The 250,644-nt window shown below is 38.3% G+C and overlaps 1 protein-coding gene and 1 pseudogene across 1 annotated transcript; both read left to right on the forward strand.

Annotated features, from left to right (window-relative positions):
- Positions 1-18,293: 18,293 nt before the first annotated feature.
- FREM2 (FRAS1 related extracellular matrix 2) lies at positions 18,294-198,464 on the forward strand. The gene is given in 25 exon segments (XM_050766107.1): positions 18,294-23,869; positions 29,053-29,142; positions 95,943-96,089; positions 101,118-101,348; positions 114,754-114,879; positions 116,269-116,520; positions 159,069-159,218; positions 160,950-161,159; positions 162,580-162,777; positions 163,486-163,650; positions 164,223-164,405; positions 168,579-168,709; positions 170,315-170,473; positions 171,750-172,053; positions 173,891-173,952; positions 173,954-174,023; positions 176,739-177,070; positions 185,259-185,451; positions 186,995-187,099; positions 188,536-188,663; positions 188,762-188,896; positions 189,624-189,750; positions 190,640-190,827; positions 191,339-191,485; positions 192,805-198,464. Coding segments are annotated over 25 exon segments (9,513 nt in total). The 5' UTR covers positions 18,294-18,693; the 3' UTR covers positions 193,309-198,464.
- On the forward strand, positions 111,029-111,194 carry LOC126940951 (uncharacterized; annotated as a pseudogene).
- Positions 198,465-250,644: the final 52,180 nt, after the last annotated feature.

Here is a 250,644-nt window from a genome sequence, read left to right on the forward strand (position 1 = left end):
GGCCAACATGGTGAAACCCTGCCTCTACTAAAAGTACAAAATTTAGCCAAGCATGCTGTCACATGCTTGTAATCCCAGCTACTTGAGAGGCACTCCAGACTGGGCGACAGAGTGAGACTTCATCTCAATAAAAAATAAAAACCTCCAAACAAAGAAAAGTCTAGGACCCCATGGCTTCATTGGTGAATTCTACTAAATATTTAAAGAAGAATTAGTGTCAATCCTTCTTAAACTCTTTCCAAAAAATTAAAGAGGAGGGAACACTTTCAAACTCATTTTACAAACCCAGCATTACCCTGATATCAAAGCCAGAGAAGATATTGACGCTACAAAAAAAGAAAATTACAGACCAATATTACTGATGAACATAGATGCAAAAATTTTCAACAAAATACTAGCAAACTAAATTCAACAGCACATTAAAAAAATCACACACCATGATCAAGTGATATTTATAACTGTGATACAAGGATGGTTCAACATAATGCAAATCTATAAATGTGATATACCACATTAATCAAATGAAGAATAAAAACGCATGATCCTCTCAAGAGATGCAGAAAAAGCATTTAACACAATTTAACATTCTTTCATGATAAACACTCCCAACAATCTACTTATACATGGAATCTACCTCCACATAATAAAGTCCATATGTGACAAGTCCACAGCAAACTTCAAATTCAGTGGCAAAAAGTTGGAAACCATTTCTCTAACATCAAGAAGAAGATGAGGATGTCCACTCTTGCCACTTCTATTCACTATAGTCCTGGAAGTTCTAGCCAGAACATTTAGGCAAGAAAAAAAAAAAGAAAGAAAAAGGTATCCAAATAGAAAAAAGTAAAATTATACCTATTTGCTGATGACATGGTGTTGTATATAAAAACCTACAAACTGTGTCAGAAAAACTGTAAAGCTAATACATAAATTTAGTAAAGTTGCAGGATACAAAATCAACATACAAAAATCAGTAGCATTTCTACACACTAGCAAAGAATGGTCCAAAAAAGAAATGAAGAAATTGTCCCATCTACAATAGCATCAAGAAAAAAAATACTTGGGAATAAATTTAACCAATGAAGTAAAAGATCCATATACTTAAAACTATAAAACATTGATGAAAAAAATAGAAGAAGTTACAAATAATGGAAAGATATCTCATGTTAATGGATTAGAATAATTATATTGTTAAAATGTTCATTCTACCCAAAGTGATTTGTAGATTTAATGCAATCCCTATAAAAATTCCAATGGTATTTTTCACAGAAATAGAGAAATCAATCCTAAAGTTTATATGAAATCACAAAAGAGGCCAAATAGCCAAAGCAATCTTAAGCAAAAATAGCAAAGCTGGAGGTATCACACTGCCTTATTTGAAAATATAGTACAACGCTATAGTAGCCAAAACTTCATGGTATTGGCATAATAACAAGCCTGTAGACCAATGGAACAGAATAAAAAGTTCAAAGATAAACTCACACATTCAAGGTCAATTAATCTTTGATAAAGCTGCCAAAAACACACAATGGGGAAAAGAGCAGTCTCTTCAATAAATGGTGTTGAAAAAACTGAATATTTACATGCAGAAGAATTAAATTGAAACCTTATCTCACACCATATACAGAACTCAACTCAAAATGGATTAAAGACTTACATGTAAAGCCTAAAATTGTAAAACTACCAGTGGAAAATATAAGGAGAAAGTTCTAGGCAATAATATTTTCAGATATGACCCCAAAAGTACAGGCAACAGAAGCGAAAATAGAAAAGTGGGATTACATCAAACTTAAATCTCCTGCACAGAAAAATAACTAACTAACAACAACAACAAAAAACTCAACAGAGTGAAGAGTCAACTTACACAATGGGAGAAAATATTTGGAAGCCATACATTCAGATGATAAGGAGTTAATAACCAAAACATATAAGGAACTCAAACAACTAAATAGCCCCCCCAAAAAAACCCCATTTAAAAATGGACAAAGCACCTGAACAGACATTTCTCATAAGAAGACATACAAATGGCCAACATATATATGAAAAAATGCTCAACAATGCTATTCATCAGGGAAATGCAAATTAAAACCACAATGAAATACCATCTCACACCTGTTGAGAATGGTTATTACTTTAAAAAAATAAAACAAAAACAACAAGTGTTGGTAATGATGTGCATAAAAGAGAATTCTTGTACACTGCTGATGGGAATGGAAATTGGTCTAGCCATTAGGGAATACGGTATAAAGATTTCTCAAAGAATTGAAAATACAACTACTATATGATTCAGCAGTCCCGTTTCTGGGCATACATCCAAATAATATAAAACCAGTATGTCAAAGAGGTATCTTCATTCCCATTTTTATTGCAGCATTATTCACAATAGCCAAGATGCGGAATCAGCCTAAGTGTCTATCAGTGAATGAATGGATTAAGAAAATGTGGCAGATAGATAGATAGGTAGATAGATAGATGACATATAGATAGATGGAGACAAAGAGAGAGAGAGAGTACTATTCAGCCACACAAAACAATACAATCATGTCATTTGCAACAACATGAATATACCTGGGGGATACTATGCTGAGTGAAAAAAATCAGGCATAGAAAGACAAATCCTGCAGGATCTCATTTATATGTATAACCTAAAAAAGTCAAATTTGTAGAAACAGAGAGCAGAATGGTGGTTACCAGAGTACCAGAGACTGATATGGGGGTTAGGAGACACTGGGAGAGTTGCAGAGATGTTGGTCAAAGGGCCAAAGTTTCAGCTAAACAAAAGGAAGAAGTTCTGGAGATCGCTTGTACAGCATGGTGACTATAGTTAATAATGTGAAGGTTGCTAGGAGAGTAGTTTTTTTTTTTTGGTGGGGGGAGGGTGGGAGTCTTGCACTGTTGCCCAGGCTGGAGTGCAGTGGTGCCATCTCAGCTCACTGCGACCTCCACCTCCCGGGTTCAAGCAATTCTCCTGCCTCAGCCTCTTGAGTACCTGGGATTACAGGCACACACCACCAAGCCTGGCCAAGAGTAGATTTTAAATGTTCTCACTACATCTGCAGCACTAGATATGAAAGGAAAAAAATGAAATAAAATGAATGTTCTCACTACCAAAAAGTATGAGGTGATGGATATGTTAATTTACTTGATTTAATCATTTTACAATGTATACATGTATCAAAACATCATGTGGTAAACCTTAAATGTCTATAATTTGTATTAGTGAATGATATCTTAATAAAGCTGCCTGGGGGAAAAATGCCCAATTTTAGAAAAGGTATTCATATACAATCCATCTAAAATCCAGCACATTTAGATTACAATAATCTTCTACTAAAAACTGATTAATCTAGTCTAAAAACTAATTTCTTAAGCTGATTGTACAGAGAGATTTTAGAGGAAATCAAAAGTAGATTCTTCTCAAATGTTTGTGTTAATTCTGTATTAGTAACCAAGACACAGGAAGCACAAAAGCCAGGGCGGAAAAAATAGCCCATCATGGGTAAATCTTATTTGACAACTATTTAAACAATCTATATTCCTAGGAAGAGATTGGTTGTTCTGTAGCCATGGAAAGAGTAGCCACCAGAACTCCTTTAAATTCAGTTTAATCAATGACAACTCGCCCCAGGGAACACACTTTATTTTGCAAGTCAGCAGTCAGTAAGAGCTCCTTACCTACCAGGAATCAGCCAGGCAGGAACAGACTCAGACTCAGTCTCTTAAACTTGCCTCTGCGTGTCAACCCATCCAAGGTAGCCTCATCTGGATAACTATGTCTCAACAGATGATGTCAACCCACTTCTGAAAATCTGTCAAACTCTTAACTCCCTCCCTTCTTCCCTGAAATGGTACAAACATCTGTTCCTCAGAGAGAGACTGAACCTGACCAAGGTAGTTCTCCTTTATCACAGTAAACAATAAACTTTTCTTTCTGGGTTTTGTTTCATTTACTAAGTGGTCACCTCAAAATCCTTTGACAGTCTATGTTACAGTGACGTCTTTTTTTAAATCAGTGTCTACCACAGAGCAATAGGCTTCAGGAAGGCAGAGGCCGACTTTGTCTTTGCTACTGTTGCATTCCTGCTGCCTTACACAGAAAATACACTCATCACATTTGCTGAATAAATACGTGAGTGCATGCAGGGATGGATGGATGGATATATGGATACACAGATGGGTGAGTGGGAGGCTGAATGGGTGAATGGGTGGATAGGTGAGTGGCTCGGTAAAAGACAGAATCATATTGGCGTCTAAAGGTTCTAGGCGATGGTACTCTGATAGCAAATGTCACGAAAAGATCCATTACACAGAGATTGGGATTATACATGAGACACCGGCAAAGATTCTCAAAATAGTGATAAATTTTAATGGGATCCTTTTCTGGCTTTCTAGAGGATGTGGACAGGTTTATGAGAGAGAAACTGATTCAGAGACAATAGTGTCTCAATGCAAAGTAATCTAATTTTTACCCTTCATCAGGTGGGACCTGAAGAAAATCAGGTTACTGTCAAGGTCTGGAATCCATCACCCCGCAATGTGGAGTGGAGAGTGAGGAAGCCATGTTTTAGCATTTAATTTATTCAAGTCAGGTTGTCTCAGATTGGGTTTCATGGAAGCAGAGCCCAAGATAGGGATCCTTGCTCAGGCAATTTATTGAGGAAGAGCTCAGAAAATTGGAAGCGACAGAAGCAGCAACGTTCAGGAGGAGTATTAAGCAAGAATATAGTCTCAAATAGAGACTAGCTTCGATGTGATCCCACAGGAAAGCTCTGAAGTATGAATTACCCCACAGAGTTGATCTCATTGGCTTTGGTCTGATGGTGGCTTTGGTCTGTTGAGAGTCTTAACCACTCTATCGAGGGGGATCCTGACTGGATAGGGGTAATTCTCTGAGAAAGGAGAAGGTGTGAATGTTTACCAGCCAATGCTCACAACCGCTGGGAGATGGGTGTGCCTTGGAGATCTGTACAAAGCAAAAGCAGCATTCTCTATACAAAGTTAGGACAGAGTTTCTCAACTGTGCCAGTACTGCCATTTAGGATTAGAAAATGCCTTGTTATTCAGGAGATACCCTGTGCATTGGAGGAGGTTAGTCACATCCCTGGCCTCTACCCACTAGAGAGCAGTAGCATTCCCCCACCAATTGTGAGAACCAGAAATATCTCCAAACCTTGCCAAATATCTGTTGGAGGCCAAAATTGCCCCGGTTGAGAACAACTGAGTCAGTGCAAGAAGCAAAGGAGGGAGTCAATTAAGTAACTTTATACTTTTGCAGCAAGAACAGTGTCTGACACAGAAGAGTCACTCATTAGAGCTTTTGAACAATATTCCAAACTGTGGGGGATGAAAAAGGTATTTTCAAAGAAAGAATTCACAGTTGACTCTGTAGTAAAGACTGTTTCAACAATTGCACTCTGTTAGAGTACAGAAGTCTGTACCTATTAATTTTATTGAATGCATAAATACTTCTACCTCAATGTAACACATTTCTCCCTAAATATTATAGTGTTTTTTCAAGTCACAATGTACCTGTCACCATGGGTTTTTCTGACAGTGACAATTATCACAAACTCTTATTCTTGAGACTGGAAAAGTGAAAAGAAATCCATTGTCAAAAATAGCTCATAGGCGGGGGATCAGGCTAGACAGAACATGAGCAACACTAAGCGAAAAAACTTGGGTAGAGTGAACAAAGCTTAAAGCAGAATGTCAATAAAGGAGAAAGGAGAGAGAAGGCACCAGCTGCATTGATTTAAGGGGAGACTGAGAACATACTCTAAGGTATTTCTGTGAGCAGAGGCTCAGCGGGGCAGGTATCCAGCTAAGCTCCAGCACCAAGTATGTGAATTGGTCAGGGAGACCTCAGGTTCAGCAATGAGATGCCCTTCCTATCCATCTCCTTGATGACTGTGTATGATTCCCTTCCTTAAGGCTCAGTTGAGTTTTTGTCTTTGCTGTGAAAACTTGTCTGGCTCTCCCTACAGGTAGAGAGGATGTTTCCCTCTATTGTTCATCCACTGCACCCAGGACATAGCCCTTTTATAATATTTACCACATTGTTTTTTCGCTATTGGTTTGTTTGCCATTCTCCCCAGTGAAGTGGCGACAGTCTTAGGACAGAGCTTTTTGCTTGTTTATCTTTATGACTTCAGCCTCTAGAACGCGTATACAATATTCATTTGGCAAACCTTCAGTGAGTACTTGGTATACATACATAATTAAAAGAAGAAAGTTGCTTTTATAATTTAAGTGGCAAGGTACACATTTAAAAACTTTATTTTATTTCAAAATCTAAACTAACAGTGTAAAAGTTGGAAAAAATGTTCATTGGTGTTTAAGACATTACAGCTATGATCTATAACTAGAATTCCGTATGAATGTCTTTCAGGGTAATAGCTTTTTACCAGGAATAGATCAAAGAAATTTAACAGCCTTTTTATAAAATTATAAAATTATAGCCTTCCTTCCTTTAATGACAGTTCAGTAGATGTGGGTGTGTATACATTTATATGAATGTGTGCTCTTTGGGAAAAACTTGGGGTCAAAGTCTCTTGCTTATGGTCATGTTGAGTTTCATGTATTTGGACTTATGGTTCCTGTATACTAAAGCCCTACTAGTTCCACTCCTATCCCTTGTGAAATCTATTTTCTGCCCTAAAGGTGAAGTACAAAGTGTGACCCATGAGGAGATGCGCTGCACTCCAAAATAACTACGTGGATTTTCCATTTTATACAGACAGAAATCCAGGGAACATGTGTGGGAATGCATAAAAATGGTGTCAGATAACGGTGGAAGGAATATGAAGTTGGATCAAGCCAAATGTGTTGATAATGGCTCACTAAGTAGAGATTCTGCATTTAATGTTGCATACTAGGAAGTTAGAAAGGGCTCTAACAGTTCGTTTGGTTGAGTGGCTGAAACATGAACCAAAAGGCAGCCCACAGTGAGTGAACTAAAAATGCTTGATGTACCTTGGTTTAACACAGAGGAAGTGATTCAAAAACATCAGGAGATCACACTATTAGAGTAGATTGGTCATTTAAGAGCTACTCACCCACACTGACAAAGTCATACCTTTAACCAATAATGTGAGAAATAAGTCTGTGAGTGGTGCTCCAGCATCCTTGAAGAGCTCTGTGATAGTCAAGATTCAAGAATTCAAGTCCAGGAATCAAAGGATAGAAATAAAAGTGGTATCACTCACTATTGAAACTAGTGACCCACTAGTCAAATTTTTGCTTTCTGTTCCCAGGATCTTAGGCTCTGCTGGCCTAGAGGTCTTAGTTCTGATTGGAAGAAGCTTCCACTGGGAGAGATAATGATCCCATTAAAGAGGAAATTAAGACTGCCACCTGGCCACTTTGAACTTCTCATGCCTCTGAATCAACAGGCAAAGTAGAAATTACTGTGTTGATGGGATGACTGATCTTGACTACCAAAGGGAAATTGGACTACCACTTCACAACGGAGTTAAGGAAGAGTATGTCTGGAATACAGAAGATCCCTTAGGGCATCTCTTATTATTACTACACCCTATGATTGAGGTCAATGGAAAACTACAACCACCAATCCACACAGGATTACTAATGACCCAGACGCTTTAGAATGAAAGTTTGAGTTACTCCATCAGGCAAAGAATCATGACTGGCTGAGGAATACAAAATAGATAGTTAAAAAAAAAAAAAAAAGACAGGTGTCAATACCATCTACGACCATGTGACCAATTACAGAAGTCAGGATTGTCACTGGTATTTCTTCCTTATTTTGTTATAAATATGTCTGTATGTGTTTATACGTAGCAAGTCTCTTTTTCTTTCCTCTCTTATTTCCTCACCATGTAATATAAAATAGATCAATTTTATATCATAATATTTAAGTATTGTTAATTTTACATCATTCATGGACTTTACCACCTCTTCTAAGGAAAGGGTTAATGAGTTTTTGGTTGTACACAGGATACATGTATCATGTTAAGTAGAATTATAGTCTTGTTATTTTCTTCATTTGGAGATTATATATGGTTTAAGGAGATGTGAATGGATACTAAGATGACAAAGGGTGGACTTGTAATAGTTAATTTTATGTGTCAACTTGGCTAAGCCATGAGGTACCCAGATATTTGGTTGAAAATTATTATAGATGTGCTTGTGAGAGTGTTTCTAGAAGAGATTAATAACCAAATCAGTAGACTGAGTGGAGGAAATTGCCCTCTCCAGTATGAGTGGGCTTTATCCAATTCACTGAAGGTCTGAATAGAACAAAAAGTGGAATAAGGGAGAATTCACTCTCTTCCTGTTTTTGAGCTAAGATAATATTTTTTTTCTGCACTTCAAAGGAAATGCATACCATTGGCTCTTTTGGTTCTCAGGCATTCAGACACAGAAGATATAAACACCTATATTTAGATAGATAGATGATAGGTAGATAGATAGATAGATAGATAGATAGATAGATAGATAGATAGATAGATAGATCTGTTGGTTCTGTCACTCTAGAGAACCGAGACCAATATATCCACATATTTTGACAAAGCTGAATTAAACCAGAGTTTAAAATTTTCAATAACAAATCTTCATGGAACAATTTTAATTACTTATTAAAAACTTAATAGTGCATTGTAATCTACACATTTAAATATTGCAAGTTGGTTGTTAATTTATTAAATAATTCAAATTCAGTATGAATTTTTTGGAAAAAAGACTGAGATATTTATTCAAAATCTTGGGATATTTATATTATGTTTTATATCTCACATGTGAAAACAAAATATAAACATGAACATATTAATTCTTTTTTTTTTTTTTTTTTTTTGAGACGGAGTCTCGCTCTGTCGCCCAGGCCGGATCTCAGCTCACTGCAAGCTCTGCCTCCCGGGTTTATGCCATTCTCCTGCCTCAGCCTCCCGAGTAGCTGGGACTACAGGCGCCCGCCACCTCGCCCGGCTAGTTTTTTATATTTTTTTAGTAGAGACGGGGTTTCACCGTGTTAGCCAGGATGGTCTCGATCTCCTGACCTCGTGATCCGCCCATCTCGGCCTCCCAAAGTGCTGGGATTACAGGCTTGAGCCACCGCACCCGGCCTGAACATATTAATTCTTAACATAGGGTTATGATGACATATCTTGTTCTATTAAAAATCATTTTAAAAAATCCAGGAATATGAAGGTCAGAAATTAAGTAACTTTCCTAAGGTCACACATCCAATAAATGCATATAAAGCAAGGAAGAGAAAGGAGATGTAGTAAACCCTTCTTGTACTTATTTTTAGATATCACCAAATAATTATATTAGCAATCTGAAAATTATTTCCAATATCTCTTTTTATTTATTTATTTATTTATTTATTTATTTATTTTTTTGAGACAGAGTTTCACTCTTGTTGCCCAGGCTGGAGTGTAATGGCACGATCTTGGCTCACTGCAACCTCCACCTCCCGGGTTCAAGCAATTCTCTTGCCTCAGGCTCCCTAGTAGCTGGAATTACAGGTACCTGCCACCATGCCCAGCTAAGATAGTGTGCCACATACATATTATTCTCTGGAGTTTTTTAAATCCCAATAAATAACATTATTTTGAATGTACTTTTGATTGAAAAATCTTATTCATATGTAAATATATCCATTGAATAAAGATGCACAAACATTGATATTTGCTATGAAGCAATACTAATGATGTTTTATTTTGTGCCCTCAATGACAAGTTATTTACTCTCCTAACAATAAAGGTTTATAAATGTGATAGAAGTAGCCCACCTAATGCTTTATAATAGGTGAGAAAATGTGTACTTTTCTGGCAACAAAGTATCAAAACCTAGCTCATTGATAAAGCACATTGCATATGAGGTTTTATCATAACTATTGCTCTTAAAGTGGGACCCAATGTCTTAAAAGAAGGGAAAGAAATAGTTTGTAGCATGATCAATATCTGTCTTAAGCAATCGTGTTTAAATCTGTTGAACTATATGAATTCAGTTCTAGGGTGGGTCTTCCACTCACCTTTCAAGAGCATTTAGTGCAGCTTTTTAAGACAAATCTAAATATAGTCATGCATTCCTTAATGACGAGAATACGTTCCAATAAATGCATTGATAGGCGATTTCATCATTGTGCAAATATTATACTGTATTCACATAAACCCAGGTGTTATAGCCTACTCCACACCTGTGCTATATGGTATAGCCCATTGTTCCTAAGCTACAAACCTGTATAGCATGTTGCCGTACTGAATACTATAGGTAATTATAACACAATGAAAGTATTTGTGTATGTAAACACATCTAACCACAGAAAAGGTGCAATAAAAATAAGGTATTATAATCTTATGGGACTACCATCATATATGCAGTCCACTGTGGACTTATCAGCATAATGCCCTTATCAGCATATGACTTTTAATTCTTTAATTTTAAAACATGTTTTGTTATAAATCTAACAAATGTGGTAACTAAAAAGAAAAAAAAGTTATGCACAAAACCATCAGTACAGGCCAATGATTTTTTTCTTTTTGCCTATTCTTCCCTTTCTTGTTTATATCTCATAATTCATATATTGTAATCATAGGAATATATACTTAATATAAATTTTCTGTTTTTTCTCACATAATTATCCTCTTAAATATATACATACCAATATAATGAATATATATACATATATTATATATAGATTTTGAGACAGAAAACCTATATATACTATATATGTACACTATATATATACAGTATATACTATATAGAGTATAACACAATGAAACTGTCTCAAAAAACTATATATAGTGTATATAAAATATATACTATAAAATATATATAAACTATATGTACTATGTGTAGTATAAAATATATACTATATATAAAAATATATACTATATATAAAATATGTACTATATATAGTTATATATATAGAGGCATCTTTCTGGGAGAGGGCTGGAAAATTACTGATAATCTAGAGGTTAATTCATAAACAAAAAAATGGAAAAAATAATATTTTGGGGACTTTTTCAGTAATTTGCCAATGAAGTTATCTTCAATAACTGATTCGTCTTAAACCATAATTTGACAATAAATCTGCAATTGTTTCTTTGTGTTAGAGCTTTATAATTATCTTCTGAAACTGTAAAATAAGAGTTTTTTCTCTCTAAAAGTATGTGCACTATTAGCCTCATATTAAAATTCAATTTCCTTTCTAAATGTAAGTCATATCCCTTAGATTACTCTGCTTTACAAAACTTCATTGAAGTTAGAAGTAGAAAGGAGAGAACATTCTACCTCAGAGGGTCTTTTGTCAAATTCCACATTGCATTTCCCAAGGACATTATGGGTATTACAGTGGAGGCCTGTTAATAAGACTCAAAAATAGGATTGCTGCAAGGAACCCACAGAAATTATCTCATCATTTAAAAAATTTGTAATGTAAATTTCGGTAAGATGACTTTTTTTCCTTATTTGTTCTTTGTTTAGTTTTTCTGGGCTCAGCTGAGCGGTGGTCTCTTGTTTAAACTGTGTTTAAATTTTCCTTTGTACTAAGTTTTGTTTGAAAACTTACAGGTGAAAAATCCAGGAATATTAATGCCCCAGGATCATTGGCTTCAAAAAGATCTTAACAAATGGCATCGTCAGACGTTTGGGGAAACTTAACTATTTTAAAGGGAAGCAAGTCAAGTCTTTCATGCTGAAACTCGGGCCAACTGAGTGTTTATTGCTGGCTCGGCTCAGATCTCTGCAGCCATGATGACCCGGCCTTCCTCTCTTCCCTCTTCCCTTTATGACTTTCCTCAATATGAAGGGTTTTCACAACTGTGTAGATAGAGTAGGTTCCCAATTGTGCACATCCTGTAATTCTCACCTCCAGAGCCTGTCAGAAGATAAGGCTACAAGGAACCTTTCTCCTTGTCCAAGTCCTCAGTCACCCCTTCTCTGCATAAGAAAAGAGTAGGAAGGATTCGCCAAATTTTCTTGAAAGTAAAAACTGGTATATTTCAGGATGTAAAAGAAAGAACAGGCCAGGTGCGGTGGCTCACATCTGTAATCCCAGCAATTTGGGAGACCAAGGTGGGTGGATCACAAGGTCAAGAAATCGAGACCATCATGGTCAACATGGTGAAACACTGTCTCTACTAAAAATACCAAAATTAGCTGGGCATGGTGGCGTGTGCCTGTAGTCCCAGCTACTCGGGAGGCTGAGGCAGGAGAATTGCTTGAACCCAAGAAGCGGAGGTTGCAGTGAGCTGAGATTGCACCACTGCACTCCAGCCTGGCGACAGAGCGGGACTTCATCTCAAAAAAAGAAAAAGTTATTTTTGTCATATAATTTTGGAAAAGAAAGAACAGACCAGCAGCAAAGTAGTAGTAGTTAGATTACTTAAATTCCAATTCCTTTAATTTTATCTAACTAATTTATTTAATTCTAACTTCATCCACACTTATGCAAACTTGTAAAAATTACTGAACACTGTGATGTCTCAGTTTCCTCAAATATAAAATGCTAATGCTTATACCTGTCCTGTTACAATGAGCCTTGGTTTTGTTGAGCTCCCCTGAATGTAAACCTCTCCTCCACCATGAGGTGAGAAACTGCCATAGCAGGATTCTTAGTGGTAGGGGAGCCACTCAACACTAGGAGTCTAAAAGGCCAACACTCACTCCTCATTCCCCTGTGTCTTGGGCAACCAGGGCATAGGCCTATGACTTAAGCTTGAATAATACCATCCTACTTAGACTTTTGAATACCCAGTGACAGAGAAAGGTTTATTTGGTCAGTGGCTGCAGTGACATACAGAGTCCAAGAGCAACAGAGACAGACAGAGGCTTCAGGGCTGCTGACTCATATCAGGTGCTGGCCAGAGTAGGGGTGTCACTGTAGGGCCCAGTGTCCAGCAGAGACCACAGTGCAGTACCCACCAGGCCATTACTTGGAGTGGCCTCAGCTTTTGGTTCCTGTTCATTTGTTTTGATCTTTATGCTCAATCTTCCCAGATCCTGAGTCTTTCCAAGAATTATGGGAACTATTCAATATATTTTCATTTCTCTATTGCTTAATTCAGCCAAAGTCAGTTTCTGTTGATTGTTACTAAGAAAACTGAATAATATGCTTGGTTCCCTCACAAAGCTGTTGTGAGATCTGACTGAGTTTTATTTAAACTGAAAGTACTTGAGAAAGAATAAACTGTAATCGAATTTAATGTGACCTGTATTTATTAAGGATTTTATGGAGTTAAAGGATGAGCAAGATGCAGTCTGTAAGCTCAAGATGCTTTCAAAGTAGTAAAGGGCACAAGAACACAGGCAAGTGTAACACAGCTTATGGTAGCAGAGAGTGGCCTCACATGAGAAATATACAATGGAGTTGGTGCAAAAGGAAGAAGGTGGTGAGAAACAATTAAAAGTTGCATACTTTGTGTTAAAGTGCATAGATGACAAAGATTCCATGGAAAAGGAAGGATCCGACATCATCCTTGCAGGTCAAACTGTCCATAATGAAGGATATAGACACCAGTCCTTGGAATCAGGAATCTCTCATTCTTTCCAGCTCGATTCCCAGGTCTTAACCTCCTTGTCTCTGTTTCCTCTAATATGAAATAAGGAAGTAATAAATGGTCTGTAAGGCTGACTGATTCCCAAGGACAGACAGGGATCATGTTACAGAAAAAAAAAAATAGAAGAGCAGAGTGAACCAAAAATTAAAGGTAAAAACATGTGAGATGAGGAAAGGTCTAGAAGCAAGACAGTCAGTGTGTTCACAAAAAAAATCTGTAGTTTAGTATGGAATGCAAAGATGAAGAGAATGAGTTATGGAATGTAAAGATGAAGAGAATGAGTTTCATTCAATAAGCAATGAGAGGCTATAATTCGAAGAAACTTGGATGAAAAATAATGGTGAACTGAGCTAGGATAATGACAGACAGTAGTGGAAAGACAAGACAGTTGTAAGATACACTGTGGAAACAGATTTTCCCAAACTTGATGGACTGGAGAGAGAGATAGGAGTTGTGGTCAAGGTAACTTGTGACGTGAGCATCACCTTATAGAAGGTTCATGAGTCAGTTTGATGAAAAAGTTGAAGAAGCAGATATAGATTATTCACAGGATTCTGACAAACAGAGATGTGTGCAAAGATTGAGGGGCTATCTTTGTTAAGGGAGATTGCTATTCTACAGATGAGAAAAATTAAGCATAATTGTAATCAAAGATGAAGCAACTAGAAAGAATGGAAATACAGATAAGAAATGAAAACTAATAACAACTAATAGATATAATTGATAGGTATATTATCATTTATTATAATGAAACATTCTAATCTTTAATTTAAATAATAAGAAATAAATCTAGAAAATACACACACAGAGAAAGAGAGAGAGAAAAGAGAGAAACATGTTTGAAAACAATGATCCTTTCTCCTCATTTCCACTTTGCATATATACCTCTACATAAATACATATACATTTTATATTTGCATATAAATGACCTTCTCCTCAATTACACATTTTCAGAGATGATTATAGTAATTGGTCCTGAGCTTCAAGCAAGCAAACGGAATGGCCAGTTTCAAAACAGATTTTCTGGTTTCTAGTCCAGTGCTCTTTCTTCTTACCCAGATAGACTCCCATCTGAACATAGCTTTGTCTGGAAAGTCTGGGCACTTGTAAAGCCATGTGTCACTCAATAATAAATCCACTTTGAAAATTCACCTATCCTTATGATGAGTTTAATTAAGTTTTGCATTTCTAGACTTTTATTTCAATTTTATTTTTCATTTAAAAATAATTACTTAGAGATGTTGTATTTAAGCTGTTAATGTAAATTAATACAAATGTTGTTCTGTATATTTTAGGCAGAAACAATTGAGCCATTGGCAAGGGGCATGAAATTGAGTTCTACATTTTCTGACCTAGTAGCAGTGACATATTTTTATTAATAGTCTTTCTGACAAGAATGAGACCTATAGTCAATGGCCAAGGGACATGAGGAAGCAAAAAAGCAGGTCGTCCATAAATTTGGTCTTATGCCACAAGCGTATTAAAACCAAAAGGGAATTTGTCCACAAAGACTGATTCTCTTGTTCTACAGTTGAGAAGACTATAGTTGGAAAACATAAAGAGGGTTGCTACAAGTCACAGTTTAGTGGATGTCGGAACCACTACTGGAACCCAGCTCTTGGTTAAGGAGTCCATATCTGTTTGTCCTCATCCCTCAGTGCTGCTCTGAAATCGGTGAAGTTTTGTGCTTATAGTCAAACTATGGTTTTGATGCCATTGAAGAATAAACATTTGTTGAGAATGAATAAGGATGTTTCACAAGAAGCTTCAATAATTCATCTGTAAGTATTTTTGAAGTGTCTATGAGGCAATCTTCTCTATTAGAAAATTATGATCCAGTGGAGAAGCATAAGGAAAATGAAATAAACTATATAATGAAAACTATAATTCTCAAAATTTAACTAGATGTGTTTTTAGTTCCAGTCTGATCTCCAGTCCCAGACCTACCATCGTATTTCCACCTAAATATCTTGCCTGAATCACAAATTAATTACATTGCTTCCTTTATTTTAGAAAACAAGTTCTCTAGTGCTTAATGTTAGTCTGTGAGTTTTAGCAATCAATAATTTTAACTTTAAGTTGATATGAGAAAACATTTTGGTGTGACTTTAAAGTAGTAAACAAATTTAAGAATGCATTTTCAGGAATGTTTTGCCCATGGTATGTATTGGAAGCATTATAAGGTTTAAGAAAGTAAGAAGTGAAAAGCTCGAATTTTGTTAAAAAAAAAAATCACATTTGCTAACTTATTCGTCATGATATTGAGTGATATTGAGAATGCTGACTGTAAAATAATAATTCTTGCTATTTTAAGCGTTCATATGTTTTAACACTGAGCTATGACCCTAAACAGAGATGATCTTCATCAATAATGTTTGCTCACAAATGAAAATTTGACATCTCACTGTTTTATCAATGATCATCAATGCAAAATATATTTAGGCAAATGATAGTCTGTGTTACCTTCTATTTGATTTACAAAACAAATAACTAAGACATTTACCAAAAAATAATAATGATCTCTAAAGAATCATTCTATCACTTCAATCAAGGCAGACTAAATTAAAAAGTCAGAAAGATTATAGTTTATTGATTTCCTTAGGCTATGTAAAAATAAATGTGGTCCTGTATTTTTCTTACCATGAAACAAAATATTGAACTCTGCCCTTGAGGCACACTACCATACTTCAAATGCTGATCTTATCATTGCTTGCAAGTCAAACAGAGCTGGACTTTAAAAGGAAGAAAGGAAAACCCTGGAGCCACTAAGAAGCATCAAGGGTCAAGCTGTTAGTCTGGTTCTGCTCAGAATTTACCCAGGGTCACAATGGCTAGGTAAGGGCCACTTTGCTTCCAGACGACATTTTTCCATACAAACACACCACCAGAATTTGAAATATACTATAAAAACAGCCGTGTTCTGAAATTGGTTTTCTAGTTTAATTGGCATCTTATTTGTTCTAATTTGGAACAGGGAATAGCAGAATTTCCCCCCATGTTTCCGTAATTTGAATTCTGTATGCAATAATAAATAATCATAATAAATTATAAAATAATAAGGACAAAGCAAACAGGAAATTGGTAAAGAGTTATATGGCGGATTTTCTGATGTATTTAAAGTAAAGGCCACATCCCTTCTATGTTCCTGGATGCTCATTTTGTAATAAATTGTGAAACGTATCCATCAATTTCTAAGTAGTAGTTAAAAGCCCCTCCAACAATGCAGAGCACACAGAATAATCTTAATTAATATTTAATTAACTAAATGTTACCTGTTTGCTTGCTTGCACATTTGCTTGGATGAGTGACTACTTTAAATTGATCTCTTGCTTCTTTTTGAAAGATTTCAGAACTTCCTGTCTTTGACTCCTGGAGACAGACACCACTCAGTAGGTTTCATGGAGAGGAATCTGGCATCTCCCAGCCATACTTACATACAGAGTTTGTGCTGCAGCCTGGAAAATAGCTGCAACTATGTCAAGCAAGGATCAAAATCCTGATCTGAAGGAGCTCAAGCTGAAAACACAAAGGGTTAAAAGGATAGGCATTTCTTACAGAAATTACTCCCATAGGCACCTTCTAGCTTCAATTTAGACTGAAAAGTAAAAAGGCATTGAGAGTTTCTTATATTTCTCTCTTTTCCAAGTTCAAAATCCCTTGGAGCAGGAAAAGGGCAATTATGACTATTACTCCAATTCTATGCTCCTGTTAGCAATCAGATTTGCATTAGTGGAGAAAAAAATAATACTATCCTAAATAAAACATTCTGACTATGATTGCTGAGGAGCCAATCCGAAAATGGTTAAGTTTAAATTATAAGGAGTCTTTTTTGAGGGGGGAGGGGAGTTGATAGAAAACCTGTTAGAAAGGGAATCTACACACTACTGAAACCAAACAAACACAAGGGGGCAGGAAGAGCTCAAGCTCTGACTTCAAAACCTGCTGGCTGAAATGGGAGCTAAACTAGTTTAGTGTGCCCTCCGGATATTTATCAATTTTCGTGGCATGCAAAGAAATGTGATGCTGACAAGTAGGTTTAGTTTGTGCTTGGTCTAATTACTGCGAAGAGAACAGGAACGTCTTTAATGACAGCTACCCTAACAGAGTCGGATTTGGGAAAGCCTGGGGCCACATTCCCTAGAATTTATTCTTTGGTGCAAGACTAGCGATTCTGATCAGACTGCATTTCTCACGCATTCCAAATCCTCTTTTTTCCTTTTACTCTGTGAACCTTGGTTGCAAAGGAGGGGCTTGTTAAAAACTCACCAATCGGAGGACTGTGCCCATTGTAATTTACGAGGAGAAGGCAGCGTGGGGGCGCCCCGAAGGGGGCTGGGCTGGAGTGCAACCTGGTCTAGCTATGGCTTTTAATTCCAGCTGTTCTTTTGCAAATATGCCCCAGAATTTCTTCTCAGACGTTCTGGGTTTCGCTTCAAACTCAAAAAGCATTGCGTCTAACTTTCCCCTGGTTGTGCAAGTTTCCTTGAGAAATGGCCATGCCCTGCGCGGTATTTCACTGAATAGGGCTGAGGAGTGGGGGGTGGCTAAAATGGGTAACCCTTGGTCGCCGGCAGATGAAGTGAATGCAGGAGAGCAGTGTGTTCCGGCTTCTCTGCTGGAGTACCAGATCTATTAATAGCAGCCCAGAGCGAAACGCAAGCAGGGGTGGGCAACTCCGGACCACTTCTCCCCTCACTTCCAAGACAACCTGTTGCGCCTCTATCTCCTCCCCTCCAGGCAGTTTCCCCGCCTTGGCCTCTAAGACCTGATTGGCAGAAATTACTACCCAACCCTCAGCTCCGCGCCTCCTCCCCCGACCAACGATTGGCCTCCTGGAAGGACTGGAGCAAGGGGGTGCGAGGGGAGGGATTTCCCTCAAAGCCCAGGGTCCCGGGACCTGGAAAGTAGAAGTGGAGGGATTCAGTACTCCGCGCGACAGAGTCGCGAGCGGCGGAACTGGACGGGCTAGGAAGACTTAGGCTCCTCGGCTGCGGCTCCAGCCCGGACGGCGCCGCGCAACTTTGCCATCCTTCTGGCCCAGCCAGGCTACAGGAGGACCCCGTAGGCAGCGCGCGGAGTTCCTGGCACTTCCCGGCGGTGTCTCTTGTTGTCTGCCCGGGGACTGACTTCGCATGCTCTCAGGCTGACCTGTCCAAGCCCCAACACCCGGACCATGCACGCAGCCGGGACTCCCGGGTTATCCTCACGCCGGACAGGCAACTCCACCAGCTTACAGCCAGGACCGCCACCGCCGCCCCGGCTGCTGCTGCTGCTGCTGCTGCTTCTCCTGTCACTGGTAAGCCGCGTCCCGGCACAGCCCGCTGCCTTTGGCAGGGCGCTGCTGTCCCCTGGTCTCGCGGGGGCTGCAGGGGTCCCTGCTGAGGAGGCCATAGTGCTGGCGAACCGCGGACTCCGGGTGCCTTTCGGCCGTGAAGTCTGGCTGGATCCCCTGCATGACCTGGTGTTGCAGGTGCAGCCCGGGGACCGCTGCGCGGTTTCGGTACTAGACAACGACGCACTGGCCCAGCGACCGGGCCGCCTGAGTCCCAAGCGCTTCCCGTGCGACTTCGGCCCTGGCGAGGTGCGCTACTCTCACCTGGGCGCGCGCAGCCCGTCTCGGGACCGCGTCCGGCTGCAGCTGCGCTACGACGCGCCCGGAGGGGCGGTAGTGCTACCACTGGTACTGGAGGTGGAGGTGGTCTTCACCCAGCTGGAGGTTGTGACTCGGAATTTGCCTCTGGTAGTGGAAGAACTGCTGGGGACCAGCAATGCCTTGGACGCGCGGAGCCTGGAGTTCGCCTACCAGCCTGAGACAGAGGAGTGCCGCGTAGGCATCCTGTCCGGCTTGGGCGCGCTGCCTCGCTATGGAGAGCTCCTCCACTACCCGCAGGTCCCCGGAGGAGCCAGAGAGGGAGGCGCTCCGGAGCCTCTCCTGATGGACTGCAAAGCTTTCCAGGAACTAGGCGTGCGCTATCGCCACACAGCCGCCAGTCGCTCACCAAACAGGGACTGGATGCCCATGGTGGTGGAGCTTCGTTCACGAGGGGCTCCTGTGGGCAGCCCTGCTTTGAAACGCGAGCACTTCCAGGTTCTGGTGAGGATCCGAGGAGGGGCCGAGAACACGGCACCCAAGCCCAGTTTCGTGGCCATGATGATGATGGAGGTGGATCAGTTTGTACTGACGGCCCTGACCCCAGACATGCTGGCAGCCGAGGATGCTGAGTCTCCCCCTGACCTGTTGATCTTCAACCTTACTTCTCCATTCCAGCCTGGCCAGGGCTACTTGGTGAGCACCGATGATCGCAGCCTGCCCCTTTCCTCCTTCACTCAGAGGGATCTGCGGCTCCTGAAGATTGCCTACCAGCCCCCCTCTGAAGACTCTGACCAGGAGCGTCTCTTTGAACTGGAATTGGAGGTAGTGGATCTAGAAGGAGCAGCTTCAGACCCTTTTGCCTTCATGGTAGTGGTGAAGCCCATGAACACAATGGCTCCGGTGGTCACCCGGAATACTGGTCTTATTCTCTATGAGGGTCAGTCTCGGCCCCTCACAGGCCCTGCAGGCAGTGGTCCCCAAAACTTGGTCATCAGCGATGAGGATGACCTAGAAGCAGTGCGGCTAGAGGTGGTGGCTGGGCTCCGGCATGGTCACCTTGTCCTTCTGGGTGCTCCCAGTGGCAGCTCTGCTCCCAAGAGCTTTACAGTGGCTGAGCTGGCAGCTGGCCAGGTGGTCTACCAGCATGATGACAAAGACGGCTCACTTAGCGACAACCTGGTGCTTCGCATGGTGGATGGAGGAGGCAGGCACCAGGTACAGTTTCTGTTCCCCATCACCTTAGTGCCTGTGGATGACCAGCCACCTGTTCTCAATGCCAACACAGGGCTGACACTGGCAGAGGGTGAAACAGTGCCCATCCTGCCCCTTTCCCTGAGTGCAACTGACATGGATTCAGATGATTCTCTGCTGCTTTTTGTGCTGGAGTCACCCTTCTTAACTACGGGACATCTGCTTCTCCGCCAAGCTCACCCTCCCCATGAGAAGCAGGAGCTTCTCAGGGGCCTTTGGAGGAAGGAGGGAGCATTTTATGAGCGAACAGTGACAGAGTGGCAGCAGCAGGACATAACAGAGGGCAGGCTGTTCTATAGACACTCCGGGCCCCATAGTACTGGGCCAGTCACAGACCAGTTCACATTTAGAGTCCAGGATAACCATGACCCTCCTAATCAGTCCGGGCTACAGCGGTTTGTGATACGTATCCATCCTGTAGATCGCCTGCCTCCAGAGCCGGGCAGTGGCTGTCCCCTTCGTATGGTGGTACCGGAATCCCAGCTCACACCACTGAGGAAGAAGTGGCTGCGCTACACTGACCTAGACACAGATGACCGAGAACTGCGTTACACAGTGACTCAGCCCCCCACAGACACAGATGAAAACCACTCACCAGCCCCACTGGGTACCTTGGTCCTGACTGACAACCCCTCAGTCGTGGTGACCCATTTTACCCAAGCCCAGATCAATCATCATAAAATTGCTTACAGACCCCCAGGTCAAGAATTAGGTGTGGCTACTCGAGTGGCCCAGTTCCAGTTCCAGGTGGAAGACCGAGCTGGGAATGTGGCTCCAGGCACCTTTACTCTTTACTTGCAGCCCGTGGACAACCAGCCACCTGAGATCCTCAACACCGGCTTCACTATTCAGGAGAAGGGTCACCACATCCTGAGTGAGACAGAGTTGCACGTGAATGATGTAGACACTGACGTTGCCCATATCTCTTTCACCCTCACACAGGCACCCAAACACGGCCACATGAGAGTGTCTGGACAGATCCTGCATGTAGGAGGTCTCTTCCACTTGGAGGACATAAAACAGGGCCGAGTTTCCTATGCCCATAATGGGGACAAGTCCCTGACTGATAGCTGCTCCTTGGAAGTCAGCGACAGACATCATGTGGTGCCCATCACTCTCAGAGTGAATGTCCGGCCAGTGGACGATGAAGTGCCCGTACTGAGTCATCCTACTGGCACTCTGGAGTCCTATCTAGATGTCTTAGAAAATGGGGCTACTGAAGTCACCGCCAATGTTATTAAGGGGACCAATGAGGAAAGTGATGACTTGATGTTGACTTTCCTCTTGGAAGATCCACCTTTGTATGGGGAAATCTTGGTCAATGGCATTCCAGCAGAGCAGTTTACTCAAAGGGACATCTTGGAGGGCTCTGTTGTATATACCCACACCAGTGGAGAGATAGGCCTATTGCCTAAAGCGGATTCTTTTAACCTGAGTCTGTCAGATATGTCTCAAGAATGGAGAATTGGTGGCAATACTATCCAAGGAGTTACTATGTGGGTGACCATCCTGCCTGTTGATAGCCAGGCCCCGGAAATCTCTGTAGGTGAACAGTTGATAGTGATGGAAGGTGATAAAAGTGTTATAACGTCAATGCATATAAGTGCTGAAGATATAGATTCCCTGAATGATGACATCTTGTGTACTATAGTTATTCAACCTACTTCAGGTTATGTTGAAAACATTTCTCCAGCACCAGGCTCTGAGAAATCAAGAGCAGGGATTGCCATAAGTGCTTTCAATTTGAAAGATCTCAGGCAGGGCCACATAAACTATGTCCAGAGTGTCCATAAGGGGGTGGAACCTGTGGAGGACCGATTTATCTTTCGTTGTTCTGATGGCATTAACTTTTCAGAGAGACAGTTCTTCCCCATTGTAATCATTCCCACCAATGACGAACAGCCAGAGATGTTTATGAGAGAATTTATGGTGATGGAAGGCATGAGTCTGGTAATTGATACACCCATTCTCAATGCTGCTGATGCTGATGTTCCCCTGGATGATTTAACTTTCACTATTACCCAATTCCCCACTCATGGTCACATCATGAATCAGCTAATTAATGGCACGGTTTTGGTTGAAAGCTTCACCTTGGACCAGATCATAGAGAGTTCCAGCATTATTTACGAGCATGATGACTCTGAGACCCAGGAAGACAGTTTTATGATTAAACTAACAGATGGGAAGCACTCTGTGGAAAAGATGGTCCTCATTATAGTTATCCCTGTTGATGATGAGACGCCCAGAATGACTATCAATAATGGACTAGAAATAGAAATTGGGGATACCAAGATTATCAACAACAAAATATTAATGGCAACAGATTTAGATTCAGAAGACAAATCTTTGGTTTATATTATTCGTTATGGGCCACGACATGGCTTATTACAGAGACGAAAACCTACTGGTGCCTTTGAAAATATCACACTGGGCATGAATTTTACCCAGGATGAAGTAGACAGAAATTTAATTCAGTATGTCCATTTGGGGCGAGAGGGCATTCGGGACCTAATTAAATTTGACGTGACTGATGGAATAAATCCCCTCATAGATCGTTACTTTTATGTGTCCATAGGGAGCATTGACATTGTCTTCCCTGATGTGATAAGTAAGGGAGTGTCCTTGAAAGAAGGTGGCAAGGTCACTCTCACAACAGACCTACTAAGCACTAGTGACTTGAACAGTCCTGATGAAAACTTGGTTTTTACCATCACCAGGGCCCCCATGCGAGGTCACCTGGAGTGCACAGATCAGCCTGGAGTGTCCATCACATCTTTCACTCAGCTGCAACTGGCTGGAAACAAAATCTACTACATCCACACAGCTGATGATGAAGTGAAAATGGACAGTTTCGAGTTTCAAGTCACCGATGGACGTAACCCTGTCTTTCGGACATTCCGTATCTCCATTAGCGATGTGGATAATAAAAAGCCAGTGGTCACCATCCACAACCTGGTCGTCAGTGAAAGTGAAAACAAGCTGATTACTCCTTTTGAGCTCACTGTCGAAGACAGAGATACTCCTGACAAACTCCTGAAATTCACTATCACCCAGGTGCCTATTCATGGCCATCTCCTATTCAACAATACCAGACCTGTCATGGTTTTTACCAAGCAAGACTTGAATGAAAACTTAATCAGCTACAAACATGATGGCACCGAGTCAAGTGAAGATAGCTTCTCCTTCACAGTGACTGATGGCACACATACAGACTTCTTTGTTTTTCCCGATACAGTATTTGAAACAAGGAGACCCCAAGTGATGAAGATCCAGGTCTTGGCTGTTGACAACAGTGTCCCCCAAATCGCAGTGAATAAGGGGGCCTCTACACTTCGCACTCTAGCCACTGGCCACTTGGGGTTCATGATCACAAGCAAAATATTGAAAGTGGAGGACAGAGACAGCCTACACATTTCTCTTAGGTTTATTGTGACAGAGGCCCCTCAACATGGATATCTCCTCAACCTGGACAAAGGCAACCACAGCATTGCACAGTTCACACAAGGTATGTTTCATGTTTCTTTTCTTGGTTATCAAAGGACATTCCAGGTCTTGCTTCCTGAGAATATGGCTTCCCTGAAAGCCTCACAAACAGAGCATCAAATTAGAGTCCAAGAGAAGGGAAGGAAACAAAGGGGATGGGGAGAATACAGGGACTCACTTCCCTGGGAGGACGGCTCCCTTCTTGTCCTACCTCCCATTGCAGTGACCTTCATTAGAGGGAGTACTGATGTATTTTGAAAGTGGCAAGAATATGCTGCTGAAGCAGGGGGCGAACTTTGGTGAATTAAAATTGAAGCAGGCTTTCCAATTCTGTTCCATTTGCCATATCTATCCTCTGAGCATCCTCTGTGTTGTATCCTGCAGGTGGTTCATGAAGCATTTTGGTACCTTAATGAAGGATGTGCATTCTAAATACTGTTTATTCACAGTGCTGTCATTATCAATTACTATTCCAAAGAAGCCTTCAAACTTAGGTTACTTTGATTAAATTTTAAGGGCATTGCTCTGACACAGTTTTGGTTGTTAGGAACTTTGTAACTAAAAGATTTGTTTACATTTATTTACTTTTTCGATTTTTAAAATTTTTAATAATATTTCATGACTCAGGCAAATACTCATCCAGAGACATAAGTGATAAACACCTATCTAGAGTTATAACAGTGACATATATGTACAGGGCATGCTACTAGGCTATACATGGAAAAGGAAAGTATACTTAAAGATGTATAAAATAACAATATATTCATCACCAAAATATACATCTAATTCATTATTGGGAACATGAAGATATGTAAACAAGATTAACAGTAGAAGGGGGAAATTATTTCATCATCGTGAACCTCCTCTCCCACCCGTTACAAACACAGTAACAAAAAACAGTTGCCTCCGGCACCTGTGGTCTTTAGGCAACAGGGTGTTGCTAATCTGAATTTCCTTTGTGGGTGGACACAATCTGGGGCAGAAAGGACAAGTGTCCTATGCATTTAATGGGGGAAGGGAGAAGCCCATTCACTATACTGGCTTGGGAGTCAGGACTCTGTTCTGTAGAACATGCAACTTTCATTACAGCGGGATTTGGGTTGCTTTCATGAAAATCTCACAATGTCAGAATGGACACTAGATCTTTCCTATGTGGGATCCATGGGTAGAGATGGAGCTTAACCCCAGGGCATCCCAATGGGGGTGTTCTTTTCCTGCAACTGTGTTGTACTCATAGACAACAAATGCTTTAATAAACATGGATGTAGCAAAATGCAGTGTTAAAGTGAACTGCTTCTCTCTTTTAGGTGCTGGCAAATAGCTCCACACTCCAACCTCCTGATTCTTGGCTAAAAGCCTGAATGTATCCCAGGGCCTGCAGGGACAGGAAAACCTCAAAGTGCCAAGTGTCATGCCAGACCAGTAGGAAACTTTTATGTGAAGGCTTTCTGAGGCTAGCGATGCCATGCCGTCTTACACTGGTTTATTTTCATGGAAAGGGAAGAGAATGAAAGGAATATATTAGATAATAGAAAATGGTTCTTCAAATTACTCCTCTGACCTGAAAAAGAAATCTGATTTAGAGATTTTTTAAAAGAACTATTTTGATGGAGACAGGCAAATGAATTAATTTAAATTCTGTGGACTCAGTCCAACAACTCACAATATTAGAATATTATTTCTGAAATTTTGAACTCTAAAAATTATGCTATTTCATTATAGGCAGTTGTTCTGTCTCTTACTGACTTTGAGTCACCATGATTAATTTTTATCATCTTTGTAAATGTAGAGAAGTTATGCTTATTATGTGATGTGACTTTTTAAGAATTTTTAAGGAAAATTAGCACATTCCAATACAAACCAAAATATTGACTAGGGAAGCTGTTGGTATTTAATCACACAGCACTCATTCGAACAAGTCAAGGCTAGAGTTTGATTCATAGCTGTTATTTATGGAGATTAGATAAGTGATTTAAAAAATGGAGAAAGCGCCATCAGAAAGCTACCATGGCTCTTCTTCCAGTAGGAAAAATGAAAGCAGTGCTTAGAGTGAAGACTATGCAGTCCTTTTATTTGTTTTTGTTTTTACTTTATCATGAAGGGATAAGGTAAACCTATATTTTGATGGATTTTCAATGCATCGAATTAGGTCAATTTAGCACAGGTGGCCAGAGAAGGTTATCCCTAAATTGAATGACTAAATGGTTCCCAGAAGAAAAAAATTAATTCCTTTCTAAAAGTTATCAAATTGATGAAAAGTTAACAACGTATGATGAGGTAAATTATGGATATCATTTATTTATTTCAAACTTCACCTCTTTCCCAAGTTGCCCCTGTTTCCCCCAATCCAGATCTAAATTGCATGTCTCAAGTACCTCGATTTTTCTTCCCTACAATGAGTATATAGTGATATATTCTGTGGGATAATTTATAAATCAGTTTCAGGAAAGCGGAAATGTCTTCAAAGAGTTTGAACCAGATGTGGTTGCCTGACATGTTAATGAACTTAGAATTAAAAACAAACAAACAAAAAACTCACGGAATAGTTTTGTAGATAAACTGAAATAAATTTAATGTATATTTAGCAACTAGAAGAAAACCTAGATAATTCGTAGATATTTGCTTCAAAAAGATTACATTTTGGCTATCAGATTATCTGTCTACTACTTTTGTGTCTTAAGAAAGCTAGGCATTATATACATTTATGGTATGTTTATGTTATTTGTAGAGGTGCTTTTGGAATACCAATATGCTAATGAAAGTCTTTACTTACTTTTTTTAGAGGCTCCTTTTTGAACCATGAATTATTAATTAGTTATATGAAAAATATAAAAGGTTTTAGTATGTTCCAACTAATCAATAACACATGCCCTGCTTGGAGGGAAATTTGGGTACCAGAGTGCCATATAGTTGCATTTATGTTCTCTTTATCTGAAAAAATTTTTAAAAAGTTCTTAAAATTCTGTTTCAAAGTGAGGATTTATTTCTTTGAAACTATTCCTTAACGATTCAAATTTTGCTTAAGAAAACATTGATACAGATGCTGGGCATGCTAAACAGAGCCTTTTCTCCTGGTAGAGCCTTTAGATTTTCTTATGCAATTTGAAGGGGTGGGAACATTGGAAGAGGGTCTTCCCCACATGGCCAGAGGTCGTGGTTCTTGTGGTAAAAATGTGTTGTCGGCAGAGTTTACTGCTTTTTTTTTTTTTTACTGATAAAGTGAAGGTTATAAAATTAAGAATTATAGGAGTAAATAGGCAAAGAGTTGTGCAGAGGCTTCAGTCCTTACCCTGGCAGAAACATCATACATACAAAGGTAGAGATACAAGTGTGATCTACCACTGAGCCCTTTCATTTTAAATTGAGAAACATTTGCGCCTTTGCTACTGTAATATCCTAAGCAAAGAACTGTGGGAAGTTAAGATAGGAAAAAAAAATCCCAGAGGTTTTTAGTCTACTGGAAAAGATAACCATACAGAAAGATAAAAGTGAAGCTAGGCAGAAAGTGTGGAAAGTTACAGTAGAGTTAGAAAGGTGGGACCCGGCTCGGTGGCTCACACCTATAGTCCTAGCACTTTGGGAGGCCGATGTGAGAGGATTGCTTGAGGCCAGCCTGGACAACATAGTGAGCCCCCATCTCTATATTAACTATTTTGTTTTAAAAGAGAAATGAAGTGCTAAGGGAAATCAAACGTCTTAGGCATGTTTTACCTCCAAATACCTCTATTAGCAGGAAGGTACCACTAACTATAAAATCAGATTTTCCCTTCTGCAAGTATTCCTAATAATGACTTACCTTTCAAAACTTTATGAGCCAGGGTAGAGCACACATTTTACATCTGTAAAGTGGAGTTATAGAAATTTGTGGCATTAATCTCAAGTAATGCCTTGCCTTACCTGAGATTAACATTTCGTAAAGCCATTGTCTTCTATATAAGCCTTTGAATTCCATAGCATGAACTTACTAGAGCTTTTAGGAGATGGAAAACCATAGAACGCACACTAGATAGATAAATATTACCTATCATTGTCATAGCTATTTTTAGCCATGATCTTGACTTTATGTAGTCTTAGAAAAGTCCAGATCAATTAATGATCTATTACAAGTATCACAGAACAAAATGATATTTTTTTATTATGTTGTATGTGTGGCATCATTAAGGAAAGGAACTGGTGAGATGGATGAATAAGTTTAAAAATTGTGTCTTCGTAATGAAAACAAACGTATGCACGTGAATTTGATAGAGTAGGAAGTAACATAAGGAACATTTCTGAGGCGATATAACTTTCTGCTATGAATAAAGGTTTCCACTTTTTTTTTTTTTTTTTTTTTTGAGACAGGGTCTCACTCTCTTGCCCAGACTACAGTGCAGTGGTGCAATCTCAGCTCACTGCAACCTCCGCCTCCCAGGCTCAAGCGATTCTCCTGCCTCAGCCTCATGAGTAGCTGGGATTACAGACATGCACCACTACTGCCCGGCTAATTTTTAATAGAGACAGGGTTTCACCATGTTGGCCAGGCTGGTCTCGAACCCTGACCTCATATGATCCACCCGCCTCAGCATCCCAAAGTGCTGGGATTACAGGCGTAAGCCACCGTGTCCGGCCTGTTTCCACTTTTATTAGATGTTTTTTGTTCTCAACGGGGAGTCATCAGTTATTTCAATGTGTGTGATGTTTTGAAAATATCATCCTATTTTTTTCTCTCAAACTTTGGAGAGCTAAAAAATAGCCTGCTACAGCACAAAAAGTGAGAAAAGTTAGCCAGAGTCAGGGAGCAAAGCTCTGTCCTCTGCGGGCCAGTTCCCTACAGGGAGGCAAAGGATGTGATTTCAAGAGTGCCAGGAAATCTGCCATGCCTCAAAATATCTTGCTTTCCACCTGTCATGGTGCCTGACATTCCATATTTAGATAGTCATTCCTTTGGTGCATGAACATGCAAATACCACTGGGAGGGGCAACACCTTGCTATTATTGTAAACTAACTCTTCCACTCTCTTTATCTGTGTAAGGGATCAGGTTTCCATGGGACAGCTGAAATCTAGGGGCTTAGAGATCTGAGAAATGAAACAGCACTGTTTCTCTTAGGAGGAAAAAGGAATTTAAACATGTTTATAGGAAAACTAATAGTCAATACAATTTGCCATAATGAATCATCAATTTTACTCTGGTAATTAATCATCTTGTTTTTTGGTTATCTTCTAGCTGACATTGATGACATGAAAATATGCTATGTCTTAAGAGAAGGGGCTAATGCCACAAGTGATATGTTCTATTTTGCAGTTGAAGATGGTGGTAAGTATTCCCCTCTCCTGGGAGTGACAGCAAGGAGAGAGACTTTTCTTGGTTGCTCTTTGATGACATTATTACAAGAAGTCTTTATCAAGGAGCATTTCATGATCACCTAAATTTAACCTGGTATTTGCTGTAGACAATTTTACAGTCTCACTATGACACAACCCTACTATGTGATGGCTATAGATAGAAGTTCTAGTTATATTACTTTTGTCTTACTATTTGTAAAGCACTGAAGAAAGAAATCTGTATAAATAGGATCTCCATGTCTAGTTGTTTAGGTTACACCCTGCATGAGTTTGCCTACTTGAGTCAGTAAGAGGATGTTGGAATTCAGCTGTGCTTCCACTCATAGCCATATGCTCACCCAGGTATAGCTGCCCAAAGGAGCTGTTTTTTCCTAATTTGCTCATGGGTTCTGTGTGGGCTAATACTGATGAATAACGTGTTGCATTCACCAAGAAATCAGTAGTAAATTAATGTCTGTTTTATCTCACCAATCTCAGGACTTATAATGATTTTCTTAGTTTGAGGGATTTTGTGACCTAGTCCAGCCAAAAATTTTTCTTGGTTAAGTGCAAAAAATACTTCAGAGTATAAGATATGACTTTTGAGCTAAGTCTCTTGGGCGATATTATTCTCATTACTCCCCCAGAACTGCCTGCCACTTATACTTCATTCAGCTTTGGATCTCATGTCTTCCTAACCCTGTGGATGAGTAGAAAAACTGGTCACTTTCAAATTGCTAATAAAGATGTTTTTGTTCTTGCATGTTTTCTTGGGAAGCAAAATAACTTCCCCAAGTACACGTGTTGTGTGAACAGGACACCAGAACTGAGGGGATATGTGAGAGAGAAGAAAGAGGGAGGAGAAAAATAATTCATACTCTGTTATGTTTCCCTATGATGCTTTTTAAAAATGGCACACTATTATGTCGTCTATCTCAAAAAGACTGCATCCTTACTCTCCATGTTTTTTGAAGCATTACATATGATTTGTTTCAAATATCACTGGACACAACATGATCACAGTTCTGAAAAATGTCAACTGTTGAGTGTGTGCCAGAGAGGCAAAAAAAAATGTGTTAAGTTGGGTTCAAATGTTTGATTCCTACTATAAATCAGAGAGTCAATCATGTGAGTGCCTTCATTTTTTTGAGTAACCAAATCATAGTTTAGTATTCTATATGTTGATGAAAGGGATCCTAGCATAAAACAAAGTTCTGAAAAAAAAAACTTCTTGAACCTTGCTGCTCAAATGGGAAATTCTATTGTAACTAACTGTTGAGACCTTGAAATAATCCAAATCTGTGTAACTTATATCAAAATTTAAGGATGAAATTATTGGTTTAAAACACCAATTTTAAATTATTGGTTTAAAACACCAAGTTTATCTCTTAAGATGACAATAAACCTCAGTAGCGAAAGTGTGACTTTCTGTAAAATTACCAAAAAAAGTTTCAAATTCAATGGCTGTGATTACACTAAAATATCCTGTACTTTTTAGTAAAATATTTTGCTTTTTTTTGCTCATACACAAACACACACACACATTATTTTACCTTAGCTGGGTGGAATGGTAGCCTTTACTTTAAAATTTTGGTCTCTATTCCAATTTTGGAAAACATTCTATAGTATCATATTTCAAAATATTAAGTGCAAAATATTAAGTGAGGAATGCCTAGCTGAAGAGGCTGGGTTTATGTTTGAATTTGCTGAAAATGTGGCAAGGCCTCTAAAGATTGTCTTTATGGAAGTAGGAACGTATCATTTTAGGAGTCTTTTTAGAGAGATAGTTTCACGTGAGAGATAAAAATTTCAGATTTTCTTTTTTACACTCTTCCTCTTTACTGGCATAACATTACCTATGGAGCTCAGGCAGATTTTGGCAAGCTATTGAATAGAATTTACTTTAATTCCCCTGATATAAGAAAACTGTCCTTTGACAGAATAAACACAGAGACCTGCAAGATTAAAAAGTCACATTCATATCTCTAAATTGTTTTAATCTGATTCTTAAATGTTTTTTAGGATTTTTGCATTGCCTTATAAATGTTCTAATGCTTGAATAGAAGTGCAATACTGTTTAAACCTAATTAGCTGTAGTGATTTATTGTCGTCTACTCTATACAGTGATAGTAGGCACATGTATAAGTCATCCTGATAAAGTATGAAATGTGTGAGTATTTCACCCCTGGGAAGCAAGTCAGGGCACAATGGCATAAAATTGAGAACTCTGTATGTCCAGCTTGCTTTCCAATCTGATAAATGCATCTTCTTCAAATCAACGTGATTGGTTTTATAACAGTAACCATCTAAGGAAATTAGTGGGGCAACCATAATCCTTGAATAACCTTAAAAATAAAACATAATTCAATGTAAGGGATTTAGAGTAGGAGAAGAGATTGAGAAGAACAGAAGGCTGAGAACTCCTGTTTCAGATTTAATTGTGTTACCATGGGAATCTGGCTTGCCACAGGATTCTTCCGTTACGATGTAGTAATGGATTAGTTACTACCCATTACTAAAAGGACTATGCTTGGGAAAGAGTTACTACCTTTGAAGTTTTGGAGTGCTTTGGGACTTTTACCAAATGAAAGAAGAGAGCACTATCTGAGCAATAGATAACATCAGGGTCTTTACCTCAGGGGAAGTCTACTGTATTTGGAGTTAATACATGTTGGTTGATATAGCACATGTCCACACACATACACAAATCCTTGTATCTTAGGGTTCTTTCAATTAGATTTTAAACCTTCTATGTTATTTATTGTTACTTATGTGATTTTGCCTTCGTAACATCTCTGTGAGCAACAAAAACACAGCAAAAAAACACTTAGTATGATTTCTATTTGGCAGATGAGGAAACTGAGTCAGCAAAATAAGTAACTGTCCTCCTTCAAGCTACACAGCTGGGCAACTAGAGGCTGCTTTCAATCTCAAATTCTTTCCTCCAACAATAATAAGCGATAACTTCCACACTTATTCAGGATAGGGATAAGAGGGGGGGACTCTTGAACTTTGTCTAGAAACTTGACCAACTTTCTAGGAATGTTTAATAGATGTGAGTGAAGTCTGAGTGGGATCTGCTTTTGGGATAGACAAAGAGCTTTGTGTTTTCTAAAGTGTGCATTTTTATTTTAAAATGCTTTAAAAGTTGTAGAGCCCTAAACTTTGTAGTACTCTTTCTTGGTATCATAGTATAATTCTCTTTTTAAAAACCTTTGTTTTAGGTTCAAAGGTACATGTGGAGGTTTGTTATATACATAAAGTCATGTCAAATGGGGGTTGTTGTGCAGGTTATTTTGTGACCCAGGTACTAAGTCTAGTACCCAATAGTTATTTTCATAGTGTAATTCTTAAAATGATTATTTTATGATGCAGTATGTTTATTGGAATACTAGTAAAGAGCATGAAAATGTGATATCAGAATAAGGCACTCACCCAGGTGTTCTGGGCCAGTCACCATAAGTGAATGCATCGTTACAAAGTATAAGGTCAAACTCTGAAGTTCAGGAATATATTCCCGCTATCTGTGGCTTCATCTAATGCGCTGGTGTATATATGTGTAGCACCTGCCTATGGATTTAGCTAACTGTCTTCCATTTCTTTCGGTTTTCACGCTTTATATCCTCATGAAGGTAACTTATAATAATACAGACCTGGGAAATCCATTTTCCTTTGTTGATTACCTCTTTGAATTCTAATTCCAGATCTAGTACTCTGGAATTTTGTTGGGGGGAAATAAAACATTTATTCTTTTATCCTTTTTGTAGTCAAACATTTTTATCTGATTCTTTCTCAGTGTTCAACTCTCTGTTATTTTTCTATAAAGTATTCTAGCATGAAAGTGCTTTGTCAGGCCCTTCTAGCACCTTATTGTGATGTGAAAGCTAGTCTCCCATAACTATTCCAGGCACGCCCCACCCTCAACCCTAATGATTGTTAATCACTCTTCAACACCAGGCTCAAATATCATTTCCTCTCCAAAGTTGCTCCCAACATCACAGTGACAAAATTAGCCTCACTCTTTTTTATGCTTTTATCCCCAACTTTATTTACAGTAAAAATTCGTATTATGATTATTTGCTAATGTGAAAACCTCCACTAGTAAGGAAGAAATTCCTTCATATCAAAAAAGGTATCATTAATCTTTGTACCTCAGTGCCAAGGTTGAGCACAAGGTGTAAATACTTACCAAATATTAAAATAAATGAATGGATAAACAGGAGAAAAACAATTGCTCTCTTTTGATATAAAGATCAATTAAATAGTATTATAAGAAAAACTCCTATAAACAATTCCCGGTAGACCCTTTGCATTCCTTTAGAACGTTGTCCTATCCTAGCATTAATTTAAATCCCTACGGCACCAGGAAAGTTTTTTAGTGAAGCTTTCACATTTTTAAATGCATGAAATTAACTAAATCAACTGCTGTGAAAATTCCTTTGAAATCTTCAGTGAAATGTACTTAAGATTGAAGCATTAACCACCAGTTCAGAGCTCGTATTATTCTTAAAGAAGCCTTTCAGAAAAAAAAAAAAAAAAAAACTTGTCAGTTTATGATTAAATAATTATACAATTTAAAATCTAAAAGGAAATAGGATTTCCTGTAAGTCACTAAAATTTTCAAGTCAGCAGCACCACTACTGTATTTTCAGTTACCCCAGTATTTTCTTGTGTGGTATGAGATAACATTAGGACAGATGGAGAAGCAGAAGACAATATTAGCAAAAAGTACCTCTAGTTTTCATTAAAAAGTCCTCATGTAAACTTTTTATTTCTTTGTTTTAAGTCTCAAAGCCTCAGCATCAGATCCAGCTTGTTTCTTGATGGGCTTAAGAAAAAATTAGAATACATGATCATCTGGCTGGACATATTGGGTAGGAGGAGTCTTACATTTGTATTCATTATGAAAACCAGCTTGCTGCTTCCTTATTTGAAACCTCTCATATGACATAGGCACGCAGTCTCAGTGAGTTCTGCCTGCTGAGTTTGGCATTGAAACTGGGGCGGCAGACATAATATCTGTGTTGGCCATTATAGTGTTATCTGGGCCACAGCCAGACATATTTTTGCTGCTGTCTTTGATTATGCCTTTGGTGCCCAATTTTCCATCCCCCAAGATCCTTGATTCACATGCTATTGAAGGATATTATAAATAGTATCTTGACATAGTAGAAGCTGCAAAGTCATTTCTATATATGAAATGTCATTTAAGGTCAAGGCTTTTGAATTGTGCCATATTTGATGATTGACTCCTCAAACACAAAGAGACTACCAGAAGCCTTTCATTTTTAATAGAAGGAGTACAAGTTTTTGCTTGAAAATGACCAACAACTTTGGGGTTGAAGGCAAAATAATTACTGATAATTAGCTGGAAGGTAAATCAAGGGCTGGAAAAATAGAAATAGAGTAAGTAGAAAAGAGAGGTCTGAGTACAAGCATTAAAAGATTATACAGACATATTCAGCTCAGAGAAAAGAGCAAGCATTCTTGGCAATAAAATTAATTGCTAGTGACATGAGAACCAGAGGAAAGATGCTAGTGCCTCAGGGAGTTATAATAAGATGGTGAAGTAATGTCAGGCACTGATACAAATATTTTTAATTTGTAAGAGAGCACAAGGTCTACTAGAATACAGATCTTGGGAAGGAGTGTTGGCTACTGTGGCTGAACGTCTGTAAGCCTTTCACTCTTCATTGAGCAGTTCACAACAGATCAAGTCATCAGGGTGTTTCTAGGCCAGATCCCTGCCTTTAAAAGCATGATTCTATTAAGGTACCTGTACTGTGTGCAAGAACGAAGTTAAACCTTGTAGACAGAAAAGTATAAAGTGAAGTTTTTATACCTTTTAGATAGAAAAGTAAAACTCAATTTTATTTATTATTATTCTTTAGATTCATTCCAAAATTATACATAATATGAATATACTGTTTTCATTGGTTTTAGTTCAGAGGACATTTTTTTAAATTGTTAAACCTTTGGGTGACAATGAGTTCTTGTCAGGAACATTTCTAGACATTTCACATGATTTCATATTACTCAGAACAAATGATAGTCACCCTTTAAACACTAAGCAAATCTTTCATAGGTGATTAAAGTACCATAATCTCAAATCAAATATTTATTTGTGGTATACGTTAATAATTTGATAGTATCTCAGTCTATCTCTTTACATTTGCTCTGATGGCTGGGAGAAATGGAAAGTTGCTTTCAAAGGAGAAGCACACAGTGGTAATTGTAATTATTCTGTATTTACTAGAACCTAAGATAATGCAACAGATAACCAGAATGCAATGTAAAAGAAGGGTCAAAGTTTCTATGATGACTCCTATTTGCTAAAACAAGATTCCCTGTACATTTATTTATTGAATTACGCAACAAATATTTTTGGAGCACCCACTCACCATGTTTCAGGTGTCCATTGGGATCTGGGAAAACAATGATGAATATTACAGTCATGATCTTTGACCTGAGATTCATCCTTAGGATAAAACAGTAGACAAATGAGTTAAACTTTGTTTAAAGCATTCTGACAGTTATAATTAAGCCACAGATAGAGGTACAGCTGTCAGGAAAGGCACCTGGAAGGTGGTATTTAAGTATAGACTTAGGACAGGATGAAGCTGCCACTAGAAGAAGGGAAGAAGAAACTTTCCAGGTGGCAGCAGAAGCATGTGTAAAGGGACTGAACTTTGTGTGTTCAAGTCACCAGAAGAGCACCAGCATGCTGCAGCTCCATGAACAAACCAGAGAGGGTAACAAGATGAGGCTGGAGAGCTAGATCAAAGCCCAATGATGCAGAGCCTTGTATTCCCAGGGAAGTATTTTGTGCTAAAGAAAAGAGAACCCACCTGTATTAATCAGTTTTCACACTGGTCTAAAGAACTACCTGAGATTGACTAATTTATGAAAAAAAAGGTTTAATGGACCCACAGTTATGCATGACTGGGGAGGCCTCAGGAAACTTACAATCATGGCAGAAGATGAAAGAGAAGCAAGTACGTTCTTCAAAGGGTAGCAGGCGAGAGAGTGAGTGAAGGGAGGTGCCACACTTTTAAACCATTAGATCTCATGAGAACTCATTAACTATTATGAGAACCGCATGGGGGAAACTGCCCCCATGATCCAATCACCTCTCACCAGGCTTCTCCCTCGACACGTGGGAATTCCAATTCGAAATGAGATTTGGGTGGGGACACAGAGCCAAACCATATCACCATATCACCAACTAAATCATTTTAAAGCAAGGGAGCATTGTGTTCCAATTTGTGTTTTAGGAAAATGATTCTTGCAGCTGTAGAGGATCTATAGGAGGGCAGCAAGGGGAAACAGGAAGATTGACATGAGACTGATGCAGAAAGACAGATGTCATATGGGAAGAATAAGGAATATAATGTTGGATCCAAATCTGTAAGACTTCCTGGTGGGTTGGAGTATAGGGTAAGAAAAAAGGAGACCGTAAGCATGATTCTGGGTTTTATAGCCAGCAGAGAATGGTGCTGCCATTTATGGAGATGAAATAGACTAGAGGGGCATGGGCTAGGTTCAAGGGAGGAAATTAAGAGGACATTAGAAACATATTAATTATGAGACCTCTTACTTCTTTGAAATGTGTATACAGGAAGGCCAGCCTTTTGATCTTGCTTATCTTTTCTTCCATCACAGTTAGAAGCACAGCTTTAGGAGTGAGAGCTGGAACAAATACTGGTTGTGCCTCTTACCATAATTGGTGATGTGACTCTGAGCCAAGGGACTGAGACTTTCTGAGCCTCCGTTTCATTTATAAAGTTGGGATAATAATAGTACCTAGCTAATAGGGTGCTTTTAAAGATTAAGTAGATAATTCACGAAAATAAGGTCATTCATGCAGCACAGTTCCTGTCACATAGTAACAACTGTGCAGGTAGCTGCTGCTACTGTAGCTACTACTCTGAGGGCTTCCAGAGTTATTCTGTTCTTTGTCTTTGTTTATTTCCCCTCCCTCCCATTCTTCTTTTCTTCCTTTCTTCTTCCTTTCCCCTGTCTTTCTCACAGTGGCTGTCTATACAGTTAGACTGTTCATTTGGTGTTGGTAGAGAGATGGGGAAATACACAGGGATGGAAAGTCAAAACCTGGTGCGCCCTTCTGTAGTGCAGCGTTTCAATGCTAAGGAGGCTTCCAAAGTCATTTCACAGGTTGTAAGGAGTTTAACAAATACTTTCATTACGAAAATACTAACAAAGGAGTTTTCACTATGGCCAAATAACAGAAAATTTTTAAAACCCACTGTATTTCTGAAGCTCAGCCTGCATGTTATATTTCTCCTTTTTAAGGGTTGAAGTGTAAACTTCATAGGCTTGAAGGTTAATACAGTATGTTGATTTGATCAAAATATAACCCTTCGAAACATCTGGGTTTAGCAAACATGAGGTTCAAAGGATAGTTTTGATTGCAAATCTCTAATACACTGAGCCATAAATGGTTGGAGAGATTGACTAAGTGCCATGTTTATTCAGGTATTGGAATTGCCTAAATGTGCTTTGCTATATAGAGAATGACATAGTCACCCCAGTGGCCAGATGCCCCATTTAGTCAATATCATAGAGAAAAAAGCAACTAAATAAATGTACCTTTGAGAAAACTAGTAAATTTAGGCACTGAGAAGAGCTTGTAAAACTAGTAAATTTAGGCATTAAGGAACTTGAAATTCCTTATTGGGGTCATTGGAAAATGAGTGTTGTATGTATGTAGATACTCCTAACAAGTTCCTTCAGAAGCTCAATGTTGCTTATGGAAACAATTTGTAGTAAAAGAGTACTTCTTGATTTTATTTTATGAAAATGTAAACTCCTACTTTTCCTGAGATTAGAGGAAAACTATGTGCTTTTCAGAATCTTGTAATTTTAATATTTTTGTAAGTAATGATTGGGTAATGAATACATGTTATTTCACAGCTACAATCACAAACTTTCTACCTGATAAGTATTAAAGCCTTGTACCTTTCTGCAATATCCCAATGAGTTCAAAGGGACAAATGTCATACTTAATCCTCATTGCAAATAAGGAAAAGTAAGATTCATTGAAGTTTAACTTTGTGACACAGTGATGAATGCATGAATCACACACATGAATAAAGTATAGGTACTTTTGTTCTTGCTTCACAAATGTGGATTGATTTCATAATGTACATTTTCTAAGAGAAAAAATGTTTGTATAAATGAGAAGAAAACGTTTTCCTTAAAATTCTGTTTCAGAACAGTTAGTGCAAGTTTACTAAGATTATTAATTTGTTAGTCTGGTTCTGCCCCTTTATAATAAAAAAAAAAATTGCCAAGTAGCTGCATATAAGCAATGTTTCATCGAGGAAATATAATGTTAAAGAAACAGTGTACCTTCATAAGTTTTACACTTAGAATTCTTACATTTTTAGGAGAGAAGTTTCCAGAATGAATTATTCAGTTATAGCTAATTACCATTAGATATGATTCATTTTTTGCAGAGTATTAGTATTCTTGGAACAAATAAATTAAAAGAAAAAGATTAGGGAATAAAATTATATAGCTATATTTGGCTTTCACCTTAGAACATCTTTTTCTTCATGTTAATTTCATGCTAAGCTTAGAAAATAGCAGCCTTCACAGTAGCTTTTGATGAAGGAAGTGAGGACACAATTGTCCTCTTTCTGTTCCCAGAGAGCTCTGACTACATTATTGCAGGCTGAGAGAGAAGAAGCGCCTGCTCTCCATTCCTCTGCTGGATTCTTTAGCACAGGAAGGTTTAATCATTTCATCTTGGTAATGTGCCACCTACTACCTTTAACTCTACTTATCCAGCTGTTAGAGGCACGAGTTGAGAACACTAAAAACAGTGTTTTTAAGCATAGTTCAAGAGTGCCACTTCAGAAATTGAAAATAAACTTGTGAAACTGGTTGGTAGACTTTAGAAATCCCCAAGAAAGAAAAGAACCATTTCGTGTCCCCGTAATTCTTCTCTTGCTTTACTTGATTTTATGCAGAAATAGCCAAAAATTAAGTGCATTGCATCACTGCTATAAAATTAAGAAAGGTAGGCTACATTTAATCCTTTTGGAAATTGTTTTCTTAATTTCTTCTTGCCACCTAAACCTCAGGGTCATTTTGTTTCACCATCCATGTCCTCCCAGGTGCTAAATCCAGCCAGCTTTCCCTGGTTCCTGAATTTCTGTTGAGTAAGATTCCTACCCATTCTCCATGGCCATTGGTTCCTTCAGAACCATATTGAAGTTTATCTTAAATGACGTAACAGATGTAAACTGCTTAAAATAATCATAGACACAAAGTAAGTGCTATATTCATGTTAGCCATTTACCCCCACTATAATATCATATGCTGTCCATGAGAGCCAGGATTTTTATCTGTTTCTCGTTGATGTACCCTCAGTGCCTGAGCACAATAAATATTTATTGAGTGAGGGAAAAAAATTCTTCCAATGCTATTATAATGGATCTCTTTGTCTCTTGTTGCCTTCCCCTCTGACCTGGATACAGCCTGTTTCCAAAATTACCTAAAAATACAAATGTGATTTTAGACCGGGCGCAGTGGCTCATGCCTACGATCCCAGTGCCTTGGAAGGCCAAGGAGGGCAGATCATGTGAGGTCAGGGGTTCGAGACCAGCCTGGACAACATGGTAAAACCCTATCTCTACTAAAAATACAAAAATTAGCGGGCCTGGTAGCGTATGCCTGTAATCCCAGCTACTCGGGAGGCTGAGGCAGGGGAATCGCCTGAACCCAGGAGGTGGAGGTTGCAGTGAGCTGAGATTGTGCCACTGCACCCCAGCCTGGGTGACAGAGTGAGACTCTGTCTCAATAAATAAATAAATAAATAACCTTTAAAAAAATTCTTTCCTCCCTTCTTCTGCCATAATTTTCTAAAGTGCAAATTTGATGTTGTCTCTACTTTATAACTCTCAATGTTTTGTTTTGTTTTGTTTTGTTTTTGAGACAGAATTTCTCTTTTGTTGCCCAGGCTGGAATGCAATGGTGCTATCTCAGCTCACTGCAAACTCCGCCTCCCAGGTCCAAGCAATTCTCCTGCCTCAACCTCCTGAGTAGCTGGGATTACAGGTGCTCGCCACCACACCCAGATAATTTTTGTAGTTTTAGTACAGTCAGGATTTCATCATATTGGCCAGGCTCGTCTTGAACTCCTGACCTCAGGTGATCCACCTGCCTCTGCCTCCCAAAGTGCTGGGATTATAGGCGTGAGCCACCGCACCCAGTCTCAATGTTCTCCTGTGTGTTAGACACAGGATAAAATTCAGACTCTTCTCATATTGTACAAACTGTGCAGGTCTGACCCAGTGCAATCACGCTGCCTACTCAGGATTCCTGCACATGCCATGCTACTTCATGCACACTTCCTGTCTTCCTCAATCCCCTGCCTCTGCATGAGATTCAGGAGATATAGCACATTTTCTTCCTGATGCCTTCTACCCCTATCCTCAGGGTCAGACACCTCCTCTGTGTTTCCCATAACTACTCATATTTTGATCTCAAAGCTAGATTCAGAACGTTGATGTATATTGATTTATATAATAATGTAAATCATTATGCCAATTGTAAAATATTATATATGTACATAAAACTATGTAAATATATAGATACATACATGTACACAAAGACATGATTGCTTACCAAGTGATGTACAGGGCAGAACAAATATTTAATCATATATAATATAATGTAAAAGGTTGTTAGAATATTATGCAGTAGAATATACTACATAGGTACATATCCCTATGTTATATGAAAATGCTTATAAGTGCTATATCATGGTACAAATTGCTCCTCAAATCACACTGATAATTTAAAAATCTTTTATTCTGATGTCATCTTTTGTTTAATGTGGCTTTCACAAGCTGAAGGATAGTTTCATAGGGCTATGATTTGGCACAAGATACTGTACCAAACCCTTCTAATGACTTTACCTTTAAACTGGTTATTATTAAGTGACTTATAGTCCCAATTGGTAGAAAATTGCTGTTAACATCAGTGATGGCCGGGCGCGGTGGCTCATGCTTATAATACCAGTACTTTGGGAGGTTGAGGTGGGTGGATCACTTGTGGTCAGGAGTTCGAGACCAGCCTGGCCAAATGGTGAAAACATTGCTCTACTAAAAATACATACACACGGCCGGGCGCGGTGGCTCAAGCCTGTAATCCCAGCACTTTGGGAGGCCGAGGCGGGCGGATCACAAGGTCAGGAGATCGAGACCACAGTGAAACCCCGTCTCTACTAAAAATACAAAAAATTAGCCGGGCGCGGTGGCCGGCGCCTGTAGTACCAGCTACTCAGGAGGCTGAGGCAGGAGAATGGCGGGAACCCGGGAGGCGGAGCTTGCAGTGAGCCGAGATCGCGCCACTGCACTCCAGCCTGGGCAACAGCGTGAGACTCCGTCTCAAAAAAAAAAAAAAAAAAAAAAAAAAAAAAAAAAATACATACACATACACACACACACAGATTAGCCAGGCATGATGGCACACACCTGTAATCCCAGCTACTCAGGAGGCTGAGGCAGGAGAATCACTTGAACCCAGGAGGCAGAGGTTGCAGTGAGCTGAGGTCGTGCCACTGCACTCCAGCCTGGGTGACAAGAGTGAGTGAGACTCTGTCGCAAAACAAAACAAAACAAAAACACAAAAAGCATCAGTGATACCGGTCATGGTGCTAAATCTACTCAGCTTTTCCTGAATGAAAACAATTACATTCAAACTATTTCTAAGACTTAAAAAATATATGAGACTTATATATTCAGTATCTCTATTTATAGATGAAGTCACAAAAATTATTCACTGGAATGCAAATTTTAAGCAGGTGAATCTATGTACTTCAGGACCAATGAGAAGTGAGCTGTAGGCAGTTTGGCCTTGAACCCTGGCTCTGCCAAGTTTTGATTAAACTTTCTGCTTATCTATTAACCAGTCGAGATGCATTTCACTTTAACAGTTGGTGTACTGAAACTCTGTACTGGAACTCCTTATATACATTCGTGTTTACAAAGCTTTCCAACTGCAAGAGCTGTTTCATTCATATTTGTGTTTCTTCTTCAGTGCTGAGTCGCCTTAGTCACCACATGGCACTTAGTGGGAGGTCAATAAATATGTGTGGAGTGAGTCATAAATAAATGTAAAGCACAGGTGAATTGTTGATTTCTATTTTTCTCTTAAAGTTGCACGTGGAGTAACTTCAGAAGTCAAGAGAAGGATCTAAAGAAAAACGGAATAGGCTTACCAGTTAAAAATAGTGTAAAAATAAATGGAAGCTTGTGCTTACTTTCTATATCTTTCAAGGACACATAGGTGTATATGGACATATACTTTCCTGCAGTTGTTTGCATATACTTTTATGATGACATCAAACTCTTCCTCTTTGTAAATGAAGTTGCTGTCCTTATTTGTACATCCCTAGGTATGTTTCTAGCATAGAGATTTCACTTCCAGATATTCTAGCATTTGTAGATGCTGCCATTTCTTTGACTTGGTTCATGTAGTAAGCATATTGTACCTTCTTGATTTATGTTCTGGATGCTGTTGAGAATGGAGTGAGTTTATACCCTCGTCGTAATGGACTCACTTTACTCTCCCATGTCTCCGCATCACTTTGATAAAACTGAGACAACCACCAGTTCCCTTTCCCTTCCCTTCCCCATCTTCACCTCCAGCCAGTATGTATGTAGTAAAAGTAAACATTAGAGAGTCAGTTAAATGGCAATTCATGTCTGTTTCATTTAATGTAAGACAAAGGTAGCACTAAGAGATAAAGTGGACTAGCAAAGCATTTTATACTAGATTAAAAAAATAAGTGATGTTACTAAATGATGTCGTAAAGTAAACCTATCTGGAAATATTACTGAATCGCTTGTTTTAAGATGCTGTCTTAGGGGTCTATATTTTTTACCATGTTGTTTAAATATTCACTGTATGAACACACATAGTGAATATAGTGAAAACCATGTGTTATAGAGTCTTTAGAATTCTAGATACCATACAGCATTTGATTTTTGATATTTCAGGGAATGGCATTTTTTTTACAAATAGAAAATTCCTCAAGTTTTAATGTCTTTGATCATAAGTGTATTATATTCATGCATAGATAGTTTTTAAAATAGTCTTACTAATTCCCAAAAAATTTCAAAGCATTGTAGGATTTTTAAAGAAATTTTTTCTATGGAAAAACTGAAGTGAACTGAGTTTATGTAAATTTAAAAACCTGGATTAAAAATGTGTTCAACACTTTGTTATTAATATCCTCAAGCATTGAGAGTGACCACAAACCGTTTTAAATGCAGTGGCTTATCTTGTGGGTTTCTGAGACTGATAATTTTTTTTTTTTTTTGAGAGGGAGTCTCGCTCTGTTGCCCAGGCTGGAGTGCAGTGGAGCGATCCCGGCTCACTGCAACCTCCGCTCCCGGGTTCAAGTGATTCTCCTGCCTCAGCATCTCTAGTAGCTGGGATTACAGGCGCCTTCTGCCGTGCCTAGCTAATTTTTGTAATTTTAGTAGAGACGGGGTTTCACCGTGTTCCTCGTGATCCGCCCGCCTCGGCCTACCAAAGTGTTGGGATTACAGGCGTAAACCTCCGCGCCCGGCACCTGAGAGTTGAAGAACTAGATGCAACAGAACAGAGCGGAAGCATGTGGTGTATACACTGAATGTGGCTAAGGGCTCTTCTGCAATATTCTAGAAAAATATGATTCCGCCTTGTTAGGTAGTTGCTTATTTCATAGTGATTGTATCACCAAGCCCAAGTTTCCTTAATATAAGCAGTAGATCAAACTGATTAGGCTGCCTTAGAATCTACCAAAATAGCTAAATACAAGTTTTGCTATATTCTTCTTTCTTCCTCAAGGACAATATATTACATAGACCCTTCAAGTATTTTAATGATCATTTAATATATTTATTAGTTAGAATATAGAAAGCATTTTGTATACATTTCAATTTTTTTCCTGTCAGTTGCTCTAAGGCGGGCAGATATATGTACACATTTTCTTTCTTTCTCTTTTTTCTTTCCTTCTTTCTTTCTTTTTCTTTCTTTCTTTGTTTGTTTCTTTCTTTCTTCTTTCCTTCCTTCCTTCCTTCTTTCCTTCCTTCCTTTCTTTCTTTCTCTTTCTTCCTTCCTTCCTCTCTTTTTTTCTTTTTCTTTTCTTCTTTCTTTGTCTTTCTTGTTCTTTTTCTTTCTTTCTCTCTCACACACACAAATACACACACAGACTTTTCCCGTGGGATTCCAGTGTATTACTATTTGGGAACCAGTTTCATACTTTAATAAGTCAATAAAATTTTCCTGGTACTAGTGCCAAAATTAGCCTCTTAGGAAATAATATTAAAAAAGGCTGAAAATATTTTATTACATTCTGACTTACTCCTAGACAGTAACATGATTCAGCATTTAATTCTCATAGCAATTAAGTGCCTGTATCAGATGTGATTCTTCTGTCATCCCCATTTCTTTCAGTGGTATGTCTGTTCGTTCAACCGTCTAAACATCTTGTAATCCTCCTCCCCCATCCTCTGTCCAAATAGTCCTCACAACCTGCTATTTTTCATTTATATCTAATTTGATCTTCTTTTACCTAACTTTTCTGGGCATCACCCTAGTAGCTTGAGTTACTGAATTATTAATCCAGTACTTTTCTAAGTATTGTTCTCTCTCCTGTCTCCCCAGCCTCAGATTCCTCCACAGTGCTTCACAGAGGAAGTCTTTGCAGTTGAGAGAATGAGAACCCTGGATTTAAACTGAGAAAATAAGTCTAATGCTCAGTTTTTGCCACTTATCAACAGAGTGACATCAGGCAGGTCACTTAGCCTCCCAGAGCTTTTGTTTCCTCATCTGTAAACCTGAAAACATAATGTAGCAGTGTCTCAGGAATGTGACAAGGACTATATGGCACAAGAATGTGAACATATACACATAACCTAATGAATCTATAATGCATACTCTTATTATGGATATATTATTCTATGGCATCATTTTTCATCACCTACTGAAAAAGCTTTGATTTTCTTGCTTTACCTACTGACTAGATTGTGTTATGTATTTATTACTCTAGCTCATGCATTTAAGATCAGCCATTCTATGGCCTTAACAGTTTGCTCCATTTTTATCTCCTGTGAATTATCCATATTCTCTCTCAAATGGATTTCACCTATGGTGCTTATTTCACAAGTCAACATACATATTCATGCTATCCCTTCTCCAAAGTACAATTTCATGTTCCTCTACTTACTTTTAAAACACCACTCATACACATTAAATTCCATGAAATCTTGTTGTATTTTTTTATCCCAAAGCAAGCTTTATTTTCTTCTGTATCTAAACCAATGGTTCTCAACTGTCCCTCCCAAGATATTTGACAATGACTGGAGGCATTTTTGACTTACCCACTTGGGGGAAAAGGATAGAATGCTACTGATATCCAGTAGGTAGAGAAGCCAGAGATGCCTCTGAGCATCTCACAATGCAGGAGACAGCCTCCAACATCAAAGAACTGTGGAGGCTATAGCATCAATAATACTACTGCTTGGAAGCCAGGATCCATGGTACTCTAATTGAATTGATTATAACCCGACCAGCTTTGAGTTGTTGGCATTGTGGTTCTAGCGATAAACTGTTTAGGGACAGAAGCCTTGTCACAGTCGTATTTGTGTGCTGAGCAGTGTAAAGCACCGTGCCATGCACGTGGTGGCTGATCAGTCACATATTCAAACGAGTGAACTTGCTCACTAAAGATATCTGTGTGAATGCTGTATTAAGCCTGTTATTAATCAGTGGTTGAAATGAAATTAGAATCTTGAGTTAAGGGATGTGACCACAGGGCATGGGGCTACAAGAACCCATTTAAAATGACATCAAATGTATAGACATCAAATACTTCTGAAAGTGAAGTTATAATTTGTTGATCAAAAACATTCAATTGTATCCTGTCAAATTTAACGTATTCCTTTCAAATGTACAAAAGTCATGAGACTGAGCAAAGGTTGGGGGAGGGGGATGTTGGCGAAAGGATACAAAATTTTAGATAGAAGAGTAAGTTTAAAACTATATGACATGGTGACTATAGTTAGTGACATATATTGTATTCTTAAAGATTACTAAGAGAGTGTATGTAAGCTGTTCTGACCACAGAAATGATAATTATGTGAGGCAATGCAAATGTTAATCAGCTAGATTTTATTATTCCATAATGTATATATGCTTCAACATACACAAATTTGGTCATTTCACAATGTATATATATGTACATATCATGTTGTACATGATATATTTATATAGCTTTTGGTTTAAAAAAACTTAATTTTTAAAAAATTACTTAAAAATTGGCCCAGCGCGGTAGCTGAAACCTGTAATCTCAGCACTTTTGGGAGGCCAAGGCAGGCAGATCACCTGAGGTCAGGAGTTAGAGACCAGCCTTGCCAACATGGTGAAATCCCCTCTCTACTAAAAATAAAAAAAATTAAAAAATTAGCTGGGCGTGGTAGTGGGCACCTGTAATCCCAGCTACTCAGGAGGCTAAGGCCAGAGAATCTCTTTAACCTGGGAGGTGGAGGTTACAGTGAGCCGAGATCGTGCCATTGCACTCCAGCCTGGGTGACAAGAGTGAGACTCTGTCTCAAAAAAAAAAAAAAAAAAAAAAAAAAAAAAAAAACTTAAAAATTATTTTTGTAGATTTTATGGCCTCATTTGTAAAATTTTGACATCATATTTATTTAAATGTGTTTTGTCAAGTGGCTTCTATAAGAGACATAGATAACCAATGCAATAGAGGGAAAAAAAACCCTGTACACCGGAAATCCCATCACATTTCGATCATTTAAATAGTCACTACGTACCAAAGGAAATAATTCAAAAAATAGGGAAGGGTGGATGAGATGCAGAAAGGATTCCTTTGCCCTTCCCAAATAAATGAAAAGTGGACTGTCTCCCCAGATAATGTTGGAAGGCTTGACCGATAGTGCCGAGGAGCAGAAGGAGACGCACATGGCCTTTGCTGGCTGATACAGAGCTCTACATACAAGGCCTATCAGACCTGATCTGTTTGTAGATCCTAATCAGATTTTTAATCTATCCAACAATCACTTCTAATGCACCCAGTTGGTTTTTTTTTTTTAAATGTAGAAGGCAATGCTTTTTACAAAATAGTGCTATATAGATGTATATAATGGCCCTATTAATTGTCTTAGAGAGATTTGTATTTAAAGATTGATGGAGAGAATTCAGGATCTAGAATGATCGTTTTATCAGGGAATGATAGAAATCCTGCCTCGGCCATTTATTTGCTGTCACTTTGGTCAAATCTGTTAATTTTTCTGGTCTCCAGTATTCCATGTATGAATAAGAATGCCTTTTTGTGAAAGAAAATTAATTTAACCTCAGTCTAAGCTTAAATGAAATAACATAAATGAAAATTTGCCATAAATTATAAAGTGCTATATGAATATAAATTATTTCTTGAAATAATTTGTACTTAGAATTTTTTGAGTTCCAAAGTTGCCTAGTAAATGAAGAGTTGATTTAAGACAGAGTATAAGCAAGAAGGCAAATGATTTATTTTACTTTAAAACAGTTAAAGGGAACACTAGGGAGATGTGACTCTTCCCCTTCCATGTCCTGCCTCACTGGGATGAATCAGTCCCTAAAAAAACCTAGAAGAGAGCTCTTTCTACATAGATCAGCTATTTAGAAGCTTTCTTTTCTCACCCAAGACAAAGATCTTTACAGAGGTCTACTACCTTTTCTTCACTGCTGATTTTCACTGTTTTCCTGTGGTCTGTCCTGCTACCAGTTCCTGCAGTGTGCTTTGCTATTTTCATTTCAAAATAGGTACTTATGCAAAATTCTAATCAGCCTGCATCCAGCTTTCCCACACCCCAGAACCTTTACTGCATATATTGGTGGTTCCTTAGCATCAGCACAGCATATTCTCAGCTTAAACCTTCTTCTATATCTTTCTTTCCCATTCCCTTTCCTCATACCTACCACCACCTTGTTGGCTCAGTAATTACCTCTGCTCTTTTTTTTCTTTCTTTCTTTATATTTCTGAGACAGAGTCTTGCTCTGTTGGCCAGGCTGGAGTGCAGTGGCACGATCTCAGCTCACTGCAACCTCTGTCTCCGTGGCTCAAGCAAGTCTCCTCCCTCAACCTCCCAAGTAGCTGGGATTACAGGTGTGTGCCACCACACCCAGCTAAGTTTTGTAGTTTTAGGAGAGACTGGGTTTTACCATGTTGGCCAGGTTGGTCTCGAACTCCTGACCTCAGGTAATCTGCCCGCTTTGGCCTCCCAAAGTGCTGGGATTAAAGACATGAGCCACCGCGCTTGGCCTGCTCTTTCTTGTCTTCCCAAAATACACATGTGCACAGGCACACACACTTTACATAGGTGTGTATGTGTACACACATAGACAAAAATTTGAGTGAGATGTCCTTTTTATTTTTTCCCAATGCTGTGCATCCAGGTATAGAAAGCTTATGCTATAAATGCTTATAAATACCTTCATTTGGAACCAAGATCACTGACTGGAAGAAAGAGAAAGAGATGATTTGACTAACCATGAAGCAGAAACTCTAACAAGTGCTGTCTGACACTGAGTGAGCTGCCATGTGATAAGAATCTTCCTGTCACTAGAAGTATTCAAGTCAAGACTGAATAACCATGGTTAAGGGCTTCAAAACCGATTTATTTTGTTTTAAAATAGTTTAGGGGAACAATAGGGAGATGTTACTCTTTCCTCTTCCCATGTCCTGCCCCACTGGGATGAATGAGTCCCTAGAAAAACAGAAAAAGGTTCTTTCCACATGGAAAGGTACAGAAGGTTAAAGTTGAGAATATGCAGTGCTAATGCTGTGGAACCGTCAAGATATGCAGTAAATGTTTTGGCCTGTGGGAAAGCTGGATGCAGGCTGATTAGAATTTTGCGTAAGTACTTTTTTTTTTTTTTTTTTTTTTTTTTGAGACTATGTTTTGCTCTGTTGCCCAGGCTGGAGTGCAGTGGCACAAACTCAGCTCACTAAAACCTCTACCTCCCAGGTTCAAGTGATTCTCTTGGCTCAGCCTCCCAAGTAGCTGGGATTACAGGCACACATCACCATGCCCAAGCTAATTTTTGTGTTTTTAGTAGAGTCAGGGTTTCACCATGTTGGCCAGGCTGGTCTTGAACTCTTGATCTCAAGTGATCCGCCCACCTTGGCCTCCCAAAGTGCTGGGATTACAGGCATGAGCCACCATTCGCGGTTTTAATTGAAAATAACAAAGCAAATGCACAAGAGGTAAGAGACTTGGCTACATATTTGTTCTAAGTTTCCATGATTCAAGGTTCACTTGACAAAATGACTTTCAGATACAGATGGTGAAGTCCTCATCTTGATAAACATGAATGTTTTCCTAGAAAACATTGCCATTTGATACCCGAAAGACTATTACGGTGAGTTTTCACCAACGAGGTTTATTTCAGGTTTTCTTTTTACACAAGTATACATGCTCATTATAAGAGAAATAGCAAGTACAAAACTAAAAATAACCAACTAGAGAGAATCACAATTAGCAATTAGCTATGTCTTTTTTCATATGATGTGTTTTACCCAAAAACACATCATTTAACATATACTCATCTGAAGCCTGGCTTTCACATTTCATAGCATGTTCTGAACACCTTTCTAGATCAAAGAATATAGATCTACAGTTGTTTTTAATGATTGCTTTGTATTCCACTGTATGACTACATTCTATAACTTATTTTTAAAACTGCAGTATTTTAAAAAAAAGTCTGTACGTTTAAGAGATGAGCTATTAAATGAATCTTATCTGGTTAGCATTATTAATTATGACAACCCTACTCCAGGGGTGAAAAGGTGTTTCTGGACCCATCCATTTGCCTTCTTCTACTGTGAACAGGTGAAATCAAGCTGCATTCTTGCTGCTTTTAAGAATTGATGGGACTAAGACCCCCTTTACAATTCCTTCTCCCTTTTATTATTAATGAAAATAAAGCGTGGTTTGGCCTGATCTTTTGAACTTGGAATTCCTGGAATCCTTATTCAGAGCATTTACTAGCTCAGAAGTCAATTTACATCCTCCAGCAATAAGCTGTATGTAAACAGTGTTTCTGTAGTATTTACTAATGGCTCTCATTCTACCAGTTTCTCCCTCTCTCTTTGTCTTTCACTATAAAAAATTACTCTAATATTTTAAGAGATAATTCTGTAATATTTATTAAACAATTATCTCTTAATTACATACCTCCAGTTTTGAATGTGGACATCATAGCAAGATTTATGGTGGCAGGTTAGTAGGGGGGCCAGAAAACAGAGGGCAGAGATAGGAAACAACGTGTATTAAATACTTCATATGTGACACAAACTTTACCCAGGTCAGTCATTTGATTATTATAGGAACAGTCAGTGGTTTCTGGTATTCTCATTTTACTTAGGAAGAAATTGAGTCTTAAAGAATTAAATTTCTCAGAGTTACTATATTAATTTCCTATTGCTGCTATAACAAATTATCACAAATTTACTGACTTAAAACAACACAAACTTATTATCTTACAGTTTGGAGGTCAGAAGTTCCAGCTGAGTCTAAGCTCAAGTCAGGTTGTAGTCAGGGCTGTGTTTGTCTGGAAGCCCAAGAGGAGAATCTGTTTTCTTGGCTTTCCCAGCTCTTAGAGGCTGGCTGCTTTCCTTGGCTCATAGCCCCTTCCTCCAGCTTCAAAGCCAGCAGCATCTCATATTTATTTTATTTTATTTTATATTTTATTTTTTGAGATGGAATTCCGCTTTTGTTGCCTATGATGGAGTACAATGGCACAGTCTCTGCTCACTGAAACCTCTGCCTGCTAGATTCAAGCAATTCTTCTGCCTCAGCCTCTCGAGTAGCTGGGATGACAGGCATGAACCACCATACCTGGCTAATTTTTGTACTTTTAATAGAGACAGGATTTTGCCATGTTGTCCAGGCTGGTCCCGAACCCCTTACCTCAGGTGATCCACCCGCCTTGGCCTCCCAAAGTGCTGGGATTACAGGCGTGAGCCACCGCACCTGGCCAGCAGCATATCATCTTTAAGTCTTTCTCTATGCTGACTTTCTCCTTCTTCCCCTTAAAAGGATCCTTGTGATTCTGTTGGGCTTACCCAGAGAGCCTAGGATAATCGTTTCATCTTGAGGTCAGTTGATTAGCAAACTTAATTCCATTTTCAAGCTTAATTACTTTTTGCTGTGTAAACTAACATATTCACATATTCCATGGGTCAGAACATGTACATTTTGGGGAAGCCGTTATTCTACCAACCAGAGTCACCCTACTTGTTGGATATGATTCAAATTTTGAGTCAATTCTAGGTTTGTCTACCTGTTGGTGAAATTTACAGACAGGTTCTTCTGTGAAAAGACAGGTTCTCCTTTGCAAAAATATCTAACCTGCTGCCTATCACAATATATTCCATCATTGGTTAGTTTCTTTGAGGTTCATATGCAAAAGTCTTCAAGAATCCCTAAGTAAAATTCTGACATTACAGGTCCTCTGGAGAAGGTTTACCCGCAGCATATTAAGCACACAAAGAACATTTCAGGGAAAGGAAATGAGGGAAGAGGATAGCAAAGAAGGTCATTGAAAGGGAAGTGTAACAGTGCCAATTTTCCTTCTAGCCTACTATGTCATTTGGCCCAGAGCTAGTCTAAGCTGTGGGATTTCCCTCTAATTTAGGCGTACAACAAACGGCACTGTAACTTTCCTTTTATCTGTTTTCTGAATTACTAATCCTTATTTACTACTATCTTGTTGTTACTTGAGAGTTTAAAGAAAATCAGTTAGTACTGTATCAACTAGAATGGGATAGAAACTAGAATGGGATAGAGGTTTATCTACAGAGACTGACACTAAATGTAGCCAGTTCAATTTTACACATTTTTATTGACTTCATAGAATATGCCAGCCACATTACTTAAAGCTATAGAACTCACACATGGGCAGACAGATTCTAATTGCATCTCTGACTCTGGATACATTCTGACATACAAAAGCCTGGGTTTACAAACTCAGACCAGAGTGATCTAAATGAACTAAAGGTAACGTAGCAGGAATCACACACCCTTATAAAATCAGGTATCAGGCAGGATTCCTGAGAGCCTAGAGCTGGACCAGGGCAAGGGCATGTTTCTGGTCCACAGAGAAGGGGCAGAAAGCTAAACTCCTTGGTCCAACTGAGTGGTCAATTGAAGATGCTGAGAAGCGTTTTACAAGTACATTATGAGGCAAAATGGCAGAGTCTAAAGAAACCAGAACACAGCAACCAGGCTCAAAAGGGAGGGGGAAAGACTGAATCTAGACAGGATGCGTCCTCTCAACCTCACTGGTGAGGAGGGTGATGTCAGGATGTCCAGAGGGTTGGAGTTCAAAACAACAAGTTCTATTTCTAAGATGTATTTTTACTCTCCTCAACATGGATTTTATATTGTTCAGGATATTATCAGAAGTGGAAATAGATGGCTATTTCTGAGCATGAGTTTGATGAAAAGAGACACTATGAAGATTAAAGAAATTGTGTATTTGGTTGGGGGAGGGAGAGCGCATCAGGAAAAATAGCTAATGCTTGCTGGGCTTAATACCTAGGTGATGGGTTGATAGGTGCAGCAAACCACCGTGGCACACGTTTACGTATGTAACAAACCTACACATCCTGCACACGTACCCTCAAACTCAAAATAAAATATAAAAAATAAATAATTGAAATTTTTAAAAAAGAAATTGTGTATTTGGTAGGGCCAGAAAAAAAAATTATTGTCAGCTGGCAGTGACATTGAAACTAAGTCCAGATGTCCCTGGAACTTGAGGAGAGTGATGTAAACCGACAAGACATCAGAGACAGGACAGTCATAGAGAACATAGGTAGGGTCAGGAACAGAGAGAGAGTCAAAGAGGCAGCCATGAGTGAGGACAGCAGAGCAGAGGTAGCACAGCAGTGGCAGAGGCAGCCACCCAGGGAGGGGGACACAGCGCCAGACATGTAGCTGCAGTCAGTGGGTGCATTTGTTTTACAACAGTAGCAAGCTGACCCTCAATGCCGAATAGTTCCAGAACCTGTACAGACCAGAGCTGGCTATATCCATGATCCCCTGTTGATACTGACCCAAAAGGCAGTTTAATAATGAGTTTTATGAGAAAGAGCAGTTGGCCGGGCTAGGCATACGCTAGCTATTTCATAGGTCTTGTTTCTGAGGCTATGTTTAAGCACGGATGAATCCAATTCAATGAAATTTGCCAAATTTCTTTTTGATGAGCCAATTAAGTAATATTTACCCTTGCATTGTAATGGGAGAAAATAGGTTCATTAACTCTTGATAGTACTAAAATCTACTAATCCCAGAAATTAAACTCCTGATAATATAGTATTTGGAGATGATGGCTGCTTCTGTCCTTCCTGTATACTACTTACTGCTTAAAGAGAATAAGTTCTCAGCCCTGGTCAGATATCAGAGTCCCTGCAGAGTTTTTAAAAATCTCAAAGCCCAAGACAGCCCCAGTAATCTGAATCTCTGGTGCTGGGACACAAACATTGATTTTTGTTGTTGTTTCTTTTTAGAGCTAGTGTCTCACTCTGTTGCCCAGGCTGGAGTGCAGTGGCACAATCATAGCTCCCTGTAACCTTGAACTCCTGGGCTCAAGAGATCTTCCTGCCTCCGCCTCCCTAGTAGCTGAACGCCAGTAGCCAGGCGTGCGACACCATACCTGATTAACCTTTTCAATTATTTATAGAGATGAGGTCTCCGTTAGCCCTTCCTTTTTAAAAAACAAAAACATTAATATAGAGATGGGGTCTCCCTCTGTTGCCCAGGCTAGTCTGGAACTCCTGGACTCAAGCAATTCTCCTGCCTCGGTTTCCCAAAGTGCTGGGATTATAGGCATGAGCTATCTCGTCCAGCCCAATACATATATATATACACACACACATATATACACATACACATATATATATACACACACATATATATACATATATATATTTTTTAAACAAACTCAAGTAATTTTAATTTGCAGGCAAGACTGAAAAACACTGGATTTAAGAGAGTAAATCCTTAATCCTGCCTGGACGTCTGACCTCTTTTTTTTTTTTTTTTTTTTTGTACAGATTTCACTGACTAAGCTAAATCTACCTTTCTCGAACAGTGGTTATCACATTTTAGCATGCATCAGAATAACCTGGATGGCGTCTTATAACACAGATTGAGGGGCCCCACCCCAGAGTATCTAATTCAGTAGGTCTGGATGGGATTCAGGCCATGTCAATGCTATTTACGTTGGAGGCATATTTTGAGAACCACTGTTCTAACAAGATGGTATAAAGATAAAAATAATCCAGCACAGTGTGTAGCTGGTAACTTTTTTTTTTTCATCCTACTGCCTGTCCACCTGACCTCAGAGATTCAATCTATGGCCGAGAGTTAATATCAAATATAAGATTTTAAGTACTTTATATTACTCATGTCTGATAACCTGTTGAAGAGTTTTGCAGAAAAATTTTTGGTCAAAGTGTTGAATATTTAAACTTTGAGGTATTCAAAACCCAGCTGGCAGCCAGGTGCAGTGGCTCCTGCCTATAATCCCAGCACTTTGGATGGCTGAGGCAGGAGGATCACTTGAAGTAAGGAGTTCGAGGACAGCCTGGTCAACATGGTGAAACCCCATCTCTACTAAAAACAAATACAAAAATTAGCTGCGTGTGGTGGTGCATGCCTGTAATCCCAGCTACTTGGGAGGCTGAGGCTGGAGAATCACTTGAACCTGGGAGGTGGAGGTTGCAGTGAGCTGAGATTGGGCCACTGCACTCCAGCCTGTGCAACAGAGCATGCGCCATCTTAAAAAATAAATAAATAAATAAACCAGCGGAGATGTCTGTGGGAATATGTCTATGTTAATTTGTTTATTCATCTTAAACATGTTAGTATGTACATCGGTTTTTCATTTTGTCAAATATGATAAGATTAATTTTTAAAATACACAATTAACAGTATTTTAAGAGTATGTGTACACTTTCCCTTGCCCCTGCTTATATGCAGAAGGTTCCCTTTGTTAGCTAAGCTAGCAACTGGGCTTTTAAACTAGGTCTGCATGGGGAACAAGAACTTTTGGCTGAGAAATGTGTGGAAAAGATTTTTAGGCTCCTTGCTGTTGCGGGGGCATGATGTAATTGTCTCTTCATTATCTCCATGAGAGAACTCCAATAATTGCTAATATTTATTGAGTTATCTCTATATCTATTCCTTCTGAACCTCCATGAGAGAACTAATTCCTAATGTCCTAAAGCATGCACTGTATGAAACAAATTTACTTCATGACTATACGTCAAGAATGGTACTAGCTATGTACCATTTATAAAATAATCACTGAAATCGCTTCCTTTAAACGTGGAATCCAGGCACTGCTCCAAGAGCTTTAGGGTTTATAGCTTATTTAGTTGTCATTACTCTCCTAAGAGGAGATTCTGTCATTTATCCTCATTCTTACGGGTTAGGAAACAGGCACAACTAAATAACTTGCCCAGGGTCATACAGTAAGTAGCAGAGGAAGGATGCAAGCTACGAGTACCCTGACTCTGCAGCCCGTGTTCTTCGGGGCTCTGCTACAGTGGGTTCACTACAATGCAAGCGTTCTGGAGTTAGACTTGTATTGCCTTTAGATTCAGTCCTTTGCGAGTCAGGTGACCCAGCATATCCAGGCTCTCGGATGGTCCCTCAGATTGTTACTCCTTCTATCCTATGTGTTTCCTTGCATCTAAAACTAGCTGGGGATGGCAACGTACCTTGGTACAGCAAGGAGGAACGGGCAGCGGACAGAAAGTCAGATCTGAGAATAGTGGGAAACTAACCCCGGTTTAATGTCTGCCAGGAGCCTAATGCGTTTTCTCACTTCATTCTGATATAAAATTAGTACATTTTAAGGTGAAATATTTTGTAGTTTAAAGACACAGAAATATGGAAAGATAAGGTAACTTAAACAATATTTCACAGCAAGTATATGACAGAATTAGAATTCACACCAGGGATGTGGTATTGGATTTCAAAGCCCAAAATGTAGATATGCTTATCACTATCATTTGTACGATATTATTTAAGGAACTAAAGATTTTAAAGCAATTCTTATGTAAAATACAAACTATCTTGGTAATAGTAGCATTAGTAACATTAGCACTCATTGATGTCAACTAGGGTTCTTTCTGTGAAAGTTATATAAAAAAATTGAAATTTGTTTAAGCGAAAAAGTAAATTTACTGGAAGCCAAGGATGCTGATTTCAGGGGTGGTTAGAACTACCATTATGAGAACCTGGGGCCTTTCTGTTTCTTTGGTTCCACTTTGTTCATTAGTGTCATTCTCTAGAGCAGTATGGTAGCAAGAAGTATGGTTAGCTATAACTGTAACATGCTAGCCGCACATCCGTTACAGTCAAGTCTAGTGGGAAGAGCCAGACTTTTGCTGCAGTAGCTCTCAGAAAATTCTGAGATTTACCTTAATTATAGTAGCTAAGATCATGTGTCCATCCAGGAACCAGGAAGTTGTATGATAAACATACTTGGGTAACAGACTATATACCCATAGCCAGGGATGTTGCTAGGGAAAAAGAAAATATGTCCTGGAATGGAATATTTTAAATGTAAATTATATTTGTTTTGAAACTTGCCTTTTAGGGAAGGAAAGAAAGAGGTAAAGCTAGAGGTAGGACTTTGAAGAATTGTACATAATTCCCGGCCTACGCTGTATAGGCCATAGCCAGTAATCTGTATGTGCAAATAGGAGTGCATACAGAAATTTATTCATCATTCATTTATTCATTCATTGCTCATTATCTGCCAATTTTGTGTCAAGTGCAGTGCTAGGTGCAGGATTTAGAACAATGAAGAAAAAGTGGCCTCTCTGCCTTCGTAATACTTTACATACATGGGAAAACAAGTAGTAGACAAGTAAACAGGTAAGTTTTTAGGAGGTTATCAGCCATAATGAGTGGTTTAAAACACAAAAGGAAACAAACAAGTTGGTTGCTAATAATGGAAAAATGAGTACATGTAGAGGAGGCTTAACCTACCCAAAGCATGGCCAAAGAAAGCGCCAGTTGCACCGTGTTCAAGCTGAGCCCTGATGAATGAAAAACAGTTTACCCTGGAAAGACCAGGGAGAAAGTGGGCACCTGAAAGGAACAATGTAGGTTCTTTGTGCCAAGGTCTGAGGTAGGAAAGAGCTTTACTGATTCAGAGCTGAGAAAAATCCAGTGCGGCTGAAGTAAAGTAACCTGGAGAGAAAGTGGAGGAACTGAGTGGAAGCCCATCATTCAGACTCATTTGTTCCTCCTCAGGACTGTGGCTCCACTTAAAGTTTTCAAGCAAGGGAAGAGATAATGTTATGTACTTTTGCAGATCTGGATTGGAAAGTTTTCAAGTTCAAGTGATTGGATGAATGCAAGCATTTTTACTGACATGGGGGATGTGATTTTGGGGAAATGAAAAGTTTTGCTTTAGGCATGTCAAGGTGGTGATGTCTGTAAGTGAGGTGGCAATGATGCAATTTCAGATGGAGATGTAGGACTCAAAAAATCTGAGCCTGTTTTAAAGTGGAGGTTTTATTATTCAGGTATCTCGAAGCCAACAGATCAGGACAAATTGCCATTGAAAAGATGTTTGTTACTCAGAGTTCCCAAGGTGAGGGGGTACACTGTGCCGTGCAGGGCTCCACGGAGAGGGACTGGAGTTGGTTCGGAAGAAGGGGGCGAGAGAAAAGCCTGGACAGTAACTTTTATTGTGGTTTCTGTGTGAAGTGAGGCAGGGTAAGCAGACCGATGACTGGCTCGTTTTTAGTAATTTCAGCAGGCTCCTGGGTAGAGGCCCTATCTGTAATTATCTGGTACCGGGCCCTGAGATGATTAGGGCAGAGGAATGTATTGCCTCCTGGAATGTCAGAGCCAGATAGAGGAGGCGGTTTGGAATATGTGCTCTAGATCAGATAGTTTGCCTGTGGAAGGCATGCTCCTAGAGAAGCAGCTTGCTAATCTCTAGGAATTAGCTAGCGTTAAGAAGAGCAGTTCCTCTTGAGTCAGCAAGGCTGCAGATGCCAGAGCATCAGAAATACAGAAAATATGAAAATATAATTAATACGAGGCCAGAAGCACAAATTTGTAAATGGAGTCTATCCTGCGTGTGGCTTAGGGGAAGAGTGTAGGAGTGAGGGCAGGTTGAGAACTACTCTGTCACTCTTCCAGATACCCTTGGAAAAATGTTGAAAAGTGCATTCAAAGGGGAGGCCAGAAAATATTATTTCTTTTTATTGTGTTTGTTTCCTTCACTACTAATGATTATGGCACAGGGAGGAGCATAGACAAAGAAGTTGCAGCTGCTGTCTCCCCAACCCGGTCCTGGTGCCCAAACTGCTCTTATATGCTATTTTCACATAGACATATGATTGTGGGTGGAGGAAATAAAAATGTTTACCCATTATGAATATAATGTACTTACAGCTGTTGCTGCACCTTAATTTGGAATCTGATAGTTGTTTCTAAAAGAGTTAAGTGGTAGTTCAGTTAATCGGTAAAACTGCCAAGTTGCTAGGTACTTTAATTAAATTGGTTGAAATGAAAGGTGATGATTGTCAAGTCTGACAAACTAAAATTCTTTATTGAATTTAATTAGGGTGCAAAGAAAGTATTGTTTTAATTCTTCAGAGCTTGTTGGATGTAGTTTTTGATAACGTTGGTAGAGTTTCAGCTGCACTCAAGCAAAGATTCTCATCTATTTCAACAAAACGCCTCTAACTCATAGGTATTTAACTTTTACATTTGAATCTAGGATGTAGAAATTTTACTATTTCATCATAAAAGTAATTCTGAAAGAATAATTCTGGGTACAATACTGTTTTATTTATTTATTTTAAATGCTATTAAAATACAGATCTACATGGTGAAACCCCGTCTCTACTAAAAATACAAAAATACAGTGTGGTAGCACAGGCCTGTAATCCCAGATACTTGGGAGGCTGAGGCAGGAGAATCACTTGAACATGGGAGGTGGAGTTTGCAGTGAGCTGAGATCGTGCCACTGCACTCCAACCTGGATGACAGAGAGTGAGACTCCATCTCAAAAAACAAAACAAAACAAAAACTAGATTAACATTCTGCTCTTCAAATGTATTTCAAAATTTTTATTTCATAGATAAAACATTACAAGCTGCATGAAGGCAGAGACTATGATTGTTCATTTTATTGAGTGCCTGGCATAGCACTTGACACAAAGTAAACTCTCAATACACACCTAGTGAATAAATGTGCACCAAGTACATTATAATGGTAGCAAGTATCTGCCCAATAAGTGTTGCCATCTCTTCATGCTTTGTGTGCTGTGTAGCCTCTCAGTAACTTGCTTTCTTCAGCTTTTTTTTCTGTTTTGCTTCTGGCAATAATATTTCATCATTTTCTTATATGATACTAGTAATGGCAAAAATTGAACAAATCGGAACCATAAAATGAATTACATTCCTCTTTGATTATAATTACAAGTTAATCCAAGCTTATAATCTGAGCATGGCTTAGATGGCAGGCAGTTACACTACACTAATATTGCCAGAACTTTCAGGTAAGCTATATTTAACCTCACAAGTACACACTGGACATGGGTTCGCCCATTTCTTGGACGAAGAACATAAGGCAAGTAGAGGTTTAGGATATATTTAGATCAATGCAGTTAGTTAATGGTACATTAAAGACAAGAGTCTTTGGTTTTAAGCTTTGCCCTGTTCAACACACAACACCAATATCAAAAACAATGTAGAGTATTTTACATTCTTTTATTTTTTCCTATCTAGTAATTTTCTGAATCTCTGATAAGGACTAGGTCACGCGTTGTCATTGACAGGACTACTAGTGTTACCATTTTTTACTGAGCAGGATTAAAACTCTAGGGCTGAGTATACAATGAGTGTGAGTTTTGTTGGTCTCCATTTGAGTTATTCAGAAGGTCTCATAACAGGGAACAAATGAAACATCCAATAGGGAACCCCACACTATTATTATTCTTTTTTAAATGGGGTATTTCTTGTCACCCAGGCTGGAGTGCAGTGGTGTGATCAGGGCTCACTGCAGCTTCCACTTCTCATGGATCATGGATCATTTGATCCTCTAACCTCAGCCACCAGAGTAGCTGGGACTATAGGTGTGCACCACCATGTCCAGCTATTTTTTTATTTTTGGTATTTTTTTTATAGAGACAGTGTTGCACCATGTTGCCTAGCCTGGTCTAGAACTATGGGCTTAAGCAAGCTGCCCACCTCGACCTCCCAAAGTGCTAGGATTATATGTGTAGGCCACCCGCACCTGGCTGCCACACTATTATTTTTATGAATATATCCTACAAAAGACCAGGCTCATGAAATATTGCATGAAGTAAGAATTTCGTAGTCAAATATGTTGGGAAATGCTGCCTACCTTACCCTTCTCTCTCTCTCTCTCTCTCTTTTTTCTGAGATGGAGTTTTGCTCTTGTTGCCCAGGCTGGAGTGCAATAACACAATCTTGGCTCACCACAACCTCTGCCTCCTGGGTGCAAGCCATTCTCCTGCCTCAGCCTCCCAAGTAGCTGGGATTACAGGCATGCGCCCCCACACCCAGCTAATTTTGTATTTTTAGTAGAAACGGGGTTTCTCCGTGTTAGTCAGGCTGGTCTCGAACTCCTGACCTCAGGTGATCTGCCCACCTCGGCCTCCTATCCTTCTCCTAGAGAGTCACAGTAGTCAGAGAGTCTCAAAGAAAAGAAATCCTGAACTCAGCATTTCTCATACTCATTTGATCACAAGCATTTTTTTTTTTCAAATAATGTCAATTAATGTCCCATAGAACTTGTCTTTCAAAGAACATAGCTCGTGGTTCACTGTATGGGACAGAATGATGATTTTTTGTGTGTGTCTATGGCATATGATGCTTTTCTTTTGCTGAATGGTTTTATTTATGCGATAACATCAATAAGAACTTTTAGTTATTCTTGAGATGTAATGCCCCACTGCTGTCTAAAAAGAATGTAAATTTGGAATAGTCTCAAGGGTATACTAGCATATGATCTTCGTTATTGCAATATCATTAGGATTGTGATTTCTTTATTTTCATAATTATCACTAAATTCTTGATCTAACTAGGAATTTGTGCTAATTTTATTTCTGTCATCTTTAGTCTTACAAAAGGACTTGAATTTAACTCTCATTCGGCTTTTTTTAAACCCAAGAATACTTCTTTAAAGACATGATATTTGTTTGTGAGTGATGCAGTACAACAAATACTGCATGTGTGGTACGGCTCACACGCAAGCTCCGCCTCCCGGGTTCACGCCATTCTCCTGCCTCAGCCTCCCCAGTAGCTGGGACTACAGGCTCCCGCCACAACGCCCGGCTAATTTTTTGCATTTTTAGTAGAGACGGGGTTTCACCGTGTCAACCAGGATGGTCTCGTTCTCCTGACCTCGTGATCCGCCCGCCTCGGCCTCCCAAAGTGCTGGGATTACAGGCGTGAGCCACCGCGCCCAGCAAATATATCCTTTTCTAAGGTGCATAATTAGAGTATTTAAATGTGGGTTCCATAGAGTAAGTTAGTAACATCAGGAGAAATGATAGTCTTATCTGTGGTCTGGCAGTAAATATAAAGTAATGTTATGTTGGCTAACTTGGTTTCATCCATATTTTTTAAAAAGAAGACAGAAACAATAGTCAGAATAAAGCTACACTCTATGAAGTAGAGAAAACAATTCTTCATTTGAGGAGTATTTTCTCTTTTTTGTATAATTATTTGGATAATTGTATAGGAGTGCCTAATGGGAGTGAACCCATGATGGCCAATAATTTAGAAACAGAATTAGAGCACAGCCTTCGGCTAGTGTTAAACAAACAAAAATTCGATTGTCACACACATCTCATGGTAGCACCGTGTCTAGTTGCAATGTGAAGCGGCCTTTGCTGTAACTGAAATGTTCTTATTTTCCACTGTACTGTCAGTACGTTTATGATACATTTGTTTAAAAAAGGAGAAGCAGAGTATGGGGATTTGTCATACATTTAGCTTCTTTATAAATTATATTTCTTTTTGTTTATAAAGTGATTCTGTCTGTTCACCATCATTCAGTGATAAAAATGCAAATGGAATTTGAGAACGTACCATATGGAAGATGTACAGGGAAGGCAAACATGGCACCATGGCAGTTACTAAAGTACTTACACGCTTGATAGAGGGAGCTGAGAGCTTTCGCTGTTCTATCAGTGTGAATCAGTGTCCCATTCTGTTAGGAAGGAATGCTGGATTGCTGGAGATTCTCATTAAGACTTGGCACTTTCTTGGAAAGACTTGCAAGAAGAAAATAAAAATTATACCTGACCTCCTCCTCAGGCAGCTCACCCTCACTCCCACCTTCCTCCAAACCTATTATTTGCACCTATGTGTTTTGAGATATGTGTTCACAGCTTTATTTTTACAAGACTAACATGCTTTTATTGAACTGTGATTTGTCATTTAGACAAGGCTCATTGCCTTCATTTTATAAGTGAAAAATAAAATGAAACAGCAGAAATATTATTGTTTGTATATTAAAGAAAAGGTTCAAAGACAGTATTATTCTTTAAGTTTTTGAAGTGTAAAGCCTTACTCACCTACATCAAAAAGGCTATAAAAATTTCTTATGGAACCTTGTTTTCTGTAAGTTTTTTTTTTTTCCACCACAGTTCTTACCGTCCTCTTTGCTGAGAAATATTAATGCTCTTATGGATATTATCTAAACTGAAGAACTCATAATTATTTTGGATTTAAACACTTTGGCAAAGCCTAATGCTCATTGTTCAATTTCTGTCTGCCCTTTTAAAATAACAGTGCTCCATTCCCAATTTTATACCTGAAAATTCTCCGGTAACCATGGCAAGAAAACACTTCAGACATTGAGAAGTCTATGTGAACTTCTAGAAAATGTAGCCTGCGAGGAAATAGATATAAAATATCCAATTAACTGACTTTGTCTTATTTAGAAACTACTTTATTTTTCAATCAAGAAAACGAAAATGACAAAAACATACAAAGTAAATGAATAAAAGTTATTCTTAGATAAATTGGCTTTTAAAAAAGCATAGAGATGTTATTTGGGGATTCCTTAATTTAGAAGATACCAGTGAAGTTTGGCCAGGAGGCAAGTTTTCTGTTGAATGCATTAGCTTGATAAATGGGCTTTTTGTTTTATTATCTGAAGACATTAGGTGACAATATAATTTATTATCTAACTAGGATAGTTTTGAGGGAGAAAGCAGGACACCAACCACACTGGACATGAAAACAACCAGCATCAACTGGGACAGCTCTAGAAAAGTAAGAAAGACTGGTCAATCTATGGATTATGGATTTTCACAAAAGTAAAACTCTTCAATAATCACAGATCATTATTAGTATTGCTTTCAAGATGCTGCACTTGGCATCTTGAAACAACTGAGAAATAACTTGGAAATGAAGAGAAAGGCAGGCCTGTGCTCCTAGAACTTGTTTTGTAGGCACCAGCTACAAAACAAATATTTGCCCCAAGTAGAATGATTTATGTTAAATGGCCTCAGTCAAACTGCCACTGTTGGTGTCTGTAAAATAATTATCATCAGTGTACAGCAGAAACCAAGCAAATAACCACAGTAGAAGAAAATCCACTAGTGAAAAGAAATCCCATGAATGAACAGCATTTGATACCTGGTATAAAAAAGATGATTCTGAATTTTCACCTTGAGTTGTGTCACGTAGAGCTTGGAAATGAATATCCATACCACCAGTTACTTTCTGTTCAGTTAAATTGGTAACTTGCAAGAGAAATATGAAATATAGGAGTATACATTCTCTTTACATTTGGAAGAATGTTAATAGTAAAGATGCATAATGTCTAAGCTTCATTAAAAGATTCTTAAAATAATACAACTATGTCTGACAAAATGTCATGTCTTAGTAGACTTTTAAAGTTGAAATCTTAAATATTATTCACTCCTAGATTTTTAATGCTAAGGCTGCATCTAAATCAGAACTTGTCAATTCAGTTTTCATGTCAGAGTTTGCCAAATTTCTGGTTGGACTTCGCTAGTCTATGGGTGTTGCTAATTGAACAGAAATTGCTGCTAATAGTAAAATATCATGGCTGTGTATTCATTACATTTTGTGATTTATTTTTACTTAATAAACTACTTTAGCTATGACAGCCATTATTTTCAAAGCATACTAAATGCCAGTTCAAGTGTCTGTTGAACTCTTGTTCTGTGTGGGTTTTACTAGCTCCATATGTGATTCAGAATCAGCAAGGTGTAGCCCCTACCCAGAAGTGGTGTGTAAGGGGGGAAAACTGACAAGTCAGAGAGAACTGGGTTGAAATTTCACTGCTTACGTGTGGTGTACTGAGCTGTGCAGTCCTTCTGAACATCACTGAAGCACACAGGAGAAACTGATGAAGACTAAGTTCTCAAAGAAATCATTCGAACAAGAGTAGTAAGGGGAATTAAGAAGAAATTAGTAAAAGAATTGCCAAATCCCAGTGAAGATTCCATGTTGACTACATAGAGAATCTGCAGAGAACACTATTTTATATGGTTCTGGGAACCTCTTGCAGAGCTTAGGAGCCTGGAGGAGCCCATGGTCTCACTGGCTTGGTAAATAGTGAAAAATTTTACTGTATTCTTGGGGTATTGTTTCAGTAACTGACAATGGTGAAAGAACTGATGGGGTGGAAATGATACCGGAAGATAATCTTTGATATGGATAATGCGAAGGAGACTTTATTGTGGAGGTTTGTTGTTTTTTAGTTACTTAGGGGACGGTAGCAGATGATGGTGAGAGGAAAACTGCAAACCATCGGCTAGAGTCGTCAAGTAAAAAGGAAGGATATTTTGCAGATCTGTACTAAACTGTGGCATCTAAAGAGGTGAAGGTTTTTGAAGAGATGGCAATGAAACCACCAGTTTCTAAGAGGCACTGAGGAGTAAGAAATAAAGAAATAGACCAGCCCCTACCACTCATCTTGTGGGAAGTAGATAGTAGGAACAGAGCAGCCTCTGTTGACTTCGGAGTCAGTGTTTTGTTTTGTTTTGTTTTGTTTTGTTTCTAATGATGGGAAGATTCAGTGAAGGCAGAGAAGTGAGGGGTCACAGAAAAGCTCAAGTGCATAGAAGTAGAATTGAACAGCAATGAAAAGAACGCAGTGTTTCCTGAGATGATACCTCCCCTGACTATCGACCATAAACTGACATTTTCTATTTTATTCCTTTGGCTAAAATGTTGGTTACAACTTACCCACAAGATCTCAGTAACCACTAATGGAATATTTTAGGAAAAAACATGCACTAGAGGATTTTGGTTTTTGCAATTAAAAACGTTGTCAAGAAACTTTATATATATTTACAGCAAGCAGTTCAAATTCCTTTCCTTTGTCTTACTGTTTTATTTTATATTTTATTTTATTTTGAGAACAGGGTCTTGCTATATTGCCCAGGCTGGTCTTGAACTCCTGGCCTCAAGCAATCCTCTTGCTTTGGCCTCCCAAAGTGCTGGGATTACATTCATAAGCCACCACATCCAGCCTGTCTTACTGTTTTAAACAATTATTCAAAAACTATTGAGCAAAATACTGCCGATATTTATTTTACAGAAACATAAGCTGCCTGCATTTGACAAAATGTGTTAGATAGAACTGTCTTTAATGCCCTATTAATGATAAAATAAATCTTCTAGCATAAGCCAGAAAAAAATACTTCACTTAAACAAATATTTAGGAAGCCCAATTAATAGGTGGTATAAGTTAATGAAAGGAAAGCAATTGTTTACATTATAAACTAGATCAGCTTATGATTAACTGTATTCTTATTTAAAAAAAAAAGTTAAGTGGACAAAACTGGTAAAATGAACCAGTCTTAAAGAGGCTTTGATTTGCACACACACAGAAAGAATAAAAGGAAAAGAAAAAGGAAAATTTTAAAAAAAGCAAAGAAACATAACAAAATAACATGTTACCCTATCTCATTCCTCCCCCCAAAAAAATCACATGTTTGCTAAGATTTACATGTTCCACATACATTTTGAGCCTTTCTGGAATCATAGGACAATATAAGAAAGAAAAGGCCCAGAGGAGTCTTTCAGAAGAAATGTATTTCTTTCTTTTTCAGCTATGAAATACTTTCTATATAACTAGTTAAAAGACTTCTTCCTTAACCCTGCGCCCTTTTGTGATAAATTATTACTTGTACATATTGTACAGCAGCAGTTCTCAGACTTTTGGACCTAGAACCTCTTTCTATTCTTAAAAAAATTTGTTGAGGGCCTCAAAGATATTCCATTTGGAAAGTATCTGCTGATATATACCATAATCTAAACTGAAGAAATTTAAAGCATTCATTCATTGATTCATTTAAATATAATAACAGCAAGCTCACGACATATTAAATAACATTTTAATTAGCAGTAACTATATGTTCCTAAATGAAAATATTAGTGAGAAGAATTGCAGTGCTATACTTTTTTTTTTTTTTTTTTTTTTGAGACAGAGTCTCACTCTGTTGCCCAGGCTGGAGTGCAGTGGCAAGATCTCAGCTCACTGCAACCTCTACCTCCTGGGTTCAACTGATTCTCCAGCCTCAACCTCCCGAGTAGCTGGGACTAGAGGCCTGCACCACCATGCCACACCCGGCTAACTTTTTATATTTTTAGTTTTTCGAGATGGGGTTTCACCATATTGGCCAGGCTGGTCTCAAACTCGTGACCTCTTGATCCGCCCACCTCGGCCTCCCAAAGTGCTGGCACTACAGGCGTGAGCCACCGCGCCCAACCAGTGCTCTACATTTTTAGAAATCTCTTTAATGTTTGGCGTAATAGAGGACAGCTGAATTCTGATATCTGATTCTGCATTCAATCTGGGGTGATACATCATTTTGGTTGATTTATATAAAGAAACCTCAGCCTCAAGACACTGTCCCTTTTATGAAGAATTTTATCATCCTGCTGTATTTAATGATTAGAAATTGAATTTCACCCTTACATAGAAAATATTAAAATCATCCCATTTATAACAATCCTCATACTCCAAATTATAAATGTACCCTTTTAGGTTAGAAATTATGTGATTGAGTTTAGATACATAGAAGCCTATGACAGAAGCATGCACAGCCAGTAATGTCTGTATTTGAAAGTGAAGTTCATTAAAGAAAGGAATTATTTGCTCTCTTTTATGGTTCTCTCTGATTATATCTGTGAAAAAGATAATCACTCCTTTGTCATTTCAGTTTCAATTTTTATTCTTAGTAAAAAAAAAATCATTTATTGAAATAGTAATTACTTGTTATCATCACAGCAGGAAATTATAGCAAGAACTTGAAAAAAAAAAACATGCATACTCAGGAACTACTTAGAAAAACTTAGTTTTTGCTGAAAGCTTAAGATACAATAATGCGGAGTCCAAAAATGTTTTTGTAACTCCTAAAACAGAGTGGCTTTTCAAGTAGGCCTAGCACCTGAGGTTCTGTTGTCTGAAATCTGCTCCAGGCGGTAAGCTTGGGAGGAGTTAGGAGTACCTGCAAGATTAGATAATAATAATGACTGTTTCCCCTGCCCCCCTATCTGTGGAGCCATCGCCATCAGTATTTCCAGGCAATTAGTGTGGGAATGAGCAGGAGTTAGTACAAACGACTCCTCACAGCCCCAGAGGTGCTGTTAGCGTAAAAGCTGACATCCCCGTTTCTCTAGGAAACAGAAGAGCCTTCAGTGACAGAAGAAGGAGCATAATCTTCCAGGAGGGAGGCCAGTTTAGGCTGTGTGAAAGGGCTTCAGTGTATCTTAACCACCCTCAGACCTAGTAGCACAGTACTAGACTAGATTGCGCTGTTTATTCAGACCAGCTTTTCTGGGTTTTTTTCTTTTTTTTTGAGACGGAATCTCGCTCTGTTGCCCAGTCTGGAGTGCAGTGGCAGGATCTCAGCTTACTGCAAGCACCGCCTCCCGGGTTCACGCCATTCTCCTGCCTCAGCCCCCTGAGTAGCTGGGACTACAGGCGCCCGCCACCTCACCCGGCTAATTTTTGTATTTTTAATAGAGACGGTTTCACCGTGTTAGCCAGGATGGTCTCGATCTCCTGACCTCGTAATCTGCCCGCCTTGGCCTCCCAAAGTGCTGGGATTACAGGCATGAGCCACCGCGCCCGGCCCAGACCAGCTTTTCTTTGCCTCAGAGGTTCACTTAATGATACAAGGTATCTCAAACCTTGAAAGACAATTTTTAACTAGAAAGTAACCTATTCGTAAGAATGATTTTTAGCAAGTGGTTCTAACTGGCATGTGTTTTCTGGCCTTAGGGAGCTACAAAATTGTTTCAAGAGGAAACAAATGGACCTAAAAACAAATGACTGGTCATCGTGGTTGAGAGGCTTACGTGTGAAGGGAACTTGTTTAAAAGTGCCATGATTTTATTAACCCACACATCATCGAAACCTCTCTGTAACCATGGAATAGGTGTCATTTTTAAAAAGCTAGAAAAAAAGTACTTATATTTCATTACAAGATTTTATGTCATTTTAACATGTGAAACCTTTTTGATGGTTTACAACCAAATGTTTCTATTTTTACACACAAATGTTTATTTAATATGGCATTTTCTCTGTATCCACTGTCAGGTATGCAGCATGATCTTATATAGTACGACTGTTTTGAACGTGAGGATTGTGGAAGAAGCAGACCCACAGTTCATGGTTAAACCTCATCTATTAGAAAAATAAAGAAAAAATTAACGGGTAGTCCTAGTTGAAATAAATAGTGAAAATCACCATGTAAAGAAATGTATATTGATGCTAAAAAGTAAACATTTCCCTTTGATGGAAATTTAAATTAACCAACAGACAGGGTTAACTTTTGGTGAAAGATGCACAGATACATAACTCCAGGGCAAACTGTTTGTTTTTGTTTCTGCTTTCTTCTTTTTTCTTTCTGTTTTCTTCTTTAAAGCTCACTTTGAGTGGGCTTGCATTTGGTAGTCTCCCTGGCTCAAATGTTCCTACCCCCTTTCCCTACTTAAACGAATTTCTCCCTGTTTGGAGACTCGAATTCAGCACATTGTCATCATGGGAGCCATTACTGACTAATGGGAAGTGACTTCATGCGCCCCTACCCACAAGAATCCTGTGAGGGTATCATGTGTGGGGATTTCAGCAGTGTGTTCTGGCCTGTCTTCCCTTTAGGGACTATGTCACCTTCATTTTTGTGTCTGCCACCCCTAATACAGACCCTTGAATGTGGCAAATTTTCAAGGTTTGTTGAATTGAATAAATCAATCAACGGATTTAGCTTTTGGACAATCAGGAACCCAAGAAGGTCTCTAAGCTTTTGTTATTTTAATGCTAGATAGATGGAGTGCACATGTTTTTATTATTTAGATTCTTTTAATTACAAATAGCATCTGAGACATCCAAAGGAAAGAACAAAACAATGTTAGTATATTTCTCTAAAATCGATGGCAAAGTGAATGTTGCTAGACATTATCCACCATCCATAAAACTACCGGAAAACTTTGTTTTGAGCTGTGACGTACATACCAGTTCTAAAGTATTACTTGTAAGCTGAAACTAATAGTAAATTAAAACTAAGTGACTGTCAAGAATGTTACAAGATAATAGGATACAGCAGTGAAGGAAACAGCCTCGATCAGTGCTCGGTATGTGATAGATGAGGTCTTCATTGAATACTTATTAGAGTTGAATGGAAGCCTGAGAGACTGCCTCATGTATCTGGACTAATACACAGACTGGTGTGATTCAAGTGAAGGGCTGGTGTGGAGACACCCAAGGGGAATGAGACTGGTAATGTAAAGAAATAAGTGAGGCTGAGGCAGGAGAATGGCGTAAATCCGGGAGGCGGAGCTTGCAGTGATCTGAGATCCGGCCACTGCACTCCAGCCCGGACGACAGAGCCAGACTCCGTCTCAAAAAAAAAAAAAAGAAATAAGTGATGAGGTTTTCATGTGGTGTTCTAAGGTTTTAGACTTTATCCTCAAGTCAATATGGAGTTAGTTAAGGGTTTTCAAATGGAAATGGTATCATGTAAGCTTAGGAAGTTTTAGGAAGATTGCTGGGGAGTTAACCGGAGGTTGGATGGGGGTGAAGAGAAGAATATGAAATGGGAGGCAGATACACCAGGTAGAAAGCCATTGAAGAAAGATAAGGATGCTGTTGTGGCGAAGAAAAGAGGGTGTGAATTCCAGAGATGCTCAGGACTTGGTGGCTGATTAGATATGGGAGTGACTGAATGACAGAAGCAGGTTTGACTCCTGACGTTCTGCTCTGGTAGCTGAAAGGAAGAAAACAGTTTTCTGCAGTGTGGAACACAAAAGGAGAAACAGCTTTGCAGGAAAAACTAATGAGGAGATCAGCTTTGGACATATGTAATTTTCAGGTGCTGGAGAGACATCTAGACAGACATGTGCAATGGAAAAGGGGATGATGGGGCTGGGAGCAGTGGCTCACACCTGTAATCTCAGCACTTTGCGAGGCCGAGGTGGGTGGATCACTTGAGGTCAGGAGTTCAAGAGCAGGCTGGGCAACATGGTGAAACCCCACCTCACTAAAACATACAAAATTAGCCAGGCATATGGCACACGCCTGTGGTCCCAGCTACTTGGGAGGTTGAGGCAGGAGAATCGCTTGAACCTGGGAGGTAGAGGTTGCAGTGAGCTGAGATCGTGCCACTGCATTCCAGCCTGGGCGACAGAGTGAGACTCCATCTCAAAAAAAAAAAAAAAAAAAAAAAAAAAAAAAAAAAAGGAAAGGGGTTGATCTTGGTTTAGAGATGAGAAAAATGGTCTGGATGAGTCTACAGATTTTAGAGTGATCTATGTACAAGAGGGTGCGGGAGCGTGAGAATAGATAAATTCAGTCAGATGCAGAGTATGAGACCAGCCTATCTCTGAGCGCAGAGCTCTGGAGGCCAACAATAACAAAGGGATTCCTTGAGAAAGAGAAGCCCATGAAGGAAACAGAAATGAAACATCCAGAAAGCCCAAAAGTGTAAAGTCACACTGTTAAGATAATAGATTCTGGGGTGAGACAGATGAAGTTTTTAACTTCAGGTCCAGAAATACTAGCTGTATTGCACTCGAGAAGGTAACTAACTTTCCTAATGCCTCGTTTCCTGATTTCAAAATAGGCATGATAACAGTATCTATCTCAGAATATTCATGTGGGAAGTAAGTAATATCATATATACAGAATGCTTGGCAATGTCCAGTCCACCGTAAGTACACAATAATTGCTGTTGGTGGAGGCAGTATCAGTAGAAACAGAAATGGTAGAGTAGTAGCAGCAATCGTCATCATCATCATCATCATCACTATTTTGTTAAGAAAGTTTGAAAATGATTGAATATAATTTTAAAAACAGGAAAATACTGGAAAAAGATCAAGGAAGACAAGTGCCTGAAACTGCTCCATGGATTTAATAACTTACATTTGTTTGGTGGCCTCGATAAACCCAATTTTAATGGGACAGGAGACCTACTGGCATACCAATAAAGTGTTAAGGAACCAAGAGTCCCCTTTTGACTTGCATGGGAAGGAGAAAACTATAGCAACAGTTCAGTGTATCATGCTCAGCATGTTCCTGCCTCATTCCAACATGGCTCTTCATGAAGCCCAATCATTCCACCTATAGTTGACTTCCTTTGTCCATACTGTTCTTCCTAGAAAGTATGAGCTCACCGTGATCATCCTTCTCTCTAAGACTCAACCAAACTGCCAGCTTCTCCAGGAAGTCTCCTCTCAACTCCCCCTTTTTCACTGGCTCTTCCGTGGTCACTCCTTTAGCACGTGCCCCTGAGCCACCCTCACATCACCCAGTACGGAGAGCCTTAAAAGTAATCATCTGCTTCCCAGAGAGATTTTACACGATGGTTCTAAGAGTGAGGATTCCTTTCCGGTATTATTTGGTTTTATAGTGAATGATTGGAATTTGTTTTACTGATAATGATAAAGTAGTTAGAACACATGGCATAATTTATTTTATTTATTTGTTTGTTTGTTTATTTATTTATTTATTTTTTGAAACAGAGTCTTGCTCTGTCGCCCAGGCTGGAGTGCAGTGGCATGATCTCGGCTCACTGCAGCCTCTGCCTCCCAGGTTCACACCATTCTCCTGCCTCAGCCTCCCGAGTAGCTGGGACTACAGGCAGGCAACCGCCACCATGCCCAGCTAATTTTTTGTATCTTTAGTAGAGACGGGGTTTCACTGTGTTAGCCAGGATGGTCTTGAACTCCTGACCTTGAACTCCAAGGTGATCCACCTGCCTTGGCCTCCCAAAGTGCTGGGATCATAGGCGTGAGCCACTATGCCCGGCCTCACATGGCATAATTTAAAGTTGCTTTTTTCATTAACTTAGAACATGTGATATTGATATCAGAACCTCACATTTACATACATAGCTAAGGCATGAGAGCCTTCAGAGAACAGCACTGCCTACTGATGCTAGCAAAATAATTTCTTTTAATTTAGAGTGGCTTGCATTTAAGTTTCTTTAAAATAAATACAACCATTTGAAATTGTATAACCATTCAAAACCAAAAATTTCATAGTTTTAGAAGAACTTTTCATTGTGTTTTATAAGTTCTAAAGAAACATTGAGTTATCAATCATAATAATCTATTTTAGGATATTCTCAATATGTTTTGTATTAAATAAATAAGTAATGTAAGTGGTAGAATAAGTTTGCTCAAATAGGCTGCAGAGAAAAAGTTATTTAATAAAACATTTCATTTTATACTGTATTTTCATGTTTGAGGTATATGTTACTTCAATTTATAAACATTAAAGACTTGTAGTGAGGGAAAAAATGAGAAAGTGATAGTAAACTGAGATTTTGAACAGGCACATTTTCAGCAGTACTTTAGCAATATGTACACTATTAGGAGCTCTAGCTTCTGAAATGAAGTTTAACATACATTAATTGTTGAGGTGATTAATTGCAGCTAGTAGATGAATTTAATGATCATGTTGCTCTCTCTGTTATATTCTTCATTGGAAGAACAAAAGAGACAAAGGAAATTATTTGCAATCATTATTTCTCATCAGAAAAGAAATAAATCATTCTGTATTCTGTTCTCTGATTTCATTATAGCACCTTGTCATGATGAAAAATTTACTACAGTGCTGTTGGCCCTGTGGGCATCACTTAATGTTGATCATAATTAAAATTTTAATTGCAAATAGAAATATAGTGTATGTTATCACTTTAAAAAAATAATTGTGTGCTTGTTTATTAAAGTTGCAGGAAACTTTTATTCATAACAATAATTTGGAAGCTTGCCCTTTTATTAGTGGTTACTGTTAGAAGAAGATAAGAATCAGGACTTGCTCACTACTCTTGACTCCTTTTCTTCACAGATAATGATGAGGAAGATAGTTTTTTCTGGAAAGTGAAGAATAAGTTTGACTATTCAACAATGCAGCCCTCTGTGTAGGTGCAGATCACAGACCCACACACAAACGTCCATAGTAATATTAGAGTATGTATACTTTTGCCATATACTCATTGATTTTAAATCCTTACCTTGTAAGGTATTTATCACCATGTTACAATGTGGGAAACTAAGGCACAAAGAATAAATATCTCACATCAGACAGAGTAATTGGCAGAGCTGGAATTCAAACCCTGCAAAACACATGTTTCTTCCACTGAAACACACTGCCTCTTAAGACAATATGACTACAAGAAGCAAGTGAGGTTCATGCGTGCCCGATTCAGCACGAGAAGGGGTCAGTGAGGGAACCAGTGTTAGACATTCAGAAATATGAAGTTAAGTAGATACCGGGAGTACCCTGTGCTCTCTTAACATATTTTCAAATATGGAAGAAATCAGTATATCCAGTAAGTCACAAACCACCAGAATTTCTCCCTAATGAAGACCTTCGTATGTAGCTAATGTGAGTCACTGAATGACCACAAAATGGGTGCTCGATAAATTTTTCTCAAAAAGCCATGAACAGGGACAATTGAGAACAGCCCTCAACTCAAGGTGTGGACTGCTGTTGACTCCAGCAAGTCATCGTAAGGAGCGAATTAAGGTGCTAGAGACACTTAGTTTTAGCTTTTTCCGGACACATCACAAATCGCAGATAGTTATAACTTTAATAGCACTTTAGTTAATGGGCTCCCGGACTCTTACCTGTTTGAAAGTGTTGTTTTCATTCCCTTACTTGAGTTGAAGCAGCTGTTCTCATCAGTCATAGAAAGTAATCCTTATGAATCTGTGGCTCTAGGTGTGCATTTTTATGAGGGTGTGAAAGTGGGAATCATTTAATCAGTACACCTGTGGAAAACTTTCCAAAGCCTAAGTGTGTAAATCTGTGGCTTAAGTGTAATATGCTTGTCTGGAGAAAAAGGAGGCACTGAGGCTTTTCCATGTACTTTTTTGTCGTTCATCTGATAAATATTGACAATGAAAAAAATACATGTCGAGCAGAGGCTGGAAAAGCACTATGAGTAAACAACGGAACATGTGTTTTGAATGACTGAAGGCAAAGTAGCATCTAAATTATTGAAGGCAAAGTAGCATCTAAATTACAATAATAATTAGACAGTCATTTTCCCATCTGTCAACATTTCTTCCTTACACTGTTCTTCAACTATTCAAGTTTTACGTATCTCTACCAGGTATTGAGACTATCTTTACAGGTCCTATTTATCAAAAATAGTTTAAAGAACAATTTAGAAAAGATGAATAAAGATGTATGCAACTACAAGGGTTCTGTAAAAATATGCACTTGCAATATCTAATAATGAGTATTACTGCTGTATATTGTGAGGCAGAATTCCCTAATTTATATGGTCCAGGGATTATGAAAGTGAGAATGAGATCAGATTCCCCATATAGAGAAATTATATGGACTAGAAAGCATAAGGGAATGTGAATTTGGCACAGGGGGCAAATAACAGCTAGCTGTGAGGAGCTCCCTGGCACTATCGATTTTGGGGTCTTCTATGGTCCTTAGGTACAAATCAGGTTGTAGCTGGGTTTTTCCCAATGATAATTTCAAATGTGACGGTCTCTGATATTCTTAACCTTTTACACGTGTCTATTTGCTTTCCAGATTTCAAATGTCACATCGCATTTGTCCTCTTTCCTGTTTTCTTTATTCTTGAAGAATTATGCTATTGTATTGTTTACTGGACTGTAATTTTTGGTGGGGCTTCCAAATGGGGTAGAACTATCAATGGTAACCTTTGTGTACTTTTCTAATCGTGAGCCTCAAACCTTGTCTTTACTGCACTACAATAGTCCTCTCAATAAATTTTGAGACTTAAATTAGGAGTTAACTTGGTTCCCTATATTCTACAGAACGAACAACATGTTTGAATTATTGCAGTCATTAAATAATCATCAAATTGAGCAACCCCATTGTTGCTTGGGATGGCTCAATAGCAAGGTCTGAACCAGAATTTCTGCAATAATTTAGGCATTGAACTAGGACAATAATACTGTTAGCACTTTATGGGTCTAAAACTCAACATACCTGGCAAACTGTTCTATATGGATCACTGGTAAGAAGGCGCATGTAAGCAAAACAAACTCCTGATGGACAAAATTGATGTAACTAAATCTATGCTCCAGCTCATCCACCTTTCTGACATGCATACCCCTATGTGAGGGTCTCCTGGCATCCAAATATACACTTGAGATATACAACTCAGGGATGCTCAAGTCAACTTTATGCTTGGCATATTTGAGTAAGTTTTCTACCCAGGTTTTTCTCATTCTGTATAGTACATTCCTTACCATTATGCTATTTTAAAATATATATAGCTAGATATATACATACACACACATATACATATATATGTATATATATGTATAGTATGTGGCAAGATTTCTTGTATTTGCCTTACTCTGAGCCTATAGAATTTAGTTTGTCTCATTATTTCAGGCCCCCAGCAAATTTCAAGATTAATATTAGGATGGGAATAGAGAGTTTCCCAAAAGAGGGATCACTAACAACAGACATGACAGCTAACAGTTCACAGCAATGGATGAAACAAAAAAATCTACTTTAAAACAAGCCTAGAATCTTAAATGGTATGAGGGAGACTACTTAGTGCAAGTACAGAAAGTCTTGTACTTCTCAATAAGCCAAGAGGCATCACTTGATCACAGAGCAGTATAATAACAGCTGTTGATAATTGTGTTCTGGAGTCATCAAGCCTGTGTGCCCCACCCCTAAACCACTATAGCAGCCTTTGCTCTCCACTAGCTTAATCCTTACTGAATAGAACAATAAAGCTCTCTTTCTTTGTCATTTCTCCCACTCTATCATGTGCTTGCCTTCTATGTCTGCATCCCCAGCATCAGCATAGCTCCAAGCCTATAATATCTACTCTCAGTGATTTGTAGGGTGAATGGATTAATGAGATGACTATGTGTACATTATATATGTAAGTACATTCATAAGTATATATGTTTTATAGAAATAATTACAGATAAATATTGATGAGAATCAGTAAACTATTTTTGAAACAAAATAAATAAAAACAAAGCCCCCTAATTCTCATGGGAATGAATGGAGAGAGGTGGAAAAAAGATAAAATGAATAAACACAAAGATATTTTTGAATTTAAAAAGTGTCAGCTAAGATTATGAACAACTAACATTTGTTAAGTCAGAAGAAAAGCATCTAAAATATTCTGTTGTTATTACTCTAGTTTACAGATTTTTGGTAAATCTTTGTTTTGTTTTGTTTTGTTTTTTGAGACAGGGTCTTGTTCTTCCCCCCAGGCTGGTATGCATTGGTGGGATCATAGCTCACAGCAGCCTCCAACTCCTGAGCTCAAGTGATCCTCCTGGCTCAGCCTCCCTAGTAGTTGGGACTACTGGTGTACATTACCACACCCAATTAATTTTTTTGTAGAGACGGTGTCTCACTATGTTGACCAGGCTGGTTGCAAATCTTACCTTTCCTTTAATGATTCCAACTTGTTACTTAACTTTAAAAGCACCAATTATTATTATTATTATTATTATTATTATTATTATTATTTTGAGATGGAGTTTTGTTCTTGTCAATCCAGGCTGGAATGCAGTGGCACAATGTGAGCTCACTGCAACCTCTACCTCCCGTGTTCAAGCAATTTTCCTGCCTCAGTCTCCCGAGTAGCTGGGATTACAGGTGCCTGCCACCACTCTTGGCCAAGTTTTATATTTGTAGTAGAGACAAGGTTTCACTATGTTGGCCAGGCTGGTCTTGAACTCCTGACCTCAGGTGATCCACCCGCTGTGGCCTCCCAAAGTGCTGGTATTACAGGTGTGAGCCACCGCGCCCAGCCAGCTCCAGTTATTTTATGGAAAACAGTGAACACTTTAGTGAGAATAGTACCACTTTCCTACCCAGGCAATTAGGCAGATTTTTCAACAGTAATTTCACTCACAGAGGCCATGATGCAATAACAAGTAATTGAAGCCATTATTTATGTGGTTTATAAACTAACATGACATTGAAGCTCACTGAATCACCTGTTTTGCACTAGAAGTCAAACAATGTACATTCTTGTTCTTGTTTTCTCTAAAGCAAATGAATTCTTTCACATTAAAGTATTAATTAGGAAGAATGATCCAATAATCCTCAAATATTAAGGTAATGTCTAACTGGAAAATAGAACTGTAAGGAACACACAAGTAGTATATAGAATAGAATCTGAAATAAATTGAGGATATTTACAAATTAACCAGATTCTAATCTGATTCAATTATTGTAAAATTATTTTGAAGTATGTTTTTTAATAGTATAAATATACTAAAAAAGAAAAACTTTGCTGAGCATGCTGTTTATATTTTGTGAAATGTCTTCATAAAGAAGTTCCAAGCTAGGCTGCAAAACCCATCCTGAGACACATTTTCTTTAAATAAATTTTACTTGAACTTCTATCCCATACTTAATAAAAGCTATGGGTATATTCAGTAACATCTCATCATATGCCTCTTTATTTTTCATTGTGGTATAATTGCTAATAAAGATAAAGAGGTTCTGTTTAATTAGTTCCCTAAAAACATCAGGTTTATTACAGTTTTTCCTATATGGTTTTGTCTTTTCTATTAAAATGCCCTCCTTTTCCCCCTCTGTTGACCTAAGAAGTCTAGGTTGGCACCCTAATCCACTATTTTCAGGGATCACCATAGATTTTCCATAGAAAACAGTTGGCTTCTATCATTCATTTGTTGTTGTTGTTTTTTCCAGCATCTCAAGCTCACTGATTCTGTGAGCTTTCTGGTTTTAATCTGGCTTCTGCTTTCTGGTTTTCAATCTGATTGAAACCAGAAATCTCAGAGTCAGTGCTGGGTAATTATCAATATCCTGCCTGTTAGGGACAAGGTTAGGAATTTTCTCCCTGTGTGTATTTGACTTCCTCATCTCTCCTTGCTTCTTCCCCAGCTCCTCACAGCCAAGCCTCTGTTTTATTCCCTGTGCTAAATTCACATTCCAATATCATACCCTTTCTAGTGCATGTAATTTCTCTATTTGAGGGATTTGATCCCATTTCTTACTTTTATGATTTCTGTATTATATAAATTAGGGAATCCTGCCTCAGGGAACTCAGTGAAAAATACTCATTATTGGATTTGCAAGTGCACATTTTTATAGAAATCTTATAGTTGTATTCGTCTCTATTCATCTGTCCTAAATTGGTCTTTAGACCACTTATGCTAAGTAGGAACTCTAAAGATAGGCTCAATAACCGGGAACTCTTTTTCTGCATAATAACATCTCAATCCTACTTTACCTTTTGATAAGGCTTGCAAAAAAGTTCATAAGTAGGGAAAACCTGTACACAATGAGGCTACTATTAATATGTCTCTGGCCTTTCCCAATGAAAGATTTGTAATGATGTATAGGTGTGTTGAGTGTAAAGTGCAGTAAGGTTCTGCTCAAGATTTTGCCATAAGACATAAAAATGGCCACATTCCTACTCACAATATCCAAAGCACTTTTCGAAGCTGAAACTCTCTCCCTAGAAGTGACAGGGCCAGTGGGTGGGAGGCAGAGAGTGAAAGAGAACCAACCATATGATTTTATGAATTGACTGTGGGGTAAATTACCTAAGAGGAAAGGTCTAAAGTAGGCAAAGATTATTGAAGTACTCATGATTAAAATTTTCTCTTCTACTAGAAGAATATTTTATGTCTCAAAGAGCCTTATTTATAGGAAACCTTGAAAAGATAAGCTTATGCATTTTTTAGGCTGAATAACTAATTAAGACAAGCTGCTCTGTACCTGGCCAATGGCATTCAGGTGAGGGGATATGTCGTTTAAGTCAGGAGGGAAGAAGTAAAATCGCTGAGTTGAATGGCTGCCATGTAGGGAGTAAGGGCTTTAAATGACCAAAAGAAGATTTAACTCTTCCAGGGAACAAATGAAGGTGTGGAAGAAGATTTTACCAAGACACAAGGTGCACAGAAACCACCTTTGGCAATTTGGCAGCATTTCCTGGGTCCTTGGTAGAAACTGGTGCAGAGTTCCAAACACTGGCCGGGTTGGAGCTTCCGAAGCCATCCAGATATTCTAGTGCAGTCTTTGCTTACAAGCCTGGGCAGGTCAGCCCAGTTTCCCTTGTTTCAATACATTTAGTCCAGCGTCTGTACATTCTATCAGGTATTTCCTTGTTTGAGTCCCAATCCCTACCTACCTTGCCCCCTATATTGGCAAAATGTCCCAATCGCTGCCTACCTTGCCCCCTATATTGGCAAAAGGGAGGCAAGAGAGTAAGAAACAGAAGAAATATAGATGTTCCCCACAGTCTGACTCACTTTGTTATCATTAAGGTATTAAAAGATATTTATGAGATTTTCCTGTCTTAAGAATTCATTCTGAGAATTTTATATATTCCCAAAAGATAGTTATTCTATTATTCTTTGAAGGGTACTCATGGTCTGGTTTTCTCTGTGTGTGCATTTCCTCTTCTTTTACAAATTTTCGGTTTCAGTTTCTTGAGGGCATAAAGCTGATATATATATTTTATATATATATATGTGTGTGTGTGTGTGTGTGTCTGTGTGTGTGTGTGTATTTATCTGTTGCCCTAAATCTCCAGAGTGCCTGGTGAGTGTGTATATGTATAATATATACATACAAATACACACACACATATATACACACACACACATTTATGTGTTTTTTTCTTGTCTATACAGATAACATAGAAGTAAGTTTAGTTAGTTTTCATTTTCTAACTCGTTTGGTTCTCCAGTCAATAAAGGTATTTTCCAATACAACTTATTAATATTATTACCATAATCAGTTGAGATGCAAATCAATGACTCAGAATTGTCTATCAGCTTTCTTCTAAAATTGATGAGTACAGAGCTGTTGTATTTATTGATATTCTCATGGGAAGTAGTTACTGATCAGGGTGAGGAAGAAGTTCAGACTAGGGAACAATGTGCTTTCAGAATTTTTATCTGTTTATCAGCCTTAAAGTTTATGTTGCAGCATTATCCTCTTTCCAAAACCCAGCTTAGTCCATGCTTCCCATACTGGTTGTTTTAATAGCTTCAGAAGCATTCTTCTTAGTAAGCCTTTAAATCCCTTATCAGAGCTGGCCAGATCGTAGGGTTCAAATATCCACAGGGAGTAAGATCCAACTGAAAACAGGAGGCCGACATAGCTCGTTGTACATTGTTGGTGATTTTAGCTGTGTTTTTTGGAACTGGTCAAAATCCTAACCTTTGTCTCTTCTGAGATCTGATCCCGCATTTGACTAATTAAAAAAAAGGGCTGGGGCACTATACTGTTAAGCTGCAAGAAAAGCAAAGCGTGTGTTCCAACAATAAATGTGGTCTGTCTGTGGAACGAATATACCAGCAGTCAGTTGTGTTTACCTGAACTTGTATTTTTCTTGGCATTCTACAAACTAACATGTTTATTTTGCCATTTGGATTAGGAAATGGAAATGACATGAACCAGAATTTGTATTGCTGGTAGGGAATAAATTTTTAAATTTTATTTAGATTTGTTCCTCAAGATCATGACATGCATTTCTAACTATTACTGTCAAATATGACAAATGAAAATTATGTGACCTGCATGTGATTGATACTACACAGGCTCTCTGCTCATATCTGTGTTTTGAATGGTTTGTACTCAAAGCTAACTTGTCCCAAAATATGTGCTGTAGATCAGAGTCTTAACATGATGCCTTGAGACACAGGTTCCCTGCTGAAAGGAGATTGAGAAATGCTGTGTGCTCCAATCCCTTCCTTAGACTTGCTCAGTGCATATTCACATATTAAAGTCCCTAGGAATTACTGCAGGTAAGAATTTTGTTTACATAGCTTAATCCAGTTTATTTCTCCCTTAGTTAACATAGAGTGATTTTTTATAAATGTAATACCTATTAACTACCAGGAGAAATACGATTCAAAAAAAATTATTTGGGGAAGTGCTTTCCCAAATTGTTCAATGGAGAAACATGTAAAAGATGCTGTGTGTTCTATGTTTTTGGAGAGGAAGGCATTTTTGTTCTTTGTAAGAACAAGGTAAGGCTGTGCATGCATGTGTGTGCAGGTGCATGTGTGTGTACTCACAAGCACGTGTGCATTGGGAACATGTAGTATTTCTCTTCTGAGCTACAATAAAGACACGGAAGTCTGGATAATTTGTGTTCAGTGCCCAGCCTTGTCTATCTGCAGTTACCTTAGGAAGCCTTTCTGTTTTGTGCTCTCAGCTCTAACATGGTTTGGTGAAGCCTAATCTGCTTAAAACATCTAACATGGAAATCATTGCCCACATATTTGATTTCATACTGAAATCCAAATCATGCATACAATATCAAACTTTGACACAGTTTGGTGCATTGCTCAAGATCCCTCCTCACCTCTAACTTCCCAAAGGATTAGCCATAAATTTTGACAGTAGGAAAATTACTGGCTCAACTACTTTCTGCAACAAGAGAATAAACACTTCCTACAGGCAACTTTTCCACATCAATGATGGACTTGAAAATTTCTGCATATTTATGTAAGAAGAGGAGGCAGTTTTATCATTTGATCATATATATTCTCAATTCAATTTATAGGAAAATATGAATTACCAAGAAAAGTCAGATCATATGTTCATGTTAGGTTATAAATGTTGATATACCACCATATAACAAGTACAGACCACGGTTTCTCAACACCAGTGCTATTGACATTTGGGGCCAGATAATTCTAATGCTTTGTGTGTGTGTTGAGCGGGAGGGTCTGACTCTCCTGTGCGTTGTGGGATCTGTAGCTCCCTGACCCCTACCCATTAGATGTCAGTAACACCCCCTGCCTTGCCCCTCCCCCCCCAACTTGTGACAACCAAAACTGTCTCCAGACATTGCCAGACATTCCTCAAAGGGCAAAATTATTGCCCTTTTTCCAATAACTACTGGTTTAGACCTTATTAATAATTGTGAAGTCAATGTATTCGCTTTCCAAGTCTGCTCTTTAAAAAGTTTCTGCGTGCAATTAATACGAATTCTCTGTAGTAACCATTGTCTCAAATCCTCAGCATATTCAAAAATACCACCTGCATCGTATATTAACCAAGTGCAGCAAAAGGTAGTTTATCTTGGCCTAGGAGAAAAATTTTGTCACACTGATCCTCATTTTCTTCCTAAGTTGAAAGAGAGGGAAGGAAATGGGTAGGGCCTAACTTTAACCTGTACATAGTATGCGTTTGGATTTTGGCTAAATAGTGGCTTAGGACCAAAACTCCTCCAAAAAATTTATTCATCATTTATTTTTACTAATCAAAATAATGGACTCTTTGAGTACCTCTGATATGGTTTGGCTTTGTGTCCCCACCCAAACCTCATCTTGTAGCTCCCATAATTCCCACGTGTTGTTGGGGGGACCAGGTGGGAGGTACCTGAATCTTGAGGACGGGTCTTTCCCATGCTGTTCCTGTGACAGCGAATGGATCTCACGAGGATGGTTTTAAAAACGGGAGTGAGACTTACCTATGAGTGAGATTCATGTGTTATGTGTTTTTCTGTGCCTAGCTTATTTTACTTAACATAATGACTTCCAGTACCAACCATATTGCTGCAAATGGCAAGAGTTCATTCTTTTTTATGGCTGAATGATACTCTACTATGTATATAGAACACGTTTTCTTTATCCTTTCATCCATAGATGAACACTTAAATTGATTCCCTATCTTGGCTATTGTGAATATTGCTGCAATAGACTTGGGAGTGCAAATATCTCTTCAATACACTGATTTCCTTTCTTTTGGGTATATACCTACCAGTGGGATAATTGGGGTCATATGGTAGTTCTGTTTTTAGCCACGCTGTTTTCTTTTTCTTTTTTTTTTTTTTTTTTTTTTTGAGATGAAGTCTCCCGTCACCTAGGCTGGAGTGCAGTGGCGCAATCTCAGCTCACTGCAACCTCCACCTCGGAGATTCAAGCTGTTCTCCTGCCTCAGCCTCCCAAGTAGCTGGTATTACAGGCACCCACAACCACACCTGACTGATTTTTGTACTCTTCAGTAGAGATGGGATTTTGCCATATTGGCCAGACCGATCTTGAACTCCTGACTCTTAGGCGATCTGCCCGCCTTGAGCCTCCCAAAGCCATCCTGTTTTCTGTACTTTACATTTCCACTAACAATTCTACCACAGTTTTGTTTTGTTTTGTTTTGTTTTTCATCCATGGATAGGCACTGAGGTTGATTCCATGTCTTGGCCATTGTGAATAACGCTGCTGTGAACATGGGAATGTAGATACTCCTTCAATATCCTGATTTCATATTCTTTGAATATATACTCAGAAGTGGGATTGCTGGATCATATGACAGTTCTATCTTTTTTTTTTTTTTCAGGAACTTCTGTATTGTTTTTCATAATGGCTGTACCGATTTACATTCCCATCAACAGTGTACAGGAATTCTCTTTACTCCACATCTTTGCCAACACTTGCTGTCTCCAAATCAGTATTTCTGAAAGCATGGTGCGAATTATGTCTCTCTATGCCCCGAGTTTCCTTTGTGAGCAGCCTGATTTTCCAGCTTATCTCCTCCTCCCCTTTTCCTTTCACAAACCCTGCAGAGCTCAACTCTTATTCCTGCCCACACACATGCTGCCCTGTCCTTCCCTGAATCAATTTTCTTGCAGTTCCTTCCTGTGGGAGGGGCCCATCCTCCATCCACCAACCCTTGCGCCAACCCTTTAATTGGGTCTTTCCAACCCAGTGTGCTCCCCTCCCTCCTCTGAGCTGCAGGAGATTTCTGTTTAGCTTTTCACCTTACATGTTGTATTTAATGTATGTATAGCATTTGGTTTACCCTCCTTACTAGAGTCTACATTTCACAGAAAGGACTATATGTGAACCAACTTTATACTTCCTAACATATGTGCTTTTCATGGAAATCGTTCCAAAATATCAATTAAATAAAACTGTACATTGTCTAACTTTTATTTTCTAACAAGGACTGGAGCTCTAAGACCACAACAACTTGTTTTTCTACTTGCTTTGTGTGTATGTGTGTATGTGTGTGTGTTTTCTTTTATGCAGCCAAATATACAAAATGAACAGCTTTTGTATTAATCTGAGATAGTGAAATTAATGAGAAGGGCTGCTTTTGTAGCTCTGGCACAGTTCTAAAGGGATCAGAGCAATCACCAAGGGGTTCAACTAATTAAATAATACTACACCAAAGCTAAGCACCAAAGTTAGCTTTGCAAAACTAATCTGAAATAAATGAAAAGAAAATGTGAAAAACAAATGTATGACATTGATGCTATTTTACTCCATCCTCTCTTTGTCTCTGTCTCTGTCTGTCTCCCCCACACTGTCACTTCCCACCCTGCTTTCTCTTTCCCTCCTTCTCTCCTTCCTTTTTGACAGAGATCAGTGACACATCTCGTTTAGCTTCTCACAGGAGCAGTATCTAAGTAACCAGGTATAATGCAATATACCTCTTTTTAAGTCTAGTAGTTTAAAACTTCCAAATCTTGATTTTGCTGCTGAAAACAAATAGAACTAAGAACATGTTCCTAACTTAGATTTTAAAAGCAATAATAACAAATTAAACTAAAATTATCTTCAGGAAGTTCCTATTTCTAATTTTCAATCTAATTTTCTGGGATTCTGAGTTACGATTCACTCACAGTATTTTAATTCATAGAATGGCTTTTCTTCTCCCACCCCATTCCAATCTCTTCATACTAACCATCAGATTTAAATTTTGGTCATAATGGAAAGAAGTCAGATTAAAAAAAAGTTTTCTTATTAACTGTCAGACGAAGGTACTTGTATTTTCCCTTTATATATTTTTGTCTCCTAATGTGGATATACCACATTTTCAAAAGATAATCCAAGATACAGTTCAGACTGTAATGCATGTTAATTGTAATGACAGTGTCTGTGTATGGTACTGTTATACAAATAGGAATTAGAAAACAGCCTCACTTCACAGAGAATTAACTAAATGGTGCTAAACCAGTTACTCAAAAAGGTGGAGAAGTGTAGAGAACCACTGCTTTCCTTTAGCTCAGTCTCCTTTGGGGTGGGGGGAGAAGTCTGGCGCCACAAAAGGAATTATGCTCTGGTTTGAACAGAGACCTGAAGGCTATTAAGTTTATTTTAAGAATGTGTTGCCAGAGATCTAATAAATTTATTTGTAGCTGCAGGCAGTGCATGCATGAAATCTTGCTGCACCAGGTGTTTTGTTTTGTATTTTTTTCTCTTCCCCAGAGGAAGAAGAGGGTGTGGATCTTCTTGACGAACTTAACTCTTAGTAAAGCGGTAATTTTTTCTGTAACAGTATAGTATTTAAAACATTTTTTTAACTTCTATACAAGTGAAAAATAATTTAAAAAATTGTCTCTGGGCTGCTTTAAAGAAAATAAAGTAAGTCCTCCCAAATTATATATACACATATAATTTTATTTAATTTTAAACACATTTTAAAATAATCTTATGCTTAAGAACCGTATTTGAGATTACAGCCTGTTAAATGGAAAGATCACTAAACCAGGAGTGAAATCTCTGGGGATTCAAAATGCTTTGTAATCTTATTCACATCCCAACCTTTCTGAATCTTGGTAAAATGGAGCAGTGAGAAAAGATGGAATCCAGCATTCATTCTGCTCTAAAATGCTTGGCATCTGTTTGTATTATTCACCCACATAATAATTTCTTGAGTTAGTTTGTGTTCTTATTTAAAATACAGTGTTATACTTGCATGTTCAGGAAAAAATAATTCTCAGCCACTCACATCACAGTGTTAAAATGACAAAATTAGCTTGTAATTTAGACCCCAAATGATAATCTAATAACCTGAATGTTGTAAATGAGAATTCATCTTGCAATTATGCATGTGCTTTGTCCTTTGTCCTCTGTAGATATACACCTGAATTCCTTATCCTAAGCATGCCTATCAGTACAGACATTCATTCCACTAAGTGTAAGCTTCTAATTAAGAAAGCAGTGTTACTTAATTAAATCAGGTTTGATGAAGGAAATACGCTTAAACCCTAGGTAAGGGGATGTAAATTCATGTTTCGTCCTTCCTTTTCCTCCCTTTCCATTGCAGGGGATGAAAATAAACACATCGTTTTTATTTTATTTTATTTTATTATTTTATTTTTGAATGGAGCTGGGGGAGGGGGGCTGTGCTTAGAGAAATGCAGAGGATCCCTGCAGGCTCAGGCTTGCAGATTCCCATTCCAACCTGGCTGTGGCCTGATGAGGCACATTATTCAGCCTAGAAGGAGGATTTTCCTTCTGACTTCCCTGGATTTTGACTTTGGCTCCAAATTCATTCATCAAACCAGAGGGTCTTAAATCCTAGCTTGTGTTAATTTTTTATAAATCCGTCTCAAATATTTGTTAACCAACTTTCATACCCTTTGCTTCATCATGTAATACGCATCATTTGAGGGCCTCACTATTCACTAGAATCAGAGCTGATAGTAGAGGGAAACTTACTCGGATGACAGTTTTGCTTCTTTCCAGTAGCACTAATTTATAAATTAAGTTAAGCAAATTAGAATTAAGCTAGAGTAGCCTGCAAATAGGATAGTCACCTAAAGGTCGTCATCTGAAGACTCAGAGGAAGTATAGGAAGAATATTAGCAGGCTGCACTTGAATGCTACATCTACCACATACTACACCCCTGGGAACGTAAAGTGGCTAGTTTAATCTGACACTGATTTACCTCATGCATAGAATGTGGAAATACCTAAGTTGCAGGGTTGCTGTGAGATGCATTGAGATAATGTGCATATTATCAAAATCACCCTGACCATGGTCCTCAATCTGTCCAGCTCTCCTCTGCAGGCATTTTCAGAGTCCCCAAGGCTGAGCTGAATTCAGCCAGCTTATACCTACACTTGAGTTCCACTTGTTTTTGGTGAGTGTTATGGTTTCTCTTTTGTGTGTTTTGATTGTTCAATGCCTATATTATGCCAGTTCTGATTGGCCAAAGCCCATGCCACTGGTTGGCCAAGATGATGATGATGATGATGATGATGATGATGATTTGAGATGGAGCCTCACTCTGTCACCCAGGCTGGAATGCAGTGGTACGATCTCAGCTCACTGCAACCTCCGCCTCCCGGGTTCAAGTGATTCTGCCTCAGCCTCCTGAGTAGCTGGGGTTACAGGCACGCGCCATCACACCCGCTAACTTTTGTATTTTTAGTAGAGATGGGGTTTCACCATGTTGGTCAGGCTGCTCTTGAACTCCTGACATTGTGATCCCCCCACCTTGGCCCCCCAAAGTGCTGGGATTACAGGCATAAGCTGCCACCACGTCCGTCCAGTCAAGATTATTTTTAATATCACTTCTGCCCCAAGGATAGGTGTTCTCCATAGTAAGCTCATTTGCTCAACATCTGCACAGCAACATCTGCACAGCTCTACTAGTAATCCTATCACAGCTATGCCCAGCTCCTCCATAGGAGGAACCCTCCCTGTGGCCCCAGGAACCCCCAGGGGTGGACCACATAGCTGTGTGGTGATCTTTTCTGTTATTCTCTATTGAAGGAAAAGGGTATCCAAAAGTGTGCTGCTTGGCCCCTAGTGTGAAAAAAGAGACTAATTAAGCATCTCTTTAGATTTCCACAGCTGCTTTCTTTCCCTGGAATCCAAAAATACATCCAGGAGCCTGGGCAAGAATTAGAGATGAGAAAACTTACACTACATTTTGAATCCCTACACTCAGATGATTAAACTTTTGTATAGAGTCCATTGTTTTGCCTGACATCCATTTTCATTACCAGGAGTTCTCTCTCCACAGGCTCCTTTATAGCCCGAGAAAATCAGCTGATACCCACCTGGGGTGGGTATATATGTAACCATATCATGTCCTCAGGAAATAAAATTACACATAGTAATGTGGATTGTGATACTATTGGCTTGTAAGGTGAACATTGATATATTTGTCAGCATCCATCTCCACCTCCATATAGTCTGGCCATTTCTTATCTGTCTACAGAAGAATATTGAGTAGAGTATGAAATAATCCATACTTGATCTCAATTCAGTGTAGTTTGTGTGACAGTTTCTAAGATATCATAGCTCCATTTGTTCTTTTGTGTTTGTACATACCTATCCTAAAAATGGCCCCAAAGATCACTACAAGCCGTGTGTGTCCAATGGAAACCAACGTGTGTCGTGGTGCTGTGCCTGTTTCCCTCCACCTCCTGGGTCTTTGTCATGCCACTCCTCTTTTTTTTTTTCTTTTCTTTTTTTTTTTTTTTTTTTTTTTTTTGAGATGGTGTCTCGCTCTGTTGCCCAATCTGGATTGCAGTGGCGTGATCTTGGCTCACTGCAACCTCCACCTCCCAAGTTCAAGCAATTCTCTTGTCTCAACCTCCTGATTAGCTGGGATTACACCTGCCACCAAACCCAGCTAACTTTTGTATTTTTAGTAGAGACAGGGTTTCACCATGCTGTTCAGGCTCTCAAACTCCCGACCTCAGGTGATCTGCCTTCCTAGGCCTCCCAAAGTGCTGGGGTTAAAAGTGCCAGCCACCACACCTGGCCCCATTCCTCTTTCTCTACATTTCTCTACCAAATCTCCGTATTTCTTTGTGGATCTGACCCCTGTGCTGTGCTGCCTCATTTTCAGAATGTGTTAGGCAATGGAAATGGTGAGGAGGGAGTGTTCAGAATGAAGGGAGAAAACGATATAACAATTATCATAAGCAGCAATTCTTGAATACCTTACTATTGGACTAATCAATACTGAAATTATCAAGTAGTCTAAAGCTTGTCATCCCTCAGTGCCTGAGTCAGCTCTGGATGATCCAGGGCGGGCTGCAGATGTATCTTGACCTCGCCTTCTTTGTCTCTAATATCCAATCTCTTAAATAGGAGGAGAAGGAAATAAATATTGAGTAAATGCCCTGAGTGCCTACCACATTGAATTCTTTGAAGTTCCTTTTTTTTTCCACCGGATTTCTTATCTCTCTTCTTATACCTAATCTTCCAGGAACGCCTTCCCCTCCATCTCTCTAAATGTCTAAATACCACCCTGTACTTAAGCCCCCATTTAAACACTATCTCTTCCATGAATTTGTCTTTGATCCCCACGGGCTACAGTAATCCCTCACTCTTGTGAACTCCCACAGCTCATTATCAGTGCCTCTCACAGCATTTGCCAGGCTCTAGTTTGTGCACATTATCTAGGTGCCCGTGCCATCTCCTGCAGTTGAATGCCAGCCCCTGGGGGCAGGGTAAGAGCCAAGTCGGCTTCAGCTGTGCACCAGGTGCTTTTCAGCAGAGTGAAGTCAGTCTGACTTTAGGGGCCAGAGAACAGGATTCCACAAGCTCAAGGATATTCCCCTATGGAAGATTCTAAGGCAATGCAAAGTTCAAGAGAAGATCATCCTATCACAGAAATGGCAATGAAATTAATCCCTTATTTTAACTTTGATTTTAGATTTGCACCATCATTACTAGCATTGATTCGGATGGTAGCTGCGTGGTTGCTAATCACTGTCCTTACTGTCTAAGAGAACAAGACTTCTTAAAAATCTGCTTAAAAATCAAATTATCTGCCCAGTGCACCTATAGTCCCAACTACTCAGGGGCCTGAGGTAGGAGGATCACTTGAGCCCAGGAGTTTGAGGGTGCAGAGAGCTGTGACAGTGTCACTGCCCCCGAGCCTGGTCAGCAGAATGAGACCATGTCTCTAAAACAATAACGAAAATCAAATGATCTGATTTCCCCAGTAAAGTAGGTAATAGTATTATTATCTTAACCTTTTCTCATATAAATATCTATATCTATTGCTGATTTAAAGGACTACATCCAGCTTTTAAAAATTTCTATATAGTTGATTTTCAGTTCAGCTTTGAAGCTGAGCTTTATTCTGGGCAAATGAGATTTTACCAAGCTAGAAATTACCAACAATATTTTCTATTTGTAACGATTCTCCAAGAAGAAATTTGTTGTCAAAGCTAAATGGACATGTCCCCTTTATCAAATACAAGTCAAAATTGTGGCACTAGTTTCATATTATTGAAGATGAAATGCTTTGTCTTTAGAGAGATCAGGCAGCCCTGAGCTTTTAGGGAGGGCTAATTGGAGTTTGATATTCTTTGTTATTCTAAAAAAAGAAAAACTACTGAGTTAGAATTGAAGAAAATGAAGAAGTCTGAAGACCAGCTGGATAAGTTCAAAAGAGGTCTTTTCATCAACACCTTAATGGCTTTGGTGTCAGGATTTGAAGACAGGGCATTTGGGAGTGTGGTTATCAGCTGTCAGGCACCTGTTGTGTGGATTTATGACATGAGTCATGGACTTTAATTTTTTTCAAATGAGGTGCTGAGACTAGCTCCTTGTGCATCATAAATGACAGAATCTATTTTAGAAAGGCAACGAATTTTAAGTAAAAATGTGTCAGTTTTCAACATTATTTAACTTCATCTATAATTTCACATTCAGTAAGCTGTAGCTTTTAAGTATCAACGTTTATTATTTCCATTAATTGAGGTTTTAGAGGAGTTTACGTGATAGGTAACAAATTAGTCAATAAAGTATCTTTCTATTCTTTCAATAAAATACAGAGTTCAATTATACAAGGTCACAGTTTTAGTAAAGGGAGTTACAATAAGTTACAGCCTGGTTCCTCGAATCTCTATATCCCTCCTGCATAAGAAGTGAGTACCTAAGCTTTTATGAATTCTGAAACCAAATCTGATTCACATGTGTAAGGTTCAGAAGAGTTACGTAGTATTTCATTCCATTCAGGGTTAAGCTTTATAGACTTCATATTTTCTAGTTAAATATCTATTTATATGCTCTGGTTTAAAATTCCAGTTTTAGTGGGAATTCCAAATTTTCTATAATAGTTACTTTGGACCATCTCCCTTTCTTACAAATCAAAGCTTCTTTATATTTTTTCTGCATTGTATTTTGAAATAAAATCTCAAGGTGGTGGTTGTACATATGAAATACTAGCAAACTGTTCAGCTATGTGTCATTCAAAACCTCTGATTAACCAGCAACCTGGCACCTTCGTCCTTTCAGAACATAGGTACAACCCTGGAAATAATTTTTACAGATGTTTAAGTAGAGACGAAATTAGGTATCTCTAAAACCATCCACAAAGGGCATGGAAGGGTTAAATATCCCATTAGTCATCAGTAATCCCTGAAAGTGTCATTTAGAGAAACACAAATTCCAATAATTCACATTTATGTATCACTTAAAGTCTTTCAAGAAGTATGCAACATTTTAGAAAGGGTATCATTAAACCGATTACTGTTTTTTGAATAAAAAGATTCAATAATGAAAGAGATATGTTACATTTACATAGAAAATTTATATTGCTCAATAAATGAAGGACCACAGAACTTTCAACCCAGACATTAGAGTTTCTAATTGATGCAATAGGCATTTTTCTAACAATAAGTAAAATGAGCTCCCTGACCTCCTGGATCACGTGTTGCAGTGGGAGAACACAGAAAATGACCAAAAAAAAAAAAAAAAAGAGTAAATATATATAGGATATAAGATTTTGGAAAGTACTGTAGAGAAAAATTCATCAGAATAAAGGGGTAGAGAGTGCTGGAGTTTGCATTAGGCTTGCTGTTTTATAAAAACTGAAGAGAGAAGCCCTCAGTGACTCGATACTCTTAAAATGTGCCATATTTAGAAGAGAATGACATTTTCTGGAATATCTCAGGAAAGGGTAGAATCAAATCTTAAAATTAGCTAAGAATTGTTAAAATGTAGAGGAAGAAGGATTCCCAGGAAGAGTAGGAAAACGGAGGATGTCCTGAGCAGAAGACATAGCACATACAAAAACAGCCACCTTTGTCCAGAAAAGAGTGAGAGGTTGGATGTGAGATGCTGGATATTTCTCTTTAGGGGGAAGTGATGGGATGTGAAGACACGGGTGTTAGAATGGACAAGAAAAGGCTTGGGAGAGCATGACAAGAAGTTTGGAATGAAACCTAGGCTTGCTGGGACCGCAATTGAAAGTGGACAGGAGTGTGGCATAAAGGTGTTTTCATCTAATAATTTGTTTTGAAATCAGAGCTGGTTTATGTACTAATTTAGTCAATTGCATACTATTCTATCTTTTCTATTACTTTCTAGATGATGTTCCAAGTAATGGAACATAAGCACAATAATTCTTAAAAATATTTTTAAAAACAATGAGAACAAGTATTGGCAACAACGAAAGAATGGGTACTCTCAATTCCTGACGTAAATTAGTGCAATTTAGTACAATTAGTAAACTCATACAATTAAATATGAGAGGATACCCACTAAAGTGCACAACTATACAGAGTAATCAATAAGAGAACAGCTGCAGAATCACAAAGAGATGAGAGGGCTGGAGCACAGGAGGGGGATAGAGCAGCGATAAGGAGTGGGAAGTGTCAGCCAAGGAAGAATACCAGTCCTCATGTTAGGCAAGAGGACAGGGATGAGGGAAAGAGTGAGGGTGGCACATCCCAGGAGCTGCAAGAATCTTGGCTTGACCTCCAAATGGGCAGATTAGAGCGCAAGGGGAACAATCAGGGTAGGTCAGGATGAACCTGGAAATCTGCAAAGTCCACTTGGGCCGGTCGCGGTGGCTCAAGCCTGTAATCCCAGCACTTTGGGAGGCTTAGGTGGGCAGATCACGAGGTCAGGAGATCGAGACCATCCTGGCGAACACGGTGAAACTCCGTCTCTACTAAAAAATACAAAAACTAGCCGGGCGAGGTGGCGGCGCCTGTAGTCCCAGCTACTCGGGAGGCTGAGGCAGGAGAATGGCGTGAACCCGGGAGGCGGAGCTTGCAGTGAGCTGAGATCCGGCCACTGCACTCCAGCCTGAGCGACAGAGCGAGACTCTGTCTCAAAAAAAAAAAAAAAAAAAAAAAAAAAAAAAAAGAAAAGTCCACTTGATACGGGCAAAACTGTAGGCAAGACGCGGGGCAAAGGAGAAATGAGCACAGGTGGGTGTCAGGCAGACGAATAGTAGTCCAGCAGTGGGCCTGCAGGGTGGGCTTGGGCATGCGTGGTGTGGCAGGGCAGAGTGAGCTTGCATTTGTTGAATGATACTATTGACCTCAGAGTACTGTGTGTGTATATGGGTTATCTGAGCCAATCGTCGAAGAAATCACAGGTGCTAATTAGCATCACCCTCACTTGACTCTCCAGAAAAGGAAACAGAGAGATCTAGAGAAGTAACTTGGTCAGAGTCAGACTGCAGCTAGAAGTGATGTGGGTGGGCCTTGGACTCCAGTTCTGAGGAGCCTCCTAGCCCATGGCCTCTCCTCTCCGGAACAGCACTCAGGGTGCGGCAGACGTTAGGCGTAGTAATTTTCATCAGGGCAAAATGTGGAATGAGTTTCCTTGTTCAACTGACAAACTTACACAAAATTCCGGCTCTCCAATCTTTTTTTTTTTTTTTTTTTTTTTGAGACAGAGTTTCACTCTTGTTGCCCAGACTAGAGTGCAATAGTGAGATCTCGGTTCACCCAACCTCCGCCTCCCGGGTACAAGGGATTCTCCTGCCTCAGCATCTCAAGCAGCTGGGATTACAGGCATGCACCACCATGCCTGGCTAGTTTCGCATTTTTAGTAGAGACGGGGTTTCTCCATGTTGGTCAGGCTGGTCTCGATCTCCCAACCTCAGGTGATCTACCCACCTCAGCCTCCCAAAGTGCTGGGATTACAGGCGTGAGCCACCATGCCCGGCCCCAATCTCTTTATATTTTATAGTTGATAAATTAACTAAAAATAGGAAAGTCCATAATCCCATCATTTAAAACACCAAGCAGCTACACCTGTGTCATGCCTCATTTTACAAAGCTACGATCACAGCATCACTACGATTTGTTGTGGTGTTTTTAAGTGTTTTTGGTGTTCCAATAATATTTATTGTTTAAGAGTTGAATAACATTTTATTGATTTGATATACTATAAGATGGTTTTTAAGGTTTGGGGTTATTATAGAAAATATTGCAATGAATAGTTCCTTGCAAATACATTTCTGCTTCTTTTAAAGCAAAAATCCCACAGAAGGACCTACAAGATTGAATGATATAACCATCTTTTGCCCCTTGCACACATTGGCACATAGCTGTCCAAAAGGCTTGTGCTAATTTGAAAGTCAAACAACAGTAAACAAGAAAACAATTTCCCTACATAATCTCAGTTGTACAGGGTATTCTCTTTAATCTTTAGTACACGTTACGTTGATAGCTGAAAGTAGCTGCAGTTTTTATTTTTTAAAAGTTCGAGCAAAGATGTACATATTTCCATGTCTTCACTCATTCAACGTTTTCCCTTGTGTAGATTTTTTTTGGCATCTATTAAAGTTTTGAGATTTTCCTCTTTCATTTCCTTTTCTGTAGTGAAGCTCTTTGTGAACTGCAAAGAGAAGAAACTAGAATGAAAATTGTGCCTCTAGCTGTGTTTGTTACTTGGGCTTTTTTTTTTTTTTTTTTCCACAGCCACTTTCAGAAAGACTTAAAAGGCATTACTGATGCCTTTGTTTGTAAACCTCACCTTACTCTGAAATAATTGGTGTAGATCAAAAGAAGTAGAGGGATGCGTGCAGAGTGATCGATCAGCTGATAACTATTTTTCCTTTCATTTAGCCAACATAGTCGCTTTCACATTAGAAAGATCACACACAAGGTTTATTTTCTCCTGATAGGCAGCCAGCTCCATTTTGGTGGGAAGATGGGAGGGGAAAACCTTATCTTCAGAGTGGAATGGCAATCAATGAAAAGCACTGTCTGTTTGCTCTAAGGAATGGAGTGGAATATAGCGGGGAAGGGAGGCGGAGAAGGGATATTTGTTTTTCCTTAGGTGGTTATAATTAAAACCTTCCACCCAATTGCTCCGTGAACCAGAAAAAGGTATTTGTGAAGTGTGTGTTTTTTTAGAACATCACAAAGGAGCCTTGCAGCCCTCTGATTAGAAAACTTGCTCTCCAGCGGCACCTTGTGGGAAGTGAGTTATCCTGCAAGTTGGATGTTTAGTTTTAGGATTAAACTGAATAGCCTCTGGTAGTTGTGCACTTCCTACCCGTTACCTACTTCCCCTCCTAAAACAGCAAGGAATTTGTGAAGAATTATGTCAGCGATAGAATTTATGTGTAACAGTCCCTAGACTGTAAGCTGTATTTCCATGTACATATTCCAGGGTTGTGCATCAAACTAAGTAGCTGTATTGATTGTTAATGTTGCTTCATTAATCTGTGGAATTTTTAAGATCACTCATTCAAGAAAGCACTAATTTATGGCTTTAATTTTTTATTTTCAAGGTGGAAACAAGGTAACCAACCAGCATTTTCGTCTGAATTGGGCATGGATCTCCTTTGAAAAGGAATATTACCTGATCAACGAGGACTCCAAATTTCTAGATGTTGTTCTTAAACGTAGAGGCTACTTGGGAGAAACTTCTTTTATAAGTAAGTTTAATTTTTTGTTTCTGTCTCAAAATGTTATTTTTCTAGCAAACGTTTATAATTCTTCTACAGTGATTAAAATATCAGTTTAGTTCACTGATCTAGTTTTCAAGCTTAAAGATTTAAAAGTTATCTAACTGCTAAAGAAACAAGCAACAGGTTTGTGTCAAGGTACTTATCTCTTCAACCCTTCTATGTACATGTGATCTTTTTCTGATGTAAAAATCAGCAGGAACAATAAGTTATGAAATAAAAATAAACGTCACTGGATCTTAGAATGAGCTTCGGCAAATCTGTAATTTATCCATAAGATAAAAGTCTTCTGAAACATGAGTGTCGTGTCCTCTCTTTGTAACCAGCAGTAAATTGTTAAATACTAATCATTTTCCTCTGCTTTACTTCGTTTAAATAAAACTGAGAGTCAAAAGCAAACGAATGAAACCTTTTTTCAACTCCAAGTTCATATTTGATTTTCATAGAAGCATAAAATAAAGTTGGCAGTATATTGGTACTTTTAAGCAGCAATATGGTTGGCATAAAATATTTAATATGTTGATAAAAATGGCAGCACCTGAAGCAATTATATTGGTTTTGGTACCATATATTTTATAGACATCTAGGCCAATGGAATTTGCATGGGATAAAAAAAGATTTCTCCTGGCTAACACGGTGAAACCCCGTCTCTACTAAAAAAAAAAAATACAAAAAACTAGCCGGGCGTGGTGACGGGCGCCTGTAGTCCCAGATTCTCGGGAGGCTGAGGCAGGAGAATGGCCTAAACCCGGGAGGCGGAGCTGGCAGTGCTCCAGCCTGGGCGACAGAGCCAGACTCCGTCTCAAAAAAAAAAAAGAAGATTTCAATGAGTGAGATTATCAACTAAGGTAGGAATCTAGGAAAATGTTGGCAAAGTAAAAAGTTAGTAAACCTATACTTGTCTCCAAATGACTATTTTGAAATTTTACCGGGTCCATGAACTTAAAGAGCCTTAAACAGTAGACCTCTATGCACAGAAATACACATCCTGCCACCCCCAACATCCCTCCCCAACACCCACAACCCTGCTGTACTTTTGCTGCAGCCAACACCCCACCACTCTTTTTGATTTCCCCTGACATGTTTTGAATCTGAATATTAATTATCCCTCACTTTAAAAATTCTTTTTTTTTCCTCTTAACTTTAGAAGACCCGGTTTTCACAAGACACTCTCCCTGTCTTTGAGGTTGCTCTGGCTGCAGGGGGGACTGGTCTCCCCACAGCCTCACCCTCAGCCTCTGCTTCCATCTTCATTTTGCATGAGCCTCCACCTGGCTGGCTTCTCATGCTTTGTATTTAGCCTAGGATATTCTGAGTGCTCTCAGTGCGCTCTTGTTTAGGAACACATTGTCTGCGCACATGTACACATCCCGTCTTATCATCAGGAACCAGCTGGTCTTAACTCTGCTTTGTACCTGAACATATAGCAAATAAATCATAGGGAAAATCATAACTAAAAAGCAGAGCACCTTACCAATTATTAAGAATAGGTTTATCTATTTTTTACCTGAGTTCTCACTCCTGGTGAGTTTATTTAATTTTTCACTCACAACAGGCCCCTGGATAGCACTGGGAAAGTTAACAATAGAAAAAGATTTCAAAAAAAATTTTTTTTTGCATTTTTTTTTCTCCACCGCCTCTTTTTTCTTAAGCTGGATGCTAAAATGTCAAACAAGAGCTCTTTTTGTTGTATTTTTTTCAATGAACTATTATTTTCTATGAATATGGGAATACCAGCAGTTCTACAAAGACTCATAGGCTTTACTTGGTTTACTTCACATGGTTACTTAGTGACCTGGATGACAGAAAGTTGGGAAGCTTTCTGTGTGTGGCCCATATCCTCATTCATTGAAGATGGTAACAGAATTCATGCTAGGACCTGGAGTGGAAATCAGATTAAAATGAAGGGTAGCCTCATACAAGTTCTACAGTGAATACATTGCTTGTAACTGTTCCCATACAACCTCTACTTTTATTTATGGACGTTTAGAATGACATAGATTGCATTATAGCAAAAGACAGAGTATCACTTGAGTACAGCTAAGAAATCATGAATTACATGAAATTTGTAGATGTATATTCTCAAAGATTATTATTCATTTTATAACCACTAAAATCACTAATAAACTAAATGTGTATTTATATTCCACATTAGTATTTGCATTTCAAAGCTCTTATTGCTACCAGTTATTGAGTATTTATTAAAGGCAAGGTACTTCATACGTACCTTAAGCACTTTATCTATCTCTTTTACACCCTGTATCAATTCTTTATTCCCTGACTCAACAAATGTTTTACTGAGTACTCATTATATACCAGGGACTTTGTTAGGTAGTGAACTATGAAGAAACAATGATAGCTAATGTTTACTGGGTTATTTGCTGGGCCTACTTCCCAATACCCTACCCAGGTCAACTCCATGAGAAGAGTACCATGAGATGAGAAAATAGAGAGGCTGTGATATGTCCAAAGTTAGCCAACTAGTAAGGGGCAGAGCTGAGATTTGGCAAAAGGCCCATGTTCTTAACCACTGCACCATAGTGCTTCATAAATCCTTCACTAAGATAAGTTAATAACTTGCCTGCAATCCCACAACTGTTTTGTGGCCGAGATGGGATATAAAATCTATTCTCTCATTCCACAAATACCCTGTTTAACCACTTTGTTATTTTTCTATGTCAGAGGAAAAGATCCAATTGCAGTTTCATTTAATAACAAAAGTAAAAAAAAATAGGTGTTTTTAGCAGCAACAATTGGGATATGGTATTGCAACTCATTTAATATCAGATGGTATTGCAACTCATTTAATATTAGATGGCTTGACTATCATGTAGGAAGGAGGACTAGTTGGAACTAGCAGACATTCCTTGTATCATACTTACTCAATTTTTGTTTTTAACTCCCTTTTGAAACTCAAAAAAAATAATAATAATGCATTGCTGATGAAAGAAAACAAAACAGAAAAGTGAGCAGTAGCTATCAGAGGCAGACTAACAGATTTTTGCTAGTCATGCCACTGGGGATAGATGGGTCAGTGAGCAGAATGTGTTCTGGAACCTCAGAGAGAATGATTCCTTTCATCAGCATCTTGGCAGTGAATTGTAGTGGATCCAAGAGGTGTTGACAACCAACTCTGCGTGCACGAGGAACCAGAGAGCTATCAGGAAGTCTACAGCATTCAGCAAGATACGCAGCCCTGCAATTCCTGGTTCTGTGCCCTTTTTTTCTCTTACCATTACATAAATTGTATTTTACCTGCTACTGTAAAAGAAAAATATGATGCAATATTTATGTCAGTTATTTTTCTGAGATCTGTAAGACAGAAACATTTTTAATAAAATCTTTGTTTTCATCTTCATTTTAAGATTAAAATAGCAGTTATTGATATATTCCTATATATAGATACATATTCAAATGACTCTTATATAAGCATTATGAAGGCAAGGGTTTCTGTCTGTTTTGTTCTCTGATACAGCCCCAGCACACAGAACAGAGGCTGGCATGGAATAAGAACTCAATGAATACTTGTGGTTGAATGGATCTTATTTAGTCCAGTTTCATTTCTAGTTTGAAAAACAAAAGGAATTGTTTTTAAAAATATAATTTTTGATTAAATGCAAAATCTTCCAAATAACTTATTTTCAAGATTTAACAAATCTAAGTCACAAGACTTTATTTTTCCCTCTTTTATTTATTTATTTATGTATTCATGTATTTTTAATTTTTGAAGCAGGGTCTCACTCACCCAGGCTGGAGCACAGTGGCATAATCACAACTCACTACGGTCTTGACCTCCTAGGGCTCAGGTGATCCTTCCACCTCAGCCTCCCCAGTAGCGAGGACTACAGGCGTGCGCCACCACACCCAGCTAATTTTTGTCTTTTTTGTAGAGATGGGGTTTCACCATGTTTCCCAGGATGGTCTGGAACTCCTGGGCTCAAGTGATCCATCCACCTCGCCCTTCCAAACTGTTGGGATGACAATCCTGAGCCACCATGCCCAGCCTTATTTTTCCCTCTTTTATATCTGTCTGTCTTACCAACTTCTCTGAAAATGCCCAGGTTTAGAGAAATATATTTGAAAATTATTGTATTCACTTGACTCATTAAGAGGCTCTGGTTCTGTATTTAAGGATACAGAAGTCCAAGTACCATTGCCATTTTATAATTTTTCTATGACATTAAATGTTTTCACTGCTTTTGGATAATGTACCCTATAGTTCGAGTACCTGGCATGGGAATAATGAAGATCATCTTGCAATGTAGTTAGAGACCCAGAGATCCTTCAACCTTCCCAGCTAACTGAAATGAACTACCAGAGTAAGCCAAGCATACTGCTCATAATAACCATATATATTTAGCTCTCCAATTCTGTTTATTTAATTTCATGGAATTCTGGGGTGTTCCAGAAAGAAAAAATTGTCAGTGACCATGTTGAAAAACAGTGAATTACATTTTTTAAAGGACCCTAGTTCTATTAAGTGCTTAGAGAATACTATCACTTTTTATTATTCCACTTGACCATTTATGACAGATTGTGAGTCAGAGAATTCTTTCATGGAGGAGTTTCTTATTGGCTTATATTTTACAGTTAAAGAATGTTTCTTTTTTTTTTTTAATATATAATATCCAGCAACACATGCAAAAGTAAATGTGAAGAGTTTTACGATTGCATAAACTTGTAGGAGTAAGGATATTGTACAATGTGAATATACATTTACTTGGTCTTGTTTGACAGGAAGTTCTAATCCAAATGTAGCCCAAAGCATATATAGCAAAACCATAATTGAGGCAAAAGCAGAACAGAATCACAAACTACCCAACACCTGCAGTGAAACACTTTCATCATCAGACCCATTCCCAGTTTTCCATTTCATGAGGTCAAAGCAGGATCAACTTTGCTTTTCAGGATAAAACGACATGCAAAAAACTAACAAGGAAAATGTTAATAACCCAAGGGGAAATGAAGCTAAGAAAATGATACTGTGTTTCTGTAAAGGTATTGGCACGAGAGATGGGACTGCAGAAAAAGACAGAGACTTCAAGGGCAAAGCACAGAAACAAGTGCAGTTCAACCCGGGCCAGACCAGGGCCACATGGCGAGTGCGGATCCTGAGTGATGGGGAGCATGAGCGGTCTGAAACCTTTCAGGTGGTCCTCTCAGAGCCTGTGCTGGCTGCCCTGGAATTCCCCACAGTCGCCACTGTCGAGATCATGGATCCGGGAGATGGTAAGAGCCATTGTCAACTAGTTTATGTTGTCGCTGTTGGGCTGCTATGACAAAATACCTTATAGGGGTACAGCTTATAGTTTTAAATTCAATGTTTGAAATTTCCATAGAGAGAATCTTCTAGATTAATGATTCATTATTCTCAGATATGCTGACAGGAAGACGGAAACTAAAAAGTAATGAAAGAATGCTATATATATATAAAATATGTATAATATATAAGTATATATTTATATATAAATTGTATTACTAGATTTTATGTATATATAAATGTAATTATATATATTTTCCAGCTAGTATAATTTTCATATTACCAGAAAATATTTTATTATATATATAAATTATTACATATTTATATTTAATTTTATTTATATATTTTATATATATATGTATATATATATATAATCGTTTGTAAAGACAGGGTCTTACTATGTTGCCCAGGCTAGTGTCAAACTTCTGGCCTCAAGCTATCCTCCCAATTCAGCCTCCCAAAGCACTGGGATTACAGGTATGAGCCCCTGTGCCCAGCCAGGGATGCTATATTTTTCCAAGTAAATGAACTACCCATAGAATTACCAACATGTTCTTCCTGTTATTATAATTCTATCATTTAATACTGCTCATGTCATTTTTCTTAAATTAATTCATCACATTTTGGAGTCCTTTAAATGTCTTAATGTATCTTTGAAACAAACGGCTTGAGTATGAGATCATTCTTGAATTAATGTGTTCCCCATATTACTTTTAATTATTCAAGATTTCTTTATATATTTACCAGCCAAAAATTTTTATTTGGCCATATGTTTCCACATTTGTTGCATAATACCCACCCCACCCACCCCCATTTTGTAGTGAACACAGTGTTTTGAATCATTGCTGTTAATTTCTGTCAGATTACATTTTCTTGTCAATGCACACCTTGGCTGATGCTGGCAAAAGTGAACCTTAACGCTTTTGTGTGTAATTTGACCTTTTTCTTCCCCCTGTCATACTTCTACAGTCCTGGCTTGTCTTGATCTAGTCAGAAAATTTTAAAAAGAAAAAAAAAAAGAAAAAGAAAAAAAAAAAGATTGAATAGCTTTTTGAGGGCTGGCATTTATACAAACCCTGCAAAACATCTAAAGCTAATATCCTGTCAGAAGCCAGACATGACTTTCTTTTAAACTTCCAGCCTACTTTATTTTGTCAATCAGAAAACTCTTAAATGGTTTGCAAAGATACAATCTACAGAGTACATGAAATAGAGACCTGTGTGGAAATCCCTGTGTTAAAAGACTAAGCGTAATTAAAGAAAGTGAATAAGAAAACTGGAGCTCTGACATCATTTGTTTAACTAACAACTCTGCCTTTAGTTAAATATGAAGTTCAATTATGTTTGTAATTTTCATTAAAGAACAGTTAGAATTTACTTAATTTTATCTACATTATCCAGAGATAAATAATGAAACTTTCTTTTGGTCTTGAACTTTGCATATATGCTTGAAAAATAAAGCTTTTCTCTTTTAAACAAGCCCAGGTCAGCTTTAATACAAACGGATTCATTAGTTAAAACTGGAAGCCATTTTTTGATATTTTATTTCCTAACTAGTACAATTGCCATATTACTTGAAGAAATAAGACACTTGAATTCGTTTCTGCCTTCCTATTTATAAGCTCAGAGTGACGCTCAGCACCCATGATAGATCTAAGCAGTAGAATATTAAAAACGAAACAAAACACATACACAGCCCCCCACTTATATAATCTTTTCTTAGTGTAGGCTATGCCAAATGAAACTTTGCCATAATTTCATTTCATTTATTGATCATCTAAGTTGTTTCAGAATTTTGGAGATAAAATTCAGCCCTGTTTATTTCAAGTCATGATAATCCTTGGATAACTGACAAGTCTTCCATAATGCTTGGTATGCTCCGTGCCCTGTTGAAGACCATGGGTCTTGAAACTGTAAGACCTGAAATTGCTTCCCAACTCTATTTCTAGTTGTATGACCTAAAATAAAATAGCTTTTAATAAAGTTTCCTAATGCACAAAATCTGAAAAAGTAATAATTATCATGTTACAGCATTCCTATGAAAGAGTTCTATAAAACATAAAGCAGAATGCAAATATTCTTATTTCTAATATCATAAATCTAATGTTAGATTTCATTTTAAGAAATTGAGTAATATTTTTTCCTAACAAAGGATCACTTTCCCCACCATTTAAAAACTTTGTTTCCTTTTGTACTGTCTCTCCAGCTCTTTGCATATAAATTCACCTGCCCCAGGAGCCATTATGCCTACAAGCTCTCCCTCTGCATATTCATTCTAGGACATGTTATGATGTTTTGTTTTCATGCATTAAAAATTTGTCCAGCTCATATTTGTGCTGGGTTCAGCACTATATATTGGGAATGCAAAGATAATAGCATAGAATCTCTGCTGTCAAAGACCACAGGGGATGGGACAGAGAGCCCTTTAACTTGTCACAGCAGAATGTGATGTGATAAAACAAGGTATGAACAGTATTGTGAAATTTAGAAGAGGGAATAACCAACTCTGCTTTATTTTAGGCTGGGAACTGGTTTTACTTATTAGCAAGTTTATGTAAACACATGTAAGTCTATGCTTTCCTCAGTACTTTATAATGGTAACGACTGAAATCCATTGAGCAGTTACTATGCAATAGAGACTGTGTTTAGCACATTATATATGTTCTCTCATTCAGTCCCTTGTAGACATATGAACCATTTTAGGCATTTTACTTGTTTTCATATACAAGATAAGTAAAACAATGTCACGGTGATAAGTTCACTGATTAATTATGATTTGGGAAATTACTTCTTTTCTAACCATGTAAAATGACAGAAGACCAAAACTCAGGGGAAAGAAGAGCTCTAGAGGGGGAAACAATATACATATTTGAATATATATTGTTTAGTTTTATTATACATTTTCATATATATATATTTTTTAAATACTGCCTCTGGCACTTATTAGCTGGAGGCTTTCAATTTTATATTTGGCAAGTTTTAGAGCATTAGTTCCAAAATTATATGACAAAAATAACTTTTTTTTTTTTTTTTGATGGAGTTTCACTCTCGTGGCCCAGGCTGGAGTGCAATGGCGCGATCTGGGCTCACTGCAACCTCCACCTCCGGGGTTCAAGCGATTCTCCTGTCTCATCCTCCCAAGTAGCCTGGATTACAGGCACTTGCCACCATGCCTGGCTAATTTTTGTATTTTTAGTAGAAACGGGGTTTCACCATGTTGGCCAGTCTGGTCTGGAACTCCTGATCTCAGGTGATCCACCCGCCTTGGCCTCTCAAAGTGCTGGGATTACAGATATGAGCCACCGCGCCGAGTCCAGAACTTTTTAACACACACACAAACACATATACATGTATTGGCTTCTCACATTTTATAATTATGCTCTTCCAATGCCGTCTATCCATATATTTTTAAAATTATATAGTTGTTATATATGTGAAGATTTTAAATGACTGTATTTTATTTAATACGCCAGCATCTACATCACTGAAAAAATATCACTACAGTTATATGCTTGCTTATTTATCTAACCTGGTCTGATACTCAGTGCCCTCATAGATGTACTGTAATACCCCACCCCCCGCCCCCATGCCTCCAAGTGTCTGTGGCTCTCTGGTTGGGAACCATGGCTCTGCGATCAATAGAGCTGACCCTCATGTAAAGAGTGAGTTCAGTCACTCATTGAGATTGATTCTACAGTCACCCCACACCCCCTTTTTTTCGACACAGTATCTCACTCTGTCGCCTAGGCTTGAGTGCAGTGGAACTATCATAGCTCGCTGCATCCCCAAACTCCTGGGCTCAAGCAATGCTCCCACCTCAGCCTTCCAAGCACCTAGTAATAGAGGTACACACCACCATGCCCAGATAAGTGTTTCTTTGTTTTGTTTTGTTTCTTTGTTTTTTTAGTTGGTTGTTTTTTTTGCAGAGACAGGAGTCTCACTATGTTGCCCAGGCTGGTCTTGAATTCCTGGCCTCAAGTGGTCCTCCTTGGCCTCCCAAAATGTTGAGATTACAGGCATCAGTCACCACACACAGCTTCTTCTTTCTTTCAATATGCACATAGAAAGTTCCAACTGGGAAGGGTTTAAAGTTCATGAAACACAACTCATTTTCTGGATGAGGAAGCTGAGAAATAGAGCTTTGAAAACTTATCTCATTTAAACCTTATGTTTATAACTGTGATTTATATATCAATTTACAAAGATCTCTGAGGGTCAAGGAATTTACTTTCCCCAAGTCACCCAGCTAATAAGTGCCAGAGGCAGTATTTAAAATATATATATATATATAAAATAAAACTAAACAATGTATATTCAAATATATATATTGTTTCACCTTCTAGAGCTCTTCTTTCCCCTGAGTTATGGTCTTCTATCATTTTACATGGTTAGAAAAGAAGTAATATCCCAAATCATAATTAATCAGTGAACTTATCACCGTGACATTGTTTTACTTATCTTGTGTATGAAAACAACAAAGTAACTTCTTCCCTTCTTATGCTCTTCTCTTTTCTCTTTCTATTATATATTAAGCCTCGAATTTATTCTATAGGTGAATAAAACTAAGCATTCTAAGAAAATAATTAAGACCAAGTCAGCCCCTGCATTATGTATCTGTATATTTGACAAATGCTTATTAAACATCTACTCTATGCCAGGAATGCTGCTAGGATCTAGGTAGTAGAGAAGAAGGCATACTAACCCTTGAAGTTAATCATGTAATTAGGTGATTGCATTCCCCTAGATTGTTACAATTAACAATATAGAATGCTATGTCCTCTCATAAAAGAGCAACTAGAGCCCATAGAAGGAGTATCTATGGAGTATCCAGTCTTGAGAGAGAAGGAAAGGCTTCTAAGATAGAGTTTCTTAAACTCTGTGTATCAAGTTCCCTAGCTGTCAGAAATTACACTATCTTTCCTTGCTCTTTAAAGCATATAGATATTAGTTAATGTGAAACATTTCCATTTTTGTTAAGGGAAAATATGCAAGACCCAAAACGTCTTATTTTATATAAAGATCCCATTCTTTTTTGACTTTGTAATTTCTAGTCAGAGTAAATGGAGTTTTATGTACATTTATTGGGAGAAAACAACCTCAAATATAGAGGTATTTGAATACAAATACTTAGCAAAGGTATCTAGAGCCTGTAACAGTGTGTGTAATTATTTAGTTTGTACACTTGAAATGTCTGCCAACTTCTGATAGAAACTGAGTCATTCTGATATTTCCATGGTACCAAAATATGGCCAGGAACTAGTAGATTAAATATTTGATCTCTGTAATCATTTCTGGTGGGCCCATGGCAGGTTAATGCTATATAATATTTAATAGAGAATAAACACATTTTTAAAGGAATGTAGAACTTAACATTAAAGGTTAAAAACCTAATATTTATGGGTACAAAGAAAAGGCAAAAATGTGTATTCTGAATGAGCCAAATCCATTTCATACGATAGAATTCAGGTGACATAGGCTGACTACAATATGAAACCCAAACATTCATTCTTATTTTTGAAATTCTACACACTGTCAATGTTGACATAAGGAGGTCACTGGCTAGCTGATATTTTTAGATGAATGTGCCAAAATTCAAGATCCAGAATTAGTGAAATGATAGTACACTGCAGGTGATGACAGAGAAATGATAAAGCAGGCATGTGAGAGCTTCAACTTTAGTGAGTCAACCATTTTTTAAAAAGAAACTATCAGTGTGAAGCATGGGTCATCATCTTAAGGCAAACAAAAAATTTCAAACACTTGGTAAAAGTATAGCGCTTAGTTTCTGACACTGAGTAGTGGATAAGAAAAAAAAAGGTGCAAAATAAAACTTGAGTCATGAAAAACTTTCTGAAAGTTTTTCCATTTACAAAATAAAAACATTTAATAATTCAAACGAAGATTATCAAAAGATTCACTTCATTTACTTATTTATTTAGAGATAGAGTCTCACTCTGTCACCCAGGCTGGAATGCAGTGGCACAATCTTGGCTCACTGCAGCCTCCACCTCCCCAGTTCAAGTGATTCTCCTGCCTCAGCCTCCCAAATAGCTGGGATTACAGGTGTGCACCACCATACCCAGCTAATTTTTGTATTTTTAGTAGAAACGGGGTTTCACCATGTTGGCCAGGCTGGTCTCGAACTCCTGACCTCAAGTGATCTGCCTGCCTCGGCCTCCCAAAGTGCTGGGACTATAGGCATGAGCCACCACTCCCGACCCCGAAGATTCACTTTAACCAACACATTTGTATAGTACCAAAGGATAACTTTTGGACCTCATGATATCTTGATGTGAACTCATAGCACTTATTATCATGTGGTTTGGGTATGTTTACATTACTTTGATGTATTTCTTTTTCAAGCTCCTGTGAAAATTAGTCTGTATTACTATGTCTGTTTTCGAGTAAAACAAACAGACTAGAAATATAAGAAAGCTGTCCAAGTTCAAATATATCAATGACAGACTCTGCTGTATTCAGTGCCACTTGTTGGCCAGTCTGAGGGCGCCATAGTGGCCTGAAAATGCACTGGAATCTGGAATATCTGCTGAGTTGTTTTTGAATGTGACAAATTTCTTAAAGGCAAGGAACAATCAATGCCTTCATCCATGTACTCTATTTTCTTTTCCTTTCTTGTTCTATTATAGCAGATTTTTAGAAGATATTTTGTTCTATCATTATTTAGCAGAGTCTGTTTATTTTTTTATCCTCTGTAAAATATAATTGAGAGAAGGGACAAAATGTACATTCTCTTTCAAATGAAGCTACAACTACTTTATGTCTGAGAACAGAAATCAATTTTGCCTATGCTGTAGCACAGTCAAAACCTAAAAATAAAAACTGCAGTTACAAATGGCAGTACTCATTACAGTATAGTCACGTGGACTAATAAAGAATGCATCCACTTTACTCTTTCTTTCAAAATAAAGGGTAATTAAATCGATCTGAAAGTATAAAAGTAACACATGTTCATTGTCAAAAACAAATACAAGATGTTAATAATGGTGGAAAATGAGAGAGAGTGAAGGGATATATGGGAACCATATGCACTGTCCATTCGTTGGTCTCTGAATCTAAAACTGCTAAAAAGAAAAAAAAAACAGAGGTCTATTCCCTTAATTTCAAAAAGTCATTTGCAACCTTACCCCTTGGGAGTAACCATTGTTAACATTTGAGAGGACAACCCTGCAGTCATCTTTCTTCTTTGAGAGTTGACTATTTCTATAATGTAGCCCTTACTTTGTCTCTCAATGAACATCTTCGCAAAGACAGCTGCAGTTCCAATCCAGTGTGTTAATGGGATTTGACATGTGTACTTTTATATTATGATATACATACATTATACTCTGTATACATACTAACATACTATATACATTATATACTTTTTCGTACTTGTGAAGATTTATTAATATGCATATTGGACATATGTTATAAAATTATATATACTTTCATAATTGTGTATGTATATAATCGTGTATATATATAATTTCTATGAAAATACTGGATCTTAAAAAAGAATTCTCAAAATATTTGTTTCTAACTTCATTTTTTTCTGATTCTACTGCAATGGCCATCTCTCTGCCTTAGTAGTACTTTGTATTGCTCTTTTTCATCTCAATTTAACCTTTTGATTTTCTCTGGTGTAAGTGATGTTCCCACACCCAGCTACCCTGAGCAGTCTTCTCTTAGGCAGTAGCGTGTAGTGGTTATGAGCCTGGGTGGGCTCTGACACGGAGTTTCTGGGTTGAAATCCCAGCATCGCCACCTACCAACCTAACTTTCAGCTATTCACTTAACACCGTGTCCTCAGAGGTAAAGTGAATCATAATAATTCTCACCTCAAAGGTTGTTGCAAGGATAAAACTAGCCAGTCATGTGAAGTGTTTAGAATAGAGCTTAGCAAATAATAAGAACTCCATGCCTACTAACTAATAATTTTTAAGGGTAGTCTACAAATGCCACTTTTAGGGATTTTGCACTTAAAGTGCTGTGCTTACTTAAAGCAGTCTGCATAGACGCTTCCATTGTATTTATAATGCGAAGTTGGAAAGGAATGTTAACTGAAAAGTCTATCAGGGAAGCCTTTCTTTGTCTCTGTGATGACCCTTTTCCAGTTTTTCCCACAGCCTACATATTTCTGTTAGAAGTTAGGTCAACAGAAGACCTAAACTTGATACTGGGCCTATTTACTCTCTGTCAGATTGACTGTAGGAGTGAATTCCAGAGCGAAGGGCACAGCCCAGACACTCGCTTTTCTTTTTTATTCCTAATTCAAACTTACTGGCACTGGCAAGAAGTCCTGGATTGTTTAATCAAACCTGCGTGGGTCATAAGGTATAGGAAGAATCAAAACTCAGGTGCTTGAGCTTTAAACATTTAAAAAGCTTATTAAATTAAAATCCCATACATGGACCACTTCTGAATAACTTATTTGAAAAGAAAACCCTGGCCAGTATAGATTAGAAGTATAGAATGAATCTTATGAATAATCAGCGCTGTGTTAGTCAGCTCAGGCTGCTATAACAAAATGCCACAGACTGAGGTGGCTTAAACAACAGACATTTCTTTCTCACAGTTCTGGAGGCTGGAGAATCCAAGACCGAGGTACCGGTAGATTTGCTTCCTGGTAAGGGGCCTCTTTCTGGCTTGGAAATGGCTACCTTCTCTCTGAGTCTTCATAAGACATTTCCTTGGCGCATGCTCTTGGAGAGAAAAATACCTCTGTCTTCCTCTTCTTATAAGGACACTAATCCCATCCTGAAGGCCCCACCCTCATGACCTCACCAAAGTACCTCCCAAAGGCTGCATCTCCTAATACCTCTGCCTTGGGGATTAGGGCTTCAACATATAATACAGGACGAACACAAACATTCAGCCCATAACAAACCCTAAAGGATGAGAATAGATGGACACATATCAGGAAACAACATACGCTGGGCCTTTCAGAGGGTGGAGGGTGGGCAGAGGGAGAAGATCAGGAAAGATAACCAATGGGTACTAGGCTTAACATCTGTCCAGCAAGGCATCATGGCACACATTTATCTGTGTAGCAAACCTGCACTTGTACCCCTGAACTTAAAAAAAATAAAAGTTAACAAAAACCCTAATAAATCAAACTTTATGTAGTATTTCATACTAATGCCATGGAGTCCATGACCTGAAGACTACCAAAATCTAGGTGATACTAGAGCACATTTCCATAAGTTAATGAAAACAAACTCACTGAAACTAATTGAATATTTGACTTGAATTTTCAGTGATACTTGGTGTATTATTTGTACTCAAGTCTTATGATAATTTCTACACCGAAATTTTGTATTTGGTAAAAACCTTAGTTCATAATAATAGGTGTAATTCTTGCTCTTACTAAAACTCATCTTAAAAATAAATCAGCATTCTCAGCAAACTAACACAGGAACAGAAAACCAAAGACTGCACGTTCTCACTCATAAGTGGGAGTTGGACAATGAGAACACATGGACACAGGGAGGGGAACATCACACACTGGGGCCTGTTGGGGGGTGGGGGGCAAGGGGAGGGAGAGCATTAGGACAAATACCTAATGCATGCGGAGCTTAAAACCTAATGATGCGTTGATGGGTGCAGCAAACCACCATGGCATATGTATACCTATGTAACAAACCTACACGTTCTGCACATGTATCCCAGAACTTAAAGTAAAATCTAAAAAAAAAAAAAGAATATTTTAAAAAAACAAACAAGTATTCACTTGGGCAGGTCACATACTGAAATTGGAGTTAGCACGGCCCCTGTGCAAGGATGACAAGCAAATCTGTAAAGCGTTCATATTTTTGATGTCTGAGTGATGGTGAGGACGTCCCTAGCTACCAAGATTGCTGACACACGAGTAAAAAAAATAAAAAGTAAAAACCAGCATAGACATTTCTCTCCATGTCACTTGTTTCCATTTAAAGCAAAACTTCTTGAAATAAATGCCTATACCTGGTGTCACCTGTTCCTCTCCTCACACATCTCTTAAACCTACTTGTTCAGGGTTTATTCACCCTCTACTCCACTGGAACAGTTCTGGTGAAAATAACCAACTTCTGGTGACAGATTTATTTGCTAAATCTGATGATCCCCTCTCAGTTCTTCACTCATGTGACATGTTAGCAGCTTTTGAAACAACTGATCCTTCCCCTTTCCTTGATATGCTTTTTGTAACCGGCCTCTGGGGCCCACACTCCTCTGGTTGTCCTCATTGCTAGGACTTTTTCTCAGCCTCATTTGCTTGGTTTTCTTTATCTCCTTGACTTCTGAGTGCCCCATGGTGAATCCCTAGATCCATTCTCTTATTTATCTGTTATCTTCCTCTGTGTGATTTTATTCTGACTCGTGGCTCTACATACCATCAACATGTTCAGTTTAGATTTCCATTCGGACCTCTCCACTGACATCTGTGATTCTATACTCAAATGGCTAATTTGACATCTCAGCTTGGATATTTAAAAAGAACCTCAATTTTAATATGTTCAAAATGGAACTGTGGATTTCCGCTTCTAAATCTGATTATCCTACCATCTTCCTCACCTCTATACACAGCAATTTCGTCTTTCCAGTTGGTTAAGATAACAAAACTTGGAGTCATCCTTGATTCTTGTTTCTTGCACATACCACACCTGGTCCGTCAGAAAACTCAAATGGCTCAACCTTTATATTCTGTCATGCAGCCCTGTCATTCCACCTCCACTGCCACTGCCTGGTCCAAGCTTCCCTGATCCCTTGCCTGCATGGTTGCAAAATCTCCTGATCAGGCTCTTTACTTCAACTCTTGGACCTGGTGTCTCTTTATCTTACAGCAGCCACAGCTTATGTTCTTAAAGTATGTCAGATTATGGAACCCTTCACCCTATCTCCAAAGCCTTCTTATGATTTCATATTGAGGGACTGAATATTAGAGACATATTCAGTCTCTCACATTCAGTCTCATATGCCAGACCACACATTAAAATACAACTCTGCAGCACAGCCTACAGCAACCGGAAAGCCAAAGACAACTTTTTTTGGCAATCAGCCCCCAGTGGTCAGGATCTGATGATGGCTTTCCTAATTTTTGTCTCCACTTCAAATTTTGGAACAACCAGACAGAGCCAAATATGCACCTCTAACCATAGGATACCCAACTTCTAGTTAATCCACTAGAGCTTCGCCACGCCAACAACCTCCAGTGAGGGCACACCTGAAGCCTTCCCTTTTTTCCACTATTAGGCATTCCTGCTTCTCTGCCTGTCTTTGAGTCTTTATCAAAACACAGGTGACAGTGGCTGATTCCACTGCTAAAGGAAGTTCTGAATAAACAGCATTTGCTTGTTCTCTTCCCATCTGGTCTTTGTTTATTTCCGTATCTTACTCTGAGTAAAAACCAAAGATCTTCCAATAGTCCTGAAGGGCTCATGTGACCTGCCCACCACCCACCTCTTCACTACCTCTCTAGCCTCATATGTTAGGCTCTCTTCCTTGCCCAATTTGCTTCAAGCACAGTGGCCTCCTGGCTGTTACTTGTACACACTTGGCACAACCTGCCCCGAGGCCTTTTTCATTTGTCCATCCATTTACCTGGAATTATCTTAAGTTGTTCATATAGGACATTTTATTACTACCTTCCACTCTCAGCTCCAGTGAGATTCTAATTCTACCAGAGACTTTTTTTTGCAACTTTCCTGTGTATCTTAGACACCATATCCAGCCACAGCCTTCCCTGTCACCCTCAGCATATTTTATTTTATTCATGTAATTTGTTGCCCCAAATATACTATTTTCTTGTATACATATTTTCTTCCTCCTTCCCACCCCTCAACTATAATAAAAACCCCATGAGGCCAAGGATTTTGTTACTTCTGTATCCCCTGCACAGTGTCTGGCAAGTCAATGTCACTCAATCAATATTTGATAAATAAATAATTAGCTACAAAATCTTATATTCACAGATTTCTTAAAATGGGAGCATTTTAAAAATTAGTAGATCAGTCACAACCCCAGGAGAAAACAAATGGCACACGCAAAATGAGTAATTTAAAAAGAATTGAATCACATGACTCTTTTAGAAAGGAGAGGGCAAAGATCCGTTAACACCTAGGCATGATAAAGTGCTTTGAGGCTAATGAGAGCAGCCCTATCACTACATCTAGGCACAGGACAGGAGAGGCTAGCCGAGGCCAGAGAGCAAGCTAGGCCTCTACAGGCACTCTAACCTTTTGTGGAGGGTGTGCAGCCAGCTCTGGAAACCCTGAGGGAAACCAAGGGAATAAACACCTGGCCCACTCTGCTTTTGCCCTCCAAGTTCCTTCCTGTATTCCCCATTGGCTGACCCAACCAGGAGCCGGAATGTAAGGGAAACATTAGGTGTGGTTCTCATTTGTCAGCTCCTGGGGCACAGCACAGGGTGAAGCAGGGTGGAGCATGGAACCTCCAAGGCTGTATCTACCGTTCCAGCAATCTTTCATAATCATTAAAAGTCATAAGGTTAACTGTTTTAAAAATAATCATGAAGTGTTTTCTGTGGGGGTATGAGTCTCTCAGTGAAACAGACTCCCAGTCAAATCCCAGAGTATCTGTTTGGGGTTTACAATGTCAAACCATTGCACTAAATGGTTGTTATTATTTTACATGATAACTGCATTTTTTAAAACAAATTAATTATGCCATTTTTATTATTTAGCATGCCCTTTGACTGTGTTAAAAAAGAATAATTGGTAATGTTGTATATGTTATTCTGCCAGGAGTAAAAGGGAGCCACAGAAATACTCCTTATAGCTGATAAATGGATTTATCAATTCTAAGGGAACAGCGTTTTTTAAAATGTTGAACAATGCATTATTGTAATTTTAATCATGAATTGTCCAAAAAGAACACACTGTGGATGAAAAGAACAACAGAACAGACGTTTCAAGATCTGAGTTCTAATCCTGCCTTGGCCAGCTATTGGCAAATAAGTTCAACTGCATGAACCTCAGTTTCCTCATCTGCAAAGTGGGAGATGGGACAAGATGATGTTTGAGGTCATTTCTAACTCTCAAATTGTACTCCACTGGAAGCTGTTAATGTGTGCCAAGAGAACAAAGTTAGATAAAAACTGTGTCAGCATGACTTATTCATTTAGAAGCAAGCAATGACTGGAGATAAAAGCCATGTTGGGTTTTGTTTTTAGATTTCAGAATTCACTGGTCCAGATCCTATACCCTTTATACCCACTTCTTTTCCCCTCTCCTTCCTCCCTTTCCTCTCACTATATTATTCTAAAGAATATTCAAGGGGGGAAAAATCAATCATTAGAGAAATTTTAATTCTGTATGATTGTTTCAGAGGTAAGAAGCTCAGACAAAAATAATGCCTGCAATTGTGTTTTCTCTTTAGAATCAACTGTATTTATTCCCCAGTCCAAATACTCCATTGAAGAAGATGTTGGTGAGCTGTTCGTTCCCATCCGGAGGAGCGGAGATGTGAGCCAGGAGCTAATGGTGGTCTGTTATACCCAACAAGGTAGCTCGATTTGCCAAAAAACTAAGATAACTCCCAAGAGATATAAATAAGCCTTTTTAACATATTGGAACCATAACATTTTGCCATGAAGGGTATACTTTATCAATTTTCCATAGATACAGAAAAGGATTTATTTAGAAGTCTTTCTTCAGGATTTCTCCTTTGAGGAGTCCTCTTTCTGATTTCACTTGGTCACTTACTGCAATACTCAAGGCTTTTTGGATTATAAGGAACTAAAGCCCACCCAAGCCTGCTCAAGTAGAAATGGGTTACTATTAAAAAAAAAAAAAAAAAAAAGAGCCAAAATGATGCATGCCCAAGGAAAAGAAACTAATTAAAACCAGTTTGAAACTCATTTCAAAGAAATATCAAAATGTTTGTTTAGCTCATGAGCCAATATGGAAGGTGATTTTATATAATACAAAATTAAAATTAATACATAATATTCACTAATATACTAAATACCTTTCTAGGAAATAAGCAGATTTTCTAAAAATGCAAAACCAATGGTTATATATACTGATATCAGAGTAGACTTTTGCTAAAATTTTCATTCGTGGATATATGATTTGAAAGGCAGTACAGAAGAGTGATTAAAAGCCAACTTCAGAGTCCGGGCTCGGTGGCTCATGCCTGTAATCCCAGCGCTTTGGGAGGCCGAGTCAGGTGGACCACAAGGTCTGGAGTTCACAACCAGTCTGATCGACATGGTGAAACCCCGCCTCTACTAAAAATACAAAATTAACTGGGCATGGTGGCGCGCGTGCGCCTGTAATCCCAGCTACTCAGGAGGCTAAGGCAGAAGAATTGCTTGAACCTGGGAGGTGGAGGTTGCAGTGAGCGAAGATCACGCCATTGCATTCCAGCCTGAGCAACAGAGCGAAAATCCGACTCAAAAAAAAAAAAAAAAAAAAAAACCAACTTCAGGACCAGCCTTGGACTCTGGGTCCCAGACCAAGTGGTTCAACTTCTGAAAACCTCAGTTACCAAATGTGTAAAGCCGGGTAGAGTGGTTGAGAGGATTAAGGAGACAAGTATGTGAAGCACTTGGCACTTTGCCTGTGCATAGTAAGCTTTTGAATAGTAGGGGCTATTAATCTGTAACACTGTGTTGATCTAAAGTCCACTGACAGGAAAGACAGGAGAGAACACTTGAAATGTAATATTCCTTATAGGTATATAGGTTTGAGGTCACTCTCAAGTTAACTCATGATACTAGAACAGTATGTAGTTACTACATACATAACAGTATGTAGTTACTATTGCAATTCTAGGGGTGTTCATGTCTACAACTGACCATTAAAATGCTGTGTATGAAAATAATTGTGTCTGGAAATATCTTTGTCTTACGTTCAGCAGCAAAATCTTTTGAATTCTCTCTGCTTCCAGGAACAGCAACTGGAACTGTGCCGACTTCCGTGTTGTCTTACTCTGATTACATATCCAGGCCTGAGGACCACACCAGTGTTGTCCACTTTGACAAAGATGAACGGGAGAAACTGTGTCGGATAGTCGTAATTGATGACTCCTTGTACGAGGAGGAGGAAACCTTCCATGTCCTTCTGAGTATGCCCATGGGGGGGAGAATCGGATCAGAGTTCCCAGGGGCTCAGGTTACAATCGTTCCTGACAAAGATGATGGTGAGTACTAATTTACTTGAAAATTCTTCTTGCCAGGAAGAACAACATGAGGAACAACTTTCTAGACAGAAAAAATGGGAATTTAAAACAATGATAATATACACATTTATTCTAGGTTTGGTTTTTCATCCGATTAGGTTTCAAAGTTGGCTGCATCTGTCGGTTTGTCTTCCTTGATTTAATGTTTCTAAAGGGCAAAAGTCACAACTATGTGTGTGTTTTTTTCCCCTGTGCAGTTTCTTTCACCATGCCATTTACCATCAGGTGATTAAACTTTTGACATTTTGTGGTGAAGAATTGAAATCTAATTTATTTCCTTCTTGGTTTTTTGTTTTGTTTTGCTTTTAAAAGCTTATATTTTGTAACTTGAATCTCAGTGTTTGAAACTGTTTTTTCAAAGAAACCTGTCGGACAAGGCTGTTGAATGAATAACTAGTAAACACATGGAAAATTAAGTCCTACAAGCCACTCTGCCCCAAAATAGGAGGGAGGGAATATCCTAGATCATTCTTCCCCAGAGAAACTAAATTGTTATGAAGTAGAAATAGAGAAGGGAGCAAAAGGATCTTAATCTCCCCAGTTCAAGAAACAGTTTGTACTTTTTTATGTGGATAGAGAGAGCAAAAGGAAAGATTGCGAGTACTGTTGTAAGTAAAGCAGAGAGCAGTAAACTGAGAGATGGGACTCCCTAACCCTGGGCTGGTTTTCTTTCCCCCTTGAAATTTTCCTCCTGGTAGGTGAAAGAGGAAGACACTGGGGAATGATTCTTTCAGTTTGGAAAGAAGCTGGAAGACAGTCAAAAGATCAAACTTAGGAAGTTGAAAATAATCTACCAGAAAAGGTCTTTGATAGTTAAATGGCAAAGCACGTGAGAGGTGAACGTGGTAATGTGTCTTATGAGCCTATACTCTGTGCCAGGCACGGGTACTGGCTCCTCTGTACATTTTTTTTAAAAGACCTTTGCATAGGTTTATTGGATCTTCGTATTTCTTTGAATTGTCTATATACAAATTGATTTTCTTACTGATTTATAGTAGCTGTGAGAATAATAGATATTATACCTTTTACTGTATGTTGTTAAAATTTCTTCTAGTTTCTGCCATTTGTGTTTGGTTTAGCTTATTTTGGTTTTTAAATTGTTTTTGGTTTATTTTATTTTGTTTTCTGAATTGACAAATAATTATGTATATTCATGGGGCACGTATTGATGTTTAGACATATAAAATAGTGATCAGATCAGCATAATTAGCATGTCCATCATGTTAAACATGTATCATTTCTTTGTGTTGGGAACTTTCAATATCCTTGTAGCTAGTTGAAGCTATATAATGTATTATTGTGAACTAGAGTCATCCTACAGGGGTGTAGAAAACCAGAACTTGCTCCTCTTATCTAGCTGTCATTTTGTGTCCTTTACCTAATCTCTTCCCTGACCCCCCATCTCTCCTCCCTTCCCAGCTTCTGCTACCTTTGTATATCATTGTGCTTTATCATCCTAACAATTCTGTAAAATATATAACAACATCTGTGTATTTACTGAAAATGTTTGAAAACACTAAAAATTAGGAATTATTTTATCAAGAGGTATTGAAAGTCTTGATTCTACCTTAAATTTATATAATACCCTGTAAGTATAAGCTGCTCTAATATTTGTAACTGCTGCCTTAATTTATCAGTATAATAAAAAGTTCTATTCTGTATTTAAAGTACAGAAATTTTATTTTATCTTAAAGAAAGAGCCAATATTTTGAATACAGTCCAAAAAATCTAATAGTCCATGCTAAATGCCTATCTGCTCTTTAGATAATCTATCAATTGTTACAGGTAGAAAGAGGTAGGTCTAATTTAAAAATATAAAATGCAATTCATGTTTACTTTAGTTCAGTTTGTTTTGTTGGCAAAAAATAAAATCTTTCCTGTATGGATTGATATGGGATGCACATGCAGAAAAAAAACATAAAAGTACAGAAAAAAAAACACTTATTTATTAAGTGCCAGGCATTTTCACAAATGTATCTCTAAATCTGCAAAATGAAGGATGATGCCATTATCCCTATTTTACAGATGCCAAGACTGAGACTTAGAGAGACTTGTTGATTAACTTGAACTTATGAAGCTAGTCCACAGCAAAGTCAGTATCATGGCCCCCAAATCACAACCTTTCCATGCTATCACTCAGCCTTTAAAACGTGTCTCTAGTGGTAATGAAGTTGAGGAACCATTGGTACGATCCCATCATATAATATTCATAGAACATTTTACTATTGTCAGTGTCTTATCAGAGCTTCACAGTTCACTGATGTAGACAGGGCAAGTGGCATTATAAGTGGGGTAGTGAAAGCCCAAAAAATTATTTACCCCAGAACACAGGGCTGGTAAATCTGGGTGCCATGGACTTTGATTTTGAGGCTACTGAGTACCATGCAGACATTAGACCAGCAGTTTGTCAGGAATGGTTTTGGTGATTATTGCCACTCCTTCTTCATTCACTCAACCACTATTCAGTAAATCAAAAGTCCTGTGCATACTGCTCTGCTTTCTCCCATCTGTCATTTACCTTCCACTTCTAACATCACTACTATAGTTTAGACAGACCCTTTTCATCTCAGATGTAGATTATAATAAACTTCTCACAGGTCCCGCAGCCTCATATCTCATCCTACCCACACCTTGGTTTCCATTGCCACCAGTTTAACCTTTCCTAACCTCCTACCACACCTTTTCTCAGCACAAAACCCAAAAGTGTTGACAGCAAACTTTACCATCATCAGGAAGATAGGCACCTTCCACTTTACCCAATCAAAAGCCAGTAATGCACTAAAAAGAAAAAAATAAGTAAGTGTGGTTTAATCTCTTCTGGTAGTGTAATGATTAAGAAGTCTAGAAAGATTAAAGTTATTTCCTAATTAAGAGCAATATTTAGTCATGTTATTCAACAAATATTGCAATTATTTTCTTAAAAATGCAACGGTCATTCCAGTCACAGGGTAACGAAAAGGAGAAAGAAAAGAGGAGGAACAAAGGAGATGGCACACAGGGAGGGTGGGTCTCATGAGAGCAAATCAAAGACAGACTGAGGAGTAAGAACAGGACAAACCAAGCAATTAAGAGAGAAAATGAAGGCACATCATATCTAAAGCAGAAAGAAAAGGACAGTACTGAAAAGAGGAGATGAGACAAGCCCATTAGGGCCTCTACTGTGGATAAACCACATCTTTCATATGCTGGCACTCATTGAGAGGGTTATTTTCTTTCTTTACAGTTACCTGAAATAGCACTAGCAAAATAAGCCCAGTTTACAGCTCTTTGAGTGCTATATTTTCAAGTCTTCAGAAGCTTGCAGTGAGATCATTATGACCTACCAGAAGGAATTCTTCCTTGGACTGCTTAACATAGCAGATGGCACAAGCTCACCTTGAGGCTTAATCTTCACTCTGAGATTAAAGTTGCAGTTACCCAGTTTAGTATTCCATTCAGTAAGAAATTTAGTAAGACATAAGTTTGGGGTGGTTTATCTATTAATACTGTACCTTATGCACTGTTGCGTCCCCACAGAATCCTGTTGGTTGAGTGTTTCAGAGACTACCTGACTAAATGATGATTTATAGCACTTTAGTGAAAAATACTCTCAGAAGATCTTCTGTTACTTAAGAAATGGCTACGATATCGAATGTCAACCCTTTATAGAATTGACAATATTGACTTACAGTCCCTAGGACCTGCCCTGCACTTAGAGCTCAATCATTTCTTTTCATTCACTCATCACAGTTTGTCTTTTCTTTGACAATTCTTAACATCATTTTTCATATTTATTTTGTCATATTGTGCCCATTAGTATAATGTTGGATGGAAGCAGTAGAGCAGGCATTTTTGTCTTTTTCTCATTGAAAAGGAAAATCTTATAATGGTCCCCCATTTAAAATAATATATACTATAAGATTCTAGTAACATTTTATCAGGTTAAGAAAACATTTAGTTTGAGAAGAGATTTTATCAGGAATAAGTATTAAACATTATAAAAATTTCTGCATTTATTGAACATATTACATAATCTTTTCCTTCAATCTGTTAGTGTAATTAATTGCATTTTTAGATTTACTAGTGTTAAGCCACTCATATATGCTTGAAGAAACTTACTTGTTCATGACATAATTTTATAAATTGCTGGATTAAATTTCAGAATATTTAATTTTAGGGCCGGGCGCGGTGGCTCACGCCTGTAATCCCAGCACTTTGGGAGGCCAAGGCAGGCAGATCACGAGGTCAGGAGATCCAGACCACAGTGAAACCCCGTCTCTACTAAAAAAATACAAAAAAATTAGCCGGGCGCGGTGGTGGGCGCCTGTAGTCCCGGCTACTCGGGAGGCTGAGACAGGAGAATGGCGTGAACCCGGGAGGCAGAGCTTGCAGTGAGCCGAGATCCGGCCACTGCACTCCAGCCTGGGCGACAGAGCGAGACTCCGTCTCAAAAAAAAAAGCAGGTTTCATTTTAGTATTTTTGCATGTATATGGGGCTTTAAATCTGTTTGTTTATAGAATCAAGTTTATAATGACTTCATTAATTGAGTTGAGGTACTATCTTTCTTGTTTCTTTAATCTGTAAACTTCAAATAAGATTGAGATAATTTAATTTTGTAGGTTTGGTAAAATTATAAATCTGCCTGTATATATGTAGCTAGATTTTGGCCGTTTGGCTTTCTTAAATGGTTATTTCTTCTTAAGTTTTATTACTGTATTTTTTTCCTAAGAAAGTTGTATGTATTATCTATATTTTCAAAATAATAGTGTAAATTTATTATAATTATCATAAAATTCTTAAAAGTCTTTATTGCATGGCTTTTTATGTCTCCATTTTATTACTAATGATGTTCTTCTATCCTCTCTGTCTCTCTTTTCCTTTTCTCTTTCAATTTATCTTTCCAGAAGTTTGTATATTTTATATGATTTTTTTAAGCTATGTTTGGTTCTGACTTTTCTTTTGGAAACTTCTATTCTTTTTATTTCCTATTTTATTAATTTCTGTTCTTCCCTCAGACTCATCTTCTAGTTGGCTAATTCTCTCTCTATATGTATTTGCTACTTAACTCATCCACTGAGATTTATTTTGATAACTATACTTGCATTTTGAGAAGATCTGTGTGGAGTTTTTCCATATATTTATCTTTGGCTTTCTATCATGCTTTATTTTTTTTCTTCATATAGTTTCTTTTTTACATATTTAATAATTTAGATACTTATTTTATAATCTTTGTTGCACAGTTTTATTACCGAAGATCTAAGGTCCAGAGCTTATGTTTTTTGCTTCAACTGCTTCTTGCTTATGGTATAACATTTCCATGCATATAATAATTTTGTCTTATGAATTGACTTTCAATGGGACTTTATATGCAGAAAGCCTATACAATCCTAGTTCAGGGATTAAACCCTGAGAGCAGTTTTGCTTTTATATTTGCTAGGGTCAATTTCTATATAATTTTTTTTTTTAATTTGAGGAGCTCCAATGCCAAATAATGTGAATTAGGACCCCCAACCTGTATATTAGAGAGGCCTATTGAGACATTTTTCCCCATTCAGAATGTAGGCAGAAACAACAAGCTCCATAAGAGGACGGATTTTTATTCTAACTCACACATGTCCTCTGGTGTCCAGACTTGATTCTTGGGGTTTCAGTTTCAAATTTCCACTTTGTATCACCTGTCCCTGGATGGGCAATCAAATGTAACCCACTCAGTATTAGTTCATTTAACTAGTACTCTGGGTTTTTTTTCAATTCTGTCTTGTAAGAGTATTTCTTTCTTTATTATAAAACCTCCATTTAAAGAGTTTCTGTTATATTTGCAGAGTTTGTGAGAGGAAGGTTTTCAAGTATGCCCTTCAAAATATTGCTGTTGTAATTCACTAGAAAAGCTTTTATTGAGTGAAGATAACATGTGTCCAGAAGTGTTTTCTGCAGTGGTGCTTATGGACTACTCTTTTCTAAACTAGATTACCATTTGCACAATCAGTTCTCATGTCAGGAATACCACGGTGAGTCAAAGATGGGGCACCTACACTTTTTATTAGGTTGGTACAAAAGTAATTGCTGTTTTTGCCATTACTTTCAATGTCATTGGAAATCACGACATCTACCATATACTTAACACAAATAATACAAATAATTTCAATACATTGAAAGTAATGGCAAAAACAGCAATTACTTTTGCACCAAGCTAATATTTTGTGAGATAAGTTGCTCTTAAAAACTTTAATTTCTAGACATGACCTTTTTGGCAAAATGATTTAATTATTATGCAAATCTCATTTTTCTTTTATTGTACTGAAACATATCCAAGTCAAGCCCAAAATAGATTATTTGAAGTCTTATTTTAATTAATCCCATTGTATTGTTTCCCACAATGCATCATTCATATAGATGAAATCTTATCATTAAGGTGTCGGGGGCACAGAAAATTACCATTGTAAACCAAGCTCCCATGTGAAAAGGACAAGAGCACTTGGCAAAGCAGGAAAAACTGGGTGATGACTGAAAGAGTTTTTTCTCATATATCATCAAGGATTGCTAGTGACTGAGATTAAATGAAGGGGGAAAGGCAACACATTTAATTTGGAACCAGTGAATAAAATAGATCCAGTACTTCTTCAACAACACGTTTAAAAATATATGTTTTAATAGAAAGCATCTGAAAAACGCTCTCCTCGTCAATATGCTATTTTGGTGTCTAAGGTAAAAAGAATCTAGGCCAGGATTGGGTCAAGTGAGAGATCAAGGAACTCAGTTTCCACATGTGAATTTGCTTCTTAAAAACCTCTCATGTATCTTGATTATTCACCCCTTTCTTACCTTGGCCACCTTCCCTAAAAGTGCATGTACGAAGAATAAATGCAAAAGTACAAAAAGCATTGTATTAGTCAGTTCTCACACTGCTATGAAGAAATACCTGAAACTGGGTAATTTATAAAGAAAAGAAGTTTAATTGACTCACAGTTCCACATGGCTGGGGAGGACAATCATGGCAGAAGGCAGCTCCTCCCAGGGCAGCAGGAGAGGATGAGAGCCAAGCAAAGGGGGAAATCCCTTATAAAACCATCAGATCTCCTGAGAACTCATTCACTCTCACAAGAACAGTACGGGGAAACTGTCCCCTTGATTCAATTGTCTCCACCTGGTCCTGCCCTTGTCACATGGGGATTAGTACAATTCAAGATGAGATTTGGGTAGGGACACAGAGCCAAGCCCTATCAAGCACAGAAAGCTAAAAGCAACATATTTATTTCATTTGGCTTCTATCTTACCACTTTCTTGACTTTCAATGCCAGGAAGTATCTTCAAGTAAAGAGTGAGTGCACTTTGCCAGTAGTATCTTTCTTCCCTCATGTCTTCATCTACTTTTTATCATACTGTAGCAAAACCTATTTTTTGTCATTTAATGGGAAGTCCTTATTGTTTGTCGTTGGAAATCACCACATCTACCATATACTTAACACAAATGATACAAAGAGAACCATGAAAACAAAAATGTCCCTTCAGGCCAGACACAGTGACTCACACCTGTAATCCCAGTACTTTGGGAGGCCGAGGCAGACAGATCACTGGAGGTCAGGAGTTTGAGACCAGCCTGTCCAACATGGTGAAACTGCATCTCTACTAAAAACGCAAAAAACTTAGCCAGGTGTGGTGGCGGGTGCCTGTAATCCCAGCTACTCAGGAGGCTGAGGCAGGAGAATTGCTTGAACCTGGGAGGCAGAGGTTGCAGTGAGCTGAGATCACGCCACCACATTCCAGCCTGGGCGACAGACCAAGACTCGGTCTCAAAAAATATATAAAAAAAAGTCCCTTCAATTTTTCCATGAATCAAAATGTCTCTGGAGTGTTTACAGTTGTCCCCTCCTTGTCAGCAGTTTCCTTTTCATGCTATTAGTTACTACAGTAGAGAACAATAAGATATTTTGAGAGAGAGAGACCACATTTCCATAACTTTTATTTTAATATGTTGTTAATTATTCTATGTTATTTATTATTAATTGTTGTTAATCTCTTACTATGCCAAATTTATAAATTAAACCTTATTATATGTATGTATTTATTAGTATTTACAGGGTTTGGTACTATCTGTGTCCTCAGTCATCCACTGGGGCATTTTGAAATGTATCCTCCACAGATAAGGGGAAACTACAACATTTGCAAGTATAGGCAGCTAATATTCATGCATTTATGCAAAACACTTTGATTTGGGATTATTTTTTAATCATTCCATTTTCATTGCAGTCCTGTAATGTAGGAGGCACTCTAGCAAGGTTTTTAAGGATACGATAAAGCAAAGTAGACGATAAATTTGGCTGAAATCAAATGATTAAATATAAGCAAATACAGCGGTGCCCTCCATTTGAAATAAATTCACACTGTGAAGTTTTTGACTTCATAATGTACAGCATAAATTTTTCTTTGAAAGAAGAAACCTGCCACTTGAAAGATTTCCTAGTTGGAGTAAATCATGAGATGGAATCTAGATAATGTTGAATTGCAGTTTAATAAAGATTTATTTCACAATAAATATTTTTTGATAATTTTATATCACTCATTCATGCAAAAACTGTGAATTGAGCACCTGTGTGCCTGCACTTGGCTAGGTGCTGAGGACACAACAGCAAACAAGAGAACCATGGCCTCTTAATTCATGGACCTTTCAGACTTTGGGGGTACACAGATAAGTGAACAGACAAGCATAAAATAAATGTGATAAGTGCTCTACTAAGACAAGAACATCCTTCCCAAACCAGGTTCAGAAAAAACTTCTTTAAAAATATTATGCTCTAGCTGAACTTTGCAGGTGATATCAAGGTATCCCAGTGAAGAGGCAAGGAAAGTGTGAAGTAAGTGAGAAATTCACAAGTGCGCTGGCTAAGTGGATGGGATGCCTCCATGGAACTGAAAGCTTGGATACAGCAAAAAACTAGAGCTCAAATGAGTGAATAACAAGAGTTTGGAGAGGAGGGCAAGGAGTCAATCTTATAGGGCCCTGTGGCCATATAAAGGAGTTGTGTTTCATTCTTGCAATAGAAATAGGTGACACCTAAAAAGTTTTAGGTAAAATGACAAAATTAGATTTCTATTTTGGAAATATCATTCTGCTCTGGCTGCAATGCAAAGAAAAGATTGAAGAGCTCAGGTGGCTGTTGGAGCAACACAGATGATCAGTTACAGTGGCCTGAACAGGGTGGTTGTAGGAGGATGCAGAGACCAGATGGCATCTGAGAGATAGTGCTGAGGAAGAATGGGCATGCCGTGGTAATTGATTGGACAGGAAAGACTGAAGGATGATGCTTTGTTTTCTAATTAGAGCTGTTGGGTTAAGAGTGGTACAGTTCACTGAGATGGGGAGAATAAGGGTAGAGTGGGCTTAGGAATAAAGAACAATGAAATTATTTAAGGCATGCTAGTATGAAAGAAATGCCTGCTTGACTTCAAAGTGTGGGATATCAAATAGGCAACTGAAGATATAGGCCTGATTAGGAATTCTGCAGTAGACAGTTCTGTGCTAGAGGCATTGTGACAAGTTCTCTCTATGGATAATGACAAAAATCTTAGGAAAAGATAAAATTAAGAGACATGCAAAAGTGGACCTCGTATGATTTATAATATGGATGGATTTACACCAATTCTCATTTAAAAGAAAGTGATAGACTTCTTGTATGCTGAGCAGAAAATGAGAAATGATGAATAGAATAGTCAGTATTAAGGGTATGACCATCCCAGCAAAGAAGGTGCTAAAAAGAATCTAAGAACCAAACACATCTCAGTGTCTGAGTTTTATAAAACATGCCTAAATCTGCACTATTCAGCATGTGACAAGCTATGTCATTGTTTATTCCTGTTGCTTACTAAAAGATTTTAACCAGCTTATTTGGTGTATTTTTCTTTCCCACGTGCAAATATTTCACCAATTTTTGAAATAATAAGAAAGATGAACTTTATTTTAGAGGAATTTGCTTTTTGACCACCTTTGTTGGTATACTTCATATCTTACTAGCTTTTTGGTCAAATTTTATTAATGTCTAAGCTTCAGTTTCCATGGGTTTAAAATGGGGATATTAGTTTTACCTGTGTTTTCTTCATTTTTTTTTTAGAAATTGACATCTTGATGTTTTGCCTGTCATGCACATTGTTTACACGTGATAAAAACTTTGCCAGCTATACAGTACTGTCTGTGCAGTTTCATCAGTTCAACATGGAGAGAAGAATGCCAAGTTCAGTGGGGAGAAAGTCAAATTTCATTCATATGCAATAATACACACACAATACTAACAGCTGCCACTTTTGACCACTTTACTATGTACTAAGGACTTTACATGAATAATCCAGTTAAACCTCAGAGCAACTTTATGATATAGGTGTAAGTATCATCTCCATTTGATGGATGGAAAAATTGAGACTTGGAGAAAATTGCTTAAGATCACACAAATGTGAAGTGTTGAATATGTGTCCTAAATTTAGGTCTGTTTACCTCAGATAACATGTGCGTTACCACTAGGCTGTAATGAATCCTGAATCTCCTCAAAGGGATTAAAATATAAGTATTATCTAATGACCTCACTGAAGGGAAGAAATCAGTCTCCCTTCTAGAATCTAGGAAAAAATGGTCCAAACAAATATAGATCAACACTGGTCAAAAAGGAGATGTTTCTGAGGGTAGCCAATATTTCGGTCACTAAAAATTATACAGTTGGAGTAGGGAAAATGTTCAAGCCTTTTGTACACCCTGGATGAAGTGTCCCATATGGATTTCCAACATTTTTTTTTTTTTTCTGATTGCTGTGTTCTATTCTGTGGTAATAGGTATACTAGATGAGGAATCAACCAAACAACTATTCCCTGACTAAAGATAAATGAATCCCTTGTAACTTTAAAAAAATTTTTTTTTTTTACTGATACAAAAAAATGTGCATATTTATAAGGTACATGTGAATATTTGTTACATGCATAGAATGTGCAATGATCAGATCAGGATATTTGGGGAGTATTCATCACCTTGAGTATTTATCATTTCTGTGTGTTGGTAACATCTCTAGTCCCCTCTTTCAGCTACTTTGAAATATACAATACATCATTGCTAACTATAGTCACCCAAGTCTACAATCAAATATTGGGGCTAATTTGTTCTATAATTGCACGTTTGTACTCACAAACACACCTCTCTTTATCCCCACTCCCATCCACATACCCTTCCCAGCCTCTGGTGTCTGTCATTCTATTCTCTATCTCAATGGGGATCAATTTCTTCAGCTCCCACTTACAAGGGAGGACATGCAGCATCTGTCTTTCCATGCCTGGCTTATGTCACTTAACATAATAACCTCCAGTTCCAACCATGTTGCTGAAAAATGACATGATTTCGTTCTTTTTGGTGGCCAGATAGTATTCCATTGTGTGTATACATGATAGTTTCTTTATTCATCTGTCATTGGACACTTAGGATGATTCCATATATTTGCTATTATAAATAGTTCTGCAATGAACACACAAGTGCAGGTATTCCTTTGATATATAGGTTTCTTTTCCTTTTGATAAATACCTAGTGCTGGGATTGCTGGATAGTATGGTAGTTCTGTTTTTAGTTTTTTGAAAAATTTCTATACTGTTTTTTTCTGGGTTTTTTGTTGTTTCTGTTTTTGTTTTTTTGTTTTGTTTTGTTTTTTTGAGGTAGAGTTTTGCTATGTTTCACAAGCTGGGGTGCAGTTGTACGATGATAGCTGCAGTCTTGAACTCTTGGACTCAAGCAATCTTCCTGCCTCAGCCTCCAGAGTAGTTAGGACTACATGTGCACACTACCACACCTGGCTGTTTTCTTTAAATTTTTGGTAGAGATGGAGGTCTCTCTATGTTGCCCAGGCTGATCTAGAACTCCTGACTCAAGCAGTCCTCCCACCTTACCTTCAAAAGCACTGGTATTAAAGGTGTAAGCCACCTCACCCAGCTTACCACACTGTTTTTTATGGTGATTGTACTAATTTACATTTTCACAAAGAGGGGGGTGAGTTTTCTTTTGTCTGAATCCTCACCTGTTTCTGTTATTTTTTGTCTTTTTAATATTAGCCAGTCTAACTGGGGTAAGATGCTGTCTCATTGTGATTCTGGTTTATATTTCCCTGATGCTTAGTGATGTTGGGCATTTTTTCATATACCTATTGGCTATCTATGTCTTTTTTTGAGAAATGTCTATCATCTCCTTATCCTGGTTTTTAATGGGATTATTTGTATTTTTTTTTAAACTGCTGAGTTGTTTGAATATCATGTATATTTTAAATTTTACTTCCTTGTCAGATAAATAGTTTGCAAATATTTTCTCCCATTCAATAGTTTATCCCTTCACTCTGTTGATCATTTCCTTTGATGTGCAGAGGCTTTTTCATTTAATTTAGCCTCATTTGTCTATTTTCATTTCACTGTCTGTGCTTTTGAAGTTTTAGCTGTAAAATCTTTGCCTAGACAAATGTTCCCAAGTTTTACCCCATTTTTCCTAGTAGTTTTACAGTTTCATAGTAGTTTTTAGTTTTTATAGTTTTATAGTAGTCTTATATTTTATTCTTTAATCCATCTTGAGTTGATTTTTGTATATGGTGAGAGATAGGGGTCCAGTTTCATTCTTCTGCATATAGATATCCAATTTAGCCAGCAACATTAGTCTTTGGGTTTTCTAGATATAAAATAACGTCATCAGAATATAGGGACAATTTGGCCGGGCGCGGTGGCTCAAGCCTGTAATCCCAGCACTTTGGGAGGCCGAGGCGGGTGGATCACGAGGTCAGGAGATCGAGACCATCCTGGCTAACATGATGAAACCCCGTCTCTACTAAAAATACAAAAAACTAGCCGGGCGTGGTGGCGGACGCCTGTAGTCCCAGCTACTCGGAGGCTGAGGCGGGAGAATGGCCTGAACCCGGGAGGTGGAGCTTGCAGTGAGCCGATATCGTGCCACTGCACTCCAGCCTGGGCGACAGAGCGAGACTCCGTCTCAAAAAAAAAAAAAAAAAAAAAAAAGAATATAGGGACAATTTGACTGACTTTTCTTCGCATTTGAATTCCTTTTCTTTCTTTCTCTTGCCTGATTGCTCTGGGTAGGACTTTGAGTAGTTTGTTGAATAGGAGTGGTGAAAGCAGGCATCCTTATCTTGATCTTTATCTTAGAGGAAAGGCTTTCAGCTTCTTCCTGTTGAACATGATGCTAGCTGTGGGTTTTTCATATATGGCCCTTATTACTTTGAAGTAAGTTTCTTCCATTCCTAGTCTGTTGAGCATTTTTATTATGATGGGAAGCTTAATTTTCTCGAATGCCTTTTCTGTGTCTATTGAGATGATTATATGGTTTATGTCTTTCATTCTGTTGATGTGATGTATCATGATTATTGATCTGCATATGTTGAACCATCCTTGCAACCTTGTTTTAAATCTCACTTGATCACGGTGTATTATCTTTTTGATGTGCGGTTTGACGTGCTAGTATGAGAATTTTTGCATCTATGTTTATCAAGGATATTGTCCTGTAGTTTTGTTGTTATTGTTGTCGTTGTGTCCTTGTTTGGTTTTGAAATCAGGGTAATACTGTCCTGATAGTGATTTTGGAAGAATTCCTTCTTTATCAATATTCCATACTAGTTTTAGAAGAATTACTATTAAGTTCTTTATACATTTGGTAGAATTCTGCAGTGAATTTATTAAGTCCTAAACTTTTCTTTGTTGGGAGACTTTTTATTACTGATTCAATCTTGCCACACATTATTGAACTGTTCAGATTTTCTATTTCTTTCTGACTTAATCCTGGTAGGTTGTATGTTTTCAGGAATTTATCCATTTCCTCTAGGTTTTCCAGTTTGTTTGTTAGTCTGTAGTTGTTCATAATAGTCTCTGATGGTCATTTGTATTTCTGTCATGTCAGTTGCAATGTTTCCTTCTTCCTTTCTGATTTTGTTTATTTGGGTCTTCTATCTGTTGTTGGTTAATCTATCTAGAGGTTTATCAATTTGGTTTAGCTTTTCAAAGGACCAATTTTTTGTTTCACAGATCGTGTGTGTGTGTGTGTGTGTGTGTGTGTGTGTGTGTGTGTTTAGTCTCTGTTTTCTTCAGTTCTGTTCTGATCTTTATTATTTCTTTCCTTCTACTAATTTGAGGTTTGGTTTGTTCTTGCTTTTTGGTTTCCTGAGGTGCATCATTATGTTGTTTATTTGAAGTATTGCTACATTTTTGATGTAGGCATTTATTGTTATGAACTTCCCTTTTAGCGCTGCTTTTGCTGTATCACAGTTTATGTATTTTCATTTTTATTTGTTTCAAGAAATTGTTTTTCTTGTCTTCATTATTTCCTTGCAATGGTCATTCAGAAGCATGTTGTTTGATTTTCATGTATTTGTATAGGTTCCAAAGTCCCTTGTTTGTTGATTTCTCATTTTATTCCAAGCAGATACTTGATGAAATTTTTCTTTTAAAAAATTTGTTGAGACTTGTTTTGTGGCCTAACATATGGTCTATCCTGAAGAATGTTTCACATAATGATGAGAATAATGTATATTCTGCAGTTGTGAGATAAAATGTTATTTAAAAAACTGTTAGGATCATTTGTTCTGTAGTCTAGTTTAAAACTAGTATTTCTTTGTTGATTTTCTGTCTCAATGATCTGTTTAGTGAGTGGGGTGTTGAAGTCCCTTGCTATTATTGTATTGCTGTCTGTTTTTCTTTAGGCCTAGTAATATTTATTTTATGAATCTTGGTGCTCTAGTTTTGGGTGCGTGTGTATTTTGGATTGTTATATTCTCTTACTGAATTAATCCCTTTATCAGTATATAGTGATTTTCTTTTTCTTTCTTTTTTACTGTTTTAGACTTAAAGTCTGCTTTATCTAATAAAAGTATAGCTACTCTTATTTTATTTTGGTTTCCATTTGCTTGGAATATCTTTTTCCTCACTGTATTTTTAATCTATTTGTGTCTTTGTAGATAAAGTTAATTTCTTATAGGCAGCATATATTTGAATTGTTTTTCTTTATTCATTCAGCCAGTCTGTATCTTTCAAGTGGAGAATTTAATCAATTTTCTTTCAGAATTATTATTGATATATGAGACTTTGTTACTGTCATATTGTTCATTGTTTTCTGGTTATTTTATATATTCTTTGTTACTTTCTTTCCCTCTTATTGTTTGTCATTGTGGTTTGGTGTTTTACTGTAGTGGTATCATTTGAGTCCTTTCTTCTCCTCATTTGTAAGTTTAGTTTACCAATGAGTTTTACAGTTTTGTGTGTTTTCATGATTGTGAATGTCATCTTTTCACTTCCAAGTTTAGGTCTCTCTTGAACATTTCTTGTAGGGCCAATCTAGTGGTTATGAATTTAACCATCATTTGCTTATCTAGGAAAGACATTATATCTTCTTCATTTATGAAGGACAATTTAGTTAGATACAGTATCCTTGAATGGCAGTTTTGTTTTGTTTTGTTTTTTTCCTCTTTCAACACTTTGAATATACCATTATCTCCTGGCACATAAAGTTTCTGCTGAGAAATCCATTGTTAGTCTGATGGGAGTTCGCTTATAGATGACTAGATGCTTTTCTCTTTCTGCTTTTAGGATCCTCTTTTGCTTTGACTTTAGACACTTTGAGTATAATGTGCTATGGAGAACACCTTTCTGCATTATATCTGTTTGGGGATATATGGGTCTCCTATATCTGAATGTCTAGGTCTCTTGCTAGACTTGGGAAATTTTCATCTATTATTCTGTTAAGTAGGTTTTTTGAAACAGAGTCTCACTTTGTTACCCAGGCTGGAATACAATGGTACAATCTTGGCTCACTGCAAACTCCACCTCCTGGTTGAAATGATTCTCCTGCCTCAGCCTCCCGAGTAGCTGGGATTACAGGTGCACACCACCATGCCCAGCTAATTTTTGTATTTTTAGTAGAAATGAGGTTTCACCATATTGGCCAGCCTAGTGTCGAACTCCTGACCTCAGGTGATCTGCCCATCTCAGCCTCCTAAGATGCTGGAATTATAGGCGTAAGCCACCGCACCCAGCAATTAAGTAGGTTTTTTAACCCTTTCATTCTCTCTTTTCCTGCAGAGACAGCAATAATTTGAATATGTGGTTGCTTTATTTGGTACTAAATGTCATGAAGGCATTGATCATTCTCTTTCTTTTTGTCTGACTGGATTATTTTGAAAGACCTGTCTTCAAGTTCTGAGATTCTTTCTTCCACTTGATCTACTCTATTGTTGAAACTTGTGAATGTATTTTGTATTTCATTCAGTGAATTATTCAGTTTCAGAATTTGTTTGGTTATCTAAAAAATTATTTCTTTGGTAAAATTATCATTTATATCCTGAATTGTTTTGTTGATTTCTCTCTATTGTTTTTCAGAATTATATTGTATCTCACAGAGCTTCATTAAAATTAGCATTTTTAATTCTTTGGGATTTTGTGAATTTTGTTTTGATTAAGGTCTGTTATTGGAGAATTATCATGCTTATTTGAAAGTTTCTTTCCTTGCTTTTTCATGTTTCCTGTGTCCTTATATTGATATCTGTGCATCTGGTGTAACTATTGGTTCTAATTTTTTGAATTTGCTTTTGTAGGCGATGACTTTTTCTTGAAGATGTATAAATGAGTTGGGTTGGAGAGGGTGCATTACCTTTGATTTTAGGTCCATGCAGTAGTGTGATATTCATATGATTTTACTGACTGTAAATAGCATCAGTGGTATCTGTGATTTTCTCTGTGGCCTAGGGTATCATTATTAGTAGAAGCTGTGTTGAAGATGTTCTGGGAACTAGGATGCTAGGTTGGCCAGTCTTTGGGCCCCAGTGGTGGCAGTGGTAAGCTTAGCATGCCTGTATGTGGGCCCCAAGGTAGTATATGCTGGCATCAGTATTAGTGGGTCATGGTGGGCCAGTTCATTGACTTTCATGTGGCTTGCTCAGATGCTATCAGTGGCAGTGGTAAGCCAGGCATGTGGGAGGGTTCTTGGTTTTCTGGACCTTGGATATAATGTGGGAACCCAAGAGGTCTGTTGTGGTGGCTGCAACAGATTGGGCAGACCCATATGGGTAGATGTCATCTGTGGTCATATCGGCAGGTTGGTTTGCCCCAACCTCAGATCCCAAGAGTATTCAGCCTCCAACAGTGGCAAACTGGGCTGGATGGTTTCCAGACCCCTGGATGGTGTATTCACATATGCAGAGAACAGGACCAAGCTGGTAGACTTATCTTCAGGACCCCTGGTAGTGTGTTCAGGTGCTAGTTTTGATAAGCAGAGGTGGGGTTGTCCCCCTGCCACCAGAGGAGTGCTCAGGTGTGGGAAGCAGCAGATTATCGTGGGCCTGCCACCAGGGCAAGTGGGGCCACTCTCAGTGGGAACAGAGTAAGGAGGTAGCTGTGGGATACACGGTTTCCTTGCTCCTCAGTCCCACAGCAGCCTGCAACAGTGACAATTACCTGCTCAGCCTCTCCTCTCCTTTTTTGGTCCAGCAGCAGCAATGGCAACATCAGCCCCAGCTCCAGGGCATAAGGCAGACCTTTGGAGGCTGGGCTTTCAGGATATCCCCACCTGTGGGCCTGCCACCAAGAAGGCAGGGCTATACTTAGTGGGAACAGAATAGATAGGTCGCTGTGGGGAGTGCACTTTGAAAGCACCTCAGTCCCACAACAGCCCACAGCAATGGCAGTAAGATTTTTTCCCGGAGGTATGTGAAGATGCTCAGCCTCTCCCGTCCCATCTTGGGCACAGTAACAGCAGTGGCAGCACCTGCGAGACACAGTCCTTTGGGGATTTGGCTCTCAGAATGGCACCAAGCTGTAGCTGCTGAAGGCTCAGAAGCCTGTGGTTCTCAGCTTGAGTTTCCTCTGTAGAGCAGTGCCTCTGTGCAGCCTGTAGGCAGCTCCCGATGACAATCACAAGCCCCGTATAAGTCAAGGGGCTCTCCTGTAGCTGAGATTATGAAAGTCTGTAGAGGGAATATGGAGCCCTGGGGGTCTGTCACTTACCCTTTCCCCACTTGTGGGAGGTTCTCCCAGCTCCCAGCCAATCCCAGCTGAGCAGGTTGCTTGCATCCCTCTCCTTCTTTGCTTTTGGTGCTTCCCATTGCTTCTTTATTGAATCCCAATATGCTCTCTTAGATTGTCTATTCAAAGTGTGAGTATTTGCTATTTTGGTTCCTTTCCGTAGATGAGGCAGGTACTAGCTGCATCTAGTCAGCCCTCTTGAACTCTGGACCTCCTTATACCTTTGTAACTCAGGGCAAATCTGAAATTTTACATGTGAATTGGTTCTCTAAAGCTGTATTACCTCCCAATAAAATTATGAAATTATGTTTTTGTGCTTGCAGAGTGGAAGACCAAGCCCTGGATTACTAGTGAATTCTCTTAGCTGCAGTGTCTGGAAAGTCCGGCTGGGGCCAAAGCTTTTCTCTGTGCTGACTCTTAACTGTGTACAAGTAGGGCAGGGGTGCTAGAAGTACAGGAACATGTCTTGATGAAACCTGTGTCGCGTCTTTAAGACACAGCTAAAATTTTTATACTGCAGGATGTTTACACACGAGCAACACAACTGATGTTAAGAACAATGCTCTCATTTTGTGCAGATACCCTTAAACATCTTACATAGATGTCTTTGATCCTCAGTACTTTGGTAATGTTACAATTCAGTACTGCAGTATTGGTTCACTAGGGTCAGTATTAAGTCAGTGTTAACAATGTTTCACTCATCTTTACTGTCAGTCTTAGGAAGGTAATTAAGGAACATTCAAACTGAATCTATTCTCTGCCTTTGTGTGTCAGCCCGCAGGGGTTTTAGCTAAAGTGGCTCGCTTCCTGGACCACCCTGGAAAAATTACCATACGAGATATAAGCCAGGGACATGTAAAAGGCAACATGGCGAGCTCCATGGTAAATGTAACTCAGTTCAGTGCTGTTCAAAAGCTTACTGACATCAGAAAAGCTTTCTCAACAGCAGGAGCACCTTAGAGAAGAAAACATTTCTAGTGCTAGAAAAATACATCATGGTATGGTGGGTGAAGGAATGAAATATTTTTATTCCTTTGTGCTTAGCTGAAAGACCTAATCACTATCCATTTTTGTTTTGAATACAATTATTTGCATTAGTGCAAGCTCCCAAAAAGTAACGGCAGAACAGTTATTATAAGAAATGGCCAGATTCCTTTAAAGTAACAACTTGATAAAGTCATATTCTGTGTTTAGTATACTTGAGTTAGAACGAAATGAAAAATCAAAAAGTAGAAAAATGAGTTTTTAATTTCTCAGAATATTAATGCGATGTAGCCATTAGTAGCCTATTTAATACAGTTGATGATTCTAACAATTCAGTGAAAGTCAGTCGATGTTTAGCAAGTGCCAACTTTGTGGAAAGCATTCCAGGGATTCGCTAAATAGTAAAAATGCTACCAGTTTTTCCACACGAGAAGGATCCTAGATAGAATGATGTCGATATTATAGTCTGAAAACAAAAATCAAAACAAATCAAACAGTATATGTAAAATATCTTGCCATTAAAAAAAATCCAGTGTCAAAAACTACATGCATGTGGCAAATCTTTGCTCTGCACATACTAAATACAATATGTGGGGAATACGAAGACATTTAAAATATAGGCCAAGACCTCACAATAATGAAAATCTGTTTGAAAGGAAAAGCTAAGTATGTAAAAAGCTAAGCAAGAATAATTTATTTTAGTAAGAAGTTGAAACAGTAAAAAGGAGACCAAGAGAGCAGAGTGTGATTAAAAGCAATTGTATGAATCATTCTATGAGTCAGAGGAAGAACAGATGAAGCCTTTAAAAGATGAAAAGGATGTAGATGAATGGAGAATAAGGCTAAGTATTGTCAGATTGCATGAGAGAAAGCATGAGGGAGGGAAAGGCTTTTGGGAACAGTGAGCATCCAGTTTGGCCAGGCTCCCTTTTTATGAGGAAGGTTTAGTGCCCAGCTCCTTGAATTGTGAATTAAGAGTCTTGGGCTGTAGACAAATTTTTGCAATTTTCCAGTCAGTAATTTCTAATCAAACAACCTTTCTTCTTAACCAATCCAGCTTTCTTCTCTAGCCAATTTTCCTCATTTGAAGCATGAGCATATTTTTACCTGAATTTCTTACCTTATGGATTTTTTGTTAGTATCAAATAATATGATCTGTATAAAAGCACTTTAAAAACTAAGCAAAAGAAAAATAAGAGTCATTGGCAGTAGAGTCTGGATAAACAAGGTTGAAACACATTTATTTGATAGGAAGCACCTGGATGTTTTTGAACAAGGGAATGAAATAATCGGAGTGGTGTTTCAAGGTTATTAATGATGTAGCAGTGTAAGTGAAAACAAATGTAGGGTAAGGAGGTGAGGCTAGAAAGGAAAGGAATCACTGCTAAGGAAAGCCTGACATAACTAGGACATCACAGAGGGAGGAAGGAGGAGGGGGATTGCAAAAAAAAATCTATGATCAAAAAAGACCGTGCGTGGAAGGTCCAAAAAATTGAGGTACCATCATAGGTTAGCAGAGGGAATTAGTCTAGGGAAAGAAAGTTGGAAGAAGACGAGATTCTATTTAAACATACTAAGATAGAGCTATCTGTAGGGCATGCAGGTGAAACCAGGCAATAGGCCAGTAAAATACAGAACTAACTAAGCTGAAGTCTGAGATTTATAAGTCATATGTCTGATGATGGTAGTTGAAATAAGGAGGGTAGATGATATCTACAAGAGAGAGGAGAAAGGGTGAAGAGAGTCAATTACTGTGCAGTAAAATTTTATCTATAGTTATAATAAATTGAGTATGTGAAATGGAATAATGAAAGGTTACCAGACTATATTTCTACTAAATATTAATGTATAGATTTTTTGGCTGTTAGCTACAAATAGTAATTATCACTTGGTATATATTAAGAAAATTGTGGAAATGTGCAGTATTAAGTACATTAATGGAATTGTCAAATAATAAATATACCTTTAGGCCCTTTTAAATAAACTTATTAAATCTTGACTATTAAAAAATAACTAGAAATTAAAATACTGTTGTGTGGTTTCATTCCACCATTTTGTAACTCCTTTCAGGTAAATTTAAACCACTTTTTTGATAGTCATTTCACATCTTTTTTTTTTTTTTTGGTAATAGTTTCTGGAGAGAGGTTGCAAAATTACAGGATTCACTCACTTTTAACAAGCACATGAGTGGGAGAGGGTAGGAAAAAAATGAGCATTGTGAGGGTGAGTGAGTCATTCACTAAATACAAGTAGGAGGGTCCAGAGAAGAGACTTCTCCGTGTTTCACCTGTGGGAGGACCTGCAGCCCCATGAATCCCAATTTTTAGCCCTTTCTACCTAATTCTAAACTTTGATTCAGAACCCACCAGGCCAGCTGTTTATGGAGAACAGTTTATAAGGGAGGAAGTGTGCAGTGCACAGATGAAAATAAAGGCAAATTTGAGCTTCCTGAAGCTGGATACCCATATCTCTCCTAGAACTTGGGAAGTTTTCTGCTATGTCTGTAATACCTCAGAGATGTTGAGAGTTTGGTTCCAGACTACTGTAATAAAGCAACTATTGCAATAAAGCAAGTCACACAAACTTTTTGGTTTCCCCTGGCATATAAAAGTTATGCTTACACTATGCAATAGTCTATTAAGTATGCAATAATATTATATCTAAAAGTGTTCATACCTTAAATAAAAAAATACTTAAATTACTTTATTGCCAAAAAATGCTAATGATTGTCGGAGCCTTCAGTAATTTGTTATCTTTTTGCTGGTGTAGGTTCTTGTCTCAATGTTGATGGCTGCTTATGGATCAGGGTTGCAGAAGGTTGGGATGGTTGTGGTAATTACTTAAAATAAGACAACAATGAAGTCTCTGCACCTCGTGATACTATTTGATAGCATTTTACCCACAGTAGAACTTCATTCAAAATTGTAGTAAATTCTTTCAAACTCTGCCACTGCTTTATCAGCTAAGTATATATAATAAACTAAATGCTTTATTGTCATTCGCACAATGTTTACAGCATCCTTACCAAGAGTAGATTTCATCTCAAGAAACCACTTTCTTTGCTTGTTCATTGGAAGCAACTTCTCATCCATTCAAGTTTTATGATAAGATTGCAGTGATTCAGTCACATTGTCAGTCTCCAATTCTAGTTCTCTTGCTATTTTTACCACATCTGTAGTTACTTCCTCCACTGAAGTCTTGAACCCTTAATGTCATCCATGAGGGTTTGAATAAACTTTTTTCAACTTCCTGCTCATGTTGATATTTTGACCTTTTTACATATAGATATATGGTTTGGTTTTGTTTTGTTTTTGGTTTGTTTGTTTGGTTCTTTGCAGAGACAAGATCTCACTCTGTTGCCCAGTCTGCTCTCAAACTCCTGGGCTCAAGCAATCCTCTGACCTCAGCCTCCCAAAGTACTGGGATTATAGCTGGGATTATAGGCATGAGCCACCATACCCAGCAAATTACATATATTCTTAATGACATCTAGAATGGTGAATTTTTCCAGAGGGTTTTCTACTTATTTTGACCAGATCTATCAGAGAAATCACTGTCTATGGCAGTTATAGCCTTACAAAATGTGTTTTTTAAATGATAAGACATCAAAGTTGAAATGACTCCTTAATCCATGGGCTGAAGAATGGATTAGCACATTTGAAAACAACATTAATATTATTGTATATCTCTATCAGAGCTATTGGGTAACTAAGTGCGTAATGAGAAGTAATATTTTTAAAGCAGTCTTTTTTTCTGAGCAGTAAGTCTCAATGGTGGGCTTAAAATATTCATTAAACTATACTGTAAACAGATGTACTGTCATCCAGGCTTTGTTGCTCCATTTACAGAGCACAGAGTAAATTTAGAATAATTCTTAAATTACCTAGGATTTTCTGATTGATTAAATAACCATTGGCTTCAACCTAAAGTTAACAGCTGCATTAGCCCCGAACAAGAGAGTCAGCCTTTCCATTGAAGCTTTGAAGCCGGGCATTGAATTATCTTCTTTAGCAGTGAAAGTCCTAGATGGCTGCTTCTTCAAATACAAGGCTGTTTTTTTCTTCATTGGAAATACGTTATTTAGTGTAGCCCTCTTCATCCTTCATCTTAGTGAGATCTTCTGGATAACTTGCTGCAGCTTCTATATCAGCACTTGCTGCTTTACCTTGCACATTAATGGTGCAAGACGGCTTCTTTCCCTAAACCTCGTGAACGAACCTCTGTTAGTTCCCAGCTTTTCTTCTGAAGCTTCTTCACCCCTCTCAGAATTGAAGAGAGTTAAGGCCTTGCTCTGAATTAGGCTTTGACTTAAGGGAATGTTTTGGGTGGTTTTCTACTCTATCTCAACCACTCAAACTTTCTCCATATCATCAAAATGGCTATTTCACTTTCTTATCATTTGTGTGTTCACTGGAATAGCATTTTAAATGTCCTTCAAGAACTATTCCTTTCCATTCACAACTTGGATAACTGTTTGGCACAAGAGGCTGGTTTCAGTTTTTGACATGCCTTCCTCACTAAGGTTAATCATTTTTAGCTTTTGATTTAAAGTGAGAGACATGAAACTCTTCTTTTCGCTTGAATACTTAGAAGCCATTGTAAGCTTATTAATTGGCTTAACTTCAGTATTGTTGTGTCTTTGGAATACAGAGGCCCAAGGAAAGGGAAACTAATGGGAGAACAGCTGACTGGCGAAACACTCAGAAGACATGCATCATTTATCAATTAAATTGTCTTAAATTTCTTTGAGTCTTCTCAAAATAGCTATTTTGAATTTTCTATCTGAGAGGACTTTTATCTCTGTTTCTCCAGGATTGGTCCCTGGTGCTTTATATAGTTCATTTGGTGAGGTCATGTTTTCCCGGATGGTGTTGATGCTTGTAGATACTCGTCCGTGTCTGGGCATTGAAGAGTTAGATATTTATTGTGGTTTTCACAGTCTGGGCTTATTTGTGCTTGTCCTTCTTTGGAAGTCTTTCCAAGCATTCGAAGGCACTTGGGCCTCAAGCCCAAGACACTGTGATTTTTGCAGACTCATGGAGGTAGCACCTTGGTGGTCTTGGTTGAGATCCAGAGCAGTTCTATGGATTACAAGGCAGAGGCCTTGTTCTTCTCCCTTACTTTCTCCCAAACATATAGAGTCTCTGTCTCTGTGCTGAGCCACCTGGAACCGGAGGTGTGGTAAGGCAAGCACACCTGTGGCCACCACTGTTGAAACTATGCTGGGTTAGACCTGAAGCCTACACAGTACTGAGCCTTGCCCAAGGCCCTTCACTTCAGAATGACAAGTTTCCCCAGACCCCAAATGTGTCCCCAGGGATGCTGTCTGGGAGCCAGGGATTAGAATAAAAAACCTTAGCAACTTACCTGATGTTCTATTCTACTGCAGTTAAGCTGATATTCAAACCACAATACAAAGTGCTTGCTGCTCTTCTCTCCCCTTTTCACAGGCAGAGGGGCCTCTCCCTGAGACCACCACCACCACTGATAGTGGGGAGCTCTACCAGGCCACCACCAATGTTCGCATAAAGCCCAAGTGCTTTTCTCTTAGCTTGTGGTGAATGCTGACAGGCACAGGACTCAGCCGTCAGGACAATGGGCTCCCCTCTGGCCTAGGGAAGGTCCTGAAGTGCTGTGCAAGAACCTAGACCTTGACTCAGGGACCCTAGGGGCCTGCTTGTTCTTCTACCCCATTGCGGCAGAGCTGGTGCCTGACTTTTGGCTCTTGTGGTGGTGCTTTTCTGTGTACACATGGTTGTTAAAATTTGGTGTTTCTAGGTTGGGGGAACAAAGAGTGTAGCCTTCTATTCCACCATCTTGCTGTACTTCCCATGAATTGTTTTTATTTCATTGCGTTGTTTTTCTGGGTTCCTTGTATCTGGCTGTTTCCTTAAGATCATTATTTTGAATTTTTCAGGCATTTGGTACATGCCTTTTTCTTTGGTTTCTGTTACTAGAGAAATGTTTTGTTCCCTTGTAGAAGACAAGAAACAAATCTCAGAATAGGAAAAAAAAAAAAAAAGGAGGCTAAAAAATTTCAGGAGATCAACAAAATGAAGAGTTAATTTCTTGAAACAATAACAAACTTGAAAAACCTTTAGCTAGACTAAGAAATAAAAGAAGACAAATAAAATCAGATATTAAACAAGAGATATTACAGCTGATACCACAGAAATACACAGGATGATGAGAGGCTGCCGTAACAACTATATGCCAACAAATTTGATAACACAGTCCATTTTGTGCTACCATAAGGGATTACTGGAGGCTGGGTAATTTATAAGGATATGAGGACTATTTGATGCACAGTTCTGCAGGTACGAAAAGCATGGTGCCAGCACCTATTCAGTTTTTGATGAGGGACTCAGGCTGCTTTCACTCATGGCAGAAAGTAAAGAGGAGCCAGAATGTGCAAGATCCCATAGTGAGAGATCCCAAGCTTTTTAACAACCAGCTTTGGTGGGAACTAATAAAATGAGAACTCACTTACATTCACCAAGGGAGGACATTAATCTATTTATGAGAGATCTGTACCCATAACCCAAACACTTCCCATAGACCCCAGCTCTGATATTGAAACCAAAATTCAACATGAGATTTGGTGGGGACAAACCGTATCCAAACTATAGTAGAAGAAATGGATAAATTCCTGGACACATACAACCTGTCAAGATTGAACCATGAAGAAATAGAAAATCTGAGCAGGTCAGTAATGACTGAGGACGTTGAATCAGTAATAAAAAGTCCTCCATCAAAGAAGAGCTCAGGACTGGACGGATTCCCAGCTGAATTCTACCAAACATTTAATGAAGAGCTAATACTAGTTCTTCTCAAACTATTCCGAAAAGTTGAAGAGGAAGGAATACTTCAAAAGTTATCTTACGAGGCCAGCATTACCCTGATTTCAAAATCAAACAATCACACAACAACAAAGAAAAAACTACAGGCTAGGATCACCAATGAACATAAATGTGAAAATTCTTAATGAGATGCCAGCAAACTGAATCCAACAGCACATTAAACAAATCATTCACTATGATCAAGTGGAGTTTATTCCGGAGATGCATGTATGGTTTAACATTTGCAAACCAATAAATGTGATATGCACATTAACAGAAAGAATGATTTTTTAAAATATAATTTCAATAGAGGCAGAAAGAACATTTGATAAAATTTACTATCATGATTAAAACGCTCAACAAATTAGATTCACATGGTACTTGCCTCAATGCAGTAACAGCCATATATGACAAACACACAGCTAACATCATACAGAATGAGGAAAAATTGTAAGCTTATCCTGTAAGGTCAGGAACTAGACAAAGATGTCCACTTTTACCATTTCTATTTAATGTACTACATGAAGCCCTAGCCAGAGCAATTAGGCAAGAGAAAGAAATAAAAGGCATTCAAATTTGAAAGGAGGAAGCTAAGTGCCACTGTTTGCAGATGACATGATCTCATATATAGAAAACCTTGAAGACTCCATTGAAAAACTGTTAGAACTAATAAACAAATTTAGTAAAGTTGCAGTATACAAAGTAAACATAAAAAATCAGTAGCATTTCTATATGCCCATAGTCAACTATCTGAAAAAGAAATCAAGAAAACAGTTTCATTTACAACAACTACAAAAAAAAGATACCTAGTAATAAACTTAGTTAAGGAGGTGAAAAATCGAAAAATCTTTTTACGGAAACTATAAAACTTTGATGAAAGAAATGTAAAATAATACAAATACGTGGAAAGGTGTCCCATATTTGTGGATTGTAAGAATTAACGTCATAAAATGGCCAAACGACCCAAAGTGATGTACAGATTTAATGCAGTTCCTATCAAAATACCAATGACATTCTTCACAAAAATAGAAATAAACAATTCTAAAATTTATCTAGTACAAAAGACCCCAAAACAACCAAAGCAATCCTGTGCAAAAAGAACAAAGCTGGAAGCTTCATACTACCTCACTTCAAAATATACTACAAAGCTATAGTAACTACAAAACAACATGGTGCTGGCATGAAAAACAGACACATAGACCAATGGAACAGAATATAGAACCCAGAAGTAAATTTACACACCTACAACCAACTGATTTTCAACAAATGTACCAAAAATACATGTTGGGGAAAAGATAGTCTCTTCAATAAGTGGTACTGGGAAAATTAGTTTATCTACATGCAGAAGAATGAAACTAGATCCCTATCTCTCACTATATATAAAAATCAACTCAAAATGGATTAAAGTTCTTAATGTAAAACCTGACTCTAATAGAAGAAAACATAGAAGAAATACATCAGGGCATTGGGCTGGGCAAGGACTTTTTAGATAAAACTTCAAAAGGATAGTCAACAAAAGAAAAAATAGGCAAATAGGATTATATCAAACTAGAAAGCTTTTCCATAGCAATGGAAACTGTTAAGAGAGAGAAGAGACAACCTACAGAATGGGAGAAAATATTTGCAAACTGTAGATGTGACAACGGGTTAATATCTAGAATATATAAGGGACTTAACAGCAAAACAACAATAATAATGTTAATATTAATCAAAAATGGGCAAAAGGCCATTTCAAAAGAGTGCATACAAATGACAAACAGGTATGTAAAAAACTGTTCAACGTTGCTAACTGTCAGAGAAACACAAACCGAAACCAAAATAAGATACCATCTCACTTCAGTTAGAATGGCTATTATAAAAAAAGACAAGTGTTGGTGAGAATGTGGAGAAAAGGGAACACTGACATACTGTTGGTGGGGTTGTAAACTAGTACAGCCATTATGGAATACAGTATGGCAGTTCCTCAATTAACTAGAAACAGGATTACCATATTATTCAGCAATCCCACAGTTGAGTATTTACTGAAAAGATTTGAAATCCATATGTTGAAGAGGTATCTGCATGCCCATGTTTATGGCAGCACTATTTACTATAGCTAAGATATGGACTCAACCTAAGTATCCAAAAGATGAATAGATGAAAAACTGTGGTATAAATAGCCAACAGAATACTATACAGCCATAAAAATAATGAAATCCTGCCATTTGAGACAACATGGGTGAACCTGGAGGACACCATTTTTTTTTTTTTTTTTTTTTTTTTTTTTTGACAGAGTCTCTCTCTGCCGCCCAGGCTGGAGTGCAGTGGCCGGATCTCAGCTCACTGCAAGCTCCTCCTCTCGGGTTCACGCCATTCTCCTGCCTCAGCCTCCCGAGTAGCTGGGACTACAGGCACCCGCCACTTCGCCCGGCTAGTTTTTTGTATTTTTTAGTAGAGACGGGGTTTCACCATATTAGCCAGGATGGTCTCGATCTCCTGACCTCATGATCCGCCCGTCTCGGCCTCCCATAGTGCTGGGATTACAGGCTTGAGCCACCGCGCCCGGCGAGGACACCATGTTAAGTGAAATAAGCCAGACACAGAAAGACAAATACCACATGATGTCACTCATATGTGGAATCTACAAACGAAAAAAAGCTGATATCATTGAAGCACAGAGTAGAACTGTGGTTATCAGAGATTGGGAAAAGGAGAAAGGAGAGGATGATGGGGAAAGGTTGATTCATAGGTACGTGTTACAATTACATAGAAAGAATAAATTCCAGTGTTCTATTGCACAGTAGGGTGACTATGGTTAACAGTAAAATATTATGTATTATAAAAAAGCTGACTAGGCATGGCAGCTCATGCCTGTAATCCCAGCACTTTGGGAGGTCAAGGCAGGTGGATCATCTGAGGTCAGGAGTTCGAGACCAGCCTGGCCAACATGGTAAAACCCCGTGTCTACTAAAAATACAAAAATTAGCTGGGCGGTGGTTGCAGTGAGCCGAGATAGTGCCACTACACTCTAGTCTGGGTAACAGAGCAAGGCTCTGTCTCAAAAAAAAAAAATTGCTGGAAGAAAGGCTTTTCAGTGTTCTCATCAAAAAGAGGACATACATGATGTGCTGGATATACTAACTACCCTTATTGGGTCATTATACAACGCAGAAATATATCAAAACATCAAATTGTACCTCATAAATATGGGAAATTACAGTGTGTCAATTAAAAAGCAAATTTTAAAAACAAAGAAAAAGGCAAATGAGCAAAGATCAGAGACTGCTCGAGTGGGTTTGTTAGCAATAGGAGTCCATTTGACTCGACCTGTTATGGCCAGAACCTCCAGAGGCCCTGGCTGCTATGCTGCTGTGTGCTCGCCTGGTCTTTTTGAAACTGTTGATACAATGCACTGTTCACTGCAGGAAAAGCGTTAAAGAGTTTTGTTCCACTGCACACACACAAGCTTGGCAAGCAGCCACTTGAATTTCTCCTGCTAGTCACATAAAAACATTTCACCACCATTACCAGAAAAGGCAAAGGCTCCAAACTTCTTTATGAGAAAAGCTAACCATTTTGTGTAATTTACACTGAAGAATGACCTTTCTGCCCGCAAGAAAGTGAGCACAGGCAGCTGTGCCAGGACGTAGGCCTGGTTCACCCAGAAATGAGCCCTTAAATTCATGGAGTGTACATTTACAGGTATGTAGTCTGCTAGAGTGGTTTTAGGATATCAAGGTTGTGATACCAATTAGGATCATGCTGTTCACAATATTAAATTAACTCATGTCTTTATTTTTTAGGGCTTCATAGATATCATATATTTTTATATAATCATAGCTAACATGAACACCTTCTTAGATGTGCTAAATCTTTTACCTGAACTATTTAACACACATAGGCACATACACAAATTATGAGCCAAGTTGTATTATGCCTGGGTTTTAGCATCTGTGAGTGGTTAGATAACTTGTCCAAAGTCAAACAGCCGGTAAGCATTTAGCCAGCCTGACTAAAGAAACTATGACATTAACAACTATGCAGCGCACCTCATATTATACTATCAGTATGTATATTTAATATACACAATGACCTTCTGATTCTACAATGTAATACTCAAAGATATTATTAGGTATCCTAATAGGAAAGTTTACAAGATGAAACAAGCTACATATACTTTTATAGACATACAGCACCTGAATATTGATCATTGAAATGTCATAGATATTAGGATAACTTGTAAATGAATTATCCTTGTTGATCTTTTGTCAATTGTAATTCCCCTTAGATCTTTAGGAAAGCTAAATAGTGCAGTCTCAATCTGGTACTTCAATTGGACAAGGAATAGCACTGCTTTTTCCACATCATCTAGCAAACCACCCAGTGAAAATGGTTGTCCTTCTGAAAGATTGCATTTTGGCTCTCTTGTCAAGTCCTCGTGGATAAATACTGTCTTGAGTTTGTTTTGTCTTTTTCCCAGTAACACTATCTGTCTAGTTCCCATCTCTTCCAAACAGAAAAGTGAATGCTGGCCATGCAATACTATCTTATAGACATCAAGGAATAAATATTTCTGATTTATCACCACCACCAAAACCCTGGAAGCAGTTCACTAAACATTTATAGGAACCTCAAGATCTCAGTCATAGAAAATTCCATTTTAGTTATGTTAAAAATCACATAAATCTGAGAAGCAACTTCTCAGATACTAGGCTTCGGAATTTGTAAGTTTAAAACTATTAAAATGAATTTTATAATAAAAACCAATAAAGGACATAAAAAGTTGATTACATGGAAAAGATCTCTTACTAAATACTATTGTTACGATCAGAAAGTCCTAATTATTTGCTGGTCACACAGGACTGGCATATCTTTTTATTGAAATCATAAAATGTACAGAAAATGCTGAAAAGCCAAACATGGCAACTTGGCTGAAAGCAGAGCCCTTCAAAGTCTTGGCCTGCATGCCTCAGTGATGTAAAGGGAGGCCAGCATCTGTGAAATGCTGCCATGGACTTGCCGGGCTATGATTATCTATTTTAAGTCTGGAAAACACACTGTGCACCTATAGTCTACTGTTGAAAACATGTACCTCCATTACTACACAGATGGCAGCATTTCCATGTATGGTATTAGAATGAAATATTGAGAAAACATTTTGGAATAGATGTACTATTTTCTGACATTGATAGATATACCAGTGGTCACTGTAAAGATGTGAAACTTGTTAGTTTGCTTCCTTATAAAGCCAGAAGTAGTTGTCTCATTAGGAGTCCTTCTGGTGTCCCTATGTTCTCTGGGAACCGTCCTTCTCTTTGTAGATAAATGTTACCTTTCAGAGGGAACAGATAGCTATTATGTTTTCCCTGAGAAATAGGTCTTCATCCTATCTGACTGAACATCCGATCTTCTTTTCCCTCATTTATTCCTATGTTGTAAATTGTATACATATTTTTTTTGCAATTGGCCTTAAATCTTCCTTAAAATTATGTACCAAACCTTATACTGACGTAGAAAGATACAAGATTGCCCAGTGAAATATAGTGCTACTATTATTTGATAAACCAGTAAAGTATGTGGTAAATAATCACAATAATAATTTATACTGAAATTTTAAACATATAGCTAAAACTAAAAATGCCTTCTTTCTCTAGGCCATTTGTAACAATTTGAAGCACTTAAAATTATGGATGAAGCGTTTCCTTCATACTACTGGAGAAATAAATCATCTTTTTTTCTCTTTTTTCTATGAAACAGGTCTTTTTTCTGTCTCTCTGAAACAGACATTTGAAATAATTTGAATCCACACATTTATTCATTTAAAACACACACTTAACATCTCTCATGTTTCCAGATGCTGTGCGAGGGTAGAGGGAACAAGGATTAGTCCTGGCCTCACTTAACTTGTTTATAGGACCCTGCTAAGTGGCCGGCAGTCTCCAGGACATTAAGGACACAGTGGTGAAAGATACTAGCCCAATCTATAGAGACTTCGAGAAGGAAATGGACAAATAGCTCCCACAAGGCAAAGGATAAGTCCAGGCTCCACATGCAGTGACAGCTTTCAGAAGGTTCTCTCGCTTGGCCTCAGGCTCCTGGAAGCCCAGTTCTCTTCCGCACAAAGAATGGAGGAGCCTGAATCATTGAGTGGGCAGCCAGTAAACTGATGCTGAGAGTCACGTGTCTTTTTAGGCTGTGACTGTCTCTCTATTGTGAAGACAACTGCACTATTTGGGATGAGCCAAGTTACAGTACAATTCAGCAGTTCCTGAGTTTAAATGCATTCCCGTGAAAAGAAATAAAACAGCTGATAGATCTTTACTCGTGAGTATCTTTTCAAAAAGCAAGAATGTAGGTATTGTGAGAGGAAAAAAATAGCTTTCTTTTTACACCTTATAGAGCTGAACTATATCTCAGTTTCAATTTCCCTGAGGGTGTTTCACAAACAATGGGTTTCACAGGCCCAGGAAGTACACTACAGGGCTGTAGCTCTGTGGTCAAAATGCCAACAAGGAGCCCATTCTTTCCTTTTTCTTTTTCTTTTTCTTTGTTTTTAAGAATCACACTTATTCAGAAGGGTAATTTTTGAGAGCACACTCCCTGCAAGAGAAGGCTTTAAAAAGCCAAAGCCACAGTCTTTCATAGTCTCAGTGCTGCAAGATGATCCTATAAATACAAGATAAAATTAGAAGTGGTCTAGGTGTTGCTTTACGCCTGTGGGTCTAGCGTGATGGTCTGCATCTCATAAACTGGTGGAATGCTGTCTGCGCTAAATAGCGGGTTGAAAGCAGTACAGTTTTGTAAGTCTTTCCAGGGGATCGCTACCCTCCCAACAAACCTAGCATGCCTGTTTTCTGTGATGTTGGTCCTCAACATATATTTTGAAGTTTTTAAAATGACAGTACATCTAAATAGTAATATGTATTCGATCTAATTCAGTATACTGAGAGGACAAATAAACTCTTTGCAGTAGAAGATGTCAGTTTAGCACTCTGAGGAAAATTTCGTGACTCTGTTCAACACATCCCTTGACATCTCTGTGAAGAAGGAAGCTTCATCAAACCCTGTGATATAATTATGGAAGACACAGTGATTGTGTCATGTGTGAAAACTCTTTTTTTCTTCTTCTTCTTAAACAGTGCAAGAAAAGTAATGTGGACGCACATCTTACCAGAGTTAATGCCTTAGATTCTGAAAAGCATCAAAACAAATCAGGAGAAAAACTCAATAGATTAGAGCACTCAGTCCTTGCCCTGCCCTGTTTTATTCTCCCAAATCCCTTATCTTGGTGAATGGTTCTATCAGTACTGGATTCCTTCCTCTCACTCCTTACCCCAACTCCTTGATTCTACCTCCTTCATCTCTCTAAACATTATACCCTTGTTATTTTTCCCTGTCTGAACTGCCACCACCTGGTCCAAACGAACTTCATATCTTGCCTAGATTCTTGCACTTGCTAACTAGACTGCCTGCTTCCAGTTTGCTCAAATCCCACCCCTTTCCGCCAGCCCATTCATCCTCCAGACCCCTAAATGCATATTTCATCATCATGTTCCCCCCTTTTTTAACACTGAGCATACCTCTCACCTGCTAATTTCTAAGACAAGGCTCCCACCACAAGGTCCTGCATGGCCTGGCCATGGCTTCCTGCTTTGCTTGTTCGCCCCATCTCCTCATTCCAAGCAGCATACAATACACACACCAAACTCTGCAGCCCCCAAACACATGAGGCTATCTACATATCTTTAGTTTCTATTTCTGCTTCTACTTGAAAAATTCTCCCTCTCTACCTCCTCATTCATCAGCTGGCTAACTCATATTAATGCCTCAAAATTCAGCTACCAACCATTAAAATGATAATAATAACTTATGGTGACTGAGCACTTTCTATGTGCAGGTAAAGTAATAACTTTAGGGTCATCTTATTCTTCCTTTAAAAGAAAACGTTCACAATTGAGCAACAGATAAGAGATGAGAGAAGAGCCAGGGGACAGTAGTAATATGGAAAGAAAAGGATGAAGATGCAAGAAAAAAGGTGTGGCCCACAATATTAAATTCTTCAAAGATAAAGACAAAGATTTGTAATATGCAGTTGGATTTTGCAAAAAGAAGGGCACTGGCCAATTTGCAGAAAGTATTTCTTGAGTGTTTTGGAGAATGAGGCTGTATTTCAATGAGCTTAAAATTAATTGAGAGCTGAGAATATGAAAATAATGGATAGAGCATTTCAAGTTATTATTCAAGTGAAAGGAAGAAAGAAACTTTAAGATCAAATACTTGTGCTTGTGGCAGTGGACGGAGTGGTGATATTGTGGGAAAGATATGTTATGATGATTTTATGTAGGGAAGAAAGATTGAGGAGAGAGAGTTTTGTCACATAAAGTAGTAAAATTGGGTAGCATAATCTAAGCAATTAGAATTACATCATACATGGAGAGGCATGATATGCTTATGAAGCCATATTGCCCCACATCTAATCCTGGCTCTGTCTTATAAGATATATATTCTTGGGATAATTATCTAACCCTTCTCTGCCCCAATGTCCTCATAATGTAACAGCCTGATGGGTTATTCCTGCTCGGTACACAAATAAAGACCACGGCATTTTAGTAAAGAAAGAGTTTAATTGACATGAGGTCAGCCACGCCATGCAGGAGACAGAGTTCTTACTCAAATCAGTCTCATCAAAGGCTCATAGGTTAGGGGTTTTCCAAAGGTATTTTGAAGGAAAAGGTGGGAGTGGCTATGCAATGGGCGCTTGCTGCTGATTGGTTGGGTCAGAGATTAAATGATAGGGAATTGAAGCTGTCCTCTTGAGCTGAGTTGGTTCTGGATGGGGCCATAGGAGCCACCAGTTAACAGCTCCAGGTGGAGCCATGGTGTTAGATACGCACAGAACCTGAAAGGATATCTCAAAATGCCCATCTACAATAGAAGAGTGATGTTATTTGCAGGAGTAATTGGGGAAGTTGCACCTTAGCAGAATTCAGGCTCCTCTCCTGCTGTAGGCTGGTGGTCTCGCATTAGCTTCATAAAGGAACTGAGTTTTAGGGACGGGCTGTTTTCATTTAAACTATAAACTAAATGTCTTCCGAAGTTAGCCAGCCTAAACCCAGGCAGCTTGAAAGCTAAAGAAAAGGTCGGGGGGGTCGGGGGGCGTGGGCTAGATCAGATCTCGCTCACTGCCATAATTTTCTCACTGATATAATTTTTTCAAATGTGGTTTCAATAATAGTATCTACCTCATAGGGTTGTTATAAAGAATAAATAAGTTAATATATGTAAAGCACTTAGAATATGTGTTTAGCTGTCATTACTATTACTGTCAAGACAATTGTGCAATGGTGTGTTTGTTTTCTGTTTTAACTACTAGACTAAGAACTCTTCGAAAACAAGGGCTGTATCATATCCCCAGTAGGGAGCACAGTGCCTGATCCATAATAGGTGTTCAAAAAATAGATAATAAATGGATGGTTAAACGTATGCAGGCAGGAGGGTTGGCCAGGACTACCTTTCTTGATATTCTTCCTATCACTAGTTGTTTTTATAATATACAAAAAATTAACCCCAAAGAATAAAGCCTTATTTATTTTTTAAAAACCCGCATGTAGTATATTCACAGAATGTCAAACATCTAAGAACAAAACATGTGCTTTGTAGCTTGCTTGAATTTTCCTAGGTCCTTCTCTGAAAAGCAGTGGTTAACCTTCCACCTAAAGGCTGCAGTGAGGCATTGTCATTGCCCTAGAAAGTTCTGGCTACTGCAGTTTACATTCAGCTAGTAGAATGAAAATGATGAACAGTTCCTTAGTGACATTACATTTACCTGAACACCAGTAGCCTTAAATTGGCATTTCCCCGTGTCAACCATTTATTTAGCTATCCAATTCTATTACCCAGGCTCCTCTCTGAGCTACCTTTTACCCCATCACTCACAGGCTCTGCCATGACCATCACTCATATCACCCTGATTCAGGGCTGCGCTCCTTTCACTCTAGAAGGTGGCCTTGCTTTATTTTTAAATCGTATTTTAAAAAGATATTAGACAAGTTTTTATTCTCTATAAATGAAAATACACATTTAAATGATTAAACAAGTTGTTCTCTTTAAAGCCAAGGATGTTACTGAGTAAATATTATCTGATATAAGACGTCATATAAAAATCACAATGCTTATGTTTTCATCTTCTTGGTTACTCCTTAAACACAAACCATTTTAAAGACAAGAATGGTTTTCTAACTCCTATTTTTCCTTGAGAGGAAGCACCTATTATCCTTCCAGTAAAGACTGCAGGAAGTAAGCATGAATCAATTGGATTAAATGTTGAATGAAAGAAATAGCTGCCAACTAGTATCATATCAACAAGAAAAACACAAACGTCCCAGAAGGGCAAGAAGAATATCTTGGACCTGAAAGCTTAGAGATCTGACTTCACATAGATCAAATTGGATATTGCAGTCCAGAAATCTGAGAACCAAAGAAGTTGATTTCCCCAGTGTCAGGCACTTCATAAGTGACTGAGAGGGGAGTGGCACTCCTGGCTTGCAGAACAATGATTTTTTTTTCCATGTACAACACAAGGAAGCAGTGCAACAGCGTTGGCTGCTAACATAGAGTAACACAAGGATAACCGAGGAAGAAGGATCTCACAATAAAGGAGCACATTGGCGATATTGGCTCACTGCAACCCAAATTACCTTTAAATTTTAATCTATCACTGCTGCTGATGAAGCCGAGTAGACAGCATAAGATACAGAATCGCAGAGCATCAATATCTCAAATATTTTTTAACCTGGGGGGTAAAACTAAAATAAATATCTATATCTATATATGTATATATATGTGTACATATGTGTGTATATATATGCGCATATATATATACACACACACACACATATACATGTATGCTTTACAGTCTGGTAGTCCATTTTGTGAAAGAACTGAATTTAATCCCTTTCTGATAGAGTTTGGGCTTGTTTCCAGTTGCACTGTAACACAGATGAATGAAATACAATGAGCAATCCTTTGTATGCATCTTTGAACACTTAGGTTAGCATTTCTATATGACATATCCCCATATATTGAATTTCTAGGTAAAAATTTTGTCCATAAGAATCTTGTGAAAACCTTTTATGACTCCTTTCCTGCCTTAATAGTAGTCAAAGGCACAGGCTTTATCTAGATATGCATCCTAGTTCCACTATTTCCCTGATGTACAGCACAACTTTGGGCAAATCTCTTAATCTCCCCAATTCTTGATTTCCTTATCTGCGAAAATGGGATTAATATAGTACACACCTCAGTGGGTGGTTGTGAGGATGAAGTAAGGTACTGAATGTAAAACAACTACTACTGTGGTATCTAGCAATTAAGTGACTAGTTTTAAAGATGCTGAAATGAGCTAAAACAATACGCAGATTGCTGACTGCAAGTTAACTGCCTGTGAAGGTTTTTAAAAACAGTGCTGTGCCTGTGTGGAGGCAAGGGCCATGTGCAGGTCTCTGCATCTTCTGCTCAGTTTTGCCATGAACCCAAAACTGCTCTAAAAACTAAAACCTATTAACAAACAAACACAGGTGCCTGGAAGTGCCTGTTGGAGATTCTGATTTGGAAAGTTGGAGATAAGGCCCTAGCATCTGTATTTTTAAATTCTGTAGGATAATTCTAGTATACTTCCCATTAGGGAACCAGTGAAGGCAAAGTATTTCAAAAGAAAAGAAAAAAAAAAAAAGCCTCTTCTCTTTGAGTTCATTTTAATTCGCTTTTCCTTCCCCGTGAATTTCTTACAGATTCAAAGGGCAGCCTTACAAAGTCATTTTACTACAAAGAAAAGCACCGGCTCCTCCTTAGGCTTCTTAACTGCTACTGCCTGATGCTAAGAGTGTCCTCTTCTGACTCACCCACCACAAAGACAGACGTAGTTATTCATTTGCTGTAGCAAATAAATAATTCTACTCTGATGTTAATTCATTCTACACATATTGATTGCACACCTATTACATTGATTAAACTACGTGTTAGGGAAGTACCACTGAATAGAGGAAGCTTGATTCCTCCCCTTAGAGAGCTCAGAGACCATGGGGGACATACTCACAGTGACAGCGGAAGTTGAACCAGGGCTTTGTTTGGTAGGGGAAAGCAGGGTGCTCCCCGCAGAAGTGACTTCTCAACAGAAGCCTGGAAGATGAGCAGAGCAGGAGGTATCCGGATGAGGAGGGAGGAGTATTCAAAGCAGCAGCAGCAGCCATAGAGCAAAGGCTGGGAGGGGCACATTGAAGACCGGATTGTTTACTAGAAAAGGGGCTAATATGAGATTGAAAAGGCAAACCAAGATCAAATGTTTCAGTGTCTTATAAACCATGTTAAGTAGCTTGTGAATAATCCCAAGAACAGTAAGGAAAGTTGAGAGGCTTTCAGCAAAGGGAGTACTATGATGAGATTTGCTTTGAGGGATGACCACTTTCCTTAAGAGCCTGGTTAAGTGGCTGCTGGGAAAACTCAAAAGGAAGGTGTTACTAATCTGCCTGCAGCTAGATTAGTGGCAATGAGACAAAGAGAAACCCGGGGAAGGGGAGTGGAGGTGACCCTGTGGATTCCGTTATGGAGAAGTCCACCTTGAGGTGCCCAGGGGACGTGGATTGATTAGGCATTACAGCTCAGAAGAAAGATCTCATTTGGAAACCATTCCTTTGCATTATTTTCAGCACCGGACAGAAAGGCAGCATTAAAGCTTTTACTTCATTCAGTTCTAAGCAAACACATTGGTTAGATCTACAAAGCTTACTTGAATGATGGTCTATGTGCACGTGAGTAAATAAGATTTGGCTCCAGATAGCAATTACTACTGGCACCTCTTCGTTTCATCTCAGGAGACACAATGTAATTGTAAACATCCATCTAGACACTGGGAAAATTTTTCCCTCAGGGAAAGAAACTTAAATTGTTTCTCTTTGTCTTTGTTGCAGGTATCTGTGCTGTATGGCTCACCTGGCCACCTCTTCTACATTTGTAGGAAATAAATGTGATCCTATCTGTGCTGTAGGTAGTGAAAGTATCCCCAACCTTGAGAAGCACATTAATATTTAATGAGCTAAAATAGACTTTTCTGTAGTCAATGCCTTGATCTATGTCCTTTATTTAAAAGTATAAAGACCTCAAGGGATAGAGTGTAGAATTTGGCTTCCCTTATGAATTTCACACTCACTAGGCCAATTCAAAACCTCCCTTGCACTGCTCACAGTCAATTTGGATAAATTTATCTTTCCTCTGCATTCTGGAGTGTCATCTGAGGGTGGTGGAGTGATGAACAAGGACTGTTTTATGGTCTTAGGTGGGTGTAGGCTATGAGATGTGTGGCTTTCTTTGATCATCCTCTTATTCCAGATAATAATATCCTCCACTGATTGTTTTATCCATGAAGTCTGTGAATTTAAACATGGTACAAGGCACAGTGTGTATTTAGGAGCTGAATTAAAGAATTGAATAGACTTCTAGTTTACTTTAAATTGTAATGGGGTAGGGGTACTTCCATAACTGATCTAGAAAGATCTTCAGTTTATTTATTTTCTTAAAAGAAACCAAGTTTCCAGGCCATAAAAAAGAAAAAAGTTTACCAAAGAAAGAGGTGAGTTAAAAATCTTACTCATAAATAGTAATTTTGGGGAGACAAGCAATTATTCTGGATTTTGCATAGATACCTTTCAAAGGCATGACAGTCACATCCATTTGTTATTTTATTCCTTCCTCTTGCTTAGTACTCATTAAAATGTTCCAGGAATATCTTGCTATTTTTCTTAAGTGACATCTATAACTCAACTTACTGCTTAATGTGTCTTTAACTCATTCATATTACATAAGGTTTTCTCCCAGTGGTAATTATTATAAACAATATTCAAATTTTAGGTATTTTGAAAAGATGCTGAGAAATTGAAATAAACATAATCGTTACTTCTTTTTCGTTCTCACTCATCTAACACTGAAAAAATATACTGATGTTTAAACATCTTTTTAATTAATGGCATAAGAAACTAGATAGAGGTTTTTTTCCTATAGAAACTATTGAATGTGTTTTAATCTCATAATAATCACATCAAACTTTAACTTCAGTAATTGTAATTGATTATTTGAGTTTTTCAGATTATTCAGTTTTTCAGTCATGATGAGTGGAGCACAAAGAGGGAGAAAAATCATATACATAAATCTACTCATAATCAAAAGCTTTAAGGAAGTGATTAACTTTTCTAACTCCTTTTATTAGCACTGTATTAAAGTTGAAGGATTTAGGGTTAAAATCCCATTTCCATTCTCCCTCTTTCTTTCTACAGGAGATAACAATATATTATGCAATAGGCAACATAATCATGTGGTTTGCATCATTCATATCCGTTTTATTTTCATAACGTTGTCACATGTGCCATGCCACCCCCACCTCTTTCTCTCTTTCTGTCTTGCTCACATACACATTCACACAAATACACCCACACACATATAAAACACATGTGTTTGTACATATATGGTAACTCATTCATCTTCATTTCAAATGACAACTTAGAAGTTTTCAGAGTACTACATACATAAGACTTCCATATTTTTTCTTATAAAAACTACACATTAAGCTATAAAGGAAAACTACGTGTTTTGGAGTTGACAGAATGAGTCTGAAACATGCAACACACCATTTGGTCCCCAATGTGTAACTTATTTGGTGTTTAGCAGTTGTGTATTCACTCACCTGATTTTATGACGTTGCTTTTTTGTTATGTGTCTGCGAGGACTTGGGAGGTGGGAAGATGGGGAGGCATCATTGTCAAATAAAAGGTCCTCCCTTAACTGCATTTCACAGCTCTCTCCCATAACTCAGAAACCTAATTTGGGTGATGATGTGGTTTGTCAGGAATGTGAAGAGACTAACAGAGATCACTTGTTGGATGCAGGTGATCAAGCCTCTGTGATAATTATGGAAGCCTTTTAAAAGACTTACAGATGTGCCCGGTTTGGCCATCTGGTCAGAAGATGCATTTTCAGAGTTCTCTGTCTTCACCTTTGTGCCCTGCCTCAGTGTGGGAAATGTCAGGAATGTACTGGCTTGTAGTTGAGTTCTGCTTTGACAGAGGTTAACAGATAACACCTTCGTCTGTACACGTACACTCATGTGCCCTAGCACCGTCCAAGTTGAAAGGATAAGAAGGAGGTTAACTATGCTGCAGCGACATTTATCACCCTCTGAACCAAAATATGTGAACAAAATTTCTAAGGTTGGTTTTGAACTATTCAAGAATTTGAAGGGGATGTATGATTTTTATCATGCCCACAATGTGAAGAAACAAAGAAAACAAACTTTTCCAGTTTAAATAAAGGGTAATTTATTTGGGGCAAGAAAATAAATCATACTGAATGTGAACAATGCACAAAATGAATTTTCTTTGCCTTTCCAAGTAGCTTTGTGAGCCATTGTTGTAGAGTTTTGCTTAATTTGGTATGTGTGGGAATTCAATTAGTTGCTCTGAAACATGATATCATGTTTTTAGTGGCCTTCCTTCTTAAGGAACAGTAATGTGAGTTGCATGTTCTTTTAGATGCAGTCCTTTCGAATCTTGTAAAACTAGAGCCAGGTGACTAGAATGTGTCAAGTCAAAGAGTTGTTCACCTTATGTGTGTACATTCACCTGTGTCTGTTCATGCATGGTAACTATTATCATTAACCTTTATTCTGGGTGATATAATTTATCTTTCTTAATAATTGCTTATAAAAATAAGCTCACAATGAGTGAAGTATATACTACTTTTACAATTTCCTGTGAGCCTCTATATAATTCAAAATAAATTTTTTTTACAGTAAGATCACAAATTAAATCTCTGTTTTTTCATTGGTCAGCTGACTGCTAAACTTTGGACTTCTAGCAGCTCTGTCACAAGGTAAACCATTGGTCACAGGTTGAGTCAGGCAGAAACTGATTAGATCAATTGAAATGTATCACCAGTATTGGAAAAAAATACGAAGACCCCAAAACATGTGCCCTAGTTTAGTGACTGAATCTGCCTCATTTTCATGTGTGTTTAGAATTAATATTAACCCCTTCATATGAGATTATTTCTTTAGTAAAGTCTCACTTAATATAGAGCATCTCCAATACTCTACAGGCAACCTGCAGTCAGGCCCTGCAGTCTTCAGGACTAGCAATCATATATTCAGTCTAGTTATGACAGTAGGTTCTAACACTTGTGATTATAACACGCCCACATACACCGAATTAAGCCCAAATCTAATGGGCCAGAAAATGGCATAATGCAAAAAGTTATAGCTCTGTTCCAGAGTGGAAACTTGGTAGGAGATAATAAAATGAGTGGCTAGGCCAAACTAAAAAAAAAAAAAAAGAAATCAGGTATGTGCTTTGTTTCATTTAGTTCTATTTTTCCAACTAAGCTTCCAAAGACACTTATAATCCCACATACGAAGGACAAACAAACTTATGCCTCAAGATGAGAATGTTTTATTAGACACTTTACTGTGTGTATGTTCGATTGTAAGCAGTAATATTTTGACCTGAAAAGTACAGATCGAAGAGATGTTATCTCACTAAAAGGAAAAATGTATGATAAGGAAGTCCCTAAGAGTAAGCACACTCTTCTTTGGAATCATGTCAATAGAGTTTGATGGGAAAAAATAAAAATAACAGAAATGATTTCTGTTCCTTTCTTAACAGAACCCATCTTCTACTTCAGCGATGTGGAGTACTCCGTGGATGAGAGCGCTGGCTACGTGGAAGTTCGGGTGTGGAGAACAGGCACGGACCTGTCCAAGTCTTCTAGTGTCACAGTGAGGTCTCGGAAAACGGATCCTCCCTCCGCAGATGGTGAGCAGTTTCCCGCTCGGCTCTTTAGACAATTTTCAATGACCATGGCACAAATTTGTTTAAAGCTGAAATACCTCACTTCTATTAAAGCAGTTTGGCTGGGTGTATTGTTTTTGCTGAAATTATTACTCTAGGAGGTAAATCTAGGCTTTATTTACCACTTTGGGAAAGTACATTTAAGGGCCATGAATCAGAAGCTAGGTTACAAACGTTAAGACTCAAAGGATCTATATACTAAGGCCTATATTTCCATGAAGTGGTTCTCTACTCTCAGCAAAACTAGTATTGCTGAATGCTGTGGCATTATAGGCAGGAAAATCATCTTGCTGCACATAATCTATCCCCACAGAAACCTATGACATTTAGGTACTGTGCAGGCATGTGTCTTCAGTTGGCTGTCTCCTTATTTTAACCATGAGTCCCTATAAATACTTCAGATCCAAAAGGTTTTTTCCACACTTCATTATAAAAAATGTACTAACTAGCACATATCTGCATTTTATTCCGGGATCTACATCTCCAAAAAGTTGGTTTTAAAGTTTACAGCAAGCATAGAATTCAAAATTTCCTTTTTTTTCCCTAAATGACCAACAATACAAACTTTCTCATGTACACACACATGAGAACACACACGCATGTCATACACACATCAGATATTCATCACACAAAGCAAGCACAGGTTATACCATTTGAAAAGTCACCCTTAGGTTTTAACTTTTTTAATGTAGTGGAAGCAGTATAGTGCTTTGCATGTAGCAGGTGCCCAGTAAACATTTGTTTAACTAAATTAATCATTTTAAAGAGAAATATTCAAATCAGAGATGATGGGAGGGAGAGAGAGAAATAAGAGCAAAGGGGAAGAAGCAGAGGAAAAGAAAAAAATATAAAAAGAACCACAAGGAGATACGGACATTCTACAAAATGAATTAAAGACAGATATGCTCAAGTAAAGTTGCACATTTGGAGGTAAAGTAGATACAAAATGAGAGTCAGAAGAGCGGAAGATATGAAAACAAAGAAAGAAGCAATATTATCGACCTATTGCCCACCACTGTCAGTCTTTGAGGATGTAGTGGCTACAGATTAAAAGGCAGTTTTGTTTTTAACTACTTTAGATATAAATGGAGGTATCAACACTAGATATAGCCCCTTTTGTCTGAAAAATATTAAATTAAAGATCAAATTGTAGAAGCTTCTCTCATTGCCTGGAACAAAGGTGGATGGAGTGTGGGCAGAGCTGGTTCCACTTAAATGTGTTGCTTTAACTGACAGGCAGCCATACACCTAAGTAGGATGTTCTACAGCAGCTCCAGCAAAGATACATAAATACTTAATCAATGTGAACAAAATTGTAAATGTCTATATTTCATATGTAATTTATGAGGATCATATATTTGATTGATATGCTGATTTTTCTAAGCCTGATTTTTATTACCTTTATTAGATAATTTTCAAACTAAAGTTAGAGGAACTATGACACAGAAAGCCAACATAACTAATCCAAAGGCTAACCATGAAACGTGGATAAAGTTCAGCAGCTGGTCTTTGATCTGTCACCACAGTAGCTATCTGGATATCTATTTGCATTGTATTAAATGTACTTTTCTGTAGGGTTATGCTGGTCTCTGTTTTTTAAAAGAAGAATTATAAATATAATTACATAATTTATGTCTTATAATTTTTTGAAATTTAATTAGTCCCCAACTGAATATTTTTTTGTTACTGTCATAGCTGGAACAGACTACGTGGGCATCAGCCGTAATTTAGATTTTGCACCTGGAGTCACCATGCAACCTGTTCGTGTCGTCATTCTGGATGACCTTGGAGAACCAGTGCTGGAGGGAATTGAGAAATTTGAACTGGTGCTTCGTATGCCTGTGAAGGCAGCCCTTGGCGAGCCCAGCAAAGCCACAGTCTCCATAAATGACTCTGTCTCCGATTGTGAGTGTTTATTAATTTTACAATGATAAGTAAAATCATAAGCTAAGGTTTATATATATATATGATAAGCAAGATGATAAACTATATATTTATATATATATATATACGTGTTTGTGTGTGTGTGTGTGTATATATATGTTTGTTTGCTAGAGCTTCCATAACAAAGTACCACTGTCTGGGTGGCTTAAATAACAGAAATTGATTATCTCATAGTTGTTGACGAGAAGTCCAAAACTAAGGTGTTGGCAGGCTCGCTTCCTTCTGAGCACTGTCAGGGACGGAGGTTCCAGGCCTCTCTCCTTGGCTTGAAGATGGCCATGTTGTCCCTGTGTCTCTTCACATCATGTTCCCTGTATGTGTCTCTGTCTAATTTTCCTCTTTTTATGAGAACACCAGTCATATTGGATTAGAGCCCACCCTAAAGACCTCACTGTAACTTAATTACGTCTGTCAAGACCCACTTACCAATAAGGTCACATCCTCAGGTGTTGGGGTTGGGATTTCAACATATGAATTTAAGGGGGACACAGTCCAACTCATACAAATACCCTAACTGACCACACCTTTCTCCTCCTGATGATTCTGATAGAATTAGACAGTCTCAGAATAAAACTTTTATTCTTTCTCTCAAACCTTAAAGAAAAAAAAAAGTGATATCATCAGTATCTTGATTGTGCCTCAAGAATTCCCCTCACGGCAGATGGGTGGAACCACGTGGAACTGCATAGACTCCTGAGTGTCAGTGATCTTTCCCCACTTCACAGCACAGGACACTTTCTGTCATCTCCTTCCCCTAGACACTCATACAGTTTCTCTGATAATGTGCCAAAAATGCTGTTCTGGGACAACTCTCTGCTGAACACATGGCACATCATCACAAGGGAATTCTGAACACTCTTCAATCATGAGGATTTCAACCGTGCTTGGAGGAGTCTTACCTATTGTCAATGAGGCCTATACGCAATTAACCTAGCATAGGTGTCCCTAAAAAAACACACACACACACACACACACACACACACACACACACACACACAGTCAACTTTCCCACATGATCTGAGTAAATTATGCTTATAATTATCTGCACAATATTTAGTGTTCTTCATATCAGGAAATTCTGAAAGCCTCATGACTAAGAAACATGTAGATACAAATATCTAAGGTTTGTGGTTTTATCTACTTTTTAGCATTTCATTGCATACCCTTCCTTTACCAAACAGGCAGAGCAAAATGTCAAAGGTAAGGAAATCAAAACTCTTAAGTGATTTGCTCAAGGTCAAAACATTGGCAAGTGACTGAATGGAGACAGAATCCAGTTCTTCTCACTTATTTTCCATTATTCTTTCCACTAAACCACATCTTCTGAAATGCCAGTTTCCACAAGGAAATTTCCGTTCACTTTGATCCTTTGTTTTTGCAGTGCCTAAGATGCAATTCAAAGAACGAATATATACTGGCAGCGAAAGTGATGGGCAAATAGTTACAATGATCCATAGGAGCGGGGATGTCCAGTACAGATCTTCAGTGAGATGCTACACCCGGCAGGGGTCTGCACAGGTGATGATGGACTTTGAAGAACGCCCAAACACTGACATCTCCATCATCACGTTCCTCCCTGGTAAGCTTGAGCTTAAAGTTTTTTCGTGAAATTTGAAGAAGCTGAATTTTTACTCAGAAATAGGTATCAGGGAAATACAAGTTCCTTGATATCAACAAGCGTATGGCATGGTTTTATGTGCACTAAATGAGGAAAGTGAAATCAATTTTTAACAGGTTGAATGAATGCCCTTTTTGTATCTGCATTAACTTATTGATTCCCAGTGATGTGATATATGGTTTCTTCAAAACTTATTCAGTGGACAAACGCATATGAAATGTACAGATTTTACAATGCTAGGAATTAAACTTAGCTCAATGATTTGTTTAGTAAGTCAGAAGTTAATAATACTACAAACTGGTGTTGAGGTCAGATTAACAATGATCAACCAGTACAAGGCTGCTAATCTTGCTTTCTGAATGTAATGCTAAAAATTCATAAACAAAAGTGGCATTTGTGCTGTTTCCTTTGTTTTCTAAGATGAGTGGCAGAGCTTAAAGACGGAAAGCAAAGAAATTCCCCATACATATAAGGGCTGGTCATTGCATATACTTAAATATGTATTCACTGATTCAGCAAATATCTACTGAAGGCTTATTACTTGCCAAACACTATTTGTTGCACTGAGATGGCAGGAAAAATCCACATTCTTGCCCTTATGGTGCTCACATTCTAGTTGTAGATACATTCCTATGGGACGTGATTGACCTGCTGACACTGTTGTTCCAGGTGAGACTGAAAAGCCTTGCATCCTTGAGCTGATGGACGACGTGCTCTATGAGGAGGTGGAGGAACTCCGCCTGGTACTCGGCACTCCACAAAGCAACTCTCCCTTTGGGGCTGCAGTTGGTGAACAAAACGAAACTCTCGTAAGGATCCGAGATGATGCTGATAGTAAGAAATCTTTTTTTGTGTTCAACTGTAAATTGGGAACTAAAATCCATCCAAGTCAAGGTTTTAAGTGACTCAGAAAAATCCCCCCGCCTCCTCTACTTTCAGACTAGGATTTTTAATCTGTTGAGAAATAGCAAAAAGACAAACAAATGGGGAACAAAATAAACAATTAAAACTGATCATTTTGACGCTGGAGAATATGGCTTACATCCAAACACTAATTCCCAAACATCCATGCCGGCCCTCTACTCTATACACACCCTTGGGTACAGGGGGACCAACAGTTTCCTCCCTTCCCCCGCCACCTTCTGGCCTGCTCATGTGTAATTTATGGCACATAGACAGCTGGCAGCACATGCTCTCTGGGGGCTGGTTAAATCCCAGGAAGGAGTTGGACAACATATGCCAGCTTTTCCTTCCACACACATCACTAATTTTGAGTGAGGGGACAGAGAGAAACCAGGAGCGTAAGAGTCCTTAAGCCCCTCCCACATGGAAACTAACATTAGAAATGGAGGAAAAGCATTCCCCTTACTAATAATGTCATTTGTCTGTGTTTCCCGCAATTTTAGAGACTGTTATTAAATTTGGAGAAACCAAATTTAGTGTCACTGAACCCAAAGAACCTGGAGAGTCGGTGGTTATAAGAATTCCAGTGATTCGCCAAGGAGACACTTCGAAGGTTTCCATTGTGAGAGTCCACACCAAGGATGGCTCAGCCACCTCTGGAGAAGACTACCACCCGGTGTCAGAAGGTACGGGGCTCCCAGGGCCTGTCTCCTCATGGATGGATCATGCCAACTCTGTGTGCCAGTGCCAGTGCCCTTAAGGAAAAGAAGGGAAACATCCAATTGAAATAAAAATAGGACACTCTTTTTTGGGGGGTGTAATTTTAAGGGGTACAAGTGCAATTTTGTTACACGGTTATACTGTGTCATAGTGAAGTCTAGTCTTTTAGTATATCCGTCCCCCGAATAATGTACATTGTACCCATTAAGTAATTTCTCAGTAAGCACCCCCTGCCACTCCCCCACCCTCCCCAGGTCTTCAGTGTTTATCATTCCACACTCTATGTCCACATGTACACATTGTTTAGCTACCACTTAGAAGTGAGAACGAGCAGTATTTGACTTTCTGTTTCTGAGCTGTTTCAATTAAAATATAAACATACTCTTAAATTTCTATCGTTTAGTAAAACAAACACAATGGGATTTATTTCCAAGATTTTTTCTTTTTGACTTACAGGGTATATGTGTTAGGACTTAGGGAAATTTTGAGTAAATGTGCTAGATAACCTTCTGTTTTGAGTTGACTTTCTATTGGTTTTACCTTCATTGTGGTTACCAGATTAAATAATAATTCCCTTATTTTTCTGTGTCATAATAACTGTGATAATAATCTCTTTTGGTTTAGAGAACACCAGCAATCTAAATCTAAACCAAAAAAGGAGCCACTTACAGATGTCTTTCATCCCTCTCTTTTTGCAAATGTTGAGCCATGTCACCATCTTTTTTTTTTTTTCTTTTTGTTTGGAGAGAGAGTCTCACTCTGTTGGCCAGGCTAGCGTGCAGTGGCATAATCGCAGCTCACTGCTATCTTCATGTCTTAGGTTCAAGCGATCCTCCCACCTTAGCCTCCCAAGAAGCTGGGACTACAGGCATGTGCCACCATGCCCAGCTAATTTTTTTGTATTTTTGGTAGAGATGGGGTTTTACCATGTTGGCCAGGCTGGCCTCAAACTCCTAGTCTCAAGTGATCTGCCCACCTTGGCCTCCCAAAGTGCTTGGATTGAAGGCGTGAACCACCAAACTCGGCCTGCCATTTACTTTTATCAGTAATTAAAACAAATCAGTTCTAGCTGGGCACGTTGGCTCACACCTGTAATCCCAGCACTTTGGGAGGCTGAGGAGGGTGGATCTCCTGAGGTCAGGAGTTCAAGACCAACCTGACCAACATGACGAAACCCTGTTTCTACTAAAAATACAAAAATTAGCTGGGTGTGGTGGTGCATGTAATCCCAGCTACTTGGGAGCCTGAGGCAGGATAATGGCTTGAACCTGGGAGGCAGAGACTGTAGTGAGCTGAGATCACACCATTGCACTCCAGCCTGAGAGACAAGAGCAAAACTCCGTCTCAGAAAACAAACAAACAAAAAACTCAGTTCTTCTCTCTCAGTTGCTCTCTCTCTGAATTATTTGCTTAGAAAATAAAAGTAACTTTATGTCAAAAATTACATTTATGAATTATTTGGAGTCTAAGTATTCACTGTGTTTTCTACTTTCCCACCTCTCCCTATCAAGAGTCATTCGTTCTTGATGATCTTAGCCCTTCAGGCGTTCATCTTTATCTAATTTACAAACAAAGCTGAGAAAACAACTGATAGGTATCCCTGAATCAGTAACAAAGTTAGTGAGGCAATATAAAAAGTGGTGTCTTCTACAGAGGAGCTTGTATCAAATTGTAACCATTATATGGAAAGAATATACAAGCTTCAAAGTTATCCCCAGATTATTCTCTATGTAAAACATAATATATATTTGAAATAAGTCACACATAATCCCAGAGAAGAGAAAACAAAACTGATTAGCTACTGAATTATAAAATATAAAATGTATTTCTATAATGAGCAGATTTTACATGAAAGAAGAATCTTCTAAATATTGATAATATGATCTTTAACAAAAAATGTTTTTCTTGAAAGTAAAATGATTCCTTTTGCTAAACAGAAACAAAATTATAGCTATGTAGTAAACTGAAAAGTAAAGTCAGAAAAAAGTTAAAATATTAAATAAACCTGTTGGTCTCTTTTATCCAATAAATGTCAACATGTGTTTTATAATGTTTATACTAAAAATTTAAGGAATATTTTTCAGAAACGTTTTCTAATTTCTCCTGTAAAGGTTCAAACTGAAGTGAGTTCTTTGCAAAAAACAGAAAAAAATTAGATATAGGACAAAAGTTGAAATTTTTTGTGTACTGAAATAGTCTAAAGTGACAGAAGAAGATAAATGTGAGTGAGAAAACTTGCCCACCATCCAGCAAGTATACTATCAGAAAACAATAACAGATATTTAAAATAAATGTTTAATTTTTTAAATTCTAAGAAATTTGGTTTGTATAACTCAAGGCATTACAAAACCTTGAATGTTTACACATCTAAGATAAGCAATGAAAACGAGTAAAGCAAGGAAAATATGAGAGAAAATGGAGTGATTGTAATGTGATTAAGCTAGCAAGCCCATTCCTTGCCGAGAAAAGCCTGTATTATCTCAGCCTAGTGGTCATAGTCTCCTGCCATGCAGGAAGGTGCCAAAAAAACACAAAAATCTCTGTTTTCCTATGAAATTCCCAGATATTTAAATGTTAGAAACCAATTTTTTAATGTCACATCATACAGGTCAAATCAAGCAAATGATTAGCTATTTTCTTCTCTGGAACAAGAACTGTAAGTTCTCTCAGGGTATAAGAAATCTGGGACTGATGGGCTCAAATAATATGTGAAGGCTAGTAGAAATAATCGCTGTATCTAGAAACAGAGAACTAATGTTACAAAGAAAAAGAAAATTATTTAAAGATAAAGGGAAGAAAATTGCTCCTCATACCTGATAATTTAAAAATTGAAGCAGGAAAAAGAAAATGCACTGGCAATTCATTTTCTTCTTCCAGACTCTAAAGGATTTGTAATTTAGAATTATAATAACTGAACTGCAGCTACATCGGAAACTGGCATCTGTTGACTCTTCTAATTGGGATAATTATACTTTATAAGCTTTATATTTTCTCTTTTGAAACAGTATCTCAAAAGGTATAGTAAAACCAACAAAGTAGTTTATCCATGCTTTACAGTATGATTAGCTGCTTAATTATGACTTCAATAAAATCTGATAATTTTCATGATTTTTAGTAATTTTGAAATGAGTGGTTAAGAAAATAATTCTGATTTTTTTTAGGATTCTAGATTTAACTTTCATGACAATGAAGCAATTCTTTCTTAGTGAGAAAGGACAGGGTGAAGGGAAACAATCACTAGCATTTATCTAAAATGACTTGTCTACGTTTCCCTGAAAACACAAAGAAGTTTTTTTGAAATATAATTTGATATTGTATAAAAAACTCAACAGTTATTTATCTGGCTCTTCTACATATATACATAATGTAAATCCCATTCACACTCTATTATACCTGTGATCATATTCATTTGTCTTGAGTCCTATTGGTTTAGAAATTCTGGAGAATAAGATGTTAATTTTTCTGATTATGTCCCAATATTAGAACTACTGATTGTCCCTCCCATAATTCAGCATATTTTCAAACTGTGGGCCAAAAACCAATGTCTTATTATTAAAATTTTCCTTCAGATAAAATAGGCATTCACAGCAACCTGGATGGAACTGGAGACCGTTATTCTAAGTGAAGTAACTCAGCAATGGAAAACCAATCATTGTATATTCTCACTCATAAGTGAGAGCTAAGCTATGAGGATGCAAAGGCATAACAATGATATAATGAACCTTTGGGACTCCAGGGAAAGGGTGGGAGGGAGGTGAGGGGTACAAGACTGCAAATTGGGTACAGTGTATACTGCTCGAGTGATGGGTGAGACAAAATCTCAGAAATCACCACTCAAGAACTTATTCACGCAACCAAACACGACCTGTTCCCCCAAAATCCTATGGAAGTAAAAAAATTGAAAAATTAAAGTCTTGGGAAACAAGAAAATATTAAAGTAAAATGCATAGAGTAAGAATTAGTGATGTTTGTTAAACATTTGATTTCATTTCACACACACACCCAAAAATACTGGACCACAGTGTAAAATGTATTTCTCATTGCAGGCCACAGACCCAAAAAAAAAAAAAAAAAGGCTTGATAGAAAATTTCTAATATTCACATGCAAACGATTTAAATCTGTGATTTTGCATTTGTAGAAATTGAGTTTAAGGAAGGGGAAACCCAGCATGTGGTTGAAATCGAAGTTATCTTTGATGGAGTGAGAGAGATGAGAGAAGCCTTCACTGTTCACCTAAAACCTGATGAAAATATGATAGCAGAGACTCAGGTAAGTAATGTAATGTGTATGTAAATTCATGGCCAGCAGTTTGTCAGAGAAAATGCATAAAAGCAATCACATAGTGTACAATAAAATGAGGAGACTTTGTATAAGCCTTACATGAAAGAGATATGCATAACCTTTTTTACCACCTAAATATGTTTTCTTCTGATTAGATCATAGTCAAGAAATTCCTATCTTTTTCTTTGAAAAATGTGTGTTGAAACTCAAGGACTGAAGTCACTGAGCCCCAAACCAGTGCACTTCCCTTCCCCATGTCAGTCAGTAACAATTGATTGACCTTGGGATTAACCATCAGAGAGAAAGTAGCATCTCAGAGTAAAGAGGGAACTATTAATTCAGTGCCACAACTCATAAAACATATTCAAACCCACAAAGCAGTTTGCTAACCCTCCAAATCAAGATCTGTTACCCCTGGCTTTATCGAATTTGATGTCCACAGCCTCATGATCAAAATGTTTCAGTCCTAAATCTTGTTGTCTATACTTACTTAATTTATATTGTCTCATTAACCAGATTTTCCTCAAAATGAACATAATACCACAGAATGTTGACCTTTACATGGGAAATAATTTTTAAAACTACATGTCTTTTTGGAATGTATTAATTTTTTATGTCTTTGCTTAAATTTACTGTATTACTTTTTTCTTTCACTTTAGTATGAGTTCAAGCTGGGAAACCTTTTTCTTTAAATTTTTTTTTATCATTTTGTAATCTTTACTGCTTGATGGTTTTTCTACTACAGTGCCTTGCTTTTTATCAAGTTATTTAAAATTCAAGTATGGGCAATCTTTATCAAATATAGTTTTGTGTCTTCATCACATAAGATGAATCTTTTATTATTACTTTTATGTAGTAGCGTATGAAATTCTTTTGGGTAAAAAGAATTTCACTCAAGTTACTTCCAGTGATGAAAGCTTCTTTCAAAAATATACATGTAAAGATAGTTTGGGAAACTATGCTATGTAGTCAGATATTGGAAGGTTATTTGGGAGCCAGGGCAAGTTCACAACAAGGTATTCTTGTCACCTTGCCCAGCAGCAGATGTTCATAGATTCCTCGTCTGTCTGGAACTCAAATTCTCCCCTGCCTGGGTTTCAGGCAGTGCCTTGTGTCCTTGACTGCTTTAAAGAATTTCTTATTACTGGCATCTGCTTCATCCAGGCTCACACTATCCCATGACCTCTCTGATCATCCTTCCTTCAGAATGTCCTCCAGCTCTACTCCCACTGTCAAAGAATTGACTCCTGCATGAAATTTCCCTTCACAACCCCAAGACAGGTTTAGCTACTGTCATCACAACTGGAGAAAAGAAAAATTAGAGCCCAAACACCTCGTGGGCCTCTGGCCAACCTTTGGATTGACTGCCCTGGGCTCAGCTGCCCTCCCTGGAACCATAAGATGTGAACAAGGTGCCAAGGTCTTGTGCACCAGGCCACTTAGGGCCAGTTGCTCTCCAGGGGCTCTGAGTATGACAATTTGCATCATAATGAGGCCATGGGTTTGCCAGGGATTGTGAGTATTGTCCTGTATGGTAGAAGCATCAAAAGTTTAATATTTCACTAATCAGTGATAATTATCTTTTCCTTCTAGGTGACCAAAGCCATTGTGTATATAGAAGAAATGAGCAGTATGGCAGATGTCACTTTTCCTTCTGTCCCTCAAATTGTGTCCCTGTTGATGTATGATGACACTTCCAAAGCTAAGGAGAGTGCTGGACCCGTGTCGGGCTATCCTGTCATCTGTATCACAGTGAGTAGGCGATTCACAAAATTGAGGAAAATTGTGAGATAATTATTTCAAATAATTATAAAGTGTAATCAATATAGCATCGGCTTTGTTATGAAGAAATGAAAGTAGAAAAATACTACATGGTTTAAGCCTTGAACTTTGCAGATGTAACACTAATCAAATAAAGCTCCCATTTTTCTTTCTTCACCCAGCAAAGTTTCATTAACTGGTGTGTACATAGTGTGTTATCTCAGTCTGTCACCAATAGAAAAATAAATAAGATATGAGGTCTGCATTCAAGATATTTATAGATGAAGAAAAGAATATAGGAATTGGTAACTCTAATATAAGGCAAGATATAACCACTATCATGAAAATGATACAAATTGGAGGTCAGAGCTGCAGCTCCATATATGAGGGGAGATTTGGGATGGTCAGGTGGAATTCTGATCATTTAGGATGCAAGTCTGATAAGGGAAGGTCATTCTAGGAAGAAGGGATTGCAACATGAGCTACAGCTAGAAACAGATAGCATAAGAAATAGCAAATTATCACTACTTCTAAAATTTACCTTTTCTTGACTCTAAATTATAAGCTCCTTGTGAGCTAAAATTATGACTTACTTATTTTTATATCACAACAGCACTTCTATAATCACTTATATATAAAAGGTACACAATGCATGTTAATTGAGTCAACAAGGCAGAGATAAGTTGGTGTCAAAGGATAGGGAGTTTTCAATGTCATATTAAGAAATTTGGACTTCATTTGTTGGGTAGCGAAGAGTTCTTACGCAGAAGAATGATCAGAGGGGTTAAGCTGGCAGGTTAACAGGGCAGTCGTGTGTCAGCGGAGTGGAAGAAAAGACCCTGAATTAGACAGAGAAGTGCTGCTGGGAATGGAAAGGAAGGCATCAACTTAAGCAATATTGCAAAAGAATAATCAGCCGAGTTCCTGACTCACTGGATAAGGGGGGTAAGATGAGAGACAGGAAGGGAGGGAGGAAAAAAGAGAGAATAAGGTTAATTGGCAAACCTGATAATTCAAGAGATTATGGTATAAATAAAAATTTTACACATATTAAGTTAGAAATAGAAACATCCAATAAGCTGTTTGAAATGCAAGATTAGCATTTATAAACGCTATCATGGCTGGGAATCAAAATTCGGAAGTTGTATGAACAGCATGTGGAAACTGGGGAAATCCGCAGTGAAAACTCGATGACAGAGAACGGGAGAAGAATGTGTTCCACACTGTTCTACACTCTGTTCCTAACACAGTCATTTGTTTTCCACAGGCTTGCAACCCCAAATATTCAGACTACGATAAAACAGGCTCTATCTGTGCAAGTGAGAACATCAATGACACTTTGACCCGGTACCGGTGGCTGACTAGTGCACCTGCGGGCCCTGATGGTGTGACCAGCCCGATGAGAGAAGTGGACTTCGACACCTTTTTTACATCATCCAAGATGGTCACGCTGGACTCTATATACTTTCAGCCTGGCTCCCGGGTGCAGTGCGCTGCTCGTGCTGTGAACACCAACGGGGATGAAGGCCTGGAGCTCATGAGCCCTATTGTAACCATCAGCAGAGAAGAAGGTCAGTCATTACCATTTTCCCCTGAAGATCACTGGAATACTGTGGAATATTACAAATGTCTACTTTCTGGTTATTAAGACTTCCAAATGTCCCACATATTCCGTGTATTTTGTATGTAGTTAAAAGTTAAAATCCATTTTTACAAAATTATGTATTACAAAACAAAATATTCATTCCACCTTTAAGTACCTATTATATGCCAGACACAATGCTTTGTGCCGGCAATAAAATAAAGAAGACAGGATCCCCGCTTTTGAGGATTTCTTGGTGCAGTTGAAGATGCAGACACATTTTAGTCTAGACAGGGCACAGGTATGCACAGGTAGAAGTGATTAGTTTTACCCTGAGTGGGTCAGGAAAGGCTCATCAAAGAGGGGAGGCTCAAGCGGAATCTGGAAAGAGTAGAGGAAACCAAGCATGAGCAACAACTCATGAAAACAAGAAAGAATGTGAGGTATTCTGGGAATGGCAAGCAGAGAAATGGGGAAGCTTCTGAGAGGGAGAGGAGGAAAAACCAGGAGACGAGGCAAAATGGTGTACAAGGCTCAGATCTGAACAGAGCTCATGCCGTGCAGGGAGCTCAGCTGGTTGTTGGGTGAGCAGGATTTTGCTGGGGACGGGAGCTAAAGGGCAATCCAGGTAGAAGGGTATGTGCAAATGAACACCGTGGTGTTACAAGAGAGACTGTATTTAAGGCTGGAGCAAAGGCACATTGGGGATGGAGAATGGGATGTGGCTGGGGACGACATTGGAAAGACAGGAAATCCACTGTATAAATACATCCTTCACTGCAGAATATTTTTTTAATGAGATTTTTCTTAAAAGCGGTTGCATAGATATGATTCTATTTCTAAATCATCCATTTGCATACTGCATTCAAAAGTAAATTTGCTACATAAAGACAGGTCATGTGTCCCATCTGCGACTACTGTATATTCAGGATCAAATATTTAAATAATGCCTTAACATGATTCTCTCTTTTCATAAATCAGACAGCCTCTATGCTGGGGCCTGCCTCTGATTTCATTGCTCTCCTAGTAAATATTTGTCTATTTTCTCTGTTTTATACTAATAGATAAGCAATTGTATCTTTCCAAGTTCTCTTCAAATTATAATTCAGCATCTTGGTCCCTTTCATGATGTTCCAATAAAAAGCCCACTGTTTTCTTAAAGGAAATGCTGGAGAAAGAGTTTCACGTCGAAATTCTTGAAGGTCACTGGGAGATATGAGAGAGAAAGAGAGATGAATATAAAATGGAGTATAACGTATAATACACGTACTGTAAAAAATTACATATATAGAGAAAACTCTACTGTTCACAGTTTGCTCTCTGATTTTTAAGGAGACTTTAGTTTTTGTTTCTAAAATGAGCAGTTTTAGTTTTGTTCACTTATAAGTAATGTAAACATAACTAACGATAAGTGTATTATTCTACAGTAAAAATAAAACTTACTTGGTTTAACTACATTTACTTTTATCCTACTGACTTTCGATCATTTTTATTGTATCTGTTGATACTTTATATTTAAATGGTTTTGTGAATATGACCAGGACTTAGAATAACCAGCACACATTAAGTTACATTGAATGGTAACTATTTTTTCTCAAAGTTTGAACAATCCCTAAATTGTCAAGTGGCCACTAAACTGTCTGCTGTGATTACTTCTCACCCCGTGGCCTTCTAATTTCTTATGACGTGATGTAAACTCTTAGCCATGCCCTACTCCACAGAGAAGTTTAAAGTACATAGAAAAATAATAGCTCCTATTTTTAAAACATTCTTTAGGTATTATTGATTACCTTCTTTTCGCATAAATATGGTTTTTTGTTTTCAAGGTCTTTGTCAGCCCCGTGTACCTGGGGTAGTTGGGGCAGAGCCGTTCTCAGCTAAATTGCGCTTACACAGGCCCTGAGGACCCAGACTACACAAGCCTTATCAAGCTCACTGTCACAATGCCACACATAGATGGTAGGTGACCTGGGTAAGCAAATCTGTGGAATTGTTTCGGACTCCTCATTACCTGGTGCATTTTCCTTCATTTTCTAAATAACCAAGCTTCAACAAATGTTCAATTTGCAACTTGAGCTTCAAGTCCTTCTGCTTCTTTCAACTTTTTTAGCTTTGTTCTACACAGTTTTTATAACTATGGCAATGTAAGCGTTCTTTAAAATTAGATAGATGTAATACATATCCAGACATGATAAAACAAAACTGGTACGTAGTCTAGCTTTTATGAAAGAGTACAAATGCATCTTCAATTGTAAACTTGAAGTTACAGTAAAGTATTTGATATCTTAGTGCCTACCTTCAACATGTGTTGCAATTTTATAGCTGGAGTTTTATGTGTCTCTCAATATTTATCATGTAACTAAGACATTTCCTAGATATGTAAATACAATTTAAAAATGAAACTAACAGGTATTATATATTGTGTTTATTTTCTCTGGCTAGGGAGCTGTGACCAGAATGTGTGTATCAATAACTTTATCATACTTCATGAATATTTTACCATGTGCAGAAGGCATTTTCATGTTATTTTCCACTCAATTCACTTTACACTTGTAGCAAATTGTTCATATTAATTGTATTACTTGGTATGTTAGTTATATTTTATGTAGCTAAGGGAGAGGAAATATGATTAGGAGCTGCAAGGTAGAATCTATTCCCCCAGAACAAGAACATCTGCTATGTCTGCCTATCACAACCTGAGATTTTTCTGGGGATTGGAAGGGCAGGTGGTCAATAATCTGCATTCCTTCCTTTACAGCACAATGTTGGTCCCTGAACCACCCAATCTCTAGGTCCATGTGGAGGTGTGACTTGAGCTGCAAAGGGCTGAGTAGGGACCCATCAGGGAAACACAGACCAGTAAGAGTTATTTCCTAAAAGAAAGAGTGGTCTCTTCTGCCACTCCTAGGACTTGGCTTTGCATTTTCTGAATGCAGTGTTCAATGTTCAGTAGCCACAGCTCTGCCAGAAGTGTGTTCTGTTGAGGCTGACCACTTCTTCTGTGGGGCCGGAGTTTTGCTCCGAGTGAATCTGAGAGGAACAGGTGGGAAAGGCTCAAAGAGAAGAACTGGTTCATAGTCTTTTGCTGTATTGCTCATTCCAGGGCTCTGCACACTATGGCCTGTGGCCAAATACAGTCTGCTCCCTGTTTTCACATGGTCTGCAAGCTAGGAATATATTTTATATTTTTAAATGTTTGGGGGAAAAAAGGAAAAACAAGAAGTCTACTTTTGAAACATAAAGATGGTATGAAATTCGAATCCATGGGCCGTAATAAAGTTTTATTGCACACAGTTAGGTTTTTTCCTTCACAGGGTAGTGGCTTTCACTCTGATGGCAGCACTGAACAGTCAACAGAGACCTCAGGGACCACAATGCTAAAATATTTACTATTTGACCCTTTACAGAACAAATTTTCAGTCTTTAGCCTGTACTTATATAATGGTGGTAGTTTTCAACCTTTTTTTTTTTTTTTTTTTTTTGAGACAGAGTCTCACTCTGTTACCCAGGCTAGAGTGCAGTAGCATGACCTCAGCTCGCTGCAGCCTCCACCTCTTGGGTTCAAGCGATTCTCGTGCCTCAGTCTCCTGAGTAGCTGGAATTACAGGCGTGCATCACCATGCCTGGCTAATTTTTGTATTTTGAGTAGAGATGGGGTTTCGTCATGTTGGTCAGGCTGGTCTCGAACTCCTGACCTCAAGTGATCCGCCCGCCTTGGCCTCCCAAAGTGCTGGGATTACAGACGTGAGCCCCCATGCATGGCCAGTTTTCAACATGATCCAGGACATCTTAGAAATTATTGAAGATCTCAAAGAGATTTTGTTTATGTGGGTGATATCTATAAATATTTATTGGATTTTAAATTAAAACTGAGGAATTGTTAAATATTTATTCACTTATTTTAAAATAACAAAAAGAAATACATTACATATTAACATGAAATACATCCTTTAAAAAAACTGTGTTATAAAAAAAAAATGAGTGGTACTTTTATATTCTTGAAGATATCATTAATGTCTGACTTAATAGAAGATAACTGGATTCTCTGCCTCTGCATTCAATCTGTTGCAATTTATCATATCTTGTAGTCTCCGAAAAACCGCACTTGTGAGAGAATATGAGTGGCAAAGTCGCATAATAACTTAGTATCATTATGAAAATAGCTTTTAAGTCGTGGATCTCTTGAAATTTTTCTTGGGGAACCCCAGGGTTCTTAGTATACCACTTTTTTTATTTTTTTGTTTTTTGTGGGGGTTTTTTTGAGATGGAGTTTCACTCTTGCTGTCCAGGCTGGAGTTCAGTGGTACGATCTCAGCTCACTGCAACCTCCGCCTTCCAGGTTCAAGCAATTCTCCTGCCTCGGCCTCCCAAGTAGCTGGGATTACAGGCACCCGCCACCACACCCAGCTATTGTAATTTTGGTAGAGACAGGGTTTCATCATGTTGGCCAGGCTGGTCTTGAACTCCTGACCTCAGGTGATCCATCTACCTCGACCTCCCAAAGTGCTGGGATTACAGGTGTGAGCCACATCGCTGGGCCTAGACACCACTTTGGTCATCACTGCTGGATGGTATTTTATGACAGTTGTTTTCTCAAGAGATAAAGAAGTTTTAAAGTGTTCAAAGTTCTTGGCTACCTGAAAGAATGTTAACAGTGATTTCGGTTTACCATAGGCATGCTCCCTGTGATCTCCACTAGAGAGCTTTCCAACTTTGAGCTCACCCTCAGCCCTGACGGCACAAGAGTTGGAAACCACAAGTGCTCCAACCTCCTGGATTATACTGAAGTGAAGACTCATTATGGTTTCTTGACTGATGCTACCAAAAATCCGGAAATAATTGGAGAGACATATCCTTACCAGTACAGCTTGTCTATCAGAGGTTCCAATACCTTACGCTTCTACCGGAACCTGAACCTAGAGGCCTGTTTATGGGAGTTCGTTAGCTACTATGACATGTCAGAACTCCTTGCTGACTGTGGTGGCACCATTGGAACGGATGGACAGGTACAGATTTATAACACCTGAGTTTGGTCACTGGACAAACCAATTGGTTTGTTTTGTCACATAGATTTGTACTAAGTCCCAACTCCAGTTTTCCATCTTGGTGGTGTAGGTCATTACTGACAACAGGGGACCGCCAACTGACATGGTGTCAAAATCCATGTCTATTTCTGAACAATGGACCAGAATATATGTCGTTTTGGACAATGGGTTAGAGATATTATATCTATGTCAAAAGGATGCTGTATAATTATTGCCTTAAGCTCAAAATCTACTCTGATATTATAAAAATCCAAATACTGACTTCTCTTCAAAGTATACACTATCTGTTTTTTGTGTTTATGTGTAGATGCCTGTGATGTTGTATCATGAGCCACCTAAAGTGAGGTTTTGCAATCCTGGGAGTCAGTCTAATTTTTCTCCCTCTTTTCTAACTTTCTTCTTCTCTTACTTTTATAAAATTTTCTCTTCTTCTAGCCTCCTTTTTCACTCTCCTTTCTTTTCTTTCTGTTTTTCTCCACTTTCTCGCTTTTTGATTCATTTATCTATTATTAACATAGTCGAAAGTGTTTTTATTAAAAGCTTGTTTTTATTTTCACTCTACAGTTACTGATTCTTCTTCATACTACACAGACATTCACACAAAAAATACTCATACACACACACAATCCTCACCCCTACCCCATCATCAGCAACAAAGTTGTTAAAATGATAAGGAAGCAAGATCTTCTTCAGGGTTACAATAGAGAACCTAAAATATGTAGGGCATGATTTAAAATTGTTTTGAGTGTTTGAACTAAAAGCAATGCTGTAACTTGCCTGAACTAAACAAGGAGTTACATAAGTAGGTTTATGCATTGAAGTGTTGAATGGTATACAGACTATATAATGCCCTTCCAGATTGAGCTAAAGTGACGCTGCATTTTTTGTGCTATATTTATAAGGTGTTGAAATTTACAACAACCAGTAGCAAGGAAAAACTAGATAACTAGTATGAGGTAATCCCAGAGTAAAGCTGTGGACTTCGACAAGCTCAGCTGGTGTTGATGTTGAGTTGGACTCAGAGGTGGTAAGACATGACCATGGCCAGCTTGTCAAAAAGCAGCAATATTTAGTAACTTGCAGGGATTGCTAAAAATGCCAATAGAAATAGCAATAGAGAGGCAGTATAAGATGGTGGAATCTGGATATTAGAATCAAGCAAATGCTGACCAAAATTTGGCTCTGATATTTTCTAGTTATATGTCTTTGAGCAAGTTACTTAAACACTTATAAGTGTTTATTCTGTAGATTCCTCTTTCCTAACCTGTTTTTGCCACCTGAAAGAAACATGGAAAAATAAAGATTCAATCCACATAAGAAAAATAAAGGCTCATGTTAACAAATCTACCTTAGCCTTTTTCTTTACAGATCAGGTATCTCTAGCTCCTTCAGGTCTTCCTTTCAAAGCTGCTTCCAATCCTTTACTAAATTATTTCTATTTCCTTTCTGGTTGTTTTTCTCTCAGATTCTTGCTTACATCACAGCATCTATTGGCATAAACAAAATTGGATATAGAAATAGGATTACATTATAGTTCTCATTCCTTTTAAAATCACTTCATACACCAGGCGCGGTGGCTCACGCGTGTAATCAGAGCACTTTGGGAGGCCGAGGCCGGCGGATCACCTGAGGTCAGGTGTTCAAGAGCAGCCTGACCAACATGGAGAAACCCCGTCTCTACTAAAAAAACACACAAAAATTAGCCGGGTGTGGTGGCAGGCGCCTGTAACCCCAGCTACTCAGGAGGCTGAGGCAGGAGAATCACTTGAACCCGAGAGGTGGAGGTTGCAGTGAGCCGAGATTGCACCACTGCATTCCAGCCTAGGCTACAGAACGAGACTCTGTCAACAAAAAATAAGAAAAAAAAAAAAAAAACATTAGCTGGGCGTGGTGGCGCATGCCTGTAATCCCAGCTGTTCAGAAGGCTGAGGAAGGAGAATAGCTTGAACCGGGAGGCAGAGGTTGTGGTGAGCCGAGATCGCGCTATTGCACTCCAGCCTGGGCAACAAGAGTGAAACTTCATCTCAAAAAATTTTTTTAAAAATTTAAAAAAAAAATCACTTCATGCTATTGAGCTTCTCTGTGGATCTCATCTAGTTCATAGTCTGTTTTTACCCTTAACAATGTTTTCTATCTTCTCCACAAAGTGGCAGCACTTCCCCATCTTTTGTACTTGTTACCCAGGTAGCCTTTCCTATCAATAACAAAAACCCTGCACTTGCCTGCCTAAGCTTTATCCTATGATATCTGTCCACTTTTTTAAGGTAGCAAGGCTGTTTTATTTTGAAGGCAAAGCATGCCCTCTACTGTGTTCATTCTTCAAATCAAATCTTACTATAAAATTTAGATTAGCTAAAGTGACTATACTTTGCTAAGTTTTTAAAATTCCAGTTCCTGTATCAAATTATTTGTGTTCAGTATTTTTTTTTCTTCCTGTGACTTCTGCCAGCTAGAAAAGTCATTACTCTGCTTCTCTATTGGAGCTGACAACGATTCTACTCCATTAGGTGAAAATCAGCAATTGTAGGTTTTCAGTTAAGTTTTGCCTGTTAGAAAAGCTTACGTTCCATAATATTAGGAGAGAGTACAATATAAGAATTACAACATAATTCGGTTCTTGATAGTTTGCGCTACTTTCTTAAGGAAGATGGCTAACTTGTTTGAGTTCCTTCTGAAAGACTTCTTCTACTTTTCATTGTTAAACATAAATTTAATAGCATAACCATGATGATCAATATCAGAGTGATCACCAGATTCAGAGTAAATCATTGTGATTTTAGGATCTTGTTATAAAATTCTAAAATCCTTATTGTAAATTAAATGGTAATACAATTTAATAAAACATGTTGCTTACTCTCTTGGAGTGAAGCTTGAGATATTGTGTTAGTCAGGGTTCTCCCCAGAGACAGAATAGGTAGATGAGAAGGGGTTCCTTGTGAGAATTAGCTCTAGAGATCGTAGAGACTGAACAGTTCCATGGCAGGCCATCTGCAAGATGGAGAACCAGGGAAGCCAGTGGTGTGGCCCACTCCAAGATGCCAAAGGCCTAAGAACCCAGGTAAAGTCCCCAAGTCTAAACACCAGAGAACTTGGAGTTCTGATATGCAAGAGAAGGAAAAGAAGAGTGTCCCAGCTCCAGGAGAGAGAGAGAATTCACAGCAATACTTTGAGATAAGTACTGTTTTTGTCCTTTTCTTTTCCTTTTTTGTCTCTCTAGGCCTCAGCCAATTTGGTGGTGCCCACCCACACTGAGTGAGGATGGGTCTTCCTTATTCAGTCCACAGATTCAAATGCCAATCTTTTCTGGAAACACTCTCTTGGAGACACCCAGAAATAATGCTTTACCCACTCTCTGAGTATCCCTTAATCTGGTAAAGCTGAAACCAAAAATTAACCATCACAGATGGCCATCCCATTTTCTTCTACCTTCTTCCTTGAGGTTAAGCTTCTACTTTTCCCCTTGCTGTTGATATTCTCCTACACCCTCACCTCAACATACACACATATATGATTTACACATAGGTGAGGGAGAAGGAAATAAAAATTGAAGTAGAAGAAATTCAACCCTCTGAGATATTGCCCTAATTTTCCTCCATTAGCTTTGGCTTATAATGAGGAGAACAAAATATCTAATAATAGTACTAACAATAACAGCAACGACAATGATAATTGTAATAGCTTACATTTATTTATCGTTTACTACGTGCCTGCCATTCTTCTAAATACTTTGTATATTTCAACTCATTCTAGCCTCAGAACAACCCTTTGAGATAAGTACTATTTTTGCCTTTTTTCTTGGTTTTGTTGTTGTTGTTGTTGTTTGTTTACAGATTAGGAAGCTGAAGCAAAGAGAATTCAAATAACCAGCCCAGGTTCATGTAGCTTATAAACTTATGCTGTTAAACACATCATAATGCTTATCTGGGCATTAAAGTGAATGTGAGGAATGGATATGGTCACAGATTCAATCGCAAGAAACCCAGATGAACCTTTTCCTTTGTTCTTGGTACAAACATGCCGCCTGACAGCGTTCATGAAAATACACGCCAGATTACATCCACACCCACTGTTCGTAAAACGGTGCAAATCCGTGTCCTAACAACAGTGGTCTACAGCTTCATCTGAATACAGGCAGATCAGTGCTGAATGCAAGCATATTTCATGAGATGGCAACTGAAGGAAAGCAAAGTAAATGCTTGGTAAATTCTACTTTACACTCTATTTTAGAATGTCATGAGGGCCTTCCAAACTTTTGCATTTCAGCCTTAAGGATGGAAAAATGGAGAAAAATAAAAAGCAAACCATCAGCACAGACTCCATGTGCTTCAGAGAGGCTTCGTGGTTTTATGGACCACCTCAGTAAACAGCCCCCACAGCAAGCCGGTACTGACCCAGGTCTGTTTGTCCTCAACAATCCCACAGAGCCCAGGCCAAGCGCCTAGCAGACATTACTTGCCTTCCTCTAGTCCTTCCCAAATCTGGCATCTTAGCTCAAGGTAATCACTGTGCAAACACATTTTATCAACTGGTAATTGCTTTTGCTAGGAACAACATGATAGATAATTGATTTTTTAAATGTGTTCTCAGTAGCTAAAGCTACTACCATAAAATGTTGTCAAGTTCCTGCATTTTTCTTTGTAAATGAAAATCTAACACACTCTGTAAGGGTTTTCTGCCTTCTCCAACCTCCCAATTCAGATTATTTACCTTATTGGTTAACAGGATAGTTATCTGGTAACAGCAATGAAGTGTGATTAACTTTTATGCAGCTACACTACATGTAGCTTCAGCTGTTATTAAAACTGTATCTGATTTTGCCATCTCATTTATTTGTATGTTCATTCATTAAAGAGATATTCAGTGAACACCTACTCTGTGCCAGGGAATATACCAAGTACTCATGAGGACACCGGACAAGAAGCTTACAGAGCAACAAAGGAGTCAGATCATCACTCATAAAAGTGAAGAATTTTACTTGCCAAGAAAAACAAGTTTGGAATTTCTCTAATGATAGTTGACTCTAAAATGATTTTATTAGTTTCTAAAATAGAAACACAGATAAATAGCAAGAAAAGCAAAATAGAGATGAATTAATGATTCCACTCTACCTTTATGTGTGACACATATTTTGTAAACAAAATTTAAAGTTGTTTGTTCACACAATAAAAAACACTTTAGAGGCAAACTGGTTATTAAAGGTAAATTAAGTTCTTAGAACTATCGAATAGTTTGGTAGCTTTTCTCTTGAAACCAATTTTTTAAAATAATTGAAAACTGCAGATCATTTGACCTTTTATTGTCCTGGCTTGCTGTTTTGCAACGTAGAATCTTAACTCTCCCATTTGTAAGGTAAACAGTGACTGATAACATTGTTCAATGTGCATGAATAAGCTATAGAAACGCAACCCCAATCATAGTTTTCACTTAAAACATGAAATTATAATGTACTTATGAGAAGACATAGCATAATTTTGGAAAAGTAAACACATTTTTTTTCTTAGTTGCTCTGAGGAATAATTATGCCTCTTTTTTACTGTGTATTTGATTTAGGAATATGAAACTTTGAGGCTGGAATATACTTAAGAGGTCATTTTTCCATCCCACTGTTTTATACTTTGTACACTGATTTTCTTTTACATGTAAGCCACTCTAAATTATTTTGCAAGAGATATACTTACCCTAGTGTGTAGTAAAATAAATTTGACAGTGTGTTACTTTTTCCATGGTATTTGCATTTTACACTTTCCTTTTAAATATGGAATTTAAAGTATTGCTTGCTTTTGATGAAGAAACTTCAAACAGCAATAAGGACATATGAAATCACTCATTGTGTCTCAGTTTCGTTAAGATTTGACAGATATTTCTTTCAGTATAAACAAATGCCTTGAAAAGTCCTGTAATATAGGCTGAAAGAAAATTAAGTGCTTTTTAAGTTGACATCTAAAAGTTAGAATGATTGCCTTGCACTCTTCACTTTTAAAGAAGGTAGGTGATCTAGATGGTCAAGGTAGCTTCATTCAGGCTCCAGTTCCTCTAGGTAGAGATTCTAAGTAGACAGAAAGAAGACCTAGCCTTGGGTACGAAGAAAATGCAATGGAAGGCTGATTCTGTGTCCAAAAATGATCAAACTCTAGTTTACCACAACACCAAATAAAATCAAACAAGAATTAGTTGGGGAGCTGTACTCCAAGTAACTTATTCATAGGAAGTGAATATTACTAATTCCTTCCAAAATAGCATACTCAGTAACATTTGATGGATAGAATATAATATTGGAAAAGATTCTTCTTAGCACCTATAAAGTTTAATTGGGAATCTATGCCTAAAGCCTAATTATTTTTTAAAATCATGGTTTATTAAAATTGCAAGGTAAAATATTAATCTTAAGGACTAGTGGCATATGGATTGACTTAATCACTGTCCATTTCACTGCACTTCAAAATCAATGGCTCAATGAAGTAATAACAGCCGCCCATAGAAACTACTGTCTCAGAGGACTTTTAATGCAAAGCACCTCTCCTGCTGGCCAGGCTAACAGGTAGTAGGGAATGCTAGCTACTATACTATACAGTTAAAAATAAAATCACTTGTTTGGTTGATGGTTCTTTTCTATGTATTTTTATTAGGGATTCAGGTCATCATTTTTGTGACATGAGCAGTTTACTTTTAACTTCATAAGAATGTTCTAAATTATAGTTCTCATGGTTTACATTATTTGCTAACTTACGCCTGTGATTCTTGTTGTGAGCTCAGTGTGGAAGAACTAGACCATTATCAGACAGCCTGACTGAAACTTCTATAGAGTGTGATCTGACCTAAGTCCTTTCCTCTTGTGTAGAAGAGGCTGGTTGTATTTGTCCTACTATCGTGCAGAGCTATTTTGAGAATTAAATATGATAACCTTTGTTAGATGACCTTAGGACTGCCTTCATCTTTGTTAGGAATACGATGAAGTATGACAGAATAGGAAAAAACATGGGCCAGAAGCTGAGTTCTGATCTTGTCCGAGCCATTCAGGAGGCTTCGAGAATACTGTGGGACGTTTGCCTTTTTCCTTTGAGTCTTAATTTTATCTTCTTCTCTTTCTGTCTGTCATCCACTGACCATCCAACTATCCATCCATACATGTAAATATAATTATGGTGAAGAGTGAAAATATTAAATAGTGTTTATTGAGAAACTAGTACAGTTTCTGAAATATGGTAAGTACTCAATAAATAAATATTAGTTTATCCTCCACTATTCCCAACCCATCTACTAAATACCAGAAACAGGAAAACATAAAATTCAAGGCAAGACACTTCATTTCAACTAATTACTCTTGAGATATTATAAATGTTATACATCATTAGTAAATATATTTGCTTCCAGATCTATGTTTCATAGTCCCTTAATAAAAAAGTAGCTCATAGCAGCATTTTTTATAATAGCCAAAAACTGGAAACAACCCAAATGGCCATGAAGTGATAAATAGATAAATGAAATGTAATACGTGCATGCAATGGGATGCAATTCAGTAACAGGGGAATGAAGTATTGAAATGTGCTCCAACATGGATGCACCTTGAAAACATTACGCTAAATGAAAGAAATCTATCACAAAAGACCACATTTTGTATGATTCCATTTATATGAAATGTCCAGGATAGACAAATACATAAAGACCTAGTGGTTTCCAGGGACTGGCGGGGAGGAGGGATTAGGAGGTGACTGCCAATAAGTACAAGCTTCCTTTTGGAGGCGATGAAAATCTTCTAAAATTGATTGTGTTGGTTGCACAACTCCTTGAATATACTAAGAACCATTGAATTGTTTACTTTAAATAGGTGAATTATATGGTATGTAAACTATCTTCATAAAACTGCTCTAAAGTGAAGAGGATTTTGTAAGTATAGTATGCTCAAAATAATGCACTGTCTTGAGGATTTCTGGTACATATCCTTTGTTGCCAATGAAGGTAGTTAGTAACAACTATTTAATCGATCCAAAATTAAGTGAGGGGAAACCCGTGTTATAAAATGCTGTCATTTCCTCTTCTCAGTGATTACTCAAAATCTTCAGTTAAGCGAAAGGAGAAAATGGCTTGTACAAAATTAGGCTCATTTAGTTAACACTGAGTTGTGTTGACAGATGTAATGTTATTGTTTTAGGTCCTAAACCTAGTGCAGTCCTATGTGACCCTTCGAGTCCCTCTGTATGTTTCCTACGTGTTCCATTCCCCAGTGGGGGTAGGAGGCTGGCAGCATTTTGACTTGAAGTCAGAGCTTCGTCTAACTTTTGTGTACGACACTGCCATCTTGTGGAATGATGGAATTGGCAGCCCCCCAGAGGCTGAACTTCAAGGTGAGTTCCGAAGACTTGGAACACTCTATAGTTTTGTAACCTATTTAAATTATTTAAGAGGATTTTTTTTTTGCCATTGCTAAAAGTAGTACAAACAACTTTCAATAGATTTTCTTTTTCTATTCTATAATAAGATAATTTCACCTTTTTCATCAAAAAAACTTTAAATCATATTAGGGCTTTAAATTGTGTGTAATATGGAATTATTAAATATAACTTTATATATTTCATGCATATTTTGTCCTTGCGATCTATTTTAAGTGATTAATTATTTATGTGTTACATAACGCAACATATATATTTTTCTGGATTCTAGAAAATGGATAGAGGAAGCTCCGACGAAAACAAGAAATGACCAAGGGAAAAAGTTACACATTTTTATTTCAGAAAAAAAAAGGTGCATTTAAATTAAATACAAATTGTGGCCTGGATTCTAGTCATGACTCTACAACTAACTAGCTGTGAGATCTCAAGCATATTGCTTAATCTTTCTGGGACTTAATTTTTTCTGAATGATAGACAAAACTTCTAATACCTCCTTCTGATTTAAAATTCGGTTACTCTGGGATACTTTAGCCGAACATCTGCAAACTCTGTGAATGCCACTAGCTCGAGTTTGCAAGCATTTGCAAAACTTGGTTTCAATCTCCATGTTGGGCTCATAGTTCAAAGTCCACAAGCATCAATCTAATAAATTCATTAGTAGGATGCATGCTTTTTGTTTTTCAGACATATATTACTGATTCCACAAACCTCCGCAGTGTCATGCCAGTACTACATTTTATCAGCCAGCAGGAAAACAGAGTTAATCGTACACCTCAAATGTAAATCTACTCTCTTAAGCGAATTAAAACCTGTTTATGCTCTGTTCATTTTGTTGTTGTCTTTTTTTCTCCCTGTTTCATTTTGAATAGTGTCTGTTTTAGAGCTATGTGACAGGTAATATGATCACCCTGAGTTATGATTCCAAATTATTTCAAATGTTTTAAGTCCATGTCTTGTTTTAGAAGATGTATATTTAAGTTAATCTTAATGAGGATTTTTCTGTGGTTCCCAACCTCCACATAGGATCTCTTGTTTGCTTCTCATTTCTGGAGCCAAATTTTATCAAACTGCGAAGTTTCTTGGGAAAGCTTCAGAGCTTTCTTTAAGTCTATAAAATTAGGAATAATTCTGGATAACTCAAACCTATTTCTATTTACATGTCCGAATCTCCATCATTTTGACAATTTTGTAATGCCTCTCAATTTACAGCTTCATTTTTGTAAATTCAGATTTAAAAAAAACTTGATATATTTTAATTAATCTGTGTATTTCATAGTGACTTCACTCACATTACTTAACAATTCATTTTGGCTCCCTTTTCTGCTTAGAAAAGAAAATGAAGATACTTCTGCCTCCATTATTCAGAATTCTTCTGATAATACGCTTTGCCCAGAATGCTTAAAGACAAGTCAAACGTGAATTACTTTTTGGAAGGAATCTGTATATAAGAGGTCTCTGGCTACATATATTGTCATTCTTGGTACTCTTGCCATTATAGGTTCTCTCTATCCAACCAGCATGCGCATCGGTGATGAGGGGCGCTTGGCCGTGCACTTCAAGACAGAGGCTCAGTTCCATGGCTTATTTGTGCTGTCACATCCCGGTAAGCCCCGTTATCTTTTAACAACCACTCATCATGCAAAAATGAGGTAGACTTTCCATCTTCACACATTTCAGCGTGCTTCCCTGTTACCACTGAAGCCCTTAATCTCAAATGAATTGTACATGTTCGATTGTCCCCATGAGGGCTTGATAATTGTTCAGCTTCATCTTATAATCCACAAAATTATCATTATGCAGACTCTCAGAGAAAATGCAAAATAATAAGAGTAAAATTAAAAGGAAACCCTATTGAGTTCATTTTAAGTAAAGTTTTCCTTAAAGAGCATACGAATAATGATTTCTTTCTCTGCTTTGCTTCCATTGTGCAAATTGAATTGCAGATGATTCATTCAGCAGGCAGTTCTCTTTTCACAGCTTTTTCCTAGGTACTGTGAGAAACCCTTTTAATAGGGTCAGAAGAGGTACTTCACTTTCATATTTACGTTTTGGACATGTTAATTATGTTTAATAAGTATTGGCTATGCAATTTTACTAACTGTGATGCACCGTGCTTTGAATATCAATAAGGCAGATAAAGCAGCAGTCGGTAAAATGCCACGTCTAACTTCATTTGTTTTTTTTTTTTTTAATAAGGGACATTTCACTAGAAAGAGCTTATTTTTTATTTGACTGTCTCCATGTTAGTAATATGGAGAGTCAAATAAAAAATAAGCTATTTTTCTGCCAGCTTATGTTAGATTGGGAAAGGGAAAATAGTTCACTTAGCATCTTTATATCCTTTCTTTTTCTGGGCTTGAACTCTAACAAAAGAGAACAGAGCTAAAAAATTAGGAAGAGAAAGAGGCTTCTTTGTATTTGTATGGAACTGAGCTACAAGAAAGAAATAATCCAAAAAAATCATTTTGCTTTATTATATTTGACAGTTCTGGAAAATGAGGATTTTCTGGTCTATACAGTTTTCTTCTACGTGCCTACCTTTCTAATAAACTGGATCTTTGTGTAGCCGTGATGGCAGGCAATCTAAGTAAAATTAGACTCCATTCATAAATTGGGTTTGCCCAGCTGTGTGGATACTAACAGACTATTTTAAGTTCAGCTCATAGCTTCGGTGCACAATAAATGCTTTCACATCACCCTTTATTGTGCTGCTCTGACTCCCCAGAAAGTAGCTGTGAACAATCTGAGCGTTTCTGTGCAATTATCTTTTGACAGAACCATAGAGCAGAAACAGCACTGACGTGGGAACCAGAAAGTCCCATCCTAGCTGTGTGATCTTTGGAAAGTCACATAGTCACTCACAGCCCAGTTTCTTCATCTGCCAGAGGAGGATAATTATACCAACCATGACTGCTTTGCAGCCTTCTTATAAGAACAGAAGCAAATAATGTATGATAGTGTATTTTGAAAAACTCTAAACTGTTATGCTCTCTTCATTGAACCACTATGTCATTATTTTCATTACTGGCACTTTCCTAGCATCCTTTACAAACTCAGTGATCATGTCAGCTGATCATCCAGGCCTGACATTTTCCCTCCACCTCATAAGGAGTGAACCAACGTATAACCAGCCAGTACAGCAGTGGAGCTTTGTCTCTGACTTTGCCGTAAGTGACTAAGACTCTTCATTGATTTTCTTCTGCTGCTGCTGTCTGATTACACCTCGGATTTTTAAATATAATATATCAATGTCTTCTCCTCAAAGGTACGTGACTACTCAGGCACCTATACTGTGAAGCTGGTGCCATGCACCGCCCCATCACATCAGGAATACCGCCTGCCAGTCACCTGCAACCCCAGAGAGCCTGTCACCTTTGACCTTGACATCCGATTCCAACAGGTGTGGCTTATAGAATTATCATCTCATGACTTGCAGAATCCCACTTTGTTTTTCATTTAATAGTTAAAAAAAGAAGTATCCACACATGAATAACTTTAATTCTTGCATGCTGAAAAGAAAAGAAATCAGACAGTTAAGGAAGCAAGGGATAAAAGAATGAGGAAAGATTTGCTCTTTATCTGTTAGCACAGGATGTAAAATTCAGAGTTTAAATGTATGCAATGGTTATTTTTTTCTTATCTGATCTTATCTTGTCTCTTCCCGAAGTTTGCTGTCTTGGAGATTTGAGAATTTTCCCCACACTTCTGCCTTTCTTTTCTTGTTCTTCTCTAAAGAGAATGAAATCCTGTAGCTCAAACCACCTCAAAGTACCTCATTGCCATTATGTACTATAAGAAATGTGATGGCATCTTCTTTTCAAGAATTTATACTATTGACCTTCTACTGACAATGATATTTACAAGTCCTTTATATACCCAATAAACCAGTGGAAATGAGCTCAAGCAATGCTATTTAGTCCCATTCAAAAAATGACTTGACCCCACCAGTTTCGCCGTCTCAAGGACAAAAGCAATGTTACAGCTCTTTAAGGTGGCTTGTGAAAATTGCAGTGCAGTGCTTCGTGTTCTACAGTCAGTGTACAGTGAATGTGTGTAATCTGTGAACAGTATGTTAGCGCACCATCAGAACCACCCATGCATGAAAGGACTTTTGCCTTTGGTTTTAGGTCAGTGATCCAGTGGCTGCTGAGTTTAGCTTGAACACCCAAATGTACCTGCTCTCTAAGAAGAGTCTCTGGTTGTCTGATGGATCCATGGGATTCGGGCAAGAGAGTGATATTGCTTTTGCAGAAGGTATCACTTTACAAATGAAAGGGATACTCTATTTGTCATGTATATCTTTTGCACTTTGCTTTTTGGGGATTGTGTTTGAGGGGGGAAATTATAGCTTCTTTCATGGTTTTGAGAATGTAACTGAGTCTTTACTCACGCTAGCTGGTGTGGGAAGTCATTGCAATTGGGTATATGTTACTGGGTATCTTTTTATTCTGAGGAAGCTAATCTCTAGCTGTCTTACCTAAGTGACTTTTGGCACAAGTCTAGATGATTTTCTTGAATGTTTTTTTCAACCTGCATAAACTTAAATGCTGCAGCTACAGGAGATTGTAAATGCCTCTTAAGTGAAGATTGTGCCTGCCTTGCTCAATGGTGTATATTCAGCACCTAGCACATTTACCTAGCAAAAACACCTGGCATGCCTGGTAGGGGTTCAATAATAGTTAGGAAATAAATAACCGAACACCAGGGGGTTTCATTAAACTCTCTTTCAGAAACAAATAAAGTTAATTAGACTTTTTATTGATACTTTCTTTCTTAGTGTTATTCCATATTGTATCAGTATATATCTTATCAACTTATTTTCGTAAACTGGACTTGAACCACAGTGGGGTATTATTAATGTCAAATTATAGGCCAGACCTTTGAAATTATTCCCACTCATGGCTGAGCATCTGAGACTCAACAAATCTTTAGTCACTTGTGGTTAGTCTGCAAAGTGGTCTTACCTGAGGCCTGGGAATGCACCAGATCTTGAAGCTCATACAAACAGGCCTTCAACATTTGATAATAGATGAGAGTGGCAAGTAAATAATCTCTGTATCCTCATTGTCATAACCTGTTTACAGTGTCATATTGATACACCTTACCACATAACAGAAATAACATTTCCACATCTCTAATTCAGGTGATATAATTTACGGTCGTGTCATGGTGGATCCTGTCCAGAACCTGGGTGACTCCTTTTACTGCAGCATTGAGAAGGTGTTTCTGTGCACTGGAGCTGATGGCTATGTTCCCAAATATAGTCCAACTAATGCAGAATATGGCTGCTTAGCCGACTCTCCTTCACTCTTATATAGATTTAAAATTGTGGTAAGTGCTTTGACCCAAACAATGAGCTAGACAGATTTTTCAAAGTTCAGCCTCCTTGTCTTATATTTAAAAACCAGGCTGGGCACAGCAGCCATACTACAGTCTCAGCACTTTGGGAGGCCAAGATGGAAGGATCACTTGAAGCCAGGATTTCAAGACCAGCCTGGACAACATAGTGAGACCCCATCTCTACAAAAAATTTTTAAAAAGCCGGGCATCGTGGCACATGCCTGGAGTCCCAGTTACTTGGGAGGCTGAGGTGGGAAGCTTGCTTAAGTCAGGAAGTTCAATCTATGATCATGCTACTGCACTCTGGCCTGGGTGACAGAGAAGGTTCCCATCTCTTAAAAAAAAAAAAAAATAGAAAAACAAACAAAATGATCATTTTTTGTAAACCAAATGGTGACATTTTATAGTAATTTGTACTTGCACAAAACAAATAGGGAAACATGCTGTCCTGGCAAAAGCTGGCATTATCTACAGCAATCACCACTTTCCTTACTGCTTAAAGGACAAAGCTCAGCCAGAGACACAAGCGACCAGTTTTGGAAACGTCCTATTTAATGCCAAACTAGCAGTGGATGACCCCGAAGCCATTCTCTTAGTGAATCAGCCTGGATCTGATGGATTTAAAGTCGACTCAACACCACTCTTTCAGGTAGGCCAAAAACAAACTCATTTGTAATGGCTATGTACCCACATGCAAGTTACGGAACATTTATATGCCTCAGATGTCTCATATGTAAATAGCAGTAATGGTAATATTGCATACAGTTAACAGGAACATTGAACAAGATATGGCATAGAAACTACATAGCCACTTACTGGGCATATGGTGAGTACTCCATAAACCCAGCTTTTATTATTTTTGTTAGCAATAGATCTGGCTTTCATAGCTTTTATCACTTTTATTAAGGTATTAATATTATTTTAAGACTATGTGTAATGAAGAGTCTTATTTAGCCCAGAATGTAAATCTGTGTCTGACAGTTGAGTAATCTGCTCTTCTTATTCAAAACATCCTTCCTGCTAACTTTTCACGCACATCTTAATTAGAGTGATCTTGTGTGAACTGCTGAACTCAGGAAAGCAATTGTGTACAGCTCCACTCTCAAGGATTTCAGAAACCAAGATACAAACTCCTGACTCAGGGATCAAAGGTGGATGGGGACACAGGCAGCCACCACAACACTGAGCAGACAAATGCCACAAATTTCAAGATGTGCTTACGCTGTAAATCTCTGTCAGAGCAAGTGCACCCTTTAGGATATTTACTGAAAATTAACCCGACAGGACGGCCTGGAGAAATGTGTTATTTTCATTCAACCTGAGGAAGGAATCTTAAGAAAGCGTGTTTGTTATTCCGAATCTTTTCAAACAAGAAGTTGAAGTATGATATGTTTTATTTTTATTCTTGCCATTAAATCTCAAAGCATCTGACCTCTCTAAATCCTTCATGCTTCAAAGACTCATCAGGAAATTCATCCTTTTCCAAAGCCCCAGAAAAGCTTGAAAATTGATTTTTTTCCCCTATGGTCTTTTATGCAATAAGCAGCAAGACACGGTGAAATGAGTCCCGAGGTTCAGAAGATTTGAGCTATAGTCCTGCCTCTGCCACTAACTAGTTGAGTAACATTGGGCAACTCAGTTAGCTGCTGTATATTCTTATTTACTCATTTTTTTTAATGAATACACTAGACTCTATAACCTATTAATAGGTCTTTAGAACTCTCCCATTCTATGACAACAAGTACCAAATATTCACTCCCTTAAGAGTTGCATGGAATGTATCATACAGTGCTTTGCACAGAGCCTTGCACCTAGTACTCATTCAAAATTATTAAGTAAGTTAATTCTGCAGACTAAAATAAATCATCATTTATTAATATCTCTGCCATTAATTTCTCTTGCAAAGAGTGGTGAATTAGGTTGATATGGTATCTAGTATCTCCTAACAAATAGAGTTGTGCTTTCTAGGTCGCTCTGGGCCGAGAATGGTATATACATACGATCTATACAGTGAGATCAAAAGACAATGCCAATCGAGGTATTGGCAAAAGAAGCGTGGAGTACCATTCTCTGGTGAGTCAAGGAAAGCCCCAAGCCACCACCAACAGCCGGAAGAAGAGAGAGATCAGGAGCACACCCTCACTGGCGTGGGAGATTGGTGCTGAAAACAATCGGGGAACAAACATCCAGCACATTGCCCTGGACCGCACCAAGAGGCAGATCCCCCAGGGGAGAGTACCTCCGGATGGCATCCTCCCCCGGGAGCTCGACAGCCCCAGCTCTGCAGTCAGCCTGGTCACTGTGGTGGGAGGCGCCGTGGTAGGGTTACTAACCATCTGCCTCACTGTCATTGCAGTGCTGATGTGCAGGGGCAAGGAAAGTTTCAGGGGGAAGGAGGCCCCAAAGGGCTCCAGCAGCAGCGAGCCCATGGTGCCCCCACAGAGCCATCACAATGACAGCTCAGAAGTTTGATGACCGCAGGTAGAATTCACCTTTTCCTTAAGTGCGTCGGAAAAGATCACCATGGAACCCTAACTGCTTCTGGTAAACCATAGAGGATGGAGGATGTCTGTGATGAAGCTGCTCAGAGAATATGACTGTACTAATGTACTTTGATTTGAATTCTCCATACTCTTTTATGCATCAAAGGACAAATTAAGACATCTTTCCTCTTGCCCTGAAGGCAGCAACAATGTACTCACATGTACACAGAGCCATGGATAGATGGTGAGGAATGTACTCCTCATTTTACACATATTCTCTATGCAGTGGAGACAAATGTATTAAAAGGTGCTAACAGACTCTCTTACAAGTATAAGAGGAGTCTACTGTTGCTATTTCAGTGTGAATATTGAAGGTGCAATTATCACATTGTTTATTCATTGTATAACAGATTATTACTAGAAAGGTTTTCCTTGCTAGTCTGGAAAACTGGTGAACACACTGTTTATTATGACAAGTTTTCAAATAGGTGAAGACAGCGTAGCATTGTGACCAGGGGTGGCTCAACCCACAAATCAACTGATCCACTACTTGGGAGACAGTGGAAGGAAAGATGGAGGGAAGGAAGTTCACTCACTTGAATTTGAATTGCTTCTCATTCTCATCAGACTCTCCTTGTTTTGTTTGCGTATTTAATTTTAAATTAAACCAAAGAATATGTTAATTCTGGAAGAGATTTTTAAGAGATACTGCTCTGTTTGGGCATATAGTGAGTAATGGCAGAGCTCTTGCATGGTAATATACCTTATTGGTGCTCAACATTTGTGGGAAATTAGAAGGTTGGTGACATTTTGGTGATGAATAAATGCCATAGCATTAGAGTCGCTACAAGACAATGTTCTCTAAGAACTGAACCTAGATGTTTGCAGTATTGAACCCATAAATGATCATGAGAAACATGATTACAAATATTGAAGGGAGAAAGTGGTATGGATTAATATAATGTGTATAGTCAGAGTGCCTCTTATACATACTTTATAGAAGAAAAGAACATTTTGACAGATGACAGATGAGGTTATCCCTCAGAGTAGCATAATCACACAATAACATTTAGAACTTAAATTGACTATAGGACATTTAATTAACTTTCTCTTCAGCGTCTGGTCCAAACGATGGGACTCTCTGCAACTGTCATTCCAGAAGTGGTCTTGGAGGTGGCCAGAATCATTGATCATATTTTTCTTTGATTCCAGAAGGCATCACTCTGGCATCCCCAGTTTAGTGAACTGGTACAATGTGGTCCCTCTGAGTGTTTAAAAATATCATTTGTAACAGTGCTTACCATTCACCTCACAAATCCAAGGAACTTGAGTGAGCTTCCTTGGCAAGCCTCTCATTGCCTTTCTGCATCAATGTGTTTGTTACCAAATGGCAGACATTTTGCTTAGAAAAGGAAAACTTCAGCTTTCCAAGAGCTAGTAAACATGTTTCAAAGAAAAGTAAGGTCAGGAAAAAAGAATAATGCCTACAGATTATCCTTCAATTGCTGGTTAGAATCCCCTTTCACTTCTAGCCATAAGCTGGCCACACTGGACATCTTGGTCACTGCAGATTTTTAAAAGGCAAACTTCTCAGATCAGATGTGCACATCTTAATTTGGTGTCTGTAGTATCAACCATTTCTTGATCAAGATAAGGAAGCAACACTGATACTGAGAGAGAGGTAATGTGTCCAATAGTTGCCTTTCTTTTAGGCAGCTCTGCACTTCATATTCAGTCTTTTAAAAATAGACTGTAGTATCCTTTCATTGGGGAATTTACAAAAATATCACCTACATCTCAAAAGTCCCACTAACGGCTTATACAAACAAAGTTCTGTGTAGCCCAGGAGTTTATTTAGCAAGATAAATAGTGGTAATTTCTTAATCATTCCCCTTTCCTTTGCTTTACCTTCTGGCAGATGCCTAGCTACTTCTTTGGTTACCTCGTAATTTTTATGGGAATGAATGTGAATTAGGGAACTTCAAATGGTGCGTGGACTTTTCACAACTTACCATTGGGTTCAATTGATGTAGACTGTTAGAGCAAGTATACTCAATCGACTTGCTGATATTTTAGTAGTTAGCAGCTTCCGAGCCTGTTGTGCAATTTTGGAGTCTGTCAATGAATACAGCAATCGGTGAAGCGTTACTGTAAGATGTTTGTTTTGAGCCTTTGGGTCAGGCTGGTTTTATACCAAATTTGACTCTACAATGCATATTCTAATGAGGCTACTGTATATAAATTGGAGAGCTTATAAAATACAGAACATTTCTATCCTATCCTACCAAATATTTATCCTTCTCTGTCCTCTATTCTCTTACTCTCCTCTCTCCCTTTTTCCTTCCCTTTATTCCCTTGAAAAGAGAGAGTCTGTGGGAAATAGGCAGATACAGCTTTTTAAAATATAAAGTACTTGGGATTTTGCATTATTTTTCTTAATATCTATTTACTAAATATGTAATTTAATATACATTAATTGTTTTTTGAAACTCTTTTTAGTGGGAAGAATATGGTAAATTTTTTGTTAAATAAAATAGACCTTATGTTTGCATTTTGTTTTTGGAGAACTTTCCTGGTACTATCAGAACAAACACATAAAATAACTTCCCACAGAGAACAGGATATAGCAGTAATAGCTCCTCAGATACTCAGTGGCTTCTGACTCCAATCAAGGTCTTGTTGATGCTATATAGTAAAAATAAAACCAAAAATAAATATTATACTAGCGGCTCTCCTAAGCATATGAATCATGAAGCACTGAAATATGTATTTTAATGATGATCTTATTTATTCCCATTTTTGCCCCTTAGTTAACATTTACTGATGCTCACCTAGGATTGGCTATTCTGAGAGAATGCATAGAAACCAAGCTCCACTTTCTGTCCTTGGGAAGGCTATAACTGAATGCAGCTCTTTATTTGGACTAACGTGGCAGGATTTGCATTAGATTCTCTCCTGAACCGAAACCAAAACAGTCATATCCGTGAACCACAATTAAAAAATCTTTCTAGAATAACAACAGCAGACTCCACTCTTGTTTATCTAAAAGAGCCCTACATGTTATGGGTCATTCTGATGACAGATTTATACAAAATGATTCAAACCAGTAACTTAACAAAATTGACCTTCGCAAAGCCTCACTGGGGGAGTGACTTGGAGAGCTGTGGGTGGCCCTGCGTATTCTTTTCCTCTTAGTAAAAGATAGGCCCACTTTATTCCAAGAATAACAGATAGCACATAAACTCTTCTTCCAACTCGTTAGCAGCATTAGCACCTTCTGAAGTCCACCCTCTCAGAAGAATCCACAATGTTTGAACAATATGCATGAAGGTCAGCTAACATCCTGCTGCAAAGTCACTGCATAGCATTTATGATAAGAAGGACCAACGCTAGGCTCAATATGAAGGGATTTAGTTCTGTAAGCAGCAAAAAAGTGTCTTTATCAAGTCATCTTACCTCTAATTCTTTTCCAGTGTACCAACTCCAAAGTCAACATTAAAAATGTAAATGGACCTCTATAAATATCACAGAGAGCTTTTCCTTATACATCTCAATGCTGAGAGTTAAAATATTCACAGGTTAAAAATTATTTAAAGTACCGATAATAGAGCTAAATATAATGACATTTAGATTTTAAAAGTTGGATATTTTATTTCTGCTTTTTGAAAATACTTATTTAGTATTAACTTGGAATCCAATTCGGTCCTTTAGTAAGTAAAGAAAATAATATGTTTAAAAATGTAAATGTTTTACAAATTTGAAATTTTCATAATTGTATTAATCAGAAAACAAGCACATTGCCATTCTTTGAAACTCATGTTTCTAGACATGACAGCAGTAATGAAAGGGTGAAAACAAGTGTCTTCACTAAAGTATGGCAAATAAATGGGACCCACATGTTCAACCCGTTCAATTTACCAAGGTTCAGAAATATGTAATTTAGCGGGAAACTGTAAATCCCAGTGCTATCCCAGCCACACATGCACACACACAGATATAAAATAACCAAACCTCTCATTTCTAGGAAAGAGATAACACTAAAGGCATAATTTTAACTGAAATAGTTTCTATGAAGTTTTACAAAAAGATCAGCAGAAAGCTCATTTGTGAAAACATGGGAGCTTCTTTAACATTAGTTCCGAGGTTAATATATTTCCCGGAGGTATTTTCTTAGAATTGATTGCAGTATTGCATGGTAACAACATTTAATTTTTAAGGAAACATTATATATAGGTTCAAATTATCCCTTAATGTCAATTTCTCCCCTTTTCCATATATTTTGATACTAAGAAACAAAACGCTTTGAGATTTTGGTAACTATTTTGATAAAACATTTTAAAATAGAAGGACATGATATTTTTCTGTAGTTTCCACCAGGAAGAGTACATCAAAAACTTTGTAAGGAAAGAAAACTGACTCTCTCTGAACTAATGTTGATAAAATATAGTAATGTCTCCATTTATTTTATTAGGAGAAAAATCAGAACATTAAATTTGCAAACTTTTAAACAGCAGTAATAGTTCCTTAGATGTTCAGCATCTTTCTTCCCTATCTTTCAAGCACATTTAATTTCTTTCCCCTGGTATTTGTTTGCTCTGTGTTTTTTCAATATTTTGTTTTGCTAAAGACCAATTGACAACAACAAAGCTGGTCCAGCCAGGACACCTACTTTTGCTTTTCTTTCTCTCTCTTTCTTTCTTTCTTTCTTTCTTTCTTTCTATTTGTTGAACTATAGGTTTCTTTCTCTGAGATGTATTTTTCATTCTTCCAATAATGCTCCCTTTTTCATTTCAAAACCATTACCACTTTCAACATGTAATTAACATCCTCATTCATCAGAAAGCTGGTAAGTCCACACAGCATTTGTGCAGTATCCCTTCTGTGTAAAATTTTAAGGCTTTCAGATGAAAGAGAAAAGAACTTCCTGCAAAAGATCAAAAGCATCATACTGAATAAAATGATGACAATCTGTGCCTTGATTTTTCTCTCAGTGGAGGTTCAACGTTGACATTTAAGATGTAAAAAAAGTTACTTTGATGGTTTAATTAAGAATAAAAAGTCAAAGATCACATGTATGCAGTTCTTTTGGATGACTGAATACCTTAAAATGAACTAAATAACTGAAATAAATTGTTAAAATGTTAACAGCATTGAAGTTTTTAAAATTATAATTATTCAATGCACAATGTTCTTTTACTATGCCAAATGTTGCCTACACTGATTACATGATTGTCACAGTTTAAGTGAATTTCTACTATGGATATTTATTTTTCCCAATGTTTGGATCATCCTCTCAGAAAAGAATTATCAGTATTGCACCTCCAGAAAGAAGAAAAATAAGAATGTAAATTTTTAAAAGCTAGCATTAAAAGTAAAGAGCATTACAATAAAAATCACTTAAAATAGAGAAAGGCAACTACTGAGTAAGAAGAAAAGATAATTTCTGTAAAAGCTACATTTATGCACATTACAAAAAGTAGTAGAAATCAGTCTTTCACTGTGACTTCAGGAATTGAAATTCAAGTTGTTGGCAAGATATATATACACACACACACACATGAATATACACATACATATATATACACACACATATATACACATACATATATATACACATATACATACATATATATATATATATATATATTTTTTTTTTTTTTTTTTTTTTTTTGAGATAGAGTTTCGCTCTTGTTGCCCAGGCTGGAGTGCAATGGCACAATCTCAGTTCACCACAACCTCCGCCTCCCGGGTTCAAGTGATTCTCCTGCCTCAATCTCCTGAGTAGCTGGGATTACAGGTGCCCGCTACCACGCCCAGCTAATTTTTATATTTTTAGTAGAGACGGGGTTTCTCCATGTTGGTCAGGTTGATCTCAAATTCCCAACCTCAGGTGATCCACCCACCTCCACCTCCCAAAGTGCTGGAATTACAGTGGCGTGAGCCACCACACCTGGCTGGTCAAGATATTTTTAAAGCCTGTTTGTCTACAAAAGAAAACTCTATCCTGGACAAGGAGCTTTGTGTTTTATAATTGTATTACATGCCTGCTTCCTTCCCAAGTGCCCTGCGTAACACTAAGTGAATTTATGTTTATCTAGCCTCTGAGTGACATATCTGTGTGTAATGGAATTATTTGCAGAACTTAATAGCCTTTCTTATTTTCCCATGAGAATTTTTCAAAAACTCTCAAGGTCTAGTTTTATCATATATTTACTAAGTTACTACATATTGGTGGACATTGACGTTTATTCCTGGGAATCTAATTTTGCAAACAATTTGGAGCTATTCAGTCATAAATTCATGTCAACAATAAGTCTTGCTGCCACTTGTGTTTCATAACTACACTTGCTTTCCTTCAAAATATATCAAGTGTTTAATATAAATAAAGCCCATATGAATATAAATGTTCAAATGGCCAAGTTATTCTGGTGCATTCTATAACTTAATTTCTTATGCTAAAATCACAGATTCCCATAGTCTGCAATGAATGTCAGTTATTTTCATTCTGGTTCTGGAGCCTTGAACTTAGCTCTCTGGACTGGTACCTGTGCTCCCACTGCCACTCCTACTGATGGTAAAACTTTGCCTCTCCCCAGTAGAATCCACCTTCAGGGTCCTGGCGCCTGCCCACTAGTTATAAAGAGTGTAGCCAGAGGCTCACCAGGAGCAATGCGTATTTTAAGGAAACAACATATTTGGACTGACCAATTCTTTGTCCCAGAAAGCAGTGTGACTAGACCTTGCTATAGTTAGGAAATCCTGCCCAGTGCACTGATGAGGATGAATTAACTAATCTGGTCTTTACTACCAACGTAGTCTTGTCACCAAAGTTAATTATCAATTGATTTGTTATGAGGTCAGATTTTTAACATGAGGCCACCATTGTTTAATACCAAAAGGAAATGCCAAGACAGCTTGTTTAAGACATTGAAGAATATCCCAAGAAAAGTACAAAATACAAAAAAGAAAGTGAAGTGGAAGAAAAATAATTGCTATGTCAAAGATCTTCCAGAACTTTCAAGACTGGGGAGAGAAAAACATCTATGTTGTAAGAGCAAGTTTGACACTGTAACAGAAAAGTGCAGCTCAACCAATCTTCACCATGGAAGAAAAACACATGGGTAGACCTTTCATTGTGGTGTCTGAGGCAGGAGTCATGAGGCAGGATAAACTGGTTTAAGATTGGCTAGTTTGAATACTTTCAGCAGTCTCTAGGGCATAGGGACAGTCTCTAGTTGTCTTGTACCTAGTTCTGGGGTGATTAGCTGGTGTGGTGAAGAAATGTCCAAGCTGCTAGGGACAGGGCCTGGCCTTCAGGAAGTCTGAGGAAGGGAACCAGAGAAGGCAAGAGTCATGATTTAGTCCCTAAGAATATTGACAGTGAGAGAAAAAGCCACACCCAGAGGCACCCAATTTAAGGGAAAACCCACAAACCAGACTTGGTCAAGGTAAACCTGACTAGGAAAACAGACTCATCAGGAACAGAGGCAGGGCGATCTGGGACTACACCCTATTGATTCCTCCCTACCCTTCAACCAAGCCAGTAAACTTCCCTCTAAAAACCTTGACAGTCATCTTTGAAAGTCTTACTCCCAACAGCCCAAAGAGCATTCCAGGGTGTTCAGATGGCATCCTAGTAATTTAAATGTGACTAACTGCAAAGTGGCAAAGGGTGGTGGAGAAAGTTATTGAACAGCGCATGATTAAATCTAAAGGAAATTGGGGCAGGTCAGAAGCATTCATAGTGGCTATCAGGGAAAAATGTTTGAAAGGGCTATACGCAAAAAAGAAGTGAGCATATTTCCTCAAGTGTTCCACAGAGTTGATACCATTCCAAAGACAGTGAGTTAGACACATCTAGGCTCCGTGAGAACACACCATAGCTATGGCCTGATATGATTCAAACGTGTTTGATGAGGATGGGACTCCCATGTCCCTCCACACCACCACTACCACCACTTGGCTTAAAGAGAGACCACTAAATTGGGAGGTACTGGTAATTCCCTAGTGTCATAAAAGAAGACCCCAAAGGCAGTGACCAGAATCAAAGAAGATTTCTTTATAACATTATGATTTTCTGTTGGTATGATCCACATACTGTGTTATTTTTACAGACACTTGTGTGTACATTAAAACAGGTGCCTCGTCTGTGTAGATAATTGGAAAAAAGTAGCCCCATCCATGGAGATGAAGACCCCAGGCTCATAATTTGGTGTTTTTAAATGTAGATTGTATTATTATATGGGTATGACAATGCCAGCAGATGAGGAGAAGATCGCCATTAAAAACACAACATGTTATACTCACAGATCGCAAGAGGAGGAGGCACACTGCACCATGGAGGGCCATATGGAGAAGCCTCAGGATTGGTCAGGTGGCAGAAGGAGCTGGGGAAAGCATGGGTAAACCTTTCATTGTGGTGTCTTAGGCAGGAGTCGTGAGGCAGGATAAACAGACTTAGGACTGGCTAGTTTAAATAATTTCAGCAGTCCTTAAGGCATAGGGACTGTCTCTAGCTGTTTGGTACCTAGTTCTGGGGTGATTAGGACATGTGAATAATGGCTTAGAGTGTGGGCTGTGGATGGGTTGGTTTGCATGTGAAAGCCATACACACAGGCTAGTCATCTACTGTCTCTAGGAATTGGCTAGTCCTGGGAGAGGCAGTATCTCCTGGGTCAGCAGGGCCCCAGATGTCAGAGCATCAGAAACACAGTTAACACACTTAGTAAGTGGAAGAGGACTTTTCACAGGGAATGCATATTGGTAAGTCAAGCCAGTGTTGTGCTGGGATATTTTAACAATCAGCTCTTTGAAGAAAGCAGAGTCCAAAATAAGCTTTTGCTGATTTCCTAATGCAAATGCTCCCATCGTCATCAATTCCAAGTTATCAATGTGACATCAGCTAGTTGCAAAATTCCTGGAAATGTAACAATTGACTCTTACCAGCCAAAACATGTACACTTCAGCACATCACTCAAAGTTTTTGTTTCAGTCCTTATGTGCATCCTCTGTCTTGAATCTTTGTGCACTACACAAACTACAATATCACAGGCAGAGGACACAAATTTTTTGTGAAGCAGCGGTTTATAAACCCAAAGTAATTGGTGAACAAAATATGATTACAACAGCCATCTCTAAAGACCAAAGAATTGATGTCTGTAAAAGGGTAATCTTTAAAAGTTTAGCCCAATGTCTCAAGTCAGGTTTCTTGGGTGAGTCCCGTGTTTTAGGTGAGGGCTGTTTCTGTCACTAAGGAAGGAAAATTTTGGCCAAAATTAGTGGCAGCATCTATTGCTTGAAGGGCTTTAAAACTGAAATGAGAATTGATTAACATGATCTGAGGCTTTAAGATAGTAATGAATATTGTTCAAGTATTAATACTTTCCTAGAATTATTGAAAGATTATGTGTTATAAGTACAGGGAGCAAAAGAAAAACACTGAGGCTAAGTTCCTTTTCAGATAGAACTGAATAAAATCTCATTAGACTTAGGAGATGTGTGGGCCTAGAGATGATTTTGTTGTGAAAATAATTAAAATATGAACAAAAACCTACATATGAACCTGATTTCAGACTCACCACGTACTCATGTCTACTGGCTCTATAATTCTTCCTCTAAAATAACCATACACAACAGAGATGGGGAAAAATTGAGGAGCAATTTGAGCTCTAGTGACATCAACCAGCCCTCTAAGTAAGAGATCTCAGCACCTACCTCACGTAATACTCTCCTGCATCTCTGGAGACTTGCTACTCCCACCACAATATAATAGGAGTGGAAGTGGAAGTCTACAGAATACCATGGCTTAGTGAACACAGTGGTAAACAAAGGCAGCATTTCTCATACCAGAAGAATAGTTCTTGGCTGGAGCAGCCCAGGGTAAGGAGACCAGGTGAGACACTGTATTCTATATTTAGAAACAATTAGTAATACATTTACAGCAATATATATCTATTCATGCTGGGAAGAGAAAATGGTCCTTTTTTGGTAAATATTTTTGTGATATCTCATTGCTAGTTGCTCTACATGTTATCTCATTGGATCTTTATGATGATCCTAAGAAGTAGCTGACAGAGCAGGAGCATTGCCATCTTGGACAAACACCGCCATTCTGAAGTTCCCCTCAATCAAAAACTGCCTAAATCCAAAGGGCATCAGCCTAATGGCTAAGATCAGCATGACCATAAACCACAAATGACATCTCCAACCAGAAACACTCCAACTCTAAGATAAACCCCTCCCCTACCAGAGACATGCCAGCCTTGAGATAACTTCCCCTCTGGTTGGAAAGATGTCAGCCCCAAGATAACTGCCCCTCCAGCCAGACATTCCAACCCTGCCATAAACTTCTCCCCCACACAGAAAACATTCCAAACCTGTGATAAGCTCTCTCACCCTAAAACCAATAAATACTCTTACTCTGTAAGAGAGAGCACTCCTGACCAAAAATCAGCCAGAAGCCCCTCAGGTTTATTCTCCAAAATAAACCTGTCTTTGACTGTTGAGCCACTTTTCATGTTTCTTTCCTCTTTCTTTAACTCTTACAGTAGCCTTGTTTCTAATAGAGAGAAGAAAAACTTGAGATTATTTTTTGCTGTTTTAGTATTTCTTTTTACCTTTGCCAGTCCTTCAATACCTGTTAAACAAATTATATGTATTAAATTTAGGACTGACTCCATCTTTCCAATCACTGTAATTACTCTGTCTCTAAACTAATCCCATTCTTTATTTATTGATCACCATGAATGTACAGACCTCATCCACTGTCATCCCCTAAAGTAAGTGTTGATGTGAAAACTGAAATGAAGCTGGCACAGCATTGTAGGCAGTGGGAGAGAAAGTGAACATGTGTCTGGATCCCAAGGAGTGGAGATGATAAAATGATGAGCAACTCATTTGGGGTGCCACTGGAATATTGATTCGTGACTAAAGTGGAGAGATCATTGGCCACCTATAAGGGAATAAGGCTGATCTTCATGGTTCCTCCTTTCCAAGATCATCTCTGTTTTTTCTGTGTTAGCAACTTCTCAGTTTCGATAAATGTCAAATCCTCCAGTGAATGGGGCCATGAAAACTTTTAGTCTGTCTCCATCCACCATCATTAAACATGTTGGACTTCAGGAATCGTAAGCACAATAAAATCATTTTTCCTCTTAACAATTATCTTTGGCCGGGCGCGGTGGCTCAAGCCTGTAATCCCAGCACTTTGGGAGGCCGAGACGGGTGGATCACGAGGTCAGGAGATCGAGACCATCCTGGCTAACCCGGTGAAACCTCGTCTCTACTTAAAAAAATACAAAAAACTAGCCGGGCGAGGTGGCGGGCGCCTGTAGTCCCAGCTACTCGGGAGGCTGAGGCAGGAGAATGGCGTGAACCTGGGAGGCGGAGCTTTAACAATTTGAAACAATTTTAATATAACAATATTTTTATTCTAATTTTTTTCTCGTATCTTGTCTCAGTATCTTCCCATATGGAACAACTCTATATATCACAGAATTACTTTTAGGGACCCATTAAACATGGCATATTAAGTTATTAAGTTATGTTATTTCTATTAAAATAACCAGAGAGGAGTGACATTAGTAAAAATAGTAGAGTAAGAACCTTTGAAAATTCACCTCTCCATAAAAGCAACAAAAATCTGACAAATAATGTGATAGAATCAGCTTTTTCAGAACTTTGGAAATTAACCAAAGGCTTACAGAAATCTGGAAACATGTGTTCAAAAAATAAATAAATAAATAAATGAAAGGCTAGCTCTCCAGAAGAACAGCACACTTTATTGTGTTTTAACTTGCATTCCCCTTTCCCCCAGCTCAGTAGTAGTCTTGAAAAATAACAGCATTCCTGTTACAAAATACAGCAGAATGAAGTAGAGCTTGAGTGCTTCTAAAGCATGAATGGAGACAGCAGTGGCTCCCAAGCCCCAGTTCCATGCTGCTGCCTAGAGAGTGCTGGGGGCTTTGGGATAACAAATCCAACCCAGGGCCCCAGGGAGCAGTGGGGCCCAGTAGGACCCCATGCTTCACAGATGGTCCTACTTGTAGTCTGTACTTGCCATCCTGCTTCTCTTCCTGGCCTCTGCTTTCAGGTGCAAGAAGCAGGCCCAGACCACTGATTGCAGGGCCACCCTGAAGACCACAGGAATGGTATTCACCAGATAGACACATACCCAAGTGCCACCTTGGACCTCTGGGAAGCAAGGATGGGTTCTGCCAGCATGAGTGCCTTTCCCACATTGCAATTATAAACCCTCCTGCTGAATGGACGGGGCTCTTCGCTATCTGGAGTTCATCTTAACATTGGCATTGCTTCCCTGACTGACCGCTGCAACTACCATAACAGGTGCTATGAGACTGGTGGCAAAAGCAAGAACAACTGGGAAGAGAAGTTCCAGTATTATTGCCTCTCTAACATCTGCCAAAATATGCAGAAAACACTAGGACTGGCTCAGCATGTTCAGGCTTGTGAAACAACAATGCAGCTCTTGTTTGACAGTGTTAGACGTTTAGACTGTAAACCACCCCTAGACAGCCAATGAGTCCCGTATAGGTATTGCTGACAAATATTTGGTCTTTAAAGAAGTAGCTGACAGTTGGTGACAGTAGATGAAAACAGAAGAGCATAACTGTTGACACAGAAATAATGCTTTTTCAGCATAATGCCTTATTTTTGTGAAAGGATTATTTTAAGAACTTTTAACACTATAAATATGGGGAAGTCTTCACTTAGAAGTATATGTGTTTACCATGAAATTATAAATACACACTCATGCCTGGAAAGATCTGACTCTTTTTTTTCTGTTTTAATTACACATAATAGTGCTGTTTCTCTATAACCCACTGAGCAGATAACTAAGTCATAGTTCTGTTAATGACAGGAACATTTCCACGTCTGTTTGCTTTGTAAAAATGGATCCATCAACTGGTAATCTCTTAGGGATATTGACATGTTATGCAATATGCCTAAAAGGTGACGTGAACAAAAATCAGAGGGACAGCCACTCTTATTTTATGAATGACTAACATAAAAAAAGTCAATTGAATGCAGTGGCTCACACCTGTAATCCCCACACATTCCAATGGTGAGGCAGGAGAATCACTTTAGCCCAGGAGTGAGACCAGCCTGGGCAACACAGTGAGGTCCAGTCTCTGTAAAAAATGTCTAAATTGGAGAAAAGCTGGATTTAATGAAATAAAAAGTTAAACAGAACACACATCAGAGCACTACTTGCTGTTATACTTTAATGTTTATTTCCTAGCACTTGCTCTTACTTACACATTTTGGGATTATTTTTAAAGACTGAAACCTTTTACTAATAGTGGTCTTAATAAAAATTGTTCTTGAAAAAAATGCAACCTAAATTTAAAATTCTGTGGACAGGTCAGGCAGCAGATTGGGCACAGTAGAAGAGAAAGTTAATGAAATATAATTCAGAATACAAAAATAGGCTGCCCAAAACCATGGAAAACATGAGAGGTTAAGAAATGTGGCGGCGAGATCAACATAGTCTAGGTATGTTTGGAGACACCAAACAGTAGATTCAAGAAGCCAAATGAACCCTAACCAAGTTAAGATTGTGGTTCACAGGGACAGAGCAGGAAATATGTTACATTTACCAGAGGAACAGTTATACAGAAAGTTGATTTCTCAACAGCAATTATTAATATGAAAGCCAAAAATCAGTAGAATGGTATCTTTCATGTGATGAAAGACAATAGCTACCAACCTAGAATCATCTAATGAAAATATGTGTCAAGGAAAGGAGAAATAAAGGATTTTTAAACAGAGATTCATTACCAGGATTAAATATGTATTACACATTTTATATTATATATTACATATTATATTATATATAGTATAGCATATATATTATGTATTACATTGTAAATATGTATATATTACCAGTGTTACAGGTACATTTAGGGGAACATTGACAATATTATATAAAAATTATAAAATGTCTAGTGTTTTTATAAGTTACAAGACAGAATTACAACACAAAGTAACTATATATATAATTTTGGAGGAATGCAAATGGAACTGAAGTATTGAAAATTCTTTGTATAATTATATAAAAAGAGAGACTTTTTAAAAGTTCTAACTAGAATATTAACATACTAGAAGTAGCAGTATATAAAACCAAAATAATATCACAAATCCAGGTCAGTTTATCTGACAAATGCAAAGTTGGTTTAACATAAGCAAATAATGTAATGCAATTCAGCACATTTAACAACTTGATTTCCCAGCCTGAGCAACATGGCAAAATCCTGTCTCTACAAAAATACTAGCTGAGTATGGTGGCACACACCTATAATCCCAGTGATATAGGAGCTAGAAATAAATTATTTAGGGAGATAGTAAGGGTAAAGGAGTCCTCAGCAAGGCTTCCCTTTTAACAAAAAGCAGCCCTGAAGTAATTTCTTTTTTAACAAAGAGCAGCCTAAAAAATCAAGCTGCAGACATAGATAAGCAAGCTGGAAGCTTACACAGGTGAATGTCAGCAGCTGTGCCAAAAGAGAAGTACTACCTCAGGGTCAGGTATGTTCAACATGGAGGCTCCATCTTCCCTTTTTGTCACCACATGTACAGTAAAGAAGCAAGCAACATGGCACCAGCTAGATAGAGAACCCATCTGCATAATAAAATATTAGGGTGGGGCAGCCAGCTTTTTTGCATGCTATGCAAATGGCACACCTAGCCCTACCCAGTTTTTCACACCTTATGCAAATAGCACACCTGGTCCAACCAATCATTTGTGCCCTATGTAAATCAGACACCTGGCCTCCTCAAGCTCATCTACATAACCTCTTGCATTTTGCCACAGACTGGAAGACCCACTCAGGACCCCTCTCTCCACAGGAGAGAGCTTTTCTCTTTCTTTTGCCTATTAATCATCCACTCTTAACCTCACTCCTTGTGTGTCCACATCCTTGATTTCCTTGGTGTGAGACAATGAACCTCGGGTATTACCCCAGACACACTTTACCAGCTACTCAGGAGGCTAAGATGGGAGAACTGCTTGAGCCCAGGAGGTTGAAGCAGCAGTGTGCCATGATCCTGCCACTGCAATTTAGACTGGACAACAGGGTAAAACCTTGCATCAAAAAAAAAAAAAAGTTAATTTTTAAATGATTATCTTGCTAGATGCAAAATAACTACCTGATAAAACACAACATTTATTCATAATAATAACTCTAGAAAACTAGTATTAGAAGAGAACTTCATTATTACAATTTTAATAGTAACATCCATGAGTTTTGCCCCTCAGCATTTTCACCTTATAGAATCCTCCTCTCTTGATTGTGACTGCCTCTGGCTATTAGAATTTTGCAGATGTAGTTAAGGTCCCAAATTAGTTAATCTATGAGTTAATCAAAAGGAAGATTATCCTGAGTGAACCTGATTAACCTGATTTAAGCCCTAAGGTGACAGCCTTTTCTTGCTGGCTTGATGAGGAATTGTTGAGGAATTCCACATGGCCAAGAACTGTAACCAGCTTCTAGGAATTTTAGGCAACCTCTAGGACTTTAGGATAGTCAGCCAAGGGTCAGCAGATGGCTGGGGACCTCAGTCATTCCATCACAAGGAAACATATTTTGTCAACAAACTGAATAAACTTGGAAGCAGATTCTCCTGCAGTCAAGCCTCCAAATGAAAATGCAGCCCAGCTGACACCTTGGTTTCAACCTTGTAAGATTCTGAGGAAAAGATCAAGTGAAGACCTGCCCAGACTCCTGACCTACGGAAGCTGTGAGATAATAAATGTTTGTTGTTTAAAGGTGCTATGTTTGTGGCAATCTGTTATGCAGCAACAGAAAATGAATATAGTAACGATATCTACCATGAAAACAAAAGGCCACCATCTCCATACTTACTGAAAAATATTATTTTCCCATTGCCATTTCAACAAGATATGAATGCCTACCATCTCTATATTTAGTTAACAGTATTCTTGCAGTAGAAAATAAAAAGAAACAAAAACTCTAGGAATTAGAAAGGATACAAGACTTACAATTTATAGATGATATGTCTGTGTATATAGAAAATCCAAAAGAATCTATAGCTAAAATAGTCAAATAAGAAGAAATATAACTAAGTGTAGCAATATAGCTAAAGTATTCAAGATCAATATACAAAATATCAATGTTATTTCTTTTTTTTTTTTTTTTTTTTTTTTTTTTGAGACGGAGTCTCGCTGTGTCGCCCAGGCTGGAGTGCAGTGGCCGGATCTCAGCTCACTGCAAGCTCTGCCTCCCGGGTTTTTACGCCATTCTCCTGCCTCAGCCTCCCGAGTAGCCGGGACTACAGGCGCCCGCCACCTCGCCCGGCTAGTTTTTTGTATTTTTTAGTAGAGACGGGGTTTCACCGTGTTAGCCAGGATGGTCTCGAACTCCTGACCTCGTGATCCGCCCGTCTCGGCCTCCCAAAGTGCTGGGATTACAGGCTTGAGCCACCGCGCCCGGCCAATGTTATTTCTATAAGCAAGAAACAAACAGAAAATAAATTAATTAAAAGATAAAATTTGTAATTGGATAAAATGTATCAAATATTTAGGGATCTAAAATACATATGCAAGACCTCTATGAGAAATTTTTTTAACTTTGAGAGTTAATAAGATAGACTATTAAAATATTAATAGTTTGGGGAAACTCAATATAGCCTTTTCTCTCTAAATTATATATTCAATTCAATTCCAATCAAAATCCTTGCTTTGTAAACCTTGACATTTTGATTATAAAAAGTATATGAAGTTTTTTCCTCCTTTCTCTTCCTGAACATTTCAGCTCACAAGTATGGGGACAAAACAGGGAGTTGTGTTGATCCAGAGTGAGGGATTGGGGCCTGAATGAAATAAGAAGGGCCCTAGTGGCAGAGTGTCACCCTGCACAGTGCTGGAGGTCAATTAAGAGCATGGCTGTAAGGTGGACAAAAGAAATGAGGTATGAAAGACTGAACAATGTCAGGAGGCATCCACACACAGATGGAGCATGGGTCTTCAGCACCTAAGGGAGGTGAGGGTAGGTCATCTGCGTAAGAGGGCAGCCTGGCACAGGGTGTCTGAGGAAGGATCGGGTGAAGATGGCATCTACTTGGGAGGAAAAATGGCAGAGGCAACCAATGAAAGGTAAAATAGTCCCAACTGGGAATCAAGAGTGCACCTGCATAGGGGCAGGGACACAAGAGGCTGTTTACACACTCGGGGTTAAACAAATAACTAAATACAGAAAATCCTGGAATAATGCCATTTTGTTACAACATTGATGAGAAAAAGAAATCCTAGCCAAAGCCACTGTATGTATGGAGTTTACATGTTATCCCCATGTCTGTGTGTGTTTTCTCCAGGTTCCCTGGTTTCCTCCCACATCCCATATCTGGGCACATTACGTTAACTGATGTGTCTACATGTCCCAGTCTGAGTGAGTGTGGGTGTGTGTGAGTGTGCCATGCAATAGCGTGTCCAGAGCCGGTTCGCACCTGGAGCCCTGAGTCACTGGATAGGTTCCAGTCATCTGCCACCCTGAAATGGAATAAGCATGTTGGACAAGGAACAAATAAATGAATGCAAATTACTGTAAAATAAAAATTTGTAAAGTTTATGATAACCTTACAAATGCTGCAATACACAATGATGTGGTACAAAAGTGCTCTATGAGCCTACCATATTTGTAATTGGTTTTAACTGTATGGAAGTAGGAGGTGATCCTTACAAATTGCACTTTGCCAACATTCATTTCTTGATTTCACTCACCACCACTACAATTGCCATCACTCGCTGATTCACCAATCATTGGGTAAATAATATCTTTTTATTACTCTTCCTTATATGTATGTGGAGCTAACATTTATTTTAATGTTCAACCTTACAAGTGGTTTTGGTCTTTATTTACATTTGGTGATATTTTTGTGGCCAAAAATATGTCATAGGAACAGATCTCTTGCTTGTATCAATTAGCCTACAGTAAAATTGGTTTTGTTTCACATCTTTCACTTAAAGTCAGACAGTTCCCAAGAAGACCTATTGATCATGTTAAGTGAGGATTTACTGTATTCTAAGGATGAAGGGAGCCAAGTTGTCTCAGAAAAGTAACTTACAAATATAGTTGACCCTTGAACAACATGGTTTGAACTGTATGGGTCTACTTATAAGCAGTTTTTTATTTCAATAAATAGACTGAAATTTTTTTGGAGATTTATGACCATTTGAAACAGCTTATAGATGAATCTGCATGGCCTAGAAATAAACAAATTAAGAAAAAGGTATGTCACGAATGCATAAAAAATATATGTAGATACTCATCTATTTTATTATTACTACCATAAAATATATACAATCTATTATAAAAAGTTAAAATTTATCAAAATTTACACACATATGGTACATGGTACCATTCACAGCTGAGAGAAATGTAAACAAATGTTAAGATGAAGCATTAAATCATAACTGCATAAAATTAACTATAGTATGCACTGTACTATGGGAACGATTTCATAGCCACCTACTGCATCTGCAGTGAGCTGAAGTGTTGCAGGTATTCCCTTAAAATGCCTTGTGATGCTAATCGTCTCCACAGAAGCGGTTCATCTGTCCAGGAAATTGTATTTCACAGTAAAAAGTGATGACTTATGGTTCTTGCATATTTTTCATTTTTTTGTTTAGTTTTGTATTTGAGACTGAGTTTTGTTCCTGTTACCCAAGCTGGGGTACAACAGAGTGATATCTGCTAACTGCAACCTCTACCTCCAGGGTTCAAGTGATTCTCCTGCCTCAGCCTTCTGAGGAGCTCAGATTACAGGCGCCCGCCACCACACCCAGCTAACTTTTTGTATTTTTAGTGGAAACGGGGTTTTACCCTGTTGGCCAGGCTCGTCTCGAACTCCTGACCTCAAGTGATCCACCCGCCTCAGCCTCCGAGAGTGCTGGGATTACAGGCGTGAGCTATCACGCCTGGCCTTTTCCATTGTTTTTAATGCAATACTGTGAAACTCAAATAACACCATGGAACCCATACAAAGTGCCACCATTGATGCTGGAAGTGCTCCCAAGAAGTAGAGGTCATGACACTGTATTAAAAAGTCTGACATTGTTAAAATAGAACATTTCTGAAAAGAAAACTATGCTTTCTTACAATTAACAAATTATAAACCATTGAAGAAAATAAACCATGAATCCATATTGATACAAGTAAATGAATAAATTGAAAGTTTTAGGAGGAAGAGAGATATTTACATAGTCTCAAATGACCTCCCCACAAGATACTAAGTAACAGGACAAATCAAAATTGTAGGTCACATGATAAGATGCAATGAGACTGTTACAGGATCACTTCTGTACAGGATATACTTGACCAAAGATGTAAAGTCTCTTTGTTCCCCATACCTCAGCACGACACAATATCCCATGTAACAAAGCTACACGTGGACCCCCTGGAACTAAAAGCTGAATTTTTTTTAAAGTGTGATCTAAATGTAATCACCATGAAACATCAGAAACACCCAATTGACGAACATTCTACATGACTGGACTTTACTCTTTGAAAGATTCAAGGTAATAAGGTCAAGGGAAAACTGAGGAGCTGCTCCAGACGGAGTCTGAGAGACACAAGAACTAAAGGCAATCCATGGGTCTCAATGGATTATGCAATTTTTCTTAAAATCAGCACATATTCTCATGATGCTTTTCAAACTAGCTTTTGATTTAGATGTAACTCATTAGTAGATCCTACAGAAGAGGATAGTATCATTTCATATAGAGGCTCAGATTCAAATTCAGCAGCACCTGGAAAGAGAATAAAAGAATGATGCGCCTTACCTAAAATATTTCATAGTTAACTAAGTGTAAGTCAGTAAAAGAGAGAACTTTATCTGTGTTAATGAGAAGGAATAATATGTATGTATGACCACAACACAAAATTACTGTTTAATATTAAATATAATCTGCCCATAGTTGTGCATTGAATTAATTGTCATTGCGGTTAAGTATCAGAGCTTTTGGTTTTCTCACTCTTCATTCCTGTATTCAGCAACCATGTGACAATAAGCACTGGAATTACAAGATGAAGATGAACAGTTCACTCCTCAAAAATCATATGCTATAACCTGAAAAGCCAAACAGGCAATTTCTTTACAGAATCATAGATACCATGACAGGCATAAAACAGGACACTATTGGAACACACAGAAGGGACACCTATCCCAGTTTTGTGTCAATATTGCAGCATTTTGATGGAGGCAATATGTAGGTTGATATCTGAAGGAGAAGGAAAAAATATGGCACATAGAGGGAAGAAGCAAATGCAGAGAGATGAGAAAGAGCACTGTGGAATTCTTTGCAGTCTAGTTTGGCTGAATGCTAGAGCAAAGGGGTAGAGTAGGGTATGTGACAAGAACCACATTGATGTAGGAGTTTTCATTGCATGCCAAGCAGCTTAGAGCATTTTCTGAGTGCAAAAGTAAACCAATGACAAAATAAATAATTGGAGATTTTAAACATCACCTGTCAAGGAACTGTTTTTTTGAACTCTAATTGTTTGGCTAAGTATTACTAGATGACTCTGGTCTTTTGGCCTTAAATTACTACCATGACTTTCAGAAGTTGATGAAGGCTTTGTTTCTGGAGTGCAGTTTCACTGTGCTAGCTCACAGTTCCCCAGGGATGGCAGAAAGGAAGACGGTGTAGAGTCAGAACAAAAGAGATAGACTTCTTGAGACTTTTTAAAGCTATGGAACATGAGGAATTAATGAAACGTAAGTATACTCTCCATTATGAGTATTTATGTGTTCCTGTCCTTCACGAAATTTATATGAGAAAAAACACTTACTGTAATACAACAATAGAGAGGAAAGCCACTTGCTATTTATAGTTTATTTCAGGAATCAATTAATTAATCTAAATTTAATTAATAAATTTTGGCAACATACGTTCTTCTACTTCTCTAGTTATATTTTCTGTCAACTCTTGCTGCATCTGAAATAAGCCAACTATTCATAATGTTTAAGTTTAACAAGAGAAATTATCATGGAAATGATATATCACTTATAAAATGTGATCTTTCTTACTTTTAGAGACAAGACCTAACTTGAGGATTGCGTAAATAGAAAAATTAACTACATAAATAAAATAAAATTCCTACTTATTTTAAGTTTAGATAAAAGAGAATATATATGTGTAATGCTCTTGACATTAGTCTAATAAAAATATGGGATATATATCTTTCAGAAGGGTGATGTTTTCTTTTACTACTTACAAAGGTTACACAATTCAAGTCGTATTTTGCAGCAAATGCATTATTTTCTCATTCTTAGCAAAACTCTGACCTTTATAAGGGTTCAATCAGTTTTTCCACTTTAGTAGATTTCTCCTTAAAATAAACTTTCCATTTTCCTCTTTTGGAAAATTAAGATTTTAAATACATTCCCTGTTATGAACTTTTCAGGATAGAATCTTAAATATGTACCTGAAGAAAGTGGTACTGCCACATAATATGTGAAAAGTCTACTGGCAAAATATTAAGTAAAAATATTACTATATCTGCGTTACAACTAATATTTTTACATATGAATAAAAAAACTTTGTCTCCATATGGAAAACAAAGATTTTGAAAATGTACTTGAAAAAAGGAATATAGATTAAAACCAGTTTACCAACTTAGTTTCTTTGTTTCGTGACCTTCTAGAATCAGAAACACAGAAAACAATATATAGCCTTTTAATTGTAACTTTTATGCTTTTCAAAAAGTAGCAGCATTTTTTGAAACATCTAATTAACTATAGTTCTCTACTTAATTATGAAATTGTATGGGGATACTTCAAACTCTATTGCAAGTGTTCCCATCTAGAATGTTTTTATTTAAATCTTTTATGCAAAAGGTGTTCTCTCACTGAATGTCCAGAAAAGGTTCTAAAATTCTTTACTAAACATAATACTTTTTGGTGATAATGACAATATGATATACAATGCCTTTACCAATTTTTTGGCCAATAGCTTTTGCAATATTTTAAGAGACAGTTTTCCATAATCTTTCTGTGATCATAACATTGTAGACAGGCCTTATAAAATTAGTGACATGACAATAGCATTACTAGAAAAATTTTATAAAAGTAATAACTCAATACTAGATAAAGGGAGAAGCCTTTATTGAAAGAATTTTACATTACCATTAATGAACATTATGTAAAATGTACATTTTTAAATGACTTGAATTTAAAAATTCTTAATGTAATGTTATCTTTTCCCCAAAAGCTCTTCTTATACTTCCTATCTGTAATAGATTGTATTAATTTCCTTATACCTCATTCACAAATGCATTCATAGTACATACATTTTACTAGATAAAAATGAAATACCTTTCTCATCAGCTTGCTTGTTTTTATACTAAAGAAATAACTCTCTAGATAAAGAATATTTTTTATATAAGAAATTTTAGTAGGGGACTTTTTTTTCTCTCTTGGTAGAAGTAGTTGCCCAACCCCGGAGTGGGCTCCTCCTACATACATTTTTTTTTTTAACCTTTCACTGACCCTTGAACACTTTACCAGTTGCTGAGGGCAACTGCCTTTGGGTAAGAGACACCAGATCAGATATAAAAGCTCAGAGGGTAAAGAAACAGACTCAGAACACAGGCGGTGCTCTGAGAAGGGGCACCCAAAAACTTTGGAAAAGGGTCTTGAGTGATGATGATTCCAGTGTTGTCCTGGCTGTTGGGAGGCTGGGGTGGTTTTCCCCATATTCACGAAGGGGAAATTAAAACTATTATATAACCTTTTTTTCTTTTTGAGATGGAGTTTCGCTCTTGTTGCCCAGGCTAGAGGGCAAGGGCGCAATCTCGGCTCACTACAACCTCCGCCTCCTGGGTTCAAGCGATTCTCCTGCCTCAGCCTCCCGAGTAGCTGGCATTACAGGTGCCCTCCACCTGTAAAATCATGCCTGGCTAATTTTTGTATTTTTAGTAGAGACAGAGTTTCACCACGTTGGCCAAGCTGGTCTCTAACTCCTGACCTCGTGATCCGCCTGCCTGGGCTTCCCAAAGTGCTGGGATTAGAGGCATGAGCCACCACACCCAGCTTAAATGACTTTTTAAAATTCTCTTTTATTTTATTCTTACCTTCCCACTAAATCACACATTTTCCTCACATTTCTCTGAATAGAAATTCAGAACTTTTATCCTCGGAATTTTTACTGAGTGACTTAATACAGTACCTGGCACAGATTATGGAAAGGAAAAGGAGAGAAAAATGTCTTAGTGACATTAATCATTGTCCTGTTTGGTTAGAAAAGGGTGCCATTAATGGCTTTTGAAGTGTGTAGAATAATAACCTAGTAGAATATAAATATTGCCAGAGGAAATAGAAAAGCTTAATAAACTGCTAATTTTATGTTATGCATAATACTAAAACAAAAGTTCTGTTAGTTCTGTATGGAGTAAAATACTTAAACATTTTAAATAAAAACGCTGCTGCTTTCTCCATGGCCTGTTTATTTCCAGCTTGAGATTATGTTTCAGATGGTGGAGGTAGCTTGAAGTCCAACGTTAATAAAGAAAGCACATCCACAACTTTGTTTATACTTTTTAAAAAAAAAAAATTAAATAGACCGGGCATGATGGCTTATGTCTGTAATCCCAGCACACTGGGAGGCCAAGGCAGGCGGATCACCTGAGGTCGGGAGTTCAAGACCAGCCTGACCAACATGGAGAAACCCCACCTCTACTAAAAATACAAAATTAGCCAGGTGTGGTGGCGTACGCCTGCAATCCCAGCTATTTGGGAGGCTGAGGCAGGAGAATCACTTGAACCTGGGAGGTGGAGGTTGCAGTGAGCCGAGACTGTGCCATTGCACTCCAGCCTGGGCAATAAGAGTGAAACTCCATCTGAAAAAAAAAATTAAATTAAACTAAATTAAATATAACAAAGCCAGGAAATTATGTTGCCAGAGTGCTCAGGAGGGTCTCCAGATACCTGTGAGACCCCAGCCCCAACTGGCGTACAGATTCTTGACAACATCACTAGAAAGAATTCAGGGACTAATCAAAATGAAGTGAAAGGCTCAAGAAACTTTTATTGCAAAGTGAAAGTACACACAGGAGAAGACGACAGGTGTGCCATGACAATGAGTCATGCACAACAGAATTTGGGGTTTCTAATTTTACAGGTGTTCAGTTAAAGGGTGGAATCATCATTAGGTATTCTGAAAAAGGAAGGGCTCTCAGGGACCTCTGCTTACCACCCCCTTTCTCCCTTGTTTGGGTTTCCCCACAAGAGTCATGGACATACCACCTTGACTGAGATTTTGGCCATTTTCTCTCTCTTAGTTAGAATTGCCCTAAATTCTAGCCATACCAATGGCTTTCAGTGCTCCGAATGCATTCTCCCATGCCTAGGTACTTTAGCCATGCTTTCCCCAGTCAGTCATGGTGGGCTAGGCACCTTCCAAGGCAAATGCCCACATACTCTCAGGACCTACCTCTAACACTTCCAGGGCCATGACTCAGAGGTTCCTCCAGAAGCCATACAGATGACTCCCCAATTCCCCTTACTCCAGGCATCTCATACATCTCTATTCAATGCAATACCATACTGAACTAGAATTGCCTGTTTTAAGACTGTTTCATAGGCACTCTTCTAGATGCATTTCAAAACTCTGAAAACTAACTGATTCAGAGCCGGTCTTGACTCAATAAATTCCTCAATCTTTTCTCCCAGTCCCCTCACCTTGCCCACGTTTTTCTCTTGCCTGAGTCTTAACAGGTAGCACTTAATGCCTTCTGGGATGGCTCTGCTTATAAGATTCTTGAGGATGTCATTTAAAAATACTTGTATTTAAACAGTATGTGAGATGATGAATTTGCTTAACTACAACAATTATTTCATTATGTATAAATATGTCAATATATCATGTTGTACTCCTTAAATATATGTAATTAATAAACTAAAGCTTTTTTAAAAAGCCAAAAATAATTGTGTTTAGGAAACCAATTTAGAGATTTTAAAAATTAGCCCTCAAAGATATTTTCAAGCATTTTCTTTCAGCACCCTTATACAATTCACTCATTACCTGGGAAAAATTAAGCATTTGGCATTGAGGAAAAATTCAGAGCAACAATTCTAGGGAAGAACAAGAGAGCTGAGTTGGTGATTAAAAAGAACTCAAGCCAACTTTAAAGGCAATTATGCTCCTAGCATTGTAACCACGGCATCAGAGGTGGGGCCTGCCCTCTGTCTTGCACACATCCCCTTCAGGCTGAGCAAGGGGCATAGTTATTTTTAGCTAGTTTGTGAATTATAATTCCCTTCATCCTTACATTAATCATTCGCTATTTCACAAGGATGCCCCTTTTGTAATGAAAAAACCATACGGGATAGTTTGTCTCATGGCGCCCTCTAGTGATAACACAAAGATCACAATCAAAGAAAGTTAATTTACCCACTGCCGGAATGTGCCAAGAGTAATAGTACTTTTCTTCTTTTGTTTTTGTTTTTTGGAGACAGAGTCTCGCTTTGTCGCCCAGGCTGGAGTGCAGTGGCGCGATCTCGGCTCATTGCAACCTCCGTCTCCCGGGTTCAAGCGATTCTCCTGCCTCAGCCTCCCGAGTAACTGGGACTGCAGGAGCCCGCCGCCACCGCTAATTTTTTGTATTTTTAGTAGAGACGGGGCTTCGCCGTGTTGCCCAGACTGGTCTCGAACTCCTGAGCTCAGGCAATCCGCCCGCCTCGGCCTCCCAAAGTGCTAGGACGACAGGCGTGAGCCACCGCGCCCTGCCGTACTTGACTTTTAAAAAATAAAACTGTCTTTATTCACAGATTACATTATCCAACAACTAGAAAATCCTAGCAACAAGAACAATACAAACTTCTGGAACTAATAAGTGAGTTTGGCAGGGTCTCAAAATACAAAGGTAATATGCAAAAGTCTATTTTACTCATATATATATCAGTAAAGAGCAATTAGAATGTGAAATTTTTAAAAATACAATTTACAACAGCATCAAAAATAATGAAATACTTACAATTATACATCTAACAAAGTATGTACAGGATATATATGTGGAAAAACTACAAAACCCAGATGAAAGGAAACAAAGAAAATTTAAATAAACGGAGAGAGAGTACATGTTTGTATATTGGAAGACAATATTTTTTAATAATTTCAACTTGTATTTTAGATTCAGGGGCACATGTACAGTTTTGTTACTTGGCTATATTGCATGATGCTGAGGTTTGGATTGTGACTGATACCTAGGTACTGAGCAGAGCACCCAAAAGTTAGTTTCTCACACGTTGACCCCCTCTTTCCCTCTCCAATTTAGATTCTAAATTAAGCAATGCTTAACAACCTACTGAAGTCTCAGAAAAGAAAAACGGATATGTGGGTAAGACTGGCGGTGGTAAATTCTATACTGTGGAACGTTTTCCTCTTTTTTTTATTAGAAGCTCAAATCAACCTCAGGGGTCCTCGCGTATTCAACTGCCTGCCCAAATCCTTCCAATAGAGTGAAAGAAAAATTCTAATGGCCTTTGGGGCCCTTTAGGTAACCTCCCTGGCCTCAGCTGCCATGACTCTCCCCTACTTACAGCATTTCTACTATATGTGAATCCCACTACCCCTCATTAGTCTGAAACTGGGGGGGTCTACTGCCAAACCAAAAGATCACAGATAACTACACTTACCGTTGTTGGACAAAATTATATCCAAATGATGATCATTGAGCCTTAAAATAAAAATGATAAGCAAATTATTTCCAATAATATTAAATTATATAAACCAGTGGGAAAAGTAAATCAAATATGGTTTTGCTAAAATTCACCACACTTGTCCCAAATTGTTACTTAATAAAAAGTAGATGCCTTTTAAAAGGTGAGTGGTCATAACAACACGTAATTTGAGATTGAAATATTTTCAGATTTAAGTCAAATTGACATGAATAAAAATAAAATCATACCAACTAAAATGTATGAATAGCTACTGAAGAAAAAGTATTACAAGATACAACAATACACTTCAGTTCATCTGGGAAATCTAGAATTAACTGTCAAAGTAACTCACTTAATCAAATCTTAATTTCAAAACACTCATTTCAATTATGAGCATTTCCATTTATCTACTACATTACAGTCTTAAAATGTGGCAACATAACGGCATTAAAATTATTCTAGCAGTATAAGACTACATTACTAATATTAGTCTATACCTATTAATAATTTGTAACAAACTCTTAAAATTGTATAAGTGACATAATGTCATTACTCAAAGTAAAGAATCTCTCAGCTTTAGGGCCAGTTGCGGTGGCTCACGCCTATAATCCTAGCACTTTGGGAGACTGAGGCGTGTGGATTGCTTGAGCTCAGGAGTTTGAGACCAGTCTAGGCAACATGGTGAAACCTCATCTCTACTAAAATACAAAAAATTAACTGGGCCTGGCAGCGTGCGCCTGTAGTCCCAGCTACTCGGGAGGCTGAGGCAGGAGAATTGCTTGAACCCAGGAGACGGAGGTTGCAGTGAGCCGAGATTACGCCACTGCACTCCAGCCTGGGCGACCGAGTGAGACTCCGTCTAAAACAAATAAACAAACAAAAGAATTTCTCAGCTTTAACTATTATTTGCTGAAAATAAGGCATTTCTAAGCTAATACAGTCAATAAATTAATCATCTATTTTTACATTCAACTAGATTAAACATTTATCTACCAGCAAATATGACTGTAAATTTTCCTTCAGGAAGTTTGAAAAATATTTATCTTTCTTAATGCTTAGTTCTCTTTCTGCTTTCTCTTCATCATAGTGATATAGTCTTTCTTTTAAATAGTCACACTCATTTAATAACTCCTTATATTTATCTTCTAGTTAACAACGTTGCTTTTCGTTCCCAAGAAATTGGTCTTGAGCATTAATTATCTTTTCTTTCTTATCTGCATCTTGTGATCCTCATCTAGTTGTTGTTGAAGCAACATATTTTTATTTTGTAGCTGGGCTAATCTCTCCTCCACAGCTTCCTGCTTGCAGTGTATTACTCACTTTATCTTGCTCATTTTCATACATTTGTTCGGTGTCCTTCATCTGACACTGTGTTTGGCGTAGATCTCTTTGTAGATATTCTGAAACCAAAGCTATTAGAATATGTTATGGAACTCAAGTGTTAGGTTATTGAATTTACTTTGAGCTTCAGAAAGTTGTTGAGAAAGAATTTCATTGTTACTTTTTAGGTTAGACATGTGGAAATTTATTTTTCCTTGTAAACAAGCATCTCTTGCACTCTGGAGAGCAAATTCGAGGTGTTTTCCTGGTATCTTGCCTTTATCAAGATCAGGTGTAGCAGCAGCCAGTGTAGAACGATAGGATTCAACTTCTGTTTCCAGTCTTTCCTTGTTTTCTTTTTCTTTCTTCAGTTCAGAACTGAGCAATATACTCTTACCAGTTAAAACATTCACTCTCCATTATACTCGGATACTGTTTTTGTTACTGTTTCCTGGGTTTTTGTCGTATCTGTTTCACATCTTAGAGTGGCAATTTCTCCCTTCAACATGCAATTTTCGTGCAACGTATCTTCATGTCTATGAGAAATCTAAGTAAAGCAAAGGAAACTTTTAGCTAGCCCTCAATAAAATATCACAATTTCCTCTAAAATTAAAAAATAACCTGTGCAATTATACAATGAAAGGGTTGCCGTAAGTGGATATCCAACTGGAGAAAAAGTCAGGTCAAAACCTCAAACCTTATAGACCATAGACTACCAAAAGTTCAAAAATTTATTTGAAGACAATGAATCCGTGAAAGTAAAAAAGAAACCACTAGAGAAGTTAAGAATCTCAAAATTGGATAAGCCCCTCCCTGAATTAAAACAAATCCAAAGGCATCAAATGAAAAATTAAAAACTTTGACTATGTTACAAAATTGGGGCCAGGCACGGTGGCTCACGCCTGTAATCCCAGTACTTTGGGAGGCCGAGGCAGGTGGGTCACGAAGCCAGGAGTTCGACACCAGCCTGACCAACATGGTGAAATCCGTCTCTAATAAAAAAAAAAACTACAAAAATTAGCCGGGCATGGTGGCAGGTGCCTGTAATCCCAGCTACTCAGGAGGCTGAGGCAGGAGAATTGCTTGAACTCAGGCAGCAGAGGTTGCAGTCAGCCGAGATCACGCCACTGCACTCCAGCCTGGGCGACAGAGTGAGACTCGTCTCAAAAAAAAAAAAAAAAAAAAAAAAAAAAAAAATTTGTTTACACTGGTCAGGCACAGTGGCTCACACCTGTAATACCAGAACTTTAGGAGGCCGAGGCGGGCGGATCACCTGAGGTCAGGAGTTCAAGACTAGCTTCGCTAACGTGGCAAAACCCTGTCTCTACTAAAAATACAAAAATGAGCTGGGCATGGTGGCGGGTGCCTGTAATCCCAGCTACTCGGGAAGTTGAGGCAGGAGAATCGCTTGAACCTGGGATGTGGAGGTTGCAGTGAGCTGAGATCGCACCACTGCACTCCAGCCTGGGCAACAGAGCAAGACTCTGTCTCTAAATAAATAAATAAATAAATAAATAAATAAATAAACAGGGTTTACACCCCGATGGCTAACTTATACATGACCCCATAATAAAAGCTCTCGCACTGCATATATTTGGACAGGTTAAATTTCCCAAAGTTATTTAAGTTTCTTTTTCCTGAGTAGCTTTTATAGACATTCTACTTTTCTAATGTTTTTATAGTCAGTCATAATAATTGCATTCATTAATGAATGATAAATCCAGGCATCTTACCAAGTACTTCTACATACGTACATCACATTAGTTATCACAATTCTGAAAAGAGGAGGTTAAAAATGTAAGCAAGCTACAGGATTTTCCCCAAGTCTTCTGACTCTACCTCTAGTGTAGTGTTCCTCCACCAAATCAAAGTTATTTCTGTGGAATAAATATACAAATAACAAAAGTAGCCTTTTATTTCAAAGCACCAGTGGTAAATAAGATGACATTTGTAGAGCTCTTTTTAGAAAATCATGCAATTATTTTCTATTGCAATAACTTTTGTTTCCTCTTCATGTTTGAAACAGTGATAGAGGAAAATACACTAAACTATTTCACTAAGAATGAAATACGTATCAATAAATTGTCAGTAAGTGTATAATATGATATCATTATTTTCAGAAGTTCTTTGTACTGAAATAAGACACTACTTGGATGCCAAGATTTATAACAAATAACTATAGCTATAAATATCATAGTTCATTTTTAAGATGAGATAATGTTTTTGGTTTGTTTTAGACCTAAACAATATGCATTGAATCAAAAAGATACTATAAGTGATATTGATGAAATAAAGTTAGAAATAGGAAATTTTTAACAAATATTAATGTACGTGATGTGAATTATTTCTTGCAGTCTCCCGTTCCATGTCTAGTGTCATTTGAGACTGAGTTCAAGTTGTTTCACTTCAACTTCTTCCCTATATTCCTCTTCTTTTCTGCCCAAATCTTCCCTAGTTTTTTCATATAACATATCAGCATTTCTTCTCCTCTTATTTTAAAGTAAATCTGCAGTTAAATATGCTTATCTTACAATTCATTTTGTGAGAAAATAAAAAGTTCATTTTGTGATCTGCCACTTCATCAGTTAACTCATTATCCTAATAAAATTTCTATGTTCTTAAATCTTTTTCCTTTCTAGTTCTCAGATATCTAATTGTTCACTTCGACCTCTTCCAAAGGATGTCTATCTTGAAAGGTGGTGAGCAAAGAATATTCAGGCCGTTGGTGAGTTTCCATTACTAGTAACTTCAGTTAATATTATTGAAAAGTGATAAATTTATTATTCTATAAATTTATATATTAAAAATATCCTTTTTATCACACATTTATAATTAGGACAGATTATTTATAGTTAACGAACTAAAAATAAGTTACTGTTTAAAAGCAATTTTATAAATTATCATCTTTATGAAATATTGCAGGTACCCCTAAAAATGATTTACAGTGTAATATAAATAGCACCTTCAGATGTCTTTCACCCAACATTTATCTGTAAATTATTATAACCAAAGACTAGGCCAAAGGCTCTAATACCTGTTACCCCACACATTTTGTTTCTTTTTTGATTACTCTGCTGGTTGAGTTACAAATTAATGTAAGTCTTCTTAAGAACAATTTAGAAATATTGAGCAAAGACCACTTTTAAAAATTTCTATACTTTAACCAAATAATTCCATGTTGAAGAATTTATTTAAAGTAAATAACTAGAAATGTAGAAAAAGATTTTCATAACAGATATTCCTCGCAGTACTTATTATAATGCAAAAATATTTAAAAATTAAACATAGAATTTATTATAGAAATAATGAGGTTTCCATATGATGGACTTCTATAAAGCCATTAAAATTATGATTTAAAAGAATATGAATTTAATGATTACAATATAATTCATTATATTAATATAATTATTATACTATATTATTAATTATAATTACAATAGTAGAGGTATTCACAGTTAAAGACCTATCATATTAATTTGGCCTGGGTGTGGTGCTCCCAACTATAATCCCAGAACTTTGGGAGGCTGAGGCAGGAGGATCACTTGAGCCCAGGAGTTCAAGACCAGCCTAGGCAACATAGCAAGACACCATCTCTACAAAATAGAAATAAGAATAATAATTTTTAAAAAGAACTTGTTATATTATTTTAAAGAGTTTCACACACCAGAAGACCAAAAGATATTCTCCACTGTTACACCCCAAAAGGTAAGTCAGTAATTACAAAAATTTTCCTATATATGTTGTTATAAAGTAAGTAGTTCAAAACTTTCTTTTAAACTAGAACATCATACCTCAAATTGCTGAGATTTTGTTCCCATTCAAGTTTGGCTCTCTAACTATGATTTAATTTCCTTTGTTTCAAATAATTCCTTTTGTAGTACACTAAACTCATTTATCATTTTTTCAGTTTCTACTGTAAATTATTCACTGTGATCATTTTTAAGTTCTACTGACCTTTCACACAGGCAAACTGCATCCAGGCTAGCAGAGCCTGTATCAGGGAGAAAACAAGGTAGAAATAAATTTATAAGTGTTTTTTAAGTGTTATAAGAAATAAAGAAATAAAATGTATAAGTGTTTTTTAAATATGAAGGACTGCATGTTTTAACTTTCACTCCTTCATACACTGAACAAATATATATTGAGTGCCTACAATGTAAAAGACTCTATACTAAGCTCTGCAGTTAAAACACACAAAACTTCTGCTCTTGGTTAGCTTATAGTGTAGTGAAGAACAAAGACAGAAAAAGATAACAGAGTTCTGTGCTGACATAAGAGAATTTAATCAATGCTGGACCCTGGAAAGATTTCCCTGAGGGAGATGGCTACACTGAGAAGTAAAGAATAAGATGAAAGCCACTAAGCAAAGGGGGAAAAAAGACTCTAGCCAATCTATGGCATGTGCTGAAAATCTATTACAATTTGCTTCTAGCCGAGATGCAGCAACACGTACTGATTTTTCTTCTTAGCTAAAATAACCAAAAACAAACTGACAAAAATATTTTAAAATAATTTTCAAGGCAGTGGATTTCAGGCAAAGAAGACAATAATCCCCAGAAGACAGGAAAAAAATACGAAGGAAGCATTATGATTGCTCCAGCTCTCTGCCTTGACAACATTTCCAGACCATGGCACAGAAATTAACAAACTGAGATGCAGTGATGAAGCTGAGAGCCTGGTCAAACCAAAGCAGACAGAAACCACAGGTCAGAACACTGGAGAGAAAACAGAGGTACAGAGAGAGAACTCTGGAGATGCAGAGATACCCTCCTGAGTATTTGGCAAAATGTTGAACACAGCATGTGCACTAGGAAACTATCCAACGCCAAGGGAAAAAAATCTAAAAATACTAAAGGAAACTGTGCCTGGCGCTCACGTGGTGTGAGGAAGGGTGTCCACTCCCAAGAGCAGGCTGGAAAAACTCCTAATTCACAGGACAATGAATCATCAGAAAGATCTTGCCTCAGGAACGAGGAATTAGCCCAAATCATAAAAGCAAGAATGGACAGGATCAAGCTGTTTGTAAATAACTCAACTGTATCCCTCAATAAATCTCAATGAGGTAAAGTGGAGCCATAAAAGATACTTTTAAAAATCAAACTGCACTTGTAGAGATGCAAGCTCCAATGTCAGAGATGAAAATTACACTGGATAAATATAAGCACAGATTAGACATCACAAAAGAAAAGATTCATAAAGTTGAGACATTAGTGAACTATGAGAAAACTTCAAGCAGCTAATCTATAAGCCCCCAGAAAGGAAGAGAAGCAAAAAAAAAAAAAAAAAAAAAAAAAAAATTGAGGAAGAAACAATCGAAAGCTTTATAAACTTTACAGATCCAGAAAGAAGGTGGCTGGGAGAGAAGCAGTAAAAGTATTCTATTGTAATTTTCTTATACTATGTAGGATGCGGTATAATAGTATTTGAAGGTGAACTATGATAAGTTAAAATCATATACTATAAATCATGAAGCAACCACTAAGACAGCCAAACTAAGTAACAGACATCCAGATAACCCGGGGTCAAAGAGTTAATAAAAAGTATAATTAGAAAGCATTTTGAATGGTCGGGCATGGTGGCTCACACCTGTAATCCCAGCACTTTGGGAGGCCAAGGCAGGCAGATCACAAGGTCAGGAGTTCGAGACCAGCCTGGCCAGCATGGTGAAACCCCGTCTCTACTAAAAATACAAAAAATTACCTGGGCATGATGGTGCATGCCTGTAATCCCAGCTACCCGGGAGGTTGAGGCAGGAGAATCACTTGAACCCAGGAGGTGGAGGTTGCAGTGAGCCCAGATTACACAACTGCACTCCAGTCTGGGCAATAGAGCGAGACTCTGTCTCAAAAAAAAAAAAAAAAAAAAAAAAAAAAGTATTTTGAACATCTAATGTGCTGAAAACACAACATATCAGAAGTTATGGAATGCAGCTACAGCAGTACTTAAATTAAACAAAAAAAAACACAAAGAGCTATAGATTACAAGCCAAAAAAGAAATATAAAACTAAATCATAAAAATTACTTGACTAATCTAGAAAAAAGCAGAGAACGTAGAAAAAGGAAACAAAAAAGAGCTGGCACTAATAGAAATCAAACAGCATGATGACAGACAAATCTAATTTGATAATGCTGGCACTAATAGAAATCGAACAGCATGATGACAGACAAATCTAACTTGTAATCACACTACAAATGAAACTGTTCTAAAAACCTCAATTAAAGGCAGAATCTCAGGCTGGATAAAAAAGCAAGACCCAACAATATGCTGCCTATAAAAAATGCACTTTAAATGTAAAGATACAAATTGGTTCAAAGAATGGAACAAGATATACCATGCTAACACTTAACAAAAGAAGATGGAGGAGAAGTGGCTGTATTGGTACCAAAGGAGATTTCATAGCAAAAACATTTTCAGCACTAACAAGGTCATTTCATAATAACAAAAACATAACAGTTCTAAATGTTTATTCATACAATAACATGACAGCTTCAAAATAGGGGAGGCAAGAATGAACGGAACTGGAAAAAGAAATTCACAAGTATAGTCTAGGATTTCAATACCCCTTAGTGAACTGATAGAACAAGGAGGCAGAAAATCAGTAAGACAGAGTAGACTTGAACAGCGCTATTCTTCTCAAGTACCCATGGAACAGTTACCAAAAGAGACCACATTCTAGATCATACAATAAATGTTAATAAAAGAATGAAGTCAAAAGGATTTAAGCTATACAAAGTATGTTCCTGACTGAAAAGCAATCAAATTAGAAATCAATAACAAAAACATCCCAGGAAAAACTTAATTATTTGGAAACGAAGTCATGCACATCCAAATAACTCTGGGTTGAAGAGGTAATAAAAAGTGAAATTAGAAAGTATTTTGAACATTCGATATGCTGAAAACACAATATATCATAAGTCATAGAGTGCAACTACACAGTACTTAAATAAAAATGTTTATCACTGAATGTCCTGCATTAGAGGAGTATCAAATCAATTACTTGGACTGCTACCTTAAGAAACTAGAAAAAAGAAGAGGAAATGAAATGCAAAGGAAGCAGAGGAAAGAAAATAGTTAACATCTGCCGTGGTCTGAATGTTTGTGTCCCGCCAAAATTTATGTGTTAAAACCTAATCACGGAGGTGATGTTATTGCTAGATGAGGGTTTTTAGAGGTGACTAGGTCATGGGGACCAAGCCCTCATTCATGAATGGAATTAGTGCCCTTATATAAGAATTCCCAGAGAGCTTCTTCATGTCTTCTGCCATGTGAGAACATAGGGAAAAAGAACACATCTATGAACCAGGAAGTTTCCCTCACCAGACACCAAATTTGACAGCACCTTGATCTTGGACTTCACAGCTTCCAGAATTGTGAGAAATCAATTTCTGTTGTTTTTAAGCTACCCAGTCTATAGTATTTTCTTACAGCAGGGCAAAAGGACTACGACATTGTATTAGTCTGTTCTTGCACCGATAAGGGAAATACCTGAGACTGGGTAATTTATAAAGAAAAAAGGTTTAATTGGTTTATGGTTCTGCAAGCTATACAGGAAGCGTGATGCTGGCATCTACTCAGCTTCTGGGAGGCCTCAGGAAGCTTATAATCATGGCGGAAGGTAAAGGAGTCACCAGCACTTCACATGGCTGGAGCAGGAGGCAGGGGGTGGGGAGGTGCCACACACTTTTAAACAACCAGATCTCGTGAGAACTCACTCACAACTGAGACGCAGAACTAAGGGGAAAATCTACCCCCAAGATCCAATCGCCTCCCTCCAGGCCCCACCTCTAACACTGTGGATTATAGATCGACATGAGATTTGAGTGGGGACACACATCCAAACCATATCAGACATCAAAGATGAAACCAATTAAAACAAAAAATAGAAAAATCAACAACACCAAACACTTTGAGGAGATTAATAACAATGATTAACTTCTATCTAGCCCTGCTGCTCATAAGAAAGATAAGATACAACTTAGTAACTTTGGACTCTGACAATTTTTTACAAAGCATTCCCTTGGGATATACCTGCAGATTATACTAGGATTACAACTAACTATACTATTGGTAGGGAATTAATGCACTAAGAGCTCTTATTTCCCCTTCTTTGTCTTTATCAAATGTATTTATTTATTTAATAAATACCATTTTTCAAAATGTGATACCTACCAGTGAACTGGGCTGTACAGTAGCCATAATCCTAACAAAATCATATTAGACTGACAGAAAATGTTATCATTAGCAGGATCAGTATCATAAGCAAAGAATGTCAAACTTAAGGATCATGATTTCTGAACAAATAAACTAGGAGCAGTTAGGACAGAGTATACAGTAGTCCCCCCCTTATCCACTACATGTGTAGAAAAAACACACTCAATATGTTTTTCCTATGCCCTCACAGCGCAGCAACAATCATCAACTCAAAACTTTTCTATGACCAAAGGTGTGGGGTATTTCCCCACCAACAAGCAAGTAATAATTTCTGCAGCTGACAACAACTGAGTGACCTCCAATTCAATTCCAATGCTATCTACCTGGAGACAGCATCAGATCCCAAAGGCTGAAGGCTCAGTCTCATATGACTTCTTCTGCAACCATCAGTTGAAGTCGGGGCCTCCAAAGCTTCTGATTGACTGGCTTCAAGTTAGGGTTCCTATGACCCCATCTTTGGGTTTGATTAACTTCCTATAGCAGCTCAGAGAACTCAGGGAAACATGTTTACCAGCGTATCATAAAGGAAATTACAAAGACTACAGATGGCCAAGCCTGGTGGCTCACGCCTGTAAACCCAGCACTTTGGGAGGCCGAAGCGGGTGGATGACCTGAGGTCAGGAGTTTGAGACCAGCCTGGCTAACATACTGAAACACCGTCTCTACTAAAAATACAAAAAAATCACTTGAACCCAGGAGGCAGAGGTTGCAATGAGCCAAGATCACACCATTTCACTCCAGTCTGGGCAACAAGAGTGAAACTCCTTCTAAAACAAAACAAAACAAAACAAAACAAAACAAACAAAACAAAACTAACGATAACAAAAAACAAAGACTACAGATGAAGAGACTGTAGGACGAGGTATGGGAGAAGAGCCACGGAGCTTCCATGCCCGCTCTGAGCGCTCCACCCTCCAGGAATCTCTATGTGTACAGCTATCTGGAAGCTTTCTGAACCCAGTCCTTTGGGTTTTTATGAAAACTTCAATATATACGTATGACTGATTAAATCACTGGCCATCAGTGATCCACTTAACCTTCAGCCCTTCTCGCCTCCCAGGAGGCTGGAGGGTGAGGCTGAAAGTCCCAGCCCTCTAATCATGCCTTGGTCTTCTTCCTGGTGACCAACCCCCACCCTGGTGCTGCCAGCCATCGTTCAATAATTAGCATACAAAAGACATCATTTTGGAGATTCTAAGGTTTTTATGAGTTTTATGCCAGGAAACGGCGTTGAAGAACAAACATATATTTCACAGTATTACATCAGCAGTTTTGATTTGTGTGGTTTTAGTTACAGTCAACCACAGTCCAAAAATATTAAATGGAAAATTCCAGAAATAAATAATTCATACATTTTAAATAGTGTGCCATTCTGAGAAGCTGATGAAATCTTGAGCTATTCTGCTCCATGCCACCCAGAATGGGAATCTTCCCTCTGTCCGGTGTATTCTCACTTTATATGCTGTACTCCCGCTCTGTTCCTGACATCCAACCATCAACATCATGACTCCATGATCCACAATCACCCAAAGCAGGTTACTATACGTCAGAAGGTCAGTAGTAACCTAACACTATATCACTCCGCCTACTTCATTCATCTCACTGCATTTCATCATATAGGCGTTGTATCACCTCACATCATCACAAGAAGGGAGATTACAGCATAAGAGATTATGAGACCCCATATTCATATAACTTTTATTACAGTATATTGTTACAATTTTTCTATTTCATTATTAGTTATTATTGTTCATCTCTTTCTGTGCCTACTGTATAAATTAAACTTTATCATAGATATATATGTTTAGGAAAAAACAGTATATTTCTGGTTCAGCACTAGCCATGGTTTCAGGCATTCACTGTGGTCTTGGAAAGTATCCCCCATGGATAAGGGGAAATTACTGTACTTATTTTTTTATGACACAACACAGCTTCCTCTGCACTACAGTTGAAACTGCTTAGTTTAAGACAAAACACCCTATCACAAGAAGCTAGGTCTATGGGCACCATATCTTGAAGCATGGAAAAACACAAAAGGAAGTCCAGGGAGAAGGATCCTTACAAAGACTTTCCAGCTGCCAGTGGAGAAGAGCTCAAGAGAGATCAACGTACTTACTCTCATGAATCCTCTTTTGGGGAAGACGCTGTTAAGTTTATTTAATTCTGGCTATTTTCTCTGCCCCATGTATGGTGTAAACGAGGCTCAAATTCACCTGTCGAATTACCTCCCATGAAAAGAACCACTGGAAAGATCACTTCGTTAAGAGCTTCTCTACTCTGAACCGTACCACTTATTCAGAGAGAAGCTTAAGAAGAAATTCTGGGGAGTTAGTGGCAAGTTGCCAGGGCCTCACCAGAAGCTGGGCCGGTGCTGGTGCCATGCTAGTACAGCTTTCAGAATAGTGAGCCAAATAAGGCTCTTTTTGAATTACCAGCCTCAGGTATTTTTTTATGATAATGAAAAAACTAACAGAAACCCCTGTTTCTGTTAGTTTTTGCCTATCTGCACTTTGCTTTTCACATATGTCTTCACTCCTGGGATGCTCTCCATCCCCGTTCTCACCTGGCTGCCTCCTACCATAGACCACCCTCATGTTGGAAGAGAATTCCCTGCACCCACTTACAGCATGCTGTCCTCGTCTCCAGGGCAGCTCCCACAATGTATAGTTAGGTGTCTGCTGACTCACTCACAGCACATGTCTGCAGAGGATTCCCTTCTCCCAGGCTGTCCTTGTACTGGACTGCAATCCTCCGAGGCCCGTGATCAATACCCTTGTCTGAGGCACACTTAGTGTGTCACCTAGAATCCCTGCAATGCAAATACATTATTCCTCATAAAGTGGTCTTGTCATGACATCAAGGGAGCTTCTGTTCCTGGCTATTTACTTGAAATGTTATTCCAGGAGGCTGCCACTCCATTAAGAATAGACAGCCTCCTCCTTTACGTCCAGGTTAGCTTCACGAAGTTGATTCATGAACTGCTGTAATTCACAGAGGTTGTGTAAATGGCCGTGTGACTGAATTTATCAACATGTTTAATAACGTCGTGTGATCTTCTGCAGGCCTTGGCTGCGTAGCATCTCAGGCTTCTTTGAGGCTGCCTCCCTCCCTGAGCCGACACGTGCCTGGAAAATACAGTTTCTATCAGATCTTCATCCCCCATAATGACTCAGTTTACATTCTGAGCTCTCATCCCAGGGTGGGAGTTTCTGAGAGATCCTGAGAAAAGCTGGCCAGGTTAAGCTGACTGATCTCAATCTTACTCAGCACTATGTGAATTTACGCAGCTGTACACTAAGCAGATCCACAAACAAAGAAGTAGAAGCAAAGGCGTCAAGCATGAAAGAGTGAGGGGGGGTGGGAGAGAGGCTGTTTCCAGGGAGGCCGATCACCCCATTCCCACTGTAGTGTTGTCTGTCCGCCAGTGTGCACCGGGCTTACATTGTCTGACAGACGGCAGAGCAGTCGGAGATTCTTCCTCCTCCCTCGCTGTGCAGAGCTGCCCTGAGACCCCTGGTGGGCAGAGAACCAGAAATGCGGAAGATGGAAACCCGTTCTTTATACTCTCTCTTTGCTTCCGACTGAGAGGGAGGATCTGAATTGGGATAACATGGCTTCAGAACTTTGTTACTTCCCTTCCCTAAATTTCTATCAAAGCTAATCAAATCCCTGCAAAGACCATCACTTCAAATATCTGCTGAGAACCTGGGGCCCTTGGCAGAAGAATCCGATCTCAGCAGGTGCTCAGGGCAAGCTGATCTTGCCCCAGAGTATGGAGGCCACTGGGCTGGGCTGTGGCAGGTGGCAGGTGGCAGGTGGCAGTGAAGATGAAACATAGGAAGGCAGGATGTCAACTCAGAACCATGCTGGCTTTAACCAGAGCAGGTCGTCTTCCCAAAAACTAAACCATTCCCAAGTATTGTGCCCTGAAGCCCACTGTCCAGGTCCTCAGTCCACCGCTTTGTTCCCTCCTCCTGTAGCCCATTCACCCACTTCACACTCTCCAGAAAGAGAAAGACAGACATTCATTGTCTCACAGAGAGCAGAGCAGACGGCTGAATGCAGCCCTCAGTAGGTTCATGGAAGTATTTGTGCCCTGAAGTGATTTCTTAATGAGACCAGACTAACCTGAGTTGCTGGATGCAACCTACCCCAAAACACCCCTGTCCTTAGGGAGCCCAGGTTCGAAGCCCACAGAGGCAGTCAGCTCCGTCTGTTACCTAACTCCAAGCACCAGGAAACCGGCAGAGGTGAGGGACTGACCACACACCCCCTTTCCTCAACACCCTCGTGCCTTCCGGCCTGGCCCAGGCTGAAGCGTTTCACCTTTCAGAGGCATTCGGAGTCTACTCACTCTCAAGTGAGTCACCTTATTCCATAAATGAAGCAAAGACCATCTCCATGGAGAAGCATCAGGGACTTGTGCAGTCTGGCTCTGGTGCATGAGGTTGGGCTGGGTTTGTGGGCAAAGCCGAGTCTGGCTGGGCCTGGCTGCTGAAGTGGGGCCCTCACCTGCTTTCAACAAGCCAGATACCTCTGTTAAGAGCTGTGGAGGCAGCGCCATCCAGCAGTTCCCTGGGTGCATGAGCCCTGCTGGATAGATCTCTCCTCGCTCACCTGCAGCACTGGAAAAATCAAATCCTAGCCTTTAACTTTACAGGTTGTGTGTGTGTGTGTGTGTGTACACGCGCGTGCATGCACCCATGTGCAGGTGGAGGCATCTCGCCTGTTGAAAGTAAGGCAATGTCCCCTCTTTTAAAATCAAAGAGGCAGCTGTGATGGTCTCTGAATTGCCTTCAAGGTAATTCTTCCCTTGTCTTGAAGAAAAGCACGTGTTTCTACCCAAATAGCTCTGTGAGCCTGTCCTGTAAAATCCAAGAAGTCTGTCAGCCTTTGTTCATTCCTTCTCAGGTTAGATTTTAACATATGAATTTTGGAAAGACACAGAGTAGATCCAGAAGGTGAGATGTCTGTCCCAGTGAGCCTAGATATGAGAGCATTGAACCAAATTATTATTATTCTCAATCCTATGATCTCATGGAGTTTGCCTTGTAGTTTGAATTTGATTGAGATTCATTGAGATTCATTACCCCTTTCTTCTTTCCTAGTTTTTCATGTTAGGAGAAATGTCTATCCTGTTCCTGTATCACCATTTTACTTTAAAAGCAAAACTTATTTTGCTTCATAGATTTGCAGCTGGAGAGTGATTTGTCTCAAGGTGAATCTTGAGTCTTACCCATGTCTGATTTAGATATTTATATGAGACTTTGGATCTCAGATTTTAGAGTTGATGCTAGGAGTTGAGACTGTTGAGGCAATTGAGACGTAATCAATATACTTGGTATGTTTAGAAGGACACTGTAATCTCCCAACAGGTTCATTTTGCCTGCTGCCTGGATAGAGCCAACTTATCAAGACAGAGGAACTGCAATAGAGAAAGAGTTTAATTTTCACAGAGATAGCAGAATGGGAGACTGGAGTTTTATTATTACTTAAATCAGTCTCCCTGAAAATTTGAGGACTCAGGTCTTTTAATGATAATTTGGCAGGTAGAGGGCCCAGGAGTGGGGAGTTCTGAATGGTAGGGTTGGAAATGAAATCATGGGAGTCAAAGCTGTCCTCTTTTGCTGAGCCAGCTCCTGGGTGGGGGGCCACAAGACCAGATGAGTCAGGTTATCAATCTGGGTGGTGCCAGCTGATCCACTGAGTGCAGGATCTGAAAAATATCTTGAGCACTAAGCTGAGGTTTTAACATAATAATGATGCTATCCCCAGGAGCAATTGGGGAGGTTTAGCATCTTGTGGCCTCTAGCTGCATGACTCCTAAATCATAATTTCTAACCTTCTGGCAAATTTGTTATCCCAACAAAGGCAGTCTGGTCTGCAGGCAAGAAGGGGGTTTGTCTCAAGAAAGGGCTGTTATTATCTTTGTTTCAAAGTTAAACTATAAACTAAGTTTCTCCCAAAGCTAGTTTGGCCTATGCCCAAGAATGAACAAGGATAGCTTGGAGGTTGGATGCAAGATGGAGTCAGTTAGGTCAAATCACTGTCACTGTCATAATTTTCTCACTGTTACAATTTTTGCAAAAGTAGTTTCAAAGTACATCCTTGGAGGCCAGGAGCTAAATGTCAAAGATTCAATATTTGTGTCTTTCTGAAATTCATATGTTGAAACTCTCAGCCCCACGGTGATGGTATTAGGAGGCAGGCTTTTTGGAGGTGATTACGTCATGAGGTGTAGCCGTTATACATGGGATCAGTGTCCTTATAAAAGAGACCCCAGAAAGTTTTCTTACCCTTCTACCATGTGAAGAAGCAGTGAAATGATGGCTGTCTAGAAGCAAGAAAGTGAGTGTTCACCAGACAGTGAATCTTCCAGCATCTTGATCTCACACTTCCCAGCCTCTAGAACTGTGAGAAATACATTTCTATAGTTTATAATCTATTCAGTCTGTGATATTCTGCTATAGCAGCCTGAATGGACTAAAACATTCAATAACTCAAAGTGAAGTTTTAAGACAGCAGAGTATAGAATTTGTCATCAGAAGACCCAAGCTTCCTCCTTCCTCACCTCCCTCAAATGGACACTGCTTCCCACCACATCCCTTCACCATTTCCATCACAATCAACACTACTTTCACCTTTTCAACTCCCACATCACATCAACACTACCAACTGCCTCTGACCTTCTGTTAATGCTACATTTAGAATTAACTTTTTATCTAGAAAGATTCCAACTTAAGTCATAGATTTGGTCCTAAGTGGAGGATAAAAAGAAAAAAAGATTTCTAGACCCTGAGTTACATCCGTCCTTAAAGCTGCTCATTTCATTTAAAAGAAACAAGTAAGCTTAATGGATGGATTTAAATAGTCAGACAACTGAAGTATGAGATACTTTTGCATGGTAACTGTTGGTGAAAAGAGTAAAACAGGTATCTATTCTCCATTCCTGAAGGCCTGATTTGATCACAATCTTAGGTTGAAATTACTCAATTACTATTTTCAAGGATTAAATTTCCCCCACCCCTTTATAGAAATAAAATAGACACACATAACCCCTGTGAAGTTGAAGGCTAGGGTTCAACTGATTTTCCAGAGCTAATCATGGAAGTGAGGTTTTTTATGACTTGTTTATGAGAGTTGAGCAATAAGACTTTTATCACTGGGCAGTGGCCCGTTGGCAAAGATTCAGGAAGGAACTGATGTGGTAGAAAGGAAAAGACTGAGTTCGTCACGGCAGAAATGACGCAAATAAATGAACGTGATGAAGAAGAAATGTGAATCAATATCAAACCAAGAATGGTGATTTAAGCTTTCTTCTTTCAACAGTTCTTTTGTTTCATTATCACGGCATTATTTTCAACTCTGTTACCTCCAGAAAACACGGCCATTCTTTTCTGTTCTTTTTTTTCTATTTGTTTGAAATTAATTGTTCCTACAGTCTGTAGAGATTGTACGCCCTCTTTTTTCACAGTTTCTGTTTAAGGAAGTCAGAAAAAAAAAAGAAAAGAAAAGAAACCATGCTCCGCTGAACACTCATCTAAGGTAGAGAATCTCACCGAAGTAAAGAAAAGCTCACACTCGCTGACAAACAATGGCTCAGTGAGAGCAGCTCAAGTTGCATCTGGTCGTTGTCTGCTGGGCTCTCTGTTAGCTGCTGACCAAATCCTGTTTTAGTGTAGAGATTGTTTTTCTAACTAGGATCCTTTCTTAAGTGTGCTTAATCTGCTGTAAAATGGTGTTCTTCTCTTCAATAAGTGTTACTCTAACTGTTTTTTAAAGTGCACTGCCTTTACCTTGGCAAGCTGTACGCCAATCAGTATCTAGTCCGATGCCATTTCTGCACACATACGTTAATGCTCCGACATTTAGAGGGGTTGGAATTGGGAATGACTTTGCTGATGACTTATGATTAACTATTGTATGGTACTTATATATCTTTATGCTCCACTGCCCCCACCTCTCACCCTCCAAAAACCGATTAAATCTTACAATAACAAAAACATTTACAATAAGGCCAATACAATGAGATAAAATCAATACTGACAAAAAGAGGACAAAGTATTAATTGCCACTGCAGTTGGATTTGACATTATTCGTATGATTGAGCTTCAAATACATCTGTAAGCTGCATAAATATGAACCAAGCTCACACAGTTTCACCCATGGTGCTGATCTGGGAGAACACACTCCTACATGGATACCTGCTCCCTTTTCCCATCTGCCCAACCCATCAAGAAATGGACAGAGTTGGGTTTAAGCCAATTGTAATACAGTATTTACCCCTTACTTGAGGTTTTGCATTGTGCAACTTCAGTTACACGTGGTCAGTAAATGTCCAAAAATATGAGATGCAAATTTTAGAAATAAATAATGTACGTGTTTTAAATTGCATGCCTTTCTGGGAGCATGATGAAATATGCTGTCCTGCTCTGTCCCACCTGGGACATGAATCATTCCTTTGTTCAACATATCTATTCTGTAGACTCTACCTGCCCATGAGTCACTGAGTAGCCATCTCAGTTATCAGATTGACAGATCCCAAAAAGCAGGGTGAGTACAGTAAAATGATATGTTTTGGGAGAAAGACCACATTCACATAACTTTTATTTTAGAACAGTGTTATGATTGTTCTACTTTATTCTTAGTTATTATAATTAATCTGTTAACCATAATTTTAATGTATAAAAATTTACCTAGTTTATAAATTAAAATTTATCATAGGTATGTATGTTTAAGAAAAAACATAGTATATATAGGATTTGGTACTAGCCATGATTTCAGGCATCCACTGTTGTCTTAGAATACATCCCTCATGGATAAATGGGGAGTGGTATGTAGCAAAATAAAATCAATAACACAAAAATGTCTAACTGCATGACTAAAGAAAATATATATATGACATTAGAAAAGATAAAAGGATCGGTAGTCATCATAGCAGCTTCAGTTTATAATGTAGGAGTAAACACACAATATCCATGTAAAGCCAACATGTTACATGAGAACTTGAGTTTCTGTGGCTCTCAGTAGCAAATTGTATGTTCATGCTGGAACTGCTCTGTGATTCGAAGTGAAATCAATTTTTGTGAATTCAAATGACACCTATAGATTTTACTGAAGCCAGCCTGATGAAAAGTAGTGGTGCAGGGCACCACTAGACAACCACAAGATGCCCACAACTTGTAAGAAGTACAGCAAAGACCATAACCACCAAGACAGCACCGTCGGCTGGCGGCAGGAGAGAGCAGCAGGGGTCAGAAACCACTTGTAACAGTTGTAACTGCTAGTCTGACTATTCCTTTGCAATGGCTTATAAATTTTTGCATTTGTAAATTTATTTAATGAGTATTTTACTAGCTACCTACTATGTACAAGGCACTATGTTAAGTACTAGGATACATTGGTGATTAAGCCAGGTACCCATTATCCTTATGAGCTTACAGTGTGAAGGAGAAAGACCTTATGTCAGAATTATACAAATACTTATCCTATTGTATTAAGTTACTATTGTACTATGAGGGATGCCTTAGAGTGAATTATAATGTGATCAAACCAAGACTGAAGGGGTGGAAGAGAATCAGAAAAGTGTATCTCTCTCTGTCTGCCACTAGAATCACAGCTCTGCTACCTGCACCCAGGACACCTCTATCCTCCACTCCTATGGTTGTGTCTCTTTCAATCTGTCTTGGGGACAGAGTTAAGTGGACTCTAGAAGAATGTCTAGGACCCATTAGGTCAACTCCAAGATACTTTGTTATACTCAGAACCAAAGTAGTAAAAACAAAGACTTTCACAGCCAAAATCAAATCAGTCAAATTTTAGACTCTTTCTTCCCTTCTCTCAAGTAGGACTCAAGTCCCTCAGAAAAGGATAAAAGGAAAAGTATATGAATAACAATGAGTCATCTGTTCCAGCAATGTCCAGTCCTCTTGCCCATTGGTCTGGCCATGACAGATCCTCTAGGAGTTGTGAGCATAAAAACAAGACTCAGGAGAACAAAGGAGATACAGGTGTCTGGATGGGTCTTTCAAATGTTTTGGGGGACAATCTGGATGAATGAATTTTTGGCCAAAGAACAGTAAAGATCCTCTTCTTGCCAAAGTCTCTAATTAATTAATAGATTCTTTTCATAAGGCAAAGAATAAAAGGTTCAGACATCCAAGAGACAGAGGAATTTTAAACAATTTGAATTCATATCCAAAACAACATTACGTACCAATCATGTTTCTTGCAATCAATATTTTTTTCCCTAACAATCTGCTAGTGAGTTGGTTTTCTTTAATTTACAGGTCCAGCAGAATACAGACCACCCCACTATCTTCTACCCTGTCCCCACAACCACCTGGAGGGACAGACAAATAGACATACACACAGAGGCAGACCCTCTCAACATGACTTGTTCTCTGCTTCTCTCCCTTGGCATGCCTGCCTCCCTTGTATACCTAAGATGATTGGCAGGGATATCATCCAATCAGCATTTTTCCTTATGGTTTGGAGCACTGAGGAAGGTTTTTTTCTTTCTCTAATAGAGATATTACAAAGTTGCAAGCAAGCAAAAATTATGTTGGCAGAGAAATTTCTATCCTGGCAGTTTTCAAAAATGATAGAAAAACTTCTGGAAATATTTTGTATTGGTATTCTCTTTCTTGGACTAGAGCAGCCTAAGACTTGAGTGCCATGTCTTTCAAGTAAAAATTGAGAAAGTCCACAGGTTCAGATGGGAAGACTGAAGTCTCCCACCTTTGCAAGGGTATTGGGGTTAGTTTATGCTCTTCTGTAGCACTGGCTAGTGGAGCACCTGGAGTCTTCTCTCATGTTCTCCAAGATTCCAATCTCCCCAGCAACAGTCAAGCAGTCCTGGTTTTTTACTGAATAAACAAATATGTCTGGAGATATTTTGATTTCCTCAAACATCTCTTGTTTTTTTTGAGACAGAGGCTTGCTTTGTTGCCCAGGCTGGAGTGCAATGGTGTGATCTCAGCTCACTGCAACCTCTGCCTCCCAGGTTCAAGTGATTCTCCTGCCTCAGCCTCCTGAGTAGCTGGAAGTGCAGACCTGGATAATTTTTGTATTTTCAGTAGAGACGGGGTTTCGCCATTTTGGCCAGGGTGGTCTCAAACTCCTTATCTTAGGTGATTCACCCACCTTGGCCTCCCAAAGTGCTGGGATTACAGGCGTGAGCCACTGCACCCAACTAACAACTCAGTTTTTAAAAAGCCACAGGGTTGGCTCAACTATTTTGTGAGCTGATTTCAGAAATAAAACTTTTATTTCTTAGGTTTTGAACAGATATAGAAAAGAGGGAGTAAATGACATTATAATGGTGTTTGATCAAGGAAATAGATTCCATTTTGACAGTCTTGGAGGACCTAGAGAAGATCAAGAAATTCTGTTATACAGAAATGTAAGCTATTTTAATGACACCAGAAAATCCAGAGTGATAGTTTGCAACTAGCGTGCGCCCTTGATTAGGCTGAATTCGAAGAAGTAAATTTGCATGAAAATTCTCCAGATGAGACACTACATTGTCACGTTCGTTGTAAATTACTTTTTTTTCCTGTTACTACAACCTGTGCCTCTTATGTCAAAGAAAAAAAAATTAACTATGAGATGGTCCTTCTGTTGTTTGCCTGCCTAGTGCCTCACTGTCTTTCTCACATTTCAGGATGTTGAGTAGCATCGTTGGATTCCACGTGTTGGCAACCTATCACATTGGCTCAACACTGAATTTACAAGAACCATGTTGCCTAAATTCTACATATGAGGGAAAGAAAGCAAGATTTCCATCAGTCTGTGAAACACTAAACATGAAGCAAAACAGTAAAATCATTCTAAAGCTATTGTTCTCTACATCGGTTGCTTATTAACCTTACCTAGGGAGTGCCAGGTCACACCTCATATTGATTAAATCAGAAACTGTAGGAATGGGACCCAAGTATCAGTATTTATTAAACCTCTCTCCCTCATTAGCACTAAGGGAACACTGTCAGACTCTGGGCCTAGACTCACTAAAAGGGAAATATATTAGTTTGCTGGGGCTACCATTACAACGTGTCACAGACTGGGCAACATAAACAGTGGAAATTTATTTTCTCACTATTCCGAAGAGTAGAAGTCTAAGACCAAGATGTCAGCAGGCTTGATTTCTTCTGAGGCCTCTCCCTGGCTTGCAAATGGCCACCATCTTGCTATGTGCTCACATGGTTGCCCCATGGTTTGTGCTCAGTGTTCAGATTTACTCTTCTTCTAAGGACACCAGTCATGTTGGATGAAGGTCCAACAGTCATATTGTATAAGGTCCGTATGACCTCATTTTAGTTTAATTACCATTTAAAAACCCTATCCCCAAATACAGTCACATTCTGGGGTACTAGGGATTAAGATTTCAACATGAATTTAGGAGGAACCCAATTCATCTTATAAGAGAAATTATCACACGTAAATGATTCCTGCCCTTCAGTTCTCCAGTTTTGCTTTTGCCACCAGTCAGCCACATTGCTGATATCAGTCAGGAGATATTAAGCTACTAGAAATAGTAAAGAAGAACACATAGTGAAATAAGTAAGACAGAGGCCGCTGAGGCTCCAAAGAGCTTAGAGTCCAATTAAAGAAACGAGAGGTAAGCATTGGAAAATCTCTGTAAGATCTCAAGTGGTATCAGTTAGATACAGCTGTGTGAGATGTCGTTAATAAACAGAGCCCGCACCAGGGCCATGGAGAAAGAGGAGGAGGCTGCAGGTGTACCAAGCAAGACATCATGGGGAGAATGAAGAACAGGTTGGGATTGCACGAAGAGAGCTTGGATAATGCCTTTAATTTAAAAGCTGTAGAATCAGTGTTGAGCAGCTTATCAACTAGGTGTGTATTTAGAAATCAGGGATGAGACAGAAAGGAAGTTTGTGGCTGGACTATGAATAGCTTTAAAAAATCACAGGCTGGCCAGGCCCAGTGGCTCATGCCTGTAATCCCAGCACTCTGGGAGGCCAAGGCTGGTGGATCACTTGAGGTCAGGAGTTCAAAACCAACCTGGCCAACCACGGCCAACATGGTGAAATCCTATCTCTACTAAAAATACAAAAATTAGCCAGGCATAGTGGTGGGCAACTGTAATCCCAGGTACTCAGGAGGCTGAGGCAGGAGAATTGCTTGAATCCGGGGGGCAGAGGTTGCAGTGGGTCGAGGTCATGCCACTGCACTCCAGCCTGGGTGACAGAGGCAGACTCTGTCTCAAAAAATTTAAAAAATTTAAAAAAATAAAAATCACAGGCTATAAGGTATGGCCAATGTTTTTAAAATGGTTTTTTGAGCTTGGTAGTAATTGTACATATTGTAGACCCTTAAATTTTTGTTGAGTGACCAAATAGTTGATAAGAAGTTTTCTTCATAAAACATTTTCAGCTAATGCAGAAACTGAATTTTAAAAAGCAACTTGCAACTCAGGATAATATATCCTGGCAAAATAGATGCTTAAAGTGTTATGAGAAATAATGAAGGGGAACTTTATAACTGAAGACTCAATAAACATCACATAGTGAGACAGCCGGATGCGTGTGCCCCAATGTGACACCACGAGGACCTACTCAGTAATACAAGCTCTTGCCAAAAATCAAACCTACCTCAAAGCAAGCTTATAGATCTAAGTAACCAGCTTGCAGGAAACGTGGAAGGATACAGAAACATGTTAAACAACATTAACCAAGTTCAGAAAAAGGGAATTCTAGAGGGCTAAGATGTGGTTTCTTCAACAAACATACAGCATAGGAAGAAATGTGGAATGTGAAAATGTTATAGGTTGTGAAACTTAAGCCTGTCAAATATCCTGTTTGTAAGGATTTTGGATCCTTATTCAAACAACCTACAGGGAAAAAAAAAATATATATATATATATTAAAAAATAGTTTTAAATCGGATAAATACATATTATATATAGTTATATAACTATATAGTTATATATTATATATAGTTATATATAATATACATACTATATATACTATACATAATATACATTATATATACTATATATAATATACATAATATATATAATATATATTATATATGACTTATATATTATATATTATATATGACTATTATATATTATATATGACTATATATAATATATAACACCTAGTTCTTGTTGGTTAGAGTTACATAGTGGGTTAAACAATATAGTATCTGAAACTCCTTTATAAATACCCCAGAATAAAGGGGGAAGAGTAGATAGAACAAAATAGGCAATATTTGGTAACTGTTGGAGCTAGGTAATGGGATCATGGGAGTTTATTTTGGTGTTCTACATTTAGGTACACTTGCATACTTTTACAAGTTCAAAATATAATAAAATAGTATTTTTCCAAATTATTGAGGTATGGCTGACAATGCTAAAAGAAAATAGTACCTTTATAACCAGAAATAATGTGTAAAATAGTTTGGAAAAGGAGAGCATGAAGTCAGAAAAATCAGTTAGGGGGTGTGGTGCTGAACCCCTCTTCACCTCAGTAGGGAAGGCACCAGGTTCAAGAGGCCAGAGACCCAGAGCCAGCGAACAAGACATGGGATACCGATAGCTTACTAACAGGGAGGTCCAGTAGTGACAGGCTAGGCAGAACTGCAACTGCTTGCAAAAAGCATGCATTTTATATAGCATCTCCACTCGCTGTCTCCCCCTAACAACTTTCACCTAGCAACCTTTATCTAACCCAAAACAGAGGACCTCCATCCCCTGTATGTCCTGTGTTCCTATAGGATTAGACAGGAGCTCAGATATTTCTAATAGGTAAGGAATGAATCTCCTGGTTGGCCACGCTTGGAACTCTAAACACATTCAGGTGTGTCTGCCACACAGCTGGGCATTGGAACATGAGGTAATAGAGGTGAGAAAACAATTTCAAAGAACGAGCAAAAAGCAATATGAGACATTTTGGAGACCAAATTGATGTGACATTATGAATGGAAAGCTAGGAAAAGGAAAATATCAAAGATAGATACCATGTGAAGCCTAGGCGGCTGGGTAAACAAAGCCATTAATAAAAGTAGATAGGTGAGTGTTTAGGAATATAGCAATTGTTATTCACATCTTTTCTCAACCCCACAAGCTCACTGAAAGGAATCAGTCTGACTGATCCATGAAAGAGAGAGAGGGGGGTGGAGAGGAGTGCTCTATTAGAGGAAAGCAGAAATGTGGCATCTGACTGCAATTCTGAGCTTTCTGCAGAAGTAGAATGCACAGGGCAAAGACTAGGGACCTGCCTGCATGCATAGCCTTGTGTCAGAGAACAGCCACAGGATGCTGAGAGCAGCCATGGGAGGACTTTTGAGATGGGTTAGAGCCCATGAGCACCAGGCAGCCCAGCAGTCACATCCTGGCAACTCGTGTTCAGCAACAACATGAAATTGCCAGAAGAGCGTGGGAAACATTGTGACAACAGGGACTAAGCCACCCCACTTTTTGACACCCGGAAGTTCAGACTGAACCTATGGAAGAAATGGCTTACGGATAGCTTACTAACATAATGTTCTCTACATAATATTCTCCCATAATGGCTGAGATTAGGTTTCCCACCAGACTAGATAGGCGGGGCTCAGAGTATGTTTAATCTGATTTAAAGAAGTAAGTGTGATGCAGAAAGTCAGTGCTTACCAAGTATTTCGTGTGGTCCCCTCCACTCCCCAGACCTTCTTGCAGTTAGAGTAGAGCCATGTCAGTGGTTCTGGGGAACGGACCGTGAATGGATGTGACGTGTGCTCCTCGACGGCTCTCTTCCCAGCACAACAGCTTTGGGGATTATTTGCTCCAGGTGGAGTTGCTGCAACAGAGGAGGGCCACCTGGCCCAAATCAGACTTCACAAGGGTGAGGAATGAGCCTTTCCTGTTTTAGGTCACTGAGATAATGGGGTTTTACAGTTGCACCAGTTAGCATTAATTATCCTGAGTAGTACAGAAAAAAATGAGATACATTGTGTTCCCAGGTTAGTAAAATGCACCCATTCTCCAATCAGGGCAGTGTCACAAAAAAGAATAAGCTGTTTCAAAGGAAGATACAGAGTTCAGTTACAAAAAGTGACAAACGTACGTCTGGAGTTTAAAAGAAATAAAGAATGATAAATCATATATGTAGAAGATATCATTGAAATCATGTCCATGTAAAAATAGAAGACAAGAGAAGAAAATAGAAGGAAAGGCAAACGTGTGACTTCCAAATTAACCTCAGGCATAGAAATCCAACTGGGAAAGAGCACAGAGGTGGGAAAGCCTTTTATGTGCTGATGTGTGTCCCTGAAAGACCAAGGAGAGCCACCCTTCTGAGCCCCTCCACATAGGACTGTTATGTAAAAATGGAATAAAATCTTTATGTGTTAAGCCTCTGAAATTCGTTTGTTACAGCAGCTTACCCTCGCCTACCACTAACCTATACAGTTGCTGCTACTGCATCTTTTGGCTGCAGCAATATGATACCTGAGCTTCTATCCAGGAATCAAGAAAAGACCACCAAAATGACCAGATGCAGAGCCACACTGCACCTGCTAGATCATCACAGGTAAAATGGATGTGTCATCTGCTTCTGATTCTCCCAATTAATTCACTTCCAAACTCAGGCCATACATCTGTGCATCTGATTGGATGAATTTGATAAACATCTGTAATGGCAGCTGAAAGGGCATCTAGGAAATGTGGTTTTTGGCTTCAGCAACCCAAGGATTGGAACAGATTAGGGATGTGCTGGGCTTTTCTAGGGAGACTATGCAATTGATTCGGGACTGTTCTACTCTCACACGATTCCCCCTAATCATGTGGAAACCATGGGAAACCCAGAGAAGTTGTCTCCCAGCATCTTTCCCTTCCAGTAGTGATGGCTATGAAACTCACTGTTTATATTAACCATCCAGTCCCTTTTTAAACATTCCTGTCATAGTACCAATCAGATTGTTTTTGTCTGAATATTCAGTGGACTGCAATTCTGCTATCATGAGATTATGTGTGATACAGAAGATTTCTGGAAAATAGCATTACCAGTATCCTTACTAAATTCATCAGTCAATTTTAATATCTCCAGAAGGCACACCTAGCATGGGGCTTCTAATGTACCATTTAATATTACTCACCAGTTTTGAAGAGTTCTACTTCCCTTTTTTATAGAAAAAGCCAAAATTTTCCAGTTGTCCTCGATAGAGATCACCTCATGCCACAGTGTTCAGAAAAATACTTATTAAGCACCCACTATAGCTATTAGGAGCACAGCAATGAGCAGACAACAACCTGGTTTATATGGCCTTTACCTTCTGGAGCCTTTCTATCATAAAAGGTTTGCTACTTTTGACAACACAAATGTATGTGGCTAAGAAAGACATCTGAAAAATCATAATATTTTATTTCACGATCCAAGGTAACTTTACTGAAAAGTGACAGTTGAGAGGAGGTGCACAGCAGGTATGAATCTGGGTCTGGGGAGGTGGAGGAGGTGCTCTCTTGAGAAGTTTTGCTAAGACTCCATAGCAGACGTTGTTGGTTCCCACTCATATCCCCTTGGCATATTCAAAAGGTCACTTGCAGATGTTGCTCATAAACACCACAAGATTCCTGTATCTCTGCCTGGGGTCTTATCTGACTGTATTTCCTGACAGAGAACCAACACTAAGAGTATACCCTTGTTAAAAGATAATTTTCTCCCAAAAGGTAAAATGATGACTTTCCTACAAAAATAAAATGAATGAGTATTTACATATTTATTTAACTCATTGCTTGATGAGGGAACTACTATTAAGATGTTACAACTGGCTCAAAGGAGAACTCAAAATAGCACACATATATCTAGAAGGAGAATCCTGGCATGAATTTATAAATAAATGCTATCTTGGTCTATTTTATGTTGCTATAACAGAATACTTGATACTGGCTAATTTGTAAAGAAAAGGAATTTATTTCTTACAGTTCTGGAAGCTGTGAAGTTCAAGATTGGGCAGTTGTACCTGACAAGGGCCACGTGCTGTGTCATAACATGGTGGGATCACATGTGAGAGTGGTGAGCAGGTGCTTGCAAAAGAGAAAGAAAACACAAGGGGCGATCTCTCTTTGTAACAACCCACTCTTGCAGTAACTAATTCAGTCTCATGATAGTAAGAACTCACCTCCGAAGAACTGCATTAATCTCTTCTTAACAACTGATCCCTCATGACCCAAATGCCTCTTAAAGTTCCCTACCACCCTTCAATGCCATTACACTGGGGACCAAGACTCAAAATGAGTTTTGATACCATAACAGGTACAAAACTGGTCACTATCCACTGGATAACAGTCAGTCGTATTCACTACATTCCTATGGGCAAAAATCATTTACATTGCTATCTATTTTCTACAACTCAAAGAGTTGTAAAATAACTCAAGGACAATGAAAGGTGGAACTCATCTGGCTAGATGAGCTAGGTGAGACCTCCATTCATCTTTTGGTGCCCATTTCAAACTCATTCACAATTTCTCCTGATGTTCTCAACCATCAGGAGAATGAAGAATAGAATTTGGTGGCTATATGTCACAGCTTCCTTGTCCCTTCATGAGATAATTCTGAGATGTGTTCCACACAGCTTCTCAGAGTGTCCTCAATGAGATTGAGACCCATCAGTTCATAGCAGTAAATTCAACAACAAAATTCTTTGACTTTCCTGCCTTTCCCAGCTCACTTGCCCATTCCCTCAGAGTACTTCCTGGCATAGCATTTCAAATAAACTTAGACCTAATCCTTGGCTCATGGTCTGATCTGCAAGGAGCCCAAACTAATACAGATACCCAGTTCGTGAACTTAAGACACTGCCCACAGATTGAAAGAGGTTTTTATCTTCAGAACCCACTCTCAGCATATAAGAAATGAGAAGTTCCATGATAGGCTCCACCCATTCCTCCCCTCTCCACATCCTCCATCACCACCACCACCACCACCACCTTCCAGAAGGTTGCCCCAGCTGATCAGCATCATTTCCTAATGAAGAGCATTTGAAAAAAACAGTTAACTCAAGGGAATACTAAGCTTGTCTGTCTGTGTATGCTGGCATCCTGGGAACTCTGAGGTCAGTGTGCAGACTTGCAGAGCTCACAGGTGTTCCAATAATAACTAGTTAACTAGTTTGTTTGGACATTTGCTGCTTCTGCTGCTACTTTACCCACTTCCACCAACATGTCCAGCCTGGGAGTGGAAGGTCATAATATCCATCCACAGACCCAAGATGAGGAAACTGTACATTAACATGGAGAAGTGTATTTCCTAGGCCGCAGCTCTGACAAGGAAAAGTGGCATATTGTATTCTGAAAAAAAAATCTAAACCCCCTTTATTTTTTCAATTGTGTTGACTACAGGGGATGGATTGGCAAGATATGAGCCATCTTGCTTCCACTCTCAGACCCAGCTGGCTTCTCAAAAATACCAAAAGATTCCTGTGTCTCTGCCTGGGGTCTTCTCTGGCTGTACTTCCTGACAGAGAACCAACTTTCATCTCTGAATTCTATGTTAGATATTAAATAATGATCCTTAAAGAGAAAAAAAATCCCATGCGAATAAGCAACAGAGTTCTAAGAAACCTGCCAGAGAGAGAGGTCAATTTTGTAAATAGAATCAATATCATCTCTATATCCACCCAATCCAAAGGAAGCAAAAACAGGCCATTTCTTTACCTCATTTGAGGAAAAAAAATGAATATGGCTCAAAAGATAATGGCTACCTTGCTTATGTCCCAAAAATGAAAATAATACAGTTAAGTATTTTTAGGAATGGAAAATATCCTAAAATTATTTAAAATTTCTTTTCTGCCTTTCTGAGTATATGATGCTTGAGTTATTTATTTTTTATGGAATTGGGAGTAAGGCATAATTAGGATGCTCTGGAAGGAATATAAAGTGCATCTGACATTCAAAAAACAGGATTTTATAGCAAGACAATAACATTCCAAGCCAGGCAATTGCCATTATAAAGGACTGTATAAATTACTTTATTTTCCCCTTTAGAACATTAAGGGCTAGACTTGAAAGAGGTGAAAGTTTGTCTATTCTAATGTCAGGGAATCCTGTGAAAGAAGGGTTAAGAGAGGGATGGAAGGAGAGAAAGAGCAAAGACTACATTAGGTAAGTAAAGCTAACTGCAAGAGCAGAGCTGAAGGGGGATCTTGGCCCTCACTCTCTCATTTCCCACTTAGGACCTGGAAAGTGATCACCTATCAGGGGATCCCTCCTCCAAGTAGGGAACAGCCAAATACACTTAGTGAACTGTGTGTGTGTGATGCCAACAACCACTAGAAATTGGATTGACCCAACATTCAATGTGAAGTAGGAAACAATAGTCTTCCCCACCACTCCATTGCTTTAGATTTGAGAGCCATACTGGTCAAAACTCTGTCATATCTTGGTTCTGTGACCTTAGACAGGCCGCTTCACTTCTTTGAGTCTCTGTTTCCTAGTCTGTTACATGCAACGATTCCAAGAAGTTTTTAAAAGGGACCACTGTGAAGGGGAATTGGGAGTAGGGGGAAGAAAGAGGTCAGCAGATAGAGCCTCATGCTCTCCTTCACTACTGCAACCAGAGGAGCTCCCTTTTGTCAACTGTATATACATTCATGTATCCCTTTATGACCAGGTTACAATCTGAAAAATACATCATTAGGCAATCTGTTCTGCAAACATCACAGAATGTACTTACATAAACCTAGATGGTATTGCCTATTCCACACCCAGGCTATATGGCATAGCCTATTGCTCCTAGGTACAAACCTGTACAGCATGTTACTGTATGTGGCTGTAACACAATAGTAAGTATTTGTGTATCTAAACATAGAAAAGGTACAGTAAAATTACAGTATTGTAACCTTATGGGACCGCTATTGTTTCTGTGGTTTTTCATTGCCCAAAACAGTATTATACGACATATAACTATTGGGTTTCACTTTAAATTTTTATTTAAAGAATATTTCAAGGCTGTTTAATAATAAATTTAATAATATTTATTTAATTTTTAACACAATGGTTAGAAACCACTGGAGTAGATGACCTTCAAAGTCTTCTCCAGGTTTCACTTCCCCCAGTCCAGACTTCCTTTGCAGCATCTCCCCCATTCTTCAATCCCT

The sequence above is a fragment of the Macaca thibetana genome, chromosome 17, assembly GCF_024542745.1.
Source record: "Macaca thibetana thibetana isolate TM-01 chromosome 17, ASM2454274v1, whole genome shotgun sequence".
Classification (NCBI taxonomy): domain Eukaryota; kingdom Metazoa; phylum Chordata; class Mammalia; order Primates; family Cercopithecidae; genus Macaca; species Macaca thibetana.